The sequence below is a fragment of the Drosophila hydei genome, unplaced genomic scaffold (genome assembly GCF_003285905.1).
Source record: "Drosophila hydei strain 15085-1641.00,03,60 unplaced genomic scaffold, DhydRS2 tig00008114-arrow-pilon, whole genome shotgun sequence".
NCBI classification, from domain to species: Eukaryota; Metazoa; Arthropoda; class Insecta; order Diptera; family Drosophilidae; genus Drosophila; species Drosophila hydei.
Window position 1 is genome coordinate 10,715,574 of NW_022045827.1, and position 261,945 is coordinate 10,977,518.

General features: G+C 39.8%; 22 protein-coding genes, 1 long non-coding RNA gene and 4 other non-coding genes across 51 annotated transcripts; 12 read left to right on the plus strand and 15 right to left on the minus strand.

Moving 5' to 3' along the window:
• Window positions 1-8,989: 8,989 nt before the first annotated feature.
• On the minus strand, window positions 8,990-10,726 carry LOC111603762 (C-type lectin 37Db-like). Its single transcript, XM_023321494.2, has one exon. The coding sequence runs from the start codon at window positions 9,630-9,632 to the stop codon at window positions 9,000-9,002; it is 633 nt and encodes a 210-aa protein (XP_023177262.1). The 5' UTR covers window positions 9,633-10,726; the 3' UTR covers window positions 8,990-8,999.
• Window positions 10,727-16,188: 5,462 nt separating this feature from the next.
• LOC111603772 (zinc finger protein 814) lies at window positions 16,189-56,622 on the plus strand. Its single transcript, XM_023321507.2, has 5 exons — window positions 16,189-16,351; window positions 40,832-42,199; window positions 42,277-43,487; window positions 52,507-52,701; window positions 56,273-56,622. The coding sequence occupies exons 2-5, from the start codon at window positions 40,841-40,843 to the stop codon at window positions 56,589-56,591; spliced, it is 3,084 nt and encodes a 1,027-aa protein (XP_023177275.2). The 5' UTR covers window positions 16,189-16,351; window positions 40,832-40,840; the 3' UTR covers window positions 56,592-56,622.
• LOC111603773 (nuclear cap-binding protein subunit 1-like) lies at window positions 34,035-37,392 on the plus strand. Its single transcript, XM_023321508.2, has 3 exons — window positions 34,035-35,524; window positions 36,482-36,788; window positions 36,849-37,392. The coding sequence occupies exons 1-3, from the start codon at window positions 34,116-34,118 to the stop codon at window positions 37,359-37,361; spliced, it is 2,229 nt and encodes a 742-aa protein (XP_023177276.2). The 5' UTR covers window positions 34,035-34,115; the 3' UTR covers window positions 37,362-37,392.
• Window positions 56,623-56,732: 110 nt separating the features above from the next.
• On the minus strand, window positions 56,733-56,803 carry Trnag-gcc. Its single transcript has one exon. It is a non-coding gene; the product is annotated as a tRNA-Gly (tRNA).
• A 1,383-nt stretch (window positions 56,804-58,186) lies between these two features.
• On the minus strand, window positions 58,187-58,257 carry Trnag-gcc. Its single transcript has one exon. It is a non-coding gene; the product is annotated as a tRNA-Gly (tRNA).
• A 2,190-nt stretch (window positions 58,258-60,447) lies between these two features.
• Trnag-gcc lies at window positions 60,448-60,518 on the minus strand. The gene has a single exon. It is a non-coding gene; the product is annotated as a tRNA-Gly (tRNA).
• A 455-nt stretch (window positions 60,519-60,973) lies between these two features.
• On the minus strand, window positions 60,974-61,044 carry Trnag-gcc. The gene has a single exon. It is a non-coding gene; the product is annotated as a tRNA-Gly (tRNA).
• Window positions 61,045-61,210: 166 nt separating this feature from the next.
• Window positions 61,211-64,758, minus strand: LOC111603744 (activator of 90 kDa heat shock protein ATPase homolog 1). Of its 2 annotated transcripts, none has more exons than XM_023321463.2 (5): window positions 64,454-64,758; window positions 64,195-64,358; window positions 63,460-64,114; window positions 63,260-63,395; window positions 61,211-61,639 (listed from the first exon to the last, which is right to left on the minus strand). In XM_023321463.2, the coding sequence occupies exons 2-5, from the start codon at window positions 64,340-64,342 to the stop codon at window positions 61,493-61,495; spliced, it is 1,086 nt and encodes a 361-aa protein (XP_023177231.2). In that variant the 5' UTR covers window positions 64,343-64,358; window positions 64,454-64,758; the 3' UTR covers window positions 61,211-61,492. The 2 variants fall into 2 exon arrangements, with proteins under 2 accessions (XP_023177231.2, XP_023177232.2); XM_023321464.2 differs by having other exon boundaries at window positions 64,195-64,372.
• LOC111603745 (C-type lectin domain family 4 member K-like) lies at window positions 62,096-63,021 on the plus strand. Of its 2 annotated transcripts, none has more exons than XM_023321465.2 (2): window positions 62,096-62,215; window positions 62,268-63,021. In XM_023321465.2, exons 1-2 carry the CDS (start codon window positions 62,114-62,116, stop codon window positions 62,895-62,897), a joined length of 732 nt encoding a protein of 243 aa, XP_023177233.1. In that variant the 5' UTR covers window positions 62,096-62,113; the 3' UTR covers window positions 62,898-63,021. The 2 variants fall into 2 exon arrangements, with proteins under 2 accessions (XP_023177233.1, XP_023177234.1); XM_023321466.2 differs by having other exon boundaries at window positions 62,271-63,021.
• Window positions 64,759-64,903: 145 nt separating the features above from the next.
• Window positions 64,904-103,382, plus strand: LOC111603743 (cytohesin-1). 3 transcript variants are annotated; one of them, XM_023321462.2, is made up of 9 exons: window positions 64,904-65,161; window positions 65,784-65,857; window positions 97,172-97,301; window positions 100,411-100,509; window positions 100,634-100,733; window positions 100,798-100,972; window positions 102,443-102,648; window positions 102,710-102,923; window positions 102,988-103,140. In XM_023321462.2, the coding sequence occupies exons 1-9, from the start codon at window positions 65,083-65,085 to the stop codon at window positions 103,138-103,140; spliced, it is 1,230 nt and encodes a 409-aa protein (XP_023177230.1). In that variant the 5' UTR covers window positions 64,904-65,082. The 3 variants fall into 3 exon arrangements, with proteins under 3 accessions (XP_023177230.1, XP_030080403.1, XP_023177229.2); XM_023321461.2 differs by lacking the exons at window positions 64,904-65,161; window positions 65,784-65,857 and adding exons at window positions 70,501-71,009; window positions 93,457-94,817 and having other exon boundaries at window positions 102,988-103,382; XM_030224543.1 differs by lacking the exons at window positions 64,904-65,161; window positions 65,784-65,857 and adding an exon at window positions 66,743-67,081.
• A 1,634-nt stretch (window positions 103,383-105,016) lies between these two features.
• LOC111603774 (C-type lectin 37Db-like) lies at window positions 105,017-105,655 on the minus strand. Its single transcript, XM_023321509.2, has 3 exons — window positions 105,577-105,655; window positions 105,481-105,519; window positions 105,017-105,427 (listed from the first exon to the last, which is right to left on the minus strand). Exons 1-3 carry the CDS (start codon window positions 105,644-105,646, stop codon window positions 105,021-105,023), a joined length of 516 nt encoding a protein of 171 aa, XP_023177277.2. The 5' UTR covers window positions 105,647-105,655; the 3' UTR covers window positions 105,017-105,020.
• Window positions 105,656-106,237: 582 nt separating this feature from the next.
• LOC111603761 (C-type lectin 37Db-like) lies at window positions 106,238-107,209 on the plus strand. The gene is made up of 2 exons (XM_023321493.2): window positions 106,238-106,555; window positions 106,616-107,209. The coding sequence occupies exons 1-2, from the start codon at window positions 106,486-106,488 to the stop codon at window positions 107,038-107,040; spliced, it is 495 nt and encodes a 164-aa protein (XP_023177261.1). The 5' UTR covers window positions 106,238-106,485; the 3' UTR covers window positions 107,041-107,209.
• Window positions 107,210-107,228: 19 nt separating this feature from the next.
• Window positions 107,229-108,061, minus strand: LOC111603760 (trafficking protein particle complex subunit 4). Its single transcript, XM_023321492.2, has 2 exons — window positions 107,782-108,061; window positions 107,229-107,728 (listed from the first exon to the last, which is right to left on the minus strand). Exons 1-2 carry the CDS (start codon window positions 107,954-107,956, stop codon window positions 107,244-107,246), a joined length of 660 nt encoding a protein of 219 aa, XP_023177260.1. The 5' UTR covers window positions 107,957-108,061; the 3' UTR covers window positions 107,229-107,243.
• Window positions 108,062-108,275: 214 nt separating this feature from the next.
• Window positions 108,276-110,925, plus strand: LOC111603747 (protein FAM151B). 2 transcript variants are annotated; one of them, XM_023321467.2, is made up of 6 exons: window positions 108,276-108,295; window positions 108,467-108,595; window positions 108,878-108,966; window positions 109,464-109,712; window positions 109,780-110,021; window positions 110,072-110,925. In XM_023321467.2, exons 3-6 carry the CDS (start codon window positions 108,891-108,893, stop codon window positions 110,633-110,635), a joined length of 1,131 nt encoding a protein of 376 aa, XP_023177235.1. In that variant the 5' UTR covers window positions 108,276-108,295; window positions 108,467-108,595; window positions 108,878-108,890; the 3' UTR covers window positions 110,636-110,925. The 2 variants fall into 2 exon arrangements, with proteins under 2 accessions (XP_023177235.1, XP_023177236.1); XM_023321468.2 differs by lacking the exon at window positions 108,878-108,966 and adding an exon at window positions 109,127-109,380 and having other exon boundaries at window positions 108,277-108,295.
• Window positions 110,926-111,015: 90 nt separating this feature from the next.
• On the minus strand, window positions 111,016-119,700 carry LOC111603776. The gene is made up of 10 exons (XM_023321511.2): window positions 119,572-119,700; window positions 118,982-119,506; window positions 118,627-118,924; window positions 118,291-118,570; window positions 117,895-118,227; window positions 115,733-115,811; window positions 114,512-114,847; window positions 112,735-113,043; window positions 111,883-112,667; window positions 111,016-111,813 (listed from the first exon to the last, which is right to left on the minus strand). The coding sequence occupies exons 1-10, from the start codon at window positions 119,683-119,685 to the stop codon at window positions 111,354-111,356; spliced, it is 3,519 nt and encodes a 1,172-aa protein (XP_023177279.2). The 5' UTR covers window positions 119,686-119,700; the 3' UTR covers window positions 111,016-111,353.
• A 2,878-nt stretch (window positions 119,701-122,578) lies between these two features.
• On the minus strand, window positions 122,579-124,390 carry LOC111603790. Of its 3 annotated transcripts, none has more exons than XM_023321542.2 (4): window positions 124,324-124,390; window positions 124,117-124,262; window positions 122,854-124,049; window positions 122,579-122,791 (listed from the first exon to the last, which is right to left on the minus strand). In XM_023321542.2, exons 2-4 carry the CDS (start codon window positions 124,136-124,138, stop codon window positions 122,702-122,704), a joined length of 1,308 nt encoding a protein of 435 aa, XP_023177310.1. In that variant the 5' UTR covers window positions 124,139-124,262; window positions 124,324-124,390; the 3' UTR covers window positions 122,579-122,701. The 3 variants fall into 3 exon arrangements, with proteins under 3 accessions (XP_023177310.1, XP_023177309.1, XP_023177311.1); XM_023321541.2 differs by having other exon boundaries at window positions 124,117-124,273; window positions 124,324-124,380; XM_023321543.2 differs by having other exon boundaries at window positions 124,315-124,371.
• Window positions 124,391-127,790: 3,400 nt separating this feature from the next.
• Window positions 127,791-140,828, minus strand: LOC111603788 (gastrula zinc finger protein XlCGF57.1). 10 transcript variants are annotated; one of them, XM_030224367.1, is made up of 9 exons: window positions 140,532-140,828; window positions 137,540-137,681; window positions 135,798-135,905; window positions 134,358-135,706; window positions 132,163-132,330; window positions 130,690-130,860; window positions 130,120-130,605; window positions 129,185-129,397; window positions 127,791-129,082 (listed from the first exon to the last, which is right to left on the minus strand). In XM_030224367.1, exons 4-9 carry the CDS (start codon window positions 135,469-135,471, stop codon window positions 128,436-128,438), a joined length of 2,799 nt encoding a protein of 932 aa, XP_030080227.1. In that variant the 5' UTR covers window positions 135,472-135,706; window positions 135,798-135,905; window positions 137,540-137,681; window positions 140,532-140,828; the 3' UTR covers window positions 127,791-128,435. The 10 variants fall into 10 exon arrangements, with proteins under 10 accessions (XP_030080227.1, XP_030080226.1, XP_023177301.1 ...); XM_030224366.1 differs by having other exon boundaries at window positions 134,274-135,706; XM_023321533.2 differs by having other exon boundaries at window positions 130,120-130,860.
• Window positions 140,829-141,475: 647 nt separating this feature from the next.
• LOC111603748 (cyclin-Y-like protein 1) lies at window positions 141,476-145,028 on the minus strand. 2 transcript variants are annotated; one of them, XM_023321470.2, is made up of 3 exons: window positions 144,950-145,028; window positions 142,966-144,121; window positions 141,476-142,794 (listed from the first exon to the last, which is right to left on the minus strand). In XM_023321470.2, exons 2-3 carry the CDS (start codon window positions 143,789-143,791, stop codon window positions 142,412-142,414), a joined length of 1,209 nt encoding a protein of 402 aa, XP_023177238.1. In that variant the 5' UTR covers window positions 143,792-144,121; window positions 144,950-145,028; the 3' UTR covers window positions 141,476-142,411. The 2 variants fall into 2 exon arrangements, with proteins under 2 accessions (XP_023177238.1, XP_023177237.1); XM_023321469.2 differs by lacking the exon at window positions 144,950-145,028 and adding an exon at window positions 144,740-144,938.
• Window positions 145,029-147,935: 2,907 nt separating this feature from the next.
• Window positions 147,936-196,358, minus strand: LOC111603778 (calcium/calmodulin-dependent 3',5'-cyclic nucleotide phosphodiesterase 1). 7 transcript variants are annotated; one of them, XM_030224358.1, is made up of 9 exons: window positions 195,881-196,358; window positions 169,955-170,236; window positions 167,642-168,164; window positions 166,543-166,656; window positions 164,129-164,587; window positions 152,382-152,631; window positions 149,436-150,495; window positions 149,214-149,293; window positions 149,119-149,154 (listed from the first exon to the last, which is right to left on the minus strand). In XM_030224358.1, exons 1-8 carry the CDS (start codon window positions 196,338-196,340, stop codon window positions 149,259-149,261), a joined length of 3,183 nt encoding a protein of 1,060 aa, XP_030080218.1. In that variant the 5' UTR covers window positions 196,341-196,358; the 3' UTR covers window positions 149,119-149,154; window positions 149,214-149,258. The 7 variants fall into 7 exon arrangements, with proteins under 7 accessions (XP_023177286.2, XP_030080216.1, XP_023177287.1 ...); XM_030224356.1 differs by lacking the exons at window positions 149,119-149,154; window positions 149,214-149,293 and adding an exon at window positions 147,938-148,565; XM_030224360.1 differs by lacking the exons at window positions 149,119-149,154; window positions 149,214-149,293; window positions 164,129-164,587 and adding exons at window positions 147,941-148,565; window positions 166,014-166,076.
• Window positions 161,020-163,448, minus strand: LOC111603781 (polycomb protein esc). Its single transcript, XM_023321523.2, has 4 exons — window positions 163,212-163,448; window positions 162,997-163,130; window positions 162,763-162,934; window positions 161,020-162,692 (listed from the first exon to the last, which is right to left on the minus strand). Exons 1-4 carry the CDS (start codon window positions 163,272-163,274, stop codon window positions 161,781-161,783), a joined length of 1,281 nt encoding a protein of 426 aa, XP_023177291.2. The 5' UTR covers window positions 163,275-163,448; the 3' UTR covers window positions 161,020-161,780.
• On the plus strand, window positions 168,229-169,906 carry LOC111603787. The gene is made up of 3 exons (XR_002751705.2): window positions 168,229-168,471; window positions 168,533-169,061; window positions 169,129-169,906. It is a non-coding gene; the product is annotated as an uncharacterized LOC111603787 (long non-coding RNA).
• LOC111603785 (serine protease inhibitor dipetalogastin) lies at window positions 172,321-172,691 on the plus strand. The gene has a single exon (XM_023321526.2). The coding sequence runs from the start codon at window positions 172,372-172,374 to the stop codon at window positions 172,588-172,590; it is 219 nt and encodes a 72-aa protein (XP_023177294.1). The 5' UTR covers window positions 172,321-172,371; the 3' UTR covers window positions 172,591-172,691.
• On the minus strand, window positions 174,765-175,238 carry LOC111603782 (serine protease inhibitor Kazal-type 1). The gene has a single exon (XM_023321524.2). The coding sequence runs from the start codon at window positions 175,087-175,089 to the stop codon at window positions 174,850-174,852; it is 240 nt and encodes a 79-aa protein (XP_023177292.2). The 5' UTR covers window positions 175,090-175,238; the 3' UTR covers window positions 174,765-174,849.
• LOC111603784 lies at window positions 176,719-177,158 on the plus strand. Its single transcript, XM_023321525.2, has one exon. It carries the CDS (start codon window positions 176,865-176,867, stop codon window positions 177,084-177,086), a length of 222 nt encoding a protein of 73 aa, XP_023177293.1. The 5' UTR covers window positions 176,719-176,864; the 3' UTR covers window positions 177,087-177,158.
• Window positions 183,578-185,559, plus strand: LOC111603779 (maltase 1). The gene is made up of 3 exons (XM_023321520.2): window positions 183,578-184,816; window positions 184,877-185,223; window positions 185,295-185,559. The coding sequence occupies exons 1-3, from the start codon at window positions 183,617-183,619 to the stop codon at window positions 185,509-185,511; spliced, it is 1,764 nt and encodes a 587-aa protein (XP_023177288.1). The 5' UTR covers window positions 183,578-183,616; the 3' UTR covers window positions 185,512-185,559.
• LOC111603780 (maltase 2) lies at window positions 186,309-189,215 on the plus strand. Of its 2 annotated transcripts, XM_023321522.2 has the most exons (6): window positions 186,309-186,396; window positions 186,917-188,087; window positions 188,158-188,308; window positions 188,363-188,558; window positions 188,615-188,755; window positions 188,820-189,215. In XM_023321522.2, the coding sequence occupies exons 2-6, from the start codon at window positions 186,948-186,950 to the stop codon at window positions 188,890-188,892; spliced, it is 1,701 nt and encodes a 566-aa protein (XP_023177290.2). In that variant the 5' UTR covers window positions 186,309-186,396; window positions 186,917-186,947; the 3' UTR covers window positions 188,893-189,215. The 2 variants fall into 2 exon arrangements, with proteins under 2 accessions (XP_023177290.2, XP_023177289.2); XM_023321521.2 differs by lacking the exon at window positions 186,309-186,396 and having other exon boundaries at window positions 186,743-188,087; window positions 188,820-189,214.
• LOC111603786 lies at window positions 190,620-191,003 on the plus strand. The gene is made up of 2 exons (XM_023321527.2): window positions 190,620-190,709; window positions 190,768-191,003. The coding sequence occupies exons 1-2, from the start codon at window positions 190,705-190,707 to the stop codon at window positions 190,880-190,882; spliced, it is 120 nt and encodes a 39-aa protein (XP_023177295.2). The 5' UTR covers window positions 190,620-190,704; the 3' UTR covers window positions 190,883-191,003.
• Window positions 196,359-261,945: the final 65,587 nt, after the last annotated feature.

Sequence of the window (261,945 nt, forward strand, 5' to 3'; positions counted from 1 at the left end):
CAATTTACTACCAAAAAAAAAAAAAAACAGAAAACTAAAGACAAGCGCTGAAAGCAAGCTAGAGCGAGAGGTAGCTAAGTGTGACAGAGGGAGACACAGAGAGAGAGGGAGAGAAAGAGAAAGATATAGACATTGTTGGCTCGCACTTATCTGATGGATTCCTTGCTATTTTGTCTTCACATGCTGTCCCGGTCGTCGTCGTCGTCGTCATCGTCATCGTCTCCGTTGATTTCCACTCCCAACGTGCCCGGAACGTTGAGCTCAGTAACGAACTTTCCGTGTTGTGCAATTTGAAAGCTCAGCAGTATTGAAGGAGCGAGGATTGGGGCTGCTACTGGGGTTGAGGCAGCACTAAAGAGTGAACGAGACCATGAATAATATTTATGAGGATGAAATGTTCCCAAAAGCGACATAAATATGTCCACAGCACCCGCACATGAAACGCGTCTCAGCATAAAATCCGTTGAAATCCTGAGCAGCAGCAAATGAAAAGAACTTCAAAGAGTGTGAGTGAGACAGAGATTGAGCGAGAGAAAGAGAGCGAGGTAGAGTGAGAGGTTGCTTGGTGGTTGTGTTTGTGTGTGTAAGTGGAAACAGCAGCAAGAGCCAAGCGAAAAGCTTTGTCTCATTACACTTAGAGACTTATTAGGGCTAGTTTATGGTAGCTTATGATATAAGATGCATATAAGATGAGTATAAGATGATGTACATCAATCGCTAATGATTGACTCTAGATGCATTCTACATAGATTTGAATAAAGTCAACTAATCTACGAGCTATGCGATCTGTGAATCTAAATATCAATTATATATGGCATATAGATGATGCCTGTCTAAATAGGATCTAGATCATATTGATCTATGAATAATATGAATAATATAGAAATGTAATATATTATTTATATAATTCATAGCTCACAAGAATCCTACCTACCTTAAACAGCTCTTGCCTCTACGATCATTTAATTTTTAATTTATTTTACTTTTAGTTTCCTGAGAACTAAAATCAATTGAGGCAGCCAATGGGAAATAAAAGAAAATTTGGTTACAAAACTAGACATTTCTTATTTTGGATTGCTTCCATGACAGAAGTCAATCAAAATCAACCCTTACTTGTAGCCAAACAACCCTCAGAGCAATTGATGGATTGCTGTCATTAGCAGCTGAGCTGAGCTGCTGCTCGCTACAGTAAGGTCTGGCCAATGATGTACAAGGTCTGAGCTGCGAGATAAGATGGCAGCGCTCTCTTGAGCAGGAAGCATCAATAAAAACCCCAAGTGACAAAGCATGCAAATGACTAATTTGTAAATTGAGATGCCAATCAAGTGGCGCAGGGAATGAGTAAAAAAGGGAAAACGTTAATAAGAAATAAATAAGAAAAAGCTGTTAAGTTTTAGCCGCATCATGTCAGAGATTGATAGCCGGTAGCTGCGGACTTGATGTTCAAAAATTGAAAGCCGCCGCAGCGTTGCGTGAAAGGAAAACGGACCGTTCCGCTGTCCCGCTGTCCCAGTGCTATGTTTGTGTATGCGAACTCATTAGGCAGCAAACGTAAATCATTTCGATATCGATTAAGAAATATCCACCGAAAGCGGCCACCGCACGCAACGTCGGCCGGCATTGGCGCCTGCGCAGCTGCCGCTCCAGCGTCGACTTCGAACTGCAACTGCAACTCCAACTCCGAGTCGCGTCCCGTTTGGCAAGCTCGTGCGGCGACAGTGTGCACATCAATTAATGAACCTGTCGCGCCATGCGTAAATTTGTCGCCAGCGAAGAGTGGAGAGCAGAGAGCAGAGAGCAGAGAGCAGAGCGCTGAGAGAATGCAGCTGCCCTCGCGGCGAGTGAATGCTGCAGCTGGCGAGATCGAATGATCTGGAGTGTGGTACCTGGACTTGACCTGCTTGTCAATCAAGCAAATCATTTTGGCGGCATTGGAATTCACTGCGTTTTCACATGACTGTGCACACCTGTCATAATCAATCACATCGTGCTGCGATTATAATGCATCAATTATCGTCCAAACTGGGCGCGTGTGAACATTCGCTACTGCCCAGACCCGACTTATCTAAATGCGAGTCTATATATCTACATATGTGTGTGTGTGTGTGTGTGTTAGTGTGCTTATATTGATGGACATGACTGTGAGCTTCGATGTCTGCGGCATGAGAGACTGACTTGATATTGAAATTGATATTGATATTGAATATCCGGTTACAGCAATTGCAGCAGCCTTGAATTAAAAGCTTAGCTCATGCTCATTATTTTCTATAGATTAAGGAATAAGCTTTGTCAACACAGCTAATATATGTGACGTCAATAGTTATAAATATTTCGAAATGATATATTACAATAATTAGCATTTGCTTGATATCAGCTGAAGATCGCATAACTGAAAGAGTAAACTGAATGAGAAGAAACTGAAGATTTTAAGTTAAATATTAAGTATGCTATAATTTATGGGATATGAATTTATTTTTAGTGTAAATTAGATAATTCTTGACTAATTAGAATATGTTTTATGTTCAAGAGCATTTGTCTCTTGTATAATTATCTACAGCTCTATAGCTTAATATCTGTTTGTTATTACTGATGTCTTCTAGGCTGAAACCTCTTTAGCCCACTCAATCTAGTCTTTAGATGGCCCAGTAAGAGCTGGTTACTGACTGAATGATGGTTAAAACTAAATGAGAAGAAACTGAAGATTTTAAGTTACATATTAAATATTCTATAATTTATTATGAATTTATTTTTAGTGTAAATTAGATAATTCTTGACTAATTAGAACATGTTTTATGTTCAAGAGCATTTGTCTCTTGTATACATTGATCTATAGCTCTATAGCTTAATATCTGTTATTACTGGTGTCTTCTCAGCTGAAACCTCTTTAGCCTGCTGAATCTAGTCTTTAGATGGCCCAGTAATAGCTGGTTACTGCCTACAAGTTATTCTTGCCAACTGGAATCGAATAAGCATTGCAGTTACTCATCATTAGGCTATAAATTTAGTATTTGTTTGTCTAGAAACCAACAATAGCTTTAGTTAAATAAAAAAACTTGAATTAGTTGTTCAATTGAAAAGTGTCAGAGACGTCTAGAACTTCAATTACGAATGCAAAGACCTTTGGCTAGGTCGCAGACATAGCAACTCCGACAGACCTTAATGAATGGAACTGAACGGGAGAGATGGGAACTACTCGTATGTCAAGCAGAGCTGGCTGCAGCTGGGGTTGGGCAAAGAGGCAACTGGGTCAGTAGCTGGCGCTACGAGATGCGTAAATTTGCGAAATGAAGTCGATGCGGCTGGGCAGGGGATGAGGCATGATGATGCCGAGCCAATGGCTGCTGCAGCAAAAAAGAGGCTGCCGAGCGATTGAATGATTTATTTTTGACAGGTTTTTAACTTAAAATTAAAACGGTAAATCAATTTTTGACAGCGGAGGCTGCGACAAGGCTGCCAACAGCATCAACGTCGCGTCGCCGCAGCTCTTTGCTAATGATGATGCCAATGTGTGAGTGACCCCCTCCCCCTCCCCCTTTTGTCTCTCTCTCTCGCTCTCTGTGTATCCAAATCAAGCGGCGAGAGACGTCACAGCCAAAGCTGGCGACACGGAGACACCAAACAGTTGGCGACAGTTGCCGTCGCTGCCGAAATGTTGTCGCGACAAAATGTTGCTGTCGCTAACTGTCGCTGTCGCTGTTGCTGTCTCTGTCGCTGCCTCTGTTGCTGCCTCTGTCTGTGTCTCTTGCTGCCAGCGGATGAGTGACGAGCGGATAGCTGCCTTTCCGAATGTGGGTCGTTATAATTAAGCCATTGGCCCTGAACATGCAAATAGCTGCAGCTAATGCCGTTTGCAAGCTCAGCTAGCGATGACAACGTTTTCGATCGATAAATTAAAGAAGCTCGGATGATAGCAAATCGATAACAAGTTATTAGCGAAGCAAGATGGCTGAGCTGTACCGAAATATATTAAATAAAATGTAAAGTCTATATGTCTAGCTGTTTGAGTAAAAAATCGAATGTATTTAAGTACGATATGCATCGATATATATCGATTTCCTTTTATAAATAAAAGCGACTGTTAATTGAGTTTATATTGACATACGAGTAGTATTTAACCACTTTGGGGCTATGAGTAGAGCAGTGTGAGCTGCTCTATAGTTTATTTTGATCAAAGCTATCGATAGTTACATGAATTCTTATCACTCGATAGGGCAATTATAGATAAGATACTCTCAATTCCAGCGAATTTTGTAAATACTCGATTATATTATATTATCAAAAATTGCTAAGTCAAGTGCTCATTGCAAGATTATCAATTCTCTCAACTTATCACTACATATCTATCGATTATTCGCTTCATATTATCGATAATTATGTTTATGATAAGCTGTTCGATTCCTTTAACTATAAATTTTATGCCTTCTCTATTTTCTGCACATTATCTAGCAATGATAAAATAATCGATTCCCTTAACTTCAGCTCTATCGATAACTCCACAATGTGTTATCGTTCTAAATCACGTCTATGCGATACACTCAGCTCTAGCCCCGAAAACTTGAGAATCTGCGCAATTTGTCGCGCGCTCAGCTGATGCGATTGATGAACTTAAAATCCTCGAAAACATCTTTGGATATTTACATAATTGATTTCTTCTGCTTCTTCTTCTTCATTTCTTCGCGAACTTAATGCGTTGAAAACAAAGCTATAAATTGTCGCTCGCTTAATTCTCTGTCAGTTGAGAACTGTAATAAATTAATATATAAATTTCTTGTCATCCAAATGACTTGCGCGAAGCGTTACAGCTGCTCCAGACTTTTGCATATAAAATAAAAGAACAACTGAGCGGGTCGCCTTTATTATGACAGAGCCCATTGTACCCGAGATTGTCATGAATTCAGATTCAAGCTTAATTCATATGCAGCAGGCAACTCAGAGATGTTTCTAACTCTGAGCTCAGCAGCATTCCTTCATTAATTATGTATTTATAATTAATAATTTAATTTTTAATTTACTTTTAAAAAACATTTAGCTCTTCACAAGCTTCTTCCTGAATCTTAAGTTAAATTCGTGTAGATCCAAAACAAATTGTCTTCAGAACTTCAAACTGAGTGCGCCCTGTGCCATGGCTCGAGGCAATCGTTCGGTTTTTCTTAGCGAATATAACTAATCTTAATATGAAATCAAATGTCACGAAATGGATATTTGCCACATGTTGTTGTTGTTGTTGTTGCTGTTGTCGCATGCTAAATTGAATTAGACACTCGAAAGAGACAGACTCGGCTCAGGTGATCTTTAAGCAAAACGCGATCAGTTTGGCTGTGGGAGACTGAGATCAAGCGTTCGATGCATAGAGCAGAGCCCAGCGAGATGCAAGCACGCGCGTGAAGAGTCAACAACAAATGCAATGGGGCAGGCACAGTCGCAGCCACAGACGACAACGACAACAATCGAAATAAACGAAAACAAAACAAAAAAAAGAACGATCAGCGAAGGTGAATAAATCAAACTGATTTATTGGAGTCGACGACAATGACGACGACGACGCGCAACACTGAGAAGCCTCCAGCCATAAGCCATAAGAGTTGCCCAAGACAATGACCAGGTGGGCGGGGGTTGGGGGCCACGTGGGGCCTGAGCGGAGTCTTCAGTGTGAAGCACTGGTGCAGCGCTAACGCGTGACACATGCAGCAGGCTGCAGCTGCAGCTGGCAGCCAGGCCCACTTGCTGCGTCCCCAGCTGGCCAATTGGTAAGCCGATTGGTTAATGGCAATGCCAGTTGCCATCGCAGCTGATGAAAACCCAAAACACAATTCACATCAGCAATTGCAGTGCCGCGATCATGGAGTAGAGTCATGGAGTAGAGTATAAGAAGGAAGGCCACTTGCTTATATTTAATAGGGTCTGTCTTGGGGTTAGTCTTAGAGCTTGTCTTTGGGTCTATTTTAGGGTCTGTCGCAAAGCCTTTCTAAGGGTCTGTCTTAGGGTCTGTCTTTGGGATGGTCTTTGGGTCTGTCTTGGGGTCTGTCTTAGAATCTGTCTAAGAGCCTGTCTTAGAGTACGTCTCAGAGTCTGCCTTTGGGTCTGTCTGAGGATCTGTCTTAGAGTCTGTCGCAAAGCCATTCTTAGGATCTGTCTTAGAGCCTTTCTTAGGATCTGTCTTAGGGTCTGTCTGAGGGTCTGTCTGAGGGCCTGTCTTAGGGTCTGTCTTGGGGTCTGTCTTAGAGTTTATCCGAGGATCTGTCTTAAAGTTTGTCGCAAAGCCTTTCTTAGGGTCTGTCTTAGAGCCTGTCTTAGGGTCTGTCTGAGGGTCTGTCTAAGGGTCTGTCCGAGAGTCGGTCTTAGGGTCTGTCTTTGGGATGGTCTTTGGGTCTGTCTTGGGGTCTGTCTTAGAGTCTGTCTCAGAGTCTGCCTTTGGGTCTGTCTGAGGGTCTGTCTGAGGGCCTGTCTTAGGGTCTGTCTTGGGGTCTGGCTGACAGTCTGTCTTAGGGTCTGTCTAAAGGTCTGTCCGAGGGCCTATCTTAGGATCTGTCTTAGGATCTGTCTAAGGGTCTGTCCTGGTGTTTGCTTTGAAGATTCTGTCTTAGGTTCTGTACATAGGCTACACTCCAACTGAAATATAGGCAATGTCAAACTGCATATTTGCCTGGCAGTTGAAGGCCTTACGTCAGGAGATATATAATGCTCGTCTCACAAATAGTTCATTTTCAAGCTGTCATATATTATATATATTAAGTACAGTCACATTCATCCATATTCTCATCCATCTGCACAGTTGCCGTAGCTACTAAAGTCCTTGCCTCGTTTCAGTGTACCACAATTATAGCCTCTCATTTGCAGCTTTATTCAAATTTTCGTTTTGCTTGTCTGGTGCACAAACATGTCATGGTCACAGTGCGCCCTAGCCCCACTTCTCTTGCTGTTGCATTTATGTGCAAATCATGAGGTGCCCCGCTGCACTGCCCTGCATGGCATCGCATGGCATGGCATGGTATGGCCTGGCACTCGGCACTGACCAGTCCCAATCGCTCTCAGCTCAGCTGCCATCGGGCCGTTCCCCCCTAAATTAGCCCCATCTGTCTGCACGGCTGTGCCAAAAATCTGCAAGCGTTCGCAATCGAGGTGGGCGTGTCAGTCGGGCCGTGATTTGCTGTTGGAGCATTTCGGTTTTGGCATTTATGTGTGCCACTAAATCTTGCTCACTCACTCAAATGCTGCTCGTCCGACCAGCCAGCCAGCCAGCCAGCCAGCCAGCCAGGATGCTCGCCAAATTAGCTTAAAAACCGACAAACTTTGTGCCCAATGGCACACGCATAAATTCCAGCTGTGGGCAGGGTGCGGGCGGCAACACCAAAAGCTCCAAATGCCCATTCCAAAAAAAATCAAATCGAGTGCAACGCTTTGCCAACTCAATCACCGGGCCGAGCAAGCGAGGCCCAGCTCTGGTAATTATTTTGTGACGCCAGCAGCCAGCCCTCAACCACCCAACCACCCACACACACACATACAGTTACTCCGGACAACCACAGTGTTGTGGACCAGCGCACAGCAGAGGAGGCTGGCGGAGTCACAGGACGAGGCAATCGAGTTTTTGGTGCAGCTGATGCCACCACAGCCGACTCGTAAATATGCACGCATGTCCTGGCCATAGTTGGGACAATTGCTGATGCCACCAGTCGACAGGATGAGGTCGAGTTGTTCAGCCTGTGCAGCTATTTATGCGCTTTATGCCTCGTGCGTGCCTATTTGGGGTAGGCCTGTGCCTGCGCCTGTGCCTGCGCCTCTGCCGGGCTGGGAAAATCTGTGCGCCAGATAAATTCCTGGCCAAAGGTTCATGAAAATGCAATTTTATTTTCTAAAAACAGCAGACGCACAGATTCCAGCGCACAGCTGAACAAATCCAATCCGGCTGGACCCATTGTCCAATCGGCTATGAAATGACGCCTGCCCAGCCAGGACGACTAATCAGAGTAGTTGATGGCCCATTGGCAACACGATGCTCAAGCGAAACGCAGTTGCAATTGAAATGGCAAATATCTCCAACTGGAGCCATCTAAATCGATGCCCGCCGGCCTCAGTGAGGTAAATCTGGCCAAAGTAACTGCTGCAGCTCTGGCTGGGTCTTGGGTTTGGGGTACTCGTAATTATGAACTGCGGGATTCCCTTTGGTTTTAATTAACTCGAAGCGAGTTTTGTGCATTTCAATTGCTGAACGAGAGAGCTGCGAAGTTAAGCTGAGCATATTTAATATCAGCTCAAAGTGTTTCAAGTTAACTTTATAGAAAGAACGTTATATTTTGAGGTGATTCGTGACTGATAAGCGCCATAGTTTAAACTCCCTTGAAACCTACTTTGTTGTTACTTAGATATTTGGGAACTCTTTTAAGTTCTGTGCTTTTAGATGAAGCATAAGGAATAACCATGGGTTTATAGGAGTCAAAAGCCAAGTAAACATAGACCTGAATCCTCTTGTTAGAGTTCCTTCAAGTTAGAGTTTTAAAGTTATACTCATATCTCTCTCTCTCTCTCTCTCTCTCTCTCTCTCTCTCTCTCATAGATCACCTACAGCCAGAGCAGCTTTAGTTTACTATATTTTTAGTTTGCCATAGAAACGTTTCAAACTTCAATTCTCTGAGTCTATTTTGGACGCTCTCAGAGTAAAGCATCATAAAAAGTCAAATCCAAGCAGCATGAAAATTCACGACACGACGCAGTCAGGGTATTTGCGAGTCTGGCAGTTCTCACTAAGGCAGGCTGACTGGTTTTCACTATAATGTTAGCAAGATATTTTCGAAACTCTCAAAATTTAAATGCTGCCAAAACAATATATTAAAATGATACAAATTTCTGTTTTTCTATCAGTAAAACTTTCTTTTCATCTAGCTCAAGTTTCACTGCTCTAGACAGACAAACACATAGTGAAATTCTTGATATAAATATATATATATATATATATATATATATAAATATATGTATTTATACACATCTGGTATACACCTCGATTACTTCTGCTTTTCCTTCTGGCAGATGAAATACTTTTCGCTCAAGCATTTGATGTCATTCATGACGAATCTTTTCTGTTTGATCCGCAGCTCCACGCAGTGTTCGTCGTCGAAGTTATCCGGCCGATTAGTCTCCCAATAGGCATAGGATATATTTTTACCTGTCGTCAGGGATGTGTATGCACCTGGAGCACAGATGTCGTTCACGTCCATCCAGAATCGCGCATCTTTCGATTTGCTCAGGGTCAAATTTAATAAATGATTGCTCAGCGCCTCATATTCAGCGCCGTCCTTAAAGTAGGCCAAATGGGCACCCATCGATGAGCACACATCGGAGGCGGTAAACCAGTTGAGCTTATTGTCTTCTTCGACGTAGTACAGCTTTGAGCCAACCTCCTGGAACTGCTTCGGTTCCGCTGCAGCCCATGTGGGATATTTGTTATTTATCAACTCTTTGAGGTACTGCAGCACATCGTTCTGTTGCCTTAGCTGCTCGCTGGGACTCGCTACGGCATTGAGCGCAATTTGACATTTATCGAAGGAGTCGATCCGATCTACCTCTGATAAAGTTTCATTGCAGCTGCCTTGACCTATAAGAAGCCAGCTTAAAAGTGCAATCTGAACGGCTTTCATGCTGCTTAACGGCCTGAGATGCAGCTAAGAACTGAAGCAACTGCAGGTTCAAATCTAGTTCGCCTCGCTTTAAGTCTTAGCATAACGAATTCCAATTTCATGCCGAGCTATTACGAATTGGAAATGCAGAAATCTTTGCTTTCCTGGCGTTAAGACGTCTCACATATTGTCAGGCAAACACTCGAGTGATGATTGACTTGTAGATCATACCCGATGAAGGACTTTAGGAGCCCTGGAACACAAGCTCTTCATCATTGGCCATCGATGAGAGTCAGTTGACCCTCGAATTTAGATTAGCTTTACGAAGCCTTCTATGAACTTGCCAAAGCAAAGCTGCCTCGTCGGTAGCTAAAGGGCAGAGAGCAGGAGCAGGAGTAGGAGCAGGAGCAGTGGCAAGAAACGGAGCAGAATGGGAGAAGGAGCACGAGCAGGAGCAGCAGCAGGAGTAGGAGCCCTAGCAGAAGTGGGAGAAGGATCAAAAGTAGAAGCAGAAGTGGGAGAAGTAGCAAGAGCATGAGCAGGGGCAGGAGCAGGAGTAGGAGCCGTAACAGAAGCAGCAGTCGGAGTGGGAGAAGGATCAAAAGTAGGTGCAGCAGCTGGAGAAGTAGCAAGAGCAACAAGAGCAGAAGCAGGAGTGGAAGCAGGAGTAGGAACAGTAGCAGTAGCAGGAGTAGCAGCAAAAGGCGCAGCAGCAGGAGCAGGGAGAACAGCGCATTGCCATAATTTCGAACTCATGTTTATGCTCAGTGTAGTTGCTGCCTTCGAGGCGCAGCAGGATGGGGCGGGCAGTTGCTTTGCCAGCTTTGCCATGGCAATTGGCAAGCGCATCGAAATTGAATTTGAATTGAAAAACGCAGACAAAAGTCGCAGATTTTGGCTCTCGGTTTAATTTCGCAACAAAAAGTCCTTGCGATGTGCTCAAGCGTCCTTTGCCGTAATTGCATTAGTTCGATGCTCGCTGCATTATCCTTGGGCTTCACTTTGATTGCGTTGCAATTTACCAGATTCGCCCACAAAGCAGCATGTTGCAGATGACCTTTAGGGCATATGAGTGCAACAAGAACATGAATTGCTTAAGTAATTGCCAAAGCTGTGCAGGGACTGCAAATAAGGCTGATAGATAGAAGGCTATAGGCATCTAGGCTGAATGCTGATCAGATATTTAAATGTGAAATTTATTTTTAATATATAATATTCAAATTTTAGAGTTTGATCTATTTATTTAAGGAGCTTTAACATGGCTGACTAAAGCAGCCTCTCCCTTGCCTAGGCCAAAGAGTGACTGGAAAAATTATTAAAAATTACTTCAAGTCTTTGGCAAGGTATTGATGGCTAGCAGAAATAATATATATTTATAATATATATTTATATATATATCGTAAATAATATATATCTCAGTCAAAATATTCTCACTAACTTCAATCTTGAAGTTTCGGTGGCGTTGCCGCTGGCACTTGGCTAATGGCTGGCCTTTCACGCATTCGAGATTCGACTCGCACATCCGTCATCGTGGCACGGGGCAGGTGACGCCCCCAGTTCGGTGTGTTTATGCGCCATTATTAACACGTCATAACTTGGGGCCGACAGTTGCCGAAAAGCTGGCATATTACAGAGCCCGCAACGAGCTCAGACGAGCGCCAAAAGTTGCCATCAATCACGAGGACGGCCACGGCGAGAGTCGAAAGGATAAGCAAATGACGACGAGGCCAGGCCAAGGGGCTGAGCTGTTGCTGTAGCTGGAGTCGTAGGTGCTGGGGTCATGGCGTTTATTTATGCATAACACGGCGTTGGCGCTGCCGCAGTAGTTAGGGGGGGGGGGGGGCGTGGCCATTGCCGCAAAGTGATTTTAAATGGAGGCACAGGCCCTCAAATTTGACGATGCTGTTGTTGATGACGCCCTGCCGCCTGACGTCTGACGTGCGATGCCTGCACGGAACTGGCCCTGCCCCAGAGACTGTTGGCCAACAGGTTGATGGCCATTAAAAAGGCGCGCAAGACAAAAAGTAAAATGCAACGCAAAACTCTTAATTGAATGGAAGAGCCAAAAAAAACCAAAGAAAACTCTTACTGAGTGCAGCATGGACAGTGCTCGACTAGGAAATACCCTGAAACCACTCTGAAGCTCATTAACATCTACTTAGCCACAATTACTTATTCCAGAATATATTTTCAGCGTGTTGTCGAATCTTTGAGTGTTATAAAATAATATAATATACAAAAATAATATAAAATTTAAATTTAGGAGCAATAGAAGTAGAAGTAGTAGGAGTAGAAAAAGTTCGTATATTCATAGACTGCAAATAACTTTAGAGTACGTAAACTTCAAATTTAGTTCTTTGACTCTTCATATGAATATGAATATGAATATGAATATGAACATGAATATGAATATGAATATGAATATGAATATGAATATGAATATGAATATGAATATGTATATGTATATGAATATGAATATGAATATGAATATGAATATGAATATGAATATGAATATGAATATGAATATGAATATGAATATGAATATGAATATGAATATGAATATGAATATGAATATGAATATGAATATGAATATGAATATGAATATGAATATGAATATGAATATGAATATGAATATGAATGTGAATATGAATATGAATATGAATATGAATATGAATATGAACATGAATATGAATATGAATATGAACATGAATATGAACATGAATATGAATATGAATATGAATATGAATATGAATATGAATATGAATATGAACATGAATAACCAATTATTCTTAAGCAGTATTGACAGTCAACCATCTCTCTCTCTCTCTCTCTCTCTCTCTCTCTCTCTCTCTCTTTCTTGTTCACTCTTTGATAAAAGATTTATAGATTAAGCAATAGACAAATTCCTTTTCATTTCATTTCATTAATAATAGATACACTCAATTATATAAGCTTTTCCGTATATGTATATCTATATATCTATTGCATACTTAAACAGAGGCTGAACAATTTGTCGCTTGATTTATGAGGCAGGTTCTTAATGCCATCTGAAGATCGAAACCGACTGGAGACGCACCCAAAAAGCCAACTGAAGTTCCAGTCAAAGCAGGCTCAAATCTTTATGTGTGTGTATAATCATATTTTATGGGGTGGGGCGGCAGCAAAGGGGGCGTGTCTATCAAAATATTTTAATCGTGGTCTTAAGCCATTGATGCGGCCGTCAAGCCGAGATTTATGAACATAATAATTACAAAAAATTTACTAATTGATTTATTGTCGAATGTATAAACACCTTTTGCTTAATTTATGCTGCTGCTGTTGTTGTATTAAATACCGGTTAGGCGAAGAGGCCTGGCCAAAAAAACTAAGAAGAAGAAGAAGAAGAGGAATTTATGCATTAAGCCAAGGAGGAGCCAAGCAGCAACCTGTGAGCCAAAGCAATCAGCCGAGCGACGTTTCGCGTATGGGCAATGGGCGCACATTTCGATGATGTACGACGAATGTCCTGGCACACACACACTGGCACACACACACTGGCAAACCGTTCATTATAAAGGAGTCAGGTCGTCAGGTGAGCAGCGTTGGCAACGGCCAACCAAGACCCCAGGCAAGAAGACGCAAATTAATTATTAATCAACGAAACGCAGACGCAGCGCTGCAGCAGACGGGGGAGAGCTGAAAGCTGAAGTTGAAGGAGGATCGGCTAAGCGATCAAGCCGCGACCGAGGAGTGATTTATGCCCAGGCAACCGCCAAAGCTAACGAATCGCACATTCTGACGCTGTGCCAAGATGGACGACGCTGCCAACTGACGAGGGCCTCATGCAATGCAATCAAGCCGAAGCCAACACTCAGCCAACATTCAGCCAACACTCAGGCGCAGCAGCAGCTCAAATGCACTGCAACAAATTTGTGTGCAATTGCTATCGAAAGAGACTTCAAGGGGAGGCAGCTGCAGCTTTACTGCTTCTGGCTAACGCAAAGTGACAGAGTAGAATATTTTGGCTCAAGCATGTCTTTAAATGTAGCCTCTCTATGTAATTCTCATTAACTCAAGGAACTGAACTCGTGAGTTCCCTTATTAACATATTGTGGTGCATATACAAAAACCTTTACATTTGCCTTTCAATCATTTTCTTTCTGCCTCTCATTGTATTCATTATTTCATTCTCTCTCTCTAAGCCTCTCTGCATATCTCTTTCTATTTCTCTTTCTCACTCAGTCTCTATCGCTGAGAGGGAAATACATGCATCCCGCCCACTTTCTTTCCTTTTATGCCCTATTCACGTGTGCTCCATCTCTTTCCATTATTCCCTTTCTCGATCTTTCCCTCTCTATACGTTCCTAGCTCTCGCTCTCTCTGTCTCCCTTGCCCTCTGTCTCTCTTTTTTTCTCTCTTTCTTTCTATATACTTATCTGTCGCTCTCTTTCTTTCTTCTTATATATCACACTATCATTCCATCACGATTTCTCTGTACATTTTATTCATACCCCTCTCTCTCTCTCGATCTCCCTTTACCTCTCTCTCTCTCTGTCTTCCAGTACCTCTCTCTCTATTTATTTTCCTCTCTCTCTCTCTCTCTCTCTCTCTCTTTTTATCTCTCTTTCTGCCATTCGATCTTTCTCCCTCTCACAATTTCTTTCTCTCTCTCTCTCTCTCTCTATCTCTCTCTCTCTACCTCACTCTCTCTCTCTCTCTATCTATCTCTCTCCTTTTCTACTTATATATATCTCTATCTTTCCATTACTCTCTACTCGTTATCTTTCTCTCTCCCCTCAGCTTCCTCAACAGATCCTCTCATTAATAGACATCAAATGTTAGTTTCTTTCTCTTTCATACACAGTAATTTCTCTCAGTGTAACAGCGATTGCGCATGTTGAGCTGTTGCTGGCTCCGCTGCACATCTTGAAGGCACAACTGCAGGTTCCCTCCCCTATCAGTCAGGCCACGGTACGTCACTCAGTCAGCGAATGCTGTGAGCTCTGTGCTCTGTGCACATGCAACGGCTTGAGCTGGCTTGGCCATGGCCTCGCCTCCTTGTGCCCAGGATCAGCATGCAATGGGCATGCATGTGGCTGCTTTGGTCAGCCTTGCCCCTTGGCCGTTGCCCCGTGCCACGGGCTGCCACAGAATTGAGAATTGCGAATCAGAAATGCCAGAATTGAAATCGCATTTTAAATCATTCCGCGCTGCGCCGTCTGCTCGGCTCGGCTCGGCCCGGCCCGGCCCGACGCACATGATTCACAGTCACAATCGCCTCAAATCTCGAATAACAAATCGCATAATTACGGGGCAAACGGCTGTCCAGCTCCAGCTCCAACTTCAGCTCCAGCTCCAGCTCCATCTTGCCATCCAGCCCGAAGCTGGGCGAACGCTGCGCGATGGCGCAGATATGAAATATTTTAGCTAAATGGCAGCCAAAGAGAATAAAAATGTGGGATTGAAGCGTATAAATCAACGCCGCGCCGCGGCCAGGCCGAGCTCACTCAGCCAAGCGGGCAGATTCACTTGGCCAGGCCCGGCTCTCCCGGCTCCGTCTTGGCCAGAAGCCTCCACTCTTCACTCAGAGTCGCTGGAGCGGAGCGGCTTCATTAATATGTATGCGAATCTGTGGCATAAAATCAACCCGAGGCGATAAATTGAAACGATTTCGCAGTGAACACGCAATTAGTTCTAGTCCCATATGAAACAAGCTCAACAAATAAAAACATAAAAAACAAAGATGAAATTTTACATCAAATCGCAGTGGAGACATTTGAGAAATCGTCTTGGAGCTATGCAAAGTGCCTTCTCCTCCTCCTCCTACTCTTCTTCTTCTTCTGCTGCAGCTAATGACTCAAGATGTTTCCTCTTAAGGCCTTTTATTGGTATAATTATCGTTGATATTCGATTTGATTTACCTGTTTGAACAAATGTGGCTTTTATGACTCCAATTGGACACCCACTCTAACTTCCAATTAGCTTGGAGTAGTTATTAAATAAAAACAAGTTTGAACGACTGCTTAAACGACTGCCTTAGAACTCTGTTCTTAATTTCATAAACTAATTTAAAAAGCAATTTGAATCTTTCATATTGCATTAATTTTCTTTCTTTTATAAATTTCTTATTTTTAATCCAATTTAAATCAAATCAGACCAACTTTAATATCAAATTAGAACTTTAGTCAAACATTATTTTGATATTTTGTCTAGTTTCATTAAGCCAAGACACTTATAAGCTTACAGTATTCAGCATTATATTTTTAAAAGGTACACATATATATTTCTTATTAATCAACAAATTATATTATTTATATTTAGAGAAACTACAGCGAATTGTATTTCGAGTTGAGTACCTTCGATTTTGCACTCAAATCAGTTTGCAATTACACTCAAATGCGCGCTCGCAACACTATCGAATTCGATTTCGACAGTAAGCAACTCAAATGCTCTCATACGCTCAGAGCGCATTCGATTTCGACCACGTACCGCTCTCACCAGTTACGCTCTCTCTTGTTCGAAATTCGAACGCTGCCAGCTGTTGAGTGTGAAATGACGCGCGTTGACGGAAAGTGTGCTGTGCACAAGTAAAGTGAATTTCAACTAAAAAAAATAAAGCTAACAAATGTAAGCGGAAGTTTAATTGAAATAAGTAATTAATAAGTCATTAGTGTGTTTAATAAGTGTTAATAAAAATAATATGATCAGTGACAACTCAAAGAACAATCGTCAGGCTTGAATCCGATAAATACCACATTGCGGTAAGTGGCATTGCGAACTATGCCAACGATGGAACAGCTTCAGTTTTGTCGTTGCAATACCTGTTATATACTAATATGTAGTATAGATACTCCTATATATTTATTGAAAATTATTACTTTTCATTTGCTCAAATTTGCACGCTTGTTGCAATTTTGGCGTCTTCGAAAAAATGCCACTCACAAACAGCTGATTTATGTGTTCGACTCTCATTTCGACATTTGTGTAGCACAGGCCGCTCAGAGAGTTGCTCTGGCCGTTGTTGAGTGAATTTTTATTCGAAATCGAATTTCGAGCTGTTTGCCTCTTGAGTTTAAATTAAATGCCGTTAAAAATAAATTTAATTTGCCGATTTTAAATAAAGTTTAAATACTTTGAAAAAGGAAAAAATTAATTACATTTTCTTTAAATTTAATTATTATATTATTAATTGTTTTTCATTTCAATAATTTTTTTAATAACAAAATTCTATACATTGATAAAAATATTTAATCACCAATTGAAAGTTTTACCCACCTAATGTACCGATATATTTTATTGTGCTTCATCATTTCCACTTTACCAAGCAGCAACATCAAAAAACTTGTTTTGCCGTTTTTTCTCTCATATTTTCATTGCTTCCCTCTTCGCTAGGGCGGAGCAGCATTTGTGTGTTTAGAAGTGTTCGACTCTTTCAGCATGCGCTGCTCAGCTATCTCGCTCGCTCGCTCGCTCAAACGCGCGCAACATCCATTCATCCGCCTGTCAATCAATCACCTGTCAACTTGGCCACGCTCACTGGTCCACACAAGCACGCACTAATACAAACACAAGCGCAACTCGTGTAGCGCGCAGAGCAATGGCAGTTCGAAATTCGGATAAAAGCAACCATCGCTAAAAACCCATTCGTATTGGAATTTCGTATAATTTTTTCGCTTGCTCTTTGTGTTCTTTTCGCCTTTAATTGAGTGATTTTTTAATACCCTGTAGACAATTAGGTATAGAGTTGAATCTGTGATATGATTTGAATTGAATATTTTTATTTTTTGTATATATTCAATAAGAATTTACAATTCCTTTATTTATTATTAGTTATATGTACTATAAATACATATATATATCAAATATATATGTGTAAATGGCTTAGTATTGCTATCTTCTTCAACTGCATTAAATAATTCCCATACAAATTTTTTATTTTAAGATTTACATATAAAATAGAAAAATTATATAAATTTTTAATTTTTTTTTTCAGTTTTTCAACATTTTTATTACTATTTAAAGTTATTTTAATATTGACCTCTTGAAAATCAGAATATATATATGTATATTTATGGATACGCCATCATAACAAACGATAAAAATGAATGGGAAATGGGATTTGAATTTGTGGATATGAAGGACATTTTACCGTTAGGCCCAAATCTCATTTGAGCAATTTTGCAATTTTAATCAGCTTTATCTTTATGTGACTGGGTCGGGGAGTGAGTGGGTCCCATACCAGATGGTTGTTGTTGCTGCTGCTGCTGCTGCTGTTGCTGTCATAAATCTATCAAGTTTAATGGCCGCCTCAGCGCTGCACATAATTTTATGTATTTTATGCTGCAAATGGTAGCCGAAAAGCGCACAAATCAGCAGCAACAACCCCCGATCCAGCCCACCCAAACCACCCGCACAGCAGCTCAGCAGTTCAGTCCATCCAACCACCCACCCAGCCGCTCACTGAGCGCACGAATTTCACGCACATCTCAGAAGACTCACAAATTTCATAAAGTGGCAATTCAATCAATCAATTCTGACAGCAGCCAACCCCCGGCTGTGGGGCTGGGCTGTCGAGTGCACCCTGGACGTGGGTTAAGCGTCTAGCCTGGCCATTTTACCGTTATGCTCACGTACACAATCACACAACTCAGCTGAAAAAAGGGGGGTGGGGTGGGATGGTGTTTTGCTGCAGAAACAAAGCAAAATTATGCATAAATTTTCTTGACCCTCAAACCCAACCGAAAAGGCAACTTTTGTCTTCAAGCGCTGCTTCACTCACTCATTCATTCATTCAGTCATTCGGTCAGTCAGCCATTTGGGAGTTTAAATATTTTTTAATTGCACCTTGTGGCACTCGACCTGGAAGCAGCAAGAGGGGCAGCAGCAGCAGCAGATATCCATTAACCTGGCCAAGAAACCCAACAGCAAAACAAAACAAAAAATTGCCAACCCTCTCTTTACCCTTCGCTGGTTATCGCAGTTTTTGCTTTGCTGTTATTATCCTTATTTATTTGTGTTTCGCTTCTGTTTCGTGCAGGAAGGTTTTTCCCATAAATTTCCAAAAAAACATTTGGACAAAGGCGCTGAAATAGGAACAGCTGCAGAAGGGGTTTTTGGAGCGGTTTGCCAAGACAGAGATGGGAGCCATCAAATGCTTTAGTTAATGCTGGAATATTAGAGATTGTTTTCTATATACAAATTAGATAGAATTACCCGGCGTTGCACGGTTAACTTGGCAGTGCAGAAAGAGTGAAGTGATTCAAACTGTTCAATCGTTTATAAAATGTTTATTCCTATTCACATTTGATAGAAAACCCAAGCAAATTTTCATCGATAGCCATTTGGGTATCTAAAAAGGACTTTAAATTGTTAATATTCTTTATTATTAAGTTTTATTTATTTATGTATGGCGCCAGTGTAGCCCACCGTAAATTAGATGTGGTTTATGATTTTTATTTATTTTTGCAAAGTTTTGAAAGTGTGCAAATAATCAAAAACGAAGAATCAACTAACTTTGACTCGATATGATAATCTGCCTTTGCCTTGCCTATATGCTATAGACGGACAAGAAGCTCGAATGGACTTTCTGATATCCTGACCCATTTTTTATAGCATCTCTAACCTGACATAACTTTTAATTCAAGATGAGCACTTAAACTGAAATATAAACTTTCTGAATTGATCCAGACTTTAATCCCGCTTGATGCTATTATAGTATATAAGTATTATATATATTTTATATTTCTATCATCTATATTTATACCATGATATATATATTTAGTATATTTATATGTTTATAATATTTTATCTATTACAAATTAAATTTTATATTTATTTATATAACACATATATATTTTACATACTCATTTGAAGGAACTTCACAAAAATTCTTAGTTTTTCCTCTTGGAACTCATTTGATTGAGCGCTTGAAACGTTTATAAACTTTTTGACAGACAGGAAAAGTTGGCTAAAACTGCTAAGCGTCCTGTCAAAGGAGCCCATTGAACAGAAAATCAATAGTTTTAAGCCAGCGAATTGGCGGTGGCTGAGCCTGAAGCAGGTGTAGCTGACAAGAGGTAGGAGCTGTTGCTGCTGTTGCAAGGACAAGAAGCATTTCATGGCCCGGCTATCCAATTTGCTAGCGAAAACGGAGGCTTATTAAAATAGATTGTGGGAATTAAGCTGCAAAGTAAATGAACACGGGAAATGAGTTGAATGTGGGTGGAGGGCGGTGGGTGGCCTTGGAGATTGGGCAGTTTGGGGATTGGTAGTTGAGGCAATTACGAAATGATTGAATGGTAATTTCAGCAGAAAACTTTGCGCCGCCCTTTTGTTTTGCGAGGGGGTGGGGATGGGGGCTGGTTGGAGGCGAACAGTTTATGCCAGGCATAAATTCCCATTATTTATGGGGCCGTAACTGTTTGTGATATTTTATTTCGCGCAAGGATAGCAAGGATAATTTGCGCCCAACTTAACAAAGAAAAAGCGTCGTGAATGTTTGGAATTAATTGCCCAATCCGCTCGCCAGGATTCGCTCCCTTCCCTCCCCTGCCCGCCGGTTCCCTCGCGCTGCTCCTCCGCCACCAAATGTTCGAAATGGAAATCACAAACAGAAAAAAATTGTTTTAATTAATAAATTGAATGTGTGCGAAAATTGAAAGGATTTTTGCCGGTTGGCTCAGGCACCTCATTTGCCACAAGGCTGAGTTGTTGCTCTGATTATTGTTGTTGTTGTTTGTATTGTTGAGGCATTCATCTTGGGCTCTCATTTGCAGGCGACGCTCATTTTGTATGCAAATGATTTATGCCAAAAAGAGCTTGGCAGCGAGCAAAACTGGATTAGATTGTGCCAGTCGAGCCGAGCGAGTCATTCCCTATGTAAAGAGCCCAAACCCCAAAGGCCGAACACCTCCAAGACCGCCCGAGCACCCCGAAACATACTGTAAATGAGCGGCCCTTGCCTGAAACTTTGGACTCCCCTACGATATTTGCCAGGATTCGCGAGTGTCTAGGCGTAGGACACGGGACAGATAGGGGGCGGGGCTTGTGTACGGCCTTTGTGAGGCTTTTTAAAATATTTACTTAACATCCTATTATCCCTGCAACGCAATGAGACGCGGACGAGCGACCCTCGCTTGTATCAACATTAAAACGATAAACTTGCCAGAGACCAGCGTCGGCAAGAAAAAAATGCTAAGGACGAAGGACACGTCTTGTCTGTCACACCAAAATGTCACCGCGGGGTGAAATACTGGCAGGACAAAAATGCAAACAACAAATAAAAATAAAACAACAACAAGAGCCAGAAACGAAAAACAAAGACAACATATTTCATATTTGTAAAGCAGCTTGACTAAAAATATACCCTGTAATTCGAGAATATCTAATATGTAATGATATATTATGAAATAATATCAGAAATGCTTGGAAGTATAAGAAAATAATGATTTTTGGAAATACATATTATTCATCTCATAAAGAAATAAAAATGAAAATCAATAAATATTTGAATAACTAAATACATTTTTAATAGTGCAAACACTTCACACAATACTTTTACAGAGTATAAACAACAACATAAAAAGAAAGGAAAAATCCCCAAAACAAAATGTGAAACAAAAGCGCGTGTAAGCGACACTGAAGTCGAGCTGCGTAAGTGTTGAGTGCAAGCAGGACAACAATAATGAGAGCAAGTGGGCCACATAGAGCACAGGCTGGTGGGAGAGGGACACGCGCTCCAAGCACAAACAAACGGAACAAGCGACGCGCAAAGAGTGCGCGAGCAGCAGCTACAGAAGAGTGAGTAAGAGAGAGCGAGAGGGCAAATATGCCAAGCGTGTGAGTGATTTATGGCGCTGCGAGTGACGAGGACGAACCAGAATTCTTCAGGATAATGCCGACATAACGAGATTGTTTTATGTACACATTTTCTCCTTGTTTCGTCCGACTGCTCATTGTTGCTGTTGTTGCTCGGTTCTGAGGATAGCGCAGGACTGGAAACCGCTGTGTGTACATATAATGACACTTTTCGCTGCAAATGGGGGCGAGATATGCGGGCACACAAACACACTCACACACACACACTGACATGGAATGGGAGTTGTAGTGTGAATTTGTATCGGTTATCTGCTTATGCATGTAATATCCATCTGGATGTGTGTGGGTGTGCCTGTTTATGTGTGTGTGTGTGTGTGTGTGTATGTATGTGTGTGTGCGTGTGTGTATTTGCGCCTGTGCTTATGCCCAGAGGACCTTCAATCAAAGCCGTAATCCTTATTCAGTGCGTTAATGAGCTTCACATTAATTTGTCACACAAAATGGCGCACCTGGCATTTCCGTTCGCTCTCGCTCTCACTCTGTTGGCTTTGGCATGACATTCGTTGAAGGTCCTTGAAATGATTTGCTTTGTTTAAGAACTTGATACAACCAAATAGTAACAGTTCTATTTTCCTTTGTAAAATAATTCATTTTAGCTTAAAATTTGATAGGGAGGAAAATATATGACATGTATACATGTTTTATCCCAGATTGAGTTGAAGAATTAAATAGGTTTCATATAGAAGATCATTATATATATTTTTTCAGCAGATTGTTATATATTTTCCCTATTCGAGGCACTGCCAATGTCATTCGACCATGGTAGAACAACAAGCCCTAATCATCGTTATTCTCTATTATCTGGTTTCTATATAGTATTAAGATACCCTCACATTTAAGCCATTGACTATTTAACTATTTAAGTATAACTAACTTATCAAAAGATCAAGTTCCATAGGGTAATCATCATGTAATCCAAATAGGATCAAAGGACCTTTGCCATTTAATTGAAAATTTCATTTGCTAAGTGCACAATTTACGATTGCCTTTTGCAATTATAAGCAAAGAGAGAGAGAGAGAGAGAAAGTATGAGAGAGGGCGGAGAGTGCCGAGAGATTCATGAGATTCCTTTGCGCTGTGCCGGGTCCTGAGTGTGTGATATATTTATTCTTCATAATTTCTAATTCCGGCTAAAAATAATTCTAAACATTAAGTAGAAATTATTTGAAAAACTTTCTCCAAAAATTTATAACTATACGGCTCAACAATGCCCAGCTCCAAGGAGCCAACCCCCGCCTCTGGGGTGGCAACAACAACACCCTATCCAGACTGACGTCGATACAAACAAATTCTCATTAATGGCGCACAAAGTCTGCAGTCGGGAGTTGCCCGGAATGGGACCCAAAGCGATTTTGCGAGCATGTAAATGAGTCCGCGCTTGGGTTACGACTGGGTGGTTGGATGGTTGGGGGTGGTTGAATGGCTGGGGCTGGGGGGTGGCTCTGCCAGTGGCACAAAATATGATTTTGACAGAAAACAACAAAACAAAATCCATAATTCAGGATAAAACATAATTCCACACAGCAGCAGCAGCTACAGCAGCCCACACAGATGCACAAGAAAAAGGAGCAGCCAGGACGAAAAAAAGAAGAAAACAACATGACTAACGGTACAACGGTTGGCAAATGAGCGAGCGGGAAGCAGTTACAGTTATTTATTAAATCCCTTTACGCATTTTCATAATAATTTCACAAAATATTTTAAACGAGTGCGCAAAGGCACAGCCCGCAGGACGAAGGACGACAGCGACGCGACGCCTGCCATCGTGTGATTCATGTCAGAGCGGGCACCATACATCCTCCAGTGTGTGTGTACGAGCGTGTGTGTGTGTGTGTGTTTGATTAAACATTTACAGCAAACAAAACTCATCATAAACAGGACAAAGGCGCGTGAATTTAATCCCTTTTGGCACAGAACTCATAATTTCTCAGCGAAAACTCCAAAATAGACAACAACAAAAAAATAAGATATAGTACACGAAATGAAACAAATTAAAATCATTTGTTTAGCTTGCGCCATAGTTGACTTGGGAATGTTCTGCCATAGAGAGTTGACTATATTTTGGGCAGATAAAAAAATTAAAACAGATCAAAAACATTTAACATTTTATTAATTTGATGAAATTCTGTAAGAAAACATATGAATATAATTTTCTCAATTTTTTGGCAAGCAGAAATAATATTATTATTGTTCATTAGTAAATTTCTTAAGAGAAAAAGTAGAAGAATTTGAGTGAAAAAATAACAATTCCTAAGAAAAAAAATTGGAAAAAATTTAAAATAAATAATAGAAAAAGTGAACAATATAAAAATAATTTTCTTATATTATACTTATATAAATATATACATAATAGACATATATATATAAATTATATATGTTTATAAATTTTAAAAATTCGTATTACGATTTACAAAACTCTAAAAGTGGCATTCGCAGTGTGGATATCGAATAGCTCATTCAATCAAGTGTATTACAGAGTAGAGAGGGAAGGAGAGTGAGAGTGAGATAGGGAGAGAGTGAGAGAGCTATACTCTGAGAAGGTGGAGTGAAAATGAAAATGACAGCACGAAAAATAATTCTAATCTCCTCATGAATATTCCTTTTACATTTTCATTTTGCAAAGAGCGCCAGCCAGCGTAAAGCATCAACAAAAAAGGACAACAGACGCGATGAGGCGTAGAGCCATGGGGCTGGGTCTAGGTCGGGGAGGGGGTAGATGCTTAAGCGTAAGCTAAAGAAATACGACGGCGTCATGGAGGCAGGCAGCCAGCCAGCCAGCCAGCCAGCCCATTCGGCTAAGTACTACAATGGAACTTTGGCAAATGGCTAAAACCAAGCGCCTCCCTGCCTGCCTCTACCTCTCGGGCCTCAGCGCAGTTTTTCGTTATTTTATTTTATTTGCGCTTTGGCCGTCGCCTCGTCCTGATGGGCACTAGTCGTTCAAGTGTTGCCGCGTCGCCAGGCTCGTCCTCGTCGTCAACGTGGCTTCGGCTGCCACTTCCATTGCCGTCGAAATTATAAACTTGGCTGCTAAAGAAGGTTAAGTGATAAATTAACGCCGCTGCCCGCTTGGCCCCGTTGGCCGGCGCTCGGAGCGGCGAGCAAAATGTGAATGCTTTATGCACGACTGGACCTTTTAGTTTATTGTTATTTTCAAGCGGCAGCAAGGCGCGCTCATTTGGCCAACTGCTGCAGCAGCATTCGAATAATTACGAAATGTCCAGAATGCTCAGCCGGAGTACTTTGATATACCCGCTGGCCAATCGAGCCGCAACCCCTGACATCTTCTCCTGTCTATGGGGGCTTAACGAAAGCTTTAGCCACACTTTTCTTCACTCTCTCGAGACATTATTCATGGATTAGCGAGCATCCTTAAGCTGCTCTTATGGTTAGTGTGCCATAAATATGCTAGAAAAACTGTTTATCTCTCTCTCTATTGTCTTTTGCATCAAATTTTCAAACACTTCAGACTATGCGAGGTGTGTTACGAGAATAATAAATAATTTGTTTCTTTTTATTTATAAATATCTAATTTGTTCTTTGGCCTTTCCCCAACGTAGCACTTCACCAAATCATCTACTTTGTTGCCAGCTTTGGCTCTCAAGACGGCCCGGGCTGGGGTTTACAATGGTTGCTGCATCATTACTCCATTGCTTTTAGCTTGTAACAGATTCTTTGCTCAATTACAAAGACAAGCTAAAGCTTGTCCTAGCAAAGCAGCTGTCAAAAGTTAGCTGAGCATTCACAGTGGTCAAACTTGTCAAACATAACGCCATAAAAACTAGAATATAAATGTACGTCATCAGCAGAAATTTAATTTTTAAGATACTTTTTGAACAGACCTCGTATAGTAGTACAATATGCTGTAGACTTGGGATGAATTAGATAAGTTTCATATGTTGAGCTTCATAACAACATTTTGTAGCCATATAGAAATATGATAATCATAAGATATACTAATATATATAGAAAATATAGGAATATATATAATTGTATAATATGTATAAGGCATATATTTAAGTTGTTCGTACTTAGCCGAATAAAAAATTTAAGATATTTTAAGCTGTTTCCATTGATTACATGAACAAACAGAATTTAATTTTTAGCTTAAATATAAATCTAATTTCTACAAACTCAATTATTGTTTAGTAGCTTTAGCTTGGGCTTTATTAAAAAATGCCCATTTTGAGTTTCGTAAAACCTTTGCAAATGTTTTGAACACACATTTAGCAAATTTCTATAGTCCTGGCGCTCAGCTAGGAAACTCACTTAAGCTGCAGTCTATCATGCACGTAATGAGGCAGCTACTAGCTTAATCATCTCGGCAGCCATTTAGGTATTTCCTGCGGCATTATTAGACAATCTTCAGTCATGTTGCCAATAGAGAGCGCAGCGTGTACGGCTTCAGCAACGCCTGCCACATCATCATATGCTACTGCTACAGGACGAGAGCGATGTGAATGTGAATGTGAATGCGAATGCGAATGCGAGGATGCGCCAGCCTAATCTGATGATTTATAGAAATTTTGGGTCGCCATATAGTCGCATTAATTACGCCTCATAATAAGTGATTTATGCGAGCTCAGCCCTGCTCTGCTCTGCTCTGGTTGCTCTGGTTGCTCTGGTTGCTGGATGCTGGAGCTGCTGCAAACTCATTGAGAGTGAAGCCAGCACTCTCGCTCAGGCACATCCACATCCTGCGCCTTGATAACAACTGATTGCTGTGCTGCGCCTGCGGCCAGAAAATCACATTAACACAAATGCTATAATTATGCTTTTTATGATGGCATCCAGTCAGTGTCAGTGTCAGAGTCACTCGACAGACGCCAGTCGCCAGTTGAGAGTGTAAAGAAGAGAGTAAATGCCAGACATGCGCCTGATAATGTGACACTTTTTATGCCCATACCCTTTACAGAGGTTAGTCGACTTTGGTAAGGGTTGTAGTATTATATATATATATATATATTATATATATATATATACAATCAATATAACATTAAAGTATCTAAGAGTAAGTAGAGGCTAGCAAATTATTTTATTATAAATCAAACATTTTATATTGCTAAAGATAATAGTTGTGAATGATACCAGATATAATATTTGTATCTTTATATATGGAAAATTGGAAAAACTATCTATAACTGTGGGAAATACCCAGAGCAAGATTTGAGCTCTCTCAAAATAGTTTCATAATCATAAAGTCCGCTCTGCTTGGCAATTCAAACAATATTCCATTTATAGACAAATTTAACTAATCTTTCAATGTGAATAAGTATTATGCAGTCGGTTACACCTGACTACAACATATTTACTTGTTCAAATAACATATTAATATATTTATATTTATAACAAAGTTTTATTTTGTAAAGGTTTTAAACGTGATTCTATAAAGAATATTTGTTAAATTTTGCTTTATGTGAAAACTCTGAAACATTTTGTTAGGAATGTTTTGCTGAATACAATTTAAAGCAGATTACCTGTCTCATTGAATTTGACTATCGAAAATATGTTTATTCTTTACATTAAGTATGTTCAAATGGGTTCAAAACTTGCTGCGACTCTTCTATGAACTGCAGTAGTAAGGCAGAATCCTTAAAGAAAGAATTAATTAAAATTCGAATTAAGTTAAGTGTATCAAGAGATTACTGCATAACTAGAACGATCTAAATTTCATAAAGATTTCAAATACATAGTTGTTTTAACATATATCCTTAGAGGGTATACAATCTTCGGCCTATATCAAGTTTCCTTTTGCTTTTTGTTAACTGCCGACAAAGCAGGCACTCCCTGAGTCGTGACATCTGCAACTGGCCTTATCAGTGCACACACACACACTCACACACACACTCGCACATAAGCAGGGTGTGTTTCATGAATATAAGTTTTATGCATTTTTAATTCCCTTTTTTATGGCGCTCGCAGCATCAATCAGAAATATTTATAGTTGCCTGAAAATGCCAACTTGACTGATTTATTGGCCATGCCGCAGCCTTCATATTAACGCCAAATGTTTGTGGTCCTGATTTATGTTCGATTGACAATTGCGAATCAAGCAAAAGTATCGCCAGAGAAGCTACGTTTGCCAATACCACGTTGTTCTGCTGTTGTGTCTATAAAAATGTTAAGGATTTTAATTAACTGAAATTGTGCGTGTCAAGGGTGGGAGGGGGCAGGGGCGGTGCATTTTAATTAGCTATGCTTGCCATAAATAATGCCATTAAAACAATATGTGTTAAAGTTTTTATGTCTTTGGACTGGCATACGAAGCAGTGAATATTGCATATGAATATAGTGAATGATAAATGAATATAATTAAACAAATTCGCCAAAAATATATGACAGCTTTATGCTTTTTCTGGTTTGCCTGGAAAATTTGTATTTAGATAGAAGTCAAAGATAAGACAAATATTTGCATCAATAAGAAAAACTGATTCTATGAAGCGTACCCTAAGAGCTCTCAAGGATTTCTAGTGGCATATATTATACTCTCCATGGGCTCCTTAAAAGGGTTTGGGAATGTGCATAGCTCTACAAAACTCAACTAGACTAGACTACAGAAAACTTCCAGCTATTAACAGCCTAAGCTTCAAAGCTCTATCACAGATGATCATATTTTGAAATAATAAATAATAAAACAACAAAGAACAAGGAACTAGGAGTAACAGACTGTACAATACCCCTTCTCTTTGCTTTAAAAATAACCTGACTAAATATCACATTATATGCATATATTAAGAAATTTATTCATAGTCATATATCTCTTAAGAAGACCCCACAGCTTATAGCTCTTTTTCTGAAGAATATCAACTGGAATCGAACTGTTTGGTGATCTTAGTTCATAGTCATTTGACACGCCCACAAAAGGCCTATATATACGTTTTTTACAATCTTTTAAGAAGGTGAGCTGCAACTGATCTGATAAATTTGCATGTTTATAGATTTAAGTCTGTAGAGGATACCAGTTTACGACGCCTTGCCACGAACCTAAAAGGCATAGCCATAGAATCCTGATATATTCATCTGGTAATACAATTCACAAATATATATTAAGTATTCCAAGTCAGTAGATTCAGTTCTGAGTTTATGTTTTAAGAGTCTTGGTAATTATTGACCTGACTCGCTGCATAGGCTGTATCCAAAAGCTCTAAGCACTCTATAAACCAATCTCTAGCTCCATTATTATCAAAATGCTTTTTGCATATATTCAGTCAACAGTCATAAGAACAACAATCTCAGACTCAATCATAAGAAAAAGTAGTAAAAACAATGTTTATGCTTTATGAACATTCGCACTCATTGCTTTAATGTGAAAATAATCAATTTGAAAAGAAGAGAGAAGCGAGGAGAAAGAAGAGCGGAGAGTTGCCGTTGCTTTGAGAGTGCTGCCCACAGAGTTTGTGGTTTTAATGGCCATGTGCTGTGGGTGGAGGTAATAAATCCGTGTTAAGTGCACACTTAATGATCCTCAGCGCGTTTGTCGTGACTCAAAGTTGTCCGGCGTTTGGATCGAGTGCTTCCGTTTGGGGCGCATGCGCGACGCGTGGGATCCCCAAGGCAGTCGATCGTAAATATCACAATTTGTTGCTGAAGCTGCGCTTTGTTTTAAGTTGCCAAATGCCATAAATTTGTATCAGCAACTCGGCCAAGTGGGCGTCAGCCAGGCTAATTGACTGCGCTGCTATATGGAAACACACATAAGACATATATGCATAGCTCATGGCTCCCAAATGTTAAGGATAGCATCGCACTTCGCACCTTCAAGCGGGAGAGTCGCATGAAAAGTTCTAATTAAATAAACACCGAATGCCATTGAGGCTGCTCGCCGTGTCCTAAGGTTTAACGAGCCCATAAAATTACAAATTTAACGAGCTCAGCCATCATTTGACAATAAACAAGCGTCTCGAGTCCGGGGCCCGGGGCCAGGTGAGCAGGCGTGACAGATTTGTCGTACCGTCAGATTGCAGTTGCACCTCATTGTTGACCCGACTTGTCAGATGTCAAAACTGTTGACGGTCGTAAATGAATCAGCCGAGAGCGAGCGAACGAGAGGCAGCATCCAGCATCCCAGTGGAGGCTATCATCAAAGTGGCTTTTATTGTTCTTTAATTGTTGAACTGTGTTCCTTCATATGCGTCCATAAAACTTAATTTTATGTGAGAGCATAAAGCCATTGTGCGAGAGAGAGAGAGAGAGAGAGTCTGAGAGGGAGAGGGGGGAGACTTGTGGCAAGCCATTTCGTATAGTCCAAGGGACCCGCTGTTTTTAGTGTGAAAATCACTTAAGCGCGTTTACCGAAATTTACGACTCTAATGACGACTACAAACATTTCCGTTTTACGATCCATCCGCTATGCTGCGAGGTACCGTTTAAATGATTTAAGACCATTAGAAATATGTTAAAAATCTGCAGATAATGACCATCCATACAGCTGCTATGAATATATTTGGATTTTGGTGCACTTTACAGCGCTGAGTAAATAGAGTACGAAATAGAACTGGAATTATTTATATTTATTGCTTAATAATACTAGGCAAATATTTTATTTAATAATTTCTTAGAGTTATATGCGACTTTAAAAAGATTTAAAAATAACGAAAAGAGTTAAAATTTCAATTTTAATAAATTTCTTGTATTTATCTATAAAATACTCTTCTACATAAATATCTCTGTGCTTTAAAGTCGCCTTCGGAGTAGGCCTTGTTAAGCATTGCATTTTCTAAATCCTATAAATCTCCTACCTAAATACACTTCCACGTATATATCTATAAATATGTATATATCAATTGCAACAGCCTCATTGCCTTACCTTAACTTTAGATCTGACAATAATACTTAGCTCATGTTATTCACTTTGAATTGCTCAGTAAATTCCTGTTTCAGCTTAGGCCATATCTCGCTCTCCTCGATTGCCGACACAAATTTTGCATTTATTGGGAAATTAAATAGATTTCCGCTCGTGTCTTAAATATTTAGTGGCTGGGATACAAAAAACTCATATCATATTTATGATCAAAAAGCGACTAGAAAGAGAGAGAAAAGGAGAAAGATGGGAGAGCGGGTAGACAGGGAAATGCAATCAGAACACTAAATCTGATGTACGCAGCTAATTGCGCATAGATTACCAGATGCATGAGCGATATTAAACGCCGCCCAATGCCATGTCGGCTGGGGCTTGTTCCCTGGACGACGATCGAGTCGAACGACAGCTCAATGAGAAATTGCGACAGAGACAACTCTATTTGGCGGTATTGCCAGGCATTGCCAGGCCCGCAACGTTTGCTTATTTATTTCGAATTGACCCATTTGGTAATATTCATAATTTAAGTGCGCACGAAAGCCGCCGCAACAGCGCCAACAACAACAGCAACAAGAACAGCGACGACGACGATAACAACAACGACGTCGTCGCTGCCAAAGAGCCGCATAAATTCTCGCGCCCCACACTAAAGCTGGAAGCTTGGAGTTTGGAGCTAACTGAGATCAGGATCAGTTGGTGCGGCCGCCATTTGAGTTTATTTGCGATCGCTGCGCTGTCATAAGTTGCCGCCAAATTGTTGCATTGTACCTGCTGCGAGCGGCGCTGCCAGCCGGTCTCAATCCACTCTCAGTTCCAACTCTCGGCTTAGCTTGTAACTCAGAAATCATTAAAAAGTGCGAGATACTTTATGAATTCGTCGTGGGCCGCGAACAGACAGTGCTACGATCGCCTTTGCCTGGACCTGGACCTGCGACTGCGACTGGGACCGGGACTGGCGTGAAATATGCACATAAAATGTAACTGCGAAGATCCTCGCCTCGAATGCAAATCCAAACTAGCCTCCACTCCATCCCACCCCAATCCCAGTTCGCGCTGAGTTATTGTTAACGATTTGCAGTTAATTCCTGTTCATAACTTCTCAGTTCGATTTCACGGTCGGTCTCTTATTGACTTTATTTTGAATGCTAATGGCTCGATCAGTCCATCAATGACATATTGTCAGTTGATCGCTTGCGAATTGCTCACAAATTGTTATTTGGTCGGCGAGCTGCATTTACCTTTGCTTGAAATCCAAAAAAAAATGCTTAAACAACATATGGATTTGCTTCTTTAAATCATATTATTGTTATAGATCTAGAGATCTGTTTTAATCTAGAGAACAGAGTTTGGCTCGCTAAGATAGATTAACTGATCTTCCAGCTAATGCTTGGAAGACTTCTAGCTTAATTCTGTATACATTTATATTTATATATATATATATATATATATATATATATATATATATATATTTGAGTTTATTTATATATATGTATATTTGATTTCTATAGATCCAAAAGCCTCTGAAATATTCGAAATGCAGCGATCTGAGTAGCCTAAAGATCCTTCTAAAGTGCAAACCAAGTTACTATGATATTTAGCTAATATATAGTTAAGAAACGAATTTTGATTAATTCCATTATGATATATTTCATAAAAAGTAATCAAAATGTAATATGAACTTGAGCCTGGAGCTTTTATGTATCCGACTTGAGTATTGGTTGTGTGTAAAGGACTTTATCGAACAGTTCTTAAAAGTTGATCTATTATGTTTACCCAAGCCTAAGGAAAGTATAATCGTTAACAAGTTTTTCAGGTCCAACAGTTTCGCCTCTGAGTTCAGCTTGGATTTACTTGCAAAGGTTTATGAATGTGGCACTAAAAGTAGAGAAAGTATGAAAGTAACAATGTCATATAGTAATAGTAATTTATATACCAAAACAAGCAAAAGGCTCTCAGTCGCTTCTGTAGATATAGCAAGAATTCTAAGTCTAAATACTCCACACTATCAGAGCTCACAACTCAAAATGAATTTGGTTAGTCTTGGCATAATCAGGCTCATTCCATTTAGCACAGTCAGCACTACAAGTCTAGCTATTCTCATCAGCAAAAACACTTTCCTTTCACTCATAATCTCAAGTCGAAACTTTATGAATATTCATTCATGTTAGCAATTCCAACTGCGCCGTTGCCGTTGCCGTTGCCGTTGCCGTTGCCTTTGTCGATCGTTTCGAAAAACAAAAATTATTTTCATCATTATGAAATGAATGCAATCGATTTGCATATTTTCTTTTACGACCTCGAGTAATTTAGCAATGCAGAATTTATTATTATTTCATTTCTTGATTTCTCTCTCCATCAGCTGCAAGGCGGCTTTTGTGGCTGTTTTATTGTCGCAACTGTCTCCCTCTCTCACGCTCTCTCTCTCTCTCTCTCTCTCTCTCTCTGTATGTGCCTCTCGCCAGTGACTGCTGGCCGATCCATGTGTCATTTGCTTTGGCTGTGGCCATAATGATGCCAGACAGTTTGCTTGTTTACCTGGCCCGGGATCTGGCGGCCAAGTATCTGTGGCTGGATCAGTCATCAGCTTTATGTGGCATATAATTTTTTTATTTGGTTCGTTCATAAGAGCGTCGTTAAATTTTTGATGACGTTCGTCAAGTTGCAGTTGTCGTTGCGCCTGTTGATTCCTGCTCGCTCACAGCTTCCGCAGCATCTCAAGCTCAATTTTATATGCACTCTTAACGTGCTCTCCCATAAAACTGCACATTTTATGATATTTAGTTATTAAGTTCGATCATTTCAGGGGTTGACCTTATTTAAAATATATTCCTTAGGTAGATGTCATTCAAATTTTATTTATATTATACAGTTTATAAATGTTGAAGAGAAAATTATTTAAAATATATTTTTAAATTTTTTAATTATATATATATATATGTGTGTGTGTGTGTGCGCATCTATTTTTATATATATTTGTGCAGATAGAAACAATAATCTTTGACAAAGCAGCTCGTCTATGGGTGGGGGTATCTCTTAGTCGAGCGCTTCCGACTAGAGCACTCTTCATTTTCATTTGTTTGCAATTAAATAATATATTTAAATTTGTGTGTTTTAATGTTATTTGCTATTAAAGCGTATAGACTTCAAAGCCTTTTTTATCTTAGCCTATTAGTTTTAATTGATATAAGTATTATAAGATATATACTACGTAAGTGTAAATTCCATGAAATTATACTAAGTCTTATAGAAACATATGCTTGTAAAATATATGATCAATCCTGTCAACTACTAGTTAAATATTTGACTTGTGGATCTTATATGAAACACCATCTCAAATAAATTATTTTATGTAGCTCGAGTGACAATCTGTGCCTTGAGAAAATCTGTCCAGCCAGTATGAAAGAAAGGAACATTTTATTAAAGACCAAGTTAAGTTACCAATGTTACTATTATAAAGAGGCATTACTTCTTTTATTTAAATAGCTATTTCATAAAAGATAATAAAATTCATACAATTTGTAGAATTATTTCATTGAAATGCACTAAGAAATTCAAGGTTCATAAATGTGAATCACTCAGTATAAAAATCTCTGAACAGAGTTTTCATGAAACTGCAATTTCTAAAAACTTTATATATAGTTCTTAACATTTAACCCTAAGTAAAGCCAATTCAAGACAAGTACAAAGAACAATGAAACTCGTAGAAGGCTGTGAAATTCGTTTGGCATTAGAATTGACATTGCCAAGCAAAAGCCATTCGCTCTTCTCAACTTGCTGCAGTTAGTTCAGAGCTAATAAAATTGTAATTTTCAATTTTTCATTTAATCGAATCAATTAATTTGATTGTGAGCATGAATTCACGTCGACGTTGGCGCGATGAAAGTCCGGAGGAGGTGGAGCCCATGGAAGTGAGTGGGCGTCCGAGTAAGTTTGCGCGTCGCACGGATCACAAGGAGGTCATGGGCACCATTGAGAATCTGATGGTGAAGCTGAGCGACTACAACAGCGCCACGGTGCAGGGCCGCATCGAGGACTTGAGCTACTATGTTACGGACACGCTGCACATCTACAAATGGGATATACTGAGGATTTTGATTGAGTGCGTCGTAAAGTATCCGATGCAGAGCGGTGCCTATGCCACCTTCGTGGGCCTGGTCAATGTGCGGGACTACGAGTTCGGTGGCGAGTGCCTCAACTGCCTGATGCAGCAGCTGCTGAAGTCGCTGCACGAGGGCGAGTGGACGAAGGCGCAGAGCTTGGTCCTGCTGCTGGGCGATCTGGTCAATACGAACGTGTTGACTGTGGGCTCGATGCTGCAGCTACTCAACGCCTTGACCGACGTCTGCGAGGAGGAGGGCTCGCCCCAAAGACGTCGCGATTTCTATGCGCATTTGGTGCTCAGCGCGCTGCCGCTCATAGGACGCGAGTTGTATGAGAAGAAGGAGACGGCGCTGCAGGCGCTGCTCAAGCGTCTGCAGCTCTACATCAAGAAGGAGCGCAGCTGCACAGAGAGTGCTCGACTGCTGCGCATCTGGAGCAACAGCGATGTGCCGCAGCACGAGTATCTGGAGCTGTTGTGGCTGCAGATCATGCGCCTGCTGCGCGACAATTGGATCGAGAAGGAGCTGCTGCGTCCCTATGCCGCCTTCGATGACACCTTGAGCACCGCGCTGCAGCATCACTTGCCCGCACTGCAGCCGCCTCGTCATGAGGACGACTCGCTGGCCTATCCGCGACCCTGGCTGGTCTTTCGCCTCTTCGAAGTCAGCGACTTTCCGCCGAACATGCACATGCCGGACGAACTGGACATCGGGCGGCATGCCATCGAGGCGCACATCATGGAGACGGTGCAGCTGCATCATTTGGAGCGCAAGACCTGCGCCGAGCGCCTGATGGCCTACTGCGTGGCCAAGCCAACGCTGCCCATGGAGCACTGCATCATCGAGGTGCTCTTAGGGCAGATGCTGCAGCTGCCCATCTCGCCGCTGCTGACCATCAACTATGGCGCTCTCATCATTGAGCTCTGCAAGTTGGTGCCCGATAAATTTCCACGCGTCGTCGCCCAGGCTGCCGATATGCTCTACACGCAGCTGGAAAATATGAATGCCTCCAGCTTCGATCGGTTTGTCAACTGGTTTTCGCATCACTTGAGCAACTTTCGCTACCAGTGGAACTGGCAGGATTGGGAGAACTGCATCACTCTGCCCGAACTGCATCCCAGCAGTATGTTTGTACGCGAACTACTCAAGAAGTGTATGCGGTGGGTAATATAAATGATACGAGTTTGAGGTCGGAAATATAGACAGAAGAAGAGGGAGAGGAGGTAGAGATAGAGGGAGAGAAAGATGGAGAAAGAGAAATTTAAAGAGGAAGTGGGTTAAAGAGAGCGATAGGGTAAGGAAGACGGAGGGAGAGAGGGAGAGAGTTGGGGGCAAAGAGAAAGGGGAGGGAGGAAATTGGAGGAAGGAAGATGAAGGAAGAAAGATAGAGGAAGAAAGATAGAGGAAGAAAGATAGAGGAAGAAAGATAGAGGAAGAAAGATAGAGGAAGAAAGATAGAGGAAGGAAGATAGAGGAAGGAAGATAGAGGAAGGAAGATAGAGGAAGGAAGATAGAGGAAGGAAGATAGAGGAAGGAAGATAGAGGAAGGAAGATAGAGGAAGGAAGATAGAGGAAGGAAGATAGAGGAAGGAAGGGAGATGGAGAGAGATTGAGAGAGAGAGAGCTGGAGGTAGAGAGAGAGAGATGGGAGAGAGAGAAGAGATAGGATAAGAGATAGGCGGAGAAACGCAGGGAGAGAGCGATAGAGATGAGAGAGATAGGAGGAAAGATGAGAGAGGGGAAAGATGGAGGAGGGATGGGGGAGAGAAGAGAAAGTTGGAGGAAGGCGAAAGGAGACGAAGGGAGATAGGGGAAGATTGAGAGATATGTTAGGTAGAGATAGGGAGAGTTCTTAAAATAATTGGTACTAAGTCAAGTATAAGGCTTAGTTCTTTCTACTTAATAGGAATTATCTTAAGAGGTTTATGAATCATTATCGTTAATCAGATCACGTAAAATCGTACAAACTGAGAGCCGCAAAGCTATGCTAGGCTTATAGAGCTCCAGTTCTAGCATACATAAATATATATTTGTACATAATCTAGGCTCTAGATTCTAGATTCTAGACTCTAGACTCTGGCTTATATGTAGTGACTCGACTCGTGGCTGTTCCACAGGCTCAGCTATCACCAGCACATTGTGCAGTTGGTGCCGACGACGTTTGCGGCGATGCTGCCCGCTTCGCCAGATCCGAACTTCAAGTATATCAATGAGCTGCTCCCTGGAGCGAGGTTAGCCAAGCACCTGCTGGAAGCGGTGCGCGCCAAGTGCGCACCGGAGCTGTTGGGCGGTCTGATTGAAGCCTCCACAGAGCTGGAAGATGGGCTGAAGATCAATGTGCTGATGCATACATTCCTGCACTTGGGCTGCAAATCCTTTACGCATATCTTTTCCATATTTAACAAGTTTCAGCCCGTGTTGAAGGTGAGTTTCAATGAGCAGTAGCAGCTGGGATATCCACTCAGCCAAGCGTTTGTCCAACAGATGCTGGCCACCAGCGAGGCCAATCAGATGGCCATGCTGAACGCTTTGTTTGAGCTGTGGGCGAGCAACGAGCACATCAAGTTGGTTGTGGCCGACAAATTGATGAAAATGCATATCGTGAGCAACCATGCCATAGTGTCGTGGGTCTTCCATCCCACGCTCAAGCCGGAGTTGGTCAAGATGTACATGTGGGAGCTGCTCAACATGACCGTTAAATACACCAAGCACTATATGCGCGCCACTGAAGAGTGTCAGTTCACTGACTCGAATGTCCTGCTGCTGGAGATAGTGCAAAGCTGCATTAAAGTCCTTGCGGCGCATCAGAAAATGGAGCAGAATCTGGAGACGGATTACTGGTTCGACTGGGTCCAGGGTCGCCTGCTGGAGCTGCTCTTCAACTTTATGGATGACGGGCGCAGCATCAGCAGCAAACTGCGGCAAATCGCGCTCGAGCTGGAGGACACCAAGCGCTTGGCCAATATGTTAAATGATTACTTAAACTATGTAGCATAGGCTCAAGCTGAATTATTATGATAAAATATGTTAAATATTTTTGTATATTCTGCTAATGAATTTTAAATACTCGAGCGCTAAGATTTCTTTATTTTATTTAGCAATAATTCACAATTTTATATATTTAATTCAATATCCTTTATATGAGCAGCGAACTAATCATAAACACATCTTTGTTTCTCTGTTTGACGTTGCCCTCTCACCATGCAGAACTCTTGCCTCATGCCATACGCCCACAAGCCATTTGTATGGAACCGCTTGGGTTTGACATAAATGCCATGTTGTACAGTATGTCTATTTGGTGTTCAACTGACGCCGATGGGTTGGTTGCACAAACATGTCGAGTTAGAGCCCGCTGCTCCACAACCTTCTGCAGCCACATGTATCTGTGTGTGTATGTGTGTGTGTGTGTTATTTCGCGCTTGTGGTGCTAAATTGGGTGATAACTCCTTTTTAATGGTTAAGCTTTTGTTGTTGTAGCTGTAGCTGTTGCTGTTCTAAGTTTTATTTTTATTTGCGCCGCTAAAACTCAATTTTCGAATCAAACAACCACGCGAGGATTTCTCGTTCATATTGTCCCTGGAATTTGCCAGCCTGTCGCTTTGCTCTGTTTTCCTGATGATATGGCCTCAACAATGTTGTGTGTTGTTCTTATTTTGTTGTTGCTGCTGCTGCTGCTGCTGTTTGCTATTGGTTTTATTGTTGTTGATGGGCGCCGTTGCCGTTGCCATTGGCCGTCGACGTCCTCCTCGTCGACGTTGTCACAAATGCAAATAATGGCACAATTGTGCTTGTGCAGCTCTTAACTGCTTTTATTATTTAATTCCTCAATGTAAGTGCGCTCTATGATTGTCTATGTGCCGCTAACAACACACACGCCCACCCGCCCACTCATGTGCTACACACATTGTCGTCATTCGCATTGCCTCATGTGGCAGGGACTCGCACTTATAAAGCATTCATCTCAATCATTTATTGTTTTAAAATATTAGCTATAGAAAACAGATAAACTGATTGAATTATAAAATAAAGCAACTAAATAATAAAATGAATATATAATTAAAAAAGTAAAAAAACAAATAAAACAAAATTATATAATAAAAATTAATGTTAAAATAAAAAATTAAAAAAAAAATTTAATTAGAAAAAAAAATAAAATATATTAATATAAAAAATAATTAATAAACAACAAAATAAATACATGTAAGTAAATAATTTCTAACAATTTTCTAACAAAAAATTAACTTAAATAATTTGAATTAATTTTTTAGAAACAAAAATAAAACTCAATTATAAATCAAATTTAAAATAATAAATTTAAAAAATAAGCTTTTATTATAAATAATTTCATAGCCAATTTATAGATTTTAATTACAATTACACAAAATGTATTTTTGCTAAGCTGTTAAACTTTTTCTCTGAGTTAAAATTCAGAAAAAATTCTTTTAAAAATCGTAGCATACTTTTGAGCGTAAAATTAGGAATTCTTGAAACAAATGTTTCTTTGAGATGTATAGAGTCAACTATTACTTAAGGAAGCTTATGAATGACATGAAAGCTGCTTAAGAAATGAATGTTGAACTTAAAATATTCAAGTATATTATAAATATATAATTATTGCAATTTCTTATTGCTTAGACACTAGAGTACTCTCTATATAAGCACTTTCTAAGTATGTCATATAATATTATGAAAGCGAAACAATAGTCTAGGAGCAATATGAGTATAGAATATAATGAAAACAATATCTTTATAAATTAGAAATGTATTTATACATAATCATGCAATATTTCTTAGGTACGCCCACAATGTGTCGGCCCTAAAATCTTTATTTTTCTAGCAAATCCTATTACTAATAGTCAGATGTGTGCAGCTCGCCAGGTGTGTCTTGTCTTCACTGTGAATTTGAGTTTGGCTCTTGGCAAATAAATTGCAGGATGTGTGCAATTAGATGGCAATTAGTTGTTTAAACGCCTACAACGCACACCGAAGGCGATGTAAATATTTGTATGTGTAATAAGCAATTATCTTGAATTACAAGACACCCACGCAGACACACAGCTCCAACACACACACACAAGTGTTGTCAGGCTGCTGAAAATTAGACAGCCTACTAATTAGGCATATAAAAATTGGTAAGAGTCACAATAGTTAGCTGACTTAAGGGAAAGCAGCAGAGTGGGACAGAGACAGAGGCTCTCTAAATAACTGTGCATGTGTTTCAGGCACGTTAATTGTTAAACAAACGCGCGTTTATCACTCAACAGCAGCAGCAACAACAACAACTACAACAACTTAGAACAGGCTGGTCCCAATATTGTCCTTGTCGTTGGCTCGTTAGACGGATGAAAGCATCGCTGCTGCGTTTCCACATGCCCAATGCTCGTATTCTATATTCCAACACATTCACATTCAGTTTCACATTCATATCATCAACGGCAGCGCCAAATGCTTTGACATCCGCCCACGCACATGTAGCGAGACAGAGTGAGAGAGGGCGGGAGGCAGAGAGTAGGTGGGAGAATTGTTATGTTTTTCGTATTTAACCTCAGACATGGGCCTCGTTTGTATAAATTCCAACAGCAGCCACTGCCAACTGCTGCCACTGCTGTCGCTGCTGCTGCTGCTGCTGCAATTGTACTGTGAAATTATTAACAGCGACAACAATAGCGCCAGCGTCGACGTCGTCGTCAGCGTCGACAGCGACGCATCGTTCATCGCGCTCACATATGGCGGAAATGACACTTTTACAGTTAGCATCGCGAGGCGTAACCAGCGCGAGCAAGAGCGAGTCAGAGCTAGAGTGTGTGTACGCGAGTGAGGGAGAGAGAGCGGGATGGAGACAGAGCGCGACACGTACGCTACACAGACGCAATAAACTTCATTTCTGACAGGCCGCAATGCCAACAGGCGGACACGGACATAAACAGGAACACAAAACAGAAACGGCAACGGCAACGGCAACGGAACGGAATCGGGAACGGGAACGGGAACGGGAGCAAGGGCACGGTACGAGGTAGCAGGAACATTCACTGCGTGGCACAGGCGCGCCGGCATGTCAACGCTGTGGTGATGTTGATGCCACTGGGAGTGGGCAGCAGGATTGGCTGCTCGTATGCTGCCAATGAATAAACTGGGCTTGAAATATGACCCTGCCAGGCTGGCGATGCAATCCTGTCCAGCTCTGTTTATTTACCGATTGCCCAAAGAACCAGCGGCCAAAGCGCTTAGTTGCTTTTGGCATGAAGACTGCTTCGACGAGATCTCAATAAATCACGCACTCAATCAAAATAGAGCCCGGGCAGACAGGGATAACGTGTGTTGTTTTAGACTAATTAACTAGAGATTCATAAGCTTAAGAACAAATTATAATCGTCTAGATTAGTCCTATATATATTCCTATATTCCCATATATAGCAAATATCAAGTTAGATCCTTAACCCATTTGATAACTCTGCATTCCTTTGCAGCTCGCAAAGATGAACTCGGAATCGGACGATCTGGAGGACACGCACCTGTGCATCAAGTGCAATGCGACGATTGTGGGTCTGCGCAAATACATAGATCATCGCAAGCAGAATTGTCTGAGCATTGCCGGCAACGAGCGCAAGGAGAAGCCAATGGTGGCCAGGACAACGACAGCTTCTGGTGCGGAGCATGCGGCGTCTGCAATCATAAGTCGCGCCAATTTGGAGCACAGCTACGATGGCTTTCACTTCGCAGAGCCGGAGGCGCCGAGCAGTTACTTGCGCAAGACGACGGCCAGCCATGGGGGCAAGACGTCCAAGGCCCTGACCGAGGCTTATGATCCTACCTACGAGCTGGGCGCTGATGTCTTCTTTTCCTCACTGCAGCTGCAGAGCGTCTCGACGGGCGGCAAGACGGGTGCACGGCCCGAACGTGGCGCCAAGGAGGAGCACAACTGGCATTCATCCAGCAACTGCTCCGATCCACTGCTGAAGGCGGTGCGGGAACATGAGGAATCCGACTTTAAGCCGCTTAAGTTCGTGCACTCACCAGAGGCGAGCGAGGAAGAGGAGGATGACGAGGAGCCCGACGACTTTGATGGCGATGATGACGAAGCAGATCAGATGCACGAGCAGGAGCAGGAGCAGGACCAAGAACATGATCACGATCCTGATCCCGATGAAGATTACGATGGGCGACGCCACTCGCCGCCGACTGTGCCTGCCACGCACACAGGTGGCAAGTGGAAGCCGGAGCACCGACCACAGCTGCGCCACACGCATCTGGAACGCATCTCGCCCAGCTGGGATGAGCCGCCCGAGGATGCGCACGACCATCCACCCGCCGAGCACACGCACGGCAAGTGGGTGCCGGGCAGCAAGCAGCTGGAGTATCGGGAAAACATTGATCTGACCAAGCTGCAGCAGCCGGACGCCAGCTACTGGTGCAACATCTGTTGTCGCCGGCTCAAGACGCGCCTCAACTACGATCAGCATCTGCGCAGCGGCTACCATCTGCGGCGCGCGGATGCTGAGTGCCAATTGGAGCAGGCCAACCTCGAGTCCGCCAATCTGACGCTCAACAAGAACTTTGCCCAGCCGCCGGCTCCTGCCACGGAGCAACTGCATCGACGTCGTCGTCGTCGTGCCAATCTCTTGCGCTGCGAACTGTGCCGCCACAGCATGGCGCGCCATCTCATGGGCAAGCACCTGATCTCCCACTATCACTATCGACGCCTGCAGCAGCAGCAGCAGCTGCGCAGCCAGAGCTCGCTGCACGCCATCCTGGAGCACATGGGCAGCATTGTGCGACAGGCGCCCTTCCAGTGCCTGCCCTGTCGATTCTATGCCAACACAGAGCAAACTTTTCAGGTGAGATGCTGCCAGGTATCTGCTAGTCTGGCATACCCGACCAACGCACTTTTGTTTGACTTCTCTCTGACTTTCAGGCTCATTGGCGCTCGTCTGCTCATGTGGAGCTGACCGAGCGACTTGGCGGCACTTTCTGGTGCAGCTACTGCCAGTTCGAGTGCGACAGCAACGAGGAGATGTGGCAGCATCTGCTGGGCAACACGCACAAGGAAGTGCTCTTTGCGATCAATCGATCGGTGCCCGTTTGCATTGCTCAGCGGCGTCTTCTGAGCTGCTCCGAGTGCAGCGCCAGCTTTCTCTACAATCTGCAGCTGCGGCGGCATTTCGCCTCGGAACATGCGGGAGTCGTGGCCACGGGCAGCGCCTCGGACGAGTACCAGTGTCGCTTCCGCTGCCAGATTTGCGGAGCTGCCCAAAGATCGCGCGTGGCACTGCAGCGCCACGAGAAGCACAAACATCGTCTGGCCAAATATTATTGCGCCCTTTGTCATCTGGAGTTCGAGACGCCGCTGGCTGCTCGCCGGCATCGCAATCTCATGCAGCACAAGCAGCATGCGAATCGTCGGAGCAGTCGCAAACGCAGCAGCCCCAAGCAACCGCCGCCCGAAATGGAAATTGAGCACATGCTGCGCGAGGTGCTGGAGGATGAGGCTGCGCAGCCGACGACGAGCTCCAAGGAGCGGCGTGCGAGCAGCCAATGTGTGAGCTGTCAGCTGAGCTTTGAGACGTCCCAAGCGCTGATTCAGCATCGCAGCGAAGCACATCCCATGGACAATCATGCCTGTCTCAGCTGTGGCGGCAGCTTCCAGTCGGCCCAGGCGCTGGGGCGGCACACGCGCAGCTGCCAGCCCATTGCCTCGACCTCGGCGGCTGCGTCGGCTCGTTCAGTGTCGCTCGCGAAGTCCTGGCACTGCGATCAGTGCGGCTTCAGTGCGCAATACGAATCAGATCTGCTCTATCATCGCTTCTTTCACACACGCGGCTCCTCCATTGGCAAGGACGAGCTGCTGCAGTGCCCGCTCTGCCCCAAGCAATTCCGCAAGCACTCGCTGCGTGCCCATCTGCGCAATCACACGAACGAACGCATCTTCGAGTGTGCCGAGTGCCTCTCCAAGTTCGCCAGGCGACACAATCTGAAGAACCACATGGCCACCATGCATGGCCAGCGGGCACAGACGAAGCCAGACGGCGCCCAGACAACAGCTAAGCAGACCACGACAAAGACGACGACAACGAAGCCCAAGCAGAAGTTTCAATGTGGCACTTGCGGCAAAATATTGGCCAAAAAGTAAGTTCTCTTTAATTGGAATTAATAATTTATATTAATTAATAAACAACATTCAATTAACTGTAAACTCGAAGAGTTAAAGAAACCTATTTGAAAGCGAATGCTGCCTAGCTGAAATTAATGAAGAATCCAGTTTGAAGCTCGTTTAGAACTAGAAAAAAATCTGTTGATGTGGTTCTAAGTTCGCCTCGATGTGCATCTGCCTAATCAGCATCGGCTTAATCATAGTCTAGACTTAGAGAATATTGGGATTTTTAAAGACGTAGATCCAGTCTAGCTCCAGACTGGAAGAATTGCAAAATAATATATTGTGTAAAAACTATTATTGAAAGCAATTTTACAGCTGACAACTTGAAATATTTAATCCAAAAACCCAATTCTACTATATAGCTGCGCCCATTATAGGCGTGGCCAATGGGCAAAAAGCGTATGCCCTGCAAACAACTCAAGTTCTCTACGTTACCAGCTCCCATTGAGGATTGAATATGCTCTACAGTTTTATAGTAAGCAGCAAAGAAATTGATCTGCTCTTAGATATATGAATGAAAAGTTGACATTTGAGCTTTACTTTTAAGCATATTAATTTTATGTTGCAACAATTGGGGCGTGGCACATTCAAAAGTATAAATATTTTATTACATTTGTAGCAAATATTTTGATATGCAACTAAGAAACAGATCTTACTTAATATAGTTCGCAGTTTTTTCTCAAATGGCTACAAATATCCATAGATATATATATCTTTGATGACATGCTATATATATTCAAAGTTATTTTTATGCATTTCATAGAGAAACAGCTTCTAATTGTATTCAGTTTGTATATCAAGAAATATTTCTCAAATGCACTGAGTTTCCATCAGGCTCAGTCAGATGCCAAAGCAAGCTCAGACCAGTAGCAGGAGAACTGATATACTATGTTATGCATTGAGACGTGATGCTCATGAGTGGATGCCACAAGCAACAAAAGTAGGAAACACTCGAATGTGGCTGCCAGTGGCAGTGGCGGTGGCAGTGGGGGACGGGCAGGCAAATGCTTGCCAATGACCATGGGCAGCTGCGATTGGGAATTGGAGGCAGCTACCACGACGAGTGGCAGCCCACAACACATTCCACTTAGTGTGTGTTGCTCTGCCTCCGACCGCAAGCCGAACAATGTCCGACTCAATTTCGCAGATTCATAAAAATGAATGAATGTAGGAATGCCAATCCCTTAAATCGTCGGATTGCTGCCGCCATTGGAAATGGGAAATCAAGTTCTCTGAAATTGACTCTCAAGTGATGGAACGAATAGCTGGACCGGACACCGACGAGTGGGGCCATAGCTGGTGCGACTCACACTGGCACGGCCACTGGGTCTGGGGAGCTACCATTAAAATGAATTGCACTGCACTTTGTGCCATCAACAGAATCAACTCCCGGACAGCGAATGATGCAGCATTGGAATGACTTAGAATACAAAATAAAATAAACTAAAAGCGCAGACATAAAAGAGACAAGAAAGGCAAACCTCAACTGCGCTAGGTGAAGATTCAATACGCTCACTAGAAACTATATTTACTATGCCAAAAATATATACAAAATTTTATAAAAAATATGTAAGAAATATATCACAAAAATTTACAAAAAGTATTTAAAAAATATATAAAAATATAAAAAAAAAAATATTAAAAATATATAAAATATATAACAAATATATAGAAAAATGTATGAAAATATATAACAAAATATATAAAAAATATATATAAAAAATATAAAAATATTTAACAAATATATAAAAATATATAAAAAAATATATTAAAAATATATTTAAAAAATATATAAAATATATATAAAAATATATAGCAAATATATAGAAAAAATTATGAAAATATAGAAAAAAATATAGAACAAAATATATAAAAAATATATTTTAAAAATATATAAAATATATATAACAAAAATATAAAAAATATATAAAAAATATATAAAAATATATAAAATATATATAAAAATATATAAAATATATATAAAAATATTTAACAAATAAATAGAAAAATATATAACAAAAATATAAAGTATATGAAAATATATAAAAAATATATAAAAGTATATAAATATATATGTATATATAGTTTTGGATCAAAAGTTCTTCCTACAATACTTGCTGTGTCAAAAATACTTTCCATATACAGAAAGTCTATATATGATATGCTTAAAACTTAAGAGAAGATTATTAAATTTCTAAAAGATGCGACTTGCTTTATATTCAAAAGAGCATGCCCGCTGCAAGAGTATAGCAAATAGAAATGAAGAAGCAACAGCGAATTGGAAATGCGAAAAACGAAACGAAGCCAAGCCAAGCCGCGCCGCGTCGCTTCGCGCAGCGCTGCGCCAAGCCAAAAGAATCCGATGCCGTATCCAGCCAAACAGAACAGAACATTGCACGCCATTTCAATAAAAGTGAATTGCCCAACGACGACGACGACGACGATGGCGACGACACAAACTTTAGACTGATGCTGATGCTGATGCTGGCAAAGTATGCGCACAGGACCTAGCAGCAGCCAGAGCAGAGCCGTAAAAGTTGAGTTAGTTCAAGTCTGGAATTCCGGAAGTGAGCTGCGCTGCGCTGCGCCGTTGACATGACTGACGACGTCGCGTCCTTAGCTTGACTGGGGCGTGCTGAAACTTTGCTGGCTCACACTCACTCTCTCCCTCTCTCTGTCTCTCTTTCGCTGTCTATCTCTCTTGCTCTCACTGAGCTGTCTGCGAGTTGATCTGCGAGTCGACTCCTTGCCGGCCACTCGGTCTCGTTAGTCGTAAAAGCAAAGTATCTACATCAAGCGCGCCCGACAATAACTTCAAATGAGCATTTTAATAAATTTTTCAAATAATCACTTGAAAAGTGGAAAACTCTCTCAGCCAGCCTCATCCAGTCTCAGTCTCAGTCTCAGCTTCTGTCTCTGTCTCTGTCTCTGTCTGTCGCTCGCTTGCTTTATGCCTTCAGTTATCCCAGCTCGACTCAGTCTCAGATCCGTTTGCCTCTTCCGGCGACTCGCTGCAATTCAACTTAATGTTTGCTTAAGGAATTAGTTGCAACTTGGCAGCGCGCATCAACTACGGAATATGGCCATGGCTACGCAGACGTCGTCACTGCGCAGACTGAACAAGTTATGATTAGTTATGGCCGAAGCGTAATTGGATGCCCAGATTTGGATCTGTCGAGACTAATGCCATGCCGACAGTAATCCCGTGAGTCAGACAAAAATAAATACACTTAGCTAGTGGAAAGGCTAGAGCGCGTATGACCAAGCAGCAAACTGTCATTGTGAGGCATAGCATTGGCAATATTAAGAGGATGCCGGTAGCATGGCATAACAGATATATATGTCGGGTCGAGTCATCTATATATGATGGCCCATTATAATATATTTTACTTTGCCAACTGTCGCAACTGTCTGAACTGTCCTGAACCAATTGCCTTTTTAGACGCCTTCTGTCAAACTCTCTATTTCTAGTAACATTCTCTTCAATAATAAAAATCATAGCGAACCTATGCAAAGGGCATAAGTAGCCCTCTCGCTTGCACTCAGCAACAAGCAGAACTACGTTTAGCAACAGCTATAGTTGTCACTCTCGCACTCGGCTAATGCAAGCTTTCAGTCTCTCTGCAAGACTAGCAGGAGCCAATCGCAACACACAGCTTAAAGGCTCTGTTCAGTTGAGTTCATATCATATCATATCAAATATGCACTTTATATCTTTATAAAAACTCATACTACAGCATAATTCAAAATTTGAGCAGCAGCTCATATTATTTCTAGATTTCTATATATTAGCGTTTGGGTGTATCCAAAATCGTTTAAAAGGTCAATAGACGAGAGTATAGAGAAGTTTATGTTTCATTTGTTGAGTCACTCGCTGCGTTAGCTATAGATTTATAGATTTATAAATAGAGATTAATTTTTGTAAATATTTTATAGAATCTTGAAGAAATTTCTATATAAAAATAAGTTTTTATTAGATTATATAATTTTCCTGCGGCATAAGCTAAGCCTTAGATGCCGAAGACAAATTCTGTAATCTGCATGTTCGCAAAATGCTAAATACAGCAACAAAAGTAAGGCTAAGCACTAATGCGGGATTAGGGTTTGGGCTGAAGGGAGTCGGAGCTGTAGCTGTAGCATTATCTGCCATAGATGCATCCTATCGTGGCGTATCCGCAGGCTTGATTTGCGAGTGCATTGCATACTTTGTGGCGGGTGTCCGGTCCAGTTGCAGTCCTGCCACATGTGTGTTCGTGTGTGTCCTTTGGGGCAATATAGCCGGAATGTCCAGCACTTAATGAGTTATTTTTGGTTACTTATTTTGCACTTGCAGCAATCGCTTTTCGCTTGGTATTTTTAATTAATGCAAAATGCGCGCAAAAATTGAAAACAATTCTCATTTGCAGCGCATCTCGTGCTGCATTTCTTTGCCACAAACAACCCGCCCACACCCCCCACCGACCCACAAACTATTTCGGCATTATTGCGCGGGCGGCGTGGGGTTGTCTTGCATGTGGTCCATGGCAAATTGGATGACATTTTCATATGAGCAGCGGCAACATATTGCGGATGCATTGCACCAACTCCTGAGGCATGTTTCAGTTTATTGTTCGCAGCATTTTTAATTAGCGCAATGCAACAATAAATTGCTTAGGAATTTCCAGCATTTCCATTTTGTTAGTGAGCATTTCTTATTAAAAAAAAAAATATATATATATATATATATATAAATATATATAATTGATTATATAGACTTATAATGCAATTTGGCAATTTTTAAATTTTTTAAATTATAATACTTGAAGCAGAATAAGCTTATGCTTTAAATTTTATATTTTGAAAAAGAAAAATATTTAAAAAAATTTCAATAATATTTTAATAAGTAAAATGAAGCTTATTTTTGAAGTATATATTTTTTGGTATTATTTTTTTAATATTATTATAATGTATATTAACATATATTTTTTGGTATTATTTTTTTAAACTATTATAATGTATATTAACATTATAATAATATTAAAAAAATAATACCAAAAAATATATACTTCAAAAATAAGCTTCATTTTACTTATTAAAATATTTTTAAAATTTTTGAAAATATTTTTCTTTTTTAAAATATAAAATTTAAAACATAAGCTTATTCTGCTTCAAGTATTCTAATTCACTGCCCAAAAACAGGTCTAAAGAGTTATAAATATGCAGCTATCCAAGTAATGTTTCACCTGCGCTTACCTAGATGACATTTTGAGTCTTTGCTAGTTCTGAAAGCTGAGCTAAATATGCTCAAATAACTTAAGCTTGATATCGATTATGCTGAATAATGGCTAAAACTAACGATAATTGGCAAGAAAAATGATTTGGATCTATAGCAAAAAATGTTTGTCATATCAAGTTTAGATCTTAACTCGATCCATTCCACTCAGGACTATGCCCCAACTGATGTCTTCAACTTACCTTTCTGCCTCTTCCCACACACACTTAAGCACTGCTTGGCTAATGAGAGCGCATCCATTCGCATGAATATTGAAAGTGTTAATTTGCTTTGCTCATTCGGAATTTATGCGTCGTTTGGCCATTGTAGAAAAGATTCCTCTTAATAATGCGCGACATTAACAAAGTTTCAATCTTTAATCTAAATTCCTCTTAGCGGCAACAATGCCAGGAAAAGGAAAACAGCGCCAGAGATATGGTTGTATAACAAATAGTGGGCGGCTGGGCGTGGCCCACCTGTGCCATGGTGCTGGCAACATTGTCATGCATTTCTAATGATGCCGTCGCGTGGGCGGAGACGGCGTTGATATGTGAAATGTCAGTTTGTATGGAGTTTGAATAGCAACGACGTTGACAACGACAAACAGGATGATGGGCGTGCCAGGAGTGGCACAGGGTGGGCTGCTCGACGCTTGTCCAAGGCGTTCGCTGCCGTTCGAGACTTGACAAAAGGATGCCATTTCACCTGCAGGAGTTTGCCGTAAATAGTTGTTGCTGCTGCCATTCAGTGGGATAATGGCGCCGCCAGCAGCAGCAGCAACATAATGCTGAAAGAAAAGCAAAGCGAATTAGATGCAACAGCAACAACAACAGCAGCAAAATTATCTTTCGCTTCGTTCGTTCTTGCCTTGTATTTTGCAGTTATAACATTAACTTTTATTTCCTCAACTGCACTTTACCAAGCTGCCACCTACATCTCTACTTACCTCCATCTCCATCTCTTTCTAACTCTCTCGCTTCAGCCTCACAGTTTTTCCCACTTTTCCCCACTCAAGCGCTAGTTCAGCTTTAACTCAAATATTTTTTACGGCAAAGTAAATTGAATTAAATTGCAAACTCAGCCAATCTATATAAATATATATATTATATATATATATATGTATATAATTGATCAGATAAAGATAGCTGACTTTGATACCTTAGGCTGACTCAAATTGCCTCAACTGCTGCTGCGATTAAGGCAAATAGATCTCACATCTCTGCCAATGGCGTAATTAGAATAAAAGTTTTCATGCTTAAGTCGCAACTGATCTTAGCAGGAGGCAAACTTGTATTTTGCTGCTGATATGTGCCGTTGCTTTAAGCCTTTAAGCAGCTGCAGTTCGAGCTAAACACGCCCATGCGAATGCAGATGCTGATGCTGATGCTGTTGCTGTTGCTGATGCGGATGCGGGTGGCAGTTCCGATGCCGTTACGTAGCTACGTTGCGATTAGTTGACGAAACGTTTCACGCCTGGCGACGAAAACTTTGCCCTTTTGTTCTGCAGTCTGGTGGCTCGGTGGCTCGGTGGCTCGGTGGGTGGTTTGGCTGACTTCAAAGCTGTGGGAATCGAGTCGAGCAGCAGCTGTTGGCTGGCTTTGGCTGTTGGCGGTGTTGTGTCAACTTTTGCACACGCCATCCATTAGAGGCGGGCGAGGCAGCAGCTGAAGATGCCCCGCTGCAGGAAGCTCAAGACGCTGAGCAAACATGTTGCGGGTGCAGGTGCAGGTGCAAATGTATCCTGCTGCTCATTGTCAGCTGCATGCGAAGGTGCCACGTCTCTCTCTCTCTCGCTCACTCTCCCTCTGTATTTGTGGAACGTCTTAGACAATCGCATGTGTCGCTTGGTATGGGTTCGCCTGCGATTTTGGCCGTGGCACAGTCAATGTTGTTGCGCTGGCATTGTTGTTCCCAAAACTCGCATAAATATTTATGACAGTCTCTCTTGCTGCTGTACGTTGTCGTCGTGTCTCGCTTGTCCCGGATCCTGCTGAAGTTTTGTGTGCCGCGGGTGTTAGTCAGCAGCGACTGCAGCGACTGCTTCCGGTGTCAGTCACAAGGATGTGCTCAACTTTGCCACTCCTCCCAGTCGAAGGGCCCGCCCGCCCACTTTGCCCATTTCTTGTCCAACTTTCATGTAATTGGTACGTAAGTCTTGTGCCGTCTTTTCAGTTGCAAGTTGTTGTTCGCTTGTGCGACATTAGCTGGATTTTGATGGCTCGCCCTGTGCTGCATGTGAAATTAGTTGTTTGGCATTGGGCGTGGCGTGGGCCATGTGTAATTAGGGAAGTGCCCAACACCTTAGCTCCATTTGCTTATCTGGCTGCCAGCCAGAGAAAACTTGATGCCACTACAGAAGTATCGTAGCCGGAAATTACCGTTAAATGTCACCCTTGCACCCACACAGCTACCCCCACCCCCACCGACCCCCTGTTTATACAGCCCAACTTGTCTGCATTGCACTCATATTAATGCCGTCGCGTTCATTCGAGTTCTTAATGCTGTCTCTCTCTCAATACATTTTAATCTCGTTTACTCCATTACGCTATGCCATCTGATTATATAAGACACCTATACTTCTTCTAAGCTTCTTTAATTCTAATTTTGGGAATTATTGGCATTATTTTGGAAATAACTTTCGAGCAAAGTTATAGCTACTTTTTATCTTTTACTTTTTTTACTACAGCTTAAATTTTAAATAAATTCAAAACATAATATCTTTTATAGCTTTTTTATCTTTTACTTTTTTTAAGCTTTAGATAAATTAAAAATCGAGTTTTCTTTTTCATCAATATATTATTTACATGAATTTAGCCAGAATTTGATTCTTGAATTTGATCTCTATAATCTTTATCTATCCCAAATGATGACTTCCCATGCTCATTAAGCCTTATGACTTCAAAGCTACACTCAATTTCAACAGCTTTTGGCTGATTCATAATCAAATAGCAATTTTTATGGAATAAATCAACAGTTCTATGTAATCGATAAATATCGATAACTGATTAAATACAATGATTGTTACTAGTAAGTGCAGCTCTTCCCTCCCAATCGTTATTTGCATTATTTTTCTCTTCAAGATACTTTAAATCAAAACAATTTCGCTTTAGTTTCACTATTATCTAAAGTTTGTCGTTTTAAATTTCTGTTCTGACTACTTTTATATGAAGAACCTTTTTCAGTACTTGAAGTGAATATATCTGCTAATTGCTATAAAATCTCTGCTTAACTTCCTTGACAAGTTTTGCCCAATATATTTCATCACAAGAGACAAATGCTGGACACTTTTAAAGCCAATAGAGTCCCACACGACGACGACGACGACGACGACTTCTCTCAGCTGTTTCGATTAATTAGCATCCGTAATTGATGTGCACAAAAGTTTTTGGCAACGAGTTTGCATTTGGGTCTACTAGAGCGACGAGTAGTGTGCTCGGTCCTTTTTGGAGTGGACGTGGCCTGGGTGCAGGTCCGGCTTCGGCTTCGGCTTCAGGCTTGTGCCTCTGTCCCGTATCCGCAGCCATTGAACGTGCCGACTGTCTGACGGGCGACGTGACTTTGCTGCGAATTACTTTTGCTTTGATTTAATGTAATTACAAAAAAATTTCTAATAAAATGCAAAACATGAAAAATAAAAGCAAACAATGTGACGTAGAGTGTCACACGGATTGGCCCCAGCTCCACTCTCATTTGCATTTCCAACTGTTCTTTAATCAGACTTTAATTTTTACATTTTTCAGATATTCACTTAAACTGCACGAGATGAGCCATGCCACGCCGAAGCGGCAATTCCCTTGCCCCCACAAGGACTGCTCCTTCGCCGGTCTCACGCCGGAGGGCCTCAAAATCCATCTGAAGTCCCACTCACAGGGCACGCACAAATGTGAACGCGAGAACTGCAGCTACGTGGGCAAGAGTGAGCTGCACCTGAAGCGGTGAGTGCGTTAATCGATGTATTTCAGATCAAGTATTACAGTTCTCTAAGCATATATTGATATATATCGATATCTTAGAGTATCTTAGCATTTGTATTTGTTTGCCTTGGGTTACTTTGTGCTTTGACTGCAGTACATTGTGCTCAGCTTACAGTTAATCATATTTGAAGTTGCTTCATCAAGTTATCGATAGGTTAATTAATCGATAAATCGACGTGAATTGTCTCTTAAATGCACATTAACTATACTCTATCTTAACTACTCTGTCTCTATCAGCTTATTGCTTGCAAAATAAGTAAGTATGCTTCAGTTGGGAGTGCCCGACTAGGATATACCCTGTCATAAACCAAAGCTTATATCGATTTTGTAGTGGTAAGACTCTGTGGTTACTCTGTGTCTTAAAAAGACACAGTAAGATAGATATATATGATATAAAATTAAAATCTTTAAGAGTGTTAGCTAAGCGAGTAAGAACTGAAGTTTGAGAACGCTCTTAGATGATATTAGAAACATTGCAAAAGTTATCGATTATTGCATATTGTATATATGTATATAATATCATCAGAAGAAGTTGAGCCTATAAAAACAATTTGCTTACTATTTAAAATTTCTCTGGCAAATATTTAAAATATATTAAGCATATATAAACATCTTTGCCCGTGAGCTCATCATAATTAACTTGTTATATACGCGAAAGATTAAATAAAATCGAGTTCAATTCGCATTGGCAATCGTTATTCGATAGGGCGAGGTCGGGTCCCACTGCGAATGCCAGGTTAGAGCGCTATTACTAATCTACAAAATGCTAATCAGGATTTGCCAATGAAGTCCAAAACAATTGCCAAGGCGCACAAAATAAACGAGCGACTTTTTCTACACGAATTTGAATTTCTTTAAGAGAAACACAAAAAAGCGAACAAGCAAATGGAAATGGCAATAAAAAAAGCAACAAGAGCAAAAATGTCATCCATAATTGCAGACTTTGAACTGCAATTGCATAAATTGATGAAAGCAACAACAACAGCAGCAGCAGCAGCAGCAGAGGCAGCAGCCGCAAGAAGCTGTTGAGCTGGCCAATGCCAATCGCAGTCAACGAGCTGCTCGAGCAGGAGGTAGCAGGAGGCTGAGAGTCAACCGAGTCGTACCACAGAATCGTGACTTATCGATCGCCTTTGATATGCGCATTGAATTCTTGTAATATTTCCAAGGCTCTCCAATGGCCATTTGAGTATGAAGCGGCCGCAGCAGCTCCAGCTCCAGCTCCAACTGCAACTGCAACTGCCTCCTACCTTCCTCTCTTGGGCCTGTGCATCGACAGCATCGATCTGCATTCGAGCAGTCAGCAGAGTCTGAGGCAATTGCTGCCACTGCCACTGCCACTGCCACTGTTGCTTGCCACTGTGCAGCTGTCCGCCCCACACACACATACACACACACACACACATGCTGAATACATTCAAGTTTTAGTATAAACGCTTTTTGTCGTCTTGAACTTGGAGCCTTGTGAACGCATCGCTTTGATGGCGGTAACAGCTTTTGTATCTTTTGTTCATAAGGCTCAGATTTTGAATATTTAATATTGAGCCGAGCTGGCCAAATTTCTATTGGCACATTCTATTGCATCATTTTGGCTCATTTTGTTTAGCCTGAAACAACTTAAGTCTTTCTGCTTTCTTTGATTTATTATATTAAATATAATTAACTAATATATTAAATATAAAAAATAATTTTAATTTGTTATTTATTCTTAATTATAAATGAGTACTGTTGGAGCACAGTCAATACATAATCAAGCAAATGCTCAGGCGCAAAATATGAGAATTAACAAAAATTTGGGGTGACCCAACAGTAGAGATACTATTACCGATAGCCATATTTCAGCAGATATTTAAGTTATTGAGTTCACTTATATATGAAACTATTACTAAAGCTATGCCATTTAATTACAAATTAAAATTTGATCAAAATTTCGGCTCAAGAATGTGGCGTTGCTAGAAATGCAGATTTTGAATTTGAAACTCAACACGCATTGGCGTTCAATTAGTTTTAGAAAGATTTTATAAAGTTCTGTATATATATCTATATATATATATATGTATATATATATATTAATCTGTGTAAAACTTGACCTGTCCGGTCGAACAACTATTTAGCTGAGTTCATTAAAAATTGTTTGTTTTGCACTGCAAATTGTCGCGGAACAAAAATCAGCAGAGCGAGGGAGAGAGAGAGAGAGGCAAGGAGAAGAGGAGGAAGAGAGTGAGACAGATACTCAGCTGTGATGTGCTTAACTGGCAGTCGAGATCTTCAATTAGCTATCAAAGAGAGGGAGAGAGAGAGAGAAGGAGAAGCGCGGTCTGTACAGGAATTCAAAGGCTGACCAAAACGCATCGCAGTTTCGGTCTCGTTTTGGACGTTCGACGCGTTGTCGGCATTGCTGGACGCAGCTCAAAGCGACGCCTGGGCGTGGGCGGGGTCCGTGTATGTTGGGTGGGGGCAGGGGCAACAGAAGAAGGTAACTCCTACAACTTGCTGGCAAGCACGAAGCAGCAAGCAACAAGCTGCAAAGCTGCAACTGCAACGGCAACTGCAACTGCAACAGCGGCAAACATTACTTGCCGCTAATTAAGCCTACCGAATGCGCATAAGCTGCGCTCGCTGCCGGATCGAGCCGTGCGCCTGAGATTTCACACAGATTCCAATTCGGCAACCACGCAGAACATTGGCAATTAATTGTGAGTCCTCGGTTCGGACAGTAGCTGATAAGGGGAGTGGACAACAGCACACCAGCAGCAACAGCAGCAACAGCAGCAACAAATGAGCGTCGGCCGCAGGCCTCGATTCGCTTTGCTTCTGGGAACACTGGGAGGGGGTGCAGAGCTCACCTCGTAAGCTCGATCCCGGCATCGGGCAGCGTAATTGAAGGCGCGTAACTGTGAGCACCCTTCAGTCGTGTATCGCTACGTTCCAGTTGGGCATATGGGTTAAGCAATCGGCGAGAGCAGAGCGCTATGAGGGATTCCCCCCAATCGAATTGTTCAATATGAATAGAAAGCGAAAGACAGTCTCAACATTTCACAGACAAAGCTCGATATTATTCGTTAATTAATGAGTTAAATAGTTAATAATTGATTTATAAAATTAGCTTTAGTAAGAGCGCACAGCGCTTGTCCAGCGACCAAACCCATGCCAGCGATTATTTGCGAATGTGCTTTGCCGCTGTTTACAAAACAGATCTCCTCCATCTGTGTGGACGGGCATTCGGTCGCAACCGCCACCGGTACAGATCGGTGGCATCCTTTAGCCATGCCAAAAAGTCGTTGGCAATTCGCAAGCCGCGACTTTGCCAACTTACTCGTATTTCGCATTTTGATTTCGAGCGTGCGATTCGAATGCGAAATTAGCAATTAGTTCCTGGCTGCGTTGCTCGGGCGACAGCCGCCACTGGAATTTAACGTCTAATCAAGCCGAAGATTTTAAATATGGCCTCGCAGTGTGCGAATACTTAACAGTTTTCTCACCCGACCCATCTCTGGTCGCCGACTCAAAAATGATCTCAACTCTTTTGCAGGCACCTCAAATCGCATTCGAGTGACCTAGAGCTGGCTGAGAGTGGCAAATGGTTCGCGTGCGATCAGTGCGAGTTCAAAGCGCGAGTCAAAGGTCACCTCAATCGTCACATGCGCCGACATACCGGAGAGAAGCCCCATAAATGTCCCCATTGCGACTTCCAGTGCAGCAGCTTCGACAATCTGCGCAAACACATCGTAAAGACAGGAAAACATCCAGGCAAGTTCATCTACGAGTGTTCGACCTGTACAGCTTTTAAGGGCAACAGCTTTAAGGACTATCAGATGCATTTGAGCACCCATAAGACGGAAAATCCATGAGGCTTCAGGGATTCAGTAAATTTTATAAAGGAAAAAACTTTCCATAGATCTATTGGTTTGAATCCACCTGTTTAAACAATCAACTATTTTCCATTAAAAAATTAATTAATTCAAACCTTATATAATAAAAAAAATAGCTTATGCATCGGCCGGGAATCGAACCCGGGCCGCCCGCGTGGCAGGCGAGCATTCTACCACTGAACCACCGATGCTTCTATAAATCGAGCTTAAAAACTTTCACACTTAAGCATTCAGCAATATGCCGAAAATAAATTTTCTTCTTAAAATAAATAACTGTATTCATGGACTTTACTATTCTGGCTTTCAGTAATCCAGTAATTAGAGAACTGATGACATATGCATACCAATTCAATAATCTGTATAAGTATAAACATAAAAATAAACACAACTCTAAAAAGCTGATCTTTAAAAACAAATGAAACATAACACATAAAAAAAGGTGAAAAATGCATGAAATATTTATTAAAAAAACAAGTAAGAAAGCTCTAGTCGGGGTGCCCGACTAGGAGATACCCTGATCCCAGTCCTTTGAGTTTTTTAATATTTTCCGTAGTTTGTATCGAGTATTAAAAAAAAAGAAAACAAATAAAAATTGACATTGTGAGACCAGGTTTCGAACCCGGATTATTTGCGCAACGTGCACAAACTCTACCAACACCGCCACTTCATAACTAAAAAAAAAATAGAACAATAAAAAACATTTCATCTTCACTGGTCTCGAACCCGGACCAAGCTGCATACGAGCGGAGCCTCTACCAACGCAGCCACTGCCCTTCTTATTCGAGACGTTGCAAATTTGAACATAAGTAGCAGCTAATAATTCAGCACAATTCAATCGCAATTTCAATTCTTGGAATAGAAAAGAATAGGAAAAATGCGTGCGCGTGGCGCTGCTGACATGTGCTTTTGCAAATTGGCCAAACGTTTTGTTTAATAACTTCTGTTTTACTTAATGGATTTTAATGAAATTTTCAGCATATGATCTATATATCCTATTGGCTTGGTTGAGATGCAAACGTCTTGACATAATGGCCATAGTTCCAACTTAACTTAAATTCTAAGAATTTGGGGGAATTTGGAGCCGGTATCCAAAATCCAACAAAAATCAAAATTGCATAAAATATACATAAGACTAAATACAAAATTTGGAAGCTCTAGCTCTTAAGACGTTCGAGATATAATTTATTTACTGCATTTCAATAATGTTTTTATTCGATAACAATTAAATGCGAATAGTTATCGAATATTTGAAACAAACTTGACCTGCGCGTGCTATACACGGACCTACAAAAAAAATTTCAAGTCTCTAGCTCTTATAGATGCTGAGATCCACGCGTTCACACATACGGACAGACGGACAGACGGACGGACGGACAGACGGACAGACGGACAGACGGACAGACAGACAGACGGACAGGGCTCAATCGACTCGGCTTGTCGTCCTGATCAAGAATATATATACTTTATGGGGTCTGCCACGCCTCCTTCTGCCTGTTACATACATTTGCACAAAACCATTATACCCTGATTTCCCATTTTTAATGGGATCAGGGTATAATAAAAAAAATTAGATGTGCATCGGCCGGGAATCGAACCCGGGCCGCCCGCGTGGCAGGCGAGCATTCTACCACTGAACCACCGATGCTTGACTTTTGCAGTTTGTTAAATCTTAAAAAACTAAACAATTTAATTTGATGTATATATGTATGTATGCTGTATGCTGTATGCTGTATGCTGTATGCTGTATGCTGTATGCTGTATGCTGTATGCTGTATGCTGTATGCCTGTATGCTGTATGCTGTATGCTGTATGCTGTATGCTGTATGCTGTATGCTGTATGCTGTATGCTGTATGCTGTATGCTGTATGCTGTATGCTGTATGCTGTATGCTGTATGCGTATGCTGTATGCTGTATGCTGTATGCTGTATGCTGTATGCTGTATGCTGTATGCTGTATGCTGTATGCTGTATGCTGTATGCTGTATGCTGTATGCGTATGCTGTATGCTGTATGCTGTATGCTGTATGCTGTATGCTGTATGCTGTATGCTGTATGCTGTATGCTGTATGCTGTATGCTGTATGCTGTATGCTGTATGCTGTATGGCTGTATGCTGTATGCTGTATGCTGTATGCTGTATGCTGTATGCTGTATGCTGTATGCTGTATGCTGTATGCTGTATGCTGTATGCTGTATGCTGTATGCTGTATGCTGTATGCTGTATGCTGTATGCTGTATGCTGTATGCTGTATGCTGTATGCTGTATGCTGTATGCTGTATGCTGTATGCTGTATGCTGTATGCTGTATGCTGTATGCTGTATGCTGTATGCTGTATGCTGTATGCTGTATGCTGTATGCTGTATGCTGTATGCTGTATGCTGTATGCTGTATGCTGTATGCTGTATGCTGTATGCTGTATGCTGTATGCTGTATGCTGTATGCTGTATGCTGTATGCTGTATGCTGTATGCTGTATGCTGTATGCTGTATGCTGTATGCTGTATGCTGTATGCTGTATGCTGTATGCTGTATGCTGTATGCTGTATGCTGTATGCTGTATGCTGTATGCTGTATGCTGTATGCTGTATGCTGTATGCTGTATGCTGTATGCTGTATGCTGTATGCTGTATGCTGTATGCTGTATGCTGTATGCTGTATGCTGTATGCTGTATGCTGTATGCTGTATGCTGTATGCTGTATGCTGTATGCTGTATGCTGTATGCTGTATGCTGTATGCTGTATGCTGTATGCTGTATGCTGTATGCTGTATGCTGTATGCTGTATGCTGTATGCTGTATGCTGTATGCTGTATGCTGTATGCTGTATGCTGTATGCTGTATGCTGTATGCTGTATGCTGTATGCTGTATGCTGTATGCTGTATGCTGTATGCTGTATGCTGTATGCTGTATGCTGTATGCTGTATGCTGTATGCTGTATGCTGTATGCTGTATGCTGTATGCTGTATGCTGTATGCTGTATGCTGTATGCTGTATGCTGTATGCTGTATGCTGTATGCTGTATGCTGTATGCTGTATGCTGTATGCTGTATGCTGTATGCTGTATGCTGTATGCTGTATGCTGTATGCTGTATGCTGTATGCTGTATGCTGTATGCTGTATGCTGTATGCTGTATGCTGTATGCTGTATGCTGTATGCTGTATGCTGTATGCTGTATGCTGTATGCTGTATGCTGTATGCTGTATGCTGTATGCTGTATGCTGTATGCTGTATGCTGTATGCTGTATGCTGTATGCTGTATGCTGTATGCTGTATGCTGTATGCTGTATGCTGTATGCTGTATGCTGTATGCTGTATGCTGTATGCTGTATGCTGTATGCTGTATGCTGTATGCTGTATGCTGTATGCTGTATGCTGTATGCTGTATGCTGTATGCTGTATGTTGTATGCTGTATGCTGTATGCTGTATGCTGTATGCTGTATGCTGTATGCTGTATGCTGTATGCTGTATGCTGTATGCTGTATGCTGTATGCTGTATGCTATATGCTATATGCTATATGCTGTATGCTGTATGCTGTATGCTGTATGCTGTATGCTGTATGCTGTATGCTGTATGCTGTATGCTGTATGCTGTATGCTGTATGCTGTATGCTGTATGCTGTATGCTGTATGCTGTATGCTGTACCCTGTATGCTGTATGCTGTATGCTGTGTGCTGTATGCTGTATGCTGTATGCTGTATGCTGTACCCTGTATGCTGTATGCTGTATGCTGTATACAGTACAACGTCGATTCTTCTATTTAAGTAAAATAAAATTAATATAAAATATTATTTCTACTTTAATATTTAGAAAATTGAAAAAAAAAATTATAAATATGCATCGGCCGGGAATCGAACCCGGGCCGCCCGCGTGGCAGGCGAGCATTCTACCACTGAACCACCGATGCTTGTTGCACTCAGTGATCGGTTTAAGCTAGATTTTGAAGAAGCTCTAAAATAACTCGATTTTCAATTTCTAAATTGAAAAAACATGAATTCCATAGATTCATGGCTAGGCTAGTTGCTGTGTTAGTGGTTCCTAAAAGAAATTTCAATTCGGAAAACAAAAGCTAACTTTAACTTTATTGTCTTGATTCAGCAGCTTAAAATAATCCCATCTATGATAGTAAGGAGTCAGGATGGATTTATGGAAGATATTGCTTCAAAGAAGTGGAATTCGCTTCGGATCACAAAAGGAGTCTGCATATAAGCAGGTCAATGCATACGAAAATCAAAACTCTAAATAAACTTTAAAGAATTTAAAGTTTGTTTAATGATAAGTTATATGTTCGTTCTTTAAGAAATGTTAAATATAAAACGCAAAGGCATGAAGGATTTATTTAAAAAATAAAAAAGATAGGTGTGCATCGGCCGGGAATCGAACCCGGGCCGCCCGCGTGGCAGGCGAGCATTCTACCACTGAACCACCGATGCTTGATGGATTTCATGTTTCGATTTGGTTAAGTTTAAGCTCCGATAATAAATGAACTAAAATAAATGCTTTTCATTTAAATTTAGTTATCACGACTATCTCAATCTATACCAATTTATAGAAGCGTTTTTGAGGTTAATAAAATAAAAATCGCATTGAAGTTCATTAAGATGTTTCGTTTATTTCGCCATTTACAAGTTATGTGTCCATGTCGAGTGTGTGCCTTAGCTTGAACATGACTAAATGACATAATTTGTTGTATTGTTACTGCTGCTGATGCTGATGCTGATGCTACTGTCGAACAGTGTATCCGTCTATATATATTTAATTAAATAGCATATTTAAGTGTTAACAGAGTGCTGTCGGCAAGCAGCCGCGCAGAAATTATAGCTAAAAAGATGGTGAAAATCAATTTGCAGCGCGTTTGAATTGAACTCGAATGATTAGCATTTAGGACTGGCCCAGTGGCCAGGAGGCCCCGAAGCCGAACGTCTGCTTTATGCTGACCCAGTAGTATCGATACCAGTTTGACTTCATCCCTGTGTACTCGGAGGCGGGAATACCAGTCTGATTAAGCGTCAACTTCGTGGTCGACGACTGCAAAACAATTTATATAATAATTATTAATATAATAAATATAACAAGCCCAAATGGACTCAATATAGAGTATAGATTGATAGATATAGCGGTGATCGGCAGCAAATAATCTGAACCATGAACTGGCATTTGCACAATATACATTTCTATCAGCGAGAATAGAATTTACTGCATTATGCAAGTAGAAATGATCAAATAGATGATACTGATCAATCAGACATGCGAACTTAATATATACCTGTGTTTGTAATACATATGTTTATCGAAAAGAAACTCCTGATTTTTAGATCTAACAGATTTTGTATTCAACAAGTTCTTCTATATCAAAGTTCTAGACTTTAGGTTTTTTAGAATTGATAGCTCCATCATGTTACATACTTTGGCACCAAGCCAAAATGCCCTTTGAAACACATTTTTGCTGAGTTTAGTCAATTGACTAGTTTAATCAACATGTTAATTGTCTGGGTGTTTCAGATGGCGAAAGGGTTTGCAATGATCAGCACAAACTTTCCTCTAGCAATAATCTTTTTAATTGGAATTTTAATTCCGATTATCGCGATGCGAAGGAGCAATGAGGTAAGTTAAGCCTGAGAATATATATATATTAAATTGAAATTGTCTCTATCAGCAGGTTTGCGAGAATTCAATACAACTAGAAAATGATTGTGGTCGATATTGCTTCAGGATAGTTAAGCCTGTATTGGACCACACCAGGGTGCTACAGCGGCAGGTGGAGGGCTGTAATATGAATGAGAAATCGGAATTTATAAGTAAATTCGAACAAATTGAACGTTTGCTGCTTGAAAAGTTTGATGCATTTGAAGAAGCCATGACAAATATGGTCGAAAGTCTCAGTGATATGAGACCATTTCAGAAAATCGGTGCCAAATACTATTTCATAGAGAACCAACTGCCTTTAAGCTGGTTTGATGCCGCTGAGAGATGCCGCCTAATGGGTGCGCACCTGGCGAGCCCGCAGAATAAATTCGAATACGATGCCCTGAAGGCAAATTTACATAAAACCTATTATTGGCTGGACATTAACAGCTTGGCTAAAAACGGCGAGTTCACCTCGGCAACAACTGGTGAAAAGGCAAAGTTTCTCCAATGGCAGCGAGGCGAGCCGAACAATGTCAAGGACAATGAAAAGTGTGTGATACTGCCCGGATGGCCAGGCAACCATATGAACGATGAAGATTGCAAGAAAACATTCTACTTTGTCTGTGAGAAAGGTCGACACATGCTTAAGGCGCATTGACAATGCTTTCTATAATTCGCAATAAATGATTTCTTTTGTTCTGCTCTCTGTAATATGAAGTGCTTCAGATCTTGATGTAAAATCAATTTAATATACTCAAATAAAATGTCCCTTTTCTGTCCAACTTTTTTAGATTATAAAATTGTGTTCCTATTTATGCTTATAATTTATAAAATACTTTTTAACTATCACTTAACTTTAGGAATGCATTTAAATCTGTATATTGCCTTCCTATAGTAACCATCTATTGCTATTAGTCTTTCTACGGCTAATCAGAGAGTTGCCTACAACAATTGGAGGAATAGTTCAAGAAAGCTTAGAGAACACAAGTTTCTTATTTCCATGTTGACCCTTTTACTTACAGTTTCCTCCAGTTCAATGATCACATTCGAATAGTGGCCAGAAGCCCAGTTTTTCAGACGCCAGCTTTGTTGTATCTTCTTCTCGGGCACCAGCTCTTCGAACTTGCCATGCACGTTGCCGCCGTAGAGTACAAATCTGTGAATTCAAATAAAATGTCATTTGGAATTGGCATTAGGATGAAACTATAATTGATGCTCACTCGCCGCCGCGTACGGCGTCCACTTTGGCGGGCGCACGCGTAAATGCAGTGACCATTTCGGCCTTTGTTAGTGCATTGTACAGATCATTGGCATTGCAATGGAACTCCTCGGTCATGGTGAGCGAGCGTACGTCCAGCTTGCAACCCACGGGCCTGCTCGTTGTATTGTTATTGGAGGAGGAAATGGCCGCGCCAGCCGTGGCGACCTGCGACGCAGGCTTCTGTACCGCAATCTTAGCGTTGTTGGCATCCTTAGCCTCGACTGCTGTGGAATCACTGCTATTGGCATCCTTTTTTGGTAGTATCAAGTTCTTTGAATACTCCTCCTTTAGTTCCTTGATGTATACGCCCAGCTGTTTGCGAATTTGCTCACGACCCACATTGTACATGAATTGTTTGAGTGTCTCCGACTCGTTGTTAGACTCGTCAATGGTAACCGTTATTTCCACATCCTCCAGATTGTTCTCCTCGGACAAATTCGGTATGGTAAGCTTGCCATTGTGGCTCACTTTGCTGTTGTTTAGCAGCCGGCCAGACCACTTCAGCACCAATTCCCAATCGTAGAAGAATATCAGTTTACCCTTGCGATTATTGACCGTCGCCTCGCCGGTGCACTCATCCACACTTTTCACTACGCACTCGATGTCACTTTGAACTGTTCTCCATTTACAGTGCGAAATTAACATGAAATTAAGGTTAGAATTTTTACTGTAATTGGAATAGCAAAATCAATACCTATTTTAAAGTCAATGAACAACTGTGTCAGCCGCTCCTTGGACCAGGGCGTCGCATTCTTTTCCGTCCAATGCCAATTGTTCACATTGGTCGCATCGGGTCGTTCCTCAACAATCCAGCGTGGATCTCCTTCTCCCCACTTGGCCATGGCGCTGTTGCTGTTTCTATTGCGTATTTTCTGTATTAAAATATGATTGATACTCGCACTCACTGGTCCGCAGAGTGTCAGCAGTGTTCGATTTACGCTTAATTCCGTTACCTGGCGTTGCTCTGTTGACTACGCTAAGAAAATATTTGGAAATTTCTAGAAATCCGAAGTCGCTTCAGTGCCTTTGCAGTCAGTCTCGGTTAGTGAGGAGCGTTATTTTGGTGTGCCGCCGTCACGAGACAGTTAGGTAGCGCGTAACAGTTACACCGCAAAGCTTTTACTTATGAGGTTTCAATGCGTGTCAGAGGAGCAACTCTGTTAATTTAATGTGCTCCCTCTGTTACATTGCTAAGAAACAATATCGAATTGCTAATGCAAAATGTGAAGTGTAACAAACACAAAGTGACATAAAATACAATATTGACAACAAAAGTTGTAAAATCTGTTAAATCTAAATACTAGTCAAAATAATGTTTAAATATATGTATGGTTACCTAAGTGCATTTTCGACAGTGTGGCATCACTTCTGCTTACGATACATCGATTTGGCCATCCCTAGGCATCGCTATTCGGCTCATCCCTAGTGGGAAAGAAAAAGGCGAAAGAATTTTTTGTGTTGATTTGTTTATGATAAATTTAATTGTGTTTAATAAATGAAAAAGTTAGCAAATATCTAAAAGTTACAAAATATGTTAAACTAGTGCAACGTGTGTGCGTGTGTGATTACAGTGCCCGCCACAATGATAAGCGCAATGGACAATTTCGACAACAGATCGTACGGTGCGATATCCAAGGGGCGCAGTGAATTCTCAATGCCAGGTAAACACGACGCAATGGGCAATGAGTAAACAATAAAACAAAGAAGCTCAACCAGACGGTCGTCGGCAATAAAGATTAGTTTAAGCTGCAATTGAAGTGAAATTGTGTGAATGCTAAATGCAAATTGCTAGCGGGTGGGGCGAAAAGGCCACACGAAAAGTGTTGAAGCAACAAGCGACGCTGATTGTAGGCGTGTGCGTGTCGTGTGTGGATGTGCGTGTGTATGTGTGTGCATGTGTTTGTGCGTCTATTAAACTGGCCTTCAATTGAATTAATCCCGTTAATGCATTAAACTAATAAACAAATTAATACATCTAGACAGCCCGTTGTGAAACATCATCAAAAAACAACAACAATAACATGCGCACAATTGTTGTATTTCTATTGATTTGTCAGCATCTTTTGTCTCGCTCGTACGCATACGTATGTTGCCAGTGCAGCTTGTATGTGCATGAAAAATAATATATGTATGCGTGTATGTGTGTATTTGTGCTGGTGGGTGTGTATTGTTTACGTGCGCTTGTGCTCTCGTGTGTGTGTAAGTGGAATGTCGCTGTTCCAATTAACCAAATCAACTGCAGCAGCAACTACGATGCTTAAGAATTATGTTTTATTCTTGCAGAATTGACACCGGAGCAGCAAAAGCTGGTGATTGAGCTGCGCAGAAAAAAACAGGAGCTTTTACTTGAGATTCAGGTATGTTAAAAACAAAAAAAAACTCATTTCTTATCTCTTCATCGTCATCATTCCTTCTGTCTCACTCACCTTTGGCCATTGCAAATGTCAAAGCACCCAACGAGGGCATCGCCGCACCTGCTCTTCCCCTTTGATTCGCGTTTTCGTTCTCGTTTCCATTTTCTTCCATCTGTTCGTTATGGCTAATTAGTTTGTTCACATTTTGCCACGACTAATTTGCTAGTTGGAGTTTATTTTGTTGTTAAATTTATTTGATAGTTTTTAATGACTTCGACGCTTCTCTCTCTCTTATTATTCTGACGTCCAATGTTTCCATTGGCATTCTATGACACCGTCCACAATGCAAGCGTCAATAAAAACTACCGTTAACTTAAAGTGTGCCCAGCTTTTGAACTTTTCGTTGACATTAGCTTATTGTATTGTTGCTTTTGTTGCTTCGGACAAAACAACGTGGGAGCAACTGTATTTGGCGGCATCAAAAAGCAACTGTAAACAATACTGAAAAACAGGAGCGCACTTAGGGGAAGCTTTAGTGCGATAAATAAAAAGAAATGTATGAAATATTGTAGTGGTAAAATATTACAGTTAAATAATAATTTTACTAACAGATATATATTTGGTATATGGGGCACATATATTTCTAAATATATAGTTAAGACCATTAACTTTAATCATTATATACATTATTATTTTACCCAAAAAATCATGCAGATTAATGCTGAAACATTTTCTCGAAATTAGTATACAAACAAAATCGCTAAATCTAAGAGCCTATTTTAGTATTTACCTGCGTGCCGCTCCTGTGATGCCGCATGCAAAAATTTTCAAAAGACGCTGCCCTCATCGCTTACAGCTCGCTCACTCCGTCGCTTAGTCATCGATGACGTTTCGCGCGGCAGACACCACAAACCAAAGACAGACCGACTGACGGACCGACAGGCAGACAGATAACGGACAGACAAAAACCGACTGCCGATATATGAGACGCAGTGCGTTCAAAATCGGAACCAATATCGAAAATATTGTTTAATTAACTAAATTCGCTTGTTGTTATTGTTCTTTACTCAATTAATTAAGATCGTGCGTGTCAAATTGATGTAGAAATCTTCTCGTCGAGTGAAAACGTGAGCAGAGTTTGGTGTTTGTTGTTGCCGTTGCTGCAATTGTTCTCGTGCTATGTACAAGTTTCTATATCGCAAAATCGTAAACAAAACCAAAGCTAAGGTGAGTCTTCCCCCACTGAGTCACAAATCCATATTCAGTTGCTTATCACTAAATAACTGAATGAATGGGTGAGTAAATGAGGTATTCGTGCTGCCATGTGACAACCTGAAAGCCATTCGCAATTGTTGAGCAGGTTAGGAAATACCTACATTCCTCAAGTCTTATCAATTTGATAAAAAAGTGTTTAATCTATAAATGGAAATACCATAAAAGATATTTGCGAAAAAGTAATTTATATTTCGAAGTGATTTTGATAATATATAAAAGATCTATAAATAATAAATTGCACTAAGTGGAAGATCTCAGAGTCTCTTTAAAACTTAAATTGATTAATTAATTGATTGCTTAAATCAAATATTATGATATAATTTAAATGTTTATACAATAAATATAAAGTCATCCAAAAAATTTTTAAATATATTCACGTTATTTCTGATCATAAAACATTCTCTTCATGCCATATCATATATATATTTAAACTATTTGTCATACCCGCAGGTAGCTTACCTGTGTATTATGTTTGCTAATCCGCATCATGTGCTCGTCAGGCCAGATCATAGTTCATTATTCGCGCAGTTTTCCAACCAACTGCTTGAAAATTTCCATTATTCAGATTTATATTACGCATAATTTTGGGTTCCATTTCTTGGGTGTTTTATGACACCTACCCGAGGCCCGAAACCTGAGAGACACCACGCTCCGCTGACCCTTTGCGCTGTTGATCCTGTTCCGCTGGCTTCTGTCCGCGATCCTCTTGTTTACCTGTGCTTCCATTTACCGCAATGCATAAATAATCGCAGCTCTCCTCCTCTTCACTTCGTCTTTTTTATTTTCGACTGCCAGCGAAGGGTTTTTATTTTAATTTTTTGGCAATTAGTCGAGTTCAGATTTCGGGTTAAGTTTCTTTTTTTTTTCTGTCTTTCTCTCTCTCTTTCTCTTTTGGCTTGCGGTCTGTCCAACCCTCTTTTTTCCACATATTTGTCTCGTGCTTTGAATATTTTTGTTTGCCTTTGATATGCCCGCACGGCAATAAAATACGGAGAGAAATATGTGGAATGTGGAATATAATTAATTACCTTATGGCTGTACTTCTAGCGAACTGATTAATCTAGATATATTTATCTTTCCCTTTATGTAAGTTTGTAGATAAAAATCAAATATAAAAAGTTTTTAACCAAAATGTAAGCCAGCTCTGCATTTAAAAAAGCTAAATGAGCATCTCTGCCGCCTGTAAACATATTTGTTTAGCCTAAAAGTATGCTCTGTAATTTTAGAGGTCTCAGAATAAACGTTTATAAGTTGATGCTTCATATATGTAAATATTTATAGAAATATCTCTTTCAATGGAATTTTCATTTAGTATTTCATTTTATATAAACATAGACAACTTCTCAAGTTCGACTACGCTTTCTATTATCAAAACACCTTTAAGAATAATTGTAAATATATATTTTTCTCTTGTGTGAACTTTGCGCCACTGCATCTTCATATTTTTACTTGATGATTTAATTGCAACTTCCGTTCCCAGCAATTTAATTAAATGCCAAGAAATTCCTCAAAAATAATTCAATATTTGCGATTCAATTTGCGCAGATGCTTCATATGAATCATTCTCAAGTGTCGTACAATCACAATCGCAAGTCGGTCAAGTATATATGTGTGTCTGCCTGTGTGTGTGTGTAGATACTATGGGTGAGCTCCTTAATTGTTTGAGAGTGAGTCGGGTATAACGGGCTGCGTAACATATAATATTTCAAATAAGATTGGTTTCTTATATTTTATAGAGTTGCAGCTGATTTTGACAATATTTGAGACTTAAACTATGGCATATTAAGGATATATAAGTTAGATATATGCACATGACTAAGTATTTCGAGTTGCTTTCCTTTAACTGAACGTGGTCCTAGCACGAAACTAATATACTCAATTGATAATAATAGAGTATCAAAATAAGAATTAGTTGCGCCTGCATATGTTGACATTAATAGGGGTAGCGATCAAACGTTCTATTGCTTGCATTCCCTCCCTCCCTCTCTCTCTCTCTCTCTCTCTCTCTCTCTCTCTCTCTCTCTCTCTCTCTCTCCCTCCCTCTCTCTCACTTTGCTTTCTACCAGCTGATAAGATAAGGTGGCTTAGATTTTAGCGCGCACTCCTACGTTCTTCCTCTATACGTCTCCCTTTTTCTCTCAGCTGCAGACTTTCTGCCTGTTTGCCGTTATCATAATAAGACAGTTCACGTTGCCGAACAACGATGAAATGTGATTAAGCTGCTCGCAGAATGCTGATAAAGCTTTTGGCAACTTAAGCTTATCAAAGTTTTAATTCGCTGCTGACAATGTACCGTTGCGAACTGGTTCGTCTCTCATTGTGATTACGCCATTGTGTTGTTGACACTTTCGATTTTTTTCTATTGCTTGAACTTTAGTCATCGTTTGATCCGTAGTATCTATCGCTCGCTCACTCTCTCTCTCTCTCTCTTTAGCTCTCTTTGCGTGCTCTTTGGATTCATTATGCAAAATTGCAAAGTTGTTGTTTGTTCTACTTCATTAAGTTGTTGTTAAACTTTAGTGCTGTGCATTTGCCAAGCTTTTAAATTATGATTTATGTGAGCATCACAAACACCAACAACAAAAGCAACAGCAACAATGAGCCTGAGTGCTAAAACTTATTGAAAACGTACTTGAAGTGCAAATTTGTACTTTGATTTATGGCGTCTGCTTTGAGGTTATAAGCGACGAACAAAGGCAACGCCGAGTGGCAACAATGACCGTTTCCATCCACATCTCCATATTCATCTCCACCTCTGTTCGACCAGCTTCTGGCTAACTTGTTGTTCTTTCGTCCAACACACAATGGCCAACTAATCGAAGTGCCGAAGCAACGCAAATGTGACCAGCACTTGCAGTTTATGGCGTCTGCATGCAAATGGCTTCACTTATGCACGTATTTCAATTCCAAACGTTCCGAGCTCTTGTGCTCTGCCTGCCTAGCCGGAGGGATTGTCCTGACTTGTTTCTACTTAAGCTGAGTTGCTTAATTTTCTTAAATTTTATTTACTTTATCAGTTTATTTTAATTTCTTTAAATTATCTTTTTGAGCTTCAATATTCAAAATTACTCTTCAGTTTCAGTTATCCTTCTTCTCTTAATAATCAAAGACACTTGTTGTGAGCGTTAAAGTCAGCTGTCGCTAAAGAGCACAAAAAAGTACTCTTGTTAAAGCTGTTGGCAGCAAAGAGCGTAAACCGTGCTCTTAGTGCATTTTTAACATAATCTTAACAGCGCAGTTTGAGCACAACAGCGCGTTAACAGATCAATTTGAGTACAACATCAAGTAAACAGCTCGTTTACATTAAATTAGCCATAACATTGGCATACGCTGTTATATCTTATACACCCGAAACACTTGTTGTTGCTCATCGCGCATTAACAGTCGAGAATCCAAAACAAAATGTCAACGTAACGGACGAATTTCGTCGGCGTCGTGCGGCAAAAAAAAGAAAGAAATTAAATTTCGATTTATTTTTGTGCGCGCTCGAAAGGTTTTCGTATATTCTCGGCGTGAGTGCCAAAAAATATATAAAAATAAAACAACAAAAGAATTAATGAGCCCGGCGCCCGGTTCTAGATATTTATAGTATTTTTTGAAAAGCAGCAGCAACAACAACAAAAGTGTCAAAAAAAATCATAAAGGAATTAGTGCAAAAAGAGTGAAACTAAATTGTATAAACAATTGTAAAGCAAACGTGCTTATTTAAGTGAATTTCGCTCTAGAAAGTGAACTGATAAGACGTCTCTTATCAATCAACACAATAATAATAAAAAATATCAAAATTCGTGCAGATTATACAAAAAGTCGAGAAGCTAAAAAAGAAAGGCTAAGCGAAAAGGGAGCAAAGTGATAATTTAAACAAATAGCTGTCACACATGTAAATATAAAAAATCATATTTTTATAAAATGCATATTATTTTATTTAACTTGCCAGCAATTTACAAGTACAAAAAAACGCGTCACTTTTAACTGAGAATTAAGAAAATACTTGAGACAAGGTCGAAATATTTGCCTCTCCGTTAGCCTAGACAGTCTATATATATGTTCATATACTCATGTTTACCTTTGTGCTTAATCATAGAGCCCGATAAACAAAAATTCGCGTCGCTTATGACGTCAGTTTCACGTTTCCGCCTTGTTGTATTTGGCTTTATCAATTATTACCAGTTAGAATATGGATGTCAGTCGTATTCTTGTAAATTCATACATTATTTGAGTTAAAGTTTGCCACATGAGTAATAAAAAATTATGGACTTTTTTTGATCAACGAAATTAGCATTAAGTTGGGCAATTTGTTGGTAAATAACTGCTGAAATGGAATGGAATGGGATGGGATGGATGAGAAATGGAATGATTTGATTGGCTTGTTTACCAAAGTTTGAACTTTTAAGAAACTTATTCAAGATAATATTTAACTGGAGTCATCTGACTCATCTGATTCTTGTAACAGCTAAAGCAAACAGTTGCCCAATTAAATAAATATATATATTATATCTATATATATAGTCGCACCTTATCGCTTACACGTTAAACAAATAAAGAAAACAATCAATTTTTCATTTTTTTTTTATAAATTTATATAAATAAACTGTCCGAGTAGATAATAATGCAGCAGCGAATCCAATTTTATGTGAATTTTGTTTGGTAAATGGAAGACAAAAAGGGACACAAGACCAAATATCATGGCAGGGAAAAAGGTCAAGATACGGCCCAGTGGGCAGACAGATGAAGGTTAGTTGGGAGACCGCATAACGACGAGGACCCCCAACAATATAAGTTACGGCGATGCGAACCCGTTTGCCAAACAGCCAAATAGTCAAATAGCCAAAGAGTAGTGCTGCCTTCTGGCTGCTGCCTTCATTTTCCCAATAGGCCAAAAGTTTGCCAAAAATAAATTCACAACAAATTTACTGCGCCAAAAAAAAAAACAAAGCAAAACAAAACGAAATGAAATAGAACAGAACCGAGGAAAGGCAAGCGTAAATGACGGCTGCAGCAGTTGTACAACTGGTTACCGGACTTATAAATATAATTCTATATACATATGTACATACATCTATATAAATAAACACACACACACACATACATATATATGTTTGTGTGCCTGCAAGTAGTTTATCGAAAGCGCGCACAATTGAAGCGGGTGGCGACCCCTGGCGGCGGCATTTAGCAGGTCCTGCATGTTCTCAACAACGAAAACGCTCAAAGCTTTTGTCTCAATTACCAAACAGTTGCAAATTTAACTTTATAGAAATTTGGAATTACTAAAAAAGTATAGTTAGACTGCAGAAAAATGTATTTTATAAATTTTAAAAAAGTTTTGTATATGAGAAGAGGCACTCTCAGATACAGTAACTCTATTTTTGACTATAAAATGTCTTACATCTGCACAAAATAATATTTTTTATATTCTTTTATTATCTCAAAATGCTGAATTTATTCTTATTAATTTTCACTAAATCAAAAAACTTGCATAGAACTCGACTCTTAGTAATTTCTGTTGGCCTGTGTAAAAAGTAAATAGTTTTTATTAAAATCTGATCGTATTTTTCGAAAAATACTTTGGTGTTATATGAATGAACTGAATTTGAGCCTTGAGCCTCTTTCACTTTAAACAAAAATTGAAAATGTTTGCAATTTTCGCAATCGAGAACTTGCAGCGCCGGCTGTCTGTCTGCGTTTCAAGGAGCAGCAACATGCCACGACAATTGCCACGCGTTGGCAACCTCTAGCGCTGCCATTTTTTATCAAGTGTTTGCCGCACGCCTCGCACAGCTCCTGTTACTTGCCCGCCTCCTCCTACCCCACCCACAGAGCTGGCCTTCCACCTGCTGCGCGTCTTTCGCTGCATATTTTAAGCGCGCCTGCCAATGAAACATGCCAAAAACACCGAAAAAACTACAACTACAATTGCGACGGGGCACGTTGCAGGGGCAACTCAATTGGTCGGACGTTGAGTGTTGCCAACTTTTTCAGTTTTTTTTCTTATATGCCAAGAATGCAAATGACGCGGCGACATTCCACGGCTGTTGTGGGCCACATTTACCGCGTTTCACTCAGTTTTATGTTTCGCGCGACAAAAGACGAAGCGAAGGAGAAGGGGGAGGGCAAGGGGAAGCGGCAAGGGGCATCCACTTGCCTTGGTGACACTGGAATTATGCGTTGCTCCTTTGTCTGGCCACGAATTGCATTGAGTCGCGACGATGGGGCATGCTTCGATAGCATTCAACTGTTGTTTGCCTAGGGACCGATGTCGTATCATTTGATTAAAGCTAAAGTAACTGTGCTTTAAATTTCACGAGCTCTGTCTACGTAGAACTCCATGTAATGCATACCTGATTAACTGCCAGCTATAACAATTTATTGCTCTAGTGAAGCCAAAAAGATTTCTTGCAACGCAAAGCTAAACATTTGCATGCTTGATTGATGGACCAGCTAGGAGCTTTATATTCTTGTGTAAATGGCTCTATATAAAAGATATAGTAGCCTTTTAATATGGCAAATAGAAAGATTTTTACATTTAACTTTATATAAAATAAAATTATATAAAATTGACAAGTCTTCAAGCTAAACATATATATATTTATATATATCTTTTAGGCCTTTATTTGACATAGAAATATTTCTGTTATAGTAATGCTCTTTAACAATTTGGTAAATGATCTCCATTAAATTGTCATAACGAAAAAGTGATGCCAATTTGTTGCGAAGTTTATGACAATGCTGCCCAGCGGAAAGGCAGCATGAAACCAATTGGAAATGGAACACTTGTGTAGTAATTAGCAAGCATTTCTTAGCAGCTAATGATGATGATGATGATGATATATAGATATGTAGATATATATTGTATATATTTATATTGTATATAGCCAAGAAAAGTCAAGAGATGCATGACACTGAGAAGACCTTTTTGTGCGAGCCAAAGGTCTGCAACTTGCTTACAATTGCCAAATGCAATAAAATAAAAGACAGAGATGTCGAGTCAGGGAAAGAAGATAAAGAAGAAGAAGCCAGCATAATTTGCGGTTTATTAACGGTGCCGTTGACAGCAGCAACGCTGACAGAGGGAGGAAGAGAGACAGCGACTGACGGAGAGAGAAGCCACTAAAAACAACATCAAAGTGCGATCCGTTTCTCGACTGTGGTGCAGTTGAGGCGAGCTGAAGGCGTCTAGCTACCAAATAGGGATGGAGAAGAATGGAAGGTGGGGCGAGATGAGTTTTCCAATGCTCGATTGGCTGCACATTGTGTCAACGGGTTGGGGATTTGACCCAAGAGCGGATGCGTTCATTTAATTTACAGTTTGCCGTGCAAGAATTTTTATGCAATTGGTCAGTATTGTGCTGGGGGTCGGCCGATAAAAGCCAGACACACACACATATAAACATGTATAATATGTATATATATGTGTGTGTGTTGTTTGTATCTGTTTGCAGCTGAGTTGCGCCTGTGTTCAAGTTATGCGGAAATTAATGCATAAAGTGCAGCTCACAGCGCTAGCAACGCTTTTTGGGTGCGCCCAGCAACCGCAACAACAGCAGCAGCAGCAGCAATAACAGCAACTTTCATTAATTGTCAACAAACATGCGCAACGCGTGCCCCGTGCCGGGTCGTTGCATGTGCTAAAAATAATTACATTTCGCATTTATATTGGCCCGGCATCGGTGCAAAGCGTTGCATTAGCTAAGCGACCCCAAAGGAGAGCGCGCGCGCGTGTGCGGTCAGCTCTAGTTAAGGCTGTGGGGCGAGGGACACGATTATAATCGATTGCAGGTGCGAAAAGTAGACACTGTCCCGGTCGCCAGGCAACCGCAGACATGACATTCAGCGCCTCTCAACGGCCCAGTTGAACCCATTCAACAATAGCGTCTATAATTATGTTGCTTCTCTTCTTCTTTCTCTTCACATGCAACCCTTTCAACATGTCTTTCAGTCGCAGCTGTATCAATGTTGTTTCTCTTTTTTTATATATTGTATTTTATTATTATTACCTTTTGCTTTGGATTTCCATAGCTAATGCAATTTTACTTTAGTTTCAACTCTCAACTTTCTTACTTTTTCCAATTTGCAATTTAGTTAAACAAAGTTTTTATTTTCGAATGTTTTACTCTGTCTCTCTCCCACTCTTTTTTACGCTATTTGTTTTAAATTTGTTGGAAATTAGTTTGCTGTCAATGCAAATAAAAAAACGTCGAATGAATTACTTTAAAAAAGGCAATTTTCGTCATATATCACGTATAAAACTCTATTAAAAATATGTGAAAAATAGTTATAATAAGAGCTTTACTTTTCCATTTTTGTTTTTACTATCATATATTATAATTTAATTACATATCTGATGAGCTATCTTGACTTCAAGTTCTTGTGTTCCATTCCATTTGTTTCTTTTCAATTTAACTGTTAATTTGATATTTAGATTGTATTGTAGACATATATTTTTCAAAATGTATATTTTTTACCAAAACGGCATGTTCCATTCCATTTGTTTCTTTTAAATTTAACACTAATTTTAATATATATTGACTCTATTATTGACAAGTAGTCTTCTACATATGTAGTCGATAGTTTTCTTCCATTTGATGTGTTCCATTCCATTTGTTTCTTTTAAATGTAACACTAATTTTAATATGTATTGACTCTATTATTGGCAAGTAAGTCTTCTAAACATTTAGTCCATAGTTTCTATAATTTGGTATGTTCCATTCCATTTGTTCCATTGACATTTGCCACTTCATTGCACATAGCATATCTACTTATACATTGTTTTCTATAATCTAAAGTAATTTTTAATTTGGCGTGTTCCATTCCATACAACGGTCACTTGCTTGTGAACTAACTGCAGCTTTAACAGTAATGTATCTTCTGCTGCCGCCCTTTCACTGCATTCCACTGTTTCTTTAAGCAAAATGCCTTTACATTAAAGTATCTGCCTAGCCTTGCTGCAGGTCAGCTGTGGCATGCCGTTTGCTAGTTAAATATGGAGTTTACCACTTCTCTTAACAAATCAATATATATGCTTCAAGTTATTTAACTGCTTGTCAACTAACGATAGCTCATTAGCCATGAAATAACTATATTGCGAAAAATTTGCTCAAAAAACTCCTGTAACATGAAGACTTGGAAAGCGTTGACATTGTTGGTCTGAAAACGACTTTGAGCAAATGAAAATTTCGCACGGACAAGCTGAAGGTTTTTTTTTTGATATTTTTTGTTCTCATTTAATGAAATTGAATATTTTGTTGAATAACTTGACTTAAATTGTTGCCGAGATGGCGCATGCAACTCAATTGTTTATTGTTTCTATTCGTATCTGGGTGGATCGCTGTGTAATGTGAGGATTTCAGATTTCGTATTTCGGGCACGAATTAAGAAATGGCAACTTCTGTAGGCCAAAGTCAACAGCAAAGTTTGCGCTGTAATGCAATACGTAGTTGTTTGTTTGTTGTTGTTGTTGTTGTTGTTGCTTATTAGTGGTCTGCGAGAACTGACAGCAAAACAACAAACAATTTGCAGACAGCTGAGAGCTGAGAGCAAAAGGCGTGAAAATTACTTTGGAAACGAGAAACACGCGAACGAACCGTACAGCTGGGCATAAATTGTGGACATCCGGGCAAAGTAGCCAGACTCCATTACAAGTCACATGTTTGAATCGCAATTGCGATTCGTTTGAGATTATAGAATGTGCACCCAATTGGCAGCTGGTGAAAAAGCGCACAACAAAATGATTAAACAGATAGAAAGATTTCCTCTATTACAACGAAATCTTAACGAAATCGTGAGCTTTTAATTAACAAATAAATTAACTCATTAATATTATTAATCAGCAGTTTTGTGTATACGAACTTCTACTTAAAAGTAATTACAGGGCATACTTGAGTCGAGTAGCTGCCACTCTACTAAAGATCATAAAACATTTTAACTTCGTTTATCGCTTAAGTAATTATAATAAAACTGAATATATATATATATAAATATATATATATATATATATTTACGATTTATTTATTTGGTTAGAATTGCAAAGTTCCTCATGTTAAAAAACATTTAAAGATAAAAAATATTGTGGCGCCTTTTCATAAATCTATAAAGTAGCAGTCAGTCAGTCAGTGCCATTAAAGCGGGCATAATTAATTTAATAGTCCCCGGACACGGCACAAAGGTAAACAAGCCAAGCCAGCAGCTCTCTCGCCCTAGAAGGCGCAACTGCATATGGAAAGCGAAACACACACACACAGCCACACACATGAGTGTATCTTTACTTGTATATGGCCCTAATGTGACTTTACTTAGCTAGACAATAAAAAACAGAAACAATATTTTCCATTTTCCAAGGGCAAGGCAAACGGAGACTCGCTGGGCGCTCGTCTCAGGCTAATTGCATGTGCCATAACGTGAGGGCGTAACGACGGCGAAGCGAGCAGGGGTGGGGGCGTGGCTGTGTATGTATGTATATCAGCCCCTTGGCAACAACACACAAATAATGGCTCATGCGGCACTTATTCAATAAAAGAGGGTGGCTGCAGTTGGGGCTGATTGCGCTGTTCAAAAATTAAAACTATTAAGTTATTGAAAGTGCAATGAATGAGGGGAAAGCGATGTTTCAATATACCCTATAGGAAGTGAATATAGCTAATAAATAAATGGAAAGTCATAAATGATATGATTTTAAGAGAATTCTTTGGGTAGACTGCAAATGAACTATGAATTCGTTCGGAATATTTGGCCACCAAATAATAATATATATAGTTCGGTTTATAAGACATGAAACTGTACTGAAAAGGGTATATATATCTTGATCTACTTTTGATATATATCAAACAGGAAGTGTCCAAAGTAAAAGCTGATTGCAACCTATTTCAATAGGCAACTGTTTCCATCTATCAACTCTATGAGCTTGTTTACAAACAGCCCTCTCAATGTTAGTTCAGCTACCCTTGAGTAAAGTGCAGCTGACATTGTGAATTGTTTTGCTAATGCATTTTGGCAGTGCAAACTGCAAACGATCGAACGACCACCAAATGGCGTCTAACTTGGGTTTTACGACTCGAACTTAGGGAGTTCCTTTTCGGGCCGCTGGGCCAGCTGCTGACATGCGGCAAATGCTAATTATACAACAAAACGACGCTAGCTGAAAGCAATTTTATTACATTTTCAACATTTTCCTCGCGCGTGGCAAGCACCGACCCAGCCACAGCAAACAAATCGTTGGGGCGAGAAACCTTTGAACCTATTCGACCAGCCCTTGCCACGAATTTACATACAGATGACGCCTAGTTTGAAGGGTTCCAATTTCGAATGCGCATATGACTCAAGCTGAACAAACTATTAAATCGAATACCAAGAATGGAGCACGTTTTCAGCAAGTGTGAAAACTAGCCAGATACCCTGTAAATGCTCAGATTTGTGTCTTGTGAAATGTGAAATGATATAATCTGAAACTTATGCAAATAGATACAGTATCTTTAAGCTACATCTATATACTCTATTGTATATACCCTCTGTGGTTCGCTTTCCAATTACAGGGTATACATATTGAACTATTTGTTGTAATAAAAAAGGGCTTTGGGCGACCTTAACCCTTGGGCAAGGCAACATTTGCTACATCAAGCAAAACTGCCTTCGACCTTTCTGTCTGACTTTGACGTTGATGTTCGATGTTGATTTTGGTTTTGATGTCTTACACTTGTTGTCTGTGGTTGTTGTTGTTGTTGTCTGGGCGTGTGTCGCCTTTTGTCAGGCCAAACGAAGATCAATGACTCGCACCATTGAACCAGAGAGAAAGAGACTTGGACTTGGACTTGGGAATCAGCATTCGCTTCGTTGCTTCTAGCAGCGGTCAACGCATAGCAGCGCTCACATTGTCCACAATTTAAATACATTTATTTATTGTTATTATTATATTATTAATTTATGCTTTGTTTGTGCTGCCATTAAATTAATTTATTTTTATTGTTCTCTTTTTATTTGATAAGAATTAATTCTGTTTCAAGCGAGTTTCTAGCGGAGTTGCCTGAATCAAGTTTTTGTTATTTATTTCAACTAAAATTTGCAACATTTTACTTTTGATTTATGTTTATAGTTGAATACTATAAGTAGAGCAGCATATTTTAGCATTTCATTAGGCTAGGTTCTATTTAATATCTTCATTTCTTTCAGTTTCTGAAATTTTCTATATATAAAAGTTTTTTTAATTTGCTTAACTGGTACTCTCACATTAAATTTCACTATGTATTTCATATATATCATCTGTGCAGCTGGAATTTCGTCTTCAATGCTCACCTGAAAGCACTTGAAGTGCGAGATCCAAGCCTAAACAACTTGGGAATTGTAAAAATGCTTTGAGGTGTTGATTTCTGCTGTGTTTGTTTGCTATTAACATGGCAACTGACTATTGACTCTTAAAATAGCTTCGATTACAATAGACGCTCTTTGTAGACGTATCCAGATACCCCGTACGCTTGCCCTTCACAGCCTGCCCTTAGCACAGTGTCAACATCCGTTGACGCTCGTGACAATTGGTAGCTGTTGCCTTGCCTTACATCAACTGTGTGTGTGTGTGTTTGTGTGCAGCCCAGTTTACGACACTTAACAAGCTCTAATATGAGTATCTTTTTTCTATGCACTCACTTATCTGGTGTTTTGTTGCGATTTTCTTTATCTAGAGCTGATTTATGCCTTCGGCTCCAGCTAGGCAAGGCTACTACTGTTGCCATTGCCTAGCTGCGTGTGTCATAGGCGCGAATGCAAAAATAAATGGAAGCTGATGACTCACACCGCACACAACGAGCTGGAGCACAACAAACTAGCGGATGAATGCGCTGCATTTCATAGACGCGTTGCAGGGTCGCTATCTGCGGCCATTTCATCTAAGCTGCAATGCGCCAGCTGCAAGAGGAGCGCAGCCGGCTGCACGACAATGAGACAGCACTCAGTGCGGCTCTAGAATGGGCTGTTAGTGCAACAAGTTGTTGTGTTGTTGATCTAACTGTTTTTAGTCTCTGTTTGATTTGCTCATTTGGTTGCACTTGTGCAAAGTTGTGCCAGCTCATTTGCATCTGTCTGATAATTATGCAAAATGTATCTTACAGATACTTGACGCGACACGCGTAATTAGCCAGAGTTTATTTTCTTTTGCGCCGCAGTCTTTAGACTTTGCATTCCTTCTAATTCCATTGACCCCGCCCCACCTTGTTTATGCAGCTTCTGTTCGATTGTTGCGCAATTCCCGTTGAACGGACAGCAAATGCTGTATAAATTTGAAAGTGTCGCATTTTGCATACCAATTTCGGCCAAAGAGACCAATTGTCAATTGTCTACTGAGTCACAGGCAGCACGTAGCACGCAGCGCATAGCTGTTGACTCACACTTTGAACTTACTCCATAGGCAACACATGTATCCATGATATACACACGTATCTATATATCGTATATGGGCGTTGGGCGTTTTACTTTCACAATGGAATTATTTTTCTTTTTTAATTGTTGCCTTGAAGGCTTTCAGTCGCTTTTCTGTGTCAAGTAGCTGCTGCTGCTGCTGCTGCTTTAGTCGAAACTGCAGGATATCCTCACTTGCCGTAGCTTTCATCTTGCAAAGAGCTGCAAATGGTTTTGCCATTAGGCACATGGTCAGGTGTATATGCTTTATGGGCTATAGTTACATGAACTGCAAGTCAGAAGCTTGATCAAAACTTTATTTATAATGAGCTTAGAATTTATAAATGTGAACAAAGATTTTAAAGTCGATTAAGCCTTGGCAAAGTTAACAAGTTATGATACTATTTTGAATGCAAGTCAATGATGCTGCACATCAATAAATTATCTCACAACTTATATAGATTTCTTCACAAGCTTGATCAAAACTTTATTTATAATGAGCTTAGAATTTATAAATGTGAACAAAGATTTTAAAGTCGATTAAGCCTTGGCAAAGTTAAAAAGTTATGAAACTATTTTGAGTGCAAGTCAATGATGCTGCACATCAATAAATTATCTCCCAACTTATATAGATTTCTTCACATATTTATGCTTCTATTTACACACAGAATTCAAGTTACCTGAAAAACATTTAATACTGAATCGCTACTATATCACTATATTTAAATCAAATTCCATTCTCTCTCCATTCACAATAAACATATATCAAAGCTGAAAACACTCGCATAAACTATAAAAACATCCTTGACACAGAGCCGCATAAGAATGCATCTAGTGTTCATAACTGTTTCCCCAGTTGGGTAAATTCATGAATGGGGCAGGTAAAATTTGGGGCAGCTTCTAAAAAGCAGCACACAAATATGCATTACAGCTGAACGAGAAAAAATGATGCGAAAGGGAGGTGTAGCCGCTGTTCCCACTCGCCATATGAAATGCGACTGACTGGATGAAATATAAATAAAATCGAAAATAAATAAAGAAAAACGTGCGATTTGTGGCTTTAAATTTGTTGTAAAAGCGCAACTCGTGCCGCTTGTTGTTGCTTTCGTTGTTATACGTGTTATTTATGTTGTCGCTGCTGCCTCATGTGTGACACTAATCCAGTGTGGCTATAGAATCAGCTGAATATGCAGATGCGCACATGAATTGATATAAAGATAGAGATACAGAGACAGAGATAGAGGGAAATAGAGATACAAATACAGATGGAGATGCAGCGACTGATACAGATATACATATAGATACATATACAGATACAGTTGCAGATAGATTAGATGCAGATACAGACGTAGATAGATTTACAGATACAGTAACATATATAGATATATATACAGTTAGATAGATTTGCAGATACAGATACATTTACACAGACACAAACAGATAAAGATAAAGATATGTATATAGATATAGATACACTTACGTGTATAGATACATATACAGATACATTTGCAGATACAGATATAGATACAGATGCAGATACAGATATAGATACAGATATAGGTACAGATACAGAGACATAGACAGTTACAGACAAAAATACACAGACAGAGACAGATACAGTATACAGATAGAAATAGAGATACAAATGTAGATGCAGATGCAGATGCAGATGCAGAGCCAGATACACAGACAGATACAGCTACAGCTACAGCTAGCTAAAGATGCAGATACATTTGACACGACTGCGATTTAGTCATGTAAAAGTCATAAATTAACTTGAGCATCACATTTAATGGCCTGACCAAATCTAGGTGTGTATATGGGGGGATTGTGTGCTGTATTTGGTAGCTTGATCATTTGCTCTACCTCAGCTACAAGCCGCCATCTCTCGCCCCCCTTTGGGGAAGCATCTTTTGTTAGCGCAAAAACGTAATTAGGTGAAACTGTTTAAATGCACGTGGGAAACAATTTCAATTGCAGCTGTGTACCACTTTTTCACTCACTCACACACACACACGCGTCACACTGAATTTCCCACACACACAGTGCGGTTGCAGCGGTCATATCACATGTCACATTTACCACAGTATTCACAACTATCTAACACTCGTTTTCATACATAAATATTTATATATAGTATTTCACGCGATTAGTTCTCTCTCAGTTCGAAATGGAATTATTCATCATGCTAGGCAAATTAATTTGTGCCCTTATTAGTTTCTAACTAATTATAGCACCTGGTCTTAAGCAAACTATTAGGGCATTAATACCGAAGCGGGCAAAATAACAAATTAAATATACATATTTTGTAAATGTTTACTTTTGTGCTCTTTACTTGATGTTCAAGCTGTAATAGTTACTCTGGACATTGAGTGTATTATTTATATATATATATATATAAATTCAGAATTTATGAATTATTTTTTTATTAATTATTAGCTTATTGATTTTTCTATGAATAGCAGTTAAAAATCAAATTAATTCACAAATTTATAATTTTAATAAATATTAATTAATTGAATAAGAATTTAAGTAATTTGCTAAGACAGGGTATTACATAGTCGACTATCTTGCATAATTGCCATTTAAAATAATATTGGCATATAGGTATTACGAATTGTCTGTCATACATATGTTATATATATACCCATTTATATTTATATATATATATATCTATATCAATATCTACATATATGAGCCGCACGCCGCTGGCTTGTTATGAATTTTGTTTATTTGCTGCTGAATCGAGTTGAATTTCTTAGCCTTAAGCTCTTGCTTTCTCTCATTTGTTGCTGTTTACTTGTATTTATTTATTTTTATTTTTTGTTAATAAAACAAATAAATGCGTATGAAAAAATGTGGTAAATGCTTGGCAAATCAAAAGAAGATTATGATTTATGTTCATTAATTAACTGAAATGAAATTTCCACTTGTCGTGTTCTTGAAAATCAAAAACAGCAGAAGAAAAACAATTTGTGTTTGGTATTTGGCAATCTTTTGGCTTTTCGCTTGGCTACTTGCTTAGCATTGGCTTTGAAACTTGTCGCTCGTGGCTATTATTCTTAATTAAAACCGTCGGCACTTCAGTCTGCTGCGACATTGGAATGTGTTTCAAGAGTAAGAGACGCGTCTGACTCATCATCTGGCTCTAACAAAAGCAATGTGCATGCCGATGAGAACATTGCACTGGCCACAAAGAGAACCATTCGACGAAATTCTTTTTGGCAAAGAGCTTTGTATGAGAAAACCAAATGCTGACAGAATTGATGAATTGCAGCTAATTACAGCTGGCTTAAAAGAAGTGTTAGATAATTGTATACCCTGTACTTATAGAGAATGCAATGCACTGACTCTAAGGCTGCAATTAACAGAGCTTTTAGCTATATGAATTGTATTCAAATATTTTCCTGGTATTCCAATAAAAGTTATCATATCTTCGAAGCAGCTCCTCTATAGCAATCAAGTTTGCCATCAGTCAAAAGATATCTGTGATGAGCTGAATTATATAACATTGCTAATCGATCGCCCACATACAACACAATTTATATTGACTGATAATAGTGATAGTAATCGATATTACTATCTATACTTGATAAGTTATTTTTAGATACGCGTGTGTAAATCAGTTGATAATGTTTATATTGAATGGGAATTCGGTAGACAACTGGCAGCCGAATGTTATCTATGACCAGGAAAAATTCCCAAAAAAAATGAGAAAAGAAAAATATGGAAATAATGTGTAGAAAATGGAAAAATGTCGTTCATGTCGCTTGACACGAAATAATCATTGACACAGAAGAAAATGAGTTTCTAAATCCAAAACATGTGTCGGAAGCGATAGCCAAAAATAAAAATGCACCAATTCACACGTAGAGAGACGCGAGATACTGCAACTGCAGCAGCGCATGGAAATGAACCACAGCAAAAGAAATGAGGAAAACTAAACACAAGTCAACAGATACAAAGATACAAAAGTATCTGAGACGCAATTTCAAACAACTTAAATATGCAATGCAGTTATTAACACGCCACGCGGAGTTCAAACTGACTGCTGACAGCTATTTTCAAGGACTCTTCTAACAAACGTATACACAATTCACTTTCCAAAACCAGCAGAGACACACACAGATACACACACAACCGCACATGTTGAGTTTTTAAAATGGGATGATAAAAAGTCATTGGGCTGCTGGTGCGGTTCGGGTTTTTGGGTTTAGCCATAAAATTCTCAAATTTATAAACATAAGAAATGTAAGCAAAAGATGCGCGTGTCTGCAGACCCAGCCAAAAACACATTTAGGAAGCAACACACACTCACACACACACACACACAATCAGGCAAGAGAGCACAGCAACAAAATAGAATACCAAAAAAATAACTCAACTGAAAGAAAAAGTGGCGAATAGAGAGACAAAAACCCAGTGCGGATATCTTTTGCGTGTTCAAATCACGTCGCAGACAAGGCACGTTGTCTGGCGGGGCAGAGCAGATCCCAGACTCTGGGCAACATTTATATGTACATATATGCACTTAAGTACACACTGCGCTCTGCCAGTGTCCTGTCTGCAGTCGAAGCCTTTGCCCTTCTTTTCTTTGCCCCTTAACGCGTGCTTTCAAATGCAAAATGGAAAGTGTTTCACGGGATATAGCGAGGGCGGGTTCTTTGCATAAAATGTGTTTTATTTAAACAGTGTTTATTTTATATATGTTATTATATAAATATTTTATATTAATTATTATTATTATATTAATTATAAAAGTATATTTCTACATTTTTTCTCTTTCTTTTTTTTTTTTTTGATAAAGAAAAGGCATTCAATGAAAAGGTTTATAAATATATCGATAATTAGATGCCTCATGTCAGCTTTTCTGAATTCAGATTTAATCTAATTCTAGAGTGCTAAATATCTTAGATATATTTTTAATTTGCAGTCAATGCTTATTTTTAATATAGTTAAAGCGGGTTTTTGGTCAAAGAATAATTGAATTTATCAAGCAGTAAATTACTACTTACGAAGCCACCCTCGCACAGTCACTTCTGCGTTTGACTTTTCGCTCTACATTATTGAGCAGTAGACTTCTTAAATTTATCTAACGGATTCGAGTTTTGGTGTATGTTGCAATGTCAACGACTTGCGAGTGTCGCAGCTGCGTGCTCTGTGCTTGCGGCTAGCCTTTGTCAAATTGATAAGCTCGTAAGCATGAGTATATGTCGTATAATATGAATATGTAGTATATAGAATTGAATTTGAAATATATACATATCTGGCAAAGACATCCGCTGGGCAGTTTATCAGGCCAGCCGACATTTTGAACTACTTGAAATGCATGAAATTTCCAGTTTTCGCTATCAAATTATATTCAGAAGGGAAATGAGAATGCGCGCTCTCAAAACGTTAATGCCATACGCTGATTCTGGGAAACAATCATATCGTCAGCTCTGACTCTTCACACTGCTTAACAGCATTCTATATTATATTCGGGTAACTTTTTTTTGATAGTATCCAAAACTGGTCTCACCACTTTGTGTATATGCTAAATACTTTATTATCAATACCCTTTTGAATGCCAGCCTCAACCTGTTTAAGTGGATCATTTATAAACAAATCCGAATTCCAATTATTTCAGCCTATAAAATTGAGCAAAGTGACTCTAAAGGCCACGCAAGAGACGACGTCAAGACTCGCATAGAATATGCAAACTGCATTTTTCTCTTCTCTCGATTTCTTAATTAATTTCAACCAAACTTTGTGAAAGAAACTTTTTGGTTTGCCAAGTCGCGAAATTTTTAATGAAATTTTACTTAAATTAATGTAGCGAAGACGCATTACAGTAGCTGTTTACAGTCTAATTGAATAATGTGTTTCATTTGATATAAATTCACAGCGAAGCAGCGCAGTTTTCTGCCTGTCAATCAAAGTATTTCTTTTTAGAAAATTCTGTTTCACCTTGAAATATGAACAGATAAATAAACTGCTCAATGGATCGTCTGAGACTATGCATATGATTTTTGATTGACTAAAGACAACAAAGACAAGCTTTCTTAGCGAATTGGCTTAGTTCAGTGCTAGGTTATGTTTGATCTATATTTGGTAAAGCTGGTCACACTGTTTCTTTAAGGCTTTGGGCTTTATGCAACTGAAAGTGTTATTTTAAAGTCATTTCTTTAGATAGTTTCAGCTTTTTTAAACTTTTTTAACTATGTAGTAGGCTCTATTGTGCTATTAGTCAACAAGAAATAAACAGTGTAACCGTACTGTTAGCTTGACGCTGAGGCTAGCGTCAATTAGTCCAAATGACATGAGCAATTTGGCACAATTGATGGCTGAAAGGCGGATACAGCGATACAGAAACGGAAAGCCCCAATCAATAAACAGCCACAAAAGCTGATAAGTAGGTATATTTATATATATATATATATTTGTATATATTTATATATATTTATATATATTTATATTTTTTTTTTATATATAAGATAAAGCTGGTGATCTCAGGGAGGTGGAGCAGCTAATGCTAGCTATAGAAGTCAGTGCACCTGTTGCTGCTTCAATGACGAAGGCAGGCGCCATAAAAACACACGCATGGCACCCATGTGCTGCCGCAGATACTCGCATATCAATAAAGCTGAAGCACAGGTGTGTGTCTATGTGTGTGTTGCTTGTTTAGTATGCAAAACGCGTGTAACTGCCATTTTATCGTATACAATAGAAATTCCAGAGAAATAAAAAAAATACCCATTGCTTTTTTAGCTAGTTTTTCGTTCTAAATGTACTGGGGAATGCGAGTGACTGTATCTGTATCTGTGTAGTGAAGTTACCTGTGGGAAATGCCCGCCAAAAATAATTAGATTCCCATTGAGAGTGGACAGCACGTAGACGCTTTGCAGTCGACGAATGGATCAAGTGCAGACAGAAGTCTGGCATGTCGGGCCATGAAGGTAGCAGGCAAAGTGTGAAGCTATGCCCGCATTAGCTATTAGCTGATTGGGTTCTTAGTTTTCCCTTTGCCTTTTGTCTAACAAAGCAAATAGTTCTGGTGAGCCCACACAACAAAAGGCATTTAATTAAAAACACATTTACATAGAGGCCGTCTGTCGGCGACTGTTTTTTGGTCGTATTCTTACCTCGTCTCGGTGTTGTTTTATGCATTTTTTTGGCCATTGTCTGTTGTCGCCTGTTGCTAAATTGGGCCAACGAACTCGTGTTTTGATGGTTCGTTGAGTTTTGGTAAAAATGCGTTCTTTGTAGTCCCAGCACATGTGCCTCTGTCCATAATTAATGCAATTTGCACATTTTCTATTTTTGATTTTATGCTTCAAAATAGGTCAGCAAGACAAGCACCTATTTGCCCAGCAAGATTTCCAGCAAATATGAAGGAATCTGTTCCAAATTTCTTATAATAGAATTATCGAAGAATAAATGAAAATATATTTATTTCAGAAAAGTGAAACTTTTTGTCTAAATTTCTCTAAAATTCCTGAAATCTAAAATTTGCTGTTCATTAAAATTCTTTATTTAATTTAGCTATGATAATATTTTTTTTACAAATTTCAAAGCAAAAATGCGTCTTTTTCTTTGTAGTCAAAACTTGTCTAAGTTTGTTTACTTTTGCCAATTCTAACGACTTGACTGACTATAGAATACTCTGTTAAGAAAGTCAGCAAATAATCTAAAATTCTAATTAAACAAAGCTGACTTAATCTGAGCTTAAAATGTTGCTGTGCAGATCTTTGATTAATGATACCCTCTTCAACTCTTGTATTTAAAAAGATGAAGATTGCAAATGCCAAATAAAACAACGCTGAGTGATGCTAAAACACTAAGCTTTTTGCCATATGTAGCATACAGATACATATTTGTGGATATTTTAGTTTCGATTTTCGACTTGTTGCGTCATTTGTCTATATCAGGCGAGATGCAAATTTTAGCTTTGTTTTTATTTTCGATTTTTGAGTTTTTTGCTTCCACATTTACATTTGGCGCTGGAGCGAAGAAAAAGTGCTCGCAGCAGCTGACAGCGTAGAAAAATCTTTTTTGGCAGTTTTCGGAGATTTTTCTCATCGCATAAATGGTTTGCGGTCAGTCAGTCAGTCAGGCTGAAATTAGCTGACTGCCCGGGCCTGGACTGGGTAAATAAATAATAATAAGCAAACTTTGATGCTGCCTTGGCAGCCATCAGCCTAATGAGCAATATCCATAATCGTACAAATAGATACAGAAAACACGCGCAGACAAATAAATGTGTGCGAACGAGGCGATATGGAACGACTTCCCTTGAGGCAACAGCTGGACTGCTACAAATATATATAACTATTTATATATATATATGTTTATGTCATATATGTGCTGGAACAAACCAACTCTGGTCATTTGTTTATAGTCCAAGAGCAAGCAAAAGGCGTGGCATTTGATTAGACTTTTGCTTATTTCGTAATACCAAAACTTATTTGGTTAGTTTCCTTAAGCAAAACATTGACGATTTGTTAAAATTTGTGCAGCAAATAAGGACTGAAGCAATTGAAAGACTTCATTTGAAACCAGCAGAAAAAACATTAAAATTGCTGTAAAATTTCTAAATTTGTGATATTTTAGGCAATACTATAAAACTGAAATTAGCATAGAGAGAATTATGAGGTCTGATTAGCAACTAGATCTCCTATCTAATCCAATTTTATATTGTTAGCTTTATCATGCCACTAAAAATAGATTCAACTGAGAGTCAAGAAAAATAGCTCAGCATTTCGTGCTTTTACCTTCTGTTACTTATCTTAATTAAGTTCACTTATAGCCTAAACACTCTTAAGTGACAGCTGGAGAAGAAGTCTCTAAAACATAATTTGTAAGGCGCTTACAATAAATTAAAGGTGAAAAGCTGCGCTTACTTTCGTTAAAGTGTTCGCATATTTTCACACACAATCAATACGCCAAGTCGAAAGAAAATGCGCTGCGGAAAAGAGCATTTTTCACACTTTCCCGACCAAATGCGACTTCTAGACAGCAACGTGCAATGACCCATCCGGCGCCTGCAAAGAGACACTTATATATACGTATACATATAGATACGTACTAGAAGATACACACCAACTTTGAGATACATTTGGGGCCACAGACAAAAGAGCAGCACAAAAGGAAACAACAGTCGCAAGCTTGCCTTTAATTGCATTCTGCTGACGAAAGTGAAAGTCTGAAGAAGCAAATGGCAACAGATCCAAAAACGTAGCCAAATCCGTATGCGAATCCAAGCTCTACTAGTAGTTGAGGCACTAAGCGATACCCTGTAACTGAGAGAGTTGAGTAAAGGAAAGCTTAGGGAATTCAGAATTGAATGATAGATAGAAGATAGATGTATCTATGTCTCTATACTAGCTCACTAACTATGCCAAGGATTCATTGGAAAAGGCTCCACATAAAAGTATCTACAGGATATTTCCTAGTTGCGCAAGGGACAGCATTGCTGCATCTATATGCCGTTTAATGTTCTTTTGCTTTTTTCGGCTGCCTAGCCATTGTTTATGTGTCTGATTGTCTAATTGGATTTCAGGGGAAAGGCGAAGCAAAGCAGCTTTTAAAGCGCGTGTTAACCCAAAGGCGTTGGCCAGACAGGGCTCTTGCGTATTGGTAACACTTGGCACAGTGGCTGTGCGCTGGTAGCTTGCAGTGCTTACAATGGCCAGATTAAAATGTCAAGATAAATTGCATGCGCCACGCCCATTTTGCAGAGGCGCAACTCCCAGCTGGCAGCTACCGTCTGACATTCGGAATTTTCTTTATTTATTTTCGTAGCTTTTCCTTTTTGGCCATTCATCATGGTGAACAAAAGTTGAACACAAACCGGGAAAATTTTACATGCCATATTAGTTTGGCATAGCCATAGCCAAAGCGCATTTCCTGCCCACACACACACGCACACTTACGTATTTTTGTTGTGCCTCTGAGAACTTAGACAGGTAGCAATCGCAGCTTTGTTTCGAACACTTGAGGCTGTCGTCTTTTATCTGTTGCTTTGCATCCGAGAAGCGTCTATCTGGCTTTATATCTCTAAGCACATACACACTCTCATATCCACAGCTCTCTCAGTCTCCCTGTCTCTCTTTCGCTTGTCTGTGTTTATTCAGCTCATTTGTTTGATTGATAGTTTGTTTACAAATTTCATTTTCCTCTTGTTAATACCTTTGCGGTATTCACCTGAGCTGCGTTTGTTCTGTTTGTCTGCTTATTCGTTTATATTTCTCTCATCTTCTGAACGCCGGCGCGCCTTTTATTGCTGTATATATAGACGTATATATACCTGCACAAATAGCTAGAAATGTATCTGAATGCGAGGTAGAGAAATATAAAGATTGAGATTGATTTGATTGTTGTTGTTTGTGTTTGTGGAATCGAATCACGTTCTCGCTGCCGAAGGATGCATGGAGCAGGTTGAAGGCTGCGGGTTCTCGGCACATTATGCCGAGTTACACGTAATTTAAAGTTGCCACTGCTATGTGCGTGGGCGTGGCAGGTAAATTGTTGTTCACTTTGTGTTCATTCCCTTTGGAAGCGCTTCGTCTGCCTAGTCACGGCCTCCAATGGGTCTCTGGGGACCTCAAGAGCTTTGACATTGGTAAAATAAGTAAACAGTTTTCAGGCTTTTGAAGCCATAAATTGAAGAGGCAAATAATATTGTTCTCACGCAGACAATAATATTAGAAGCCAAACTGTCTAATCTAGTATAAACAATAAACTTTACCTGAATTCATGGTACGTGTTTCGGTTTAAAGATAATTCGATTTATTTTCAAAGAGATTATCGAAGTCATTCTGCAATCAGTTTCAACTCAAATTAATAGCCATTAGATAGAATGTTGAAGCGAAAATTGATTATTAAATCTGCGATATGATTGGGTGATAATTGTAAATAATTCGAAACATGGAAGTAGATAATGCCAAATAATTGTAGTTAATACCTTTTTAGCACGTTTCATTCCAATTATAACTGATGTCAAAGTCGTTCTGTTTGTGGTGAATAGAAATTGAAGTGTTTTTGACATAGATATACCACTATATATAGATATAGTTCGATATTGAAATAGTTTCTTTGCTTCTTTCTGAAAAGGTTTCTTGAAGTTGTTCGAAACGATGGAATTAGATTACATATGCAATAGATAATTACAAATTGTAATGCCATGTTTCATTCCAGTATTCCCCTCACCTAAGAATTTATTTGGAACGATGGAATTGAAACACTCATGTAATCATTGTACTCTTATATCCGATTTGTTAGTACATCATTTTGAATTCCATTTCTTAAATATCCATGTTTTGCTTGGAACGATGGAATTGAAACACTCATGTAATCATTGTACTCTAATATCCGATTTGTTAGTACATCACTCCATTCCATTCCATTTCTTAAATATCCATATTTTGTTTTGAACGATGGAACTGAAACACTCATGTAATCATTGTACTCTAATGTCCAATTTTTTCAGTATATCACTATGAATTCCATTTCTTAAATATCCATATTTTGTTTGGAACGATGGAACTGAAACACTCATGTAATCATACTCCAGTGTCCAATTTGTCAGTACATCACTTTGAATTCCATTTCTTAAATATCCATATTTTGTTTGGAACGATGGAATTGAAACACTCATGTAATCATTGTACTCTAATATCCGATTTGTTAGTACATCACTTTGAATTCCATTTCTTAAATATCCATATTTTGTTTGGAACGATGGAACTGAAACACTCATGTAATCATACTCCAGTGTCCAATTTGTCAGTACATCACTTTGAATTCCATTTCTTAAATATCCATATTTTGTTTGGAACGATGGAACTGAAACACTCATGTAATCATACTCCAGTGTCCAATTTGTCAGTACATCACTTTGAATTCCATTTCTTAAATATCCATATTTTGTTTGGAACGATGGAACTGAAACACTCATGTAATCATACTCCAGTGTCCAATTTGTCAGTACATCACTTTGAATTCCATTTCTTAAATATCCTGCAGAATCACAGCCAACTTTGTTGCCATATGCTTGATGCCTGCTGTTCCTTCTTGACGACTTTCCTTTTCCCGTTCATGTTCGTGACAAATGCACGCATGAGCCGGGCAGAAGCTCTGTACACATGTATACAGATGTTCTCGCATAGAATATGTCATAAATTATAATAAGCTGGGAGCTAGAATGTCTTGCAAACAAAATGTTTGTTTGCTGCATATGGCTCAGTGACTTTTGCCGGCTAACCGACTTAATCCCAGGCATCATCCATTATTTGCCATGGAGATTGTGCCACATGGCCAACATGCCTCCAATTAGAGTTTGGCTGTCCAAAAACAATTCACAGGCTTTATCGCACAGACTTCCTTGCGTTAAACGAAGCCAAACGTAACGAAACCTAAATGGAAAAAGAGAGCAAACATTAGAAAGGGAGCGCAATAAATCACGGGCGGGGAACAATGGGCTATGTGTGTGTCTCCATTTGTTCCTGTCGCTAGACTCAAGCCTCAAAGTGTTTGCCAGCCCTACACAAATCACACGTGAAGATGTGGCTGGTAAAAATTGCGTAGTTGTCGTCCTCCTTGTCGTCTTCGTTGTCCTCCTGTCGCTGGGATTAACAAACGCCAGCACCTTCTTAACCTGTGCGCCATTAGCGTAATTTGTTTTGTGCGCGTCTCTTGCGAGTGCCAGCGAGCAGCATGGGAAACCCAAAAAATGTTGTGCGACGACAACAAATTCAATTTGTGAGGTTGTGTCCTGTCTGGCACTTCCTGTCGGGGGCACTTTGTGGGCTTTGCTGAGTGCGTTTCTCGGCATCGTTATAATTAGCTAATGAATTTATGGCATATAACATTTCTCAGCGTGCCGCGTCTTTGTACTTGTAAATTGCTGTGAGTTCTGCTCCCGGTAAAATCAAAACAAAAGCAAAAACAAAACTCTACAACATTTTCAGAGTTGCGCCATGAAGAAGCCAAAATAATTAACCAGGAATCAAAGTCAAAGGCCAACAGTAGCTCAAGTGAGAAAACTAAAGACACAGGGAGACAGAGTGAGAGAGGAACGAACCCGTTTTCGGGTAGCACCATCAAAAGGCCATAAAAGACTGAGCGAACGGAAGTGGGCAATTGACTGGCAGTCATGACGACGTCGGTGCACCAGAAGCGTCCCATCATCAACTGGTTCAGCTCGCTGCGCCGCCAGCCCAAGAGCAAGAAGAGCGGCTCGCTAAGCGGCCGCAGCGTCGGCAGCTTTGGCAGTAAACAGCAATTGCAGCGCAGCTGCTTTGATCTAAGCACCAACGTCGTTGGTGCCAACACGCCAACAGGTGATGGCGCCGACTTGCCTGGCAGTCGCAGCAGCAGCAGCAGCACCTTTTACATAACAGCGCCCTCGACTAAGGCTGAGGAGGATCGACGCCGATTGTTGGGCAATGCCAGCAGCAGCAGCAGCAGCGGCAACAGCAGCAGCACCACCATCAGCAGCGGTGTCTGTGCGCGCTGCTTTTGCAACCTGGGCAGCCTAGTGGGCAAGAAGGAGTTACCTAAGCTTCACGTGGAAGACAAACCCCCGTCGTCCCCGCCAACCGTCTCCACGCCACGCTCACCCCGCTCGCCCTCGCTGTCGCCATTCACCAGCGTGGCCACCTATAAGGTGACCTCGCTGCGTGCCGAAAGTCCACCGCCAGCGAGTCCCACGCTGAGCACGGAGACGGTCAGCTGCAGCGATGTCAGCCGCAAGGTGGAGCTGCTGCGTCTGCCCAGCGAGGACCCGAACACGCAGCTCTTCAACAGGCGCTCCGAACTGACCCACACAACCACCACAACAACAACACGCACTCTCATCATATCGCGGCCCGTCGAGCTGTTGCTCAATGAGCGTGGCGAGATCATCTCCAGGCGTCCGCCACAGGCACCACGCAAATCACGCTCCAACTCGCTCGGCTGCATGCTGGACGTTGCCGAGGACGGTATCGATAACGAGGCACTGCAGCTGGATTCAGAGACGGAGACTGTCAACTCGGGGCTGAGCTCGCCGCTGACACCAGAGGCGAGCGACTTGCGCTTCATTGATGACAGTTCCAATTCGCAGAGCGAATCCGAGCGCAACTCAGTCAGCCATAACAACAACAGCATTGCCGACAACAACAACAGCAGCAAGCAGCTGAACAACAATAACAACAGCAGCAGCAACAACAACAACAACAACAACAATAACAACCAACAGACGAATCTCTGCGAGAGTTGTCGAACGCTCATGGAGCGCAATCGCAACAATGCCGAGCAGAGCAACGTTGCCATCCTCAGGCGACCGCAGGTATGAGCCAAGCAAACGGAGATCGAATATCGTATGTCGAATATCGTATTTCACATATCGTATACGCGCAGTCTTATGGGGAAACACAAGTGTTTCAATTGTTTGAAAGTCTGTTTGAGTTGCTTTCAAGCTAAAAGCGATCGAAAGTTGCAGAGTAACAATTGATATACAGATTTGGTATTAATATCGGCTGGGTATTCGATAGTTATCTTATTTTAGCTTTGATTGCCTTTGTTTAGGCTTGCAAAGTTAGGCTCATATGTCGCCTCTTCCCTTGCATTTCATCTCTGCTATGGTACTTATGTTTCTGCTCACATTTATATTATATTATTGTATGACATATATTTGTTTAAATATCTTATCATATGTTAAAGTCGCATTATTGACAAGTTAAATAATTTCTATTTAAAAATATGCTTTGATATGTCATTCGAAACGGCTTGTGGATGCTCGCCTTTGTTCCCTGTGCTTCAATACGATTTGCATTGCATTAAAACAGGTTTCTTGATTGATTCTGTTTCGTTGTGTTTCCTCGTGCCGCGTTCCCACACCTTTGACGTCGTTGTTTACCTGCCGCTTCATCGCGAGTTATTTTTAAAGCTTGACGTTCATTAGCTTTACGTCTGAGGCGCACTATCAATGACCCTTGTCCACCTGTTGTTCTGTTGGTCTTTGATTAGCGATGCCGTCTTTGAACGAGTAGCCCTCGAGCGTTGCTCGCTGTCTGTCTTGTATGCCTCTCTCTGCGCTTCTCATTAACAATTTTCTTCAGTTTTATGTGATTTTCTATGACTTCTTCAATGTTGTTGTTGCTTCAAGGGGCGTAGCTTGGTAGCTAACATTCATTTAATTGGGACTCCTGTTGAGCATTTAGCTCTATTGGAAACTCACAAATTTACATAATGCGACTGGCCTGCCCACTAATTGAAAGGTTTCTTTTATATTTATGCCTCTTCAATGTTCAGCGGAAACGGCGTGGCGTATGCTTAGGTTTTAAAGCCTGGGAAAGGACTTGAAACGTGCATATAAAAGCCATAAAACTGTTAAACATACATTAAGCAAACATTAAATATACCTAAACCATACTTAAAGTTATATATACATCATATATCACGTATCAATATTTGTATAGAAGATTTGTTGACTCATTCAGCTGCCTATGAGCTATAAGATTCTTCGTGTGTGACACGCTCTGGTCTTAAAGTTCATAATCCGACCAGAAAGATTGCGGGAACACACGTGAAATACCTATTGAGTTGATTGGCAAATGAAATATAGAAACAAGAAACCGCAAACTGATCTAAAATTAGCAAATTCTCGGGGGTCACTGCGTTGTGTGAAGTTCCAATTGAATGAGCTCATCGCATACTTCGAACTTGACGACGAATCTGAGAATGATCATTGCCGCAGTCTCTCGACTTGTCAATTGTTTCTCAGCGCATCTAATTGGCATTCCACAGCCGATTTGCATAGGCATTTAGAGAGCATAAAGTGTGTATATTAATGTGTGTTAGACTTAGCAAATGAGTCAGAAGGTCATGTAGGCGCAGTGCTGGGCAGGGGCAATTGATATGTTCCGGTCTCGTGGCGCTCTCGCCAAGTCAAGCGTCAACAGGCTGACAAATAGCTAGACACTTGAGTGCAGCAACTGTAGTAGCTCACATGTGCTACAGATACAGATACATAGATACAAAGATACAGATACAGATACAGACGACTAGCTACAGCGTGCTCGACTGGTGAATGGCCTCGTTCGCTCAGTTCAATTGTGTGTTTGACAAATTTGTCACGCCTCTTTGAATTCATCATATTACAGCACGAATGCTTGGAGCCTAGACGCTGCCTGTATCTTGACCCCGCTCGAATGGACCCAGGCCGTGTCAGGTACTCGCCTCAGCGAGCGTAATTCAATTAAATCAAATTCACTTCATTTTACTTTTCTGCTCTTTTCGATTCTAATTTGTATTTTTAGCACAGCCAAATTGTTGCAAGTGAAATAAAATCAAATACTTGAGCTGGAAACATGCAAATGATTCGCAATTGTGAATCCGCATGGGCTACTATTGTGAATGCTTGTCGAAATTTTGTAAACACAAATTTGTTGTTTTTGTTTGGTTTTGGTTTTGGTTTTGGTGTTGTGTATTTTTAGCAACAATTGTCACGGACTCGTTTCCGCAAATTATACGACTGTTTGCAGATGCATTCCCGACTATTTTTATCTAGTTTTATATTCACTTGGGCCCAGCTGGAGACACTTCAGCTGTACATACAAATGTTGTCTGTGAAAGTTTTTGAACTCTCGATTTCATTCAATTAATTCATTTCGTTTCTCGCTTTCGTTTCGTTTATTATAGCAAATCAAAGATGAGCTGTGCGAAGTCGTATCGGAAATGGAAGCGCTCGATGTGCCCGAGGATAAGCATTCCAATAAAGATAAACAAATGTCAATTGGACGCAAAAAGTTCAATATGGATCCCAAGAAAGGTGAGCTTCAACTTGACTCAAATCATGCTAATATCTAGGCTAAGACATATAGAAAAGTATAACAAGAAGTTGAGGCTTATGCATAAAAAGAAAGCTCTGCAACTTTGACAAAATATAATAAAGTCAAGCTGGAACAAAAACTCTTAATGATTCATATGAAATTATTGAAATTCCCCTGATAAAAAAAGAACTTTCTGAAAGAAAAAAAAAACACAAAATATAAAATTAATTTCCCAGCTGCAATTTAACAAAAGCCAACCAAATTAGCAACATTATATTGAGCCTTAAGACCTCAGTAATTATTCCAGTATTTATGCAATCCTTACGAACGACTTGAGGACATCTGTGCGATGCTCTTGCCTCTTTTGTTCAGGTAACAAAATCCCACCCAGCTGGCAGTTGAGTCGAGGAAATCGGGCGCATGTTAATGTGGGAATGATTTACATGAAATTTCAATGCAATTTCGAACAACGTATGGAAATGAAGTGCTTCATAATTGAGTTGCTGCAGCTGAGAGATGCGCCAAAGAGCATAACTGCCTGGCAGTTTACACTGTCATAATTGCTCTCGCTTTTTGGGCGGGCTGCTGAGAGTCGAGCACGTTCGCCCAACGATGATAATTCCGAAGTTAATTTAATAACGTAATGAGCCCGAAATGAGATGCAGCGCGCTGCGATGTCAACACACTGCAGCAGCAGCAGCAGCAGCAGCAAGAGTCTCATGCAAGTCTTTGCCAAGTTGCGCCCCTCCCTGCCAGCAGCAGCTTAAAACGCTGACAAATTTGACAGTTCGTTGACATTTGTTGTACGTGCAGCAGGGATGCGTCGAGTGCTTGAGCGTTTAATTTAATGGAAATGTCAATGTCGCAATATTCTTCAGATCCGAGCAGAGCTGACAGTCGGGCAAGGCCAAATATGCGGGCGGCACAGTTAAAGACTGCAGGCGACACAATGCCATCGATATATATCGAATGTGTTTCAAGTTAATATTTATAAATTGAGTGATGAGTGTGTGCAGCAGGCTGAGGAAGGTATCTATAAGTTGGCAATATATTCCTAGGTGTATCTATGACAACTAGATCGAGCTGTATTACACTATTGATCGTCTGGCCACATTTTCCTAGGCAGTGTCCCATTCTCTGGTAATGCATATTCCATATCAATATATTTATAGATGAATTACAAGAATTGAAGTTGCAGCTACTAGAAATAGCTTTTATAAATAGCTACTTGTAGGTGCTTAACCTGCTCCCATCTGCCATCCCGAGTGACCTACATGTGGAGCATGTTTCCCTCGCCCCCGAAAGATCTTTGCCCGTTTCTGTCGCTTCGTAATTTAAGAGCCAATCAAATATTTTCATCGACCTCTTGGCCATAAATTAGCGTTGACAAGTCCAAATTGGGACAGGCAGCCTCGATGGCTGTCGAGCCATTGGCGCATCCTGCATCAAATTCCAAATGGCGGACGAACAGCATAAAAATGCTAATCCACAGTGAGGTATTTGTAGGGAATGGCGCGAAGTCAGCTAGGAAAAACAAAGTGGGAATCGAGTCCACTTCAGCCAACGAGGCGCTTATTAAAAACATGTGAAACAGTCCCTAGCACTGGGTGGTTGGGTGGTTGGGTGGCTGCCAATGTTTTACAGGGCAACGCCATTTGTCGCTTTATCGCCCGATTATCAACAGCTGAGCTGGTGGGAGAGGGAGAGGCCACACATACACACGCACACACACTTAAATTAATAGCCCACAAATGTGCCATACATAACGCATCGAGGGTATTGGAAGGTGGCAGTGGGCGGGGCCGGCTGTTGGCTTAAGGCTGGGGAGCTGCCAACTTGCTGATGCTAATCGCGTGTGATGCGCGCTTGACAAACACGCAGCAGAAAATGGTTTTGCCAGCGCCTGACAAACTCCAGCCACAGGCGACTCCTTTGTCATTATCCGTTGTCATTTCGCATTATTGTTGTCATTGTTATTATTGCTGTTGTTTGTTGCTTTCGCTGTTGTTGTTGTTGTTCCATATATGTATGGATTCGCATTGCCAACAACAAACAACAAAATCATCAATCTGAAAAGCCAATCTGTCTGCGATTGAAGCAATAGCAAAAATAAAGAAAAAACTTTAATCGTTGGCGGAGCGAGGGGCGTTCATGACGTTGAGCAAAGTTGATTGTTAATAAAAATGATTGATATGTAAGCAATTTGCTAGTTTTATATGCTGATTTTATCCACATAATATATTTATATAATTATATTTTTATTTATTAAATTTAAAAATGTTGAAGAATTTTAAAATATTTTCATTGATAGGAAATATGTTTAAAATATTTTATGCTTTCAATGAATGAATAGTATCTGAGTAACAAATCTCTTTCTATGTAGAGTATTTATATAGCTTCGTTATATATATAATCAGACTTACTGAGCTATAGCCTGAAAATTATCAAAAGATATTTTGATTCTGCAAAGGTTTTCCTTTAAACAGTTAAACTGTTTAAATTTCCTTTCACATAGGCGCATAATTTCATATATTCCCCATGCTTATAACTGTACTTCAGCAGTATTTACAGTTCTGCCATGGTTACACACGGCAAAACCAAACTCTGTGCAATCTAAACGACCCCAAGCAAATGTTTTTCTTTCGTTGTTGTCTGGCGCCACCTATCGTTGGATCGCGCAAGCCTCACGCGATTGGCAAATTTGTTGGATTGTCGCGTTATTCGCGCCATTTGCTGTTCGGTCTTAATGCGTTTTACTTTAATTCCTGGAGCGAGCTCTTCTTGTCTGTCTTGTCTTCCGGCTTTTATCGCAAATTGCGGGCTCGCGCGCTTTGATTGGCAAATAATGACATCGATGTCTCGTCTGTGTGCTGCCGCTCCCTATTTTATTTATTTTTCTGCTTCTTTTCTTTATTATTGTTGTGGATTGCTGCGGTTTATGTTGCGGGTCGCTGCCGATTACGACCTACATGGGCAGATTATGAGTGTGGTTTGGGCTTGCAACTTGCATTTCCGGCTGCGTCCTTATCTGCAGACGAACTGCAGTCGAATAATACATCAAAGTCCTTTGGCAATTTCTTAACTCACAAATGTTCTTATCAATTGCAGGCATTGAATATCTCGTCGAGAATCGACTGCTGCGCCACGATCCGCAGGATGTGGCGCACTTCCTCTACAAGGGCGAGGGCCTGAACAAGACGGCAATAGGTGAGTGCCGCGCTAGCAGCTCGTAAATTGCTGCCACAGTGCGACGCCCGCATGGGGGCAAATTCAATTAAAACTCATAATGCATAACATAAATTTTCATGCTCATTTCTGTTTGACTTTCCAGGCGATTACCTCGGCGAGAAAAACGATTTCAACGAGGATGTGCTGAAGGCATTTGTGGCGCTGCACGATTTCACCAATCTGATACTGGTGCAAGCTCTAAGGTTAGCTCCATAAACATCTCTTGTCTCGAGTAGTTGACTTAAATATTCTATTCTTTTTTTGTAGGCAATTTCTGTGGTCATTTCGCTTGCCCGGCGAGGCCCAAAAGATCGATCGAATGATGGAGACATTCGCGCAACGCTACTGTCAACTCAATCCGGATATATTCACCAACACGGATACCTGCTACGTGCTCAGCTTCGCCATTATAATGCTCAACACATCACTGCACAATCCATCGGTAAGTGTTATGGAGATGCATAGCCAATGCACTTATTTCATTGAAAATATTAATAAATATATATAGAAAATTGAGGAAGTATATGAATTACATGTATGAATATATGTCTAATGAAATACAATTTTAAATAATAAATGCTCTAAAAACAGAGCCTCTTATAAATCAGTTTATCTACCTTACGATGGTCTCGTAATGCAAATTGCAGCTAGATGAAACGCTCAATTTCTATCAAATAAATATAAAAAATAAAATAAATATATACAAATATATATAAATATAGTTTACATAAGATTGTTTAGCGTTGGATTCAGCTTTAGCAAAAGAAAATGTAAAAGTATCTCTATATAAATATATATATAAATATAATGTATATATCTTTTGCTCCATTTCAAAAAATTTCTCCAAAAGACGCAACAATCTAGAGACATGACTGTCTCCTTTATAAAAATTATATACAATATACGTAACATTTAGTCTGAGTATTTAAATCTAAATCTATTAGTTCTAATATATCTTTTAAACTAAAATTGAAAACAAGTAGAAATGCTCTCTCTAGCTCTTGTAGCTTACGAGATCACGACTAGATCAAGTCAGCTCGTTGTCTTGATGAAGAATATATATACTTTCTGTGGTCTACCTCCTTCTGACTCTTAGCAACATTTTCAAAAAACATTTATACACTGAATTTAAATTTTCAATTGGTTCAAAAACGCAGTCAAAAGAATTCTAGTTGATTTCATTAATTATTATTACAATCCATATAAATCAGTGAGATTTAATTCATTTAAGATTGTTTAATATCATGTTCATTATTGCTTAACCAATTTAAGAGGCAACACCTTTAACTTCTTCTGCTTCTCATCCAACTTTCAACTCAACCTTCTCAGTGCCCCCTCGGTTTAAAAATTCAGAAGAAAAAGAAAAGGTTTGGGAAGTTTTTTAAAACGTTTTCTGGTTGGCACCAAATTACAATTCACTGTCATGGTTTGCGCACCGGAAGTGTTTGGGAACGACAGGAAGTTGTACTTGTTGTTGGTGGCATAGTGGGGTGGTGCCTTGGCTGTGTGTGCCAAAAGTGAAAGAGAAAATAAAAAAAGGCTGGCGAAATGCACGTCGCGTGGCCCAAAACTGCGGAATTGAATACTTTGTCGCCTGTCAGGCAGCAATTATTGACGGTCCACACGACGCATTTGCCGCATTTCCCCCGCCCATTTGCCATTTCTCAGCGTTAAAGCAATTAAGGCAAAAAAGTGCTGTGCATTGGGCTATAAATAGGTCAAGTCTAACGCATTTCACACGAGCTGAAACTGTTGAGTGGCCACTAATTGGGCTGTGGCATCTTGTAAATGATCTCAGCAGCACGAGCGGCCCATAAAACGTTGCCTCCAATTAGTTATTATTGCGCACTTTGGTTGTTTCACAATGTCGGCATTATTTCAATTCGATTTAATTTTCTTTTTCTGCTTTTAGGTCAAAGACAAACCCACCGTGGAGCAATTCATCTCGATGAATCGTGGCATCAACAACGGCGGTGATTTGCCGCGTGGCCTGCTTGAGTCACTGTACGAGTCGATACGCACAGAGCCCTTCAAGATACCCCAAGACGATGGCAACGATCTGATGCACACTTTCTTCAATCCCGACAAGGAGGGCTGGCTCTGGAAGCAGGGCGGCAGGTAAGAACAAGCATTCGCTCAATAAGTGCTCAAGCAATTCTAATAGCCGCTCTTTGCACAGATACAAATCGTGGAAGCGACGATGGTTCATACTGAATGACAATTGCCTGTATTACTTCGAGTATACCACAGATAAGGAGCCGCGCGGCATAATACCGCTAGAGAATATATCGGTGCGCGAGATACAGGATCGCAGCAAGCCGCATTGCTTTGAGCTGTTTGCCACCGGCGGCGCCGACATCATAAAGGCATGCAAGACTGATTCCGAGGGCAAGGTGAGTACATTTAGCTGCACTGAATCGAGTCTCATGAAACTGATGAATCCTATTCAATCAACAGGTGGTAGAAGGCAAGCACACGGTCTACCGCATGTCGGCCGCAACGGAGGAGGATCAACAGGAATGGATCAAGCGCCTGACACAGTCCATCAGCCACAATCCGTTCTACGATATTCTGGTACAAAGGAAGAAGAAGGCGCTCAGCAAGAGTTAGTATTAGATCGGCGCTAGATGGGCACGTCCCCGATGGGCATTGCTCTTGTATTGGATCTCAGTGGAATATTGCTGCGTGCGCTTGCGTCTGCGTCTATATGTGTGTGGGTGGCTGTCTTTGTATGTGTGTGTGTGTCTGTGTGCTTGTGAATGCATCTGTGCTCGTTCGTGTGTAGAGTACCACTGTGTATGTAAGAGTGTATATGTATATGTATATATATATATTCAAAATAATATTTAATTGAATATTTGTTGTTTGATCCAGCCTCGAAAGCTATACACACACATATCAAAACTTACACACTCATACACACACTCACACACACACATACACACACCATCTTTGTCTCTATTGTTGTGATATAACTTATTTACATTAAGCAAATTAAAAACGAAAATGATAATTTACAAATTGGCAGCAAATATAAACTGTTAAATCGAATGAAATACAATTTTCAATTAGTGCAAATTATGTTATGTTTAGTCTTCGAATATGTCTTCAACCTAGCATTAGTATCTGAGAGTTGCCCTCACCTACCGCCCCCCGCCCCACATTGTTTATCGTATTTAGTGCTATGAAACATATCCCAGCAGCCTGTTAAAATTAATTATGCTTGGCAATGATTATAAAAAACTATTATCAAATTATTACGCGAAGGCCTTTCAAAAACTTTATTTCAAACAACGAAGAAAAAATGATTACAAAATTAAATTATAACTAAAAAAATGGTTTAAGAGACTAGAAAATTAACATGGACAATACAAGCAAAGAAACAAGCATTTCAACGAAGAAGAAGAACGAACAAATGCCAGCTAATAGCTTTTAGGTCGATAGAGTTTAAGCGCTGTTCCGATGTGTCATTAGATAATGCTGAACTTAATTGTGCAAGTAAACCAAATATCTGAACCAGAAGAGGTGCCAAGAGGCCAACGACTGAGTAAAGTTCGAAATGTTTTGTTTTGTATTGTTTTTTGTTAATTTGATCAGTTTAGAAACGAAACGAAACGTAACGAAACGAACCAACCGCAAAGTGTTCCTGCCAAAAAAAAAAAACGAGAAGAATAAATGTATAATTGTAATATAAAATAACTAAATTAATTGTACACTCTCTATATATAATGTTCACTTCATGGAATACGCAGCCCAACTGGCAAAGATCTGCGCATCGCCTTTTGGGTAGATTTGTTTTGAACACTATCTGATCTATGTGAAGCCTAGAAATGTTGATAGGGCGCAGTTGTAATAGCTCAAAAACAAATGGAAGAAAAAACAAAAAAAAAAAAACGAAACAATTATCTAATGAGAGTCCCAAAACTTTTTGCAATATTATTAATAAACTATACGAGTAACCACTATATGTACTATACCAGACAATTCTACAATTATTAACCTTTATATATAAACATTCAATCGCCTACGCACCACTCGTATTATATTTCTTTAGCCTAACATGCAATTAATATATAAGCGGGAAATCGAATTGTCTGTACTATACATATATCTACACACATACATAGCTATGCATCGACATATGTATGTATATAATATATATAATGTGCGTTTTAGCATTATGAAAAATATAATATAATTCATTCATGGGTGTGTACATACATACATACATACATACAGCCTGTATATACATCATTAGTGCGAATATAAATACATTAAACTTTCTAAGTATGCCAGTAGCTGTTATATAGACCTATATAACTCGTAGCTTAAATAACAATTTTGTATTGCTTTAGCAGTAAACCGAAAAAATTATACCTATATAAAATCTATTAAATATACGTATTCATATAAAAAGATAAACTGTGATCTTATTTTAAGAGTCCCTTACAGATAAGGGATCACAAATATTCTCTTCTTAGCCTTTTATATTACAATATCTTGGCTTCGCATATATAATTAATTGCAATCGCGCATCGATCATCATTGAAGGCGGTCCGTTTGAGTTCGATGCAAAGCTCTGCGCCTCCCGCATTGTTGGGCTCGCCTGCATGCCATCTTAGGTAGGGCATGGCCTCGCCAGTGGCAATGGAGATCCAAACCCTGTCCTTTGCTAGACAGTTACCAGAGGTCCAGTATCTGGCAGATGGCACGATCGATAGAATCACGTCCATTTCCTGGCTGCTCTCAAAGTTGATCAAGTGTCCCCCCAGCTGGCGGCAATTGTGCGCGGCCTGATGCCAGTTGACCTCCAACTTGGTCTCAACATGGTAGAACTTCTTGCCAATTTGTATGGGAAAGTTTGTTTGAGTTTCAGTAAGTGCATCCAGATTGAAAACTAAAATTTCACATTTTACAGCCTGTGTTATCGTTATCAAGCACAAGACTTACCTGTCCGATTCGAATCGGCAAACTGTGATAGATCGTTGACTACGAAGATAGGCGAAAACCATTAAGAGATAACTTTTGTTTCCAACTATCACTTACCCGACTGACTTGGCATGGCAAAGTGCCAAAGTTGTAGAAGCATTAATAGAAACGTGAGCCTATTTGCCATCTTGCTGCCTTTAGTCCAACTGATTACCGGCTAGCCAACAGCTTTCCTATTTATACTGTTCAATTTGCAACATATCGATTAGAGATAATCAAGAATTGAAAATTGCATATTATAAATATTCCCGCCAGAAGTCAACTGGATCGGAAACGAGTTCATTATCTTTATTATGCTGAAGATATAAGTAATAAATGTCGCATATCAGAAGACCAATTAAGCTAATAAACAGAATTATATATACCTTATAGAATAGGTCATGTTAACGAAACCATTATACCCTGTATTCCCATAAATGGGCATATTTGTTATACGCTCTCTTTTCTACTGAGCAATTCGTGTTTCAATAGATCAATTAATGCCATGGCTTTCGATAAATTGATTAACTGAATTAGGAATAGGCTATGCATGAGAGTAGATATATAGTATGATATAGTCGACCCAGTTCACTGGCTTAATCAAGGATAGACTTACATGAATATACTTCCGCCTCTTCTGCTTTTTTTTGCCTGCTATAAAGGGCAAGCTTACTCTGATTGGTATTAGTAACAATTATTACTTCCGTTTCAATAAAGTAGGCAATTAACCCTCAAATTGATATATAACAAATGTGAGTAAGTATAATAGATTATTTAGGTAATTTACTTCAGGTAGACTTTCCCCATTACGCAATTTACAATCTCGTTAGCCCATAATGATTTGACAATTTGTGTTAGGCTTTTAGCACTTAGCACATGTTATCTTACGCCTGTTCTTTGATAACTTCTCAATGGGAGCAAAAAGGTATAAATACGGAATACTAGGAGCTTAGTTAGAACTGGCAACGACTAGCAAATCCAAGCAAAATGAATGTAAAAATAGTTTTACTCCTAGCTCTGCTGCAACTGGGGCATTTCGCCATGTCGAATGAGACACGTGAGTAAACCGAATAATCGACCGAGGACTCGAAGTGGAACTACTCGAACTCTGTTTCAGCTGATGTCACTGCACAAACGAATGATTTGGGCAAATGCCTTAGCAGCTGCAAAGACTTCCCCATCAGAATTGGCACTAAACTTTATTATATTGAGTCCAAGCTGAAGGTCAACTGGTTTGGAGCAGTGGAGAGCTGCCGCAAGTTGGGCGGATACTTGCTGAATATCGAGAGCGCCACTGAAATGGACTTGATTGTAGCGATTACGAGCTCGGATCGTTTCTGGATATCCTCGAACTGCTTGGCCAAGGATAGGGACTTCATTTCAATAACAACTGGAGTGGCCATGCCCTATAACAGGTGGCAGGCCGGACAGCCCGACAACCAGGCGGGCAATGAGTATTGTGTTCAAGCAACGGCACTCGGCCTATCAGATGAGCCCTGTGCGTCTCTCCTGAGCTACGTGTGCCAAGCGAACATACTATAGGAAGCCTATGCTAACAGCATGATCATTTGCAACAGTTGTTTCCATCTATAGAGGAATCAATATAATAATATAAAGAGTCGACGAACAAAAGAACACTTTGAGCTGCTTTCATCTACATGTCTTCTAAGTACTATAGAAAGATTTTCTGTAAATTGATCACTTAATGAATGCAGCTCAAGAGTTGTATCAGCAAATTATAAATTTTATTTATCAATATTGTTAATCCCCGTCTTTTCCACTTGCAATAGCAGCTCCTGCAGCTTATTGTCAAACAATTCACAGCGTATGGGCATCTCCAAAGAATAAAATGGATTTTTGAGTACATAATCTGAATACAGCTCGTAGACCTTGCGCAGCAAGAGATCCATGCCATTCAGGCCAGTTTCAGAGATCACAATGAATTTAACGCCCGTCAGTGTTTGAAAGCAATGTAACGTGAAGGTATCTGCTTCCAGCAGCTCGATGCCAGAACTCTTGGGCTCTGGACTAAGTTGGCTGGCGATGGCAAACAGCGGATAAAACATACTTGCGAGAAAGATTTTCTCGTTTGTTGTCATTTTGGGTCGACTAAACTTTAGGTTAATAGGAAAATTGTCCGCTGACTCCAGCGTGGTCTTGACATCGCGACCATCCTCCAGCGTGGCGCCATTGACGGCCATGCCATTGACAGCGACCAGCACATGTCCCACTGCAATACAATTTGATAAAACAGAGAAACATAAAGAAAGAGGCAACGCCTACCATTGATTCCATCTTTGCGGTTGAACGCTACGGAAACTTTCTTGGGGTCGTAGTCAAGCACCAAGTCCAGCGGGTATGTGAATGTCTTCTCATGCTCTATTCGGGGCACATTATTGTCGAGATTGAATATGAGACCACCGGATTTACTAACTATATACACTCCATAAATAATCATTTTTGTTTTATTTTCGAGAAGTCGTCAGCTGATTGTAAGACATCAAAATAAACTTTACATTGTGTTCCGCTGTTATTGAACAGTAATACACTGAAGAAAACCAGTGATTGATAGGTTAAGTTTTAATAGTTTAAAAAGGGAAAGGGAATCGCAATAGTCAAATTTTTTTAAAATCGATTAATTAGAATAAACTAATTAAATACAATCAGTGCATAGCAGTGAAATTGAGTGAATTAAAATTTTAGTAATAAAATATTATATGTTAACAGGGCCAATATGGGTCAACAATCGATAAGACCACATTTGAGACTATCGTGATGCAGGAAGTGAAATTCTAAGGTAAGCATTTAAGCGTTTATTATAGCTAGGAATATGTAAATAAAAAATTGAACATTCATTTTTAAAATATACTTCTTTTAGTGTATAATCTAATCTTTTAGTGTATAATTAAGCTAAATTCTTTATTTTGTTTTGTTTTTATTACGGCTTGCCGATCATTTTTGACAATAGCGGCAATCGGTATTAAGTTGAAGACCAATATTAATTTGATATCGATATCTTCCAAACGATGTATCGCTTGTTACAACGAGCTATCGGCCTCCTCTAGAACCTATTGCGCTATATTCAATAAGTTTCGCGGTAAGTAAAATATTGTGTTTAAAATATTAATATATTATTATTATTATTTAAAAAACTTGATTTTAATGATATAATCGGTCGGATTGTTTTCAAGTTGCATTAGTTACACACGATTAAACACTTAATAATTAATTGATTTTAATTGGATGATCAAAAGTCAACGATAAGAGGAAGAAAAGAGTACTTCAAATTTAATCAGTAGATTTTACTTATCTTACCTATATATATGCGTATATTATTTACTGATTAATAAAGGAAAATGTAATTGTTTCACTACATTAGCTCCGGCAAGAACATGGCAATTAAAAGCTCAGATCCACGCCGAGACTATCAAGGGTCAATGTCAGTTGCAATACTGATTTGCATGCTTGGTAATAATGCTTAAACTTATCTAAAAAAAACTTTCATCTGCTTGTTCACGCATCACTTGCACCATAAGGCGCATGCGCACTGGGGCAATCCATATGTCATTGCTTCATAATATAAACATCATAAATCGCATTACTTTTTATTCATGTCCATGTCTCTCAGTTGAAATTGTGCTGCAGCAGCACTCGGTGAAATTGGCCCAGCAAACAGCGCCTTAATAAAGCTAATATTCATAAACCGTCACTGGTGGCCGCGCTCACATACACAGAAACAATCACACTACACACACATTTATTCAAACGGTATGTGTTTGTATGCGCACTCAAAGAGAATTGAACTCTAGTTGTGGGTAAACAATTGTTCCTCATTCATGTGACTGTCTCCGAGAGCGTCGATTGTAAATCGTTTTCCCAAAGGTAAGAAGTCTCTCATTTATGCATATCTTTTGGAATTGGCACTCTGGCCGATTGTTATTGTAATAAAAAATTGATTTAAATAGCACACTTTGTGGTTAAAATCAATGGAACTGCTGTGAACGACAGCGTCTATTATTACGAGCTAGTAGCACCACAACCACTGCGACATAGTGCGCCTATCGATATTGAGCTGCAGGAACACAGGCAGCATGATATAGTGGACATGGTCCGATTCGATAAAGGCAAACTTATGGCTAAGGCATCCAATCTGACCTCCATTAGCTGGGCGCATGCCGTCAACAGTCAGCAACTGCTGGATGAGGCGCTTGGCGGTAAGTATAAATTAGTTCTTCAATCACTTTTTACTTTGAACTCAGCTATCCACGCTTCATTTCACAGGTGACATTGAAATGATTGAGGCTGACATTGTTCTCGGCCAGCTGAATGGCGAGGGCCCCGTATTACCGGTTATGGCACACCCACCTGCAACCGTTTCGGATTTGACCCTAGAGGAGTTTCTGTATCAAATTAAGGACTACAACGAGGGCCATGAGGGCGCCGAGAAGGGCGTAAAATTGGACTTTAAGTCTATTGAAGTATTTGAGGGGTCGCTCGATATACTGGATGAGAGCATTCCAAAGGTGAACACCACTATTAAGGAAGGTAGCAAGCTCTAAATATATTTCTTTAGATGACCTATCCTATTTGGATAAACGCGGATATTATCAGTGGCCCAGTGGAGCAAAACAGCTCAGTGCCCGTGGATCCGTCACGTTTTTTTGCCGGCTGTATGCGCTACAAGCAGGCCGTCTTGTCCATTGGCTGGACGACCAGATGGAGCGCCGATTACCGGGAGGGCGAGTACACTCAGACTCAGTGCGATGCAATGCTACAGGCTATCAACGACAACAATGTGACCTCCACCGGGCAGGTCATCACCTTTCCAGTGCGTGCCGGCATCGCAGCCAATAGCGGACCGCAGCTGCACGCTCTGGTGGCAGCTGTAAATGACACCAATGAGAGCACGTTAACCATTTGGTCGTCAGAAAACGATTACGTAAATGTGGCAGAGCTGCGAAAGCTAATCTTCAGTTTCGGCTTGGATCGTGTCTATTTGGACGTACCAGAGGAGCTGTCCTCGCAACTAGATTTGCACAAGCCAGGTAACGGTGCTGGCACCTTCAACTCCCTGGTCAGCTTCAGCTTCGTTAGCCTCTGCTTCTGGGCCTTCTCCAGCTGGTTGAAAAGCGTATAGACGAACGCATGGGAATTTCGTATTATTTCTGTTTTTTTTTTTGTTTAATTCCTTTTTATTTTCTTGATTTCTTTTAAATGTTATTAATGAATTATTCACTGCAGAGTGCTCTATGAATATGCCTTTAAGCTTTGTATATCACTTCATTTGCGTTTTATAAAAATCTTATATATCGCTTTACAAGAAAAATAATAATTATGCATTAAATTTAAATATGTATAATAGAATATATAAAAATACTTTGGACGTGCGCAGTTTTAATTTTAACAGGGGGATTGATAGCTTTAGACCTAGGATAATCACTTATATACAGAGTTAAGTTAGCCTACTAAAATAATTAAATGACTTATTTGGGGTTTCTTTCATATTTTTTTTGGCACTAATTAATAAATAATCTTATCAATCTCTCTCGATACTCCTACTGCTTGAGGTGCTATTGAATGAGGAAGGCATGTGAGCATGATGTGGGCTTCTATTTCTATGTACACGCGCGAGTGTATTGCTGTATGTGTGTGTATGTGGAACGTGGGGTCCTTAATCTATTTAATGTTATGAATTAAGCAACTCGACTAAGGACTAACAGCCGTTAACTAAGGTCCGTTGAGTCTTAATGGCGAGACGTGGCGCGGTGCATGTCTTTGGCTCCCCTAAGGCAACATATAGGTAGAAATATATAACATCGATAGAAAATGCAGGGTGCTACAAATTATGTATTAGGTTAACTAATTATCACATCTGTTGAACTGCTCTGTATTAGGCGATCTCTAGACGTATTGCCGTGGCTGCTCCCATCATCGCCATCTTCTATCCCAGAGCTCCGTCTGTAATCTAACAGACGTACGCCCACACGGTCGTTATGGCTGGCATTCTGACGGAATAACTGCTGTACATTTATCGTTGCTCCAGTCGCACTGACGCCAGCGCCAAATGTGGTAAGCGGACGAAGTACTGACGCCTTGGCTTTGGGATCGTCGCTATGACAGAGGCTCGTCAATTTGCGCGTCGGATACCAACAGGTGCAAATGAGGCCGCCGGCTAGGAGGATGCCCGTAAATACCTGGCCCAGTACAACAATGAGTGGAACTATGCCAATGTTGCTGGCAATTTCCTCGCTGACACGGACTCGTTCTTCAGCCCACATAAGTGGCAGCATAACGCGTGGAACACGCGCATATATTCTAAAATTAGAACAACGAGTAAACTGATTAATCTCTATTCATATGTTGAGTAATAAAATATATACTTACGCAACGCCCGGTACCGGCTCCATTAAATAATTTGCCTGGAACCCACCACCGACATCCATGGGCACGCCAGCGTTTGGCTCCAAAGCCATGAAAAATTCATGCTTCTCCTTCTCCGGCTGCAGCCCGTCCACAGCTTCCAGATAGCTGGGATCGGCCAGATAAAAGTGCGGATATGACATGAATATGGAAGTGTTGAAACTACAATGCTTAGTATTAATGACACCAGCTGGATAGCATTTGTCATCCACACACAAGCAACGGGTGTCCGGATACATTGTGCCATTGTCCACAGCGTGCCGAGTGCCACTGAATTTGTATGCTGTGATTCCGTGTATGCTTACTGTTTCCGTGTAGTCCAGCGGCACGGCTCGGCACATTTTGGGCATGTAGAGGTAGACGGTGTCATTGGTGTTCAAATTGGGAGGAAAGAATTCACCCATTGAACCCATAACGTTGCCACAAGTTCCATTATAGGCGCCCGTGTGCGTCAAATTGTTCCAGGTATGAATTTGACCCATTTTACTAATGTCATCAGAGCCAGTGAACATGTTGATGTCGCCATCAAAGCTGGTAGTGCCATTCCGCCCATACTGATAGCCAACACGATCGAAGGGCACATTTTCCGGGCTTATCATTTTGCCCAGAGTCACCAAGGAGTGTACATAGCCCTTGAACAACCACTCCTCAGCAGTTCGCGTGTCACTCACCTCCTGCGTGGAGCTCAGTGTGGTAGACGCCACAAATTGAAAGAAAGTGTTCAACTGGTGAAATTGTGTGGCAGCCGCCTAAAGCAAACAACATTTATTAACTCAAATCTTGAATAAACTAATAAAACAATAATAAATAACTTACGTGAGCCACTGTGTTCACCGAGGTAACGATATCCTGCAGCGTCCCATTGCTGCCAGCAGCATCGAAATAGAAGTAGGCTTTTTTGCGAAATGAAATTGAAGCGTTTTGATTGTGCCATTCGATGTCCACCTTATCGGGTTGCTCCCGAAAGCGATAGGGCCCGAGTTGCTCAAAATGCGGTTTCTTCGCCGAGCCCTCGTGAAAATCCTCTGGATTGGTCCAATTGAATAAATAAACATCAAAGTTAAGCGGCAAAGGCGACACTTTCCAGCCCTCGAACGCTGGCGATGTGGGACTGAGTGCCATTTCCTGAAATATGCAATTAGATAGGAGCTTTGTTTATATAACATATTTACAGTGTGGCTCAGTTACAATCCAAAGTATTGAATCTGAAATGTGTAACTAACACAGCAGCAGTATCAGTTGATATTACCAGAAACTCATTTCGTAAATTTAACCCGGCTCACCACTAAGCCGTCCGGCATAGGCAAAACATAAAACACATGTGAGCTCATTATTTGGTTCAGAGAGAGGCATCATTTGGCGCATACAGAAACTGCGTGTGCTTTGAGAATGTTTCAAACAACCTCTTGCTACATTGTTGGCTATCTATGCAATTTTCCAATCGTTCAGTCAAATGTCATGTGAGTCTAATGTTATCAGCAATGCCAGGCGGCCCATCAATAATCCATCACGACATGTAATCATCATATGGTTCGGTTCGGTTCGGTTCGGTTTTAAGTGTGTACCACTTGGAATAAATCCGAGGCGGCCATTTTGAAATTTAAGTTTTTAACTATAATCTCGAAGCGAAACTAGTTTCTTTTTATTTGTGAATTATTCTCGAGTTCAGGAAATGAGTAACTGATAAAAGGCGATAGCTATGTTGTGCGGCAACGACACGTGTGAATATGCACAAGTTTAAATACACTTCTCTGGCTTTTGTTCGTTTTATATATAGATAATAAATCTGCTAAACAGGTGTTCGGTGGTCAAGGCCCAATTCGATTGTTATCAGTAGTAAAGCCTTTTATGAATTTAGTTTGCAGGAAATGCAACCCGTTCAAAGTGAATAGACAGAAAACAGAAACAAGGGCGATCCGGACCTCGTTTCTAATCGCCCAATGGCAGTCAGCGCTATTGATAACTGGTTTGAGATAAGATAAAAGTACTTGTTACGGAAAAAGCTCAAATTGTTTGTTTTCTTGTTGTCTGGGCAACATACACGTAAATATTTCCGTTGTTAGCATAATTGCAAAATAGATCTGCGATCCGATTTTGACTGCAGCTGCCTCAGTGATTCATGTCACTGAGCGGTTATGAGATATCAATCCATATATACTGATACCAGCTACTCAAAGCTTCTAACTCGCTCGACTTAGTCACTTGCCAAAATATAGAAAAAATGTAATGTGACCATACGAATGTATCTTATCTAGGGTTTTTATTTTTCGAACACCTGCACACACTCAATTCTTGCTGTCTTTGTGGAAATTGATTCCAATTGATTTGGAAAGAGACAAGTGGTGAGCCAAGCCCCAACTCCCGTCGCCAATGCCGCACTAATTGTATGCTAATGAGCAGGGTTCACATTCAGTTGACCTCTCAACGTTTCGGCAAATTGACATATGCGAGAGCTGGACTCTATTGTAGTGGTTAGAGATGGAACTTTTCGTGGCAAGAGCGGGCAATGACTGATGTAATTACTGACTGTGCGATTAGATAAGACCTGATAGCAAGATGCAAGAATCGTGCAATAAATACATGTATGGCTTACCTTGCCGCGCATGCGCGTAAATATGTCAATCCAGTTGCGCAGAAGATAAACGCCAGCAGCTATACAGAAAGCGCCCAAAATGACGATGCTTAGCCGCCAGGCACAGTGGCGTGCACGTGACGTCATCTCTGGCTTCTGCTGTTGTTGTTGCTTTTGCGATTTTCGATGACGATTACTGCCAACGTCTTTGGCCTTGCCTGTGCAAAAGGCTTCTCTTGTTTTTGCTGTTATGCAGGCAACTCTCGTTGCTTTCTTTACGCCTGTTCTCTTGCTCTTACTGCGCTGCACTGAAGCTAAACGCTTCTGAATTGTCGCCGCCGAAGTCGTTGACGCTGCCTGCACATACAGATAAGCAAAAAAAGAGAATGTTAAAGTCCATGTTAGTAATTATGTGCATGTGTGCGAGCTCGTCTACAGGCGAGCAACGGCTTATCGTTATTGTTATCGAAAGCGGCAAAGGCTCGTCTAGGAATTTTGAGAGCCCAAAGAGAGCACTGCCTAAGAGAGGTGCTATTAAAATTAAGCGGATGACGCTTCGCAGCGCTACACAAAGCTTTACTGCGTCGTATAAATCTTACTATGTCTAATTGCCAACAAAAATTTTTATTTGTCAATGCTCGCGCAAATAACCGCTATACGAGAATCCGAACCAAAAAACTTACAATTCATAGCATTATAGAAAGTTTCAATGTTTTTACTATTCATGGTCAGGCTCTTAACCGGTTCGATTTGCAGTGGGACTGAGAGTGGGAGACAAAAGTAAGTTATTTTTGTCAAGGTATGACTGTTTGGGCCTTTTTGCCGTGATGAAGCAATAACACTTAAACATTCCTATGCATATGTAAGTATGTGTATATATGTACGTGCGTTCATTTGTTATTGATGCACGTAGCAAGGTTAAATAAACACTGAGAAAACCCGTTTTCCCTGATTCGATTGCTGCACTCCGTTAACGCCCAGCGCTTCACAGCAACGCCTACTACTGCCTTTTTTGCTTTGCGCTCTGATTACTTTACGCGGTATTTACCCAGATTATGGACTTTTTTAACATAGTGCAAACTCACTTGGGACTACAGAAAAAAAGCAATAATCACGCGAACTTAACACTTATTCATAGAGAGGCAAAAACGTTCGCTCGCGCTGTTGCTGGGCCAGAGCAACAGCCATTGTTAACAATTTTAGTGGGCTATTGACTAAAATAATTCAATGTTTTTTATTTACTTGCACAGGAATCCTTGAGCTGATATGCACGTCACTTCCGCAACCTGTTGACATGTTATGCGGTTTTGCTATGTTTACTCATATGCTTTATTTGTTGCTCTTGTTGCTATAAAACACCTATAAATAGACGACACAACAGTGCAATGTGCCAAACTGAACATAAGTACATACATAGGTATTTACATACATTGTATCTTCCCTCAGTTCGTGTCTTAATTTGTATTATTAATTTGCTTTATTAATCAGAAAACTCACTAACTATGCGTCACGATCTGGATTGCGAAACGCAACTCCAACAAAATTTGAAAAGAAACAACAAGTATGTATATTTATTTTATGTTTGATAATCGTTATAAAAAGGAACGTATGGTTAGCAAGCACTCTGCGATTAAGGCTCTCGCGCTCGCGCGTTTGTGCTCTCTGACGAGTATGCTTGCGCTCACACACACGCACTCACTCTCACTGACTCTCAACAGAAACAACAAGTTAGTACATGCGTAGGGATTTGTTTCTTACGTTTTAGCTCTAAAAAACGTTGTTTTATATTTGCGTATTCAACTTTTATTTTAGCACTTTTTGCAGTTGTCACTTCTGCTGCTTCTTCGTTTTTTGTTCGAATCGCATGCCATTTTACAATCGTATACTTTGTTATCGTTCTCAAATACGTTTCAATTGAATTCAATTTAAATAACGCGAGTATAAATATTTATTAGATATTATCATTAAAACGATTCGTCAAATGCGCTGTGTGGTCTTTACTGTGTCTGTTTGCATTGCGGCGTCTATTTCTTGCTTATTTCCGTCTCATTCGCTCACACGACTTTTAATCACTAGACAACGACGAACCGTTAACTTGATCTTGAACTCAGCCAAACAGCCACGCGCCGCTTAACATTTGTGTCCGAGTGGCGCTGTGCCTATTCTGTGACTGAAACTATTTTCTGTTTTCAAATTGCCACCAAGCAGCAATTATACATATATTTTTCATTAAACGCAAATATAAAAATGTATTTAGCTGGTCGACTAAAAAATACGCTACAGTTAGATTATTAATTTTGAAAATTAATTTTTCTTGAAGGAAACTTTTGCAGTATTAATAAAAGCTTCAAAATAATTATAGATGGCCATAAACTAAGTTCAAACTGCAGCATATTTTAGGGAATCAAGTTTTTTTTTCATAACAAATAGTATTTTGCTGATATGTACATACTGGATCAAACACAAATACCAATACAGTCGAATGTGTAGACAATACAGATAGATATTTATAAAAAATATACACATGTGTTACAAAATGGCTATGAAAATGATAGGATGAATGAAGACAGGGTATGCAGCACAAATGAGCGTGTAGCAGTAACAGAGCATACGCATTGTTCAAGAGCTGTCGTTCTCTCGTTTAGCTCTCACCATCTCTTTTGCTCTCTGGCAATGCGTGTTGCCCATCCATGACAAAACCGGTTCCATGTCTTTGAAACGGTTATATTACTATGCATATGCACATAATCGACATGAAACGGTCATAATTCGATTTTATTCAAATAGTCTTAACGGACTTTTGCCAACAAATGATTTAACGTTAAAATATGTGCATTTATCTGACCACATACTCAAGTGTATATAAAATTATATATTTAAAATGCTTATCAGTAAATAGTAAGCGAGTTTGCCGTTTGCGTGATTAGTTTTTTTGTATAGCCTACAGTTCGTTTCGATAACATAAAATCGATCAGCGTAAGTAATTGAACCATTTAAACGGAAAGAAAAGAAAGATAGAGAGAGAGAGACATTGAAATAATTAAAAGTTTTAAATCAGAGATTATTCAACTTTAACTTTGTTTGACCTCAATGCACATAATATAAAATAATAATAAGGTGATCGGCACTTAAACAAATTATAAACGTATATAATATATCAATTAATAAAAAATATAATAATGAGCTATACACATAGCTAATCTCTTATGATTCCTATATTTTATTCATAAAATTGAATTGAAAAGAAGGGCAAGCAGCATTTGATAATATATTTTGTTAGCTTCATTTTAGAGCACCGCAAAATATCGAACGGCGTTAACACTTATATTCAGACTTAAAATGTGTATCCTATAACTAGAACCCTATCACATTACATTCTATTCAATATAGCCGTCCAGAGCTACGCATCTCCAGACGATGGCACAAACTGTAGTCCCACGAGTAGAGGGGAATCCTCGACTCCTTGGGCTTTAATCTCTACAGTCGCTGCGGCCTGCATTCGGTTTTCCAGGTTAGTTATATCGATCTTACGCATAAAGTGCTTATGCAAAAAGATCTGGCGCGGATACCAGAGTAGCAGGACGAGGCCCAATCCTACAGCAATGCAGCTACAGATCTTACCCATCAGCACAGAGATCGGTAGGAGCTTTAGGTAGAATAGCAGATCGGGCGTGATGCGTACTCTGTAGTCAACCCAAACGAGTGGAAAGAAAGTGCGACGTGACTTCCGGAAGATGCTGCAATGCGAGAAGTTTTCACTTTATTTAAAGATTCAAATGGAAGTTTTTAGAAATACTCACGACTCTGGACGAGGTTCCACCAGCAGACTGATCATGAGACGCGCTTTGATGTCTAACAGCATGCCAGTGGTGGGCTCTAGTATGACAGTCATCTCATGGCGCTCCTTGTCGGGTTTCATGCCCTCCACTGCATCAACGTAGTAGGGATCGGCATTATAGAAATGTGGAGAGGATGCAAACACAGGCACATCGTACCAGCAGGCAGACAAATTCAGGACACCAGAGCGCACCTCCTTGCAGCTACCCGTGCAGTAGCAGCTGTGCTCAGGATTATCAGTGCCTACAAATTGGCATAATTAATGTCGTCTGCATAGCGCCTCCATTGAATTGACTCACCATTTGCCATATTTCTAGGAGTGCCCTTGTAAACGTGCGCCGCGATGCCCTCGAAGAGCGTCTTGCCCGCATAGTCCAATATCAGCTCGCGGCAAATGTCGGGCAAGAAGTATGAGATCGGCTTGCCCTCGAGCAGCGGAATTGGATGGAACTCACCCGTGCTGCCGCTCAACTTGCAGTTGGGCTGACCAGCTGTCACATTATCGTAGCGCCAGCGGGCTATTTGGCCCAGTTTACTGAAGTCCTGCTGGCCAGTGTAGACATTGTGATGCCCGTAGATCTGTTCACTGTCATTGCGCTGCGAGAGGGAAGGATGAAGAGTTGTGGCTTTCATGTTAATGTGCCTTGAGCTTACCGGATAGCCATAGCCAATGCGCTCGTAGGGGAAGTGTAGCTCCGGCACCATGCGAGTGGGCACCATTTTGCTAATCTTTATCAGCGGCGTATCGAAGCCACTAAAGAGCCAGTCGTCGGCTGGCCTAATGAAGGTCGGCTCATTGCCATTCATATTGATGGCCATTAACATCAGAGTGCGTAACATCGGATTCCACTTCTGCATCTTGTTGACTAGACCCACGCTCAGCGTGTTTGGGGCCACGATGGAGTCCGTGAGATTTCGGGCACTGGCCTCCTTGTCAAAGTAGAAGTGGCTGCGGCGCATGTAGGATACTGTGGAGTTCTCCGGGTGCCAGACCACATTACGTTTCTCTTGTCTCTCCGTAAAGACATACGGCCCCAGCTCCTCGAAGCGCGGCTTCACATTTGGATTGTTGAACTCCTCCGAGTTCGTCCAGTTAAAGATGAAGACATTTGCAGTCATGCCTAAGCTGGGCGACTGCCACAGGTTGGTCAGCATCGAGTTCGGCTTGAGCACCATAAACTGCGGAGCATTGTGAGTTGCTGAATAGTCGTTCATTTAGATCAGCTAGTACTGGCTGGACTTACCCACTCTAAGGTGCGTCGCTGTATACGTTCGAAATTCAGTACAGATATTAGACCCAAGGCGGCGAGCAGTAAACCCACCAAACTGGTCAAAGCAATGCGATTTTTTCCGATCATGACCCTCACAACGCAATAGTCGGCTCTGCAATGTGATTATTTAGATTAGATTTCTATCGTACTGCCAATAGGTTAAGAATAGCGGAGAATATTTTATCGGACTACGGCAATTAGCAATAGCCGTCCTATAAAATATTCTTAGGCATTTTAATTGCCGTATATTTATGGTAAATATTAAGTTATGAACGAAACTGCACCCGGCTAACATAAATCATCTAGTATCTAGCTTCTTGTAATTAGATATGCAAACTATTAGCAAGTATCTAAAATGAATATCTTGTAGCTTAAGTAAAAGGTAGAATATATCTAGTAATTATAGGCACAAATTTGCATAAGGTGTATCATTTACATTGTTTATATGCAGAGCTCTAAGGCTTACTATGTTGCAAACCTTTACTTTAATAGCCCCATTGATTAGAAATTGATTTAAGAATCAGATTATTTTTGCTATTTATACTCACCTGCAATGCACAGAGTATATTTGTTTTTAATTCATAAGCTTCATGTGCAAACATTTATTATTCTCTCGCAAGGTTTTACCTGTTTTTTATTATCTAAACTTTGAGCTCTGCGATCATCTTAGGAAAGTACTCTAATTTTTTATTTATTTTCACAGCATTTTCCATGGTCATATAAACTTAAAGTGCTCATTAAATGGTATTAAAACAATTCCGCTGTGAAGATCAAAGTTTCTTTGCGATACCAAAGAAGGGAAAGAGGTGGGGGTTAAAGTAAGAAAGAAATAAAGGATTTAGCTGAGCAATTAAAGCAGTTCAGAAAATATAATATACAAGTATTTAAGCAATATTCGAAATAAAGTAAAAAAATAAAAATAGATGCCCAACTTTTGCTCTCTGCAGACCTGTTGCTGGGTATGCGCTGACTTACCCTTCTAATATTATATTTTGGAGATATGAATCACTTTTTTAGAGGCAAGCGCAAGGTATTTCCAGTTGTCTTCTATTGTCTGCTGTGGCTGGGCGCAATCTCAAAGGTCCATATGGGTTATCGTCGCAGTACAGCTCTGATAAGAGACGCTTCCCACTACTCAAGCTACAATTCCATTGGCATCGACACTTCTTTTGGTTCTACTTTTTTCGAGTCCTACAAGTTAGCACTGGATCATGAGATTTTCTGGATCTCGAGGCGTTGCGTTGCGTTGCGTTGAGCTGCGAGGCGCACTAAATGCCGACTTGATAACGACTGGCGACTTGAAGGAGCCAGCTCCAATATTAGTACTTGACGAAAAAAAAGACTAAAAACATTGAAAAGAAAAAAGTGAGAGAGTGATTATGCAGCGGCGGCAACAGTGATCGCGACTCATGAAGTGATACCGCCTGCCCACGTCTATGGAACGAAATGGATGCACTGAGCAAAATAAGTGTTGCATACTTTCGACGAGACGATGCGTCGCTATCGGAGCGAGAGTTCACTCAGAATGGTAGCGACATTTTAATTATATCACGGATCGGTCAATGGCTCCGTGTGAGGAGTACACACAATTTCGATCAGTGTATTGAGCATATAAAATTGTAATATTTATTTTTCTTTACAGTTTTCGTTTTTATGGCTGTGCACTCAGTACTTATTAGTGTTGTTTTAATGAACAGCTCGGTGGGACAGCTCCATAATCTTGGCAAGGGTTATCTTTTAATGATTTAGCCAGTGCCGAGAGGCATTCCCCGAATTGGGAACAACATAACATGGCACTTGCACGGCTCCACTCGAGGCGCGTTATCGCCAGCAAACTGGTCAACTGGGCAGCTCAACTGGGTGCTGCATTAACTAAACATAACAAATTTTCGTGTTTTCCACTTTTATTTTATTCCTGTTTCATTTTTTTTGTCGTGCGTTCGCTCACACTGATAAGAAGCGCGTTCCAATCGCTTGGACGCAATGCCCGATGGCGTTGATCTGATAAAACCAAAACTAGGAGGACAGATTATACAAATACATATATATATATATATATATATATATATATACATATATACATTCATGTACACATGCTGAACTTCAGCTCTGCACACATGCGTACACATATAATCATATTCAACAAAATATATGTGAATTATATGTTCTAAACATCTGATTAAATACATTTAAATATGTTTACTAATTATCAACTTTATGTCACTTGTGAAAAGTAACAATAAATAGATTACTAAAGCATAAGCTGTTAAAGAATTCTATTTCTAATTGGATTTTCTGCAGTTAGGTAAATTGGATTGAAAGTTGAGGTATAAGACTGCATTGTAGTATAAGAGTACGTTAGAGTATAAGAATGCATTATTGTATAAAAGTGCATTAGAGTATAAGAAAACAGAAGACTGCTATGGAGTATGCATTAAAGTATAAGAGAGCATTTGAGTATAAGAGAGCATTTATAAGAGTGCATACAATATATTCATAGCTTTTTTGAGCAGAGAGAAGAATGCAAGTGCAAAGAGTGCAGAAAATAGGTTTTGCTAACCCCAATGAACTGCCTGAAAAGCATTCGCTATTCAAATTATTTGAATATGTTGAATGTATGTTACTTACAAGCTATCAGCCTAACGAACTACTCCCATGCTCTAGTCTGAAAGCTTTGATCAATGGGGAGGATACTTGATCGCATGGTTGACCTGAATGACACCGTAATAAACCTCAAAAAAAATACTAATACTAGTTTTGTGTTGATTCCGACGCAGACCTCAGTTCACAGACATTTGCAACAAGTTAATTTCAAATTCCGTTGTATATATAAGCAAAAATCAGAGGGAAAATGCGCACTGACTGATAAGAAGCCATTCAATATTTCAGATACATATATATTAATTTTTAAAGTATTGTTAAAAGCCTTGGCAAATACAACTCAACGATAAAACGCAGTTAGAAATAAAAAGGCATTTTTCATACTTTTCATTTAATTTTTCAGTCTTAATTCAATTTCCGCATTAGATTATAACACATGGACACACGTGCATGTAGGTATGCTTCCACAGACTCAGGCACAGTTGGGACAGGTAATCAATCATCATCTTACAAAGCTAAACTTAAGCACACTTGACATGTAGTCCATGTTCGGCGTCATACTTTTGGTATCGATTCTCAAATAGCGCAAATTCTAGAAGCAACAAAAATTAGTGAAATATATAAAAATGTATTAAGAATATGGACGCTGCTTACCTGCAATATGCTGGGCATAATGTCGCTCTGCCTGATCCACAACTCCAGTGGCTGAGTGCGCCAGCTTTGCTTGGTCAGCAGCGCCAGGCAGCGTCCGACGAAGGCGTTGCCAATGCAGCGCGACCTTGTCATGTCCAAGATGCGCAGCTGGCGACAGTTGATCACAAATTGCAAAATACCCGCGGGACTCTCCAGCTGATAGCCGCAGAGATGCAGCTCGCACAGCTCGGGCAGCTGGGCGGCCAGTTGGCACAGCACTTGATCGCCGAGGCACTGCAGTTGTCCCTCCTCCGACTGGCCATGCACCTCCAGCCGGCGCAAATGGCGCAGATTGCTCAGCTCTCGAAAGAGCCGTTCATAGTCGTGTAGAAGTCCGCTGAAGCGGAAGCCTTCGATTTGCTTGATGCCACCAGCGGCGGCATTGCTGGGTCGCGCTATGCGCTCCAGCACATCGAAGACAAAGTTCTTGGAGTAGATGGAAAGTTTGTTTAGGCGTGGCAGGCGCAACAGCTGCTGCGTGATGTCCGACTCCATGCAGAGATGGTAGTCGGCGATCTTGATGTGCTCGAGAGTGGGGCACAGCTGTACGTCGATCAAATCACAGCAGTTCACCTCGTCGCAGTCCTCCATGATGTCGAACTTTCGCAACTTGAGCAGCCGAAAGATGTCGCGAAAGTGCTGCGACTCCAGGTACTGGCAGTCGTCCAGGCACAGTTCGTCCAGCAGCTCCAGCTCGTGCAGATATTTACCCGTCACCTGACAGCCCCGCAGCTTCAGCTTGCGCAGCGACGGAAACACGCGCTTCAGCAAACGCACATCCTCGTCCACGAAGCGCACGCGTCCACGTCGCGGCTGCTGATCAACGCCCAGCCACTCGAGGCTAATCACCCGGGGCAGACAGTGGTCGCTCAGCAAGCGTAGCCTGCGCACGTCCAACTGATGGCAGCTAAGTCGCTCCAGATGCGGTGCCAAGGCCAGCATAAAGGACTGAAACTGACGCGACGATGCACGGCACAGCAGCTCATCCTGCAGCGCCACATTGCGCACGCGCGTGCGCCACAGCGCCTGGACAATGCTCCGCAGGCGACTGTGCAGTTGGCTCAGCTCGAACTGCTGATACACGTTCAGCTGGGCCACTATTAGGGTGAGCACGTCATCGTTCAGCTGCAGCAGCGAGCTAGATCTGGGCCGGGGCTCTAGAGGGCAGGAGCAGCAATTGGCATTGACATTGGCATTCAACTCAAGCTGATTTTTCGCACTTACCTGCTTCTCCGGTTGTGGTCATTTGTGGGCTGTGTGAGCTTGAATTCCAAGTGCTGTTGTTGGCAGGCGCAGCGCATTTTAGACACTGCCAAACAAATGCAGCCTGACCAGCTGTCCAGGGTCCATACTTCCAGAGAGCTGGCTACCTAAAACGTACCTACTTTAAGGGTGGTTTTCCAGGCAGAACGGCCCACCTACCTAACTTACCTACAATAGCTTGCCTACTTTAATTAGCGATGGAACATTAGCCAGGCGATTGCTCACTCACTATCGCAAAGGTACTAGGCGATAGTTAGGCAAACATATGTAGTATTTGTATTAAACAGGGTGTCTTTTTAATTATATGACTATGCTGGCAACGCTTTTTGATAGGTGCGCCGTTTAGACACTTGTTGCGTACTATTTATTTTACTTAATTTAAAATTTGATGATAACGAATAGAAAACTATTCGTTGCATTTCAACAATTCTAATGCTAATGCTTACCCTTACAGCACCAAGATCACTTGCTTACCACAAGGCAATGCCATTATTGTGAATTCTACTCACTGAAGCTTAATATTGATCTCATGGAATTGAAAATAGTGAAAGGCGATTTAAAACACACTTGATATATGGATGCTACAAGGCATATATAGCAGCTATGTGTTTAAGTCTCTGATTACTACAATCTTAGTTCTTAATCTCTTGAAAAAAAAAACTTTGATAAAAAATTAAAGGTGTTCTCAATTATAAATTACTTATATTAATTAACACTCATATTTTTTGAGATTGGGGTATATCAAGATGTTAATCAAAGTCAAATAGACTAAAGAAAAAATAGTCCAGAAATCTATATATAGAAACTCACACAAATAAGTATTTAAAATTATTGTGAATATATGAAAATGATAAATAAAACAAATTAGCTCAAGATCTCATTATTATTTAGAAACTAATCTTCTTCAGGATTAAACCCACAAATCTGCAAAGAAATTTGAATTATGTTGAGCTATATAAAGAATGCTTTAAAAAAGTTAAAATTATTCGTGGTAGGACAATAAAAATGTTAAACAATTTGTTTGTAATATGCTTATGCTGCGCGTTGTTGCTGCTTAATTTTTATTTTAATTATTTATAATTTTTCCTTCGTTTATTTGTTGTTTGGTGCTTACTACGTCATCAATTTGTATGTATTTAGTTACATTTAACTTTTACAATATATATAGATTCTATGTTGTATGTATAATGTATTCATTATTATTATTATTATTCATTCATTTAATTTCATTCGTCGGTATAGGCATATATTGTAGGTATATATAGTGTGTATATTGTATCTGCATTATAGTACATTATTGTTTCTATTTACTTAGTATTGTTACTGATTTATGTTCTTATTTGTTGTTGTTTCATTTCATTACATTTCTCTGTGTTTGCTTTGCTTTTACTTTTACCTTTAATTGGCTGCGTTTTAGGAAACATTTTTCGACTCAGCAGCTTATTGTTGACAATAATCGTAATCATAATCTGAATAATAATAATCATTCACAATTATCGTGTATAAATTATGTTTGATTAATGCATTATGCAACTTACAAATTAAACTCTTGCCTTGGTAAATATTGCAACACAATTTGAATTTGTTAATTAAAAATTGCCTTTCGCATGCTACAGATACAGTTGATCAGTTAATATATTAGTTAATAATCGTATAATATATATATATATATATATACTTGTGTTCATATATATATATATAATCTATATGCTTTCTATATACGGCGCTCTATTATACACATCACCAATCTATTTTAAAAAACACCAAAAACTAACACGGCTAAAAACAACTACATAAATATAATATGTTTGCTTGTGTTTGTCTGTCTGTGTGTGTTTCTGTGTGTATTTGAACATTTATGCGAAGTTTAATATTTTCAGATTTTCAAATTGATTTTCGTTAAAAAAACTTCGCATAAATGTTTCTAAACAATTTAAATTTTATGCGCACATTTGTTTTTTACGTCTTCTTTTTTTGTTATTTTTTTTACAATTTTTAATTGTTCCCTGCATTTTTAGTACATATTTTTATTTATTTTTATTTTTCAACTTCTATCGATGCCAATAAATGTCTTAAAAATTAAAAACATGAAGTCAATTATATTTATCAATATTTTCTTGTTGAACAAAAATGAAACTATTTTTATTTTTGTGTATATTGTTTTATTTGTGTACATGTACAGTTTTTTCTGGTTAATTTAAATTAAAGTGTATAATTAAAATATTAAATTAATAAAATGTTGCATTTAAAAGGAAGCATTATATGTGTGAGAGTGTGTGTGTATTAAAATGAATAAACTTGACTCATCTAATAATAGTATATGTTTTTTTAGTTTTCTCTTTAATTTAATTTTTTTTATTTTATGTTTGTAAAATTTAAAGCAGATATGTTGTTGCTTGTGGCGCTTGGGGCTTGCTTCTTGTATATATCTTGTTGCTGTTTTCAACATAAGCACAGTAATTGTTATATAATTAATTGTAGAGTTGTGCCTAGCTTTACTATAATTATTATTATTTATTGTTTGTTAACTTTTAATAGTGTGTAGTGTATGTAGTGTGGTGTATTGGGGGTAGGTTATAACTTCATGCTTTACTTTTCTTTCTCTTCTTCTTTTCTCTTTGTCATATCGTAATCATAATCGTAATCGTAATTCATAATCATAATTATAGCGCAAGCGCTAATCATCCTCTACACACACATTTCGTAGATGTAATAATTAATAACTAATTCACTTTCGCTCACTTGTCTCATCGTCATTATCATCAATCTTAATTCATCTTAGTAGTTCAACTAACATTAAATATAATAATAATATATAATTCTTCTTTTTTCTTGTGTTTCTCTTCTTGTTAGTTTTTTTTCTTTCTTTTGACTTAGCCTAGGGTTCTATTTCTCCCCTTCCTCCTCCGCCTCAAGTGTCGTGATAGTTAGTTAACTTCTTTAATACGCCTTGCCCTATATATAACAAACGTTTATCAACCATAGGCAACAATTTGTCTGACTTAAACATTAATCGGGCTGCAGGTTAAGGGGTGAGGTGTGTTTTATATTAACTGGGCGCTGATATATAGCATAATATTTGTGTAGTTTATAATATATGTGTATGCATAACTGTTTAAGCTGTGTGTTTCGTAACATACTTTGCTTTACAAAATGCACAAAATAATACAAAATGTTCCGGCGATTTCTCAAAGTTTTGCTGCAGTTTTATATACAAAGTATGTATAATTTATATAAATATATATATACATATGCATATATATATATACATATATATATATATATATTTATGATAGTGGTGTGGTATGAGGATGCCTTGTATGTATGAATGTCTGTCTCTCTCACTTCCTATGCATAACTTAATGAAAAATAATATAAGAAATACATGCGCCATAATAAAAAATAATAAAAAACAATTAAAAACGTTGCAGTCGGGCGCAACCGACTGCATAATACTCGTTCACGATCAGAAACAGTTATCTTAAAATGAGATAGGCGAACCACATGCTTCATTAGATACTATCAGGGAAGGTTAAAAGTGGTTCGCCTGCAAAACTAGGGTTTCCTTGTTCTGTAACTGTGGAACATATACTTTTGCCTGATTTGCTTGGCTTCCAATGGACTTAGCTATATAAGCTTTATATTTCTATCAGGATATATAAGCAAAAATGAAATTTCAGACCGGCAGACAATAAGACGGTTATTGCACAGAGCCAATATATTATTTTTCACTTCGTGAACGAGTATAAGATCTGATTACAACTTGTTGAACCCATTGATGAACTCTCTCTCATTAATTTGGCCGGTAGCACAGCTAACTGCCAAGTCCAGCGCCTTTGTTACGCGTACATTTCATAAATGTAACAGGGACGTGAGAAATATTTATTATATATAGACGCTTAGCGCCTAACAAGATCGGTTAGAGAACAATGAAGGGAAACTATGAGATGTTTGTTTTTCTTGTATTGCACGTTGCGCAAGCGGGCGCCTGATCGGAGAGTTGGATACAGATAGGGAGACATACTATCGGGTTCAAGGCGTAACCAGCGCGCGGAACTATAAACTATATAAATGTATATGATGTATATATATATACACATATATATATATAACTAGCTGCTTATGTGGATGTGAGGGATTTTGCTCTGCTGTCTGATGTATTTTAGCTGTTGCCTTCAGTTACTTCGATTGGCCGCCGGATTTTGTGTGCTTCACCATTGTGTTGTGGCTGTTGTTGTGGCCGCCGCCGTCGTCGGGTAGCCATGCAGGAGGGGCTACTGTTAGTAAACCACCGGATGCTGCTCCACATTTGTGGGCAGATGCTGCAACTGCATAGCGGCACGGGCCAGCGCGCTTGGATCACTTATCAATGCAATGGGCACCTGTGGCGGTGGCTGTTGCTGCTGCTGCTGTGGCGGCGCCTGCGGATGCGACTGTTGCTGTGGATGATGCTGCTGCTGTTGTTGTTGTTGCTGCTGTTGTTGCTGCTGTTGATGCTGCTGCTGCTGTTGCTGATGATGATGCGCCGCCTGCTGTATGGACAATTGCAACAACTGCTGCTGCTGCAGTTGCTGTTGCTGCTGTTGATGTGCAGCAACTGCTGCCTGCTGCTGTTGTTGTTGTTGCTGTGCGGCCACCTGTTGCTGATGCTGCTGGTGCGCTGCTGCCGCCGCCGCTTGCTGCTGAGCCGCTGCTGCTGCTTGCTGTTGGGCGGCGGCTGCTGCTGCCGCCTGCTGCTGGGCAGCTACTGCAGCAGCAACCTGCTGCTGTTGCTTCTGCGACTGCTGGGCATTATGGGAGATGAGCGTGCTGGTGACGAGCGGCACCAGACCGGGCGTCAGCTGGACGGCACCAGCGCCGGCCGCTGCAGCGCCCGCTGTTATCTGCTGTATGGTGTGCATGGTGGTCGTCGCCGAATGATGGGGAACTGCAAAGGGGGAAGAGGCGGTCAGTTTGGCAATTGAACTGGACGAGCGCAGACACAGTCGCGTGGCGTGTCTTGCTGTTGTGTGTTCTGTGTCCGACTCACTTATGATCGGTTTCACTTCCTGCTTGACTTGGGTCAGCACACCAGCCGGTATTTGCGGATGCGGATGCACGGGTGGTGGCGGCATCATAGCATCCGGGTGATTCATCTTCATGTGGCGCTTCAAATTGCCGCGCTCGACGAAAGCCTTGCTGCACAGTGTGCACGCGTGCGGTTTCTCGCCCGAATGGGAGCGCATGTGCGAGACCAAGTGACCTGCGAAACGGACAATGGAAGCGACATGAAGATATCTCTGCCGACAAGGGTAGATCGAATTTCGACAAAAATAAAACCAAGGACGTCGGCGGCTCATCCGACTTGGGCAGCTGACAAGTCACAGCCACTCCGAGCCAAACTAAGGCGAGCGAGCGGGCGGGCGGGCGTGCGTTTATCTTACTTTTTTGTTGTTCTTTAATTAAGGTTAAAAGGGGTCAAAGGGCAACTCAACCAATTGCACAGTGCAGCGAATATTGTTGGCTGTGAATTCAGTTACGATTCGATCTATCAAAATCAAATAAATATTAACTAAAAAATAATAAGATACATATCAAATTAAATATTCTTTCCGCTTACTTAGAACACGTCTTAAAATCAAATCAATTGTTAAAGCCTTCCAAATTGTTGATAAAATGAATTAATAAAATATTTAAAAGTGACTGAAATATGATCGATTTATCATATCTGATCTGAGCATAAATTGTTTAAATAAAACAAAGAAAAATCTTAGATAATTGTTAAATAAAATAAATAGTTCTCATTTAACATTTCATACAAAATAAAAACAATTTGTGCCTAACTATTCGCTGCACTGTAGTTCAGGATGGGGATTGATGGTTTGGTTGGTTGATCTGTTAGCAGATATACGGCTGGATTGGGATGACTACTATGCTGACGCCACGTCTCGCGTGCTACACTCTGCTGCACAAGGACCAACTCACCTTTGCATATGAAATTCTTGGGGCACTTCTCGCAGGCAAATGGACGCTCGCATTCCTGGCCCTTGGTGTGGCTGCGCTGATGGAACAGGAGATTGCCCTTGAGGGGGAACGACTTGCCGCACGTCTCACAGGTGAAGGGACGATCGCCGGTGTGACAGCGAGACATATGATTGATCAAGTGCTCCTTGCGTGTGAAGGGCTTGTTGCACACATTGCAGCAATGGGGATTGTCGCTGGAGTGCTGGCGCATGTGATTATTGAGATGCTCCTTGCGCGTGAACGTCTTCTGGCAGTATTCGCATTTGTGCGGCGAATCTCCAGTGTGCAGGCGCACATGATTCGTCAAATGCTCCTTGCGGGTAAACGTCTTCTTGCAGTAGCTGCAACGATGCGGCGAATCGCCCGTGTGCTGGCGGACATGATTCGTCAAATGCTCCTTGCGCGTAAACGTCTTGGTGCAGTATGTGCACTTGTGCGGCGATTCGCCTGTATGTTGCCGTACATGATTAACCATGTGATCTTTGCGTGTGAACGCTTTCGTGCAGTACGTGCACTTGAACGGTGTCTCACCCGTGTGCTGGCGTATATGATTCACCAGGTGCTCCTTGCGCGTGAACGTCTTCATGCAGTAGGAGCAGCGATGCGGCGACTCTCCCGTGTGCTGGCGCACGTGATTTAACAAATGCTCCTTGCGCGTAAACGTCTTGGAGCAGAAGTCGCACCGATGTGGCGTCTCACCTGCTTGCGTGGTAAAAGGTAAGAGTCGTACAATAACATTACAGATTAGAAATCATTCACAACCAATCCAGAATTATGCAATTACTATGTTCTCGGTTCGGTTGCCAGTCCATGTCATTGTTCAATTATTGATTTGCTTCCAATTGGGCGTATTCATATTTCAGTAAGACGTCTGCTTCATACGATATCAGTTTGTTTGTTTATGAATCAGTGTCTGAGTGTGTTCGACTGGCTTAACTTTGCTATCAGATTCAGATTAAGAGTGCGCAAATTACAACAACTGAATGCTAATGCCTGGCATTATAATACATAATATAGTTAAGTTCTATAAGCAACTTCGATTCAGTCATTGTTTGTATACATGTAATTAAACAATTAGAGTCTGCCAAGTAAGAACTAATTTAATAAAGTTCAATTTGAATCATTTTGTAGCCAGAAACTGAATTGGCATGGATCAAATGTTGACAATGAAATTCTTCTTTTAAATTCTTATGAATTTCATGCATTGATTTTACTGCTCTATGTATAAATCCTTTTTTTTTTTTGGAATGACTATGTTCTTTTAAGTGAATCATAATATCTTTGCTTATCACATTCACTATAAATTGGACTTCAATCAATACTAATAAATTCAAATCTTAAACTTTGCATTGGTTAACTGGTAACTGAGTAAACAGACGTTACGTAATGCAATCATATTATAATAATGATATTATTTACATTTAAGGAATACGTCTTTTGATTGACAATAAAAATAAGTTTAGTTTTCATTTTGATTAAGGCAATTGAGAATCATTAAATAGAACATTTCGCATTGATTTGAACTCAACTCTGTGCTGATATAGGCAAATTAAATAAACTGTTCGTCTTAATCTAAAACTTCAATTACTATAATCGACAATAAATTTGTCTAGTTTTCGAACTAAATTACATAATATTCATTGTGATCACATTTTCACAGATAGCTCAAATCGTTAATGATAAAGTTCTATGCGATAAATAAATATTATTCTAATTTTGTACATTATTTGAATTGTGATTTTCAATTGATACATTAAAGCGCATCCCTTAAAGTTCGTTATCGCTGCTCGTGCACCAAACGCGCATGTGTTTGTGGTTGTGTTTTGGATTGTGAGCCTGGGGGCATATCGCCAGGGTCCAGTTTGGACCCTGATGGAGCTGTATGAAATTTGGCAGTTTTTGGGCTTGGTTTGGCGAGTGTTTCTATGTGTGTATTGTGGTCGAGGCAATGCGTTGAGTTGTTGCTTGGTTGGTTGGTTGGTTGGTTCTGTTTTGTCTCTTTACCTGTATGCCAGAGTATGTGATTGGTGAAGTGCTCCTTGCGGCTAAAGCTCTTGCCGCAGATTTCGCAACGGAACGGCGTCTCGTTGGTGTGGGAGCGCATATGGTTGGCTAGGTGCTCCTTGCGCGTGTATTTCTTGCCGCAGACATCGCACTGATGCGGTGTTTGACCTGTTTATTGGTGGTACACAGAACAGAGAACAGAAAGTATAGGGTGGGGAGTTTTTTTCTGGTTAGCGCAAGCATTTTAAACATTTATCTTCTTTTAACGCGATCATTTCTTTGTATTATTCTCTACGCATTTCTTGCAAATTTCAAATGGACCCGCCAAAATACAATATATTAAAAAAAAATCATTATCAAAATTATTGAAAACAATATAAAAAATATAAACAAAATATAAAATCAAATATTTAAAAGAAACCCCCGGCACCGCTATGTGTGTGTGAAACTGGCCGTGGCTTGCGTTGGGTTCGAACGAAGCGAACGGAGGCTCGGCTTAGTGGGTGGCGCATGGGCGGTGGGCGTGGTGTTGTTGGTCTCATGTGAAGCGTATGTGTGTATGAGCATGTTGTTTGTTTGTGCAAGTGTGAATGTGTGCGTGTGTGCCTGTCACTCAATTCGAGCTGGAGATGAAATATGCCATTTATATTTCATATTTGCAATACAGAGTACCCCTAATGGCACTTCCATTCAAAGCTATGCTGATGCTGATGTGTGCGTGAACGTTAAGTTCGTCTCTTGAATGAAGCCGTGTTCGACGCCAAGCTAAATCCCTAAGCTAGATGCATGTGTATTTGTATGTGTGTGAATGGGTGTTTCAGTGAAATACGAATCTCTTCAGCCCACTAGGTGTAAAGAGTTTCTGTGTGTGTGTGTGTTTTCTGTCGCACAATTAACGCCGTAGGCACAGGCACAGGACGTTGGCAATCGACAAGCAGCAACAACGAACGGTTCTTTATTTTAAGCACCCTGTACAGCAGAGAGAAAGAGAGCGAGAGCGAGAGAGCGTTGACAATATGGGAGAGTAAGGTAATGGAGCACAGGCAAACTACACGAATAGGAAATGCGGATGACGATCCCAACGGGTTGCGGCAGTAGGAGTGGATTGGATTGATGAGTGAATGAATGTGATTTGTGAGTGTGATTATGAGAGTGTGTGTGTGTATGTGTGATGTTGGCTTGGGGGGTAGGATTGTTATGAGCGGTATGAGCGAGTATTGACACGAGATGCAGTTGTACTGAGCTTAACAGCAATCGACAGCAATGATTGAACGAATGATCTAAAAATTTGAAGAAACTTAAATTGATTGAACCATTCTATTTAGTCTGTCATGCCGTACATATGTCGTTAATTTTTTTCTTTTTCTTTTTTGTTTTTTACCATAAGCACAAATGATCAATAATCGATGATCGATGATCGATGATCGATATGTATAGAAACCAATATTTCGGAAAAATATTAAATTTAGTCACTTTTCTCAACTGCATTTGAAAGTTTCTCAAAATTGAAAAATTTAAACCCCTTTCAAAATGATATTGTTTATCTTTAAATGAGACTACAAAAAATCGTTATGAATATTTGAAAAAGTAAGTTTACTATCGATAGTTATGCAGCTCTTTAGTGTACTTTTTGGAAGCAGGCAAAAAGGTTCGTTTTGTGAGTGTGTGTGAGTGAGGTTTGTGAGTACAAATGCAGGGAAGCTGAAGGGCTACATATAAGTAGGCTTATATATAGGAAGCACAAGCAGTGTAGAGACAGTGAAAGGAAGGAAGCAGACGGTAGGAAGTACGCACGATGAGTTGCGGTTACTTGATTGATTGATTGATTGATTTGATTGATCAATTGATTGATTTTGATTTGGTTGGTGTGATGTGATGGCTGTTGATATTATCTGTAGTTGATTTTGTACTCTACTGGAATTTGATTTAGTATCGGTTTTTGATTTGGATATGAATATTCTTTGTTTCTTTTTTTTTTTGATATTAATTATTATAATTTTTTGCTTTTCTGCTGTTTTTTTTTTGTAATTGGTAATTGGTAATTGGTTTTTTTTGTGGTCGTGGCGCTCGCCGCTCGCATTGTCCGCCCCCGGTCACCAAATCACACTCACCAGTGTGCCACATGTAGTGGTTAACATAGTGTTCCTTGCGCGTGAAGGACTTCTTACAAATATCGCAACGATGTGGCGTCTCACCCGTGTGTTTGCGCACATGATTGACCATGTGCTCCTTGCGCGTAAACGTCTTGGCGCAGTACTGGCAACGGAACGGCGTTTCGCCCGTATGCGAACGAAAATGATTGTCCAGATGCTCTTTGCGTGCGAAAGTCTTTTGGCAAATGGTGCAGGCGAATGGCTTGTCCGTTGAATGCCGTTTCATATGGCGCTCCAGACTCGTATTATTGGCAAACACATTGAAGCAGACAATGCAAGTGAACATGGGACCGCCAATATGGATCTTGCCATGCCTGGTCAAATCCTGCGATGTGGTAAAACCCTGACCGCATACCTGACACATAAACGGCTTGCGCTCGCTGTGGTAGCGACGGTGCACAATTAGCTGATAGCGAAATTGGAACATCTTGCCACAAATGTCGCACACATGCGTCCCAGTTGCTATGGGCGTGCCATCTGGCGCCAACGCAACGCTCGATTGCCCATCAACGCCATGGATGCCGCCCTCCATTTTCGGCATTAGCAACTCACCCGTCGTCGTCGTTGTCGCATTGTTGTTTCCCCCATTCCCCCCGTTGCTGCCGGAGGAGCTAGTTGTGGTCACCGTGGCGCTGCCTTGCTGTGTTCCAGCATTTGTGCTTGTCGCTGGGGCTTGCTGTTGCTGTTGCTGCTGCTGTTGCTGTTGGGCCGTGGCCGCAGCCGATGCGGCCGCTGCAGCCGCGGCTGCTGCATTGGCTGATGCCATTACAGCAGCGACGGCTGCATTATTTGTGGACACCGCCGCTGCAGCTGCAGCTGCGCTAGCCGAATGCGTCGTCTGTGGCGGTAATGGCGGAGGCGGTGGCAATTGCGGCGGTGGCAACTGACTGCCATGCGCCGCCGCCACATGATTCACCACATCGCCATGGATTTTTCCAAATACCTCGTGGTATGTAAATAACTGCGATATATCCTCAATGTTCACTTTATACATTTCAATGCCGTGTGGCGGCTTGCTGCCGTCCTCTTTATGATCTGACTTGTTGCCGGGCAATGGCGGCGGTCCGCCCAAGGTGATGGTGGTGCCACCGCCAGTGGTCACCACCGGTGCTGAAACCACCGAAGGTGCCGAACTGGCAGCGCTCACGTGCTGCATTTAGAGTGGACTCAACACGGAATTTTGCCTGTCTCTTGTTGGACTTTGCTTTATTTCTTGTATCTTGTTTCTTTGCGTGTTTGGTTGTTGTTGGTACTGCTGCTTCTTGAATTGTGGTTGTTGTTATTGTGGTTGTTGTTGCTGCAGTTGAATCGGTTGTTGATGCAGCCTACATAATGTTGTTGATGTTGTTGTTGTTGTTGCTGCTGTCGACTGCTTTCGCTGGCCGTCGTGGCTACAAAAAGTCAAGTGGAATTTGTTGACTCTGGTTATTGAAAATGGACAATTGCGGCGATCAAAGGAGGAGGAGCGCTGGGCCAAATTACCATGTAGAATATTCTTCTTCTTCCTCCTCTATTGTTCTAGGATATGCCCATCTACTCTTATTGGTATATTTGGTATTCCCGATTGCTGGCTGAGTTCTGATGTTTCACCTGAAAGTAAGAAAATATTGTAGAGATCAGTGAGAAGGGGAAAGTAATATAAAGTAAAAATATATACTGATTATATCTATATTTTAAATCAAGATTAAGTTACTTAAATAAAAATAATTGACTTCAATACTGACAATTGACCAGACGTCTCAGTTAATAGTAATATTCAACGAGATTATTGTAAATTGTACTAATGTTTAACTGGTGCATTGATGGCTAGCGAACGTTAACCCTTCAATGAGACCTGGAAGTACAGTTGAGTACCGTACGTACACACAAACATCTCGACGCACACGCACGCACACTCACACTGCTATTTACATCAGACCCTAAATCTCCTTATGTGTGAAGATGTTCAAAAATGCTGTTGACCACTTATTGATTTTGTGATGACAAAATGATATAAATTTCCCATTAGTAAAGTAGAGTTTCAAAGCTCAAAAAGGAGCGTTCTTCTGTGCACACATTGAAATAACTTTATATAAATTGTAAAAGTAAAACATACGCACACACACGCACAAACACAAGCACACACGTAGAGAACGAAGTGTAGATGCAAAGAAATGAGAAAAGGGAGTGGAGCTGGTGATGGTGATGGGTGTGAAGTGGGCTCCGTCGATATGCCTCGTTTTAGCAGGATTCAGGATTTAGATATCCAATCAGAGAATGCAAGCATTTGATAGAAATGTTGAGAGCGCGCATGGAGAGTATGAGAGCTACAGTGTGAGTGTGTGCGTGTGTGTGCAAGTGTGAGAGGAGGCAGGTGGCTGATGTAAATATCAAGAAGTACAAATCGATTAAAGACAACGCGCTTTGGAGCGTAAGTGTTTGAGTGTTTGTGTGTGTGCAAGAAAAACTATAGATGCCTGCGGGGGGTTAAATAAGTGAGCGGCAAAAAGAGAGAAACGAAGCGCGCGCGCATGAGTGGGGGTTGGATAAACAGCGGGTTGCGGAGAGCCCATTGTTTGCATAGGTCCTGAGCTGTAGTAAGCGCTTAAGCAGCAAAACTCCCCTCTCCCAAAGCTGTGTTCTCTCACTCTCTCTCTCTTTTTCTCTTTGCGTCTTTCCATTTGATTGTTTTTACTGGCCCAGCAAATAATTCAGCTAAGCAGACGAGCAGACGACACACAAAGACAATACAAATATGCAAGAGAAAGAACGGGGTGTGGGAGAGTTCATGTAACACAAAAAGGGCGCCACTTTTTATGTGGTGAGGTAGGAATACATACACATGCATACATAGTATGTATGTTATACATAAACACATACATATATTATTGTATGTAACTCCAGTTTTTGCTGCCTGGCCCTGGGAAAATGGGCGGTGCGGCCACGAAAAAATTCTAATGAAGTTCAACAGCAAAATATTAGAAGAAATAGATTCGAATTGGAATTTAAATTAGGAAGTAATAAACTAATAAATGATAAATACTTATATTGAAAACTCTTAGACATTTATATTTATTTTTGAGGACTTCTTTAATCCAAGAGTGTCCAACATGTTTAAATAAAAAATTAGTTAATTATAGCACTATTTAAAACCAGTTACTTATTAAATATTCTTATTAGATTACAATTTATAAAGTTAAGTTGTTATAGCTAATTTTATTTAGCGCAGCGCCAATTTCACTTACCTTATGCAATATTTCGCTGTGACTTTAATTGCCGCCCTTCTGTCTCACCAGGAGCAGAACTTACATATTAAATGAATTTTACAGTTAACCGGCTACCTCGCTTAATGCACTTTCAATCAGTATTTCGTTACGTTCGGGCCACCTGTAAAAAGAGAGGCAACGATAACAGCAGCGGTGAGCAACAGTTTGTTTTGTGTTTATGTTTACGCGAAATAATCAAACGGACCGCGCGGTACAGTTGCACCCCCCTTCCCACTATTAACGTTCTCCGCTAGCGCGCACCGAAGACCAAAAACCAGGGAAGGCAGCAAAAGCAAATCAAGTGAAAATTATTTGCAGTCAATATGCAAAAACACACATACGACAGTTGTGTACATATAAGTTCATGTGCATGCGTATGTGTGTGTGTATGTGCTTTTGCAAGCATACAGTTGAAAGCTGCGTCACAATTAACGGCAGGGGGCAACAGACAACTATTTGAAATTAGAGCTCACGTAAATATTTAAGAAGATATATCATTATTATATGGTTCATATCTATATATAATTAATTCAATATATATTCCACCTCACTCATATCGAATTAATTGTGTATTAAGTACGTATCTATCAATGTACGTATGTTGCTATACATGTTTATAAGTATGTATGTATATATGTATATGCTATATCTATTGCGGTATGTGCGTGCATTGTCCGTCTTCTAAATGTTGAAGTTCTCTGCTTCAGTTCGCTTTTGGCTGTTATGCCAACAAAAAAATGAAAAGAAGTTGTATTTTCTTCTCTTTTTCCCTCTCTCACTGGTTTCTCGGCCTGCGGTCGTCTCTTTGCTGTGTGACCTGGCCCTTGTCTCTTCTTCCTTGCTTTGTGCACTTTTATGCTTTGCTTTATTTGTTGTTTCGTTGTCCGCTCACACAACGTTCGCTGCCGCTCTCGCTCTTGCAAACGCTGCTGCTGCCTCTCACTCTCACACTTACATTGCCTCTCATTATTCATTGAACGACAACGCTCCCCGTTTCCCCATACACACCCCTCTGACGATTTGCACGACGACGCTACGTTCAATTCCAACCGCCTAAAGCGGAAAACCAATAAAAACGAATTGAATCGCAAAGCGTAAGTACAAAATAAAGCGAAAAAGGCTGGCACAAGCAAAACGAGAAAAAAATGAAAGCTAAGGCGGGCGCGCAACGAGCGAACCGAAGCGAAGAGCGAACAGTACAGGCGGCGCATACAAGTTTTGCGTTTTGCCCACATTCTATGCCGAACTCGAGTTATACATAGTTATAATTATTTCTGCCGTTGCCTCGTCTCTCGGCTTTTTATTTTTAATTTTGTTTGGTTGTCGCTCAATTTTTGCTGAGCAGGGAGAGGCAAACGAGAGAGCGATACATATGTATTTTCATTACAGCCAATTAGTGTGCATTTCATAATTGTTTAATAAAATATAAAAACGAAAAAAAACGGAAACTCAATCCGAAAAAAACTGTAAAGTATACTGGACCGATGGTCCAAAACCTTACTTTAATGAAACATATGGTAACCCAAAATCTAAAAATGTAATCCCCACAAAGATATTTAAATGTCATATATGCACATACACAATCAAAGTTCACTTGCATTTGCATTTATTAATACGAAAAATTCATTTTTCAAAAATGCAACCCTGTGCCGCCTTGCAAACAAGAAAATGACACGATGATGACGTTAATGGGAACTCGATGTGTGTGTCTTTATATGTATATTTATTACGAACACACACATACGGTCTCATAGATACAATACATATGCATACAGCAGCTCACGTATCTCATTCAAACGCACACACACATAATCATGCATATGTCGCTCACACTCTCGCACACACACTGATGTCGACCGCAGTCATTTGATAATATTGTATTAGAATTTCACAAATATACACTATTTTTCCAATCAGATTATTTTCCACTCACTTCCAGGAGCACTTTTCACTACAAAGTCTCCCGCCCCCCCGCCAATTACTTGTTTGCATTTTTGCATTAACATTCGCTAAAATATGTTCTTATGACGCCATTATATGTATGTATGTATGAAAAATTACTTGATTGTACTGGTGGCGGTGCGTGTGTGTGGAAAAAACTTTGGCAGCACAGCAGCAACAGTAGTAGAAAAATCAAAACGCCGCGCGGGTGAGAGGCGGTGGTGTACGGTGTACAGAGCAAAGCAAACTGAAAATTGAATGAGACGCGGAGGCAGCAGAAGCAGAAGCGCGATGTAAAGTTCTTCGTGAGGCGCGTTCGTTTCGTGCCCTGCACGAATACACAGTGAGCACAAGCAGTTATCATACCACGTTGCAAAGAACGAAACTTTTTAAGGCTAACATTTAGATTTTAATAACTCTACTAACAGGTCTGAACCGATAAGCAATTATAAAAATAAATATCAATCTGAAATTTCAAATTTCAAATATAAAAGTAAAGCTAATTTTTTCATTTTGTACAGTTAAATGGAATCAATTTATAAAATTATTTGAAAATAATTATGTATTATAAAAAAAGTGCATTTCTATAGGAACATATGGAAAACTTGAAGACAATTTAAAAGGTTTGCTCTTATAGTGGTTCTAATTTAAAATAGTTTTGAACTGCCCTACCTAGTGTATTCGTGAAGAGCTCTTGTTTCGTGTTCGGTGTTTCTGTTTCTCGTGGGAGAACCAGCGAAAGAGAGAGAGAGAGGTACAGAAACATTGTGGCGTATCTGTGTGTTGTGTTTGCGTTGGTGTGTGATTGCGTTGTTCTTATTGACTAGCGTTGACTGGCCGTGCGCTGCTTTCCGGGAGCTAGTGCTTTAGTATAAAAAGGCGGTAAAAATTGTATGTTGAAATATGGCAGCATCAAAATTTAACAATTTGATACTTTTTCATACAAACGGCAAAATTTTATTTCCCAGTTTATTTTAATACTCATACGCACACATACACGCATCCACATGCATATGCACATTTTACTTACAGCGGTCAGACCAGAAATCCAAGTTCTTTTGACTTGCCACCACTCCTCTTTTTCATGCTTGTGTATGTTGCAGCAGCAGGCGTCCCGGACCGCGACGCTTACAATTCTTTTTTAATGGCCGCTCTAGTCAAATACCGACAACGTCAAATTTTCATACCGCACGCACTTTGGTTATATTGTTTTTGCGAACATTTTGCACTATATTTACACATATTTTTCTACCTTTTAAATATGTGCATTTTTTGTGCACAAAATATGAAGAGTAAGGAGAGTAGAATTAGGGATGATTGTATAGTAGCGGCATATCGATATTGGTATGTTCATTTTATTTCGATAGTACTTTCATGATAATAATATCGATGTCCGAGTATCATGACTCCTTATTTATATGTTTTATTTTTATTAATAAGCTTAATAAACTCAGTTTGGCAAATTTATTATGTGTGAATGATATACATATATATAAATAGGTATTCGTCTAAATATTGCTCATTCATAACTAAGTGTGAATAAGACATTAGATAAAAAAATATATCGATATATTATGTGTATCGGTCAAACATAATGTTAGTAAACGTTCCATTTATTTATTTATTTTTATGTTGTTTTGCTTCGTTAAGTAACCAAAACAAAGAAATGTATTTAATTGTTTTCAGTTATTTAAAATAAATTGACTTTGACTAACATATAATTTTAATTAGCTTATTTATTTAAATATTGTTCTCTTTTATTAATTCAGAAAGTTTATATTGAATTTTGATGTGGTTTTTGATCTGAAAAGCTAAAAATCTATATGAAATATATTTCTAAAATACTTTATCAATGTCAACAATTACTACTAAAAATAGAATTTGTGATTTGTTTTTATTTCGCATTATCGTAAAATAAATTACAAAATAAAATACATTTCTTGCATATAATTCGTATCCTTATATGACTAAAATATTAATGTACTCACAAATCTTGGGTTAAATATTGCGCTCTGTGTTTAAATATTACTATTAATCAAAACAAATATATTTTGATGCATGCCACGCCCCAAATAGTTGTGCTGCGCCTCGATTCGATCAAGTATATATATAAATATATATGTGAACTTATTCGAAACTATTAGAAAATCGCTTAACATAATTGAAATTTAGCAAACAAAAATAAAACAATATTAAATTCGTTACAAATTTACAGAAAGAATTTCTTGCTTTTAGTTTTTTGGGGGCGCAGTTGCTGTTAAAATTGTTTTCTTTTTTTTTGGATTAGTCACTTTGGAATCCATTGAGATAAGTCGATTTGTTGTTGTCGTTGTGACTAAATTTACCAAATTACAAAATATTATATTGTTCAATATTCAAGCTTTTTATACAGTGCAATTTCATTTTTTTTTATTTTTTTGTGTTTTTTTTTAAGTATTTCTGTTTTTGGCAATTGGTTACGCGCTGTTGTAGTTGTTAGGCATATTTTAAAAGACATCCAAATCCTTGACTGCAATCGGTAGTATTGTATACCATTGTGTGTATATATAAAAAGTGGTCCTTAATTCGAGACGTGGTGTGGGTGTGTGTGTAAAAGACTTTCATTATTTTTGAAAATTTACTTTTGTTTTTTTCATTCATGTGTGCTGCCTTCGTTAGATTTTGAATGTAACTTTCTCATAAAGTTAGTACACTTAATTAAATGATAGCAAATGAATTTCAAGTCATAAGAAATGTATAAATTGAAGTTCGTTAAACAAATTGTGAACGTTTTCACTTACAGGCGCGACTTTTTCAGTTTACAATTTCTTAGTTTCTTTTGTGTGGGAAGGACAAGTCGGTACCGCTACGGCTTCTACACAGAATAGAATACAATTTTTGTTGGTTTAGTTTTTAATAAGCTAATATAAATCACGATAATATGGCCACGCTGCGTCGCGGTCCGCCCTGACTGACATTGTCCATTGAGGACCATTTCTTGATGCCATTCTTGAGCGCCTCGGCTGTCACCTTGTCCTGCATGACACGTGACATGGCCTCCAGTTTTTGGGCGCGCTCCTTCGACAGCGGCTCAGTGGGAAAATTGAGCTCATTCGCTTCGGCAAGCGTGCGCAAATCAAAGTAATATTTGGCATAAACGGAAGAGGGCACATTTATGTTGAACTGCAAAAGCTCGAGAAACTGACGCTCCAGCTCATTCATATCCTCGACCGTAATATCCTTGAGTATCTGGCAGTAGTCGACATTCCAAACTGCCTGGTCATCCCACACCTTAGACGCAAGCAGTATGGCACCTGCAAGGCAATCAAAATTATGATTATAAAACTATTTTAAAAAGTATATTCATAGAGATTTGCGATACTCAGTAATAGATGCACAAAATTAGAGATAATTGGACTTTATATATTCAATTCTTGATCTATTGTGGAGTATTTCGCAAATATCGCTCAGCGTGTCTGACATACCCAATACCATGCGCTTCCAGTTGCATGGCCCCACATCGAGTTCAGCATAGGTGAGCAAACGTTCCAGATAGACTAGAGTTATGATCGCACACTCGGCCGTCAGCTGGGCGGCATTGAAGAGGGTGCGCACAAACTTGTAGATCTGTCGATGCTCAGGATTAAGCGTATCATAGTTATCGGGCACATGATCATGTGTTAGGGGATGCAGCTTCTCGTCGAAGATGTCTAATCGCCGATCGGATTGCCGATTCTTGATGTGATAGTAAATGGCCAACGAAACACATTTGACGGTGTTCTTCAGATTTGGCTGGGACACGGTGCTATCATCTAAATAGATTGTGGAACACGAGGAGCTCTTTTTGAGACCGCCACCTCCAGTGAAGCCGCCACCCGAGCTGTTGGCGCCAGGCGTGTTGGAACCGCCGCCGCCGCCGCCGCCGCCGATGCTGCTGTTTTGTTGTGCAATTTGATGCTGTGAACGTTTTCGCGACATTCCGCCATTTTCCACTTTGGAGCGCTCCAAAAACATGGTAGCTGCCGTTGGATCCACTGATGGATCCTCCTCACCCTCGAGCGCTTCACGCTCCGAGATGTGTTGCAGATTCTGTTGATTCTCAAAATTGTCCGCATTGCTGTTGCCCTGCTGATGATGCTGTTGATGGTGATGCACGGACATTGCAACGCCACCAGTTCCATGATGACCATCCAGCTGATGCTGGGATGTGTGCGGCAGCTGATGCCGCTCCTCAAACACTGGCGGTATATCCTTCGACTTGCGATCCGACTGTGGACTCGAGTAGGCGCAGCACGAGTTCTTGTTGCCCATGATGATGATGCACCACAAATGCCGTCGATTATAAATGCAACTGTCTAGCGCCTGACTAGTTCTCCGGCTTCCACTCTCCTGCTCTATCTCTCTATCGATCTCTCTTGCTTACGCTCTCTTCAGTTGGTTCTCAGACAGCGCCTCGCTACACTCAATTTGGGGCGGAATTGGGTGCTCACGCTCTTGGTTTGCGATTTTTGGCACTTGCTCGTTTGGGTTGAATACTTGGAGCGTTTCTTATGAGCATGGCGGTGGCGTATCGTTCAACAATAACTGCTGCAACTGCTGCTGCTGCTGCCTGTAGCCAAGCGCGAAACAAGACTATAAATTCTGCAAATACATTAAAACAGTTGTTATTATATCAATTGGCACGAGATAAGCCCTGATTTAAGAAGCCAATTGCTAAAACAGCTCTGAATTAACAGTTCCAGCAGATCTAATGTGGCTGTAAATGTAAATTATTATTTCCAACTCTCGATAAGGATGACTCTATTTGAGATAAATGATAACGACGCTGTCCGATTGCCCCGCGATAAGATTTCGTTTGCGCCAGTTTATTTACAAAGCGCTGGCGCTTAGATTATTAGTGCAAAAAAATTAATTAAGCCCAAGCACGACAGTTGGCATGTGGGTGGACGGCGCCGCTAAGGCGTGCCAAGGTGGTCGAGCGCTGTTGCTTAATTTGGTAAAAGGAAAATGTAGCAAAAAAAAATAGAAAAATATTTAATGGGGCGGGGCTCATTTTTATGGTCAGGCGGTTTGCAGTGATAGTTCAGTTTTAGATTACTGTGTCACATTGTCACTTGACCGAAACGTTTTCCCCATTAAACATTAATCATGGCCTTTTTCGCAAATATCAAATAAACAGCTAAACAACATCAACAACAAACACATTCTCCAATTTGCCGCTGAGTGGATGGCAACGCCATAGGCAAAAACTTCACTTACACACACATACACACACGGCGCATATATATTCACGTATACAGTGGAGTTGTTGAACTAGTGTTGTTAACAAGATAGCTTTTCATTAAATTGTTAACGCTGCAACATGATTTAACGTTATGCTTTCAATGCAGCACATCTTAATACTTATATCGACATTTTTTGTGGAAAACACTAGCGAAAAATGGGTTTTTTTGTTGTGCAGCTACTTACAATAAACTGACAGTAAGCACGCAACGTGTACACAATATCGTTCACATGCTACGTTCACAAGCAATCAGCTGACCATGTTATACTCAAGTGGCAACGCACTGTTAACAAGATTTTAGCCTGCTGCTATTATAATTGAATTTCGATACTAAGCTATCGATACTTTTATCATTTTTAGTTTCACATTTCATTTCAAAATGAAAAAACTCACAATAGGTTTAATAATATTTTTATTAGTATATTAAAAGTCATATGGTGTTATTATAATTTCTTGAAGGTATTTCGTAATAAGCACACATCTCAGCCATTCATCTAAATACTTTAAACCAGCTGATAAATATGTGTAATAAACATTTCGAGTTTAACAGAAAAATAAAAAAAAAATTCAAGAAATTTTTGCGTTAGACTTTTACAGTAAATGAAACTAAATTATTTACAGTTTAGCGTGCAGTATGTTTGCTATAGGAGTATATTAAGTGTAGTGGTGGTTAAAAAGTTATTTTAAACCTGTGCACATTTATTTACACAAAAACCTATATTTTGTTACTTAAGTTTTTTTCTTTTTTGTATTTCTTTGGTTTGATTAAGAATAACATATGTATGTATTATGCATTATAATAGTTTATACTTTAAATGTAATGATTGCTTTGAACTCATATATTTATACATAATTCATTAATTATTAATTAATAATTCTCTGATTTGCACATTTCAAAGAAAAAAAATCATAGGATCTTTGTTAGCATTTAAACTTGTTTAAATATTTGAAATTATTTTCGAAGTTTGTTAAATGCGTGCGTAACATATATTTTAATTTTATTTTATATAGTATTGTTATTGTTATTGTTATTATTGTTATTATTATTATTATTTTGTTAGTTAAATGTGTGTGTGTATATATGCATGTTAAATATTTATTTTTTGCTACAAAACTACAATTCGCTAAGTAACTTTTAAGACATACGTTTGAATGTATTGTACCACTAACCCATATAACATACAGATGGAATACCTAGAGCAAAAGTTTTTTACTTCATCAAAATCAACTTCGTATTTGCTCGAGTACTTTATTCTCTTGCACTCTCAATTTACAGCCTTAAGGCGTAGTGTGATCGAGTGAGAGGTCCGATGCGGCCATCAGATTCTACCAAACACCATTTTGTATTCTGCTTACTCTCAGTGCTCTCTCAAATGTAAGCTTTCATATATGCATACGCTTGCACAAGTAGAAGATCATGGCAAATGTATTAGTGTTTGTTATGCTCACGGAACGAGCATGGACGCACACTTATACGCGCATGTATATGTAAAATAGCCTTTATGTGCCTGTGTGCGTTAGTCTTGCTGTTTATTCTAGATGTTCGATCTACATATATATGTATGTCTGTATTAGTATGGTTAGTGATTTGTACGCTATGTTTGGTAACAGATTTTAATAATAATATTTCATTGGGCTTTCTAGCCAAACAACTGGAACTGAAGGAGACGCATAGACATCTAATTGGACTGCGCTCGAATCTTATGCATTAATACAGCGTTCACCTTTAGATTTTTCTCCTCTTCTTTCTATTAATTTTGTACAGAGTTCTACATAGATATACAAATAGAAACTGACTATATAGCCGACTATATACTGACCTAACCGCTTTGAGCGTTCAATTTGTTTCGATACACATATCCTTTAAATTGTCATTAATTATATACATAATATGTATTCGTATTTATGTATGTTATATATGGTATATGCTAAATATATGTTAGTATTTACTGTAGCTATAAGATTACACATATATGTATGTATGTATGTGTGTAAGTGTATGTGTGTAAGTAACTAACTGCATGGTTTCAGATGGCTCATACGGCAAATGGGTTTTGGGCCCGTTCGCATTGTTTTTACCAACTACAGTAGTTAATTACAAGTATTTACTACCTTAATAAAGCTATGATCCCAATTTCAGCTGATAATTTGGTACCTTACTGCTAAGCCCATTTACCACTGTCCTTTAAGCCCGCCCCATTTGAACGCGAGCACAATCCAAATAGATTCGGGGACTACCCCTAACGCTCGCCGTCCAGTGTCGTCTGTCGCTCCGCTAAAGGGCAATGGTAAATCTTAAAAGAATGGTCCCGCTATCAGACATTTTGAAAAACGTTTAAAACATTTTAGTTTGGTTTCTTCTTCGAGTTCGAGAAAAAACACACACAATCAAGAAATCAAACAGAAAAGAATCATCTAACACATAAACTCTGGTAGTTATTTATGTCATCTATGTTTTTGTTTTTTTTTTTAATTTTTTATCTTTTTTTGTTTGTAAACATAAGCCTTGTTCACGTATAAAAATAAATATGCACTTTCCGACTGTAGATGTGCCATTACGAGTATGCTTCAGATAGTATATATATATATTTATTCTTAACATTCATATATATATATATATATATGTATATACATATAGGTATGTACGTACACACGATATAGGTAGTACGAATAGGTAGCCATGTGCATATGTAGAGGGAGATTCAAGGAAAGAAGTTTTAGATAGTCTGTTAGAGGTCTTTTAGATATTAACACAAGTTAAGTATAGCTAATTCATAGTTCAGGTATTTTTTGCCATATCAGATATCTTTTATAATAGTTAGGTACTTAACATCTAGGCATCCTTGAGCAAAGTTTTAGCTTTTCATGTGGGCAAAGAAATCAAAAAGTTTATATAGAAAATAGAAATTTAATAAAAAATATTTTGCATACAGACAGAAATGTTGTGAATTAAAACGAAACATAAACATATAATAAATTCCGAAATTCTATTGAAAACTTAAGAAATTATATATATATATATATATTTATATATATATAGTATATGTATTGGATAAGTTTAGAGTTAGGCTCTAAAAGTAGTTAAAGTAAATATATTTCAAACTATGAACTAAGCTAAGTAAATGCTTATTAATTGTTGTTGTTCTGGTTCTTCTTCTTCTTCTTCTTCCTGTTGACTTTCTATAAATGTCAACTATTTACAAAATATTTTCTTTTCTATATAACCAAAACGTAAAAACACTTTCGAATTGTGCTTTGCTCTAATATATTTGCTTTCTCTCTTTTGTTTAGTTATCTTTTGTTTAACAAACTAGTTGCAACAAGTTATATAATATATTAGCATATATATTATATGGTACATTCATAAATATTCATATTTTTTGTGTGTTTTGTTTTGATTGATCTACTAACATGAAAGTATTGCGCGTAAGCAGCTGCACGCACATTTAGCCAATATAATTATTATTTCTGCTTCTTTTGTTTAACAATAATTGTTAAGCAACAAATACTTGGTTTTGTTTATACAATTGTTCGAGCTATCTGTGCAGAGATTGTAAGTAACTATGTATGTATTTATGTAGGTATTTATCTGTCTTAACTATTGCATATCGCTTAGGGTTCACTTATTTAACGCTTTGCAGCTTCTTCAGGGCACAGCGCTTCAGTTGGCAGCTGCACTCTCGGCTGCAGCCGCATCCTTCGGCTCATCGGCTGCCGCTTCTCCAGCGGGCTTGGCCTCGGTCTCGGCCTCAGCTTCAGCTGCGGCTTCGGCAGCGGCGGCCAGCGCACGTGCCTCGGCATCTGTAAGGGCAAACAAGAGGCGATTAGATCAGGCACGGGACAGGCGCAACTTTTCGAACTTCCGAAATTTAAGGGTAGAACAAGAATTATATATACTTGCATGAATTATATATACTTTTTTTCATCTGAAAAAAAATTTGTTAAAAACAAAGGTTCAGGTTCTATCTTACAAAACCATAAAAAATACAGCTTAAGCGCATTGGCCAGGTTAACTATTTTATGTCTTATCTTTGGATATTTCAGTTTCAATTTTTTAATATTTTTATTTGAATTTACATTTTAAGATTTTTAATTTAAATTTTAACTGAAATTTATTTTATGCAAACAAAAATCGAAATAAAACAATGCTTAAATATTTTTTTATATATATATATATAAAGTAATTTAGTAAAATATAATTTAATTTGAAATATTCTCAAAATGTTGTTAGACAGCATTGGCATAAATAATCAATAAATTGAGAACACTACACAAAAAAAAATATATTATATTAAAAGAGAATCTCAGGTACGGTATCTGTGAATAAAAATTTCTTTTTTTTTCCTGGGTTCAACTTGCATCGGCAAAAATATTTAACTTCCGTCTCTCGCTATAAAAATATCGAGGGTTTAGTTTTGGGATCGCATGGGGCGCATCGATGCGACTTACGTGACTTTCGAGTACTCTAAGAATTTTCTTGAACTTGATTTATTTTTATATCGCACTTTTTCTTCGACGTTCTAACAACTCTGTGTGAGAGGATTGATTATGCTTTGGTTTGTGTTTTTATATGAAAGGGGTCAAAGGGCAAAGGGCAAGGGGCAATTGTAAGTGAATTATGTCTACGAAATGACTTAGGCACCGACTAATGCGCTACAGGTGAATGCCTACCTTTGATAGCCTGCTCCTTCCAGATCTTTTTGTTTTCGGATAGACAAGCCAACCAGGGTTTGGTAATGGTAAACTTTGCGCCGGTTAAGCTCTTGCGCGTCATAGAGCAGGAGGCATTCTTTTTCGAATCATCCATATCGTGATCAGGGTTCTCTTCGGGCACGGACGCCGGCTTCGCCTTGATGGCCGGCCCGATTGGCGTCAAGATGTGCTCTAGCATTTCGGACATGATGCTCATGCTGGGGTCCACAATGAAATCGATAAAGCCGATTTGAGATTCGGCAACGAGCGTGCTCTTGCGATCGCACAGCGGACTGAACGGCAGACCCAGCTCCTTCTCGAGATCGCCCTGCCGAAAGAATTCCTCCAGCAGCAGCATGGTCCAGCGATGGTGGACATCCCAGTGCTTCGCCGGATGCGAGATATCACAGCAGTGCAGCACCAAGGACAAAGCCTTCGACTTGTCTATGGTGGGCTCCTGCAATGTCAGCAGACTGCGCATGATCTTCAGCTGCTGAAAGTGATACGTCATATCGGTGGCCAGCACCATATCAATGATGAGCGTGCGCAGCTCCTTGTACTCATCCCGCGACAAGTGCGACAGTATATTGGCCTCGTCCTCCTTCATCAGCCGAAAGCTAGCGCTCACATGATGATTCTCCAGCACCGCTCGATCGTTATATAGCAGCGCCGTCTCCGAGCCGGACATCACGTGGAAATTGTTAGTGGTGCCCGTGTGCTCGAAGTCGTGCAGCAGCGCCGCCAGCAACGAGGCGAATATCTCCAAGTCCGTCAGCCAGTTCATCAGGCCCGTGTTGCACAAGCAATAGTGCATCGTGTGCATCACATCGACAGCATGCAAATTGTTGTGATATGGATTCCGGAAGCGGCAGTAGCCCTCCTCAACGCGATTTAAAAATGTCTCGAGTACCCCCGGCGATATTTTAAACTTGTGCATGGCACCATAACGATTGAGCAGATCATAGGCAACATACTTAATCACCTGACCACTGGCTGCCTCGGTCAATGCAAACACGTCGAAAGTCCATTCGTCTAGATTCTATGTATGGAATGGATAATAAAATACAAATATGTATATATAGATGCATTTATATATATATATATATATATAACTTATGATTAATCGGAATAAGTAGAGTTATAGTTGAGCTTGCTCGATTAGCAGATATCCTGAGCCCCACAGCGATACTCCAATCATTTTACATTTCTGTAATGCACACATTGCAAACAACACATGTATACACACACATACACTTGCATGCATAAGCACGCGCTCTGCTTACTGCGCTGTTGTCGTTGACGCAGCGGCTGCGCGTTTTGGCTGCGCTTGGGCTGTGTTTGGGCTGCGCTTAGGCTGTGCTTGGGCTGCGCTTGGGCTGCGGTAGGGCTGCGCTGGGACTAAGTGTGGGCTGCGCTTGGGCTACGTTTGGGCTACGCTTGAGAAACGTTTGGACTGCGCTTGGACTGCGCTTAGGCTGCGATTGGACTGCGCTTGGACTGCGCTTGGGCTGCGATTGGGCCGCGCTGGGACTAAGTGTGGGCTGCGCTTGGGCTACGTTTGGGCTGCGCTTGAGCTGCGCATGAGCTGCGCTTGGACTGCAGATGGGCTGCGATTGGGCTGCGCTTGAGCTGCGCTTGGGCTGCGGTTGGGCTGCGGTTGGACTACGTTTTGGCTGCGCTTGGACTGCGCTTGGACTGCGCTTGCGCTGCGCTTGGGCTGCGATTGGGCTGCGCTGGGACTGCGCTTGGACTGCGCTTGGACTGCGCTTGGGCTGCGCTGGGACTAAGTGTGGGCTGCGCTTGGGCTACGTTTGGGCTGCGCTTGAGCTGCGCATGAGCTGCGCTTGGACTGCAGATGGGCTGCGATTGGGCTGCGCTTGAGCTGCGCTTGAGCTGCGCTTGAGCTGCGCTTGAGCTGCGCTTGAGCTGCGCTTGGGCTGCGCTTGGGCTGCGGTTGGACTACGTTTTGGCTGCGCTTGGACTGCGCTTGGACTGCGATTGGGCTTCGCTGGGACTAAGTGTGGGCTGCGCTTGGGCTACGTTTGGGCTGCGCTTGAGCTGCGCATGAGCTGCGCTTGGACTGCAGATGGGCTGCGATTGGGCTGCGCTTGAGCTGCGCTTGAGCTGCGCTTGAGCTGCGCTTGAGCTGCGCTTGAGCTGCGCTTGAGCTGCGCTTGAGCTGCGCTTGAGCTGCGCTTGAGCTGCGCTTGAGCTGCGCTTGAGCTGCGCTTGAGCTGCGCTTGAGCTGCGCTTGAGCTGCGCTTGGGCTGCGCTTGAGCTGCGCTTGGGCTGCGCTTGGGCTGCGCTTGAGCTGCGCTTGAGCTGCGCTTGAGCTGCGCTTGGGCTGCGCTTGAGCTGCGCTTGGGCTGCGCTTGGGCTGCGGTTGGACTACGTTTTGGCTGCGCTTGGACTGCGCTTGGACTGCGATTGGGCTTCGCTGGGACTAAGTGTGGGCTGCGCTTGGGCTACGTTTGGGCTGCGCTTGGACTGCGCTTGAACTGCGCTTGGGCTGCGCTTGAACTGTGCTTGAGCTGCGCTTGGACTGCAGATGGGCTTCAAGATGGAAATTTAATTGTTGAATAACTTTTCCTTTTCTTAGGCTTTGTCTTAGCCTTAGCTAGAGATCCTGAATACAACATACGTTTCTATAACTAAATATGAAACACTTAAGAAATTGTCGTCTTTGATTGACTCACAAATTAGACAATCTTATCTAGGAGCAAGATACGTATACAGAATTTTCGTTAAAAATGAATTATACAACTCTGTGTTATACTCAAAACTCATTGCAACCCGGAAATATAGTTCCATTATAAAGATAACAAAATATCAAAGAGCTAAATTCTTATTTGACATTGATAAGACAACGTCTTCAATAGTCACACAGCTCTCGAGCTGCTCTGGACTCATTAGCAGTTCACTCACCTTAAGAAGTTTGACTACGTCAGGTGGAAATTGCATCAGCGTAGAGCTGGATACACGCCTGTAAATGCGATCCACAAAGATGCCCGCTCGTATGGCATGAGCGACTGATCGGAATCGGGGCTTCTCGTCACTTCTGATTCGTGTGGTTGCCATTTGGCGCGTAAAGGTGGATGCCAGCCACTCGCGCACCTCCGGCGGCACCGCATCTGGCTGCACCTCGGACAGCTCATCGTCCTCGTCGGCCAGGCGCCTAAAGGAGTTCGGGTTTTGGGTTTGAAGAAAAGCCATTTATTAGTTCAGTTTCATAAAAGGTTTTCCAAAAACTTTTGAATTTTATTTTTTTTTTTGGCTAAGTTAAGAAAATTACCAAAAACGCTTCAAAAAAACTAAAAAAAATAATTAAAATTAAATTAATAATAAATTTGAATTAGCGCAATTTTGTTATTGTTTTCCTTTTTGCATTTTTTTGGTGTTAAAAAATTAATTCAAACTGTTAAAAACAACAAAGAAACCATAAAATATATTTGAAAAATAATCAAATCTTGTGTTAGGAAGTGGGAGAAAAGTTGTTTGGAGTTGGTGCTTGGAAAACCAATTTCTTCTATATATTTTTTTGTGTAAGATAATGCAACAAAAGATCGATTTTGGTTAGGAAACATTATCGAACGGGATGCATACAAAATTAATGTAAAATTTGCTAAAAGGCAACGAACGTAGTTGAGCGGGCACAGTGCATGCTTGTATGTGTGGGTGTGTGTGTGTGTGTGAGTGTGTGAGGTTTGTGTTGACTAAGAGTATATTTGCTAATTGCATGCCAAGTTCCAGCATTTGGCCAGTGCAAGAACAAACGTGCAACGTGCAACAAGACAAGAACCAAAGACGACGACGACGCCTTCTGTATGAAGACTTCAACTTAAAGTTTAGCTGTGACCCGTGCTGCCTGGGAGCATTATTTTATGCTTGTAATTGGCTTTGATATCAATTTTGAAATACGAAACTAATTGGTCAATTTGGGGGGTTGGAGCCAAGCTGAAGCTGCTTGCCCCAATCAGTGCATTTCTATGGCAACTGTTGGCCTGTCGATACTCCACTCATATCTTACACATTTCCAAGTATTAAGCACACACACTCACACACACACAATTATTAGTTGGAAAAAATATAATATCATCGTTAGCTCGTTAGGGCGCAGAGCTGCAGAAGCACTTAAGCAAATGCCATCGAGCTGCCTTGGGTCTTTAGCGAAATTAGCGTCATATTCAATTATGGTTAATTAGTCGCAGTGCAGCTAGCAAGACGGGACTGCCCTTAATGTAACTGGGTTGGGGTATTCCAGCTTTTTTTATCTTTTCTAATCAAAGTTTTTAAGCAAGCGATAACAGTTTTAATTATATTAACTATAGATATTTGCATTTTGAGCTTGATTTTCGGATTATTTCCTGCTATTATTATACTATTAACTGCTAAAATCTTTTATTATAATACCTGAAAGTTGCTTTTGCTTGGTTTTCACATCTTTAAACCAAATTTGAACTTCTAGTTAGCCCAATATATCTTAATATAACAGCTAAGCTCACACCTAACTGGTGTGCTTAGTGTAGCACAGTGTAATGTAGCCTAGTGTAATGCCCACCTAGATATATTCTAGCTTCCTTTTCCTGCTGTTTTGTATGTGTTCTTTAACAATTGTTTATTTAAGCTTTTACTTACATAATTATTTTATTTTTTTTTTATTTTTGACTGTCAAGAATTTTGAATAAATTAATTTATTACAGTTGTAAAAAGCTTCAAAAAATTAGAAATTGTTTTTTAAATTATTCAAATATAATTTTAAGTTCATAATTCAAATTGCAGTTTTAGAGCTCCTAATTAAGGCTAATCTAATAGATATTATTTTCTGGCTTCCAGAACTCTAAATAAATATAAACTGTTTTTTAAAAGAATTCAATCCGCATTTAGTAATCATGAGTCAGAGTATATCTATCCGAAGAAAGCTATAGATAGTGTCTGGCTTTTCATATATACTCTATTCTAAAATACGTATTTTGAGGTGTAGTAACCCCATGAAGATACTATCTGAAGATGGTACCTAAAAGTTGAAACCTTTGACTCTATTTCCTGCTTTATTGTGTGTTGAATTTACTGATCAGCCCTCGCTTTTCCACTCTTCTTTTATACATATCGATAATAGCTAAGGATTTTTAAAAATCTAAAGTATTTTTTTTTTATTTTAAAAATTTTTTAAAGCTTAAAGGAATTTTTAGAAAAATCTTAACAAATGTTTTGGAGGAAAGGAGCCCGACTTTTAGCAACCGTAATGGTACTTAGCGAACAAATATTGTTTTCTCTTCCAAGTGCAGCTTAAGCTTACCCATTTCTTGACCTTTTTAGTGCCGCATATATCTTATATAAGTAACTAGACTTGTATCAGACTTATATATTATATAAGTAACTAGACTTGCATCAGGTTTCTATTCAAGCCAGAAATTGCATTCAATTTAAGAAATGTCCGGCATTTCGACTCGTTTCTCATTTCTAAATCGACTTCCTCTGTGCTTTCGAATAGCTGAAACTCTAGAAATTTCTCGCTTGCCTCTCAGCCAGCAGCAGCAATAGTTCAGCATAGTTTGTGGGCTCCTTTAAGCCACACGCTGGCAAAGTTATATAACTTCGACCGCAATATATGAGTATGCGCCTTCCTGGACACAACGCGCCCCCCGGCGCCCTCGCTAGCAAGTCCCGTTATTTTTGTGGATACTTGTGCAATTGCTACGAGTTGTACGAGTGAGAAGCGCTACGACAGCTAACGCAAATACACTTCACGCCGTTTGCATAGTTACTCTTATTCTTTTATTGTTCGTTTGTTGGGTTAACTACTAAATTGTGGAGTCATTTAACTTAGATTTATTTATGTAATACCATTCCGTTTTCATGGCATGCTCCGCTTCGGTGGCACACAACATTGTCTATTAACTGTTTTAACTTTAGCTTTATAACTGTATGGCAATTGCACAGCACTATTGCAGTGTTGAGTTATACTTTATGTTGGTCGCACCTTTTCTTCTTTTCCTGCGTCTCCTTGGCGCGATACTGAATTATGAACTGTATTAGTTCGACGGTTATGACGCTTTGACGGCTGCTTTCACGCCTCAGGCGACTCATCGCAACGATCACGAAGCTAATGCTTCTGATTCTGTTCGCCAGAGGCGCTGTTCGCTCTGCTGCTGCTGCCGCTGCTGCTGCTATTCCTTTAACTGTTCTCCTTGTTCTTGTAGTTTTTGTTGCTGGTGTAGACATGGAGCAGCGTTGACTTTGCGTCAATGTCAGCTATTTTTGCTCTATCTATGCTCGCATTGGCATTCGCATTGGTACACTCGAAATTAACCGTAATTTATCACTGTACAGCAGCGCACGGAAGAGAGGGAGAGAGTGAGAGAGCGCGAGCTTAGCCACAGTTGTTGTTGTGCACAACAGTTTGCAATTAGCGCCAAATTCGCTTTTAATGATGACAACGGAGCGACAGGACGACAGAAAGAACACACGTGTGCAAATATTTGTGCAGCTTTTTTATTTTTGTCTTATATATTTATTTTTTTTGTTGGCCTTTTCGCGTTGTAATCCTTTTGGACAGCAGTTGCTGCGTTGCGCGTAGTTGGCCCGTTGCGAGTTAAATTTAAACTAAATGTTGTGCCAGGTGCGCAAAAGTTCCACAACATCGCGAAACTGGAGCTGGTTGCGTGCCTGTGTCCCGGGCCCGGGCCCAGGCCCAGGGCCAGGCTCAAGCCAGGAAGCTACCTGCTCAGAGAGAGCCTGTGCGTGCTGCCCCATGTACTATAGTAATTCGTACACTCACTACACTCGACCACACGCCAGCAGCAGAGCACGGTGCAGGGCTCTGTATGGGGCATATCAATTATGTCAGCAAACAACAAAATAAATAAAAATAAAAAGTAGTAATAATAAAAGAAACGGACTCTTTGTGGCGAGCTCAGGAGGGCGCAGACAACTTTAGCCAGCTACAACAACTACAATATTCAAGCAGCCTCGTATATTTTTCCTTTACAACTTATTTTCACAAAACAATTATACAAAATGCTAAAAGGCATCAGCAAAAGCAACAACAACAACAATAATAGCAGGGCTATAGCTATATCCAGCTGATAAACACGACAACATCACGAGCACAAAGGCTTTTCAGCCAGTAACTTCCTCTTTAAGCCTTGACGTTTGCCTTATTGTGTTTAATGACTTTGCATGCCTGCCAGAATCTCAAGATGGCGGACGCCGCAACCGCAACGGCACTCAACATTTCGCCCGCAGGTCAGCATTGAAGGTAGCCCCCCTAAGCGTTATAAAAGTCTTTTTTATTCCCATTCCCCTACACACACACTTTGTGTTTCGCAAGCACTTTTGTTTATGTAGGCAATTGCATTTCATTTCATTTCATTTCATTACATTACAATTTTGTAGCATTTAATTTCGCCGCAACTTGCGGCGAATTGCGTGCCAGGCAATTGTTTGCATCACTTATCGGCACATTTGCATGTTTCAAGCATGCAAACTTGCAGTCCACTACTATGTGCAGTTAGAAATCACGCGAGCGGCCATAAAACAATGCCTCAATGGAGGCAACAGGTGGCGCTCTAGAGTCAAGTCCTTTAATTGGCGACTTCTGTCACATATGTATGTGCGTCTCGCTCACAAACGTTACTAAGTGACATTTAATTAGCTTAAGACAATATGTCGTATCATAGATGGGTTTCTATTTAAACAGTTTTAATTATACTTAACTGTGTGTGTACATGTAGAGAGATCCTTTTGTTGAACAGTAGCCAAAAATTTCTTAGAAATTGAATCTTTAGTGGTAAAAATCTCGATGGCAACAATTTACGGCTTAAAGCCATTTTGGGGCGAATGCCTAGCGAAGCATTTTGTGGCTACGTTCCCGACGCTAAAATGTTTGAGCTTGATTTTAAGGCTCATTTGAGGGCAAAACCAACAATGGAGCCCCCAAAAGTATGCCACTTAATAGTTATGCGTGTAATTTCCTCTGCCTCCGCCGCTGGCGCTGCCTGAAGCATTTTTGTTGACGTCGCGTCGACGCGTCGTTGTCATCGCCAGCGAACACGGGAAATTGCTACCAAATTGGCAGCATTGTTTTCTGTCAATGATTTTCCTGTATTTTCTGAAGGGCCACGCACAGAGCGGTCGAGAGCATTTGCAGAATGTAGAATAAATGCTGCGTGCAGCATCACATGAGCTGGGCACAAGGGCGCGTTGCGTGCATGAAATCATTAGATTTTGTGAATTTCGCAAAGCTGCGAGAGAGTTGTACCTAATATTTTGGATCATACTATATATGAAAATGATAGCCGTGTGAGCGATAATAAAACTCAAAGCGAACATGTGTAAGTCGTTAAATAAAGGCGAGCTTCAAGCACACCAAAAGGTCAGTCTCCACTTGGAGACTTTTGAGTCTACAAACGAGCTTTTGTAGAAGATTCTATCGAACTAGCACATCTTCAGGGCAAAACGAGCTTTAAGCTACACATAAAGCAAGTCTCCACCAGAAGACTTTTTGGGTCTACAAACGAGCGAAGCTATAAACAGTAGCTTCCATAAAGTAAGTCCCTCTGGCTAGTCTAATTCCACACTTTGCTTGGTCAACCCTCGCAATGGCCAGACTGATTAAAGCGTGTATTTGCTGTGTTCTCTTCGTTTGTATTGTCAAAGGCAAGGAACAATGGCCCGGCTAACAGCAGTTGGGACATCAGCTGAAAGGTCCTTGCAATTTAATGCGCCTATTTCACCGACATCCTCCGTGTGGATGAGTCCTTTGCTGCTGCTTATGTGGCAAGAATTGTCAGTTAACATCATTTGTTATTGATTTTCCCTTTGTATGGCCATGTTTTGCTGTCGTTCAAGGCATTTTTTGCTGTTATTGTATATATTCTTTTTGGGTCACTTAGTCGCACCGCTGCCCACTGCCCTCGCTGTCTGCTGAGCCTAATGTTTCACGCGAAAGATGATTGATGACTGCGAGCCGTTAGATCCATATAAATGCTACAACCCACAATATTTTCGCTAACTGTACGATTGCTTAGAGACATCTACGTATAATGGAGCGACCTTCAACTTAACAGCTTGACCTAATTCCATTCCAATACCCATTTTACTGCTAGTTGGCAATGATGAGGCGAAAGAAGCAAATAACCGACTTGGGCTGCGTGAACTATATTACTTGATATTCGGAATCAGTCTACTAAGACTATATATATTTCATACTTATAAAGTTAAGAATGGCAAAATTTCAGCTTCTTTTTATTATAAATGATGTCAAGCGTGTTAACTATATTTTCAGAACGAGTATCTCGTAGTCGGGCACTGCCGACACTTTTACTTGCTTTTTATGAGTGCTTGCGTTTGGCACTCTCGAGTTTTGCGTTTTAATTGCCTGCAATTTCGATCTGCAGGTGAAATGCTACAATGAATCATTCATTGGCATATTTAATGAGTATATATACATATGTGTCTCTGTGTGTGTGTTGAATATTTGCTTAAATCAAACGTAATTTGAATTTATGCTACACTCTGTGGCAATTACTTGTTCGGCTTGGATCGTTGCAGCATGACGGCGGGAATTTGGCGTTTTTTAATTATGATTTATTGGAAATGCGCGTTTTAATTTGCACTTTCACATATTTCCACACGCGGCTGGCAGTGCGTGAGCCCAAAAACTGAAAAGCACATTAAAACCATTTCCACCTTATCGGCGCATGAATGAAGCCGCAAATGGCATTTAATTTGTGAGTTTTGTACTATTGATATCGACGGGCAGCAATAAGAAGCCTCGGCACAGACCATTTATTTTGCTTTGAATTTTGAATTTATTATTATTATTTTTTATCATAATTAAACAAAACGAAACGTTGCGTCAGCAATTTGACTGATAAGCCCATTTTGTGGGTGTAACACTTTTTTGGGACATCAGTGTAAAAGTGAACTGTGCTAGCGACAATAAATAAAAAGATAAATTGACAGTTCCCGAAAGATACGAATTTCATTGGCTGGTCAAAAGCCTACAAATGAGTGTAGACTCTAATTGCGTATTGGAGACTTTCATTTGCGTCGCAGGAAAAAAATACGATACGATACAGCTCTAAAGAGTCTAGAAAAGTATATTAAATAGATTTTAAATAAAAGCCAAGTTAACAAAAAAGCAGAAAAACTAAAAAAGGAGTTCTACTGTAGCTCATTAAAATAGCAACAACTTTTGGTACATTTGTATCTAGGGGCAATCGTGCACGTAATTTATACCTTAAACATACTCATATTACGTAAGCAAATGATTGTGTATTACGTTACGCTTTTAAAAGCTTACACAGTATAAGACCTATTCACAACGGCTTAAGAGACGCCGTTAAACCAAGACTTTTGTGCTCAGTGGCCCCGGCGGCTGCTCGAGAGTGGGCCGACAAATGACATGCTAAACTAATTTTTGGTGTCATCCGCACATGTTAAACACTAAATTCAAATGACAGGAGACGCCCCACAAGTGACTTGTCCTGCGGCGTTAGCTTGATTAATTTTTGGCTGACAAGTGCTTAGCAATAGAGAGTGCGAGTGCGACAGAGACACAGAGTGTGGGTTGAAAGACACAAATCATTGCGAAATGACTGTTGTGCTGCTCTGTTGCGTTGGTGGGTGCGGGTAATTGTATTTTTAGCGAGTGCAGCAACAAAATAACACAAGCCCCGCTAAACAGAGAGTAAGGGAGAGAGAAAGGGAGGACAAACCGCAAGCGTATAATTCGTTTACTGCTGTTGCTGTCGTTCAGGCTGATTATGCTATGTCGAGCATATTTGAGCACATGCGTGGAGCTGCTGGTACAGACGGTATCGTTGGAAGACGTTAGGGAATGGGTGGCTGAGTTGCATCTACATGAAAATGATAATATAAAACAACAAACAACAACAACGATAAACAATCAACAATGAAATCAACCATAAACGTAACGAAACGAAATGACGCACCGCCAGACGGATCAATGGCAAGGGATAAGCCCGTCAGCCAGCCAGCACAGTCCGCAATGATAAAAGGAAAAAATGGCAATTTGTCTGGGATTAGACGGCCAATGAGTTCGCGTGTCCAAGGCTAGAACTCAATTGACAACCCAATACCAATAATGGCAAACCACCAAATGGGCCACCAAACGCGCTGTCAACGCGGCTAATTACTCACATCCAAATGGTCTGCTGCTTGGCAGGATTCCAAATGCCAAACACCAAACACTCAAATAACAGCAGCAGCCACAACAATGTTCCCAATGTTGCGCGCAGTCAACGAACGTCGAAACAAAGCAGATTCCAAAACTCAATCAGCAGTCGGCAAAAAAAAAAAAAAACAAAAAACAAAACCAAAAGCTTATAAATATTTGACGACACTTTTATACCCTTTCAAAGAGTAGGTAAACCCATGACATAACATAACATAACGTAAGCCGAACAGAGCTGTTACTTAACAGCTTTATTTTCTTGTAACACATTTAAAGCTTTAACGGAATTTGCTATGTGAAATGTTAAATTAGAAAATGCCTGTAGACAAGAATATAATAAAAAAAAAAAGAAACTGCTACTATAATCCAAGCAATCCTTCTTTCTACGCTATTCGTTTAGCTGCAAGCGTACAAGGATCATTGTGGGGCTTTGCTGCTTAAAAACTCCCTTGGGAGCTGTTACGCCGTCGTCAGCCTGGATTGGTTTGTCTGTCTGCCAGCGAGTCGGGCTGAGTTGAGTTGAGTCTTTGTTGTCAGTTTCAATTTCGTCGCATTACTGTGCTCAACCCACTTGGCTGCAGTGCAGCAACGCATATAAATGGCGGTCAATTGCAGCTCGTTTTGTTAGCTCTGGCCAGGCGATTAGCGAAATGGCCAACTGGGGACAGATCCCGGAATGTTGCTCTTTAAAGCCTTCGCCTGCTGCACACTAATTATGGTTTGCAACGCGTGGAAAATGGCAACGCATACATTTTGTTTGTACACCACTCCGGATACCGTTGCATACACAGCTGGCTGCGTTTTCAATTACCTGGCTGACTACTTAATGGCCAGGTGTGTGGTTTCGTCGTGTGCATCGAAAGCTGCCAAAGCGATGGGCTCGACGGCCTCGAATCGGACTTTCAAACTTAAGAATATGTTTTTAAAGTTATTTTATACTTTTACAATTCTCCATTAGTTGCTACGTATGAGATAATTAGTTTAATTGAGACAAGAACTAGGGGCTAAGCACTAGGAACTAGGCACAGTGTTAGATGCATGTTGTGCTATGATTTTGGCCACGCGAGATTTGGTTGTGGTTGTGGTTATGGTTTGTATCTGTGGATTGGCGACTCTTAAAGGTCCTAAAGTGCGGTCGCTTGGCGCCGGTTCCAGCGCCAGACGGTCGCATCGTCGCAGACGTAGACCAGGACGCTGGCATCCCGGGAAAATGCTATTTGACGCACAGTCGCCACGCTGCGCACGTTGTGCAGGGTCGTCATGTGGGCACCCTCTGGATCACTGGGGTCCATTTCCCAGACATAGACCTTGCCCTGCTGGTTGCCCAGTGCGATAACCTTTTGCCATGGATTGAAGCCGAAGCGCACAAACCATATCTCACACTCGTCGTACTCGAACTCCGCGATGATGGTGCACGAGGAATCACTGGGCTTCAGCTGCTCGAAGCTCTGATGCAGCTGGCCGGGCTTCCAGCAGACGATGGCGTTCTCGCAGGACTTGGAGAGCACAAAGTTGCCGAACCACTGCACGCAGTCCACGTAATTGCGATGAATATCGCGCGTTGAGAAATCCGGAAAGTGTTTGGTGATTGTGGGAAAGGGCAGCGTTGACTTCTCCTGGCTAAACGTTTGCGACAGCTCGATTTTGTGCTGGAATTCTTGGGTGTTGAGGCACCACAGTTTGAGTGAGTGGTCCATGCCGCTGCTCACAATGCGATCGCCGCGCATATTGAAATCGATGGATAGCACTTCATCACGATGTCCCTCAACACCGCCGAAGATCGCAATGCAAACGTGCGTCTGTATGTTCCACAGGCGTATGGCGTGATCCTTGCTGCCGGAGAGCAGCAGTTGCAGCTTATGCGGATGGAATTTCAGCTCATTGATTGCCTGGCCATGGCCAATGTAATTGCCCACGGCTTCGTTCTGTTCAATGTCAATGACACGGATGACTCCGCGGTAGCCGGCGGCGGCAAGCAGCGGCGCGGACGTCTTTAAGTTATATGACCAGGCGCAGGTATAGAAGACTTCATCGGGCTGGCATGGAATGGCATGAATTGGCAATTGAATGGCATGTCTGGTTGTGGACACACTGGCTGCTACTTACATCCGGATCTGCATAGCAGTGGAGCAGCGTTAGGCCGCCTTTGCGTGGACAGTCGTAGACGGTGCAACGATTGCTGCCCGCTGTGGCAAACACTTGGGGCTCGTCCTTGCCTAGCAGCGTGTTGAACGAGACGCCAAATATGTTGGCACCATGGTTCTCCTTAACATGCGTGCTTGAAGAGTAGAATTGTTTCAGCTTAAAGCCAATTACGTTTTTCTTCAGCTTCCGACTTACTCGTATTTGTAGGCAGCGCCGCTTTTTGGCTTTGATTTGTGGCTGCGCCGGCCGCGACGTTTGCTGCGTGTGCTGGAGGCCGGCGATTTGCTACGTGAGGTGGTGCTGTTCGTGGTAAAGCTAGCCGATTCATCCTGCATGTGTGTCATGCGGAAATTAATTGTTGTTGCTATTAATTTTCGCGTTTTTCATTGCAATTTGCATATTCAACTTACGCCGCACGAATCGTCCGAGTCCTCATTGGGATCATTGTCGTTTTTCGCTTTTTCGCTGCTCATGGCACTTTCAGCACACACTTGAGGCACACGGCCGTTGGGCAATAAACAATTTACCTTGTTTGCACACAATTTAAGCAACAAAACAAGTGTTTTTGTTCACTTTTGGCGGCAAGAAACACGCGCAGCGTTGCCACCACGCGATCGTTATAGCGATGGGGCTTACTATAACATTGCGCTGTTAATTAACATAAGCAATATCGATTGCTCCATTGCTTATCGAAACAGATACACAATAACTCAAGGAATAAATTACCTATCGATAACTTCCCCAAATAAATATGCGCGAATAAAGTTTACGCATGCGCAAGCCAATTAAGGAATAATAGTTATTATTGTTTAAGAATAGTTGTAAGTATATAGAGACAATTACATGCCATGAATTTAAGTGTGAAGTAACATTTACAAATATGCGTATAATATATGTATGTATGCAATTATTTAAGACTGTACATATGCAACACAAAGGGGTCGGGGGAGTACAGAGATCGCAGAAAAGGGGTAATAAAGGGGTGTATAAAAAGTGGAATTCATATACATACATATACATATATATATTTACAAAGTTAAAGCGATATAGTATAAAAAGGGACAGTATCATATATACAGCAGTAGAAAAGGAAACGCACACAATTTTTCATGTTGTATATAGACAGAAGTTGGATATAGTAGTAGAGTTAAGAGACAGACAGAGAGACAGAAAATTTGTTTTTATATTTGTTTGTTTGTTTCTGTGTTTTTTCTTGTTAACGTAACGTAACAACGTAAAAGACAACTTAAATATTAAATATTGTACAAAAAACTAAAAATGCATTAAAAATATTCTAATTTATGCAATATAAACCATTTGCAAGTACGTTTTATTCGTCGACATTGATCTCGCCCAGACCGGTGTGCGCAGGCGTCTTTGTCGCTGAACGGTCGCTTTATTACTGCAACTGCTACTGCTGGAAACACTTTGACCTGCGTCAGCGCCACTTGCTGACTCAGTTGGAACTGTTGTCGTCGTCGTCGTCGACGTCGCTGTTGTTGTTGTTGTCGCTGTCGGTGTTGCTGCCTTTTGCTCTTCTGTTACGCTTTCGGTGACTGTTTCTAGTGCTTTGGGTACCTGCGCCTCAGATGGCGACAGCGGCAGAGCTCCTTTGTTTGTTTGATTGTCTGCATTTAGTGGCTGCTCAGTCGACGTCGACGTCACCGTCGCCGTCGCTGGCGCCGCTGCCTCTGCTTCTGATGCCTTGTGTAGGCTGCAGCTGGTATTTGAGTTGTTGTTGTTGAGATTTTTGCAGTTACCGTTGCAGCTCTTGTTGGCAGCCTCGCTACGATTGGTCGTTGGTCGATGGTGGTCAAGTGTTTTTTTGCACAGCAGTTGGCAGTGAGTAAAAGCGAACCGGTACAGACAACAAATTTATGGTACGGTTCGTTGTTTGGCATATTCATATTAATTATTGTTTTTTTATGAATTTGTGAATTTCAAAATATGGTTGGCAATAGAAAGAAAAAGTAAATATAACATCAGTTGATAGTTTTTTTATAATTTTTTTGTTTTGTTTTTGCTGGGGTTAAAGGGCAATTAAAGCGAGCACATTAGTTGCCTAAGGAATGCGCACACAAGCACAAACGCTCGAGAGCTCGCAGATAAAAAGTGTTGCATACTTTCGACTGTCGAATGAGTACGGCTCGAGACCAACCCAAGCCCACCCACACTTGGCTATGCAAATCGAACAATCGTGTCGGAATATTGTGCATAATTTAAAGCGAATGCAACCACCAGGCACACACACAGACTACGTTCGGCGCTGAATGCAGTCCATAATACATGTGCGCTGTGTGAGTGACAGGCGCATTGGGAATTCGGGCTTTTAATTGAAACTCTGTTCCTCTGTGGTAAATAATAAAAATGCAATGTTGCCTTTCCAACTGCAAATATAAACTTAAAAAAGAAACTGCCCAAAATTGAATTCGTTTAGCGTAAAGTAACGAGTGATGTTTGGAGCGAGTAACAAGTAACGAGTAACGAGTAACGAGTAGGGAATAGTAGAGTCAGATGATGCGAAGACAGTTGTCATCTGGCAGACACGAGGGGAACCAACTCGATACTTAAGAGTAGAGAGACATCAATAGTTTAATACACCGAGAATTGGAACTATATTGTGTTTTTGGAAAAATCAAATAATATAGATATAGAGAGTGAGACAGTTCTTCAATAATACGGTGCTTAGCTTTGCAGAGGGGATTATCACACGATTCGCATTAGTAGTAGAAGTAGTGGTAGTAGTAGTAGTAGTATTTATGTAAATGTTGACTAGACTAGCTAAAATACACGCGTTCTCTTTATATATTATGAGTTAGATGAGTTCATAATGAATTGAAGATGATCAACTTTGCCACAGAACTGCAGAGCAAGGCAATAATAGTTTAGTTATAGTCGTTTCAACAGAAAATAGCACTACAACTGATGAGATAGAAAGAAAGTTAAAAGAGTTAGAAACAGAGATAGAGATAGAGAAAGAGAAAGAGAAGAGAGTTAAGGAAAAAGATTGAGAGAGTGGAATGATATATGAATATATAGTATTCGGATTATTGGGATAAGTATAATTTCTTCTGTTTGATATGAGCGCGTAGTTGGGGCGGGGTTATTAAGTAGGGTAGAGACGGAGAGAGAGAGATTGAGAGAGTTAAAAAAAAATGTAACAAAGTTAACGACAAACCAATATTTTTGAAGTTGGCTCTAAAAAGACTTACTCTTCGCTCTCAACGGATGAAGACGCAATCTGCCCCAATTTACTTTTACTTGATGTGGGGCTTCTGATCAAACACACACACATGTATAAAAAAGAAAAAAACAAATATATAAAAAACGTGTGGAAAGTTGTAAACGGAAAAACAAAAACCGTAAAACAATAACGAAGAAAATTGTCGTTAGCTACATTCGTGTTAAGATTGATATATAATGGGAAATGTATGTATTGTAGGCTCTCCGATTTATGAAACTCTGTTTGAAGCTTGCCTTTTGTGTGCAATCCGAATGGAAATTCAATTCAATCAGCACTCTACGCAGAGGAGACATACTAATGCGCTAAAGCCTGAACCAATTGTATTATATATATAAATATATATATAACAGAGTTAAACGATCCCCGAAAGCAGCAGCAAATTTGTGATTTGGCCGGCTCGTCGTTAGATTTTTTGATTAGAAAAGAATAGTGCAGAACAGCTTCGAGTTCTTCAAGTGCACAAACAAAAGCAACACAAATACAATGCATCCACCTACCTTGACTCGTCTATGAAAACAGCTTCCAGCACACGCGCCGCATAGTGCAGATTCCGCTGCATATCCTCGTAGGCAACGGTCTCATGATCCATCCGTCGCAGCAAGCTGCGTATTCTGCGAATGCAGATTAATTAAATATTATCAGAACACAGATTGCATTAAACTTGTGAAGTCAGTAAATATGTTTAAAATAATTCATAATATATCCTAATCAAATAACTAGGGTTTTAAGGGCTTTAACTTTATATGAACTATATAACACTGGACTTAATGACAGAGTGGCACATCTCTCTTATTGCCACATATCTCTTATGGCAATTCCAGCCATGCCTAGATGCCTTCCACGAATGGACCAAGTCGTGGATGTCGCCATGAATCACATATCCCGATTAAGTGGGCTTAAATGTCTTGGCTGCTTGCAGCGCGTAACAAGTTAACTCTGGGCAGGCATAGAATGGGCAAGGTCTACCTAGCTACTGGCCATTCAGGTGTATGGAATTGCAGCTAAAACGCATCTGAACAAAGTGAGTGTTCTACAAGCCAAAATTTAGAAGAAAATTCCAGGTTCATAATGAGCTCATAAATGAGAAGTCCAATGAGTACTACCTACTTTTGTATACCCTGTACTCTGTAAAGGGGCTGCAAAGGGTCCCCACGTGATACTTTCATCTAACAATTATAAGAATATCTCGATAAGTCTGAGTGGAGTGCTATCGCGTTAAAGATATAAAGTTCCTGAACGATACCAAAACTTGAGCTTATCTGAATTTTTGCTTTAGTGCGCCTTAAAATTTTACATTGTTACTTTAATAATTAATATTTTATATATAATAACAAAATATTATTATTATTTTTTTTTTTTTTACACTTTTTAGCATATTGCATATGATTATAACTATAATATTTAGGACTATTATTTTCATTATTATTTATCTGTATCATTGTAATAACAAAAAGTTGAGGCTTTAAAAAACTGACGTTAGGCTTCTGCAAAAGTTCTGAGATATTTCTATTCTTAACTACTGTAACTGTACTGGTTTGTCTATCGTCCTGTGGTTAATCTTTTAAATGCTTATATCTATGTGTAAAATGAGCTCACCTGACAGCTGCTTTGTTGAGAGCATCTGGCGTATCGACAGGTGGCAAACGTTCCGTGTCCCATACATCGCCGATCGAAGTATTTGAGGCCGATTGTAACGATTGACGCGACGATTGATCCATTAGTGGATTGAATATTGAGCCAATTTGGCCGGTGGTTACGGAGTTCTGAAACTCGCCGGTATCGCGACTTATTCTATAATCGAAGGTGGCTCGCTCGGCTGTCGGTATATTTGCATCGGTTACGAAATTCGTTTGATTTGGCGACGACGGTTGCATTTTGCCAGCGAAACTCGATTGAACTCGCGATGAGCTGTCTACCGCACGCTTATCGGCGGCTGTTAGGGGTGCGTTTCCGTTGGTGCCCTTAGCACTAAGTCGCTCCGCGAGAGTCTCACTGATCGGTGTCTGGAAGAAGCTAATGCTGCCCGACGATGGCGAGGCGATTGGCTGCGATTGTCCGTCGATCTGTGAGAAGCTCTTGCGACTATTCGAGCGCCGTACAATGGTAAGTGAGCCGTGTTCTAAAATAATAAGAGCAATAAAGCGGTTGACAGTGAATAGTGTTTAGAATTCTTCAACTACTTTCGTATAAATAAGGTGCAAACTGGCTGACACTTGGACTAAACACACTTTGATTTACTGAAGCATAAACATAAATTTTGGAAGAAATGTATTTTTGATCAAAAATATAACAGTCAGTTGAGAAACATAATGAAAAGTTGACATAAATAAAAAATATATACAAATGTTTATAAACTGAAATTACATAAGTCAAATAATGTTTACTAAGTCGTTAGATAGCTAGAAGAGAATGAGAAGATATAATCCGTAAGTTCCATATAAGTTTTTGCAAATTCAGTATATAAAATTTACTTTACTTTTGATTTAGAATTAACCACTCTACAATCGGCTATCATAAGAAAATATATTTTCTACAACGTCAACGCTTTGATACCCTATGCCAAAATAATCAATCAAAAAGGAATATTTTTGTATAAGCTTCACAAACGTATGCATACTGCTGCTTTCTGCTCGAGTAAATGCATATTTACGCATACATTTATGCATTTGAGAGAGCGGAGAGCGCAAGTAAAACAAAATAGCTGCTGCGGACATATGACCTCTCGCTTGATCACACTTCGCCTTGTACCTCTCAACTGGCATAGTCTGATTGCGAGCGCGGAAGAGTGAAAGAGAGACATCAAGAGAGTGATGGAGCTGAGCAATTATGAAGAGCAAATATTTGTGTAATATGTGTTGTATGGATGCTTAACGGTACTAAGCTCTTACAGTTAGTTTGCCAAACAACTGTCAAAAAGAGAGTTTACTAAGAATTGCAAGACTGAAATATATTTAAGAATGTAAACTCAACATTTCGCTACTCACATAGCCATAAGTATAGCTCATTCAGCTACGTTGTAAGTAAATCAATAATTTATAGAATGACTTTAAAGCTATTGTAGCATCACACAATTTTGTATTTAGCTGAGCCCGAAGTGTTAATGTGAATGCTTAAAGAAACGACCCAGTCAGTGGCTCCTGGCATCCGTTGGCTGGCAAAGGCAAAGGCAAAGGCAAATCGAAACGATTGCGAGCAAGTAAATAGCTAAAGATTTATCTAGCTGCGTTGAGCGTTGAGAATAACAGCCATAGGAACGAGACAAAGCCAGCTCCTGAGGCGTGTTTGGCAAACGAACACAGAGAACAACAAGAAATAAAACCAAAAAAGAAAAGCATCAACAACGCTGCCACCCACTTGGACTGTTAACTGCATTCCATTTATTTTCGGCAGTGCAAGTGCCAGTGGCGAAGCTTCAGCAACTCCTACATTCGCCTTGGCTGAAGAAGTGGCTGCTGCTCCATAAAGCTCGCTTTTATGCAGCACTTAAATTTATGTTACACTCGAGATTCCACTGCTTAAAGGTATCGTTTGGCGGAGCTGTTACTGTTTGGCCTGCTTATCGAGTCTCCAGTTGCTGAGTCTGAGAGATCTCGGCTTTCAAGTTTTTTGAGGGATGGCTGTCAAAATGTTTTACGCTACTTTTATGGTCCACTCTTCACGGTCTTAATGCGTTTAGGATGCCAAAAATCAAAGGCAGCAGCTCCCACACGCGAAACGTACTCAAATTGTTGCTCAGCTTTGGGGGCAGGTGACTGTCGGGGCCTTGGGCTTTAAGGTCAGCTGCAGTTCATGAATTATGCACGGATTGCACTCGGGGATTGCAGCTTGGCTGCTGCACAAAATGAAAACTTTGACCCCAGCACAGCCACTTTTGTCTGCTGGAAAATGTAGAGCTCGAGGTTTACTTACTTGCCACTTGACCATTTATTGTCGCATTGGCGCCGCCGCTGCTGCTGCTGCTGCTCAGCTCACAGATTGTGGGGCTCTGTTCGCCGTTGTTTGGCTCAGCTGTTGATGCTGCACCTGCGCCACCAGCACCACCACCACCACCACTTGCCGCAGCTCCAATACCGCTGCTGCCACCGCTACCTACGCTGCTGCTGCTGCCACCCGCACCTGCACCTGCAACTGCACCTGAACCGGCGCTTGGCTCCTCACGTTTAGTTGGCAGACTCTCCGGCGTGCTGGCAACTGTAAGTATCAGAGAATATATATGCAAAATTACATTAGAAAATTAATTTTTCCTTTTCCTTGTACAATTTACGAATCGCCCTTCAACAGGTTCCCCTACGGCCCAATAAAAACATATGTCTTTGAGTGCCCATCCACCAGCAGCCCTTTTAGCCAAATCTCATTGTTATATAACATTTGGGGAAACGAGAGGGTCGACGGCAGCTATTGTATTAGAAAGGCTTTGTGTTTGAGTGCATTAGAAAAATGCTAAAGATGAATTTTAATCAGCATGAAAGCCTAGGTCAGAAATTGAATTTAGAAAAAATCAATTATTCATATATAGTCGCATAATAATACAATTGTAATTAAGATTTAGTCACGATGCTAGTTGTTACTTAAATCAAATTAGCTAGTTCTATTGCCTAGCAGAGTTGGGATTTTATACCTTTAACAAGTATCTGGTGCAGGGTATTTCTGCGTTGGGCACTCTCTGTGCTACACAGCTATTATTATTGTTGTTGTTACGGCGTTAAATAGACAGAAAAAATGTTAATTATTTGAATATATATTAGAATTTGAATATATATTTGTATATATATAAAATACTTATTTAGTTAAATTATTTATTTTTTTATTTCATCATCTATTTAATCACTTCAAGTGCTGATTAAAGAACTGCCAAAAACTTTCATATGCTCTCAAGTTGACTAATCAGTTTAAGAAGTATTTATTTTTTTTTAAATACATAATGAGTCACAACTTTCAACTCGATTGATTAGACTTATCTAAATATATATAAATTTCGTTTCGTCTATCAAAGAGTCTAACTGCTTTGCCCAGCTGATTGTGATTGAAAAATACAAAAGAACTATTTATTCGATTTTAGTTTTAGTATATATTAAGTTCATAGATAATATGTAAACTAAAGTCAATGGCTGGAGCCTGCGCCTTTAAGCTTTGATATTTAGGTATTTATGCCTCACCTGCTATAAGGTAGTTCCACGCCCACTCGCAATAAAATTATTCCCACTTCATGTTGATTACATTATAAAATTGAGATTTTTTGTTAAACAAATAAAATTGAGAGATTTCAAATGTCAAATGCCAAATTATAGCAATTTAGTCTTCTCTAAGCTGTCGCCAGATTTAATTGCTATGCGGTTCTTATTTGTTAAAGCCCTCAGCCTATTGGCCCTGAACGCTCTTAGCACTGTCAGCGCAGCTGTTAACTGTTTCTGCGGCAGCGATGGCATTTCATATATCATTACAGAGGAATCATGGTAGCAAAGTTAGCAAAATTTTAGATTTAGGATTTATTTATTAGCTCATATAGTTAAAACTTAAACTGAATTATGACAGCTTAGTAAACACTTGTTCAAGCACTGCAATGTGAATATAATTTACACCTTAAGTGTGCTCATATTTGAATTGAATCGCTAACAAATGAGACTGCCTCTAGCTGAAGGGGTCTCTGAGAGAGGAGAAATTCTTTTTTTTACATTCTACTCTACTAAGTAGCATTTGATGTGCAATTCTAGTTGAGTTGAGTTTTAAGGTTTCTCATAATATTTATTATTAAATTGCTTAAATGATTTAAAGCTGCAGATAGACACTTATCTATAAATTCATCACGGATAGTATTTGTTTCTATGGGTAGTAAAAGTATATAAAACTTGTGAGCAGGCATAAAGCAGCTGAAACGCTTGTTGATTGGGTCAAAACTTGTTTCAGTGATAGCTTAGCTAATAATAGCTTGTTAGAGTTGTACGTAAGATTAGATTTAGTCATACAAATTAGTTATTCCAAAGCAGAACTGACTAAAAAATTAGAGTTCAGATGTAATCAAAAAGCTTTCAGCTAATTATTAAAATAAATATATAAATATGTCACATATTTATATATTTATTTTAATAATTCTTCCTTTTTGAAGGATATGTTGGTCGGAGTATCTGCTAGTCGGACACTTCCGACTTGATTGTCATGTTAATTATCGACGAATTGTTGGCTAATTGTTGTCGAATTGCTCGGGGAACTGTGCAACTGCTGTTGTTTCGCATTCGGCTTTTATCAACTCGAATATAAAATAAAGCCAGTATCTGTGTGTAGCTTCAGTATTGTCTAACCAGTCGTTCAGACACCTGGCTCTAATCAGTATGCGTTTTTTGGCTCTTATCGCTTTCTGCCTGTTGGCCCTGCTTGGTCTCGCCGCCGCCAAGGGACCAGAGGAAATCTGTGCCTGTCCCCGGCACTTGGACACGGTCTGCGGCAGCGATGGCGTAACATATCCCAATCCGTGCGAGCTAAACTGCATCGCTAAGCGCGCTGCGCGCAATGGCCAGGTTCTGACTCAAGTCAAAGCGGGTCGCTGTTAGACATAAGATTAAACGGGCTTCAAATGTGAAACGTATTATCAAGTTTACTTCATATCTTAAGCTAAATAAACACGTATTTCTTGCTGATTATTTGATGAGTAATATTTATGATCAACGGGCAAATACTATTTCTCGTTTTGATTCGATTGTTAATAAAGTTGACTTTATTCGCCTTTCCTTAACTTAATATCTGCTGTTAAGGATATGCTATGCAGGGTAGTTGCTAGTCAGGTACTCTCTTCTATGGAAGTCAGGCACTCTCCTCCCATGGATTGATTATTGAAGGGTAGCTTGGTAATAGAGCCTGAAGAGCGGCAAGTGCCACTCTCCTTCCATCAGTCGCCAAGAATTGATCGTTATGCGGTTATTTGCTGTTGCCGCCCACAGCCTGGTGCCCAGCGCTGTCACTAAAGCTGAACTTGGTCTCTGTAAATGTCCACGCCTGTTGCAGATGGTTTGCGGCAGCGATGCCATCACATATGCCCATCCATGCTTACTAGATTGTGCCAGTAAGAATGCTGGAACAGAGGATATTCCGCTGGGCATCGTAAAGTATGGGGCATGCACCCCGCCCCATAAAATGTGAATTCAATTTAGATTTTAAGCTGAATAAACATTGCAAAATGTAATCGCTTTCCTTGTTGATTATTTTCTTCTTCGGTCAAATGTGCATCAAATTTATTCCCTTGATATTAATTTTCAATGGAAATACACAGATTTTCCGAGTGAATCGTTAACAAATAAGACTTTTAGCTGGAAGTCTCTAGTTTCTGAGAAAGCAGACACAGATTTTTTGATTCTCCAATGATAGGAAAGTCTAGCTGAGTTGAGTTTTAGGGTTTCTGATCATCTCTGTATAGCTAGCAGCATTATAATATATGAAAGTTCAGCTGGCTTCTTTCGTTTCTCTTAGTTTAGATATTTGTTGTTGTTTGTTAGACAAAAGGCTTTCTGTATATCGACTAATTTGGCAGTCAAACTTCTTTAAACCATTTTCAATTTAATTATTTGTATTGATTATTAATAGGCTAATTGCTAATAGAGCTCGGAAAGTAATGAATATCGTCTTGACTCAAGTGAAAATTAAACGCTTTTAGAGTCTGCATAGGCATGAAATTTTACAGGCCAAAAATGTGAATCGAATTTAATAATTTTATTAAATATTTTTCCGACTATTGCAATAATCTCTCTCTCTAAGTTCAGCTCTCAAAGAGGCATTAGATTGTGTAAAAGTGTTTTAAGTGAAATGATTTCCTTACGTAAGCCATTTTTTGTGGCTGTCAACAGATTTAACGGTTGCAATTATAATTGTAGCGTATTAGAAGCTTACGCAAGTAGTACAACAGCCAGCTAATTATAATATTTACGTATCGTAGTTATAGTATAACACTTGAATGTGATTTTTAACTTCAAGTTTAATTATCTGTAAGATCGTGTGCAGGAAGTTCCCCTAAAGCTCTGGCTGCGATCTACGCAGCAGCAAATCGGAGCTCAATCATGAGTAAATGTTAAAACTAGAAAAGTAGAACCTTCGGCTTATTTACTCAACTGCTTAGCTGATACACAAAAGTGGAACAAATTCTAGCAATAATATTTAAATTAAAACAGGGCAACAAGGGGAGTAGCCGAAGAAACTGTGACGTGTCTTCGATGTTATCATGGAAAAACGTAGTTAGAACAAATTATAAGCCTTCATTTGAAAGATAACTGAACAAAAGAGCTGCCAAATTACTTGTTAAAATTCAAATTAATTTTTTTAAATGCATACAAATATTTAATACATTTCATTTTTTATATGTATTATAACTATGTGTATATATTATTAAAAAAAATAAATTATCAAGAGAAATTTAATTCTAAACATTGCAAAGAAATTGATTTTATAAGATATATTCCCATGTATTAAGTTTAATTTCGAAATTTGATCGAATTTCGTTCCATTTTAACGGTTTTTGTTTGTGAACAATGAGTTCACTGAATCAGTGGTTCACGAACGCCTGTCAGCCTTGTGTATTTGAAGTGCTTTGTCCTCTGATTTATAACTGTTTATACATTGAAGAGATAAAGTTAGTCACTATCAATGGGCACTTGGTGTGGCTTCTGCTGATAAGCAATAATATTACACAAATACATTTATATTCCCCCATCGATGATTCAGCACAGCCTTAACACAATTGAGCAATATTATTTCGTTTATTTTTTTTTATATTTTTTTATATAAATTCTTGTTAAAGTTGACAGATTTGCATGGAAGTCTGCCTAGCAGTCTCCCGATCTCAGCAAATCCAAGCTGCGTCCAGCCCGCTCAAGTTCGCGACGAGCGCAGTCGTAGAGACAGCGATTTGGATAGGAGATCAAGTTGCTGGCACAGACAGGATCGTAGTTGCGAGGACATGGGCAAATCCTTTTCGGTATTGCAAACTTTTCGTCATCCAGATCGGCGCTCACGAATGCAGCCAACAGCAGGCACAGGGCCAACAGCAATAAATTGTATTTCATCGTATTCGTTCAGCAGGTTAATCCACTAGCTACTCAATATTGATACTGACAATTGGGTTGTTGTTTTGGCTGGGCCAGTTTCGCCGGCTCGTTGGTATGCAGAGCTCTTATCTTATCGCAGGTGGTTTGTAGTTTGGGTTTTTCTCTCTTTTTCATTTTACTGCTTTAAATATTTTTGTCGAGCTTTCTGCGCAAAATTTGTTGTTTTTCATTTGAGAATTTACTAATTATTATTATTTATTTGTCGTTTTCCGATTGTTGTTATTAACAAACGTAGTTTTTTTATCAATGATAAGCAGCTGCTGCTTTGAGCAGTTCTTCGCGTTGCCAACTAAATGCATTCTCAAAAGCTCTCTCACAAGCTCTCTCACAAGCTCTAATTGTGCCTTAGTGATGCGTACGTGGCGACTTAGATAACGGAAGCTTGTGAACTGATTCGATATTAATCGAACTGAAGTGCAACTAGACATTGGAACTGATATGTTAATTGTCTTAGTATCATAGAATTAAGTAAACTCAAGTAAAAATAACTAAAACTGATTTCAGTCCTTGGTGTAGCACGTTATACATAAGTGCAATTTATACTTAAGGCATTCCTAATGAAACCATTCATGCTTTTTGGATCAGTCTGTATAGCAAATAGAATTAAATAATAAAATGATTATTAATGATTTTGTATATGAAAATGTATCTTAGCTTAGCTCTTCTAAAGCTTTTTCATTATAGTTTGTTTACAAGCTATTGGTTTATGCTCACGCGCCCATCTCTAATAGCAGTCTAAGCGTTCTCTCTCTCTATCTCTCTTTCTCTCTCACGTTTCACACTTGCTCTTCCGTCTTCTTATCAGCATTGACACTTTTAAAAAGGTGCGCATTGGTTGCTCCGATCGTGGCAAAGCCCTTGATAATCGGCAGGTGGGGAAAAGTCATTTGGCTATAATAATAGTACCTCAGTTAGTTGTTGTGTTAATGATGGCACTCAAGGCACTCGCCGACATCAATTTCCATTTCCATTTCCATTTCAATTTCAATTTCAATTAATGGAATGCCATATTTATCGCGTATATATTCTAATTTATTTTGATGTCAATTTGCGCACTCTTTTGTTGTCCAACTAAGTACTTTTGATAGTAATTCACTCAATTTGTAGAGCTCGGTCACTGGGGAAATCAGACTGAGCACACGATAACTTTTTCTACTTAGTTACAAAATTGGCATAGCCATGCGCATTTCGAGTCTTTGGGCTGCCCGCCTGGTAATGCTGCTGCTGCTGGTGCTCCTCTGGCTGCATAGCTGGTGTGGCACGCCTCAGGTGGAGGCCGCCATCAATTGCCAGCCCTGCAAATTGTTGGAGGCGCGCAAAGGCCATGCAAACCCAACGCTAAACAATTTCAATGAGACGAGCACTGCAAAGTTTTGATAGACCAGGAGCCGCAGATGTTTTTGTTTTTAAGTGGAAGCCCACACACACACACACAGACACACACACACAATCACAATCAGAAACAGTCAGCAAACTGATGTTGACTAATTAGCAAAACTGACGCATACTCAGATACGACGTACTTGACTCAGTCCCCATTCCCCGCAACGCGCTCTTTCCAGTTAACATTATTTCATTTGCTTTGCTTTCGACGCTCAGTGCAAACTCAACGCTCGACTCGTCAAGTATTGCGTCGCATCTCATCAAATCTTTTAGAATCTCGTCGTATTTCGCAGGCACTTGAAGTTCATTTTTTTCGTTTGCCGCTGCTGTTTAATTAGCTGAAAGTGAAGATGAAATCTTTGAGTTTGCTTCTGGTGCTCAGCTTTGTTCTGGCTGTCGTCTGGTTGGGTCAAAGTGAGGCCAGCTTTTGTTCCTGCAACCTCAAAGAGAAGATAGAGGTGTGCGGCACCAACGGCATTACCTATACGAATCGCTGTGAATTTGAATGCACCCAGCGGGACTACAAGCAATTGGGTCGCAAGCTCGACATACGGTCTATGGGACCTTGCTAAGGCAGCTTCAATCAAGTCTTTCTAAATATATCTAATTACGAGAATATTATTAAGATTTTCAACTGTTTTTATTTACAATTCGTTTTGTTATTGCATTGTTTTTGATTCTGTTTCCATGAGATATATATATATATATATATAGAATTTATTGTAAAAATATTTCTTATATATTTCACACATTTTTTATATAAATTATAAAAATGTTTCTCATTTATGTTTTACTTTTAAATACACTTTTTTTATATGCAATTATGTAATATACTTTTTAAATGATTTTTACAGTGTTTCCACTTGAGCAGGGGATTCTATTTCCGATAACTATATTTGAGCATATATTGAACTTATCGTTATCGTTATCGATATTGAATAAGTCTCACATATATATTATTTTCCATTTGTTTTCTTTTTCTTCTCATTTATATATATTCTATAGCTTCTAGACTATTTCCACTATAAGCAGAAATCGTTATTCCTCAATTTTAAAACATTTCAAGCTAAAGCTAGTTTTAAAGCATTCTCTGTAGCATCTCTCGTTAGGCTTAAATCAATTATCGATATTTATGCAAAGTGCAGAAATTGATGGATGTGCCGAAAAGTGGAAACACGTTTAATTGCACCTAGTCTGATAGCCGCTCTCATTGAGCTGCGCTGAAGCGTATCGACGTATGCAAATGTTGCCATTAAACGCTAATTAAAAGTATCAACGACTACGTCATCAGTTTGTCTGAGCTCATTGGCGTGGCGTTGCCGTTGATATGAGTGGGAGAGCGAATTCGACGCGTCGCTTAAGCACTCGCCTCTCGCACATCAATCAAATTGTGCATAATTAATCGAGAGGCAGCTGCCTGCAGCGTTTGTCGTTTCTGGATTTCTGGACTGTGATTTATGAACTGCATTACGCTTTCGTTAATTGAATCGCGATACGTGCGACACGAATGCCAAATTGCTCGACTGCCACCGTGCAGCATATTTCGAACGGGCCGAGCAGGGCAACGTCTAACGGGACTACCGTTTGTTTTATGACAGGAAGCTGTCAGCCGCGTTAAATGAGGGGAATGTTATTAAAAAGATAATGCGCTGTCGACTCGCCTGATGACATGTGCTTTTATCTCTGTGTACTCACGGCTCAACACTGTTCAAAAACAAGTAAAAACTGCCTGGGGATCATGGATATGGCATCTACCTATGCATACCATACCCATCTATGTGTTTACAAATATCTTTCCTTTCACACTTACTGCTATGACTTGTTTATTCCAGAGGTAATTTATTGGCTCTGCCTGAATCTAGTTTTATTTTAGAGAATTTCTTTCTGATACTTCTCTCAAATCATATTTTAAAATATTAATATTTGTTTCCAATAACTGCAAATGTCTATAAAAAAGGAGAGGAAAATGCCTTGAGCTCTGTTCTCCTTAGCACTAAATAATATAAGGCCTTACATAAACTATTCATTAAATAAAAATTTTAATAAATATTGACTTTGAAATCTATGTAAAGAAAGTTCACCTAAATATATTAAAATTATTTAATAAAAATTAATGAATATATTCAATGTATTTTTTTTTGCTGCTATTTTATATAAATTTTTATATCAAATATTCATGATTTATATAAATATAAATATCTAAGGCTCAAGCCAAACAGTTGACAAGCAAATTAAGGAATTGTCAAAATCTTCAAATAGCCATATTCCATATAAGCTAACTGAAATGCAATAAATCAACTGAGCAACATTTAGAAATGTTACTTACTTATCTTAGTTATATTGAATTTGAATTTTTGCCAAGCTTTGCGGATTTTTTGTAATTAGTAACAGTTGAGCAACAGCTTAGCTTTATTAAATTAGATGCAGTTATATATATGTATATATATATATATATATATATATATTTATGTATATTATTATATTATATTTAAATTATATTTATTTTATAATATATATATTTATATTTATATAAACCCCCTTTCAAATTTTCTTCTCAATAAAAAACTTTCCATCAACACTTTTTGCTGCCTACTTTTTGGATAACACACAAATGGTTTAATGCATGTGTGACTAAAGTATTTAATGATTATTTATTCATGTGCTTATGGAAACACAGAGACAAATTGCATTGACTTAAGCTTGTTTAGCTCGAGTACTTTCATATGAGCTTCCATATTTAATAAATATAATCTTAGTTCAAGCGACTTATATGCATAGATTAGTACTAATTCATCGAGGTAAATGCGATGCGATAAAGTACAACAACGAATACAAGCGTATGGCATCAATAAATAGCTACTTAGTATAGACCTCAGCGAATCCTGTAATACACATTAGCAATCTGTACGAATGACAACAAAGCTGGTTCGTAGTTGTAGTTGTTGTTGTTGCTGTTGTTGCAATCGATTTTGATAACAAGTATTTGATAAGCGTAAACCTATTCACGACATCAAATGGCTACGCAAATACCAATCAAAACACGAATCTACCGTGTGCCTTAGAATGGAACTGAACCAATTTGCTGACGCTTAAGGGTTGTCGGAGCTGAATAAAATGCGAGCAAATAGATATGAAACGGGAGCGAACCAAATTCTAATACAAACAGCAAAGGACCGACTGTTCAATACCCTAGCTGACATTAAGACACCAACATCAACTGCAGACAATCAAAATTGATTCAATCAATTTGTTAGAGCATAAAATATATGTATATTCTTATGCTATATCACACGGCATATCTTGAAGGTCAAGGAATGTCAATTGTCAATCAGCCAACTCTTTAAACCCTTGCCTTTACTCTACTTTTCCTTGTTGTTGGATTTGTTTGGTAATAAATGCGCATATAAATTGCTTTTGCCAGTACAAAGCTGGTTTTTTTAAGATAAAAAATTATTTGATATTCAAAAAATATATTAAAATTTAATAGAATAAAATTTGAATTACAAACAACAAATATTATTCAGCAAAAAATATGATAAAGATAATAAATTGCATTTAAAGTGATTTTTTTAAATTTATTTTTCTTTACAACTTGATTTTAAATTGATTTGAAAGGGATTAAAAAATTGTATTGTATTTATTTTATATCAGAAAATTTAATCTCAATCAATCTTTCTCTAACTCTTAGTGTGATACTCCCCGCAGCTGGAGCAGCTTGAATAAGAATTTTATTATTTTATTTAGTTGTTGTTTACGCTGTGCCTGTGCCTGTGCCTGGGCCAGTCTTTGCTAATCAATCTATATATAAGTAAGTAAATATATGTATATCTATAGATATATAAAAATAATACCAATAAATAGGTTGCAGGCTATATTTGTTCCATGTCAATTAGTTTAGAAGGCATCCAAAACCCTTTACAAAAATCAAAGAAATTGCAATTCGAATTTCAATTTGTTTAATATATTTTTTTTCTTTCATTTTGAGCTATAAGGACTACAAGTTACTTGTTTATTAGACCTGAGCATATGTTTGTGGAGCGTGTATTAAATATGAATCAGATACCCGCAACGAATTAATCAGAGTATTTTCTTCGGCTGTTGATGCCGGCTGGGTTTTAATATGCCAAGCTCGCGTTGCTTTGATATTATTAAATATTTACATATTAAAATATGTACTCGTAGGCTGCTATTTATTCATGTGGCTGCGGCCGCTGGGATCCGGGCCTCCAAAAAAACGGAAAGAAATAAATAAAAATGGAAAAGTGCCCCGAAAATTCCTTGGCAAGGGTCCGATCTGGGCATAAAGAATTTCCTGTTGTGTGTGTGTGTGTGTGTGTGTGTTTGACGTTGTTTTTTTTGTCGTTTTCCAACGCAATTCAATCAGTGTACGACATCAAGGTAAGCCAACGCCAGGCGCCCTGACAGACACACAGACTGACAGCCTGACTGACAGACAGGCAGACGGACGGACGGACGGACGGACGGACAGGCGACAGGTTGGATTAGTAGGCTGTGCTCGACAAATAAAGTTTATTTTTTCAAATTGAACCTGGCCGATCGAAAAGTATTTTAAATACATGAAAATCGGTAGGCTGGCACACGTGTAAAGCACTTGCAGCACGCCTCCTCCCTCGCCCAGCACAGCTCCAAATGAAGTGTCAAACCCTTTTCACGTCAATTCAACGATTTTCAACGGAATTTAATAAGTTGCATAACAAAATGCTGCAAATGATTCGGGGTTAGCACGAAAGAGTTTAGGTCTTGATGCGAAGTTATTTTGCATATATTTGCACAACATTTTCCACATTTTTCCAGTCTCCAAACAGTCCATGTGCTGCTCTCATGTGCACCTAGGCCCTAGGCAGCTGGTGCTATATTATGCAAACAGCGGCTGCTGAACAACAATGTTGCAACATGTTTTAATTAGCCAACCAGAAGCCAACCGAAAAAGGGGCGTGCCCTTCGCACGTCCGTTGCACTTTATGTGCGAATCGGCGCGGAAGCGGCGGGCTTCCATTTTTCCATTTTTCCACGCAGCGGAAGTGGGCAGTGGAAGGTGCACGAAATGAAAATGCAACGTGCTAAGTGGCGAGAGATGCGCGAAAGCCGACGTGACAGCACGACAAACAATCTGATAAAACCCAAAAAGAAAGGACGCTGAAAACCCGTGTAAGGTCGCCAAAGTCTCTGAATATTTTGCATAGCCCAGCGATAGCTTAGCCTGCACTGAAAGCAACTTCAAATTCAAGAGGAATGCGAAGTTATAGATGGAATTTACCATATCATAAATATTTTTAGAGCACTTTTAGGCAGTGAGAATATAGAAAGGTGCTTCATAATAATACATAATCAAAGTCAAGCTGAGTGTAAGTTAAAGTTATAACTATAGGGTATCTTAGAGGCAAGCAAGATCTGTTTGTTTTGATCGTTTAACAAATATTTGACTTATGTAGGAAACTAAAGAAACATTTGTATAAATATAAATAAAAACAAGTTTAGTAAAATATTCGAAGTAAATAAAAATGCTAATTAATTATTAAATAAATTTGTTCACTTTTGAAGCATATAAATGATAATAATATATTTATATATATATATATTTATAATATATTAATTTTTTCAGATTATCAATAATATATTTATATATATATATTTATAATACACTAATTTTTTCAGATTATCAAATTTAATTAATTATAGGAAGCTCAATGAAGCTCCTAAGATTAAGTATATAATTTGAATCAAATGAACTTAAATAATAAAATATAAATATATTTAAATATTTAATATACTTAAACAATTTGTTGGCCTAAAGTTTTAACAGTTAAAAGGCTAAAAATTAAGTATATAAATTGAATCAAAATTAACTTAAATAATATAATATATTTAATATTTAATATACTTAAACAATTTGTTGGCCTAAAGTTTTAACAGCTAAAAGGCTAAAAATAGTCACTAAAGGGTATAGGCAAGTCTAGTAATATTATTTACTATTTTTGCTATTAGATAAAGCATGCCAAAAATGCGTTCTTCATAAATTTGTTCATTTTAAAAATGATGTGACAATCAGGCATAACTGATTGACTGCATTAAATATTCCATGAGTTATACTAATATAAAATTCTGGTAAAAATGAGAATGTTTCGCTCACAGAGCTCCTTAAAATTTCGGACAACAGCAGCTCCATTCAACTAAAACTAAAACCAAATATTTGCAGACTAGCCGAAAGCCGAGCTGGCTGTGGCCTCTAAATTGTGGCAATTGCATTTAGATGTGAAAAAATATTCAGAATTGCAGCTGAAATGTTGAATAATTGATTAATTAGACAAAAACTGCGCGTGCCCTGTGGATGATGGCAGCCAAAAAAGTTTCTCTGCAACTTGTTAATTGTTTTTGTCAAAGGCAATTATCAAGTTTGAGCTTAGCCACAGCGGAAGTTGTTTACTTTTATATAAGCTGCACACATTGTGTGTGTGTGGAGGCGGGTATATTGGTTCTTAAGTGTATATGCACAGAAGTATGAGTAGATGAAGACTAAAGATGATTTTTATTTTAGACCAGAAATCTTATGATGCCACATTAGCTACAGCTGCCTAGGGTCTCTTGTGGCAAAGAGACACTTTCTTATAAAATATGTCAATTTCTTAAATTTATCATATGATTCTTCAGATATATTGAAGAACATACAAATTTTTATACATATAGAATGCAGTCTCAACCAAGCTTAAAGCAGGGTATCTTCTAGTCAGGCAGTATTAATAGTCAAACGTTTATTTACTTTTTCCCATTCTTTCGAGCAACACAAACAGCAGAACAACAACTTAATATTCTACTCGGATGTTGTCCTAGTCCAGAATGTGCAGCTCACAAAGGTCGCCAGCTTTAATGTCAACTGCACTGTTTGGTCAGTTGGCCCTTGTGTAAGCCAACTAATACCGTTATAGCCATATATACAATGTAATAACTGCCGACCGCGCACTGGCCATCTGGTACAATATTTGAGTTGCGATCTAATCTACAGTAAATAATCAAACCGGGGCTATAAAAGCAGCTAATGGCCAGCGGATGCAACAAAATACATTCGCAACTTCAAGGAGTTGCGATGGCTCGGAAACTATTAAGCCTAGTTGCGTGCTTGTGCTGGCTGCTTGCCGGGACGCAAGCCGATTCGGCCAAGAACAAGGCGAAGGAACAGGACGAGAACTGGTGGCGCCATGAGGTCTTCTATCAGATCTATCCCAGATCCTTCATGGACAGCAACGGCGATGGCATCGGCGATCTTAAGGGCATCACCTCCAAGCTGTCGTACTTCGTGGAGACAGGCATCACGGCCATTTGGCTGAGTCCCATTTACAGGTCGCCCATGGTTGACTTTGGCTACGACATCTCTGACTACAGGGACATTCATCCGGACTACGGCACCTTGGACGACTTTGACGAGCTGATCGCCACCGCCACCAAGCTGGGCATTAAGGTCATACTCGACTTTGTGCCCAATCACTCCTCCGATCAGCACGAATGGTTCAAGAAGTCCGCTGCTCGAGTGCCTGGCTACGAGGATTTCTATGTGTGGGAAGATGCCAAGCCGGGTGAAGGCGGCGAGGAGCGTGCACCGCCCAACAATTGGGTGTCTGTGTTCTCTGGCTCCGCCTGGGAATGGCACGACGAGCGCAAACAATATTATCTGCGTCAATTCACCAAGGGACAGCCCGATCTGAACTATCGCAATCCGGCTGTGCTGCAGGCCATGGACGCTGTTCTGTTGTACTGGCTGAAAAGGGGCGTGTCCGGCTTCCGTATCGATGCCGTCATCTATGTCTACGAGGATGAAAAGCTCCGCGACGAGCCCTTGAGTGGCAAAACAGCCGATGCCAACTCCGTTGATTATCTGGACCACATCTACACAAGGAATCAAGAGGAATGCTACGGTCTAATTCAGCACTGGCGGAAACTGCTCGACGACTATACGGTCAAGAATCCGGGTCCAGCGCGCATTATGATGACCGAGGGCTATGCGGAGCTGTCGCAACTGATGGACTACTACGAGGATGAGAATGGCGTGCAGGGCGCCAATTTTCCCTTCAACTTCGACTTCATAACCGAGCTGAATGCGGAGTCTACGGCGCAGGATTTCGTCTTCTATATTCAGAGATGGTTGATCTACATGCCGCCTGGACACGCAGCCAACTGGGTCATGGGCAATCACGACAATCCGCGCGTTGCTTCCCGCTATGGCGCGCAATCAGTGGACGCCATGAATATGCTACTGATGACTCTCCCGGGCATTGGGATTACCTACAATGTAAGCGGTCGGGATGTGCTTGGGACTGTCTTTCTATTTGATTTCTGGTTTCTTGTTTAGGGCGAGGAGCTGGGCATGGAGGACTATCGTGACATTAGCTGGAACGATACAGTGGATCAGCCCGCATGTGAGGCTGGTGAGGAGAACTACAAGTGGGTTTCACGCGATCCCGAGCGCACGCCCATGCAGTGGAGCGATGAGAAGAATGCTGGCTTCTCCACGGCCGATTCCACCTGGCTGCCTGTCCACCCGAACTATGAGGAGCTGAATCTCGTCAATCAGCAGCTGGCTCCGTCTAGCCACTATAAGGTCTACCAGTCGCTGATCAAGCTGAGGAGCTCGAAGGTGCTAAAGGACGGCACATACACAGCCCAGGCTCTGAATCGACGTGTGTTTGCACTCAAGCGGTAAGTGGACTCCACTCTTGATGCTGGGATTACCATCTACTGCTGTGCCTCTGCCTCTGTGTGTATTACAGCGAGCTGAAGGGCCAGCCCAGCCTGTTGACCGTCGTGAATGTGAGCAATCGCACCCAGCAAGTCGATGTGAGCAACTTTATCGATTTACCCAATCGTCTGACCCTTCTCGTTGTCGGAGTCAACTCCCAGTACCGAGTGGGCGAGCGTCTCAAGCCAGCTGAAATCAGATTGTCACCCCATGAGGGTCTAGTTATACAGCTTAGGCCTAGCAAGTAACTGAACATATTGCGAGGGCTACAAATAAAGGTTATTATCAAAAATGTATCAAAGTCTTCTGAAATGTTCGAATTAATGGGAATATAGGAAATAAAAAGACATTTGGAAGGTTCTTGAATGCTGTTTCTGTTTCATGGCTTTATGATTATTATTATTATTATAAATATTTTCAAGCTAAGACTCCAGATAACCTTTAAATCTTCGGCTTGTCATATAAATAATTTGGCTATTAAATTTTTCCTGGTAATAGATCAGGTAAGATTATCGCAGAGTCATATGACTCGACTCTGGGACTGATCATGTTTTGGTTATGAAACAAAAACATTGTGAATACAATAAACTATTTTTTTTTAAAGGTAAGCAATCTAAAGAGAGTCTTCAAATTGCAAATTTATTGTATTATTTTACTCTCAACCATTATTTATAATTTAAAATTCATTTGAATTGCAATTTAATTACAATTTTCATTGCTTATTTACACTTAAAAGCGTTTGGCACGTTTTAATTGAATTGCGAGCACTTGCTGTTGTGCCCACCCAGCGCCCCATTCCCGCCCACTGTTTCGTTCGTTGTCGCTGTCAGCGCATTTTCGCCAAAATATATTTCATAACTGTCAACGCGGCTGGGCAGCTATAGATAAATTTGTTGTTGAGCTTAATTAAAAGCCCTTTTTTGTTTAATATTGGCGTGGTGGAGGCTGTGAGCAACGCTGTGGATGTTAAGTGGATCGTAAGCTTGTGCATGCATTTATCAGCTGCGCCGCATACAGCTCTCACAGCTTTCAGTTGATCACGGCAACTGAAGGCGTAGTGACGTGTTGCGAACAAAAAGGCTGAAATTTCTTTTTGTTTGTGTTTGCATATTTTGTGGAGCGTAACTTTTGAGGTAGGTAATGAGAGAGGCAGAAAGAGACATGATTGCTGTCGTAGCTTTCGTATATGGTATGGTATATGGTATGAGAGAGAGAGAGAGAGCGAGCCAAGGAGCACAAGTAGCGCAAAGAATAATTAAAAGAGAGAGATGAGTAAAAAGATTATTCCTACTAAGAACTCATAGTCTCTCTTTATGCTGACATAGGATGGTATGCTGCTTAAATTCAATAAAATTAAATTCAATATATATTTTGTATATATTACACAATTAAATTATATACCGATATTATACAGAATTTAATTCGGTTTGTAATTGGACTTTATATTTTGTTTTCCCGATTTCAATTATCAATAATCAGATGTGCTTTATTAAGAGTTAATGAGCTTTCGAAATTATAATAATTGCACAGCGAGCAATTTGGAAACAACCCTTTAAAACCAGATTCTATTCGACACACAGCAGTAGTCGCTGTAGTCAACATGGTCGCAGCGCAACAGTTAAATCGAACAACCCAACTCCTTCTAATTTGCAGCCTGCTGTCGATACAGGCGCCCAGTCTGAGCATGTCCAGCTTGGTAGGCAGTCAAACGGAGGATTTTATTGACTGGTGGCAGCACGCGGTCTTCTATCAGATCTACCCCAGATCCTTTAAGGACAGCAACGGCGATGGCATTGGGGACTTGCAGGGCATCATATCGAAGCTGCCGTATTTGGCTGAGACAGGCATTACAGCTACTTGGCTGAGTCCCATTTTCCAGTCACCCATGGTCGACTTTGGCTATGACATATCGGACTATAAGGCCATACAGCCGGAATATGGAAGCATGGCGGACTTTGAGCAGCTGGTGCATGCGGCCTCCGGTCTGGGCATCAAGATCATCTTGGACTTTGTGCCCAATCACAGCTCGGATCAGCATGAGTGGTTCAAAAAGTCGGCAGCTCGGGATCCTGTCTATGAGAATTTCTATGTCTGGGAAGATGGAAAGAAGGATAAGCTGGGAGTGCGTCAGCCTCCAAACAATTGGCAATCTGTGTTCTATGGCTCCGCCTGGGAGTGGAACGAGCAACGACAGCAATACTATTTGCATCAGTTTACCAAGGAGCAGCCGGATCTGAACTACCGCAATCCGGCTGTGGTGCAGGCCATGGATGATGTGGTGCGCTTCTGGCTGGACAAAGGCGTGGCTGGCTTTCGCATAGATGCAGTGAATCATTTGTATGAAAGCGAGGACCTGGCTGATGAGCCGCTCAGTGGCAAGACGGCGGATCCACTCTCGTATGACTACACGAAGCACGTCTTCACCAAGGATTTGCCCGAGGTGCTGACTATGGTGCAGCACTGGCGCCAGCTACTGGACGATTACAGCGCCAAGCATCCGGATGGAGTGACGCGCATCATGATGACCGAGGCATATGCTGACCTGCATGTGCTCATGGATTACTATGAGAGTGCCGACGGCGTGCGGGGCTCCCAGCTGCCCTTCAACTTTCACTTTATCACGGATGTGAATGGCGACTCGGATGCCCGTGACTTCGTTTACAATGTGGAGAAGTGGCTGATCTACATGCCGCGCGGGCACGCTGCCAACTGGGTCATGGGCAACCACGATAATCCGCGTGTCGCCTCGCGCTTCGGTGCCGCCAGCGTCGACGCCATGAACATGTTGCTGATGACACTGCCCGGCGTCGCTGTTACCTATAATGTAAGTATGTCCACATCCGAAAGGTCAAGGATTGGAGCATCTGCGTTTTAATGCTCGTTCGTCCTTGCAGGGCGAGGAGCTGGGCATGGAGGACTATCGCGAGATTAAGTGGGAGGATACGGTCGATCCGCCAGCTCGCAATGCTGGCAAAAAGGATTACAAAAAGGTCTCCCGGGATCCGGAACGCACGCCCTTTCAGTGGAGCAATGCCAGCAATGCGGGTGAATTGGAATATGAATTTACCCAAGCTGCGAACTAATCTATCTGCTTGGCAGGTTTCTCTACTGCTGCGAAGACCTGGCTACCTGTAAATCCAAACTATTTGGCGTTAAACCTGGCAGCACAGCAGCAGGCAGCCAAGAGTCACTACAAGGTGTACAAAGCGCTGATTGAGCTGCGCAAGCTGCCGACCTTAAGACGTGGAAGGTTCAGCATCGAGCCGCAGTCTCGAGCAGTGTTTGCCCTCAAGCGGTAAGTGTCTAGGGCGCGCATGTGGCAGCTACACACAGATTTCTCTATCTTTTTAGTACCCTTAAGGACTATGACACTCTGGTCACCATCGTCAACGTGAGCGCCGAGGAGCAGCTGATAAACTTAACAGACTTTATCAATCGGCCACAAAAATTGATTGTGGAAGTGGCGGGCGTTGACTCCGTCTATACGCCAGGGTAAGGCTCATCATGGCATGCATTGCACTCCTGTGACTCCCGCATTTACCCGCTTACCCCACAGGCAAGCCCTATCCAGCAGCGCCCTAACACTGGCCCCACACGAGGGTCTCATCTGCAAGCTGATCGCGGCATAGCCTAGAGCCAGACTCTAAAGTTCCATCAATTGCAGCTCGTGTGACATTGCCGCCAGCTTGAATAAATAAAAAATTAAATGAACTGAAAATTAATGAATCGAATTGCTGAATGAATTTTTAAAATCTCAACTTTCCTTACGTACGACGCAAGGAGCACAGAGAAAGCTGCTGGCCATGGCGTCGCCATTGACATTTCGTTCTGGCAGCTTGCCCAAGCGAAACATAGAGTCATTTAGATGCCCTGCCAGTCACTAGATATAGAGTGGGGGATACTCAACGTGGTATATAATTAGCAGTTCCATGAATTAATTAAAATATGTGCTTTTTGATCCCAATGGGGTTGGCTACAATTTTTATGAACTTTAATTATAATAATTAAAATATTTTTTAATATATTCCAAATTTATTATATTTTAAATTTTATCTAGAATATTTAGAGGGCTTTTCTGTTTTATTAAACTCACAAAATTTATACCGAAAAATAAACATCAACTTATTTTACTCTAATATAATGCAGGAGTAAATAGTCTTTGGCAGCTTATTTTTCACTGCTGGTTTGCTCGCTCCTATAATTTTTCATGTGGCTGGGCGCACGAACACACGAAGATTTATGAAGCACAACGCACAGATTTGCGAACTGTCGCTTTACAAATGGCCATGGGTGTGGCCAAGGCGAGCGCGGGGGTGGGGCGTGTGCGACAAGCGGACAAAGGTTCACTTTAATCAAAAGTTTTCAACTTCCAAATGCCACTGCATGCTGAAGCAGCGCCCAGGATGTTCGTTGCCCAATTTGCCATGACCATAAACTTGCTCCTGGAAAGCATTTGAACATTTTCCATAAAGCGTCAATAAGTTTGAAGCTGCAAATGTTGCACATTCAGTAAAGTTGAGCTAAAATTATCAAAATGTTCTTCTGGCATTAACCTCTTAAATCTTGACTTAAATCTTAAATGCAAGTACATGACTTTTCTATCATTTTGATAGCGCATCGTGAACTCAAACTTAACTGTCACGTTACAAACGTGGCCATCAAATTTGTTCTATGCTCAAAGAGTTTAACTGCTGCTACACAAACTGGGTTGAGTGCGTCGCTGCCTTCGCCACTCTGGCCAACTGGGTTAGCATTAAACTAAACATTTAAAACGGCAAAGATTGTGTCTGTTAATAGTTTATGGCACTTTCTCTTTGCAGATTGCTAGCTGGATAAATGAAGCGACAAATGTGGCTCAAGCGACTGTTTCTTTGGGCATTTGTGGCACAGGCACAGCCTATGAGCATAGCAAATTTTTAAGCAATTTTAATTGCATATTTAGTCAGCTTATATATATATATATCACGATTATATCTAACACGATTTTCAATTCTAATTTACATGCTGCTCTGCTCGATTGATGAGTTTCTGTCTGCTTTGCTTGCAAAATTCCAATTTAAATTGTATATTTTATTATGTAATTTTCTAGTCAATTATGAGATGCTTTGATCTTGGGCAGCTGTCAGCCAGCCATTTGCAAAGTAAAATGTAAGTCCTGCTAAGCCAAAAAATGTCTGCTAAAGTTATTAAAGAAATGCCTTTGCATTTCTGATGGGTAAAGAGCACAAAGTTGGGAAACTAGAATGGAGCATTAGCAATTAGCTTGGCCTCATTATTTGCGACAGAAAGCACTCATTGGCAATTCGTTTGTTAATAAATTTTTAATAGTAATTTCTTTTATTTTCAGCGACTTTTTACTTGCGGGCAACAATCGCAGTGCGAGTCGGCAGTTGCAGCTTTCGCCTTTTGCTGGCATTGTCTTGAGCTGCGGGGAGGCGGGCATGAGGTTAATTAATTATATTTTCTAAATTATGTATTCAATTAAAATTGAATTTCTTTTGCAGCGCGCAGCGTCGTCAGCTGCTGAAGCAGCTCCTCAAGTCGCTAAATGTGGTGCTGGTGGCTCTGCTAATGTACAACTTGTGGCGCCACAAATGGACGAAAGTAAATTTCAATTAGACATTCTGATGCAATGATTAATTTGCGCTCACTGATTGATTAAGTCATTAATTAAATAAACAATGCAAAAAAGGAGCAGCAGCTGAACCGTGCTCCGGATGTCATTTACAGATGTGCTTCTTGTAGTTGTGGGGCGTCAAGTGGAGGAATTAAATTTGCGTTCATCGCCGTCAAGTGGCTGCCAAGAAGATGGCCAGATATGTCAAAAAAATCGATCAGACATGTCAATTGAGAATTAAGAACTCGAGCAGAGTTCTGCCATTTCAATTTGAGCCATCCATAGAAGAGCTCAACTCATTTATTCCAGCCTTGTCTTCGCTCCATCTTATTAATTGGCTCAAGTGCAGCAGCGAGTGGACTGCAAGAAATGTGGTTTGTTCTGGTCTGTCGGAACACTCAGCCATAATTCTTTTGCAATTTGCTAAACGGAAATTCGCAGTTTTGTTAAAATAACGAATTTCCCTTTACTTCAAATGCAACTGAAACCGAGAGGCAGCAGCAGCAGCAGCTGCCAGCTGCCAGCTGCCAGCTGCCTGCTGCCGGTGTAAATTTAACGCTCCACTGGCTGGCAAGTGGATATCCTTGTCGCCACACTGATTGCCGGAAGTTGACAGTGTGTCCGCCAGAGCAACGCGTAGTCCTTCTCTTCAATTGAGCGGAATTTAATCGAAGAACGAATACTTAAAGCTTCACATTTAGTTGATTATTTTGCTGCATGCACAAATGGCATTTGTAGCATTGTTTTCGTTTGATAATAAATTAAGAATGAGTGCTCTAAAGTCTAGCAAACAAAGTGAATTCGAAATAATTGAATAACAAATTTCACTTATCTTAATTTACTTTTCTGTAGAAATTGTGTTTCTGAGTATTTAATGGAAAAGATGTAACTTCAAAATGAATCGTTATATCTCAAAACATTTTCGCTTTTTGCACCTATATATTTATATATATATACGATGGTCATTCATATATTCAATGACTTTTAGCTGCATCTAATATGGAAATATTGATATAGAAATTATAGAAGCTATTATTCTATGCATTCAAAAAAATTTGAATAGGCATTGTGAAGTGAAGCACGTAAAGAAGCTTACTCCAAAAGAGTCAAAGTCAAAGTCAAGAACTTTTCTAGTTTTAGCTTAGCTTAAAAATATTAAAAAAAAAAATTATAAATTAAAAATAATAATTGTAATAAATAAAATGAAAGAAAAAACTAAAAATTCCTATAAAATTTCAATATAATTTTGATACTTAAATATTTTTGAATATTCATTTATATATATATAAATATATAAATATAAAATATTTAAAAGATAAAAAAGTTATAAAAGTGAGTCAAACTTGATTCGTTAAACACAAATCAATTGATTGTGTTGAAGGGGGCAGGGCAAGTGGCTGCAATGACGTCGCAGTGTCTGGTGGCTGCTCTTTGATATTTGCTGCTGCCGATTCAATTCAGGCAGCAGCACACACGTACAGGTTAAATCCTTTGAGCCTAAAGTTGCGAAATGTTGAGTAGCTCTGGGAAAATTGGCAGCACGCGCTGTGCACCTTGATGTCGGCTGAACAGCGGCCAAAGGCACGCGCACCAGGCGCGATGGGAAAACGGAACGTAGATGACCCAGCTAATTGGAATCTTCGGTCCAAACAAAATTCTGGCTGCCAACTTTAGCCGACGTCCTTTTCTTTCGTGTGTGTGTGTGTGTGCGTTGCGTTTTCTGTTTGTGGCAGCGCCATTTTGGCCGTTTTGCCGCTGGCTTCATAAATTTTACAGACAGCCGCGAAACTGGCGCCGTCTTTTAACTGTTTTTAATTAAAACAAGAGTGCTCTAGCAGACAGTGTTGAACTGCGGAATACCCAGCCTTGCACATGAGCTTGAAAATCTAAGCTATAAGCCTTGATTTCTAAACAATGACCGCAGAAGAGTGAAGCACTTAATGATAGCTATATTACAGCAGATCTTTGAGCTATTCATGTGTTTCAGCTGTTGAAAGATTGTAGAAGATTTAACATTTGATAATAGATTTTCAGTTGGAAACGTCAATGAGCTCTACTCATGGTGTCAAGCCTTTGTCGCTTGCAAAAAATCAGACAACTTCATTACCCACTGCCGACAAGTGCAGGGTATTAACAAAAATGTTACATTGATAATCAGCTAGGTCTGCGTGCGTGTGTTTGGCCTCAAGGGATTTTTTAAATTAATTTGCAGCTCTTTGTTCATGATGCCTATTGAGAGCATACATTTTAAAAGGTAAGCAATGTGTCTATAATTCCATAAAAATAGGCAAAATCAAGTCGAAACTGTTCTGTATATTAGACTGTGATGAGGCTTACGTTTGTGATATTCCACTAGCCTGACTACAGGGTATGTGCCAGTCAAAACGCACTCACTCTACTGTCACTTGAAAACAGTTGTCGGCTTTAATGGCCCGCAGAGAGTAAAAGCCAAATTGATTGGCAATTGAGGCGCTGCTGGCGTTAGGGCAAATAAAAACTTTCTGCCAGAAGTTGCATATATTATCCCTTTAAGCCCGGACCAAGCAAATTCAATAAAGCTGCTTCAACTTCGCCGCTTTTTTACCAAATATATTCGCTCGAGGGTATTGTCAGTAGAAATATGCATTGAAATGTTTGTGCGTTTAAGTCAATGACTGGAATTTATGTAAATGCTCATGGCTTGCTTAGGTCTGGCTAAAACAAAACAAAAAAAAAAGAAGAAAACCAAACGAGGGTCATTTTTGGCCAAAAGGCATTTGAGTTATGCGCTCAACTTTGCCAAATGCCAAATATATATGTTGTATAACTGAATTTACGTACGCGCCATGAAATTATGCAGACATTTTTCGGTGTCCTTCAAGCTGGTTAGGCGCTTAATTCAGTAAATGCTGCTACTTGTTGTTCTTTAATAAATTGGCTAATGCCAATGAAGAATCATTGAACCGCAGCTAAATTGGCCACTTAACCCTTTTTCATCTTCTATTTTTTGCTTCCACACAAAGAGAGGGAGAGAAAGAGCGTGCTTCAATTAGATTCTAGCCCACCGCTCGATGGGCTGCTGTCAATAAGTGAAGCCTGCTTGAGCAGGCGGCCCCTTGGACTGCCGGCCAGACAGGAGACTGGAGACTGGAGACTGGAGACAGGAGGCAGCGGTCAAGCTCGTCTGCAGCCTTTGTCTGCGACTGACAACAACAAACAGGCAAGGATTGAAAGCGGCCGCGACCAGGCCAACAACAAGTGTAATATGTCAATTGAAGGACACACTTCGAAAACAACAAGTACCGACACACACAGACACACACACACACACACACACACACACACACACACACACACACACACACACACACACACACACACACACACACACGTAGCTGCCACACAGCCATGAGGACAAAAACAAACACTTGACTATTTATTGCATTGTTGTTTGTCTGCCCTGTCGCCGCAGGATATGCTACGGATATTTGCAAAATATTGCAGCGCCCATAAATTGTTGGCCCCAAAGGACGCGCCACATTGTCACTTGACTTGGCCCCAGCCTTAGCGGCAACTACGTGACACAGCAATTGCTCTGCAAATTCCAGCTGGCTTCAGCCAAACTTTTTCTTTTATACGTTTATTTATTTAACGTTTAACTGCATAATTGATTAGGCTGTTTAACAGTTTTACGACTTGCCTTGCCACGTAGATTATTTACTGCATAAACTTGATGTGATTATTAAATTAAGATGTTTATTAAATGTTATTCGCCTTTGATTTATGCTTTTAGCTGAAGATTATTGGGCAAATGACAGCTGAAAGTATAGAGACATTTGCTACTATTAATGAACTTTTCTGAGGATTAACCCGATTAGCTTGTGGTCACGCAAACTACACTCAGCCTAGGCTATAATTACTTTTATATAAATTATTTAGATTAAGTTATAATTAAGCTATAATTACTTTTATATAAATTATTTAGATTACAAATCAAAGAATTAGCCATAGTTGCCTATGCCCAACATTCCTATATCAAATATCTATCTGAGCTTTTGCCTTTATATTTTTTATTATGCTTAGTTTTTCTGTTGCATTTATCACTAGAACCTTCACTTGATTTACCAGTCAAAAATGCATCTACTTCAAGTAACTTTTTAAGCTTTTCATATCTGAATATTTGTGTTATTCCTCTTTAGCTATCACACACACAACTCTATGCATAAACAGCATATAGCATTTCTGGGATTATTTGTGTACCTTTCCTTTTAGCTGAAAATTCATTTGAGCTTAAATTGAATTCATGAAGTTTATCTAAACTGAAGGCTCACACACACACGCGTGCCTGGACTGACCAACAGCTGTGTGTTCTGTACGTAACTAACTATTTATAAACAGTGTCTAGCTGTGCGAGTGGGTCGGCTTGCCGCAGACATGTTGTAGCTGCCCGGAAGCTGAGTGGCGTCCAGGCGCACCGAGAACAAGCCGCTTTTAAGGGCTGTCACTCAGGCTACGAGCTGCCCGTCTGTGTTTTGCGTACATATTTTCTAAAATGTCTGCCCTGACCATGCGTCGTATACGCAATCTGCTGCAGTATTAAAAGTTGCCCATAAATTTCCAACAGCAATTCGAAATGAATTGTTGTGCTGGTTAGCAGAAAGGATAAGGAAAAGGAGCAAAGTTTTATAATAGCCAATGCCCGCACACCAGCCAACCCTCCCCCTCCCCTTCCCCTCACCCTTCACAGCTCGCTTTGGAGCAAAATTCAATTTCATTTTCAATTTAATGCTGCAATGGGCCACGTACCTGGGCGAACGTAACAATCTGTCGCTTGTGTTTGCCCTCTGAATTGACTTACCTGCAATGAAATGATAGAAAAATAGATACATATATATTATTTTATGCAGGGTGGCAGCTTAAGAATTAAAAGTCAAAACCATGGCCAGAGCTGGCCCAACAAAAGAGCAAACTCAAGGTGACTCCGGACGGGGCAATAAAGCGTCTCCGGCTGCTTCCCTTACCTATGACATAGGAGTACCCGTCCAGCGTTAGGACACACTTGCGCGTGGTGGTGCCGGCTAGGTTGCCCACACCACCGCCAACCACAACGCTGGACGAGTACCGTGGATTGTTGCCAGCAGTTGTTGGTCGACTGCCCAGCCCCAGCGCCTTGTGCAGAGTGCCGCCTGGAGTTATTGGCTGCTGCTGCTGCTGTTCGCAGCTATTGAGGCTCTCGCGACGTGGTGGCGGCGCGGCTCCAGCAAATTCTTCTTTCCGCTTGTGCGTGGAGCTCAGCTCGTCGCAGGAGTGATCGCGTTCCCGAACCGGATCGTCGCGTGTTCGCGTTCGCGTGAAGCGGGCAGAGGAGCTGCTGCTGCTGCTGCTGGCAGCATCGCCTGTAGCTGTCTCCTCCGTGCTAATGTTTAGCGATTGCGGCTTGTCGCGCCGCGTTGGAGGCAATTCATCCAAAGTATCGCCCATTCCGAAAGTTTGGCTCGTGCTCTGATATCTCGACTCTTTTTTTTTTTTACGAATTTTAGTTAAAACGCGCGCTCATTGTTTGTGGGAGAAACTTTGCCTGTCGTCTACGCCAGTTGATTAATTATATTTGTGTTTTTTAATTTTATTTGAAATATTTAAAATTTTGATTGCACTTTTATTTACTCGACGCTTTTTATGTGAACCACTTTTATATCTGCGCAAGCATAAAATTTAATTAAAACCAAACACGCTAAAATGAATCGCAATGAATGAATACGAAATGGCTATCAGACACAAGGAGGGGTGGGAGAGAGAGAGAGAGAGAGAGAGAGAGAGAGAGAGAGAGAGAGAGAGAGAAAGCGCGCGAGCTAGATATTTAGTGCTCAGCCATCAAACAAATAACAAACATAACAAGCATACGCAGCGTTGTGCCTGGTAAAAACTCGCTGCAGCAAAAAGGAAATCAACATCCAAAACTGAAACTGAAACTGAAACTGAATCTTTTATGAATACTATCAAAATTACTTTTGTGTTGACATTTATTTGAGTCACTGTTGTCTGCTGTTCTTCTATTTTTACGCTGCCATACAACAATGGCCAGTCATTTGGGCCATTTGCTAAAAATTCATTTCTGGGCAAGTTATTTAGTGAATGTTTTTTGGGTTTCACTTTCGGATTACGCTGCATAAATTTATTTCAAGTGAAGATTTTTAAGTGAATAATTTTAGCTTCTGCTATGCTATTGACTTCTACTTTGAGCACTAAAAATTTCAATCATAAAGAGTTGCATTTATGTGTATCAAAAGACATTTATCATGGCAGGCTATGCGCACTCGTATCTATGGCAGTGGCCAGAGCTGTAGCTGCTGTTAGTCAATATTTTGCTCTAATTGCAGTTCTTGTCCATGCTGCTGCCAATTATTTGACTTTACACGCAAACACAGCTCCACAGTCCGCCCGCTGCCTGCCTCGCCTACTATTTCGATCCGAATGTCGGGCCATTGTTTGGGCCACTATTCGATTCTGATTTTATCGCACAAATATTGACGGCGCGTCACAGCATGAATGTGTGCTTATGTGTGCGTGTGATTGTGTGCATTGGTCAATTTGTCATTGAATTATATATAGATAGATATATATATACATGCATATTTGTCATAATGTCTGCTCATTTATCAAAAATCCATCAATGCCAATGAATGAATTAAACAGTTTTAAGCTTTTTTCGTAGTAATTGCATTTAAATTTTATTTACAATTTTTCGCTTTAATCGCATTGAAGCTTAAGAAATATTCCAATAATTTCATTTATTTAATTTCTTTCATTTGTTTGCATTGCTCTGTTTGTGTGTCTGCTCGGCTCATTTTTGCATGTATTTTTCATTGACACGTACGTCCAATAAACCCGGGCGAGACTTTCAAGGCGTCACGTTCGCCCGACCGGGGTAGGTGTCTAAAGTGAAGGCTTTTCCCTTTTTTCTTTTGGCGTGTTTACCAATTATGCCCCGCTGCACCCCACGCAAATATGTCTCTAACTAAAAGTAGACCAAATGTCAGTCGGAATACGTGATGTCTTTAAAACCAAAACTGCTTTGAGTCCTTTTGGGAACAGCTTATGGCATTTATATCAAAATTTGATATGTGATTAAAATTTGAATGAAAAGCCTTGCAGACTCTAGTGATGCCTACAAATTGTATTCAAGTGTTTGCAAAGTCTTTAAATAAAGTATATTTTCAATCAATTTTGCCCTTTGGCCACAACCTTAGACACTTTATCTGAAATTGATATATGCTTAGAGGAGCCGATGTCCTTGAAAACCTTAGTGAATTGCAGTCACTTTAATGTTGAGGACTTACAATTTTGTTGCGCACGTTTGAATATGCTTTATATATTTTAGATTTTGTAAGACATTTAAAAAAAAATATTTTATTCACATTGAAGAATTTTATAAAACTTGAGCTGCTCAGAAACATGTGCTTAAAATAATATGTTTGCAACTTGAAACCTGATGAAGACATATATATATATGTATATACATATTTATAAGCACATATATATATATTAATAAGCAATTCAATTTAAATTGAAATAGTCTCAAACTTTTTATGACTCTCAAAGAGATTTTTTTTGTCAACTATTCAGTCACCCACACAGTTTATTAGCCATAAGGTCCTCGCTCTTGGCCACTTGCCAGAAAGGGCAATAAAATGCTCTTGAGTGCCTTACTCAAGCGTCAAAAATAAAAATATGTGTAAACGTTATGCATGTGGCATTAAATTCTGATAGCTTTAAGTTCGCTTGTAAATATTGCGTATACGCCACGTTTATCGCTTGCCTAATGATGTATCAATAACGCATTTACGACGCAATTAAGGCACTGTCTGAAATCAATGCTCGAGTCCATTAATGCTTAACCGCAAGTTATTAGCCATGCTTTTGGTCCATAAATTGTGTTATCTACGAGGTGGCAAGCCAACATAAAGATGCCACAAGGAGTCGCACAAGTCAATGCACGATGGGGGTTCAGGGAACCCGTGGCATAAATTTTAAATTCGTATGCAGAGAACAACAGTTTTTGCCATTTAACTGGCTGTGCTGCTTCTTTGTTGTGCTACGATATCGATAAAACTTTTCAACCCGCATAAATACTTAAACTAGCTTTCAGTTATGGTCGAAAGGTTTCATTGAACCCGGGCAACCAACAGCGGATCTGTCTGCTGCTCAACCAAATCAGCCAGCATCACTGGCCACAAATCTCCACAAATTTTGGCATTGTTTTTGTCTATGAAATGGCTATAATGCTTATGCGCAGTTAAATGTATATGCGAGACATTACGGACGGCGTGGGGTATATTGATGACGAGCTATCCGCCTATTTGTCCACACTGAATATTTTAAAATTGATGTTTACTTCTATATCAAGCACATATATTTTTACGATTTTATCATTTTCGGAATAGCAATAAAAATCGATAAGGCTTTCCTTGCAGATTCTAGAAGCACAAGTCAAATTGTCGCATAGTTATTTGGGCTTCCTCATTGCTTTGCAAATATACAGGGTATACGCTTTCAGCTCGGAGAGTTTTGATAAATGACAGCAACAAGGCGCGAGTCAATTACTTCCTTGGGCTAATGTGGGCTGTTGCTACGACAGCGAGCAGGATGGGGCACGGGATGTAGTCAAGGACGACGTCGTGTCAGATAATGAGAGACGAACCATAAAAAACAAACATCCACAAATAATTAAAAGTGTACAATGCGCAGAAGTAGCTGTGAGACAAGCAAAAAAGAAAGAAAAAAGATACGACTCGCGCTGCAGCAGGCATGTTGGCAAGGCTAAAGGGAAATAGGGAAATAAGGAAATGTTACTTGGCAAGCGAGATGCATAAAACACAGACGGGAAAAGCTTGAAAAATATTTAAATTTTGCACGAATTTTAGTTGCACTTCAGGCAGGAATTAGCTGCATTTTTAAAATTGTTTTCTTTGTATTTTTTATATTTTAGCAATGCATTTAAAGCTGAAAATCTTTTTAATAGTTTCGTCCGCAGGGTTCGATTTAGCAACTAAATGAACTAGAGCTGAATTGTTTCAGAAAGCCTCACAAGTTGCGCCGCAAAGCTGTCGGACTCTGCTCAAGGCTGTCGTTAACAACCCACCGCGTTGCAGCTGCCGTCGTTGTCATTCGCATGCAGGCAGTGCCTGCCCCTTCATCCTGCTTGCTGCTGCCACCTTCCACACACTGCTCAGCTGCATGCCTTTAACTATACTTGTATGTCTCATTTTAATTGTTGTAATTTTCCTCGGGCGGTTTGTTGTTGTTTTTGATGTATTTTGCTGCTGCGGGGCGCCAGCATGACGCCAGGCGCACCAGGCGACGGCTGAAGGATGGGTTAAAGTCCGCTAGATGCGAATCACTGGAAAATGTTGCGCAGGACTCCAAACTGGAACTCGTTAATCAAACGTGGCGGTTGCCATCGCGTCGATCGATGCATGCAATAACAAACAATAGCCAGCTGATATTCCATGTAATTGAATACAGACATACGAACACACACATGCACACACATGTCTACACACACACACACACACACACACACACACACACATTCAATATACAAAGTTGTGAGGCCTTTGCTTTTAAGCACAGGAAGTGTGCAATAAATTTGTTCGCTTCAGTAAAAACAGCCAACGAAGGACACAGCAGAAGAAGACAAGAGTAAGAGAGAAGGAAAGGCAGATATATATATGGCCAGAGTGAGTGAGAGCGAGAGAAGGCGGCTTGGTTGGCTCATTAGCATTCGGGCCGTCAAGAGCATAAGGACATGTGAAAGGAAGCCAGAGAGGTGACAAGGCCCAGAAGTCAACTGGACAAGTTTGCTATGTTTTGTGTATTTTGTGTGCTTTGTGTATTTGTCTTCATTATCATCATCGTCATCGTCATCATCATCATCATCAAAGCAGAATTTCAATTGCAAATTGTTTTTCCAAGAAGTCTAGGCAATGTTGATCGTTGCATCAATTTTGCTTTACGCAAATATAAACATGAAGGTTTATTTGTGATTACTTATAAAAATACCCAGAAAATATACCGGAAAGGTTTATTAACTGAATAAAAAAAAGGGTATAAAAGCTTATATCAAAAGTGTATTGTAGCTTGAATTTTATATTATTTAAATATACTGTAATTTTTATTCTATGACAAGTGTTTTTGGTATTTATAAAAATATTCAAAAATAATAAAAAATATGAAGTGTTTTTGGTATTTATATACATATAATACTTTTTGGTATTTTTTGTATTTCTATTTCTATATTAATAAATACCAAAAGCATATTGTTACTAGGATAAATAATATTTATTTATATTACAAAACTTTATAAAAATATTCAAAAATAATAAAAAATATGAAGTGTTTTTGGTATTTATATACATATAATACTTTTTGGTATTTTTTGTATTTCTATTTCTATATTAATAAATACCAAAAGCATATTGTTACTAGGATAAATAATATTTATTTATATTACAAAACTTTATAAAAATATTCAAAAATAATAAAAAATATGAAGTGTTTTTGGTATTTATATACATATAATACTTTTTGGTATTTTTTGTATTTCTATTTCTATATTAATAAATACCAAAAGCATATTGTTACTAGGATAAATAATATTTATTTATATTACAAAACTTTATAAAAATATTCAAAAATAATAAAAATATTAATAAAAAAATATATATATAAATACCAAGAAATTTTATTTGTGTATATTTTTAAATATTATAAAATTACAGTATATTTAAATAATATTAGAAAATTTATACTACAAAACAGCTGTGATATAAACTTATATATTTATATATAAATACCAAAAAGTATTTTTATTTTATTTTTAATATACATATATATAAATACCAAGCTGTATTTTTTTGATATTTTTATAAAGTTCTCATTACAAACTTTTGTAATATAAATTTAAATTATTTATTCTAATAGAAAAATATGCCATAAAATTATAAAATTTTTAAACTTAATTTTGAGTATTAAAAACATGTAAATGCTTTTTACTGCCAATCAATATAGAATATTCAGTATGATTTATCGATTTTCTGACAGCCAATGAGCTGAACTGATTTGTCACATTGCTGCTCTGCCCGCTGCTAAGTCTAAATGCTCGAATGACTTGAAAATGTATTTATAGTAAAACTGTGTACTTGACCGAAAAGGAAATACCGCTCATTTGATATTTATAGTATGCGGACTTCAAGTGGGGCATACCTAGCTGAAGTCAGTCTCTTATGCGCGCTCTTTCGCATCTATAGCCATTTGTATATTGTGCAAGAGCAGCTGCAGTCAGCGCGCAAATTCTATTTACATATTACAGAAACTGCGAGCCAACAAATGAGAAAGTCGCATTATTAATTTGCCGCACCGCACGACCATAAATAAGGCTGTCTTTCATAAATATGTAGATGTGTGAGTGTGCGTGCGTGTGTGTGTGTGTGTGCGTGTGTGGACATCAAGTCGAAATACATATGCGATTCAAAGGACTTGCCCACTTGCCATATGTTGCGAAAACTGCGGCTTTGCTCGGCTCGTTTTTCTTTTAGCGTCACGCAATTTTCTTTAGCAATTTATTACTATTTTGACTTGTAGATATGTGCGCTATACAAATAGGCGAAAATTGTACACCCTCGCAGGCATCGTTCGTCGGGCGTGGGTGGCGCTGGCGCACTTTGAATGTCAGAGAGGGACAATTTGTAAAGCAGGCAATTATCCTTATTAGCTGCTTATTTATAGCCAATGTTTGTTTGCTCCGTTTTGTGCCATTGACGCATAAGCGATGAGTGCGCATTGGCGTTGGCAGGATATGCTCTGCTTATGCTTAGTCGCTCGGCGCAACAGCTTGATGATTGTTTTTGTTGGGGGCGCCTTAAGCCAGGAAATGAGTCTGGCATTGACTAAATGAGTTCGTCTGCTTTATTAATGTAATTTTCATGAGAGTCACTCCATGGCAGGCTTAAAGCCATCTAAAATTAATGCATAATATATATAGAAGGGCGAAGGTGGAAGGTGGAGTGGTAGGGGGGCTACAGGACATACGGCACATTGTCAAATCAGCGACATTTTTATTACTCTCGCCTGGGAGTAGGCGCCTCCACACTTCAGCACAGCGGAAGTGTTGTGTGTGTGTGCGTATTTACATGCTGATGATGTCGTTATTAAACACATAAATAAATTGTGAAAAAAGCTCGCACTGCGTACACGCAGTGGAGGCTGGCGAGGGGCAGGCGACAGGCGGCAGGAGGCAGGAGGCAGGAGGCATGCGGGTTTTTGTTGAAATGTTGTTTGTACTTTACAAACGCGCAGCAAAATGAAAAAACTTTGTCTCGTGCTTTTTCGCAGGTTGTGTTTGCATTTCACCAACTCGCCCCGCCACGCCCTGCCCGGCCGACACTCGCCTACCGCATTTTGTTGACTTTGGGGCAACGTTTTATGACTTTATTTCACCAAACATGTCCAGCGGAGGAGAGGGGCAGCAGTGGGCTGCATGAGTGTGCGGCAATTGACAATTAATTGGTGGGAAGGACAAGTAGAAAGGCTGCCTCTCAGACAAAACTGTCACAGCGCATCAAAATGACGCAGCGTATTTATAATTTATAGCATACGCAGTGTGCGCCAGAGCTGGGCACAATAAATAGTTACAGAAGAATGTTAACAGCGCAAGTATTTTAAAGTAGGGTACACAAGCTGTGTCCATCAGCAACAGCCAGCAGATAGCCCCACATTAGATTTGCTTAACAGGGAGATATTCTGTCTATATAATAAATTTCAATTTCACATCTCGCTGACAAGTGAAGGTTACTAATTAGTTGAAAGATTACAAGCGTGATAACAAATTTGTAATATCCTTTGGCTGAAGGACATCACAGAGTGCTGGCGCCAGTGCACACAAGCAAATGAGTTGGCTTAGTGAATGGGTCAGAAGCAACTTAAAAGTCATTTTGTGGCTTCATTTGCATGTGGCTTGTCTGTTCCTCGCTGTCTCTCGCTGCGCGTGTGTGTGTGTGTGTGTGCAGGGGTATCCAGTATAGTTGGTGATTAGTAGCCAACGTCTATCAACAGTTGCCCTAATGCCCCAGCAACATGCAACAGCAGCACTAGAACTGACCTCATTCTGTTTACATTTGCAGCTGTTGCTACTAACTAACCAACACCCGGTTAGCCCCGGCTCTGGAGCCCGGTCCTTAGTCAGCTGCCCCTTGGTTACTGCAGTGAATTCATGTGACTATCGGCCCCGCTGGAGCCACTCTTCAGCACTTTGCTTGCTTTTGCACAAGTGACTGAAAATGTTTAGTGGCGTCCTCCAGCCCCTTTGAGCCCGATTTGCCATTCATTTCTGCGGAAAGCACAGTCAGGCAAGCAAAATCAAAGAAACGTTGATGTGGCACGTTTTTAGGTCGGTTTGCAACTTTTTGCAATGCTGTTGCAACGCCTTTGCATGTTGTGGCAACCACCTTTGTCTAATTATTTGTTACCTGTGCGCTGACATTAGCTTAAAGTAACAGAAATAACTTTTACTTAATACTGCAGCAAAAGAGCTTAACAAATATGCATATTCATGACTTAGCAGACATTGAGAACTTGAGACTGAATGGCTTAGCTTCCAGCAAACGCCAAGGCAAACTCCAAGCTCAATGATCTTGAATCCAAGCTGACTTCAAGCTGAATCCCACTAGTTTCAAATTACCTTTTAAGATTAATCAAAGCTTAAGCCTAAGTCAATTTTATTCTATATATTTTTTTATGGTCAGCACTAGCAGCTAAAATAGTTGCCCAAAAATAAATTTAAGCTGAAAGTCGAACCAAATTTTATCAAAATAAAAGTGCTTGAAGCAAGGCTCTTTAGCATTTTATGCTCATATATAAATTCATGAATTTTAAATTTATAAATATATTTATTTATAAATTATTACTTCCAACCAAGTTCTAGGCCAACTGAAATGATCAGCTTGTATCATTGCAGCTCAATGGCCAACCCTCGCCTGCTATCTGCGCGCTAAGGCGTTGCAGTTGCACAACGTCTCTTTGGTGAAAACAACTTTATGTGGCACAAAAGTTGATTGTGTGCAGATTCTTGAGCACAAGTTCTTTTTTTCAGATTGCAAATTTGCCAGTTCGACAGTCAAACGCTGCGTATGCGCAATGCTTGCAATTGAAGTTTGTGCACAAGTTGAAATACTTTGAATAAGCTGAACAACATTCACAAATGCGATTATATTTCATGCCTGGATGGGCGGCAAAATTTCCAATTTTTTTTGCAGTTACTTTGATCAAGTTGCCAGTGGATGGGGGGGGCATATTTATTTTCAACTAAGGGGAGGCAATTGCCTAGTCTAGAAGCACATTACGTCACACGCGAGCAAGTCAAGAACGTCATGGCGCGCTGACAAATATGCCAACTTCTGACTGGCCCTGCCCAGTTGGCCCAAACGCCTGCGTTTATTTGCTGCGCAGCGAATTCCAGGCATTGTCGGCGTCGGCTTGTATAAGTGAGCAATATGCTACATATTTGCTTTGTATTTATATTAAGCATACATGTTTCGAAAGTTGCGACTTTTACTTTGCTGTTGCTGGGCAAATACAGAGGAAATGGCGCCTGCTGATGACTTTGCCGAATCACTCGAGTGCCGACACTCGACACCGTTTGGCCTGTCTGCCTCTAATGATGCGCAATTTCTCAAATCTTACTACATTTACCCACATCTAATGGCGTGAAATTCAAAATGGCGCTCAGCATCGGGCCGAGGCTCGAGCCATTTGCCACTTGCCATTTGCCATTTATCAACTTTATTAGCGACTGGCCTGAAAGCAGAATCGTGTCTGTGCAAAGCAAGCCCTAGACAGTAGTCGAGCTGGCATTACACAAAATGATATCCATTTAACAGAAAGGTTAAACAATAAAAGTCCGCTCTACGTCCTCAAATTTGCTATTCATGTGCAGTGCAGTTGGGTCCTAAATAAGACTCGTGTTAGTCATTCAGAGGCTGGCCAAAGAAGCTAACATTCATGCGAGTCTTGGCTAAGTTGGTAGCGTTAAGTTGAATATTATATTGCTGGTAAATACTTGATGAAATATTGATTTATATGCATTGCCCATAACTGAGTGCGCCGCACAGTTCAATAATTTGAGCACCTTCTTCATGGCATCTACGTGACCGAATGACTACTTGAATCACAGAAGTCCTTTTACACCTCACTTAGCTACGTTCTAACTACAAAGTCTTGCAGAGAGATTAAACTTGTTTTACTAGTTGCCAATCCATGCGGGACTGCTGCAGTGCTACAAAGTTGTAAGCTGTAACAATTTTGGGTCATGATTTTTGTATTGAACTGAGTTGTAAAGTCGAGAAGTTGATGCAACACATCGCATTGCATTTGCAAACGCCTGCAACACTGTTCGCCCGCCGTGTTTTATGTGCACAGCGCCACCCACCCACAGTAATCGCAGAGCGTCAGCATTTGCTTTGACGCCTTACTTGGTTTATCGCCTTGGAGCAGAGCAGAGCTGCCTTTTGGCAGCCAGCCAAGAACTTTGTATCCGAGTCTGAAGTAGTTTCGACAAAACCCATGCAGATTTTCCCCTGCGGACGCCACTTGGCTGCATTTGGCAGCAGCAGCGTCGCATTAATTAAAACCAAATTAGAGTTAGACTTTTTTGTTTGCTCCTTTTGACTTTCAACTTGGAAACTTTACACTGCGGCTGCAGCATCATTAAAAAGTTCTTAGACGCGCATCTTTTTTGGCATTTGCTTTGTGCCTATACATGAAAAATCAAATGATTTGCAATTCAAATGAGCGTCGGGCACCTGCCTCAGGTCCCAGCGCAGCAGAATAACAGCATGACAGCTGTCCAGCAGCAAAGTTTCTGCTAATTAAAGAAGCATCACAAACCGCAAGCTGAGGCAACGCAGAAAAAGATTTGTAAATTTATAAATTTACTTCAATGCACGACTGACAGATATCCTGTAAAAAAAAAGTAGTATAAGTGAGGAAATTCAGGCTGAACAATAGGACCCATAGCATGGGCATGCTATATGCAGACATTTATTTATGGTATATCACAGCATTCAAGTGACTGTCTCTAGAGCAGCCTTAGCGTGCGATAACAGAGGTAGCTTCTAGCATTGCCTGGCCTGGATATTTTAATTATTTACATACGTTCCTTAAGTTAATTTTTAATGAAATGGCAAATATTATTTAATTCAACAAAATCAAAATATAATCAAAAAGTTGAGCAGCTGCTGAAAGATAATTAGATTAAATAGTAACACTCTTGTGTGGTCAGTCTAAGCATTACATATAAATACATATAAATATAAATGATTTGATTTAATGCGCCTATCAAAAATGCCACTCGACTGCCAAATTGCCTGTTTTACCAACTATTTGCCTAGTCTAAGGCAAAGTTAATTTAGTAAAACATTTGCAAATTTCCAGCCAGATATTTAAACCTATAATAAAATGGCTTCAAGCGCAGAGTTTGTTTGCAGCCTCAGGCTGAAAAGGCAGTAGGTATTTGCAATGATACGCATTTGTATATGAATATATATGCTTAATTAATACACAGTTGGGGGTTGCCCTTTAAAAGGCTCCCAAAAGCCGCTCGGCAAAATGTTTAGAGCGTGGGCGGGCAAATTTGTTGCCGCAAATTTGCGGGTCGTGCAGTTTGTGTTGTCAAAATACAGAGAAAGCCGAAATTTAAAATGATTTCAACCAAACATTATGGCCCAGACTGGGGCTCATTTCCACTCGGTTTGGGGTTAGAGTGCGGCTGTCATGCGCCTGGCAGGCAACCAACAATGCTGCATAGTTCTGGGCGCGCTGAAATGTGAAACCATTTTGTAAGGATGCAAAAGGAAAAGAAAAAATAACAAATACCAAAAAAATAGCAGAAACAATAACAATAATAAAAGAGCAATGAATGAAAAGAACGTTTGCGACGTCAAAAGTTGCAAATTGTCAGCAAAAAGTTGCCAAACCAAAACTCGTACACACACAATTGTACGAGTGTGTGTGCGTGTGTGTGTGTGTGTGTTTGGGCATAGAAAATAGAGCATTTGGGTAAAGTTTTTGATTTTTGGCAGGCGGCTCTTTTGTGTCTATTTGTGTTGGCTTTTATGGCGCCTTTGATTCGAGAGCCCAGGCAAACAGATTGTCAGTGCATCATAAGCGGAAGACGACTTGGCCAACAGCCTGCCATGCAAAGTAAATGTGGACAAAGTTTTTTGTTTCTATTTGACTTGTCAAGCACTCACGTGTGCGTTATTTAGCCAGTGGAAACTTTTCTTTGCCTCGCTCAACACTAATCAAATACGCCCATGAATTTGCAGTTAGCTGTGCCTGGCAGACGCTGCGACTTGAATAATTTAGTAATTGCTTTTAATACTTTAAATGCAAACGGTCTGTGCCTAAGTTGATGAAATGATTAAATGGCTTGTAGAGAAAGAGAAGGGCCTTGCTTAGCTAACAGCAGAGCAGTAGAGCAAGTAGTCAAGCAAAGACGGCTTTGAAAGTTTATAGATTTCTGCCACTTTACTCTCATTCATTGTGAATTGTGCATCAAACTATTCACAAATCAATATACGTTTGGCTGCTGGATAACACATATATAGCAGACCCAAAAGCAATAAGGCCAGCGCGTGCCTCGACTGTGCACTTGGCCAATTGGCATTGGCAGTGGCAATGGCATTGGCAGTGGCATTCGAATGTCATTAGCCAACTCGCATTTCGCTATGTGCAGGAGCAGAGCCACAGAAAGATGTCATGCCCAAATAACTTTATCAAATTTCGGTGGTGCGAAAAACCACCAAAGCCATTATCGAGCAGCAGCAGAGCCATCAATATTGACAATTTTCGAATGCGTGTAACTAGCTCTGCCTCTGCCTCTGCCTCTGCCTCTACCTCTGCTGCTGTGTGTGTTGATTTTATTAGGCTGTCGAGAGGCAGCCAACAATTGTTTGCTTAAAAGTTTTACGCACACCCACACACACACACACACACACACACAATGAACTTTTGTCAGATTTTGGCTTTGTTTGTTTTGTTTTTAAGGCCCGAGCACGTTCGTTCCCACTGCAGCAACCAGGACTGGGCTATGGGGCCGCTGGGGCTCGTCCTTGTCGCTGTCAATGTCCCCACAGATTTTGCACGTTTGCTATTTTGACATTTTTCGTGATTATTGATTAGATAAGCGCCCGACGACAAAAAGAGAAAAAAACAAAAACAAAAAACAAAGAGTGCTAAGTCTTCGCATAAAATAAAACAACAAAGAGCCAAAAACTTCTTGACGACACTTAAGTCACTTAACATGGCCAAATGGGGGCGGCAATTTGATTTAGTCCTGGCCGCATGCAGTGACTGCTGCGTTAACTTAAATAGCGATTCGTCATTAAAGAGCTGTCGGCCCGGCCCACAGAAGAGCAACGGCTAATCAAAGTTTGTCATGCAACTCACGCCTGCCCGGGCTTAAGTCGTGTCCTGTCATTATTATGTACATATAAACATATATACTTCGGGACAGGTGTTTCTGAAATGCGTTTCGCCCCCAGCCAGAGAACAGCCCAAAGTGAAATGCCAAAGTGAGCGGCTGGCTGTATTACCGTATTATCTATAAGCCTGTGCTGTCAGAGATTAGATTGAACGAAACTGTCGAGAGCGATGTCTTCGGGCTGATCAGCAAAGCCCATTAAATGCCATTATGTTCGATTTGAGATAAGCGATTTGAGCTGAAGGCGAGAGCTGGGATAAATAAAATAAATATAAATAAAAATAAATATTTGCGGCATTTTGTTACTCAAAATATTGTTGTTAACAGAAGGTTATCAAAAGCTTATTATTATTAGCTTTTATGAGCGCCATTCGATCTGCAATGTTTTCACTTTTTAATTCATTCATCGAATCAAAATCAAATCAATTTTTATATCTTAAGCAAAACATCTCTTTCGATTATCGAATATTACTTTAACTAGATTTTTATATCTACTTTTTAGGACTTTAAGGCCTATGCTAATAGCACAATAATAACTTTAAACCTTTAACCTGTGAAATTCCGCCACGTCAATTGCGAATTGGCGGCGAAAGGGTTTCTTAGCCATACAAATACAAATTGACAACAATTGCATACCTGCTCCGATGACACCTGCCAAAATTGGGTAGGCTTTGTGTCAGTCAATCAAATTGCTCAAAGAGCCATTTAATTTTTATAGCTGTCAGCTATTGTGCAGCTCATCAGCACCCAAGCCACCCCAACTGTCCCGCAATATCAAACAAAGGCGACAGACAATGCGATATGGCAACAAAACAATAGATACGCAATCTACATGACGACAAGTTGAAATAAGTGAGAGTGCTCTAACGGAGAGAAAGCTGGAAGACTAACAGATATCCTATAAGCTATATAAATATGGATAAAATTTATTTTATATATATGAAAAAAAATGTGCTTTCAATTGGCTACAAATTGTCAACAAGAAAATCAATAATTAATGTAAATTTAATTTTATTTAAAGGGTTAAAAAAGTGGAATAGTTTTAAGAAGCATAGATAAGCCATTTAAGGTCGCAGGAGAGATACGACAAGGCTCTGGCTTGTTCTGCTTATCGAGTCAATTTGTCATGACACTCCTCTACTTAGTGCTTATTTTCAATGCTAACAGGGTATGCGAAGCAGATGAAAAGGCAACCCAGCAGATGAAATGGCAACAAGTTCAATTTTCGAGAGCATTTTTCGAGCACTTCGCTAGGCTCCCCGCCCGCTGATCATTGCCTATTCGAATATTTTGTTTGGCTCTCTGTGTTTATGCGCACTCTCGCGTCTAAATTTATCTATAAACAGTTGTTTTTTTTTTATATATTTGGCGACATTTGGCCTGTTTATAATATAGTAAAAAGCTGTTGTGGCTGGCTAATTGAATGTATGAATCGATGTTCTCTGAACTTTTTTTTGATTCTATCAAATTTTCCATGCTCATTCTGTTGGCTTTCGGTTGTGTTGTTTTGTGGCTCTGTGACTCTTCAAGGTTCGTCGGTTTCATTAGCACATTTTCGGATCATTTCGCTACACTTAATGACAGTCGATTGTTCAGATTAAATCGCACTTGTAATTAACACCCAACGGGCATCGTTAACATCATTTAAGACATTTTTTTAAGGGCATTGCAAGTGGTCCAGTCTCATATCGGCATTTTTTCGGGTGCCATCAGCAGAAACTGGTTCTTAAATATATTTCTTTCTTCATTATTGTCGATATATAAATACATTTTTTGGGCTCTGCACTTGAACGAAAGTGGAAGATGAATTGCACGCATGACAAGCCGATGATTTTGATACTCTAAATAAGTGAGTTTTAATTAGGTGTTGACATTGAGATTTTTAAACGAATTCTCTGGTAATTGTCTTCGGTTTTAGTGTAGCTAAATTCGCTTTTCTTTGTTAGTTTGTTAAACAATTTTTATATATTTTTATGAAGCAAAAAAATTTGCAAGAATTAAAAGTTTTGTTAAAGACTTTCAAAAAGCGCAAAAAATGTTATAAATTAATAAAGTATAAATAATTATTTAATTATAATAATATATTCATTTCCAAAATAAAATTAATATTTTAAATTTTCTTTTGTGAAATAAATTTAAAATATAAATCTTTTGTATGGATTTATGTTCCAAGATTAATAATGACAGATCTTGGAGTTTGAAGCCTGATAGCTTGTAAAATATATATATATATATATATACCAATATATATATATATATATATATATATATATATATATATATATATAAATATATATATATATATATATTTCCTATTTTTTCAGCCTTTAGCAAGTTACTTTACCAATTCATGGAACTCAGTTTTGGCGAAATGAAATAAGAAATTGCCGCAGTAGCTAAAAAAAAGCTTAAAGCGCATTTAATTAAATGGCCTGTATCTGCGCCTGTTTGTAGCGGCTGTCTGTCCGTCTGTCTGTCGGCTCGACTTGGGGAACAACGTCTTCCGTTATCTTGCTGCGAAGTGCGTGTTTTCTTTTGGTGGAACGGGGCCAGTGTGTCCAGTTTTCGGATGGGCATTGCAAATTGATGTGCCCCGAATGCCTCGAACTTTGTTGTAAGCATGTTGCATTTGTATCGTTTTTGATGCGTGTATCTTGCAGCTGGGTTGCATAAAATTTAATGAGTTTTTTTTGTCTCGTTTGGCTCATAATTTTAAAATGTAGGTTAAGCATTTTTGGCATTTCGCGAGTGCCAAGTCGCCGGACTTAAAAGCCATACGAAGGGTAACCAAAATCGGGCAATTGCATTGCTTTCAAATCTGTGCGCTAACGCAGCCTAATTGATCCCCCGGGCTTGTCAATTAGCTGTCACAGACACACGGAGCACATAGCACATAGCTAAAAGAAAAAAGTCATACTCTATCTGGCATCGATCGGTTCAGTGGAAGCCCAACACGCATCTCGAGTTAGCTAGCTCGCTGGCTTGGCATCTAACAATAATCCAAATTAGAAAAAGACAACTATAACAAATAACAACAGCCACCAGAAACATTCATGTCATAGACACAGCAGACAGACAAATTTTTGCAAATGCAATCGCAGAAATCACAACAAAAAATCTTTTTTTTTCCTAAGTTGAGTTTCAGCTTTTTCGTGCGTGGCTTGGGGGGCTGTGTGGGGGAGGGGCTGGCGCTTGGTTGACAATTGCCATGCGGGCAATTAACAATTTTTTTATATCTATTTCTATATATTTTTTTTGCCGACAGCGTTGTCTGGTTTTGGTCTTGTGACGTCGGTAAATGTAAACGCTGAAAACGTGCGCAGCGCCAATAGAAATAAACATTTTGTATCTTTGTATCTGCGTGCGCGTTTGTTGATATTGCATCCGTTAGGTGTGTGTGGCTGAATGCAAATGTTGTGAATTTTCGGCTAGACACAACTTTTTTTTGGCCAGCAACGACGGCTGCGACGTCGAAGCCAGCGGCGGCTGCGACGCGTGCGTCCGGTGCGCAGTTAGCTTTGATCAGCGTTTGAGGTATTTTATTTTATTTTTTTTCTGGTTTACATTCAAAGAAAATAGCAACAAAAAAAAATGAAATTTGCCGCGCAGCTAATTTTTTCAGCTTTGTATATAAACAATTTGCACAGTCAGCGACGGAATGCAGCACAGCATTTGGCCACATTTTGAATATGTCTGTATAGGCAATAAACATGCAACTAAGTAGTTACCTTTAAGCAGCTGTTATTAAAATAGTATGTTCCAAATATATTATGTAAAAAGATATAAGCTATGCACATTAAAGTTGCTCAATAAAATATTACTTAAAATAGGCATAGAGGAAATGCCAAAATGCTTACAAAGTAGAGGATGTGTGACAATTAATGTGTTATATTATATATTTGGAATTTAATATTTTAATAACTGCACAAAATGTTGTTCAAAAGTAAGTACTTATTTCATGTATATTTATATATATTTATATAAATATTTATATATTATATGCTGTTCCAGAGCAACCCGAATTCAGTTCAAATCTTTATGACTTGAAAAAAACTATTTCACTTCTACTTTATTCACTTTCGCTTCAAAAACCGACTAGGTAAAACAATCTAAGTGCATTGGTGAATGCAAGAATATCTTATATTATATAAATCAAGATATATATATGATTCCTCCACATATATTATAATATATATTATAATACAAAATGTGCTGATGATAATATAGAAACGACGCATAATTAGTATATATATCAATAGTAGTCAAGATTTGCTTGAACGCAGCTCAAACTGTTGTTTGATCACTTATAGAGCTCGACGAAGATTATTTAAACTTTGCCTAAGCTGCTCCCATTGCAAGTCATACACAAATATTACGCAGCTTTAGCTGATTGTATTAGAATATCGAAAAATATCTTATATATTTATATAAAAAATTTATATATATATGTATATATATAAATTATATATGAATATATATAAGCGCCTGTATATACATTTTTTTTGTTGGCAATAGAAACACGTACGTTGCAAATTATGCGATAAAATATCTCAGAATTTGTGCGCCCTCCCGTCCCCCTCGTTAATGCGCAGTACATGTGACTGGCAATGCTTCGTACATTTGATTTTTATGCGTTTTTACATTAAATTTTTGAACTTTTATGATTTGATGGCGGCCTGGCAAATACGCATAAAGATAAATGTAAATCGATGCTAATCATTTGTATACATTTTTGATGGAGCGCCGAGAGCTAAATTGATTTGATGGCCTCGCAGTATTTGCAGATGATGAATATAAAGACGTCAAATGAGCCAAATCTGTTTGGTAATTGTTACGGTTTGACAGCGCAGACAATGCGTCGTATGAGCAATGAGCCTGCCACTGGGGCGTATGAGCGCTGTGTGGCTTAAGTAAATGATTGAACCATTAATTTAATTAGCAATTCGGTTAATAAATACGTATATATTTCTGAATGTGGCACTTGATTCATCGCATACAAAATGTTCACTAATCATTTTTATGATGCTGCCAAATAAAACCAAAGAGAATCGAAATTTGTAAAAATATTTTTAAAAATAAACTCAACTTGTTGCTGTTTCATTTAAGCAGAACAGATAAACTGCATGGAGTTGGCACATTGCATTGAACATAATTTGGGCGCGGTGTCATAAACGAAACCATTGACAACAATCCAGTGATAAGCACAGCTAATCAACAAGACCAGAATAACAGCAACAATAACAAGGTGTGCGCCCTCTGATAATGATAGCAGCGCACTCATTGCTTTGTCTGCATATATTTAATGGCAAAGTTGTGGATGATTAATGGGCGATGTAGAAATTAAGAAGGTGTCGCACTCGATACCAATGATAAAACGTAATCATGCATAAGAAATTTGAATTTGAATTTGAATTTGATTTGATTTAATTTTCACACTTTATTGGGCTGTTGAGATGTTTGCAGTTAATTTGATATTATTGTGTGATTTCACCGATCGCGCGTCGATATTGATCGACGTATGCGGCTTATGTTGCAGCATCAACAATTGTCGAAGACGCGACGCGATTGGACCAGCTACGAAGACAGCAATAACGACAACGACAACAACAACAACGGCAACCACGACGACGACGACAACGTCCGCACATGCTGCCTGCTGGGGATAAACTGGAACTGGATTTTTCGGAGTTACGGCAACGACAACGACAACAGCGACGGCGACGCTAGCAGCAGACAGCAGACAGCAGCAGTCAGCGGCGGGCCACTTGTGGCCATATAGAATCACAGAGACGACAGATATCGAGTCTCTCGCTATTGCACCACAGACACACACACACAGACACAGAGCATAAACATCCCAAGCAATAGCAACCCGTCCAAAATGCAAAGCTCTCAATCTGCGCGCGGATAAACATTGAGAGCCAAAGTGAAGGAAAAGAGGGAGAGCGGGCCTGGCGCTGACAGAGAGAGAGAGTTAAGGTAAGAGGGAGAGAGAAAGAGCGAGCTAGAGGGAAAGGCAGTCAAAAAAATAAGGCAATTTTTCTTGTGACTCACTCGAATTTCCCGTTATAGTAAGTGCGATTTTTGCAAATGTTGTAGATATATAAAGCTTAAAGCTCTACCTTAAGCACAAACTTATTTGTTCACAAAATATTTTTAAGCTACATCCTTTGTATAAAGAATAACAAAACCTATTGGTTCGTTTCACAATAGTGAAACTAAATACTTTCGTTAAATTTAGAATTTGTAAAAATGAATAATTAACTTTAATTAAGAACTATTAAAAAAATAAAATTTTTCCTTGCCAAAAAAAACGTACATGAAAAAATATTTATTTTTGTATTTTATTTCTATATAATTAACTCTATTTTATATACTTTTTTTATTTTGTATATATTTTGTGTATTAATATTTAATTAAAAAAATACAACGGTTTCTAGGAACGAAACTTAAGACCTCAACTTTAGTGAAGCAAAGTTAGCCATTTTCATTGCGATCCAATGCAAAGGAGAAATACAAATATGTATGAAAAGCTTTTCCTTTTGAGAGAGCTTTATGTGCTGGCAGAAGTGCTATAGCCTTTGCTAGATTTCCCGCTATTTGCGTAGCTTTAGCTGAATTGCTCTCTCACTCTACGACACAGTTACTCACTCTCAGGCCGCTCAGACGCTCTCTCGCTCACTTTTTCTACTGCTGCTGCCAGACTTTCGGAGCGTTTCATATTTTTGTTGTTGTTTACTTTTTGGCGCCGCAGTCCGCAACTTCAACAGGTTGCCACCCACTTTGTGTGGCTGCCCTTTGGCTGCTAATACACCGAACAAAACAAATGAAAGGAAATTCAACAAGACGACCGACCCCTAAAGCGAACATATACATATATTTATATATGTATTTGTATGTGTACGTATATATATGCACGCGGATAGCCACCTATATAAGCCATATAAATTACTATAAGCGCCAGGTTCTGGCATAAAAATCTATAGAAAAGGGCAAACTTTAGCGCCTCTTCGGGGTGACCCAACAGCAATTCTCAACTGCTGTTTCCGTAAGTTTTACAAGTGTTTTATCTCTGGCTCCACTGCCTCTGCTTGTTGTTGTTCTTCCTCGCCTGTTGGTGCCTTTCGGCATATGTATTTCGCGGCAGACTTACCCAGTGCTAAATATAAGCAGCCCAACAACACAGGGGCTGATCTCCCAGGTCCCTGGGCGAAGGGATTACGCTCTGCGAACGTTAAGTGGCAAAATATTTGTGCGACTTACCTGCAATGAGAGAGAGAGAGAGAGAGAGAGGGAGTCAAATAACAAAAACAAAATCAGTTATATTTAGAGCAAACAAAGCAAGCATAAGATTACACAGTTGCTGCTGGCTAAAGGGGTGGGCGAGGGCGGCCAGCAGCTCGTTAAATATGGGCATGGCTCTGTGAGCTCATTAAATGCACGGAATATAGCTGCAGCAACTTAAGAGGCAAGAGGCAAGCCATTAGCATTAATTGAAGCAGAGATGACACGAATATGAGCTACAACTCAGCACTATCTTTGGGCTGTGTGTGTGTGTGTGGGTGTGTGTGGGTGTATTTGTGCACTGACTATGCAAAGCTATGGAAATTTTAGAACAATGTAAAAGCCGCTTAGGCAAGGCTTCAAAGTGTGTCCAAACATGGAATTTTATGCTAAGGAAAACTATTTCCGGCCTGTGATAGAGTTGCAGAGCTTTCTCTATAGCATGAACTATCAATATTATATGTGTGATTTTAAACAATATTGCATATAAATACTTTGTTTAAATAGGAAAGAGTTCAATTTGCCTTGACTTCAGCTTTAGAGCTAAAACTTTTGACATCTGTCAACTCATAGCTGCCGTTTAGGAGCTTCGCTTGACAACAAATAAATTTCATGAGTTTTCCCAATGGAACTATTTTAGGAAACCAATGCTTTGCCTTCCTGAGCTCAGCTTGTTCTGGCAGTCAGTCAATTCTAATTAATATTTTAAAAGTCTTGTCTGTTTCATGGGCTTTCTCGGCCCTATAGAGCCACCCTCAAATGTATACTATTTTTTGTGCCCTGTCAAAGTCATTCACGAAGTTGAGTTTTAGTCAACTTGAAATTTTGTTGCTTGATTGGCCTAATGAAGTTTGGCAACTGTTCGAGAGCTGATAAAATGTTGCATAAATAAATGAAATTAACAATTTTATGTACATGCAAGTGACACTGTGTGTGTGTGTGCGTGTGTGTGCGTGTGTCTAGCGTCTGCTTTTGGCATGCGAATTCAATTTGCGCACATGACTTTGGGTATTAAATATTTTGGTGTTGATGTTGTTTGCAGCTCTCTCGGAATGGTCTGGCACATAATGCATGTATTTGTAATTTGATTTTCATATTTGCTGAGAATGCACAGCGCCTGTAGTTGGACGCAACGTAATGCAATTTTCAGCTTCAAATCAAATGTAAATATAACTCATACGCAACGTTGGACGCCCTGAATGCGGGCTGCTGGTGCTGGTGCTGCTGGTGCTGTTGTGTGCGTGTGTGGGTGGGCAATACAATTAGGGCACTGATTACCAAATGGGTCTGCAGCAACAATTAGTTAAATGCTAATTGCTGAGCATTTGCCATGTGTTTTGGGCCGAGTAATGTACGTAGAGAGCTCACCTGGTCAACCCCTGGGTCAATCTCTATTAGCTATTATTAGTTTTGCTTGGCTGGCCTTAGACACATGAACATAATTGACTGTGCGTTGCACTACAATTTGAATAGTCCACGAGCGTTGCAGCTAGCGCCTTGTGCACTGCTTAAGCGACGTTTAACTTCTGCGAGTGCCGCACTAAGCCGTTGGCTGACCAAGCTGGTTTTGTGGCCAGCCGCAAAACTGGACAGCCATGCTCCACTCGGGGGCTTGGCCGCATATGTCACGCACAAGCAGCTGAGACAAAAGGCACGCAAATAAGCCGCCGGCGCCACAGCCTCAAGACGTCGCCGGCTTCAGCTCAGGCGAAATAATAAATTATAAATTAAAAATTTGGAATCGCAATTGGAATCTGCATCTAATTAAGAGCGCAGGCAACTGGCAACATTTTGTTTTTTTTTTTTCTATTGCCAATTTCACACAAATCAGCGGTAAATGTCAAAACGCATGTTGCACAAATGCGTCAAATGCCAAAGCGGGCGAACGCCAATAAATCATCAGCTGCGCATGCCACGGAACGAGGCAGGCAGAGGCAGAGGCAGAGGGTGGCGCGAGTGAGGGGCGGAGGCCAAGTCAACGTCTTATTGCCGATCGATCTGACCAATAGTCGAAATCGCAGCCGTTGACAGATTTCAGTGCGCGTGAGGCAAAGAAATGCGCGAGGCAAAGCTCAACGCAAGCCGAATACCCTGCAGAATGAGCAAGCGGCATATCTGATAGATGAATGACTAGATAAAACTTGTGTATATCAAGCGACTATTCAGATGAAGTTTTGGGAACTTAAAGCAGACTGTCACAAGCTGCCTCAGACACGTATTGTACCCCATTAAAGTGTACCCCATGCGCAAACCATATACAAAAACTAACAAATTTAATAAAAAAATTTTGGGCAACGACAAGCAACAGCAACAACAACAACAACAGCAACAGCAATAGACACTTTGTATTTCAGTTTTTGGCTGCATTAATTATCGCCTTGCCATGAAATATGCGCGCCACGCATGCGCAGATCAACTGGGGTTAAGTCTGAGGAGAGGCGAGCGGAGGCGAGGGCTGCCATATGAAACGAGGGTGGCAGTGACGTAGAGCGAGAGGGAGGAAGGCAGGGAGAGCGAGCAACGTGATCAGCGGGCGGTTGATTTGGTTTTTTGTGGGCCTAAACTTTTATGGCTACCAAATGCTGGCAGCACACAGCGTGTCGAGGAAGCTTTGACTTTAACTGACTGTTTACCTGTGCCAATTAAATTAAACTCAGCAAATGAACCGATCGCCAGGAGATACAAATTGCGGCAATGACAGACAACTTTCAACAGCTTTTTGCCTAATGAGCCAGCGTTGCCATATCGCTGTCTGGCCATCGGTTAAAATAAAAAACGATTGACATTTCCCGATCACTGACAGCTGTGGCTTGAAATGGCCATATCTTGGAAAGAGATTGACAATATCAAATGAAAGGGAATCGTTTGAGAATGTTGTATCAGCTACTTTCAAAATAATCAGCAATGTAGAGAAAAGGGTATACACAGATAAAACATAGTGCTTATTTAAGACTAAGGCCGTTCTGAGGCCATACAGGCTAAACCAGCTTATTGTCCTTTCTATAGCTATATGTGAGCACATGAGACTTTAGGCATAAACATTATTTTTTTTAAATTAAAATTCGAATTTAAAGATCTTTCCAAGTCACTAACTTCAACTCAAGTTGCATGAAATCTGACTTTCACTTTGAAAATCCGTTAAAAACGTAAATAAAATTGACAAAGCTGCCCACGCTTGGCGCCACCTAGCGGAAAGTTACGTAGTCTTATTAAAAGCACATTCGCTCAAGCTTTTTCAGGCGTTAGCAGCATGTTGAAAAGCTCTACACCAACTAAGAGCACGTATTTGAAGCAAAGAGTATGTAAGCGCTGAAATTAAGAGCAAATGCTTGGTCTCAACTCTCTCGACCATATCAGTCAGACAGTTTGACGCATTGATAAGGATAAGACCTTGGCACGCCCCCTTAGCCAAAAAAAAAAAAAAAAATAAGAAAAGCAGCTTAGTCGAGGCACAGCTGCATTAAAAGACAACTTAATTGCAGTCATTAAGCGACGTATTTGGTATTATAATATAAAGATATTAATAAAAATAATTCAATTTTGTTGGCTAGAGATTGAAGCCACAAAAATGTCATCATAAGGATAAGACCACAAATAATAAACACTGCTGCGGTTGCTTCAGACACACGTGTGTGTGCGGTGAAGTGTTGCAAGTGTCGCACCATCAACAAGGCTTTCATTCGCCACCAGCCCTCAGCCCGCTGCCACCCGCTGCCATTGTGCAAATATTTGCATATTTAAGTTAGTTATTATTGTTGTTGTTGTTGCTTTATAAAGCAACCACAAAACTCATAAGCGCATTTTAGTATCCTGTGCGTCCTTTCCATGCATATGTGTGCACACTCACTTGCCTCACATGTGCTCTGTTTACATATAAAAATATATATATACACACACATATACATGTATAAATATCCTCAGTTTGTCTCTGCTTGCACGAAGGTCAAGCGCGCGCTTATGAAGTTGACGCCGTCATTCTCGCAGGACGACAAAACGTTTAATTATGTCAGGTGTTAAGATGCCGGTTATCATGTCAAACAATGTGCCACAGTGCGTATACGTAGCCTCTATACCTGACCCCCTAACCCCTGCACCTAGCCCTCATCGCACCCTAATCTGAAGTGCGTTTTGTTATCCTCTTTACCTCTACATCCTATGCATGCGGCAGTCAGGGCTTAATTAATTAGTAGTGAAAAAGGATTTTCTATGGCAGCCAAGTCTAAGTTTCTTATAGAACTTTGCATCGTTTGGCTGAAAGGTAGATATACAAACTGAATGATCTTGTGCTAACTGATATGAAAAAGATAGAAGCAAATGCTATCAAGCTATGAAAGAATTATAATTTATAGAGTTACTTTAAGTTATTTATAGACTTTTAGCCAGACTTCGAATATAGAACAGGCTCAACTTATATTCCCTTTACACTAGAGAGAGCAACCTCTAGTCGATCACTGTTGTAGCACCGCTTTTATAATTCGTTCGCTCGCCCTTTGTCTCAATTTCCATGCCCCTTGCATCCCACCTAAATGCATAATGAGCTGCGCTCAGGTGCTGCTAATGAAAGTTTGGGAAGGTTTTAAGCAACATAAGACGGCGTCTGTGATGTATTTAACTTAGCCCAGAATTGTGCACTAATTCGGATTAATTACTAACAAATGTCAGTTGCCCCAATCCTGGGAGTCGACCCAAGCCCAGCTCCCCTGCTGACAGACAGAAGTGAGTTTTCCGACTCAAATTAGTTGCATTGTTTCGTGTTGACACTGACAATGGCAACGGCAATGACATTTTCCCAGCTCTTTGTGTGGTTTAAAAATGTTTCTGTTCCTGTACTTTTCCTTGTTTGTTGTTGCAACTGTGCAACAGCTGCAGCTGCAATTGCATTTGCTCGTGCTGCGGGTAGGTAAAAGCTAGAGCTGAACCATGTCTTAAGTTTTTCTTTTTTGCTATTTTTCACTAAGCAGCTGCTCACTATTTACTTTGAACGCTGTTCTGTGCATAAGCAAAATGAAAATGGAAGCAAAAGATTTTTAGAGGGGAAGCCAGGCCATAGTCTGCACTAAGTTAAATTGATGGTATAAAGCGCATCAAATACCTTAATGTAGAGTAATAATAATCAGACGAGAGTATATATTATGAGTTGGAAAAACTGGAAAAGAATAGTAATAATAATAAAAGATAAATTTGTGGGAGTAGAAAAATGAGCAGCAATAATAATACAAATTATATCATAAATAATGTAAAAAAATTAATAAAATTATATTAATTAATACAAAAATTTAAAAATTAATTTATATTAATTTTTATTATATTATTAGTCATTTTTTTTATAAAATAATAAATTTCTAGTTACATCTGGAAGTCGAAACATTTCTAGCTATATTCAGTTGTCTGATTGACTGCTCAGCTCAGCTGTGCAGGAATGCTAAGGAGACAAAATATCTCATTTGATATTGTGTTTTAAAGAGCAGCTTAGATAAAAGCATTTGGCAAGCGCATAGAGTTTAAAAGAGATAATCGGTCAAATAGAATAGCTTGTGCTGAGATGACCAGCCAAGTTTCTAGAGTACATTAAAATGATACGCAATAGAATATACAATAATGATTAAAATGTGGGTTGGGCGTGGAAATGGTTAGGAGGTGGGGTCGAGTTGCGGCGTGGCAATGTCTACCATTTGAAATGGGATAAATTGTAGGCAATCTCGTTTAAAGCGTGCACATAGAAGTGTCAAGTGCGGTAGATGGGAATGCCAACAAGAGCAGTTGCTTGGGCACAGGGATAACAACAAATACATCAATCACATTTACAGTTCATTAATAAATAACGGCATCCCTGTTGATGTATGACAAAGCATTTAACATATTGCTTCGAGCCCAGAACAGAATCGAAATGAGTTTCCCGTGAACGTGACGAGTGACAGTTGGTGAAAGATACGACAATCTGCCAATTTGGTGTTGTCTCTATAAATAGATATGTATTTATATATACCCAAAGACTTTTAAGCTAACGTTCCAGTAATTCATAAAGTAACATTCGCATCTCAGCAGCCGGAAACGGAAACGAGTCGAGACAACAGAACGTTGGTTAGTCGTGCAATGCCTAAGTGAGCTAATCGCATCACACAGAGCGGAACAGTTGCTCCAATTTAACGCTCAGGCTGCGGCCACAACTTTCCCTTGTGCTTCTCTTAGCTATAAAAGCGGGAATATTGTAGTTAATGTGAGGCATGATGCGGCACCTAAGGGCTCATTAAAAGTTGAATTCAAATTTAACTACATCGTCAGCTATTTGAGGAGAATATGGTGAGCACTTTCTGGTAAACACAATTTAATTTTGTTTCATTAACCTTGTTGAAATATGCATTTGATATGTATAAGATAATTCAATAAACAGTTCTGTTCTGTTCTAAAATAAAATCAACTTCTAAAAATTATTTGCATTTTTTATAGATTTTTGTGTGGATCCTGAGCACTTATTTTATAAATTGCATAGCTGCACTTTTCTTTATACTATTTCATGTTTCAAGTAGTTTAAATATTAATCTAATGAAATTCTATAAATATTTTTTATTTATATTTTCTATGTATTTATTAATGTTAACTGTTTTAAGCCATATTTTATATACACAAAATTTGATTCCCGCATCAATTTATATATTTTTCTAAATTTTGGTCAGACAGCATATTAAATAAATTTCATACGTATTTGTATATGTAGATATATGTGCTACCGTAAATTCCCTGGAGTTCAAATCAGACTGGTAATCAAAATGTTCAGTTTATTGTTCTCGCACGTTTGACGTGTGATAAAACCACCTTTCGCACATATTTAATTTCATTTTCTTCAGGCTGCACATGTGGTACGTGCGTATGGTAAATAAGAAGCTGCTTCCACTGTGCCCCAAGAATTTGGCCGTGTCTTATGCTAATCCATCCCAAGTGTCAATTCGAGAGTCCGTATCAAGCCAGTCAGCGATTTAATCGAGCGCCCCGTCGCTCCGTTGCTGATGGAGCACTTTATTTGGCAATACCCTGCAGCCTTGAAACGAATAAGCGAGGGTGTAATGATTGTTACAAAAGCAATGGAAAAGGACTTCTTGATTTATGTAAAGTAAAGACAAGCAATGTATTAAGTTCATAATATATTTAACTTGACTCAACTCAACTCAGAGTTGAGTTGCATAGGTATATACTCTTCGATCAGGGCCAACATCGAGAGCATTCGGTTTCCCATTGTTTTTTTTTAAATGTAAAAATCGAAGGAATAATAAATAATGCATGCGTCTTTTGTATATGTAGATTTAGTCTAAGGGCGTCTGCGGGTTAATGTGCTGTCAATGGCTGCTGGGCCGCAAGTTAAAATGGCGTGCAATTGATTTTGCCACGCCCAGTTCAAGGACTCGAAGGCAGGAAGGAAGAAAATAAACGAAAGTCAGCTGCTATGCTACGCGCCACCACGTTGGGCCTGAGCTGCCACAGATTGCACTGCGACTTATATACACAAGTACACGCGTACTCTTGTCTATACTTGCCAAGATAAACAGCTGACAAGTGGGCACAGACAGGAAGGAGGGAGGAGGGAGAGGGAGAGACAAGCATCATATCTCCAGTTCCAGCTCTGTCCTCAGCAGCGAATCTGACTTGGCCTCAAGCATGGACCCATTCAAAGTGATTTAGTGCTTGTGGTCAAGTGGGCCATGATTGACTTGGCTCTGTTAAAAGCTAAATGAAACCAACACACGCACAGACACTCAAACACACACACACACACACAGAGACACACGCCCATGCGACACGCTTTAATGTGCATCGGCTTAAAGTAGAAATAAACCAAATTAGATTTAAGCTAATTGATTAATGCGACCAGAGCACTGCATCATCTGTATGCAAATTAAATCAATATAACTCAAATTGAAATCAAATAAGCAATAAGTTGATTGAGTTTATGTTAACAACTAAGGCAGGCATAAATAGATTAATAAATATCTTAGCTATGTAGTTAGATAGATCAATCAACAAATGTTTTGCATAAAGTAAAGTAAGCAAGAGCAGTGCTCATATCTGTTCTCACTGATTGATTGAGTGATTGACTGATTGATAAGCAGCTCAGACCAAACACTATAAGAGCTGGTAAATATTTATTGTATTATTTATGATGTATTTATTGTCATTTATTTGATTAGATATTTAATTGAATTAATTAGATATTTAAATAATTATAGCTCAAGTGCTGGATAGCTGTGGCCGAAGGCAATGCAAAAGTAGTGCGAATTCAGTTAGCTTTTAGCCTTCAGGCAGCACAGCTGATTGCCTGCAACTTTTGGCTGCTCCTATATCAAATTCCACTTACACAACTATTTGGCAGCTGGAATAAAAAACTGCTTAAGCAAAACTTGTTCAGCGCAAAGCCAGTTAAGACCGTCTAGCTTTAGTATATGCTCGCTTCTTAGTTTGCATTTATTGCGTTTGCTCGGCTTTAGCATTCAATAGCTTCTCATTCGAGAATCCTTAGCAAAGCTTTTGTAGCCTGGCAGCTTATTTCATAATGTGAGGTTAAGAGATTATGGCGTTGATTGTGTGCGTGTCGCAAGTGGTCACAGCTGTAATTTAGTTAGCCCCGCCACGCCCACACCTGATGAGGACACTCGGAGCAGAGCCATTGTAATCGCATGTTTGGCTGCACTAAATGCAATTGCTTCTGTGATTCCATTTGATTTGATTTGTTCGATAAGCTGCGACATGCAAACCAGCGCCAGCTGAAGCCAACTAGAGACTCTTTTAATTATTAAATATTTCACTGCTGGGCGTGGCGGGCAAGTCGACGAACTCACTCATTATGGACTTAAAGGCGTCGTGGCCATTGAGGCAATAAAAAAGGAAAACTTTTTCCCGCTGAGCAAAAACTTTTCCCTCTGCACTGCTGTCAATTAATGATTAGCGGAGCCGAAATGGAAGTGGGGGAGGAGGGCTTAAGTTGTTGTCAATGACTTCTACTCCTTAACTGGCAGCTGTCTATTCCCTGAGGTGCCACAACTTAGCTGAAAGGCGGCAGCTGTAGGCGCAGTGGATGTCATTAAAGGCACGTGGTGAAGCGCAGGATATTCCGCATAGCTTTTGGGATGCCTGTCGCCAAGTGCAATTGCAGCATGTCCTTGACATAATTTACAATTTCAATAACATTCGCTTGGTATTCAAGCGCTTTATACTTGCCAAGAGGAGCTCTATTGAGTCGCAGGACGCAATCGTCAGCTAACAGCTTCGTCATCATCATCGCGGCAGCTGCTGGCGCTGTTGAGGGTGCTCGGCGCATTTGTCATCATTAAAAATGGATGGAGGCAATGGGCAAAGGAGCAGAAATTAGTTTGCCAGTTGCTGTGCGTCCTGTGACCAGGATATTTATGCGTGTGCAGCTACCAGGCCAAAGCCACTTCAAATGTCACGCTGCCTGCCGCCTTTTACTTTTGTCTCATTTGCTGCTGTGTGCCTCTGCTCATTATGGCTTAAAAAATGTTAAGCACGTCGACGCCTGTTGTTGCGTGGCAAGTGGAAGTGGAAGTGGAAGTGGAAGTAGCGCCTTTGCCCCACATCGAGCCGCAGCACTTGAAGCAGGTCGCCTGGGTCCAACCAAGCCAAGTGCCCAGCAGCTACCAAAAGCCACTTGATAGTCAACGCTGACATCTCATTATGGTTGTCAGCGTTGCGTTGCCTGCGACCGACCACGTTGCGTATGTGTAACGTCTGCAGCTTGACTTGCTCTGCCTCTACATCTGCCTCAACCTCGCCCCCGCCCTTTCACTCTGCCTGTCTGCCTGCCTGCGTGCTCATGTGTAAGCAAAATGGCTACAACGTGAATTATTTTTATGTGCCTTAGAGGACCAATTTTCGGGCTGCCTGCTGGGTGTGTGTGGGGCTTGTTAGTGAGCCCTAGCTGTTCGCAATTTAAATTCATATACTTTTTTGTTGCCGAATCTATTTTTATGGTCAGCAGGCCCAAAGTAGCCGACAACAAATTTATTTAATTACATATCACACTTATTTATCTATGCGTCCCTTGTCAAGGCAATTATGCGGCTGTCGGAACTGGCAAAGGCGATCGCTTGTTGATTCACTAACCTGTCACATGCATGCCTTAACGCTTTTAATTATCAGTCACAGACACAGACAAGGACACAGCGCTGCAATTGTCGCTGTGCCGACAAAATGAGCAACAGTCGCCACAAGTTGTTGGCCGAGCTGCGCAAACAATGGCTGAAGCAGCACTGGGCAGATTCACAGATGTAATTTGCAGAGCACTTGAATTGCGGAAACCGCATGTCTCTGGACTCTGGCAAACCGCCCGCTTTCGATTGCCTGCGCATAATGCAGAGCAACGAGCAACCACAATGCCAACAACTGAAACAGCCAGCAATCGAAAGCCAATTGTATGCCTGTCCGTGGACGTTGGGACGTTGGGACGTTGTGCCGGCAGCGCCTGTCTGGAGCTGCGTTATCCGGGCGTTTGGCGTCGTGTGCGTTTCCTTTAGCTCAGTTTTTAATGCCATTGCAGTGGCAGCAGCCGACTGAAGCCCGGACTTCTGCGCCGTCAGCTGCCAAAAGGTGAGCGGATGCTGCGTCCACAATGCGTTTCGTATTTCGATTTACGTTCTTCGACGCGAACACAAATCAATATTGGCCGAAAGCTATTTAAAGGCCATTTGCAGACGCATTCGACACCCCGAACTAAATGCTTAGCGAAGTATGAAAATTGCTTAAATTAAATTCGCTGTCAAGTTGCTGGCTATATTCAGAGGGCGCTTAGCGTGAAGTATTTTCTATTATTGTCGAAGAATAATGACGTATTCTAGGCAAGCTCACATAAGTCCAGAGCTTGAGAGCTGAATGTAATACGCAATGAACTGTGTGAGCATGTGAGCAAACATTTATATTTGCAATTTCAGAGTGAGATTTGCATGAATATCTTGCTACGTGTCTGTGGTGTTGACTTATTAGGAATCTGAAGGCTCTGTACGTATTTCATCAGGACATCGTGGGCTTGGCATGTGACAGAACATGGCAAAGTCAGCTTGAAAGTTGATTTTGTGGAGAGAAGTTAGTTTGAATTGAATGACAGATATAACTTGAATATATTAAAATGCTTAAAGATTATTACAATTCAGTTTTCTTATTCAATTTATCTATTCGTCTGACCGACTCAATTGTATTTAAATATTTAATTGTGCTTCAAATGGTACACGGAAAATTGGGTACTCAAATCATTGCTAATGGCACTTTCTTTTGGCATTTTCTTTTATGTATTTTGCTTAGAATCTATGGGCGCGCATTAGAAAAGTTTGACATGGGAACTGTTGCATAAAATATTTGACAGCAGTTTATACTTAATTCCAAAGTTGATGCGCACATCTAGGAAGCCCCAGCTGAAGCAGTTGCCCCTACATGTATTAATGCACTTACAAATCGTTGCCTGTGGCAGGCATCAAGTGTGTGTTAAGGAGCTGCCAGGCACTCGAAAAGGGATCAGCAGGAGTGAAGCAGAGCAGGCGAGTCGAACATGTGCAAATTAAATTTAAAGCTTAAGGTAAGCCCTAATGCGACCACAGCCACAGACAAGCTGCAACGTTGTGATAGATCTAATTAGCAGCGGGTAACTTTGAAGAGTCCTTTCTTGCTATCCCTTGCCAACTTCACTTCTTTTGATATACTCAGCGCACTCACAGCCTCCCCCTATCTCTCTCCCTCTCTGTGTTATTCTGCCTCCCGCACATTCTGCACCACTTGCTTTGTGTGCCACAGTCAACAAACATTAAATATTTACGATGCAACTCAGAAATGCTGACAAAATATTTTTTACCTTTTACATATGTTGCATGTTTAATGCAATGCATGTGGCTGTCCTTTTGTGAGCGTGCAAAAACTAAGTTAATTATTAGCATCAACATAATTGCAATAAGGTTTGCACTTGAAAAAATGCGCTTGCATTTCAAATGAAAATTGATTCGGTTCACATTGGGGAAGCGGGCTGAGAAGCTGTTTTGATTATTTATGCCAAAGGTCTGTTTCGAGGCCAGAGCGGACCAGAAGCAATCATGACCAAATGAAATGAAATCACTGGAGCGTCCTTGGAAAAGCATCCTGGCTGCCCAGTCGCTCGCTTAAAAGCAAATAAATTTATCCAGACAACAAATACGATAACGGGTTGGCATACGAGACGAGTCAGGTCGAGTCGCATCGCCTGTGAGTTGTGTTTTTTGGGCCAAAAGGGTTGAGCGAGCTCTGTGGTCTTGCCTTTTGCGCACATGTGTATAAGCCCTTTACCAAAGCCAGGCCAATGGCCAAAAAAATTCGAGTCGGCGTATGGTTTACAAAGCACATTTAACATATATCTGTTAATACATTCGGTATGTTGCCAGTAAGCTGATATTCTCGTTGCCCTTCTGAATTCGCATTTTATATTGACGAAATTTAAAGTGAAAGTCTTAAAGGGATCCGCAAAATGGGGACTGTCCTCAAAGTGTGCATATTATTCAAGAAATTATAAATATATAAATATAAATTTATATTAAATTAAATGTACACAACAATAAATTTAAATATATTTAAATATAAATTTATATAAGTAAATTTAAATATAAAAAAAAAATAAAATAAAACAAAAAATGTATATATATACAAAAAAATATATTTATATAAATAAAACATTTGCATGGCATAATTATCAATGTTTTCATTATGAATATTTTCAATCAAAGAGACATATTGAAAGATAGACAGACAGCTAGACAGTTGGACAGGTATATCAAGATGGGATAAGCTCATTGACCTGATCGAAAATATATATACTTAATTATATCTGCCACGGCTTCTACTGCCTGTTAAATGCACTTGCACCAAAAAAACATTTTATCACACTTTAATGAGCTGTTGAACTGTTCGAGTATTAATTTCTACAACTGCTGATGCTATGTAACTTGACAGGGAAACACACATCTTAAACAATTGGCAATCAAAGCTGTGACCATAATAAGTACCCGCATGACAGGACGATTTCTTTATTTGTATGAATTTCTAATGGAATTATAAAGTTTTAAATAGTTTGCAGTTTCCTGCAACTTTGTTGTGAACTAAGTTCAAGTTGTGGATGTAGCAGAGATTACGAAACTCAGCCACACCCTGTAGACACGCAAATCGTTAACTCAATTGCTGTGCATTAATCTGACTGGGTTTGAAGGAGCTTGACCAATCGCTTCGTTGGCTCGCTGTGCAGCTGCTTGATAGCCCACATATCTTGGCCCCCATTGATATGATAAAAGCGCTTGATTGGCAGAAGCAAAGGCAATAGCAAAAGCAAAAGCAAAAGCCATCTTGGAACCTATTTTTGGTATAGCTTTGTAACTATAAATAAAAACGCAAGAGATAAATAAATAAAAGCAAAATAAATAAAATAAGTAATTGAGTGCAGTCAACAATAAAAGTGATTTCTGCTTTTGTGACTGTGTGTGTGTGTGGTTTTGTCTGATTACAGTTAAAATACAATAACTAAGCAGACACACACATCTACAGCCAGGGAATAGAAATAGCCAAAAGGCAAAGCAGTGCCACAACAGAGCCACGCATTGATAACATCCAGAGGAAAAAGTTTGTTGGCCTGTCTCAACAGGATCTGCTGCTGTGCTGTGCTCTGATGCTCGCCATTTCGCTCTTTTGCTTACTCCATCTCTTTCCCGCGCATGATGGTCCATTAAGTGTTCTCGTCTCTTGCTGTGGCCATAAACTTTTAAAGTTCGCAATTCAATTTCAATTTGCGCAACAAACGTGTGCAGTGCATGCTGTGTCCAATAGGGGGTCATAGATTGCACACACACACACACATACAAATATATATATGAATATATATATATGTATATATATGCATATATACGTTTATACAAATAGCGTACAAATCGTAATAATAATAAGAGCAGCAACTGTGGCAGCTGCGGGCCAACTGCCATGCCAAATCAAGTTTCAAAACATGTACTCAAAGTGCAAGTCCTGCTGCCCGGACAGGGGCATTCAATTGGAGGAGGGCATGACATAAGTTATAGAAATTGCTTGGGTTGGGGCAGCGCCATCAGAATCGTGGTTGGTCAACGCATAAATTTGATTTGTGTTGCACATAAAAACAAGAGCGCTAAAAAAAGAAATAGCTGGCAACAAACAGGGCACATTTTACGTGCTTCGTGGAAAAGGACCTGCGATGACCGACAGTTCTTTTTATATCTAAGCAAAGCAGTAATTACAGTCTTATTAAGTTTGCTATACATAAAAGCAGCATCACAAATTGATTTCCATGGCGCGCAGACACTAAATGATAAAGCCAGAAGATTTAAATTACATTATCGTAGTTTGTGTTAATGTTTTTATTTTTTTGTGCTAAAAATAGACATTGTTTATTAAGGACACATCACAAAATATAAATTATTTTGTAGAGATAGTGAAGTGAATTATTGAAGAGAATTTAAAACATTTAAATAATAAACTCATTTACTCTTATTATAAAATTCTTTTTTTATAATGCATATGAAATTTTTACTTTCTTATTCAACTTCTTTTGAGAAGATATTTTTTTAAATGCTTTAATTTTTTAGCTTTCGATTTTTCTGCAGAAAATTTTGCACAGATAATATAGACATATTAGCATATTACATACAACGTACAAAGCTGTAGAGAGCATTACTTAGTTAGCTCTTAATTATGTATAGTAAAGCGAAAAAATAAGCTTTGAAAGGGAAAGAAAATCTAAAAAATATTTTTCATTAATTTTTAAGTAGTTAGCTCTTGTTTGCATTATTCTATATTTGATAAACACAAATAAGAACATAATATTTACTTATTACCTAAATTTCAACAGTCAGAAAAGCGAAAAACTTTAAGTTTCGCTTATGCGCCTCGAGGCATATTTTTTGTTCATTTTTCTTTTTCAATTATCGGTTCACAGCAACTGCAGAACAGGCCTTAATAGAGAATAATGTTGTGCTGTAGGTTGCTTACCTAGTACATCTAAAAACCCGCCCAACTTTACTACGCCTCTTGCGTGTGTGCTGGCTATAACGGAGGAGTATATGGGGAGCTAACAGGGCGCCACACCTTTTTGGAACTCAAACGCTTAGCCGAACTAAATGCAATGAAACAAAAATAGTTTATTCTGTAACCAGTGAGCGTACAGAAGCCTTTGAAAATTTGCAAAAGCAGCACAAAGATTTTCAATTAGCTGAAAATTGTAATGAAAAACCTTATTTAATCAATCGAGCACTGACCTACCTATTAGCATCCTTAATTAAACTACTTGCGACTAAAAAAGAAATTGTTAATTAATTGGGAATATTGCTTAAAGTTTCAGAAATATAATATACATACTCGAAGCAGTTTTACTTGACTGTCTTGTAGCTCGGACAAACACTGCGATGTTAAGAGAGAAAGTTGCCACAAGTTGCACGAGCTGTTTGATAAAAGTTGCCGCAGTGCAAAGCAGGGCTAAAATAGCCGCAGGCAACAAATTATGCAAACTGGAAATGCGATTCACAATCAGGGCATAAAGGCGCAAACTGGGAGTTCAGCAGGCGGAGGTCCAGTGATAATCGGGCTAAGAAAAGCGTTTGGTAAACGCATTTATCAAGCGCTGGAAAACTGTTGCTCGCCTCACTGCGAAAAAGGCGATACGCTCAAAGGCATTCGCAGTGGCTTGTAATTCGCTGCTTTGCCCTCTGCCAGCTTGCCACGCAAAAATTTAATAAACACGGCGGCGGTGGCAAAAAAAAAAAGAAGAAAACTTTGCTGAGTGCTAAACAGGGCTGGGCATTGTGTGTTAGGCGCGCGCCCCACTCACTTGCACTGCCCGATGCAGGTAAGCGCAAAGTTTGCTACTTGATGGACTCTCGCCTGGGTTAGCCTTAGTGCATTCAGTTTTGCCTTCCTAAAAAGAACTTAAAAGAAATTCTTAACTTTAAATTGAAATTCGACATTTTTATTGAGGCGCCCATACAGCTAGCAAGGTGTGGCCACTCTCGCCTCTCGCAGGTGCTTAATGAACGGCAACAGTTTCGCCACGTACCACTCGAGGCGCTCACAAAAGCTATAAAAAGAAAAGTTGCCTATAAAAAATATCATCTGCCGTGTTATTGTTTCTGTCTGTCCTCGCATCGTTTTCCTTTTTCTTTTCCTTTTTATTTTTATTTTTTGAATGGTCATGAGGAGCGACAGGAGCACAGCGTAGGCTTCGCCTTAACTTACATAAAAGTCACCGATGATTGCCATAATAATTTATCAGGGTAGCTCTGCGTGGACGCCCGTTGGCAGCAGTTGAGAAAGTGTTTGGTAAATTGATAAAATATTGCTGATGCTGACAGCAGATGTATATGGAGTATGAAGTACGCAATACGCGCTTGATTGATGATGCAAATGCTACTCCTTCAGCGGCCTTCGCATTTAATTAGGTCGAGTGGGAAAGCTCCATTACGGCAATGAGAGGGCATCTTCACTACTTAAATGTCTAATCAGCTGATGGCAGTCCATTGAATTCAATGTATTGTATGAAGCTCGCCTACGAATTGTAAGCGATATGTATAAAAGACTTGAACAACTATATTAAAAAAGATTTACATTTTTCTAAGCAATTGAAGTGGATTACAGCAAATTTTCGAACATAAAAACTTTATAAGAATATTCTGAAAAAATGTATGTTTTAAGACAAATTTATAGTCATTTGTTAAATAATATTTATATAATATATATATACTTAAAAATGGAATTAAAATCTATTTTAATAAAAAGTCTTTGCAACTTCAGTTTTTTAATTGCTTGAAATTAATATTAATAATAAATAATGAAATTAGTCTCGAGAAGACTTGTTTTTCAGTTCATAAAGTTTCGTATATCATTAAAAAATGTTTAAAAAAATATGTTTACGATTTCTTTTCATATCTGCAAAGTGGACCACTGTACGTGAGTGTTTGAGTTGCCATTGCCAATCGCCAATCGCCAATCGCCTTTTGTTGATTCGATTGTTGAAATGTAAACAATTTTTTGGTTTCCTGTAAATCGCTGGAAAAGCAGAAGTCTCCACACACACACACAGATAGAAGTGCACACACAGCAGATATGTATTCACACGTCAATCGAGTTGCTTTTTAAATTAAATTTTTTTCGTTGTTGGGCTTTTTTCTTCTTTTTGTTGATTGCGTAAAATAAACAACAACAAGTTGTGTGGGTCTACTGTGAAATTCATGTGTAACTGTTGAGCTGTTGCTGTTGCTGTTGCTGTTGCTGTGCGATCTATATCGAGCTGATGCCGACAATAAAATAAATATGATACCAGCCCAATAGATGGGCGCACTAGCAAAGTATACAATGAAGCTGGCGATTGAAACAACTTTCACTTCACAGTCTGTGGCTCGGTCGTTTCGCTTTCATTGGGTCGGTTTTTGGGGGTTGGGTTTCAATTTCCCTTGATTGAAGTTATCTGTGCGGCGCCAAAGCACCTGGACTTGGCGAGACCAATGGAACGCAGTCTGTTCCGGAAACGATGGCAATTAAATTGAATGTAGATACCATTTGGGCTAAGAGCAAGGTAAATGTTTCAATTAAAGTTCTTGAGCTCATTTTCAGTGATTGAATGCTTCAAGGCTCTCCAGCTGAGCTGCTGCCAGGAGTAAACTTCGGCTAGGTGACTTAATGCGATAAGCAGCGTTTGAACCACAATTTATTTAAATTTCAGCTTGTTATGGCAGTGACACATAAACTTTTAATTGAATTGTGAGCCATGGCTGTCAAACTGTAGAGTTGTTGTTGCCCCGAATCCTTTTGCCAGCAACATTGTTGCCAATGGGAAGCACCATTTCGGCAAAGCTAACGACTTCCCGTTATGGGAACATTTCAATTTCCTGTGTCCTGTGTGAAAAATTAATACCAAATTCGAAACAAATTGCCAAAAGTCAAGCTGAGGCGAGTCCTTTCCAAATGACAGCCAGCCAGGAAGTAAAGGATGCTAAAATGTCAGAATGCTGCTCTGGTTGTCTGGCGTGGACTGCCTTGGTTTGGGTTGGGCTGGGTCTGGTCTGGTCTGGTCTGGTTTGGCTTACTGCCTCTGCTGCTGCGTCCCCACTACAGCTGATATATAAAAACATTTTTACCAAAATATGCCCGCAAACCTCAACAACATTTCGACAACGGCAGCACATCAAAAAGTTGCTGTAGGGCTTTGCTGCGTGGCTGGGGAGGTAGTCGAAAAATCCACTTTCTACCCACAACATAATAATGGATGTGTGTGTGTGTGTGTGTGTGCTGGTCGAGGTGGTGCTGTGTCTGGCATTTAGCAGCACAGCAGAAAATCAATGTTACCAACAACAGCAACAACATTGACATCATGTAAGAGCTGCAGCAGCAGCAGCAGCAGCAGCAGCTTGAACAGAACGTCACCTCGAGGTTCGCGTCTCGAGGAATTTGTTTCAGTTCTTTTGTCGTCTTAGTCGCAATTTAAATTTATAAGCCATAAGACTGGCAAGCGCATATTCCGATGTACATTGTACGCATTGCCCACTTTTATAGCAGCCAGTTTTGCCATAAATTAAATGGCCCCGCAATAAAAGCCAAATCAATTTGAGCGTAAAATCGATTTTCACTTTTTTCTTTCTTTCATTTTTTCAGTTTTGTGCCGGCCAGGCCAATCCAAGTCGTGCCTTTCCCATTGTCGCAATCAATAAATTCTCAGGCGGTTAACGGGGCTCAAGCTCAGTTGCAACAGGTTTTGGCCGTGTGGAAATTCGCTACTAAATCTCCATCCACGCCACGCGAAACGGCATTGCAATTGCCACCTATCCTGATTAATGCGAGGCAAGCTCCCAGCTGAGCAGCAACAAATGGCAGGAATGAAGTGTGATTTTCAGTCTAATTGAAGTGCTGCCTGCAGAACATTTGAAAAACACTCAGGCAACGCACTCCGCAATAGTTGCAAATCTAAAGCCGTTGCAGCTGTTCGTAATGCAGGATATGCAAATTTGCCTGAGATTACTTAATGGTGGTTTCTCGTAGTAAAGTTGAGTTGTTTGCTTTTCATTAATATCCACTCGGTTTCTAGTTGTTCTAACTTGGATCTATCTGTAGAGCAGTACATATTTAAACAATTATGGATAAGTTGACATAAGCATGCCAGACTTATCAGCTCCTTTACTAGACTTGCATTTGTGGATAGAAATGAGTTTATCATGTAAAGAGTGAGCATATCAAATTTATAGGTAAGAAATCTCTTCATCACTAGTTGCTTTAGTAGCTATACTTTTTCTTTATCTGCAGAGCTTTCCCTCTAAAGTCGAACTATGCTGTTCAGTTTATCGTCGCCAACTAATTATATATCTCAAATTCAGAAAACTTGATTCAATACACCTTATCAATTACTGCCACAGTCTCAGATGGCCATTCTTTTGCATTGATTTTAATTGCCGTGTAATTAACGAGTTCTTGATTGGGTTGAAGCCGTGTAATGTCGCTCCAGCCAAGTATGTTTGCAGCTCTTGCCTGTCATCATTTTTAATTTGCGCATCTATGACAACGGGCGACAAGTGGAATGAGACTTGTATAGCAGACAGAGCCCGGTTCGGCCACTGGGGCATAGGCCAAGCAGCAACTAGTGCAAATTGTTGACCGTCTTTTCACATCTGGCGTTGACAATGCAATTTCCGGACAACTGTACAGCGCACAGGGCACGAGAAGTCAGTGGAGGTGGAGCCGAGTATTCCATTGTAGTGCTGCAGGCAGGCCGAGTTGTTTCCCTTAGCTGTTATTGGGCGCCAGCCTACTTGTCCGCCTACTCAGCTGCCTTTCGAGTTCTGCAGCTCGAGCAGAGAGTCGCAGTGAGAAATCAGCAATTAAAGATTAAAAGTAACAGAAGTTTGCTCCCGAAACTTGAACAGTTGGCCGGGCCTGCTGAGGCTTATTAATAAGGCTCTAGTGGCGCACATGTTGCTGCTGGCACGGTTACTGTCTGGAGATTGTTTTGCTCTGCTTTGCTTTTGGTGCAATTTTAATTGCATTATGCCTCTGGAAATTGCAGTCCTGCTGCGTCTTGGCACACACAAGTTTTAATTGATGTCACAGCTGATGCACTTTGCGTCCAGCTAGCTAGCACTCTGGCCCGGATGCGAACGCAGCTCCCAGTGTCTCCTTGTAGCTTGGCAATTTATCATTCGTTCGCTTCCTTTGGCTTACTTTGCTTTACTTTTTGCCTGGCACATACTCCCCCTGGGCCCATGTTGCCGTAGGACTACAATGGCTGCCCTTCGACAAACCTTTAAATGACATTTTAAATGACATCATTAAAAAGCGTTAAGTGCTGGCCAACCTGCTGACCAGCTGTCCAGCCCTCAACTAACGATACGCACACATGCATTATTTAAGTATATAAATATATATATTTACATATAAAACGCTATCGCGCCCATTAACATTTCAGCGTTTGCAATTACTGACCGCAATTCATATTATTGCAAATTATTAAGCACACAGGCCAACAGAGCTTAGTCTGAATCAGCGGCTGCTTTTCTGGATCTGATCCATTGAAACATTGAACAGATTTATCCCACTCTCCTTTAGGCAGTTGTCTATTAATAGCCAATATCTCGCTGGCAAAGAAAGGTTTTTTGAGAACACGTTTTGAAGAAGAGAGATTTTGCTCTGAGACACCATAACCATTCGTCCAGTACCATCCCCCGTCTCTTTACTGAAGCACCTCAAATGTAAATGTAACAGAAAAAGTTACTTTATTTCACTTCAATTTTACGGGCTTATCATACGGAAAACCCACGTAAAAGTTTGCTTATTGTTCGCGAAATGCTGTTGGCCTGTGTAATTGAACTCTGATTCCATAAATATTTTGTCAACCTGTGCAGCACAGCTGTGCCACGTCGGGGCGCAGCATTGGATATGAAAGTATCAAATTGAACTGATTTATCGCAGAATTTAAATAAACACATGCCAATACACACAGAAACATGATTCGCGTATATTGCCAACTTTGATGGATTTGCGTGTCCTAAGAGTTTCGAGCTGCTGCGTGGCACATCCACAAACAAAACACAATCCAAGGTTATCTCTTAGGCATATCACTTGCCGTCAAAAGTTGTCGAAGGGGATTTCCTTTCGGGTAGAGAACATGAGGGCTTATTTAACGCTCTGGCACGTGAGTTTTCGGTTGCAGATTCGGTTTTTGTTTTCGGCATCGAGTTGGCTGCTTGAATGCGATAAAGTGAAAATTGCAATTCAATTGGCTTTGCGGCTCTGAAACAATGTGAACGTGAGTGTGAAGCTGTGCAGCCCGCATCAGCGTAGAGTCTCTGAATTAATTAATTTCCAGCTGTAGAGGAGCATTTTCAAACTATTGTTCCTGATTAATATGCAGAAAACATTTAATACTAATTGGGCTTATGCTGGAAATATGGCATAATAGTAATTGAGCTTACGCTTCATTAGCTTTCAAGCAAATATTTGCAGTATTCAATGACCAATTAATTGAGTATTTTATGAAAATTCAGGTAGTCAGGCATGAAGTGAGTTTCTTGACGGTTGAAGCATATCCTTAAAAATTGTTATGAAATAATTGTAAGTAGTTTTCATAAATATATTTAAATTATTTTATATCTCCTGAAGAGTTCATTAAAGTAACACCAATTTTATATTCAATTTGATTAAAGAAAATTAAAATGATCGCAGATGACTTTATTCTGTGTCAAAAGTTGTGTTTCTATTATAATTTCTTGAATAATGCAGTAGTCATAAAATCTCTATGCTAAGAGTCAAAGAGAAGAGTCAAAACTCATAAACAAATTGTTTTTATCTGATGTTATGGAGTTTAAGTAAAGCAAAATGTAAAGATAAAAATGTTTTATTTTATCATTTTGTTAATATTATTAACATTAGCTAACAACTGCACTTGAATGCATTCAGAAAATCATTCAATGGACTTCATTTATACAAAAGTTTCAATTGCTCGCCCACCGTGTATAATTTGCATGTCTGAAGGTTTTAAGCTGCAGAGCGTCGTACCCTCGTCTTTTTCTTGTTCTTTACAAACATTACTCATAATCTCCAGCAAGCCTTTGACATTTTTATCGGCTATTGCTCAAAGCAAACAATCCTTGCAAACTCTAAGAAGGCGCAAAGATATTTAATCCCCAATTAGTCGCAAAAAGTGAAATTGCGTCGACATCAAAAGCGCAAAGCAACGTACAAATTTAGAAAATAGAAAACAAATTTATAAATAGACCAAAAAAGCACTTAACATGTACCTTAGGGAAATCAAAACTTAAGAGTTCAAGATTTGTTACTTCACTGGGAATTAGGTAAAGGAAGTGTAAGAAATGTAAATTTAGATAAAGTGAACTCGGAAAATAAAGGATATGCTGACAATTGAAATAAAAATATATCAATAATTTAATATATCAATAATTAATAAATAAAGATTAAAATAAAAATAAAAATATATTGATATATTAATAAATAAAGATTAAAATAAAAATATATCAATATATTAATAAATAAAGATTAAAATAAAAATAAAAATATATTGATATATTAATAAATAAAGATTAAAATAAAAATATATCAATATATTAATAAATAAAGATTAAAATAAAAATAAAAATATATTGATATATTAATAAATAAAGATTACAAATTAGATACAATTTGAAGCATGGATTCTGCTCAAGACCTACTCCAGCTCCATTCACTCAGTTGGTCCTGCAGCAAACAGAGAGAGCATGGTGCAGTCAGTATCAGCCGGCTGCAAAGTTCTCTCTTGCAATTGTGAACAAAGAACAAATATGAAATAAAAATAAAATAAACAGTGCATACCTGCACAATTCAGACTGAGGACAATGTCAATCGACGACCTTGTTCACAATGCCAGCTCGACCTACAGCCACACACATATATTTACACAAAATAAAAATACATATATTTACAGAGCAACGCATTGACAACGAGACAAAGGAAAATGCGACACTGAGAAGAGCAACGAAAAAGGAGCAAAAAAATAGAGAGACCAATTTGCCAGGCAAAATCCTTTAAATCTTGTGCGCACCTCACAGAGGCGACTGCCATTTTTTTCCAGTGCCATCAGACACTTGTTGACCTTAGTCCAATATTTAGCGTTGGCGAATGGGTTTTCGTTTGACGTTTTTTTCTCTGTATTTTTTCTATAGGGAAATGTACTCACCGATTGTGTAGGTGGCGCCGTCGACAGTAAATGTGGCCGCTTTGCATTTTTTGAAAAAACGTGATGCGAAATCCAGTGCAGAGTTTTTCAAGCTCGAGGAGACACGACGTATGGGCGAGTCCGGGCAGGATGTGGCTGCCATTGGCTGTTCCATGGCCAACGCACAACTAGTCACCGTGTTGTCGGCGCTCAACCGCGCAGTTAGCACAGATGTGGCTAAGGGCGGCGCAACGGCAGCAGCAGAAGTCGCAGCTGCCACAGCAACCGGAGCGCCCGCTGCCGTCGTAGCTGCTGGGGTAACAGGCGTGGCGGCGCCGGGCGCCAAACGGCGTGGTGCATTCGACAGATTTGACATTTTGCACGCGCGCTTGATTCTTGCTCAATGCTCGCCTGCGCACTTGACAATCACTTTTACAATTTGGCACACATTTCGCCAGGCTTCTTAAATATGTTAGGCACTCAAACGCTGCGCATTGAAATTGGCCATTAAAACGTGGTCCAAAAGCTAACCCAGCTCAAAGCCAATTTACTGCAATTAAGCAGCCCCCAAATTGACAGCCCGTTAAAGGTTACCTATTACGAGGGTGGCTCTAACAGTTCGCCCAGTCTTGCTGTAGACCCTAGTAACTTGACTGATATCTTGTTCATTTTAGCACTCAGTGTTCAAATATTTGTATTATTTTAAGCATTCTCTGTGCCAACTCAGAATTAAGTTAGACCTTTTTTAGATATGTAAACTTCTGCCCGTCGGGCCCTGCCGCTGAAATATTCTTAAGCCTTTTTTACACACGACATGCAATAGGAGCATCAAAAGTAATTATGGAGCTTAAAATTATTTTAGCACTTTTAATCCTGCTTCGAAATTTTGAATGCCAACAGCTTCTCTCTTCACTTGCTGCAATTTCAATTTGCTGCATGAAAATTTAAGAATAATTGAAATTACAAAAAGCCTCATAAAATCTGCAACACATGAAGAGCTAAGTTTGTTGGATGATGATGATGATTGCGCTCAATAAAAACATTATTATCTCGAATACATACACACACAGAGAGAGAGAGAGAGAGAGAGAGAGAGAGAGGGCAGGTGATGTGGGTAATTTAAGCCAACTGATGAAATTACGCTAGAGCTGTTGTTGGCCCGGCATATGCCTCACTCTAAAATGCGACGAATTAAAGTAAATTGCTTGGAAATAAGCGCTACACTCACACAAAAGCACAGAGATGTTAGACACCCAGGCAGACAGACAGACAGACAGAGGGACGGACAGCCACAGCTGTATACAACAGAAAATGAGTGGCTTTCGGTGGCTGATTGTTCAAGTATCTATTGTTGCTGTTGCTGTTACTGTTGCTGTGGCTATGGCTGTGGCTGTGGCTGCCTATCGCCAGCGTATTGTGATAATGGCATTCAAATGTATACATTAAAGTCTGCCATAGCCCGGGCAGATTCGCCTGGTAAAATGTGGCTTCGGTCGCCCAGTTTGCTTATCGCTCGCCACAGAGGAAGGCGTCAAAAATTGCCACATAAAAATGTTAAAATGCCGCAAATGCTTTGCAAAAGACAATAAAAATAAATGTGCGTGAGAAGCGACGGAGCCAGCGAGAGGCACAGCACACAGACAGCACCCAACTTGATAAATGCTCTATTCCATTGCAGTTAGTTGGCTTCAGGGCTGGCTAAGCAAATATTGATAAGGCTTTTCATATATATTTTTAAGCAGTTTATAAATTATCCCTGAGGCCATGAGCTTATCCTGCATATGAAACGTATAAGGTATTTATTCAATCTATTTTGTGTGTAGCTAAGCAATCAATTTGGCTTGGTATTAATCCACTAAATATGTATGGACTGAATAAAATTAAAACGTGTTTAACTTTGGAACTTAACAAGTTACATTGAGCTGTTTCACAGATTTTAATGACAATTTATATGGATTCATTTGGCTCTTTCATGTTATATAAAAAATGTATTATATTATTATATTCAATTTATTATAATTTAAAAATAATATAAAATATTTTTATTTTGTGGACATATCAAATAAACATTTTTGGCTTCTCTTATTTCATTTTAGTTTATTAAATTTATTTTTTTTTTTATTTCATGTCATTTTTTTCTATTAATTTATTTTTTTTCAATATTTTTAATGAACCTCATTGATTTGCACTTATCGACGTTTGTTAATTTGCATCAGCTGAAATTGAATTTTATATCTGAGTATTTCTACGTAATCAATCACAAAAAGCCGTGAACAATAAACGCTCTCGACTCTATCATGTTTTTTATGGCCAGAAATTTCGTAAATTTAAATTGAAGTGCCTCACAAGTAGGTAAATTATTTTTCATAAAAATACCGTTTGCTGCCATTGCAAATTGAAGCAAATTCAAACTTTGCGCTGTGTTTTGACAGCTTCTTTTTTTGGAAATTATCTTCAATTATGCTGCGCTTATTGTGTATACATATAATTTGTGTATATTAAAAACGGCTCGTCGGAAGCGTTGCCTACTCTGGGGCGCTGCCAAGTGCGCAAAGGAAACTGTCGAGAGCGAAGTTGCTTGAGGACGCGCATCTACTCAGTCAAGGCTTGTTATTTTTTAAGCAGATGTCTTTCGCCTAAATATATTTACAAGAATGTTAAGACAGCATCACGTTTCATATATTTTCTCTATATGTCCGTCCCTGCCCCAGCTGTCTATGTGTCTGTAACTGTCTGTAGATGTCGTGCAACTTGTCGTCGCGCTTCATATGAACATATCATGGCGTGGGAGTATTAACACCTTGTTGCCACACAGCTCGGCTTGTGTATGTGTGCGTGTGTCGATACGGTAAAGAAGCACGCGAAAAAATGTGATGTGAAGCCATTATGGATTTTTTTCTTATTCTCCTTTTTTGTAGTTGTTGCTCCGTTGCTCACTTTCATTGTGCTTATTGTATTATAAGTTGTAGTTGGACGCGTTTTAGCTCCAATGTTCTGCTCTCTGAGTTTCGTAGTGCTCTGTGGAGCTTTGGCTCGCCTGCCCTTGGCCCTGGCTTTGGCTGTAGCTCGACATCCCAAACTCATTGCGCAATACTAATTAATACCTTTGGGCGCTTATGGTGAGTGTGTGTGTGCGTGAGGGTGTGTGTGCGTGAGGGTGTGTGTGCGTGAGTGTGTGTGTTTGCAGCTAACTCGTAAAGCTCAGTGGCTTGGATAAGCAATCCGGCTTTAATTTGGGAAATTTATTCTAAAATATTTAGGTCGCAAATACCCAGCGCGCAAGGTCACGTCATGCCAGTAATCGGAGTAGATAAAAGGCGGCGCTTTATATTAAGTAAAATACAAAAAATAAATCAAAATGAAGCAAATTGGACTACGTCAATGGGGGATGCCTGACTAGCAGTTGGCAGAGATGGAGTCAGCAATAATTTTACTAATAATTATGAGAGTTTTGTGTCTTCTTGCTCGAAGCCCGCTGTTGCAAGGAGAAAGACAGATAAGATTTTTTAACTTGACTGTTAATGCTGCTCTAGCAGCCTCAGTTTTTTAAGCCAGTGAACAAAGTACCTTCATCTAAAATGCGTACAGGGTATATATAGAAAAAAGAACGGAGTATGCTCCAAATTGAAGGCTGCCCAATGATGCCAACTGCTGCTGCTGCTGCCTTTGATTTACGCTGAGAATAATCAACTCAGTTGGAAACTTTGGTCCGAGCCCTGAAATTGTTTCAGATACCCAGCGAGAAGTATGTCAAAATAAAATTGCCGAAGAAGAACTGAAGCAACAGGATTAGCCACAGCAACAACAGCAGAGTCAGATTTGAGCCAATGGACAAGGGTTAAGCAAAGGCAAATTGCAAATTGTCGTTTAGGCCAAGCCACTTGTCTGTCTGTGTCTGCATTTAAATGTATCAAAACACACACACACACACATATATATACATATCTGTGTAAAGAAAAATTTGAGCGGCTAAGAAATATAAACTTTGGGTATATTTTGTGGCTTAAGCGTTGCCAGCAAACAACAACAAAAACAACAATAACAATTGCCTGCTCATTTCTTGAAGATCTCTTATGACATTTCACTGAATAACAAAGTTTTGGTGGAAGTTCAATTATTTGTTGGGAAAATGAAAATAAATAGTATATATATTTAAGTTTGTATTAAAAAAATACAAATATTTGTAGATATATGTCTCTGAAATATGTTCCATTAAATAACTTTGTATGCCCATATTTTTAAAAATATTTCTTAGCATTCTTAATTGCTTATGAAATGTATTTTAGATTAAAAAAAAAAATTAAATAAAATATTTATATCCAATATAATTAAGAAATAAACATTAGTGTTTCTTCTGCTAAAAGTGAAGTAAATAAAATGGAAATTCAATAAGAATATTAATACAAACAGTATAAAAAGTCATCCATAAAGGTTGACTGCCTCATATGACAAACTCAAATTGATTATAAAAAAACATCAGTTTAATTAAATGCACAGTTGACTAAAAATATAAAATGAAAAAATGAAAATAAATTAAATATAAAAATTTATTTATAAACCTAACAAAACATAAATTTATTTTTAGCCTCTCTGAACAAAGTAAAAATGCTTTGAAGTCAATATGTATTTAAAGTTTTCTACAAAAAAATAATTTTAAGTAATTTTAATTGCACATGTAGTAAATATATATACATATTATATATATATATTATACTAGACTTTATCAGATAAAACTTCAGTTATTCCTGACTGAAAATCAATATCTGGCGATTGCAGACAAAAAATGGAAGCCATCGAAACAGGTTAAATAGGCACAAAATGTTATCAGCCCTTGGAACCTAATCTAACTGATGAATAACTGGCTCGAACGCCAGGTTTTTTTGCTAATCAGAAAATGTTTGTTTTCGAATTATCTTATTCAAATAATCAGTTTTGCAGACTGGTGTAATATTTTGAAGTTTTATTTAGCCTAGCGCGGCGACCGCCTGGCTAAAAAGGGTTGCCCAGTTAGATTGACTGAGCTAAAAAGGGTCAGACCAGGCTGCGTGGCTGGCCGGGCTGCTTGATTTGAGCGTGCCACGCCCGGGGCGTATAAAAAATGACGACAGCAAGCGCTGAGGCCGACGCCGTGGGCGCCATGGGGCATGGCTAACGTGCCACCGCGCCACCACGCTCCATATCATCATTGGGCCAAAGTGTTAATCCGCTTTTGTTTTTCTTTGGTAGCTGGTTACAAAAGTTGCCTTTGGGTCTGTGGGTCAGGTGACTGTTGGGCATTTCCGGGGTGTGTCTGGCAACACGCCGCTTTGTGTAATGTGTGTCTATGTGAGTATCTCTCTTTCGGGGTGTGTGTGTGTGGGTTTAGGTGTTGGCAGACCCATTTGACTGCTCTTCTCTGATTTATAGCAGTCTTTGTATTATTGTTGCTGGTTTTTGGATATTTGTTCGGGTTACGTAATTGCAATTTAAATATGTTTAATGTAATTTAGTTGTCTGTCTGTCCAACAGTGGCCCTTTGTTTTGTGGCACGTGCCATGACTACGGTTTTGGCCAGGCTACTGCTCGTAATTGTCGACACCGGGCTGTCAGCCAAAAAACAAATCGTTGAGCAAATATTTGTAATTAGCATTTATTCCGGTCGCTTCACCTCGAATAGGCAACAGGTTCGCGTTCATCAGGCGTTAAACGGGCTGTCCTTTGATTGGCTTAGTATTAGCAACAAGTTGGCTTAGGCAATGGGATCGGTGGAGTGCTTTGGGTTCACTTTGTCTGAACTACACTCGAACACTTTCTGTGATTAAATCTTTTGATAGTTTCAATAATTTCACACCAAGACACTCGTACAGTCTTCACTCACACACATACACTCACACACAGAGGCAGCACGAAAACTTCGCGAAGCATAACGAAACGATTCGTGAATTATAATAACAATCGTGCTGGCTTCCTGTTGCCTGCGCTGGCTACCTTCCGGCAAACGTGTTGCCAATCAACTGGCAGCAACAGCAGCTAACAGCAAATCACTTCCTTAGCTCCGAGTCCTGCAAGAGAGTGGAAGCTCCGCAAGAGCCACATTGCATCAATCAAAGCTGACAAAAGCTCGCACCAAAAGAGAGACAAAAGAGAGAGAGAGAGCGCGCGTATGGACTGTGCGTGTGAGAGAACACACATTGCTCATGGCAGTTGGCATTGAAAATAATTGAAATGGTTTCAACTCCCAATCCAAGTCGTTATATATTTGCATTTCAAATAATGCTGCAAATATTCGACTATTTGAAAACATAGATATATTAAATGAAGAAACACTGTCTAGTTGCTAATATAATTGCATGAACTCTGAACCAATCAGAATGAATTCTTCATTTATGATGGCTTCTCCGACTTGACCATAAGCACTTATCAGTTGCATCCGCTTGAAAATAATAACTATTGATTTACAGTTGTCTTTGGCTGTTACCTTCAGCAACAGCTGATTGGCTAGCGCTCTCTTTGAATGCGAAGCTTTTCACCACACGCAAGCACGACACAGATGCCGCCAACAAACGACTGATGGCGCCACTGTGCAGCAAATCTTAATATTTAGATCGCTTATGGTCTGGCCCATTCAGCATGCTAGGTACTATGGTACTAATGTATTAGTTTGATTAATTTTTTTTATAATTATTTAGTAGTAAATAAAATGCTCAAATTTATTAAATTGAATATTTCAATATGTGTATTCTGTTCATGATGTAAAGTCAGTCTAGTGAGTTATTTATCTTATGATCTAACTCCTGATAAGGAATCCATGATCTTCAGGTCTAGGCGTAACTATTTCATTTAAAAGCCTTATATGCCCCATTTTTTTCATATTCAATAATAGTGATTTTTGTAGTAAATAGCAATATTATTAAACTTTTCAGTGGAAAACTTAGATCTAAAATTAAAATGAATTTCAATTTCAGAGCAAAGTCTTTAATGGTTAGCTAGTTTCCTTCAATTCAAAGCGAAAAGGAGGTTCATGACACTTTCACCTACGATATATCGACAGCAAAAATGGAATACTAAAGCCACTTTAAGTTCATTCATGATCATTTTCTAAGCACTCTGAGCTTCATTACCGAAATGCGGCACAATAAATATTTATTTAATTTAAGTTTATGGACATACTTACGAAATACTTAAAGCTTTATTTATATATATACATATATTTAGTTGGTAAGCGCTGGGGTCGAAGCAGCAGGAGGATTATTGGTTGGTAAAATATTTGGCACGCCAAATCTCAGCGCCTCGTCTCGCTTCGGCAAAAGATATATATTGACAAATGCTCTAAGCAATGGCAGACGAGCCCTGCGTAATTTATAACGCCACTGAGCAGACGTGCCTGACAGAAAAGGAGCAGACGACGGTGGTGCCAGTGCCCCAACTCTGTCCACCCTACCCATATGCCCTCCACGCAGATTCTGCAGGTGTTTAGTTATTTATGCCTTGTCACACATACCACTTCACACATTTTATTACATGTTCTGGTTCCTTGCGGATGACTGTATGTGTGTGTAAAACAAAGCACTGTGTGAAGCGGAGCCAACAGCGCTCGTAAAGGCTTCGACCCCAATCCAAATGGTAAACCTACTTTATCATTTCTCACGTCTCACGGCGAAGTGAATAGAAATTCCAGGACAAACAAATGCGCAAATAAAAAACAATTTAAATATTTCTTTTATTGCTGTCCATGGCACTGGTTTAACTTTAAGTGCAAGCTAATCTTTACCTGAGAGCTGTCAAAGCCACATTTCTTTTAAACTAAGCCCTACTTCATTTAAACAAACTTCAACATTAAATAGACAGTAAAAACAGAATTACATACTTTATGTGCTTTAAATAAACCTGTTAAGATTTAGAGGCAATCTAAGTATATTAAGCAAAATGCAACGCAACTAAAATATATTTTTGTTAAAAGCAAAATAAAGGAAATATTTCCAAAAATATTTAAAAACATGATTTACTTTGGATTGCCCTACTTGGGTTAACATTGAGACGGAGCTGTGACATTTTTCTCAAAATTACACTCCCGTCCCCACTCAATATGCAGTTGCTAAGCATTTAAATATATAATAAAAATATTATTAAATATTAGCTATGCTTTCACAAGCAGCTCACTTACTCTCGCTCACTCTCTCGCTCCCCCTCGCTCTCAGCTCAACTGCGGCATTTGACATTCAGTCGTAAGGCTTAGTGAGATTGAGCGAGAGATCCGATGCTCTCATCAGCCTTTTTCTTTGCTTCTGTCACTGTCACTGCTCTCTCTTATGCATGTACGTATGCACTCACCAAAGAGTGTGACAAAAGCACTAAAGTGCCTGCCACGCTCTTAATTTATGCTGGCTTCTGTTTGGAGAGTGTATCAATGTAATTGAAAATATAACTATTTCAGCTGATCAGACACGCACACTAGTATAACAAATATATTTATGTTCCTCGTCTGTGCAAAAGTTTTGCTGCTGGCTAAAATTAGTCTGCAATTGAAATCCAAAATCATTCACACAATTCTGAGTAAATTTTCCCATACAACTATTTGATTAAGACAACAGTTTAATGTCTTAAGAACTACTTGCAAAAGTTTCAAGTATACTGCGAATTGCTACAATTGTGGCTTTGCCATGATCGTTGCTGCTTGCTCTTGCGATGTGAGTAGCAAACAGCAACGATTGCTTACAGTATCGAGCTGACAAATGGCTAACAGGGAGAATAAATTTAAGTCTGCAGGCAACGTCGAGTTGCTAATAAGCAAGAAGTGGAAGCTGAGGGAAGAAGGGAGAGCATACTCAATGGCTAAATGGCTGCAGGGCCGAATGGCTGGTATGTTGTGCAGCCGTAAGTCTACTTATTTATGTAACTCACACTATATATCTTATTCTCTATATATTGTTAAATATGTTAACACACACACACACATAGACACACGCAGCCATCCACTTATGCACACATGTATTAGAAATAAGTTGAACTCTGTGTGCTGTGTTTTCTACAGACTATCATGACATTTGAATAATGTGAGCACATTTGGCATTTTATTATATCATCAGGCATTTTGCTGATGTGCTTGCCAGCCACACCCCTCACATCCTGGCTGGGAACGACAGCAACAATGCGAGCATCTTGAGCTCTCGTGATGAAATTAAACTGTGACTCGCATTCTGCGTTGCTGCCTTTTATTTTGCCTTCACTATTATATTCTCATTCATTCGTCTCATTTTGCATTTACTTGGCATGGCCACGCCCAGGCGCACGCCCACCATCGCGTCTTTGAAACAGTTTTTGTTTCTTTTTTTGTTGAGTGGCACTAAAGAGCTGAGTAAAAGTTGCCTCTAATTACCGCATGGAAAAAACTTTTTCATTGTTGCGCGCATAACAAATAAAAAACTTGCAACATAAACTTTAAATCAAAATGTTGAGTATACGCAGCGTGTGGCACTCGCAGTGACATTGTATTGCAAGAAGAATAGTTAAAGGGTTCTTTCACTCTTATCAGGCAAGCCTATCGCAGATGTACGCAATGAAAATATTCCACATTCACATGCACATGCACAATGTAGTTATGTTAAATGCAGGACTCGCGTGTGCTTCGCCTTGGCCTTTGCAAGTGCTCGCCGCATGTTCTTAACAATGCATTGAAACTTTGATTGCAACCATTAAAAAGCAAGCGCAAACTTGACGTTTCCCCAGAAGAAGAAAGAAACCAACTACGACAACTGAAATGGGGAGCATAATGAGCATAGCTCGCCGTTCAGCTGCAATGCGCAAGGTCAGTCAAGGACGACTTACAAAAATTGCTTCGTATTTTTTGTTTATTTTTGTTGCTGCTTGTGTTTATACTCTGAACCCATTGAAAAAGCAGTTTTGTGGTACACTGTTCTTGTGCACACGTAACAGGCAGAGGAAGCCGTGGCAGAGATCAGAAAATGTATAGCAGAACTAGATTTGGCCGTCTGTCCGTTCGTATCCCATAAACTGCAAAAGCTAGAGACTAGAGAGAATCTAAAAATATATCTATAGACAAAGCTAATCATTAACTAACTTAAATTGTTACAGCACTCATTGATGCAGGGCATCTCATGGTAGGGCAAACCCGACTAAGGCACTCTTTCTTGTTTTTTTTTTATAATTTCGCACAATAGGAACACAGAGCTTAACCCATGTTGTATTCCCAGCAGCGACAGCTACATAAATTAGAGCTCGCAAAATATTCAACAAAAAAAAATCCTAGTTGACCTGTCGCAGAGTGAAAAATCAAGATTCTTTTCACGGTGGCATGAAAATAATTAACATATTTCTCAAAAGAAAGCAGCTTGAACAGGTTTGCCTAGACTTGATTCGCTGAAAATGTGTTTTTGATTGAATGAATTATATATATATGAGTCCAAATCTTGTAGTACTTTCAGAGTCACGTATAAATTGCAACAGGCCCTTAAAAGTAGGCAACCGAATCAATAAAACTAAAACTCATTGCCAGGCACAAAATGTTTTTGGAGGCTGCGGCTGGTGCTTGGAATTGGACTCTGCTAGTTGGCAATAGCCTCGATTTTAAGAACGTCCACTCAGCATTGAGTGCCTCTGTTCAGCCTCGGCTGACTTCAAATTGGCAAGCCAAATATTGATTTTACTTACTGTTTAAGGCGACAAGTCGACTCAAATGAACGTTTCCATATAAAAATCTATGTTAACTGGCGCTTTTTGACGGCTTCCATTGTTGCACAAACTTAATATAACATTTATGAGTCATTTATTGACCGCTCATTATGCGAGCGCACTGTTTATGACCCAGCAAATGAGCCGCACAGCTGGCAACTTCCTCGACGAACTGCCCTTCGACAGGGCGGGTCCAAAGAGCAGAAAGGACACAAAGACCAAATTAGCGGAAATTATGCAACGATAATGTTGTGTAACGGTTGGTTATGCCGAGCTTCATTTGCTATGGTCGATTGACTTTGCTGCAAGCGCTACACAAGTAATATGACTTTGCTTTACAAGTACATAAATATTTATTGTAAGCATTCGACTTAATAATTAATTTCGGATATATATATACATATATATATGCATATATAAATAAAAAACCAGATGGTGCATATGGTAATAACTCAGACTCCTCTGAAGTAAGAAAGCTCTAGTCGGGGTGCCCGACTAGGACATATCAGGAACGAAGTCCTATCTGTGGTCTTTAATATGTTCCAAAGCTTGTATCGATCATTAAAAAAAAAGACAAATAATAACTGACATTAGGATACCAAGCTTGGACCAACATCACCTACATAACGCCTGCCAAATAAATAAATAATAATCGAAGGGCACTACATATAAGTATAAATATAGGTATCAATATATATTATTTATAGGTATATAGTAAATATAAGTGTAAATTTAAAATATGAGTTGTTAACAATTTTAAACTTTTATATTTTCTTCGGACAATTTTTGACATTCTTTCTATTTTTAAAGAGAGAAAATTGTCATAAAGAATAATTTTATAATGCATAAATAGATGATTTAGCAAACATTTGACAATGTTAATGGTATTTCATATTTTAAATATACAAAATATATTTGTATATGATACATTTATATATACTTGTTTTTAAGTATTTTTTAAATATTAATATATATACATGTATGTGGCTTTGTAAGTATTAAAAGTCATTATTATTATCACATATAAATGCAAAAATACAATGTTTTAAAATGAAAATTAAGAGAAAAGATTCTCTGCCTATGACAAACACTAAGCACACTTTGCAAAACACTTAACTATATCACATAAAGAGTTAAATTACATAAAATGCTCTTAAACATTATTAATTTTATATATATAACAATATTTATATTTTTAAATATATACTTATAAATTTATAACAACAGTAAGTTAAGCAATTAACAATTTTAAAGAGAACAAATGCTGCCTTGTTCTCTTATTTGAATCGTAACTTACATAGCATTACAAAAATGATTATGATTAATGATCATTAGTGCGAATGATCATTATCGCTAATGAACATTACGACAAACTTCACTATCATAATAACAATTAGTGCTTATTAATAATAGTTAAAAGTTACTTAAACTCTAACAATTTTATATTCTTAACATTTAAACAATTCAATATTTATTAAACAATGAAAACGTAAGTATATTTATTTAAACAAATACAATATTTATTAAATAAATACAAATTATTTAAACTTAAACAATTTAACAAAAAAAAAACTTAAATATATTCACCACTTGCACTGCACACGACTGACCCAGTCCAGGTCACAAACTTGACTGATCGCCACAGCCGCTGCTGCGCCCTTTTATACCCAAAAGTCACTCAAAAGACAACTGCAGCAGAGCTGCTGAGCGCTTTTTGAGTGAGAATTTACACTCATTTTTAATTGAGTTCTAAGCAAAGGCGAACAGAAAGAGCTAGCTATATGCACAGAACTTGTCATGCAGATCATGATGCGAGTTTTATTTCTGCTGTTGATCACATTTGTATATATATATATATATATATATATATATATATATATATATATTTATTTATTTATTTATTTCTCTAAAATCTCAGCTGTTTTTTTACATTTATTAATATATATACAGATGGAGAGTCGGACGGACAGACGGACAGGGCAAAATCTACTCTGCTTGTCGTCCTCTTCAAAAATAGGTATACTTTATGTGTTCTGCCACGCCTCATTCTGCCTGTTACATACATTTTAAGAAAACCATTATACCCTGATTTCTCGTTTTCAATGGGTTCAGGGTATAAAAATGCGTGTCAGTCCACGAACATAGAATAAAATTCCATAAAACTGCAATGTCATACTTTGGCTTGCTTACACATATTTGCCAGCACCAAATATATTTCATATTTATAACATAATTCGATATAATGCGAGCGAGAGTTAGAGAAACAGGCGGAGTAAGCACAGCGCCAACACGTAATGGGCATCATAAAACCTGAATCAGTTTTTTGGGCCACATTGCGTATGTGACCAGGCCAACAACAAATATTAATACTGACCACAGCCAACAACAACACGGACAATAAGGACTCGTTAAGAGCGATAACAATGAGGCAGACAGTAAGGCAAGTGCCACACACACTCACACACACACACGCACACCCACACACTGCCGAACAGCGAAACGCACTTTGCTCAGTGAGGCATTAACATCTGTTGTCTGTGTGGACTCTCTCTCTGCTCCCACACCCAAGCTCTTTCTCTCTATCTGTGGCTCCGAAATTGGAAATTTACTATGCGTATCTGGCGTTCACATATATAGAGCACCGATTTATTAAGGTTTGAGCATGGCAGCAACCCAACATGACATGTAGTAGCTGCTGACCACTCCAGCAGACACACACAAGCCACGCTGAATAATTGTAATGGCTAATGGATTTCGTGAAAATATGCCAAGTCAGTTCCAGATTCTAAACAATCAGCTGTGAGGATATACATATATAGAGTGAGATAGAGTGTGGGGAAAGTGATTGAAATGCAAATTGAAGCATTTATATTGATGCAATTAAAATAAAAGAACAATTTAACATTAACAACAAACGCAAAGACACGTTAAATTGGAAGCATATCTTATAGTAAGCACTGTGGAACAAATAAACAAAGTTATGGTTATAAAGATATTAAGCATAAGCATATTGAGTCGAAGCATACTTTCAGAGGTGCTGTTCACTTTTAATTATACTCGTTGCTTAAATGAAGAGAGTGATAAGAATATATTTGTCTTGTGCCATATTCGTCTTGCTGTCTTTCTACTTGTCCATTGCAATATCAATAATCCAAAAATCCACTTCAATTACACACTTCCTTCAACCAAAATCAAGCTGGACCTAAATATGTTTACTTTTGCGCGCTGTAGATTTTTTGAGACCACTGTCCCTTGACAGGCACTTAGTTTGTTTTGGTCAGCTGCAGGAGCTGAGCTTCCTTCCTGTTAATGGCTTTGTGCCAACTGTCAATCTATTTCGCTGCTGCTGCCTCTATGCATATTTTTAGACAATTCTCAGCAGTCTCACTTAATAACGTTGTAAAGATACTGTTGCCGCTACGAGACATCAGCTGATGCTCAGCTGCTTTAGCTGCCTGCTCTGCCCGTGCTCTTTGATGTCGCTGGTCTTGAGGCTCGACTCGACTTTATGTTAAGCATTCGCCTCTAAATATGCTAATAATTTTTGGCGCTGTTTTATTAAATTTCTACGGCAACACAGTAAAATGAAATGCGCCCTCGTACAGCATGCCACCGAAATGACATAACTTATTTAGCGTCTCACAACCAGCGTGCAAATTAACAGAGACCCCGGCCAGAGCTGGGGGTAAGCAGTTCCCAGAAGTCAACAGAACAGCATGCCACCCAGCAGCCAGCAGCCAGCAGAAGTTTTTTTATGACCATCAGATCGTTGAGTTGCCTTTTTATGCGTCTTAAAGCTGAAATCGCGCCATGAAAATGAAATCTACGCAAATTTAAAGCATCTTAATGAAAGTAGAGAGTACTTAGCTCGAGAGAGGCTGACTATGGTATACACTGTATTTAGCCGAGTGTTTCAGGCAACGCATCTGCTTAAAGAGTCATGAAATGTTTTGGTATCCAAGTGTATTGCCACGAACAAGGACATGCGTTTAAATATACATACTGCAGGGGTAGCAGAGTGAATATTTTTAAATGAATATTGTTATTATACCAAAATCTACATACTGAATTTATGGCTGCTATAAATTATCTACCTCAACAGCAAATGTAAAAATAGTCATTAAAACAAGTCCCAGGCAAGTGTATCCTTGAATGCAAACGTGCTTAAATAATGCTCAAACTTAGTAAAAGTGAAGATAATAGTGAGTATTGACGAAGGCCCAAGTAAGCACAGTAAATAAAGCTAATATTCAACTTCAATCATAATTTGTTTTAATTGCCATTTAATTTTCGATTGTTCGCATTTGTTTACCCAGAATCCGTTAACAGCAATAATTTATAATAGAACCGTTTGTCGAAAGGGCGCCAGGAATTAGCATTAATTATATTGTCAAACTGAATTTGCAATCAGTTCTCATATTTGCCAAGCCTGATTGATGTGCGACCATTGCGGCTGGTCGGAATGCGTAGAATCAATAACTCACCTGCTCATAAATCATAATTGACTGCTCAGGAGCTCAATAAATATTTGCACACGGCAGGCATAATAATTAAGCACACATGCCACAGTCGAGCTATATTTAAATTGAGTTTTTATTTTTGTTTTGCGCCCGACGACCGACAATTTAATTACCAATTAAAGCAATGAAAAAATTAAGTTCTCTGACTCGAACTGAAATTGCAATGAGAAGGCAACACGACGATGTCGTACAAAATTCAATTTGTCACTCAATCTTAAGAGAATGGCCTCATGGCGCACGTTGAAATCGAGTTATTAAGCTATCCAGATTTATTTGATTTTATATTGCCCAATAAACCGATAGCCTGCCTGAAAATGACTCAATTAAAATTTATATTTCTTGTCTTAATATTTTTTATAGCAATTTTAATATTCATAATGATTCAAAGCATAAAAAAATATTTTTTATAAGGAGCACAGACAACCTTAAATATATATATATGAATCTTCTATTCACATTTAGCTTAAAGAAATTTAGCCAATTGTCGACAATTCAAGGTTAATTCAATCGTGATAAACCACTAAAGAACCATCGAAGCGGCTAATCGTATGAATATGCAGGCATGCAGACAGTTATGCCTAGATAAGCTTCAAATTAATTCGGAATCTAAGCCTTATTGTCTCAAGTTTTGCTTTCAGCTTTCGTTCACTTTAGGTCCACAAACTGTTCCTGCGCGCCAAAAGTTTTTAGTTTCTTAACTCGCACTTCTTTGTTTATAGTTTGAAGAGTTAGCTTGAGAGAGTGGAAGTATTACTTGTCGTAAAGTCAGTTAGAGGAAAGACTAGGTCAAAAGCTGCAGGCATCTGCTTAGATATTAGCCTGTATGAAACTAAGCATTCATTATTTCTTTCTCAATAATAGATCAACTTGAATTTGACAGGTAAAATATAGATGAGCGTCTGTAAATATCAGATCAGATGCAGCGAAGGTCACATCTGCAGCCACAAAGTGCAACAAACTAAAGTTTTTAAATTTTTGAATCCACACTGCTTAGATTAAAATTTTAAATATATGACGAGTTTTTATTATACAGCCGTTAATACAGTATTGCTTTGTCAGTAAATAGAATACTCTAATAGACTTTTAGCAATCTTTGCATTTAATTTGTAGCAATCTCAAGGTCAAGGCACAGCTGCTGCTGGTGCTTCTTCGCTCAATTGTCAATTCTTATGTCTAAAAAATATATATTAAAAATCTATTTTTTACGCAAATTAAAAAGAGCTTTGCTGCCCTTGCTGCTTCCTGCTTCCATTTGGCCCAGCCTGCTTGCAGCTGCTGGTCCCTGGGCATCAGCAAGAATATTGCTAAATGTCGATTGGCATTGAAAAATGATTGACGCTATATGTGCCGCAGATTGGTAATATGTAAATAAATATTTGTCATGCTCTGCTAAATATGCAAATGTTGTTCTTATTTTGATTGTTTCGCCAACACAAATTGCGCATTGCGTATACGCCATGTGGGACTGCCTATTGACTTATTCGTTATGTGCTTACCTTGCTACTCCTTCTATGCTGCGTTCGTCGGTTTGCGCTCTGCAAAGAGACATATGAAAATAAGTCCAGATAAGACATTGATTTAAATGCAGAATTAACAAAAATCACTTTGATGACTTGGACAAACATATATGAATATCAAATCATGTTGAACTAAAAGCCTAGTGCAGACAATACAGCGGAGAGTGGGCAAATTCCACAAGTGATGAGCATTTTATATTTATGATGATGATGCACATACACACCCACCCACACACACATTCAGATACAGATTGATAGATTTAGTAACTTAAGCTGAGGCCTAGTTAAGCTTTCATGTCTTGAAGTGGCTTTCGCCTCGCATATTTTGGCCATATTTTGTGGCATAAATATTATGTTACGACTCAATAAGCTTATGAACAAGTCTCGACTCTCTGCCCTTTGCCGCATTAGCCGCATTTCAGATTGCCTCCATTAGTCATTAGCCCCAGCTTTGCGGTCAATTATGATGTTTATAACTCTGACAACTCCGAGTGCGGATAATAAATTTCTGCATTGATGTGTGGGCCCTCAACCATATGGCTCAATGTGGAGTGTCGAATCTTTTTTGGCTGCTGCAGACACCTGCATTTAATTGTCGAAACATATTCACGCCTTGCTAACTTTTATAGACACAAAAAATATATTTATCAAGCGAAGCTTGGCAAAGGACAACAGCAATGGGGCGGTTATGTTGAGCTAACGAGCATTTAAAGTAAATAGCACCGCAGACCATGCCAATGCCATGCAGAGCTGGGGCGAGGTTTGGGAAAAGTTTTTGCTGCTCGACTGGTAATGACACCCATTAACGCAGCTCGAGTTAGAGCCGAACACCAGCTCCCAGCATCTCTCTGGAGGCGGCGCGTCGCCTAACGCCGTTGGCTTACGCACTCTGTGTGCTAATCGGTATTTGCTTTTCTGCTTTGCTTTCGCAGCGTTTGCATAATTCCGTGCATCGCTGGCACTCTGAATACCCTAGAGACAGACTAGCGAAATAGATCGGCGCAGTTGGGTGAAATGCTGTACAAATTGTGTGAGGGAAAGCTGGCAATGAATAGCTTTGGTTCTCTCAACCAGCTCAATTCATGCAGCGCATTATCCTTCGACTTAAAAAAATATTCAAAAACATCTCTTGAGTGAATGGATGGTCTGTAGAAAAAGGAACTCTAGGGCATTTTGCAGTTCAATTCGAATAAATATAAAACGCTTTCTTCTTGTATCTATTTCTGAGTGGATTTTATTTTTAGTTAAGCTCTCACCCGGCACAATCCAATTATTGTGCTGCGAATTCATTAAAGCCGAGTGCGAGTGAGAGAGAGAAAGGCTGGGGAGACATGCCCACGGCTCAGAAAAATTAATTATCCATCAGCATTAGCGGGCAGCAGAGACCCAAGCGTTGCCCTTCTGTCACTTTGCATATTTTCACGGCTCGTCATGACGGGGATTTCCATTAACTTTTGCGTCAGGCTGCGGTCATCAATTAAAATTTAAAGTTAAGAGCCAGTTGCTCGCCGCGCTCTGAAACGAACTGTTTGCCCAGTGTCACATGCACACATGATGCCGCTCGACATTGTGCCATCTCCCTGGAGACATTGTCATGCACGGGCTGAGAGCTGCGCCGAATTGTGCCGCATATGCGAATTTTTGTAGCCTCATTCGGACTCTCCCTATTTTAATGAAGTTGTAATGAACCAATAAGCCTGAGCGCTTCAGCAGTTCAAGTGGGAGTAGACCTAATGTGGGCGTGGCTAACTGCATTTGCCCTTTTGCTGGCACGCCCATTGAGCTGACAAATATTTGCCTATATAAATTACTGGCATATCTGCCGAGCAACGATGCGAACGTGGAGCCAACCGTACGTGCCCAGAATTTTGAATTTCGGAATGAAAATATTTTCTAAAATGTCGATTACCAGAGCAGCAAAAGGAACATCCACTTGAGCCGCTGTAAGCCGTTAACCAATGGGTATATAAATAACGAAGTTAAAACATTAAATACGTTGGGCACAATTTAGAACATGAATCCCATTTAGCTCTGTAGCTCAATAAGCCAATCAGTTCTTATTCTGATTAAACTGAAACTTTTAGTGAACATTCCAACATATTGTTATATTGAACTTGGTATCCATCTCAATTAATTTAGTCATTCTAAATTTAACTTGTAATTTGATTACAAGGAAAATATCACGCATAACCTGAGCAGCAAAGGAACATAAACACATTTATAGACAACTTGTAATTAGTTTATACTCAATATTTAATGTAAGGTCAAGCTAAAAATACGCTTTCCTTGCTGCAGTTAAGAGCTTGATACTCCGTGCTCGAGCTGAAGCCCGATGCAAGCTTAATAATTAAATTATGCACGGTCAAAGCGGATGCCATATGACATGTCGGCAGCGTTTCACTACCGGGTGCTTAGTTGAGGGAATTAAAGGCAGTTAGCAGAAAAAGACGAGGCTGCCACGTGGGTTGAGCTGGGCAATTATGAGCGGGTGCTGCCATTGCATACTTGAGAGCGCCTTGAAATTGAAATTTATGCATAAATTATGCGCATAAATGGACAAGACGAGGCAATAAACAAAAATGAAAATGCAAAAAGGCAAGAAAAGGTACGAACATAAAAACATGACAACGACGCTAACACAACTGCCAATTGTGGTTGGCACTCGACTCGGAGACACCCTGTATCAAGGCAAGATTTCCACATGTGTGCGTATAATAATTCAATAATTGTGATAAATACATTAAGAGCTTGTGTATCGACTCTTAATTACTTGCAGCTGATATGAGAGAGTCAATGTCAATGTTGACTAAAGCAATTTAAACTGCGCTAAATTAATAATATATAGACTGAACGAAGAAGGGTGGCAATAATACTCATTAGCTCAGACTGCGCTGCCAAAAATCAATATGCCTCTGATTACCCATTTTAAATGGGCACAGGGTATACAAATTATTTTTCAACGCATGAAATTTTGATGAGCAAAGGCAGGCAGGAAAACGAAACGCTCCTTTATTATTAAGCCATTTAGAACATTTCTCGTTGTTCGCTGCTTGCCATTTTACATGGCTCGCAGTGAAGTGCAGCGTCAGCACAGCCGCGCCGGGACACGGGTACATTTTGTAAACAATTTGTGGTGATGACGCCGAGCTGCTAGCGGCTCCAGTTGCTTCAAGTGTAGAGCAGCGCCTGGCTAAATTGTTTCACAGTCGACACAAATGGGAACGATGTGACTGCTGTTGCAGCTGGTAGCTGTATCTGTAGCCGTGTTGCCATAGTTGTTATTTTGTCCGTGGACAATTACACAATTTGCTGCACAATCTAGCTGTGGCAATGGAGTAACAAATAGAACATGCTCGACTCTGCTTCCATATGGCTTAATTAAGGGCATGCGAAATTCAGTTAAGGCAATTCTCTCAACTTTAAGCGAGTTAAAGCTACGAATACACAGAGCAAGACGAATCGAAACTAATAGATATAAGACGACATACGAACAAATGTATGGACGACTTGTGTTTCTTTCGTCTCTAGAATCTAAGCCCTGCCATATGGCGGCTGTCCTACTTGATTTGTGTGTGTGTGTGTGTGTGTGTGTGGGTGTGTTCTTTCGAGCAGCCTAAGGAGCTTAGGCTGTCACCTGGCTGACACAGAGATACACCCAAGCCAACACACGTAAATGGGGCCGAGTGTGAAACTTCTCGGGGGTTGCCTGAGTGCTTCTCGACCTAAATAAGATGCCCGCGTGATGTTTTTCTTCTTTTTAAATTTTTAAAAATGTTCAGGTCGGTGAATCTATGTGTGTGTCTGTGTCTATGAATCCAATTGTGTTTGTGCCCTCAACTGGTATACATTTTTAAAGAATTGTGGAACATACCCCAGAAACATTTTACAGCTTTCTGTTGACAACAAAAAATTGACTTATACCACTTGTGCAGAGCGCTTGACAAAGGATATGATGAAATACAATATAATAATTTCTATGCGTTGGATATTTTCGAAGCTCACGATCCATTCAAACCTCTCGATGCCAACTGGTGCAGAAGGTCATTCCCAATAAACGCTCAGCTAGTCAACTGTTGACTACTATGTGGAGATTCGATTAGTTCGGACTCTGGCTGGTTAAGTTACTAAAATTGGAGATGGTCAACGCAATCATCTGACAAACATTGTAGAGCATTTGCAAGATAGCCAGCGAGAACGTGTACGAACGCTGTTTTATGTGCTTTTGGTTTATGGCGCATTTTGCTGAAACAAAGCAGCGTTCCGGAACATTGCACAATAATGTGGCACAGCAGGAGCAGCGGCAACAAAAATAACAGCAACAGCAACAGCAACAGCAACAGCAACATGTTGCAAACTCAAAAATAGAGCGCCAAAATAGGCGACAAGCAGAACACCCTCAAACGCTAACGCTAACGCTAACGCAAACGCAACGCTGGAGCCCCAAAGAGCCGCAATTGATTTTGATAACAACAAAAAAAAGGGGAAGAGGAAAAAATAAACGGCGCACTTTGTTCGTCACTTGTCAGGCAGTAAAAGCAAATTACTTAAAGTTCATTGCTTTAAGCGTGTGGGCGTGGCACCACTTCACTTGGCTGGAATTGATGATGCCCGATGATGTCTGCTGAAGGATGCCAAGATGACGAGAGCTAAGCCAACCTTCTCCATTCAATTCATTTGCTGTCATTGCTTTCTTGAGCTCTGACTGCCGCACTTACCCAATGCAATGCAGCTCGTTACAATTGAGTAATACAGAGCAACAAGAATGAGCGCGCTAATAAACCGGAAACTGTGGAGTCCTAGCATCATGGCCTACTAAGCCAATTAGCACTCGGAAGCTATAGCCAGCAGAGCGTAAGCTAAACGTGTCTTAGCTAAGGCATCGACCCACAGCAAACAGAATTATAAATCATGTATTTTGGAATATTTATAATCCAAAGTGCTAGACAGCTACTCAAACATGTAAGGCCTAACGACACTACATGCTGACTGCCTTTCAGCTAGAGGGCCTACGCATCGAAACTCTGACCCATTATCAAACACTATTCTGTACTCTAATCACTTGATTGGCTAAAATGTCTTCAACGGAAGCTGAAGTTAAGGGCCAGAGTAAGAGTAGGCGACCAGAAGCCAAAACATTTGCCCCTATGTTAATCGATCAATTTGTGATTCGTCCCGAAGGACGCTCCGACTAATCTACTGAGTAGCCCCCATATACAGAGCAACGTGCTATGAATGATTGGACAGTTTTGTTTATGTTTAATAAAAAGGATTTTGACCTTGTGCCATGTGTGTGGCCTTGTGGATCAATTTAACAACGTATCTCTGTGGACCTTTTGCTACTTTT

Bases quoted from the DNA above. Each gene is read 5' to 3' on its own strand.
- LOC111603774 (XM_023321509.2), bottom strand. From the start codon at position 105,646: ATGGCAAATAGGCTCACGTTTCTATTAATGCTTCTACAACTTTGGCAC. The intron at 105,520-105,576 runs GTAAGTGATAGT...CTATCTTCGTAG, and splicing joins TGCCATGCCAAGTCAGTCGG to TCAACGATCTATCACAGTTT. The intron at 105,428-105,480 runs GTAAGTCTTGTG...GTGAAATTTTAG, and splicing joins TGCCGATTCGAATCGGACAG to TTTTCAATCTGGATGCACTT.
- LOC111603772 (XM_023321507.2), top strand. From the start codon at position 40,841: ATGAACTCGGAATCGGACGATCTGGAGGACACGCACCTGTGCATCAAG. The intron at 42,200-42,276 runs GTGAGATGCTGC...TCTGACTTTCAG, and splicing joins ACACAGAGCAAACTTTTCAG to GCTCATTGGCGCTCGTCTGC. The intron at 43,488-52,506 runs GTAAGTTCTCTT...TACATTTTTCAG, and splicing joins GGCAAAATATTGGCCAAAAA to ATATTCACTTAAACTGCACG.
- LOC111603762 (XM_023321494.2), bottom strand. From the start codon at position 9,632: ATGAAAGCCGTTCAGATTGCACTTTTAAGCTGGCTTCTTATAGGTCAA.
- LOC111603785 (XM_023321526.2), top strand. From the start codon at position 172,372: ATGCGTTTTTTGGCTCTTATCGCTTTCTGCCTGTTGGCCCTGCTTGGT.
- LOC111603743 (XM_023321461.2), top strand. From the start codon at position 93,642: ATGACGACGTCGGTGCACCAGAAGCGTCCCATCATCAACTGGTTCAGC. The intron at 94,818-97,171 runs GTATGAGCCAAG...CGTTTATTATAG, and splicing joins CCATCCTCAGGCGACCGCAG to CAAATCAAAGATGAGCTGTG. The intron at 100,973-102,442 runs GTAAGTGTTATG...TTCTGCTTTTAG, and splicing joins CATCACTGCACAATCCATCG to GTCAAAGACAAACCCACCGT.
- LOC111603790 (XM_023321542.2), bottom strand. From the start codon at position 124,138: ATGACCACAACCGGAGAAGCAG. The intron at 124,050-124,116 runs GTAAGTGCGAAA...CCTGCCCTCTAG, and splicing joins GACCACAACCGGAGAAGCAG to AGCCCCGGCCCAGATCTAGC. The intron at 122,792-122,853 runs GTAAGCAGCGTC...TGTTGCTTCTAG, and splicing joins TTATGCCCAGCATATTGCAG to AATTTGCGCTATTTGAGAAT.
- LOC111603761 (XM_023321493.2), top strand. From the start codon at position 106,486: ATGAATGTAAAAATAGTTTTACTCCTAGCTCTGCTGCAACTGGGGCAT. The intron at 106,556-106,615 runs GTGAGTAAACCG...ACTCTGTTTCAG, and splicing joins CGCCATGTCGAATGAGACAC to CTGATGTCACTGCACAAACG.
- LOC111603780 (XM_023321521.2), top strand. From the start codon at position 186,864: ATGGTCGCAGCGCAACAGTTAAATCGAACAACCCAACTCCTTCTAATT. The intron at 188,309-188,362 runs GTGAATTGGAAT...TCTGCTTGGCAG, and splicing joins GAGCAATGCCAGCAATGCGG to GTTTCTCTACTGCTGCGAAG. The intron at 188,756-188,819 runs GTAAGGCTCATC...CTTACCCCACAG, and splicing joins GACTCCGTCTATACGCCAGG to GCAAGCCCTATCCAGCAGCG.
- LOC111603778 (XM_030224356.1), bottom strand. From the start codon at position 196,340: ATGGGCGATACTTTGGATGAATTGCCTCCAACGCGGCGCGACAAGCCG. The intron at 152,632-164,128 runs GTACTTGCAAAT...GAACTCCTTTAG, and splicing joins TCAATGTCGACGAATAAAAC to GCGCCTGGCCGACGAGGACG. The intron at 150,496-152,381 runs GTGAGTGAACTG...TTCCATACATAG, and splicing joins ACGTAGTCAAACTTCTTAAG to AATCTAGACGAATGGACTTT.
- LOC111603776 (XM_023321511.2), bottom strand. From the start codon at position 119,685: ATGATCGGAAAAAATCGCATTGCTTTGACCAGTTTGGTGGGTTTACTG. The intron at 118,925-118,981 runs GTAAGCTCAAGG...TCCCTCTCGCAG, and splicing joins GCATTGGCTATGGCTATCCG to CGCAATGACAGTGAACAGAT. The intron at 113,044-114,511 runs GTAAGCCATACA...TGCATATTTCAG, and splicing joins TTACGCGCATGCGCGGCAAG to GAAATGGCACTCAGTCCCAC.
- LOC111603773 (XM_023321508.2), top strand. From the start codon at position 34,116: ATGAATTCACGTCGACGTTGGCGCGATGAAAGTCCGGAGGAGGTGGAG. The intron at 35,525-36,481 runs GTGGGTAATATA...GCTGTTCCACAG, and splicing joins CTACTCAAGAAGTGTATGCG to GCTCAGCTATCACCAGCACA. The intron at 36,789-36,848 runs GTGAGTTTCAAT...TTTGTCCAACAG, and splicing joins AGTTTCAGCCCGTGTTGAAG to ATGCTGGCCACCAGCGAGGC.
- LOC111603745 (XM_023321465.2), top strand. From the start codon at position 62,114: ATGGCGAAAGGGTTTGCAATGATCAGCACAAACTTTCCTCTAGCAATA. The intron at 62,216-62,267 runs GTAAGTTAAGCC...TGTCTCTATCAG, and splicing joins CGATGCGAAGGAGCAATGAG to CAGGTTTGCGAGAATTCAAT.
- LOC111603779 (XM_023321520.2), top strand. From the start codon at position 183,617: ATGGCTCGGAAACTATTAAGCCTAGTTGCGTGCTTGTGCTGGCTGCTT. The intron at 184,817-184,876 runs GTAAGCGGTCGG...TTTCTTGTTTAG, and splicing joins GCATTGGGATTACCTACAAT to GGCGAGGAGCTGGGCATGGA. The intron at 185,224-185,294 runs GTAAGTGGACTC...TGTGTATTACAG, and splicing joins CGTGTGTTTGCACTCAAGCG to CGAGCTGAAGGGCCAGCCCA.
- LOC111603747 (XM_023321467.2), top strand. From the start codon at position 108,891: ATGGCAATTAAAAGCTCAGATCCACGCCGAGACTATCAAGGGTCAATG. The intron at 109,713-109,779 runs GTAAGTATAAAT...TTCATTTCACAG, and splicing joins GCTGGATGAGGCGCTTGGCG to GTGACATTGAAATGATTGAG. The intron at 110,022-110,071 runs GTGAACACCACT...ATATTTCTTTAG, and splicing joins TGGATGAGAGCATTCCAAAG to ATGACCTATCCTATTTGGAT.
- LOC111603784 (XM_023321525.2), top strand. From the start codon at position 176,865: ATGAAATCTTTGAGTTTGCTTCTGGTGCTCAGCTTTGTTCTGGCTGTC.
- LOC111603781 (XM_023321523.2), bottom strand. From the start codon at position 163,274: ATGAGCAGCGAAAAAGCGAAAAACGACAATGATCCCAATGAGGACTCG. The intron at 163,131-163,211 runs GTAAGTTGAATA...ACACACATGCAG, and splicing joins ACTCGGACGATTCGTGCGGC to GATGAATCGGCTAGCTTTAC. The intron at 162,935-162,996 runs GTAAGTCGGAAG...CTACTCTTCAAG, and splicing joins GGCGCTGCCTACAAATACGA to CACGCATGTTAAGGAGAACC.
- LOC111603782 (XM_023321524.2), bottom strand. From the start codon at position 175,089: ATGAAATACAATTTATTGCTGTTGGCCCTGTGCCTGCTGTTGGCTGCA.
- LOC111603748 (XM_023321470.2), bottom strand. From the start codon at position 143,791: ATGGGCAACAAGAACTCGTGCTGCGCCTACTCGAGTCCACAGTCGGAT. The intron at 142,795-142,965 runs GTATGTCAGACA...ATTGCCTTGCAG, and splicing joins CTGGAAGCGCATGGTATTGG to GTGCCATACTGCTTGCGTCT.
- LOC111603744 (XM_023321463.2), bottom strand. From the start codon at position 64,342: ATGGCCAAGTGGGGAGAAGGAGATCCACGCTGGATTGTTGAGGAACGA. The intron at 64,115-64,194 runs GTATTGATTTTG...AATGGAGAACAG, and splicing joins GTTCATTGACTTTAAAATAG to TTCAAAGTGACATCGAGTGC. The intron at 61,640-63,259 runs GTAAGTAAAAGG...ATTGTTTTGCAG, and splicing joins TCATTGAACTGGAGGAAACT to TCGTCGACCACGAAGTTGAC.
- LOC111603788 (XM_023321529.2), bottom strand. From the start codon at position 135,471: ATGCAGCACGTGAGCGCTGCCAGTTCGGCACCTTCGGTGGTTTCAGCA. The intron at 132,331-134,273 runs GTGAGTGTGATT...ACCAATAAACAG, and splicing joins CCACTACATGTGGCACACTG to GTCAAACACCGCATCAGTGC. The intron at 129,398-130,119 runs GTGAGTTGGTCC...TCCGTTTCGCAG, and splicing joins CAAGAATTTCATATGCAAAG to GTCACTTGGTCTCGCACATG.
- LOC111603760 (XM_023321492.2), bottom strand. From the start codon at position 107,956: ATGATTATTTATGGAGTGTATATAGTTAGTAAATCCGGTGGTCTCATA. The intron at 107,729-107,781 runs GTAGGCGTTGCC...ATTGTATTGCAG, and splicing joins CCGCAAAGATGGAATCAATG to TGGGACATGTGCTGGTCGCT.